This window comes from Oncorhynchus nerka, linkage group LG12, assembly GCF_034236695.1.
Source record: "Oncorhynchus nerka isolate Pitt River linkage group LG12, Oner_Uvic_2.0, whole genome shotgun sequence".
Classification (NCBI taxonomy): domain Eukaryota; kingdom Metazoa; phylum Chordata; class Actinopteri; order Salmoniformes; family Salmonidae; genus Oncorhynchus; species Oncorhynchus nerka.
In genome coordinates, this window is record NC_088407.1 from 58,637,430 (window position 1) to 58,925,787 (window position 288,358).

At 42.1% G+C, this 288,358-nt stretch overlaps 10 protein-coding genes across 14 annotated transcripts; 2 read left to right on the forward strand and 8 right to left on the reverse strand.

Moving 5' to 3' along the window:
- Positions 1 to 272: 272 nt before the first annotated feature.
- On the forward strand, positions 273 to 7,270 carry LOC115138456 (zinc finger and BTB domain-containing protein 18.2-like). The gene is given in 4 exon segments (XM_029675315.2): positions 273 to 442; positions 1,210 to 1,377; positions 1,799 to 3,094; positions 3,097 to 7,270. Coding segments are annotated over 3 exon segments (1,647 nt in total). The 5' UTR covers positions 273 to 442; positions 1,210 to 1,316; the 3' UTR covers positions 3,387 to 7,270.
- A 7,559-nt stretch (positions 7,271 to 14,829) lies between these two features.
- LOC115138457 (apoptosis regulatory protein Siva-like) lies at positions 14,830 to 27,058 on the reverse strand. Its single transcript, XM_029675318.2, has 4 exons — positions 26,863 to 27,058; positions 19,123 to 19,305; positions 15,944 to 16,097; positions 14,830 to 15,062 (listed from the first exon to the last, which is right to left on the reverse strand). The coding sequence occupies exons 1-4, from the start codon at positions 27,011 to 27,013 to the stop codon at positions 15,014 to 15,016; spliced, it is 537 nt and encodes a 178-aa protein (XP_029531178.2). The 5' UTR covers positions 27,014 to 27,058; the 3' UTR covers positions 14,830 to 15,013.
- A 7,344-nt stretch (positions 27,059 to 34,402) lies between these two features.
- Positions 34,403 to 42,677, reverse strand: LOC115138458 (adenylosuccinate synthetase isozyme 1 C-like). Its single transcript, XM_029675319.2, has 13 exons — positions 42,398 to 42,677; positions 40,704 to 40,806; positions 40,541 to 40,603; positions 40,395 to 40,445; positions 40,184 to 40,250; positions 39,665 to 39,772; positions 39,430 to 39,511; positions 39,216 to 39,342; positions 38,938 to 39,092; positions 37,391 to 37,515; positions 37,134 to 37,231; positions 36,825 to 36,974; positions 34,403 to 36,417 (listed from the first exon to the last, which is right to left on the reverse strand). The coding sequence occupies exons 1-13, from the start codon at positions 42,593 to 42,595 to the stop codon at positions 36,365 to 36,367; spliced, it is 1,380 nt and encodes a 459-aa protein (XP_029531179.1). The 5' UTR covers positions 42,596 to 42,677; the 3' UTR covers positions 34,403 to 36,364.
- Positions 42,678 to 42,793: 116 nt separating this feature from the next.
- LOC115138459 (inverted formin-2-like) lies at positions 42,794 to 64,518 on the reverse strand. Of its 3 annotated transcripts, XM_029675321.2 has the most exons (23): positions 64,307 to 64,518; positions 59,022 to 59,433; positions 57,522 to 57,637; positions 56,879 to 57,038; positions 52,655 to 52,688; positions 52,257 to 52,398; positions 51,992 to 52,124; positions 51,325 to 51,825; positions 51,008 to 51,150; positions 50,825 to 50,886; positions 50,630 to 50,732; positions 50,406 to 50,491; positions 50,105 to 50,205; positions 49,758 to 49,828; positions 49,549 to 49,656; positions 49,326 to 49,396; positions 49,094 to 49,214; positions 48,774 to 48,938; positions 48,541 to 48,643; positions 47,019 to 47,171; positions 45,926 to 46,690; positions 45,589 to 45,642; positions 42,794 to 44,756 (listed from the first exon to the last, which is right to left on the reverse strand). In XM_029675321.2, the coding sequence occupies exons 2-22, from the start codon at positions 59,416 to 59,418 to the stop codon at positions 45,590 to 45,592; spliced, it is 3,588 nt and encodes a 1,195-aa protein (XP_029531181.1). In that variant the 5' UTR covers positions 59,419 to 59,433; positions 64,307 to 64,518; the 3' UTR covers positions 42,794 to 44,756; position 45,589. The 3 variants fall into 3 exon arrangements, with proteins under 3 accessions (XP_029531181.1, XP_029531182.1, XP_029531180.1); XM_029675322.2 differs by lacking the exon at positions 45,589 to 45,642; XM_029675320.2 differs by having other exon boundaries at positions 42,794 to 46,690.
- Positions 64,519 to 66,321: 1,803 nt separating this feature from the next.
- Positions 66,322 to 131,948, forward strand: LOC115138460 (dnaJ homolog subfamily C member 17-like). 2 transcript variants are annotated; one of them, XM_029675327.2, is made up of 12 exons: positions 66,322 to 66,537; positions 74,133 to 74,202; positions 75,754 to 75,812; positions 75,929 to 76,016; positions 76,112 to 76,188; positions 77,443 to 77,569; positions 80,382 to 80,431; positions 85,275 to 85,352; positions 87,523 to 87,603; positions 88,178 to 88,315; positions 131,675 to 131,707; positions 131,916 to 131,948. In XM_029675327.2, exons 1-11 carry the CDS (start codon positions 66,454 to 66,456, stop codon positions 131,699 to 131,701), a joined length of 879 nt encoding a protein of 292 aa, XP_029531187.2. In that variant the 5' UTR covers positions 66,322 to 66,453; the 3' UTR covers positions 131,702 to 131,707; positions 131,916 to 131,948. The 2 variants fall into 2 exon arrangements, with proteins under 2 accessions (XP_029531187.2, XP_029531185.2); XM_029675325.2 differs by lacking the exons at positions 131,675 to 131,707; positions 131,916 to 131,948 and adding an exon at positions 112,453 to 112,884.
- On the reverse strand, positions 92,497 to 97,610 carry LOC115138461 (cdc42 effector protein 2-like). The gene is made up of 2 exons (XM_029675328.2): positions 97,508 to 97,610; positions 92,497 to 95,441 (listed from the first exon to the last, which is right to left on the reverse strand). The coding sequence occupies exons 1-2, from the start codon at positions 97,538 to 97,540 to the stop codon at positions 94,776 to 94,778; spliced, it is 699 nt and encodes a 232-aa protein (XP_029531188.1). The 5' UTR covers positions 97,541 to 97,610; the 3' UTR covers positions 92,497 to 94,775.
- On the reverse strand, positions 115,209 to 119,836 carry LOC115138462 (GTP cyclohydrolase 1 feedback regulatory protein-like). Its single transcript, XM_029675329.2, has 3 exons — positions 119,690 to 119,836; positions 116,513 to 116,607; positions 115,209 to 116,075 (listed from the first exon to the last, which is right to left on the reverse strand). The coding sequence occupies exons 1-3, from the start codon at positions 119,723 to 119,725 to the stop codon at positions 115,937 to 115,939; spliced, it is 270 nt and encodes an 89-aa protein (XP_029531189.1). The 5' UTR covers positions 119,726 to 119,836; the 3' UTR covers positions 115,209 to 115,936.
- Positions 131,949 to 153,546: 21,598 nt separating the features above from the next.
- LOC115138464 (cytochrome P450 1B1-like) lies at positions 153,547 to 158,346 on the reverse strand. The gene has a single exon (XM_065025687.1). The coding sequence runs from the start codon at positions 157,691 to 157,693 to the stop codon at positions 156,119 to 156,121; it is 1,575 nt and encodes a 524-aa protein (XP_064881759.1). The 5' UTR covers positions 157,694 to 158,346; the 3' UTR covers positions 153,547 to 156,118.
- Positions 158,347 to 160,274: 1,928 nt separating this feature from the next.
- Positions 160,275 to 163,522, reverse strand: LOC115138463 (cytochrome P450 1B1-like). The gene has a single exon (XM_065025688.1). It carries the CDS (start codon positions 163,166 to 163,168, stop codon positions 161,588 to 161,590), a length of 1,581 nt encoding a protein of 526 aa, XP_064881760.1. The 5' UTR covers positions 163,169 to 163,522; the 3' UTR covers positions 160,275 to 161,587.
- A 39,433-nt stretch (positions 163,523 to 202,955) lies between these two features.
- Positions 202,956 to 214,633, reverse strand: LOC115138959 (adhesion G-protein coupled receptor G5-like). Of its 2 annotated transcripts, XM_029676140.2 has the most exons (17): positions 214,570 to 214,633; positions 213,720 to 213,817; positions 213,021 to 213,107; positions 212,360 to 212,440; positions 212,073 to 212,240; positions 209,940 to 210,014; positions 209,635 to 209,791; positions 208,136 to 208,292; positions 207,854 to 207,985; positions 207,595 to 207,705; positions 207,456 to 207,495; positions 207,226 to 207,326; positions 206,988 to 207,109; positions 206,583 to 206,848; positions 206,072 to 206,162; positions 205,681 to 205,964; positions 202,956 to 205,438 (listed from the first exon to the last, which is right to left on the reverse strand). In XM_029676140.2, the coding sequence occupies exons 1-17, from the start codon at positions 214,587 to 214,589 to the stop codon at positions 205,308 to 205,310; spliced, it is 2,121 nt and encodes a 706-aa protein (XP_029532000.1). In that variant the 5' UTR covers positions 214,590 to 214,633; the 3' UTR covers positions 202,956 to 205,307. The 2 variants fall into 2 exon arrangements, with proteins under 2 accessions (XP_029532000.1, XP_029532001.1); XM_029676141.2 differs by lacking the exon at positions 212,073 to 212,240.
- Between the last annotated feature and the right edge of the window lie 73,725 nt (positions 214,634 to 288,358).

Below are 288,358 nucleotides of genomic sequence, written 5' to 3' on the forward strand. Positions count from 1 at the left end.
TGTTCTGACTCCTTCTCAGATTCAAATATATAGAACCAGAGCATAACTGTCTCTTCCATATAGACCTACATTAAAGACAAGAAAGACATTTCTCAAAAACGTTGGCACATATTAAGCACATAAGTCTTGCAAAGCGTCAATCAATTCCCAGGTGGACATATTCCAGAAAAGGGAGATGGATTTAGGTCAAATTGTGTTATCAAGGAACATTGCTACTTGCTGCCTCTGTGCGAGTTCATGCAGTAGTACAGAACGTATTGTGGTCGGCGTTATCGCGAGACTGGTCCATTAACAACCTGCTTGACACACAGCACTGAGTGCAGCTTGCCTGCCTGGTTCGAACTGAGCTAAAGAAACGACAGGAGAAGCTGCGAACATCTGGCCGAACATCATGAAAGGACCTCGGAACATTTAGAAAAACACGGTGACTTGGCAAATATCTGTAAGTATTGCGTTTTGACAATGAAAATGTTGAAACCGAAAGTTATAATACACTGCGCTACCTCCGTGCAGCTCAGTTGGCTTGGTCAGCGACAGTTGCTGAGTTCCTTTGCTGTTAAAGGCTTCATGCCATGCATTACGACCATGTAGGCTTATCTTCCTGCGTTCTTGCCTGCTTGTAGTTTTCCTTACGTTAAAACAGGCCAAACTAGTGCGCGTAAAGCAAATGATTGTATGGTCGGGTTTATTATAGATGAGACCTAATTAAAAGTATGATATGGACATTGATGTTTGTGCTTTTCGTCTGGTCTATTGCTATTTTATTTACTTTAAATGTTGTTACACCAATATATAAAGGTTTTTTTTTGTATATAAAGTATGGTTGACCAGTGCGTAAATTGAACAACGGCTGTTATAAAGTTAACCACATTGACTGTTGTCAAGTATTTTTTTTGTTAATTGAATAATAGGCGAATTGTCGGAAAAAGTTTTATATTTTAGTGCTGGGACTGATGCAACCTCTGAAACAAGTTTCTCTTTTGTACGTAGCTCGATTCGGAGTAGGCTAACATATGGTAAGGGGGGCACAGCTGGAGGTAGCGTTTCCATTGCGGTGATGTCAGAGTAGCTGACTCCACAGCTTGCAGTGTATTTAGCGAACAGAGCACCAGTTTACTCACTCCCCCGAGCTTTTTTCTTAACCTTGCCCGATGGGCGAGTGCTGGTATTCACAAGCCTGAGTGTTTGTTCGTCTATTTTGCGTTCTAGGTCAATTGAACGGTTCCTCATGATTGTGCAGTGATTACGAACAGCCGAATAGACAGAGTTTAGGTCTGTTTGTGCGACTGTGCCCGGTCCGTCCTGTCCGCATTTTCATGGGAAGCGCAAAAACTAATGATCAACTAATCGGACTGCTGTTGGTCACTGGAGAGAAAGGTAGGAGACGTTTAGTGATTGGATAACACTGATAAACAGACACCGCAAGTTGTAATCAAGAAATCTGAATAATATACAAATGTTACATTGATTTAGTAGGCATATTGATGCGTAAAGAAGTCGATATGAAAAGGATATTTACCATATTGTAATGGCTAAATTAAGTCAGATTTTAACTTTTTTTTTTGTTGACAACTGTATGTGGAAGTCTTCCGTTTTGATTGCCAATGTTAGCTTTGCAGTGATTGACTACTTTCGTTTTCTGCTAGTTTTATTATTTTTCCTGTACATTTCCTCTGGGGTTGGGATACTTTTGTTTGTAGTTGTCTCAAACACCAGATGAGTTGTTAACTCTCTGTGGCACCCTCTAAATGGCTGCATTTCGTTTATTCAATATCCAGTTTTTCCTGTTTTTCATCAGGTTATGAAGGAAGAATGGAGTTCCCAGACCATAGCCGTCAGTTGCTGCAGTGCCTGAGTCAGCAGCGTCACCAAGGTTTCCTCTGTGACTGCACTGTTCTTGTTGGGGAGGCGCGATTCAAAGCACACAGAGCCGTGCTGGCCTCATGCAGCATGTACTTCCATCTCTTCTACAGGGACCAGCCAGACAAAAGGGACGTTGTGCATCTGAACAGTGACATTGTGACAGCCCCGGCTTTCAGTCTGCTCCTTGAATTTATGTATGAGGGGAAGCTGGAATTCAACACTCTGCCAGTGGAGGATGTACTGGCTGCGGCCAGTTACCTTCACATGTATGATATAGTGAAAGTGTGCAAAAGTAAGCTGAAAGATAAGGAACTATCCACCCTGGATGAGAAGGTTAGCGAGGGGATAACACTGGAGAACTCCTCAGACAGCGAGCTGCACAGCAAGCAGCCAGGGCCAGGCCGGCGAGAGACACAGACACAGCAGCAGCACCAGAGAGCCCCCCCGGGAGAGGAGTTTCACATGGACAACAGCAAAGTCAGGCTGGCTGTCACAGATTGTGATAGGTCTGCACAGAGCAGGCAGAAGGCAAATGGTCACCCTGGCAGGTCCCCGGACCTTGTAGGTGTCAATTATGTGTCAGCAGAGGCCGAGCCCTGCGTCCAAACAGCTGGAAAAACAAAAGCTGATGTCAGTAGTTCCACAATATTGTTGTCCCAGAGGTCCCGGGCTTCAGATGACATGGACTGCGCTCTGGATTTGTCTTTCAAGCCACTGTCTAGCAGAGATCCCTTACACCCCTCCTACGTCTCAGGACAGCTGGCCCTCGACAGCCAGCAGCAGGGCACTGAGCCACTTGTTAAAGACGAACACGACTTGCTGTCAGAGCAGGAGGACAGTGAGCCGATGAGCCCGGAGAGCCAGCGCTTTGGGAATAGCGCCAGGAGCTCAGTGGTGACAGGGTTCACTGCCCTCTTCCCAGGCAACAACGGCTCCACGGCGGCCCTGCTCTCCCAGGAGGAAGACCTGATGGAGGAGGGGGAGAGCTGTGGGGGAAGGGAGGGCACGAGAGGCAGAGAGGGCGAGGAGAGGAGGGGGAGGCTGCTGGGGGACAGTGAAGAGGAGGATGACCTGGCTTCCTCGGACATCTCCACTTCCAGTGGGATGCTCCTGCCCCCGGGGCAACAGGTGTGTGTGTGCCCACTCTGCAGCAAAGTGTTCCCCAGTTCCCATGTGCTCCAACTGCACCTCAGCTCGCACTTCCGCGAGAAGGACGGGGCACGCTCCAAGCTCTCCCTGACGGCTCTGTTCCCACCTGCTCACAGTGTGGCAAGACCTTCTCCTGCATGTACACCCTGAAGCGGCACGAGCGCACACACTCTGGCGAGAAGCCGTACACCTGTGGCCAGTGCGGCAAGAGCTTCCAGTACTCTCATAACTTGAGCCGGCATGCCGTGGTTCACACACGTGAGAAGCCTCATGCCTGCAAGTGGTGTGAGCGGCGCTTCACCCAATCTGGGGACTTGTACCGCCACATCCGGAAGTTCCACTGTGGCCTTGTCAAGACCCTCGCCATTGGATAAACCCCTCTCACCAGTGCCATGAAATAAGACAAACGTTTTATCACTCCCTGAGTACTACTGCGTATACTTTTCTAGTTATACATATTTACAAATGAATAATGACATAACCTTTTGGAATTCTACTCTGTGGCATTTCTTAAGTTAAATTGTAGCAACTTTAGAATGCACAAAACTGGATTTCACTGGAAAGATGTTGGGCTTTGTCATTGGACTATGATTTAGTTGCATAAAACTAACATGCTTTTCAACTCAAGCTGGATATACTGTATGTTAAAGGTGGACAAATCAGTTGCACTTGTCTATTTCTGTATTGGTACTGCAAAACTGCTGAGCTGGATGAAGAGTATTCTGCTAAAAGAAACATTTCTATGTACATACCTTATGTGCAAGGAAATTATAGCACGATATCCTGAATGGATGAACAACGTCTGAATAGTGCACATGGGGAAGGAGAAACAAAAACCGTCCAAGAGTAGCAGTATATTTTCTTTTTTAAATCCAACCTTATTTATTAGTCTACCTGCTTAACAGGAACAAATATCAAAAGGCACTGAAAAAAATATTTGAAGTTGGAATACTGGATTTTTTTTGGGGGGGATAGCTAGTATTTAAATTTTCTTTATGGTAGGAATGAAGCAGACCACATAAATAATGTTACCTAGAATAGAGGACTAAAAGAAAGATGAGTGGCAAGGGTTTTTAATATCATAGTAAAATGGAGCTTGTCCTGAAGGAATTAATTTTGCTGCACTGGCCTTTCAATGTTCATCACAGCTTGCTTAGAATCAGGCTGCTGAATGAACATTAGAAGTGAATTGTATTATCACCTTTACACTCTAGCATGATGCATACAGTTTCACTATGAAGTGAAAGAATGCCTGTATCACTGGTGCCTACTGAAATTCTTGACACTCCTGTTGTTCTCAGGCAAGCATGGGACCTCTTGCCATCAATACAACTAATCTGTTGGCCTTCAAAAACGTGGTTAGCACTTTTCGTTTACAGTGCATTAATACCAGGAAATAACTTGGTCACTCTGTGATAGTATGCCAGTTGACTAACCAGTGTACTTAGAAAAATGTAATAAATGTGCCATAAATCAAGCTTTTATTGATTAACAGTTGACTTCTATTTAGTATGTTCAATTTCTGGGTTAATTTTCTGTATTTCAGCACTGTAAAAGAAAGGGTAACCACGTGAATATTCTATTGCTGTCCATGTAATAATGCTGGAGACATGCCCCAATAGACAGGGCAGAGAGTGGGTGAGGTGGTAAATATATACTCTGTGTGCCTCCGTGCTTCTCTGAGGAGATGGTGTACTGTGGATATCTTGTCGCAACGCTGTTCGTTCATCAGAACTTCATCAGTTTATTTTGCCCCTTGCATTTACTCTTATACTGTCCTGTCTATTTTTCTGTTAATGTTGAAGTACTACTGATAATGTTTGAGTGAAACCTTTGGTGAAACTTAGCTTGACAGAGTCCTTGGACAGAATATGTACTTTATGAGCCTGTTATGTGTTGGAAGGATTTCATTATAGTTGGGTTCATTTTGATGATATACATATGGATTCCTACAAGGTGAGTAGCACTAAAAGTCCAAGAAATTTGTTTAATCTGTCCTGAGAAGACTTGATCAGAATTATTTATTAGTTTAACTTGGTTCATGGTTTACTTTAGGTGTGATCTGTTAAGATGAGCTAATTTCTCTAAGCTTGAAAGACTTTTGATGTCTTTCCTTGGTATTGGGGCTGTTTTTATTACTTTCTGCAAATCCTGTTACTGTAATGAATTGGTCTGTTAATGTATCTTACACAGAATTCTTTAAGTATTCAAGATTTGTCTCACCAACCGTAGCGAAGCACTTGTTTTGAGCATGCATATAGTTTCAACACTGATATTGTCTAGGCTGCTATTTCTTACTATTTGTATATTTAATGTAAATATATATTCTATTTATCAGTGTCGTTTCTCTTTATTACAAGAACACATGTAGAGTTGAGAAAGCAAGGTGTCTTACGAAGGCTTCAATCTCTTAGGGAAGAGTTCATGTCTTCCCTCCCCCCATTGATTTGGGCTTCCTTTTTCCTGTCTCACTCCAGTGAATTTGGTTTCCTTTTCATATTTAAGGTCTCATAGGCCATCTCTTCACTACATATCAGAAAAGGGAATAATATTGCTATGACTGCTGTTCCAGCAGAGGAAGCAGTTATTCACAAGCCGAAACACACTGATTATGATATAGAATATCTATAGAATTCCTACAATACGAGCATTGTTCTCCTGTCCCAGGTAGTTCTCAAGGGATAATTTTTCATCTCTGCTTTCGCTGTGGGGAAAAAGGCTGCATGAGTCTCTCTTTGCACTTTTCGTATTGAATGGAGCCATTGGAATGTGAGAAATGCATTTAGCAATGGGAGATCTGGGAGACAGTAAACAGGTGCATTGTCTGGAGGCATCAAAGAACAGCCCTCAATTCCCAGCATGCATTAGATAAGTGCTTAATTGTTCTTTTATGTGGAGAGGCTACCACAGCGACTCCATAGCATCTTTATCAAAACAATCTCTCTTTAATTGTTGGTGTTTCAAGAACCTGTTTGATTTGAGGTATTGCAACACTGATTAATCTGATTTTTATAATAGGAAAAGTAGGTAGGTAGTATTTATTAACATCCAGTTATACCTATTTCATCATCCACCCACTGGAATGAGTTTCCCAATATTTCGTGAAGCTGTGTGTTTTCAGAAATGTCATGTAGTGTTAACAATGAGTGGTATTTCAATCAAAACACAGGAATGTAGATTCATTCGTGTATTTTTTTCTCACTCTTTTGAAAGGATTTTTTTTAACGTGATGCCGTTGAAACAATGATTTATTGTTTTTCTCATGTACACATGCAGCTGTGCAGGGTTAGAAAACTATGTAAAATCATCTTGCTGGTTTCTCAGTCATTATTTATGTCTCCAGGATCATCACAGAATGTGCCTTGCAGACACAAGTGTTGCACCTGGAGTTGCCCTTTTTTGTACACTAAGTTTGCCACAGACTGCTGTGATGACCATACAAACTTCTGTTAATTATTATTTAAAAATAATTCATGGTATCAAAATGTGAACAAAGCCCATTGTTTCTTCCTCCTTTTAGAGATGAGTTTCAGAATTGGAGTTCACTACTGTTAAATTCATTGAAATCTTTGTAAATGGAATTCAATGTAATGTTACGCAAACTGAACGCAGTTATTTGTTTTGTTTGGCTCTAAGCCAAGTCCATGTTTAGGAATGAACCTAATTGTGTTCCATATGATGTCATGTTTAATGTGAAACACACTGAGATATAGATTTAATTTATGTTTGAAAACTCATGCCGGTGCTCCTGATCGTGGGGTTACGTTTTCCTAATTCATGCTATAGGATTTTACGGTCTAAAACTGAGTATTAGGTTACATTTAATACTGGAATTTTGTCTTTGGCAGGTTAAGACTGTGAAATTGTGTATATTCATGAGAAATATTTATTGAATTGTTTCTTGTGCAACATTTGACTGTCTCAATTTTGATTTGTAAAATGAACGATGCTACTAAATGTCAATGGAAATCTTTTTAATAGAATTTTTAGAAGTGCCATTAGAATGTAATATAATTTTTTAATAAGAAAGGTATATTTTATAGTAATCAATTGCTTCTGTGTTAGTGGTTTATAGATTAGGGGACAATCTTATGCAGAATTGACATTGTAGAACTCGAGGCAATTTATTTGTATGTTTTTGTGTTTTTGTTTGCGCTTTCCGAGTGTTTTTGTGTGTGCGTGCTGTGGAGATGTGACAATCTTGAGTTAGGTCTTTTATTAAAATTATGCATAGATTAAACAGAACCCTTTTCTGTGACTCTTGTGGATTTCTTTCTTGTGTTTCCTCAACATTGTCCATGTGCACAGCTCTGGACACTTCGATTTAGTTCTTCAATCCTGTGTTTTGTTCTTTACTGACAGTCAAACTAAACAGAGACAGGATTTTCCTCCATAAATCTGTGTAATTATTGTCATGGGAAATTGAAGTAGTAATACCTACTTGATTTTTCCAGTACCGACCTTTTAGATATTGTCAAGGAGAGTCTTCATTGTTGCCTGCTCACAAGCAACACCCGATCAGTGTGGGGGTAGTGAGAGGACTGTATACTGACAACACAATGTGATAATACTGTGGGTCTTAGCCTCTATCCCATTGAACCCATAAACTGCATCCAAGGACAGGATCTTTAGCGGTGGCATATCATTATTCCAGAGTTACTGACAATAGTCCGCAGAGAAAATACCTATGAATACTTTCAATTGTTATTAATCACCTTCCATTTCCTTTTAATGAAAGTAAACTTAAAATGCTGGATTAATTTACATACATGAGCAAACAAACAAAAAGATCCATGAGTAATTGGGGATCTCCATTCCAATTCACTGGTCATTTTCTTTGCAGAGGGGTCTTAATTATTCCCCCACTGCACATCTAAAGAAATCCAGCTGCTCTGCTATGCATTACCAATAGGGATGAATTGGGAGTTCCCACCATCCCCCCCACCCAGCACACCCATTCTGTGGTGCACTGACAAGGCAGCATCCACTCAGCCCCCATCCCACCCCCGAACTACTGCCCCAACCTTGGCCTCATCCCACCACTATTGTGTGCGTGGGTAGTAGCTCAGCTGCTCCCATTGTCTGCTCCAACTCCCAAGCACCTACTTTATGCACAGACAGACGACACTGCGGTGCTGGCCAGCCATCCACAGCACAAAGAAAATAAGGTCCTCCGAAGATCATTCATAAACACCCTTAACGGCCTCCTGTACAGTACCTCCCAGTAAATAAGGGCCCTCACACTGTAAACATTCAGTTCTCAGGGATTTCACATCACGATCTGGATGTCACTTCTGCACTAGGCCATCACGTACAGATTTCTATCTACATGAACTAAACCTGAGAATGGAAAGTATGGGCCATGTGATAAGGAATAACTGTGGATGTCAGGGCTGTGATGTGTACCCTTGAGTTAAATGATATAATAGTGAAAACTTTCCTGGTAAATTTAGATGGTTTTTGACCTCTACAATACTCTGTTTTTATTTATTCCCCAGTTTAGAGGCAGACTTGGGGGAAGTTGCGATGAAAGTTGTAAGTGTCCACCACCTCACAAGGCCAGCGGTGGGAGCCCTTGACCTCTGAACGGAATGCCAGGGACAGCTGGTGTGGCCCATGTTTATTTATTTATTTCTTAACAAAAGACAGGTGGTCAAACTTGAAAAGGGCACACACACACTCCCAGCAACAAACAGCTTGGTACAAACATCCAGTCTCGATTCTCTTATGAAGACACTCATCTGCGGCATAGAGATTCTTTTCACTCGCAGACAAATCACCATCACATTGCTCTCATGGAGAGACAGTAACAATGAAATCACAAACACATTGTGGAAAGGCTCTCTGTTTTAACATTGTGATAAAATGATTTTTTCCCCTCAGTTTATTTGTTCACATAATTGACTTGGTTACATTCAAGTTCCCCGACAATACATAAGTTACATTAAGAAGTTGAATATATGAAGGAGTGAATTAGTTAGACAGTTGTAAACATAAAACATATCACTGATTTTCAGTTCATGCTGGGGTTCCCTTGTTTGGAGTGACTCGTCCAGGGAGTGCCAAGACAGTGTGTCCTTGGTCCACTGCACAGCTGCCACTTACTCACACTCAATGACGCATATTTATAGCAGCAGTATCACTGGGCTCGGCGCTCGCACTCCGAGCACAGCTGGTCCCCAAAAGAATGGGTGAAAGACAAAGCCACACGCTTCCACTGCAGTTGATGTCCAAGTCTGTCCAGTCTTAGAAGGAAAACAGTGACCTGTTTCTTTAGAGTACCAGAGGTAGGGGTGTGATGAAAACCTGGTCATCTCTCTACACCCATCGCAAGACCCTGACAGCTGCAGGTTCTCATTTTAAGGAGTACATTAACACAATGTCATTACAGAGTACAGAGAGCAAAGGGAGAAGACCCCCAGCGCTGGCATCCACCTTTTAATTAACAGAATATTTCAAATAATTATTTTAGATGACATACAGACATGTACACTCTGCAATGTGTTTACTAGGATGGCTAGGATTTGACCCAAGTCTACTACTTTGAAAGGCTGTTTATGGCACACCAACTCCATCATCCCAGACACGCTAGACCTATTACAATTTGCATACCGCACCCAACAGATCCATAGACGACGCAATCTCAATTGCACTCCACACTGCCCTCACCTACGTAGATAGGAGGAATACTGTATGAGAATGTATTCAATGACTACAGCTCAGCGTTTAACACTATAGTCCCCTCCAAGCTTGTCACCAAGCTGGGGACCCTAGGACGAAATGCCTCCTTCTACAACTGGGTCCTGGACTTCCTGACAGGCTGACCACATGGGTGGTGAAGGTAAGCAACATCACCTCCGCCATGTTAACCCTCAACACGGGGGCTCCACAGGGGTGTGTGCTTAGTCCACTCCTGTACTCCCTGTTCACCCACGACTGCATGGCCACGCATGACTCCAACACCATCATCAAGTTTCCTGATGACATTACGTTGGTAGGCCTGATCACCAGTTATGATGAGACAGCCTAAAGGGAGGACCAGTGACCTGTCAGTGACCTGAAAGTGTGGTGCCAGGACACAGCCTAGTCTCATAGGCTGGATGTAATTTTGTAAACATAAATCCGAGATACTCAAATTAGTATGACACACTACATGACCAAAAGTATGTGGACACCTGCTTGTCGAACATCTCATTCCATTATTATGGGCATTAATATGGAGTTGGTCCCCCCTTTGCTGCTATAACAGCTTCCACTCTTCTGGGAAGGCTTTCCACTAGATGTTGGAACATTGCTGCGGGGACTTGCTTCCATTTAGCCACAACAGCATGCGTCGGGCACTGATGTTGGGTGATTAGGCCTGGCTTGCAGTCGGCGTTCCAATTCATTCCAGAGGTGTTCGATGGGTTTGAGGTCAGGGCTCTGTGCAGACCAGTCAAGTTCTTCCACACTGATCTCGACAAACCATTTCTGTATGGGCCTCGCTTTGTACACGGGGGCATTGTCATGCTGAAACTGGAAAGGGCCTTCCCAAAACTTTTGCCACAATGTTGGAAGCACAGAATCATCTAGAATGTCAATGTATGCTGTAGTGTTAAGACTTCCCTTCACTGGATCTATGGGGCCCAGCCTAAACCATGTAAAACAGCCCCAGACCATTACTTCCTGCTCCACCAAACTTTACAGTTGTCACTATGCAATGTGGCAGGTAGTGTTCTCCTGGCATCCGCCAAACCCAGATTTGTCCGTCGGACTGCCAGATGGTGAAGCGTGATTCATCACTCCAGAGAATGCGTTTCCACTGCTCCAGAGTCCAATGGCAGCGAGCTTTACTTCACTGCAGCCGACGCATAGGCAGCTTGGCCATGGAAACCCATTTCATGAAGCTTCCAATTAAGAGTTCTTGTGCTTACGTTGCTGCCGAGAGTCAGTTTGGAACTCGGTAGTGAATGTTGCAATCGAGGACAGATTATCTTTATGCACTTCAGCACTCAGTCCCGTTCTGTGAGCTTGTGTGGACTATCACGCGCTGAGCTGTTGTTGCTCCTAGACGTTTCCACTTCACAATAACAGCACTTATAGTTGACTGGGGCAGCTCTAGCAGGACAGAAATTTGACAAACTGACTTGTTAGAAAGTTGGCATCCCATGACAGTGCCACGTTGAAAGTCACTGAGCTCTTCAGTAAGGCCATTCTACTGACAATGTTTGTCTATGGTGATTGCATGGCTGTGTGCTCAATTTTATACACCTGTTAGGTGTGGCTGACATTGCCGAATCCACTAATTTGAAGAGGTGTACCACATACTTTTGGGTATAGTGTATGTAATGTTTGGTGTGTTTAAATAAGACAGATGATTACTTAAGGCAACAATTAAAGTGGGGTGGTTGGTCTGGGTGGATAGGCAGGCATTTAACATGAATGTCTAGGAACCCGAGGGTTGCAAGTTCAAATCTCAGACAAGTTTAGCTAATTAGCAACTTTTCAAGTACTTACTACTTTCTAGCTACTTTGAAACTACTTAGCATGTTAGCTAACCCTTCCCCTAAGCGTAACCCTTTTAGCTAACTCTTCCTCTAACCTTAACCCTTGAACCTAACTACAAAACATAACCCTAACCCCTAGCCTAGCTAACATTATCCACCTAGCTAGAATTCTTAAAATACAATATGTTACGAATTTGCAAAGCTTATGGTATGTTTTGCAAATTGTAACGTACAAATTGTCATTTGTAACATATCATTCAAAATGGGCGATGGACATCCACAAATTAATACATACCAAACAAAATGTAACATACAGTATCATACTAAATTGAGTGTCTCAGATTTACGTATAGAATAATACAAAATGCTCTGAGACCAGGCTGCAGGACAACCTCTTCCTCGAAGTCAGTAAGACCAAGGAGCTGATCGTGGATTACAGGAAATGGAAGGTGCGATAGGATGAAAAGATTTGTCATAAGCCCTCAAATACTCAAAATGTTCTACAGCTACACCATTGAGAGCATCTTGACTGGCTGCATCACTGCTTGGTACAGCAACTGCACCACCCTCGATCTCATAGCGCTACAGAGGGGGGGTGGACAGCCCAGTACATGACTGGGGCTGAGTTCCCTGCTATCCAGGACCTTTATATCAGGCGGTGTGAAAGGAAGGCCTGGAAAATTGTTAGACTTCAGCCACCCAAGCCATAGACTGTTCTCTCTGCTTCCAAATGGCAAGTGGTACCTGAGCTAGTCTGACACCATAAGGCTCCTGAACAGCTTCTATCCCCAAGCCTTTAGATTTCGAATGAGCTAATAAAAAGGTTACTCGGACGACCTGCATCAGCCTTCGTTTTTTGCACCGACTCTACTATGCACACTCACTATATGCATGCACTTCCAGTGGCGGTCAGTGCCGTTTATGATAGGATTTTTTTTTTTCATGAGCATGGTCTTATTTCTATTAGCTAGCATCCCTAACATAGCACCTCTCTGTTTGAGCAGGGTGTTCCAATAGGCTAAACTAGCTAGCCTAATTTGCTAGCTAAGTAACGTTGTGTAACTGAAAGTTACTTCGTTAATTTTGGATCAAATTAATTTGTTAAAAACGGTTTAACTCCTCTCTTTCTCTTTGAGTCAACTACTCACCACATTTTATGAACTGCAGTACTAGGTAGCTGTAGCTTATGCTTTAAATACTAGATTAGTTCTCTGATCCTTTGATTGGTTGGACAACATGTCAGTTCATGCTGCAATAGCTCTGATAGGTTGGAGGACATCCTCCGGAGGTTGTCATAATTACTGTGTAAGTCTATTGAAGGGGGTGAGAACCATGAGCGTCCTAGATTTTGTATTGACGTCAGTGTACCCAGAGGAAGACAGAAGTGAACTGGTAGGTAGCCTAATGGTTAGAGTGTTGGGTCAGTAAATGATGAGTTTCCGGATCGAATCCCAGAGCTGACAAGGTAAAAAAATCTGTCATCCTGTGCAAGGCAGTCAACCCACTATTCCCCGGGCCCCGTGGATGTTGATTATTGCAGCCCTCTGCACCGCTCTGATTCAGAGGGGCTGGGTTAAATGCATTCAGTTGTACAACTGACTAGGTTTCCCTCTGGCACCCTAGAGTGCTGTTGAAGCTACTGTAGACCTTCGCAAAATAGTGTTTTAATCAATTATTTGGTGCCGTGATTATATTTAGTACAGTTTTATCTAAAAAGGTTAACTTTTTATATCTTTTACAAATTTTATTTTATGGAATTCACTGAGGATGGTCCTCCACTGAGAAGCATCCTGTGAACTCTACAGACACACCAAAACCCACATTCATACGGACTCTATACACACACACGCACACAAAATCAGGGCTCCCAAGTGGTGCAGTGGTCTAAGGCACTGCATCTCAGTGCTAGAGGTGTCACTACGGAGCCTGGTTTGATTCCAGGCTGTATCACAACCGGCCGTGATTGGGAGTCCCATAGGGCTGCGCACAATTGGCCAGCGTTGTTAGCGTTTGGCCAGGGTAAGCAGTCATTGTAAATAAGATTGTTCTAAACGGACTTGCCTAGTTAAATAAAAATAATCTACGCTGCTACTACTCTGTTTATATATCCTGATGCCTAGTAACCTGATACATATCTTATCCTACCACTCCAGTATCCCTGCACATTGTAAATGTGGTATTGTCACTGACCCTGGAACTGCTTACTTTTGTGTTCCTCTTATTTCTATTTATCATGTATTTTTGTTCTACTTGAATTCATTTTTTATTTTTTATTGCTACTGATAGTATGGGGAAAGCGTAAGCAAGGCATTTCACTGTACTTGTGCACATGACAAAAACTTGAAACTTGTTCTGTGGAGTGTACATGCCCTACAACCTCAGCAGCCTACTTCCAGTGATGTGTAGCTAGTTTAAGATTTAATTTCCAACAAATGTGCTTTGACTGATGGACGCCTGGCCACCCAGCAGCTGTCTGCCTGCTCACCCAACCAGAACTACTCTTGGACACAAACTGCAGAGATCCCCATAGACCAGAGCCACAACTGACCTGTGGAGCATTGGTGTGACTCATGTTCAAATGCCTGTTTCGAAAGGACTCCAGTATAATCTCATAACAAATACCTGTAGCTCATACATAGGGATATGAGTCATAGGCTAGGACCTAGTGTTCACCTATTCAGAAAAAAACAAGTCTCCAATGAGTCCCCTACTCCAGAAACACTTGAGGTAAACTTAAAAGGATTCGATGGGTAAAAACCCATTCGGAAGTAGCATCAGTGTCCTCTGATCGGCCAGATGGAATTTTCACCATATTGCTTACCTATCCAATCCATTCAAATGTACACGTTTCATTCCCGCAGACACTTGGCCCTCCGTGGATTGAGTTGGACACATGGTCTCTGGGTTGTTTCTGGACAGGGCCTGGGTGACATGACAATCCTGTTTGACTGGTAATCTGCACTTCCGGGTATGTCCACAACCGAGAACAATTATCCAGAGCATAATACATGACCCCGAAATCTATAAGTGATGAGCCAAGAAAAAGTGATGACTACAACAGCAGTGTATTTAGCCAAGTCACAGGAATCTTTAACCAGCTCATGTCTGAATCAAACCATGGTATATGCTGCCACCTGCTGCTGTGATAGATTACTACTACTTGGTAGAACAACCTTGTTTCAAACATTCAATTATGTAGCCTGCTACACTAACTTTGCACTACCTCCACTTCCATTATGGGCAGAATGAGTCATTCATGATTGAAATTAAACACATAAATATGAGCTGCACGTAAACTGTGCATGACAAGCAAAGTAGCAAACAAGGAAAGTAAAGCGTCAAAGTATTTATTCCACAAACATAGCAAAATACATATATACAAAAACAGTTGGATCATGGTTCAAATTTTAAAAAAATAAGCATAAACATGTATAACAATTTAGAGTTAAGAATATTTCATGTAAAATTAAAACATTCAAGCATAATGCTAAATTTTCTCCACGGCCAGTTGTTGATTACGATGAGCAGCCGTAGCACAGTACTTGCTCATACTGGCCACTGTAACTGAAGAAGAGGATACAGAGAAAACAATGAGTAACAAGCAAAGTAAAGTGGAATAAACTTTTTTTATTTTCTTTAAACAGGTGACATCTCAATGTACGTGCTCTGCACTGCTTGCTTAATCAAATATGTTGCATACTATTCTGCCGTACCAAGCAAAAAGGCAGTAGCTGCTCATTTGGCCGAAAATGAGTTATTTATTGTAGCAAAAATGCTTAGTCATGTGGACAAGTATCCTACCTCGTATTGTGTTTCGGATAAAATGGGGGGCATGTTAAAATTAAATGTATGAAGATACTGTGAAACCAAGGTAAATAAAAACCATTTTCTCAGTTCCATGCTATGAGCAGTTAGTGCATTTTGTTCGTGTTTGGGCAGTATTGTAGAGACTCTCAGACAGTTAGATGCCGGTTATATAAGTTGTCAGTGCACATTTACCCAGTTACACAGGGTTTAGCAAGGTCCAGTCTGCCAGTCAACCTGCGGTCTGCCAACCACAGGAATGCCTGAAATGTTTGTGCCAGGAGTCCTTGTGGTTGGTTGAGCCGCAGAGGGTTGGGCATGGCAGGTTCCGTTATATGACTATGCTGTCTATTGTATGTCCTGACAAATTGAGCTACCTGTTGATTTTATTACAGGTTTATTTGGCGTAGGCTACAGCCATACAGTATCCTGTGAGTGTTGAGAAAAAAATGTTTTATTTCAGTCGAGAACTCAATCTTCTATTCTGTACATGATTTAATGTAGGACTTTGAGGTCCTTACACTATGGTAGTGGAATAGCAGTAGATGCTCTGCTTGCTGATTTTACCCAACTCAGAAGAGATGTTCACTCTGACCAGAGTAAAATCGGATGAAAGGAGAAGGGCGAGGAGTGTCACTTACTCGATGACCGTGCAGACAGCGCAACAGGGGCTGGAGCAGTTGGAGCACTGCTGGATGCAGGAGGGGCAGGCTGGGCGGTCACACTGGGAGCACTGCCTCCTGGTCCTCTGGGCCTTCTGACATACACAACTGCCCTTTGAAACCAACACAGCACCTGAGACAACCACACAGTCGGATGTCAGAGACTTCCACGTTCCCAGTCGTCTTGAACGTGGCATAAAGCAAAGGTGTCAAACTCATTACACAGAAGACCAGGTGTCTGCTGGGTTCGTACTCCTCCCTTGTACTTGATCGATAAATTAAGGTCACCGATTAGTTAGAAACTCCCCTCACCTGGATGTTTAGCTCAATTGGACACAAATTGAAAATAAATAAATAACTAGCCAGTGGAGGCCACTGATTGGCTGAATACTCGGCGCACGAGGTGGTTGTGGGTTTGCAACAAAGCAGCATGAGAAATATGAAAAGTTATCTAACTACTGCTAGTTTCTTTGAGAAGATATATAAAATGAAATGTGCATTTGAACAGCATAAATACATCCATTTCACTTTTGCATGTCAAAAACCCAATGACCACTTCTGCACATGCTGCCACTGTTTTGAGCAGAGTACACTATGAAAACGAGCAGCCAGCTCACGTCACAAACACACCAGGGAGAAAGTAACAAGCCTGCCGATGCACCCGTGGCTCACAGCAGTCTAAGGCACGGCATCTCAGTGCTAAGGCACAATTGGCCTAGTGTCATCCGGGTTAGGGTTTGTGCGGGGTAGGCAGTCTTTGTAAATAAGAATTTGTTCTTAACGGGCTTGCCTAGTTAAAAAAATATTTTAAAAATTAAATACGTGAAAACATCTAACTGGGGATAGCTAGCTCATAATGTCACAAAGCATGATGCGCTGCTAGCCAGTTAGATTCTGAAATAACTTCATATTTCCGAGTTTGTAAATTAATATCTAAGACTTTAAATTGGCATGTGAGCTAACTAGCTAGCGGCTTATCAAAAAAATAGATAGCTGGTTAATTTGACCAAAAAAAAGTAAACCAAACTATCTCTCAAAATTACTGTAGCTGGCTAATTAAATTGATCATACTTTGTGATAGACCCGATTTTACGCTGCTTTAGTCCACACAACAGGTCACCTACAGTAGAACATGATGAAAAATATGGGGGTAACAAAATTAGCCATGATTGTTGTCCTACCAGACCCGAGATGGTTTGAGCTAGTGTATCCCTCTGTTCTTCGACTCTTGTTAGATGTAGTTGTCCGGTTTATCAGGTACCAGGCTACCATAACTGCTTTTTAAAATTTTAATTATTTTATTTTCTCTTTATTTAACTAGGCAAGTCAGTTAAGAACAAATTCTTATTTTCAATGACGGCCAAGGAACAGTGGGTTAACTGCCTGTTCAGGGGCAGAACGACAAATTTGTACCTTGTCAGCTCGGGGGTTTGAACTTGCAACCTTCCGGTTACTAGTCCAACCACTAGGCTACCCTGCCGCCCCAATTTATTTACAAGTTAATTAAAATTCCCTTTAGCTCCATCTGTAACTGATAGAGCAGATCTAGTCTAGTCTCATGTAAGTAAGCCATCTGGTGCAAGAGACATATTGGGAGGGAGAGCAGACCCAGAAGTTCTGACTGAACGAACGCACATTTGAGCACCCCAGGACAGTCCATTTACTTTGTGCTGTTCGAATTTACAGTTGAAGTCGGAAGTTTACATCCACTTAGGTTGGATTCATTAAACTCGTTTTTCAACCACTCCACAAATGTCTTGTTAACAAACCATCTACTTTATGCATGACAAGTAATTTTTCACAGAGATCATTTCACTTATAATACACTACCACAATTCCAGTGGGTCAGAAGTTTCCATACACTAAGTTGACTGTGCCTTTAAATGACTTAGTAAAATTCCAGAAAATTTCATGGCTTTAGAAGCTTCTGATAAATGTCAATTAGCCTGAGTCAATTGGAGGTGTACCTGTGGATGTATTTCAAGGCCTACCTTCAAACTAGTACGCAAGTATAAACACCATGGGACCACGCAGCCGTCATAACGCTCAGGAAGGAGACGCATTCTGTCTCCTAGAGATGAACGTACTTTGGTGCGAGAAGTGCAAATCAATCCCAGAACAACAGCAAAGGACCTTGTGAAGATGCTGGAGGAAAAGGGTACAAACCTATCTATATCCAGAGTAAACCGAGTCCTATATCGACATAACCTGAAAGGCCGCTCAGCAAGGAAGAAGCCACTACTCCAAAACCGCCATAAAAAGCCAGACTACGGTTTGCAACCGCACATGACAAAGATCATACTTTTTGGAGAACTGTCCTCTGGTCTGATGAAACAAAAATAGAACTGTTTGGCCATAATGACTATCGTTATGTTTGGAGGAGAAAGGGGAGGCTTGCAAGGCTTCCCAACTGAAGCATGGAGGTAGCAGCATCATGTTGTGGGGGTGCTTTGCTGCAGGAGGGACTGGTGCACTTCACAAAATAGATGGCATCATGAAGGAGGAAAATTATGTGGATATATTGAAGCAACATCTCAAGACATCAGTCAGGAAGTTAAAGCTGGGTTGCAAATGGGTCTTCCAAATGGACAATGACCCCAAGCACACTTCCAAAGTTGCGGCAAAATGGCTTAAGGACAACAAAGTCAAGGTATTGGAGTGGCCATCAAAGCCCTGACCTCAACCCCATAGAAAATTTCTTGGCAGAACTAAAAAAGTGTGTGCAAGCAAGGAGGCCTACAAACCTGACTCAGTTACACCAGCACTGTCAGGAGGAACGGGACAAAATTCCCCCAGCTTATTGTGTGAAGCTTGTGGAAGGCTACCCCAAACTTTTGACCCAAGTTAAACAATTTAAAGGCAATGCTACCAAATACTAATTGAGTGTATGTAAACTTCTAACCCACTGGGAATGTGATGAAAGAAATGCTGAAATAATTCTCTACTATTATTCTGTCATTTCACATTCTTAAAATAAAGTGGTGATCCTAAAACTGACCTAAAACAGGGAATTTAATCATGACACCCCTGTACTAAAAAGAGTAATCATTTTCTGAATTGAAGACGGAACAGTGATTTAAATTCTGACTGGAATAGTTTCCCTTCAGCCCATTCTCAGATGTGGGTGAAGGTTGCAATTCACCTGAGAAGATTATTACCTTGGACACGTGTAAGTCTGCCATCCTGTCCAATCAGTGTCTGTCCCCTCAGTAGTGTCCGGCTCACGTCAGGTGTCACACCTGGCCCCGAAGACTGTATCGTTGAGCACTTCTCCGTATCTATATTCCAGATTTTCCCCATGACAGCTTTAGTACCATTGAAGAGCAGGGTCTTTGTCTTTTCTGGAAGAGAGAAGCAGAGATAAGCAAACAGATTACCGTCTTCAAAAGGCATCCACATGTTTCCCAGCTGAAACAGTTTGTGCATATATTCTGATGTTTTGGACTTCGGCAAGGGGTTTTTCAGGTGGTCGGGTACATGTTTTAATCTAGGCAAGCCCAAATCGGTAGCCGAAGTCTACGCACCCTTGTCGGCCATTGGTCAACAGTAGGGATTCTTCAATAAACTGCCTGTTGTCATTCAACGAGGGACAACTCGTCCTCATGCACAATTTTTCCCACTTACTGCACCAAACATCCTCGTCAGATGAAAGATTGCATGACTAAGATCTTGTCTGCAAAAACATCAAAATTGACAAATTTATCTTAGATTAATTCTGACTATTTTGAGGAAGTGTATACTGGCTATGGCATTTCAAAATGGATAAACAGAACTATTGCCACTTTCTCATTTTTCAAGTGAAGGTCTTCAGGGATATGCGAGCACACTCGTTCGGGTCACCTAGCACTGCACCAGCAAAACTGAAGCATGCTGACATCTTAATATGCCCAGAAGCAGTCTTCTGACTAGGTGACAATTAAACACCATAATTAGGAGTGTTCGGTTATGCGACAAACAATGGACGCTTTGAGAGAACTCTACAAAAAAAAACAGCAGTAGACAAAATCCATTCTCACTAAGTGTCAACAGGGTTGTCAAAATACCCATGTCTACAAATTTACACAATATGAGTCCAAATGGAAACCAAGTGCCGTACTAAGAACTTTCAATTTTGGGACAGCCCTTTTTGTGAAACCTGCGAAATCAGTGTGTTCATATATGCTCTTCGCGGAAAGTATTCCGCAACCTACCAGAATAAGATCGATTTAACATTGTATTGCTAAGAAGTACTGGAAAGTCCTGAGGGTGTTTCACGGTCATCGGATGTCCGTTGACTGAAATATAAGGTAAAACATTTTTCGGCTCAGTCATTGCATTTTTTCTATCAGAGACACGAAAAAAAAAAACAGGTTACAAAGTAGTTTCATAGCTACATTTTGATGTATGGGTTGTCAGGGATTGGTCCAAATTCACTTTCCGCAAAACCCCATTTCCATGAATGAGTGCTAGTTTTCTAGCTGTGTGGGCAACTGTGGAAATAGGGAGCGCTGCCAGAGGCTAACTGTGTGATTGATGGTTTTATTCTTTCAAGTGAAAAGTAACAGAATTCAGTGGCTACAGTTCTACAAACGATAAAAGCATAGATAAATACCAGTGAACTGAAAATGTGTCCCATCTGGCTAACAGGCAGCTCACCCGCTCCTGAGACTAGGCTAATTATTTCCTGGGAAAAGTGCAGTTCATCCTCCCATCACAGGTAGAGGTCGACCGATTAATCGGAATGGCCGATTAATTGGGGCCGATTTGAAGTTCTCATAACAATCGGAAATCTGTATTTTTGGACACCGGTCAGAATTTTTTTTTTTTACACCTTTATTTTGACGAGGCAAGTCAGTTAACTTCGATATGACAACAGCCAGTGAAAGTACAGGGCGCCAAATTCAAAACAGAAATCTCATAAAAATCCTCAAACATACATGTATTTTATACCGTTTTAAAGGTAATCTTGTTTTTAATCCCACCACAGTGTCCAATTTCTATTATGCTTTACAGCGAAAGCACCACAAATTGATTATGTTAGGTCACCACCAAGCCACAGAATAAACACAGCCATTTTCCCAGCCAAAGATAGGAGTCACAAAAAGCACAAAGAGAAAATGAATCACTAACCTTTGATGATCTTCATCAGATGACACTCATAGGACTTCATGTGTTACGTTTGATAAAGTTCACATTTATATTTAAAAAAATCTGAGTTTACATTGGCGCGTTACGTTAAGTAGTTCTAAAACATGCTGTGATATTGCAGAACCACATCAATTTATAGAAATACTCATAATAAACATTGATTAAGATAAGACTATTATACATGGAACTTTAGATAAACTTATCCTTAATGAAACCGCTGTGTCAGATTTTTTTTTTACTTTATGGAGAAAGCAAACCATGCAATAATCTGAGTACAGCCTTTAGACAACAAAGCAGCCAAAAAGATACCCGCCATATTGGGTAGTCAACTTTACTCAGAAATAGCATTTTAAATACTCACTTACCTTTGATGATCTTCCCCAGAATGCACTCCTAGGAATCCCAGTTCCACCATAAATGTTTTGATTTGTTCGATAATGTCCATCAGTTATGTCCAAATATCTTCTTTTGTTAGGGCGTTTGGTAAACAAATACAAAAGCGCGTTCAGGTCGCGCCGAATGAAAAGTTCAAAAAGTTCCATTACAGCCCGTAGAAACATGCCAACCTAAGTATGGAATCAATCTTTAGGATGTTAACATAAAACTTCATTAATGTTCCAACCGGACAATTCCTTTGTCTGCACAAATGTAGTGGAACGTAACTACCTTTCACGTGAGCGCTCCAGACCGAGGCTGTGGCACTGCCAGACCACTCACTCAAAGAGCCCTTATTAGCCCCTCCTTTAGAATAGAATCCTCAAAACAGGTTCCAAATACTGTTGACATCTAGTGGAAGCCTTGGGAAGTGAAACATAATGGTTATCACCCTGTATCTTCAATAGGGGCGGAGTTGAAAAACTACAAATCCTCAGATTTCCCACTTCCTGGTTGGATTTTTCTCAGGTTTTCGCCTGCCATATGAGTTCTGTTATACTCAGACATCATTCAAACAGTTTTAGAAACTTCCGAGTGTTTTCTATCCAAATCTAATAATAATATGCATATTTTAGCTTCTGGGCCTGAGTAGCAGGCAGTTCACTCTGGGCACCTTATTCATCCAAGCTACTCAATACTGCCCCCTGGCCATAAGAAGTTAGCTGCCTTGTTCAGGGGCAGAATGACAGATTTTTACCTTGTCAGCTCGGGGATTCAATCTTGCAACCTTACAGTTAACTAGTCCAACGCTCTAACCACCTGCCTCTCAATGCACTCCACGAGGAGCATTCCTGTTATGCAAATGCAGTAAGAAGCCACGGTAAGTTGCTAGCTAGCATTAAACTTATCTTATAAAAAACAATCATAATCACTAGTTATAACTACACATGGTTGAAGATATTACTAGTTTATCTAGCGTGTCCTGCATTGCATATAATCGATGAGGTGCGCATTCGCGAAATAGAACTGTCGTTGCTCCAACGTGTACCTAACCATAAACATCAATGTCTTTCTTAAAATCAATACACAAGTATATATTTTTTAAACCTGTATGTTTAGTTAATATTGCCTGCTAACATGTATTTCTTTTAACTAGGGAAATTGTGTCACTTTTCTTGCACCAGAGTCAGGGTATATGCAGCAGTTTGGGCCGCCTGGCTCTTTGCAATCTGTGTGAAGACCATTTCTTTCTAACAAAGACAGCCAACTTCGACAAACAGGGGATGATTTAACAAAAGCGCATTTGCGGAAAAAAAGCACAATCATTGCACGACTGTACCTAACCATAAACATCAATGCCTTTCCTAAAATCAATACACAGAGAGAAGCGAGGCCGACAAACCTGACTCAGTTACACCAGCTCTGTCCGGAGGAATTGGACAAAATTCACCCAACTTATTGTGGGAAGCTTGTGGAAGGCTACCCAAAACATGTCACCCAAAGTTAAACAATGCTACCAAATACTAATTGAGTGCATGTAAACTTCCGACCTCAACTGTATGCTATGATGCTGGTAAAGTTTCCTCGCGCACCTACGGTGCTGGTCATAAAAAGCTAGCTAGCCCATGGATGCAAATAAATGTTCTTCCCCAAAAACATAGCAAAACAATCTGTTTCAGTAGCTATATAGTTAGCTAGCTAACTATATAGTTATGTGTCATCATCTAAAAAATATACAAAATTACAAGACAGTTCTTATTTGATTAAATGGTGGTCAGACCCATCTGTGAAGCTGGCCACAATAAGGATTAGCCACAATAGTGGACTGTGGGGTTAGTTTTCAAAATAAAAGTATGTCATCGACAGTAATGCAAATTATTACAAATAGTAGAATCATGCCATATTTGAATAGATCATCCTAAACGAGGATATATATGTAAATAAATAAATAAAAAAACAAATGTCAATTTGACAAAAATCTGTTGAAATCACACTGGATGTATTATACTTTAGAATTGCATTGGGGGCATACTTAAAAAAAAAAAAATGTACCTTTATTTTACTAGGCAAGTCAGTTAAGAACAAATTCTTATTTTCAATGACGGCCTAGGAACAGTGGGTTAACTGCCTGTTCAAGGGCAGAACGACAGATTTTGTACCTTGTCAGCTCGGGGATTTGAACTTGCAACCTTCCGGTTACTAGTCCAATGCTCTAACCACTAGGCTACCCTGCCGCCCCCTTATTTCACTGTACAGCCTTAACTATGGATTATGGATCAATGACATGGGATATCAGTCTACTCAGTTACACCCAGAAAACATAAGCGTTGTAGCTCTTATTGAGAGACTCTGAAACAACTGAATTGAGCCACATTTGTCATCAACCTGTGTGTATTAAACACTAATCCTGAGGAAAAGGTGATTTCACAGTCACGCAACAAGAGCTACAACGCAAATATTTGTGTAAACTCTTCAGTGGGGTTCTGTGGGTGTCACAGAGTAGATTGATACCCCATTTCATTGCTTCACATTCCAACCTTGTTTAATATTATATAGTCTAAATATGGCATTATTCCACCAATTGTAAACTTCTGCAACACTTTCAAAATAACTTTAATTTTGAAGGCAAACCGCAAATTCCACAATTGTGCCTAATCCTTATTGTGGCTAGCTTCACAACACATAACCCGGTCGAGCCTCACTAGCCAGATGAAGCTAGCTGGCTGCTTATAACGTTAGCTTTTGGCAACAGGTTTAAGTAGCTGGCTAGCTATTTATTTTCATGAACTGATGTTCAATTTTAATAGGCGAACAACAATACTTACTCACAATGATTCCAGCTGCTACCCGATGTTTATTATCCATGCAGTTACTTCACCCCCACCTACATATACAAGTTACCTCAACTAACCTGTACCCCCACACACTGACTTGGTACCGGTGCCCCCTGTATATAGCCTCGTTATCCTTTTTGTGCTACTTTTTATTGTTACTTTTATTTTACTTGAAGATTCTTAACTCTTCTTGAACTGCATTGTTGGGTTAAGGGCTTGTAAGTAAGCATTTCACAGTGAAGTCTACACTTGTAGTATTTGACCATGTCACAAATAGAATTTGATTTGAAATCATTGCTAAAAATAATGAAAATAACTACTGGTCATTGTTTTCAGGCTGGTTGTATTGGTGCTAGCTAGCTACCAAGCTAAAGCTAGCTAGCCCAGAAGTTGCAGTCAAACAAATAAATTGTTAATTACCAGCGCAGTATTGCAAAAACATAATGTGGCCAGTGTTCGCAAACTTTTTTGAACAGCTTCGACAGTGATACTGACGCGCTTGGCTTGCACGTGCAAATTCAAAACACACAACATTCTATAATAGAACCGTGTTATTTGATGTGTCAAATAGTGTTAATTGACGTATATCTTTTTTGACAAAGACCCAAACGGCGTTCCATAGTATGTTGTGAAGCTAATAGCAGTGACGCTATTACCGTGTAATTCCGGTAGGGCAACATCTGAAAAATAGCGCACTTAGTACTGTGTACTGGTTCTTGACCAGTCGTGAAAGCCAACATCACCCACGACAGATAACGGTTGATTGTCAACGGCAATGAAATCCATTACCTCGATTCACACAGCAGACATTGTGGGCTAGGGTAGGAATGCTGCATTGCACGTGTAGTAGCACAACATTCTACGCATTGTCATTAAATCGCGTACCTATGTTACATAGGTATGCACGTCAGCTTTGACATTGGTTTTGCACATCGGCATTAAACTAGACGTCGGGCCGATACCGATGTTGGCATTTTTAGCTAATATCGGCCGATTTCCATAAGTTCACCGATATATTGTGCATCCCTAAAAATAACATTACAACCTAACCCAACTCGGGCGTAGACCTACCTTAGAAGTAAGCCATGTTAGACTTATTTGGCACTCTAGTCCTAATCAGTTGGGCTATTGAATACAACATAATTGGTAAATAGGAGCCCATCTTTTTGTGCATGCGTGGCACCTTACTGCTCAGTGTAGACTCCCAGTTCTGCATAAAACATCAATATATATTAACAATATGACAACTGAATGAGTACATTTTTTTTAGTTCTTAAGACTGGTAATATGCTAATATCTCATTTGCATACAGTAGTATAAATGTTGTTTTCTAATTGTCATAAATTGTTACAAACTCAGTTTAGCATATAGCATGAAGATCTGATCATTTACCACCCTACTATAAATTGGTCTTAAATGACTAATGATGTATCCCGTACTGCCTGATTTGCATATTAATTTAATAAATTGTACTTTCATTTGAATCTGTGTTCTACATCAGCCCTGAAAATGTCATAATATGACCACCCTATCTTTTAAGATATTGGACAAAACATGTTGAATCCTGACAGGTGATTACATTGACCTGTCCGTGACCCTTTGGACCTCCTCCGATCACTTAAAAATAAGAAATGTTGATTCCCAACGACCTAACATAGTAACTAGCCAGAAAGCATAGCTAGGCTAAATCAAACATCCCTAGTAGCAAGCTAGCATCATACACACAAAAGCTTATTTCCCTAAAGATGTGTACAAACATATTTACATCCATGTTAGTTAGCATTTTATCATTTGTCAAGATAATCCATCCACCTGACAGGTGTGGCATATCAAAAAGCTGATTAAACAGCGTAATCATTACACAGGTGCACCTTGTGCTGGGGACAATAAAAGGCCACTAAAAATGTGCAGTTGTGTCACACATCACAATACCACAGATGTATGCTCTCTCAATGTGATACAATTGGCATCCTGACTGCAGGGATGTCCAACAGAGCTGTTGCCAGAGAATTGAATGTTCAGTTCTCTACCATACGCCCCTCCAACACCGTTTTAGAGAATTTGGCAGCATGTACAATCGGCCTTACAACCACTGACTGATTGGTTGGTTGGGCCTGGCCTCCAAGTGTGTGGGCCTATGCCCTCTCAGGACCACCCAAGGCTGCGCCCCTACCCAGTTATGTGAAATCCATAGATTCCTTATATGAACTGTAACTCAGAAGAAAAAAATAGTGTTAGTGTTATTATTAGTAATTGTTGCGTTTATAGTTTAACTGTACAGTATATATTTCTGTAACGTTTGTGGCTAACGTTACCTGGAAATAGTCAAAGGCTAAAACAAGCTACATGTAATGCCTGTCGTGAGTGGATATAGCCACCTAGCTAAATTATCAAGTAATAAATGGACATTAACATTTGGTGTAGGTAGGTAGCTGTTGTAAACTACCTAGCCAATGTTAGCTAGCTAGTTTTTACCGCTAGCTAAACAACAGCACATGGAGTAGGGCCAGCTAATGTTAGTTAGCTAACAGCCAGCCAGTTATTTCAGACAGCAAACCTTACCGTAGATTTCTTGTCTGTACTTGTCCCCATATACGCCGTGATTATTAAACTCCTGTTGTCCAATGTGAATTTTATACTGCGATGAGAAAGATTCAGCGAAAGGATAAGATCTTTTAGACATTTTTTTGGCGAAGAACGTGCATCCAAACATAAAATGCTTGCGGAGCAAAGACGGGGAAATACTCACTTGCCTGCGAACTAACCAATCCGACCATTGATCTCTTATCACGTGACTGTTTGATTTTGATTACTCATACCACGTGTTTTTATTATTTTATTTAACCTTTATTTTATTTAACGAGGCAAGTCATGTGCCAGTGTTTGAATATTTATGTTGCAGCACGATTATTGTAGATAGTCAGATTCATATAAAAGTCTGTTTAAAACGTTTACATGCTTTGCAAGAAGAACGTTTTCTCTTATAGTCCTGTTCACATGGACACATCTGAAATCAGGCTACTGATGGGTCTTTTGATAAATGCAGAAAATCGCAAAATAAACGTTCTGCCGCAGTGGCCATGTTATTTTTGCGAAAATGTATGTAAAAACTATTTCTAAGATGCATACTGTAATGAAACAGCAGGGAGCAGGTCTCGAACCCTCGACCTTCTAGTCCGAGGTCCGGCGCGCTAGTTTGCAACTCTACGTCTTACAGGAACGCGCTCGCCGGCCAAGAACACGCACTGTCGTGGATGCAAGGTCCGACCAGTTCTGACACCAGTGTAATGAAACAACAGGGAACAGGTCTTGAACCCTCGACCTTCGAGCCCGAGGTCCGGCGCGCTATCGACTGTGCCGCAAGGCATGCTCGTGCGGCAAAGTTTATTTCCGTGCTTATAAACCCAGGGTCGTTACAATTACTTTCCGTTTTTCACGAACTCACTCCACTGATAATAAGAGGGAGGCTCGCTCGGCTAGCACACCCGCAGATCAAATACTGTGGTTGCGGTTCTCGGATGGTTGGTGGTCTGGCGGTTGGGACCGTTGGGCCGGTGGACGAGAGGTCGCTGGTTCAGGTCCCCGAATCGACTGGGTGCGGGATCTGTCGATGTCTGGGATATTTGGGTAGGGCGCTTGAGCATGATTGTTTCTGTGGGTCATTCTGGATGGGAGTGTCTGCTAGATGAACATAATGTAAATGTAGAGCGGCTTCACAGGTAGATTGTATGTTTAAAATTAAAATATATTATAATAATACACTGCTGGAACACCGATTTTTTTAAACCTTTATTTAACTAGGCAAGTCAGTTAAGACCAAATTCTTATTTTCATTTTCTACATATATTTGTAGCTATATAATATCCAACATATAATTCATCAATGCACTACATTTGTATTGAAAACCGGGGTATGTAGCTATCATAGAAGTTTTATTTTAAAGGTTCCAGTGAGGAAGTGTCACGACTTCCACCGAAGGTGACTCCTCTCCCTGTTCGGGCGGCGCTCGGCTGGCGTCGTCGCCGGCCTACTAGCTGCCACCGATCCCTTTTCTTTTTCGTTTGGTTTTGTCTGTTTTGTGTTCACCTGTGTCTAGTTTAAATTAATCAGTGGGGTATTTAATCTCGCCCTACCCGCTAGATTTTGTGCGGGATTGTTTGTGTTAATGTTGTTGGCTTGCGGTATGTTACTGTTAAGCAGGTTTATTTTCACGGGACTGTTTTTCCCGCACGTTAGTTTAGTAGAGGAGGGTGTTCTTCCGTTTTTTACTAGACTGCGTTCCTTTTTTCTTGTGGCTGCTTTTGTGGTCCTTGTACTTGTTGTGTTGGTGGACCAGTAATAAAACGCCCTTCTTTGAATTCTTGCTCTCCTGCGCCTGACTTCAAACCCACCTCTCCTAGGGAGATTCTGACAGGTAGCTTCTCATCGACTTATGCTTTGTCAGGTGTTGTTTATGAAATTGTCGTAAAAACAAATCATATCCCATATTAGCCTACAATACAATTACTTGCATTTTTTACATTTGTTTTAATTTCAACTTTATTTAACCAGGTAGGCCAGTTGAGAACAAGTTCTCATTTACAACTGCGACCTGGACAAGAGCAAAGCAATGCGACACAAACAACACAGAGTTACACATGGGATAAACAAATGTACAGTCAATAACACAATAGAAAAGTATATATACAGTGTGTGCAAATGTAGTAAGATTAGGGAGGTAAGGCAATGAATAGGCCATAGTGGCGAAATAATTTCAATTTAGCAATTAAACACTGGCGTGATAGATGTGCAGGAGATGAATGTGCAAGTAGAGATACTGGGGTGCAAAGGAGCAAGAAATAACAGTATCGGGATGAGGAAGTTGGGTGGGCTATTTACAGATGGGCTATGTACAGGTGCAATGATCAGTAAGCTGCTCTGACAGCTGATGCTTAAAGTTAGTGAGGGAGATATGAGTCTCCAGCCTCAGTGATTTTTGCAAGTAGTTCCAGTCTTTGGCAGCTGAGAACTGGAAGGAAAGGCAGCCAAAGGAGGAGTTGGCATTGGGGGTGACTAGTGAAATATACCCGCTGGGGCGCTTATTACAGGTGGGTCCAGACAACAGGCCCTCCAATTTGACACACTGATCTCTATCTGAGAAGTAGTTGGTGAACCAGGCGAGGCAGTCATTTGAGAAACCAAGGCTGATGAGACTGCCGATAAGAATACGGTGATTGACAGAGTCGAAAGCCTTGGCCAGGTCGATGAATACGGCTGCACAGCATTGTCTTTTATCGATGGCGGTTATGATATCGTTTAGGACCTTGAGCGTGGCTGAGGTGCACCCATGACCAGCTCGGAAACCAGATTGCATAGCGAATGTACTGTGAGATTCTAAAGATTTATCGGTGGTGACAGTGTTTCCTAGCCTCAGTGGAGTGGGCAGTTGGGAGGAGGTGCTCTTATTCTCCATGGACTTTACAGTGTCCCAGACCTTTTTGAAGTTTGTGCTATAGGATGCAAATTTCTGTTTGAAAAAGCTAGCCTTTGCTTTCCTAACTGCCTGTATATATTGGTTCCTAACTTCCCTGAAAAGTTGTGAAAAGTTGCATATTGTGGGGCTTTACGATGCTAATGCATTACGCCAATGGATATTTGTTTGCTGGTCAAGGGCAGCCAGGTCTGGAGTGTACCAAGGGCTATATCTGTTGTTAGTTCAACATTTTTTTAATGGGGCATGCTTATTTTAGATGGTGAGGAAAGCACTTTTAAAGAATAACCAGGCATCCTCTACTGACGAAAAGAGGTCAATATCCTTCCAGGATACCCGGGCCAGGTTGATTAGAAAGGCCTGCTTGCTGAAGTGTTTTAGGAAGCATTTGACAGTGATGGGGGTGGTCGTTTGACCGCGGACCCATTACGGACGCAGGCAATGAGGCAGTGATTGCTGAGATCCTGGTTGAAGACAGCAGAGGTGTACTTAGAGGGCAGGTTGGTCAGGATGATATCCTTGAGGGTGCTCGTGTTTACGGATTTAGGGTTGTACCTGGTAGGTTCCATGATAATTTGTGTGAGATTGAGGGCATCTAGCTTTGATTGTAGGACAGCCAGGGTGTTAAGCATATCCCAGTTTAGGTCACCTAACAGTTCAAACTCTGAAGATAAATGGGGGGCGATTAATTCACACATGGTGTCCAGGGCACCGCTGGGGGCTGAGGGGGGTCTATAACAAGCGGCAACAGTGTGAGACTTATTTCTGGAAAGGTGGATTTTTAAAAGTAGAAGTTCCAACCGTTTGGGCACAGACCTGGATAGCATGACAGAACTTTGTAGGCTATCGCTGCAGTAGATTGCAACTCCACCCCCTTTGGCAGTTCTATCTTGGCGGAAAATGTTGTAGTTGGGGATGAAAATGTCAGAATTTTTGGTGGTCTATTTATGCCAGGATACAAACACGGCTAGGACATCAGGGTTGGCGGTGTGTGCTAAAGCAGTGAACAAAACAAACTTAGGGAGGAGGCTTCTGATGTTAACATGCATGAAACCAAGGCTTTTACGGTTACAGAAGTCAACAAATGATAGCGCCTTTGGAATAGGAGTGGAACTGGGGGCTACAGGGCCTGGGTTAACCTCTACATCACCAGAGGAACAGAGGAGAAGTAGGATAAGGGTATGGCTAAAGGATATAAGAACTGGTTGTCTAGTTAAAAGATGCCCCAGAGGTTTTGGATCATTTCAACCAATAGTTTTGAAAGTACTGCTCACAAGCCAAAGTGAATCCCTGGAAATTGTGCACAATGGTGTACTAATGCCATGTTCATAACCAAGAGACGTGGGAATTTACCACCATAGAGTTAGAGGACTGTAGTTGGATAAAACCCGTTTTGGTATGGATGTTGCCATTAAGGGTTTCACCATTTTAAAGAAGTCAACTGGGTGGGACATCCTATTGTTGAAAGAAGGATCAAATCATTCAATCCGGGTTATCAAGAAGGGTTCAGCCAATGAATTATACTCATGAGCAAACATTCCATAACTGTAGGTGGCAGTAAATCACCATGCTTGGCTTCACACCTCTTCAAACAACAGTTTTTCAGTTTGTTTACAAACTCATAGAAGTAGTAAAATAAGAAAATGGACTACCTCAAAATGTACATGGTTTCAGTACGCTCACAGACACAATAATAGGACATATATCAAGGATCTGGATCCCGCCCTGTGCAATTGGGTCCTGGACTTCCTGACGGGCCGCCCCCAGGTGGTAAAGGTAGAAAACAACACCTCCACTTCCCTGATCCTCAAAACTGGGGCCCCACAAGGGTGCGTGTTCAACCCCACCTGTACTCCCTGTTCACTCATGATTGTGTGGCCATGCACGCCTCAAACTCAATCATCAAGTTTGCAGACGACACAACAGTAGTAGGCTTGATTACCAACAACAACTAGACAGCCTGCAGGGAGGAGGTGAGGCCACTGGGAGTGTAGTGTCAGGAAAGTGTGGTGTCCTCTCACTCAACGTCAACAAAACAAAAGAGATGATTGTGGATGATTGTGAAATTTGGCTTGCCACCTAAAACCCTCACAAACTTTTACAGATGCACACTTGAGAGCATCCTGTCAGGCTGCATCACCGCCTGGGACAGAAACTGCACTGCCCACAACCGCATGGCTCTCCAGAGGGTGGTGTGGTCTGCACAACGCATCACCGAGGGCAAACTACCTGCCCTCCAGGACACCTACAGCACCCGATGTCACAGGAAGGCCAAAAATATCATCAAGGACAACAAACACCCGAGCCACTGCCTGTTCACCCCGCCATCATCCAGAAGGCGAGGACAGTACAGGTGCATCAAAGCTGGGACCTAGAGACAGAAAAACAGCTTCTATCTCAAGGCCATCAGACGGTTGAATAGTCATCACTAGCACAGAGAGGCTACTGCCTACATACACACACTTGAAATCATTGGCCACTAGTCACCTTAATAATGTCACTTTAATAATGTTTACATATCTTGCATTACTCATCTCATATGTATATGCTGTATTCTATACTATCTACTGCATCTTAGTCTATGACGCTTTGACATTGCTCGTCCATATATTTATATATTCTTAATTCCATTCCTTTACTTAGATTTGTGTGTATTGGGTATTTGTTGTGAAATTGTTAGATATTACTTGTTAGACATTGCTGTACTGTCAGAATGGGTTTTATCCATCTATTACTGTATTACTGCATTGTTAGAGCTAAAAACAGGCATTTTGCTGCACCTGCGATAACATCTGCAAATACACTATATATAAAAAAGTATGTGGACACTCCTTCAAATTAGTGGATTTGGCTATGTCAGACACACCCATTGCTGACAGGTGCATAAATTGAGCACACAGCCGTGTAATCTCCATAGACAAATATTGGCAGTAGAATGGCCTTACTGAAGAGCTCAGTGACTTTCAATGTGGAACCATCATTTGATGCCACCTTTCCAACAAGTCAGTTCGTCCAATTTCTGCCCTGCTAGAGCTTCCCTGGTCAACTTTAAGTGCTGTCATTGTGAAGTGGAAACATCTAGGAGCAACAACGGCTCAGCCGCGAAGTGGTAGGCCGCATAAACTCTCAGAATGGGACTGAGTGCAGAAACACAGTGCATAAAAATCATCTGTCCTCGGTTGCAACACTCCCTACCGAGTTCCAAACTGCCTCTGGAAGCAACTTCGTCGGGAGCTCCATGCACGAGAAGCCGGACACAAGCCTAAGGTCACCATGCGCAATGGCAAGCGTCGGCTGGACTTGTGTAAAGCTTGCCGCCATTGGACTCTGGAGCAGTGGAAACGCTTCTCTGGAGTGATGAATCATGCTTCACCATCTTGCAGAATCTGGGTTTGACGGATGCCAGGAGAACGCTATTTGCCTGAATGCAAAGTGCCAACTGTAAAGTTTGGTGGATGATAAATAATGGTCTGAGGCTGTATTTCATGGTTCGGTCTAGGCCCCTTAGTTCCAGTGAAGGGAAAACGTAATGCTACAGCATACAATGACATGCTAGATGATTCTGTGCTTCCAACTTTGTGGCAACAGTTTTGGGAAGGCCCTTTCCTGTTTCAGCATGATAATGCTCAGTGCACAAAGCAAGGTCCATACAGAAATGGTTTGTCGATATTGTTGTGGAAGAATTTGACTGGTCTGCACAGAGCCCTGACCTCAACCCCGTCGAACACCTTTGGGATTAATTGTAACTCCAACTGCGAGCTAGGCCTAATCGCCCAACATCAGTGCCGACCTCACTAATACTTTTGAGGCTGAATAGAAGCAAATCCCTGCAGCAATGTTCCAAAATCTGGTGGAAAGCCTTCCCCAAATTAAAGCCCATGATTTTGGAATGAGATGTTCGAAGAGCAGGTGTCCACATATCTTTGGTCATGTAGTGTATGTGTACCCAACCAATAAAATTTGATTTGATTTAGTCTTTAATCTACTGTATAGCGGTAAATTCCCACTTGGTTAAGAACACAGCATATGTCGTCCATTTCTCATGATATGTTGCATCCTTTTTTGTGTGCAATTCTTAAGATCATACAAATTTGTCAGTGCTTAAGATCCCGGACTGCATCTTTAACAAGGATTCCAATTTTTTTATCGCACTCTTTCACTCCTGAACTTGTTTATTATGCAAACAGACAACTTGGTGATACAAAATATATGGTGTCTGCGGGTGTAATAAATGTGTAAGGGAGTGAACTTTATTTTTAATAAGGGTTACATGGAAATAAATCAAACCGCTCTGAAATGACAATCGATGGCCCTCCCTTAACTCTACCTGAACACTTGAAAAAAAGTGACCCTCCCCTAAACCCCTAATAATAATTCAAACATAAAGTGGATGGCTGAAAACTTGTCTATCATTTACCCTCACGCTTGGACAGACCAGCACCTTAGATATCCATGAATAGAAAATGTTCTTCCTCCTGTAAGTCTTACATGGCAACACAGGAAATTTGATAGCGTACAGGGCTGCGGGCCAGAAGGTTGTGGGTTCGCAGACCACCGTTTAGACAAGAGAAGGGGTGGAAAGATCCCCTTCATAGTGAACACATTGCATGAATCTGTCATCTTACTTGCAAGTCAGAGAATAAAAATGGCCTTTTATAAAAAATGTCATGCAATTTTACATCATTTTACACATTAGCAGAATATTTTTTTAATACACACAAATTACCAAAATTACAGGCTAAGAATGGACAGAGAGCTAAGCCTATGTGATCATTTTATAATGTTTACAACGAAACTGTCCCTGTTTGCAAATAATAAAATCTGAGACATCAAGTTGCAGCCTGGTCTTGTAGACTAAACATAACATAGTAAACGTAAACCCGAGACACACAAATTAGTATGATATTTTATGTTCGGTATGGTTACAAAAAACAGATGGTTAGTTACGGCAAAAATGAAATTAGGGTGGTTGGGTAGGCTTATAACCCGCACGTCTAGCAAACCAAAGGTTGTGAGTTTGAATCTCAACACGGACAATTTTACCTAATTAGCAACTTTGTAACTACTCAGCATGTTAACCAACCTGTCCCTTGACCCTTTAGCTAACCTTTCCCCTAACCCTAACCATTTGACCTAACTCCTAAAGTTAACCCAGACCGTAAGCCTAACCGCAAGCCTAGCAAATTAATACATACCATACGAAACGTAACATATCATACGAAATGGAGTGTCTCAGATTTACGTACAGAATAATACGAAATGCTCCGAGACCAGGTCGGCAGCAATCAGAGCATTGTACTGTAAGCCTACAGACACAGAAACATGTCATATTTACTGCTGTCTACTCTTCCCTAAAAACTGTCTGGGATTAAATATCTTCTATTGTACAGAAAGTGAATAGCTTAATTGACAGTGACAGATTTACATTTCTTCCCAAGCAAAGTCATTTTTTTGTCTCCTTGACTATAGAAGGTTGCAGCTCAGGGTCTGAAAGTCAAATAAACTAAACAACTACCAATGATATCCCCATATATAGTAGTAGCAAGCTATCAAAGTTGACCTCCGGTCCTCCTCCTCATCTTCAAGCTCTCCTTCTCAAGCTGAACAGAACATAGGTTATAGGCTAGTCTGCACGCAAGATAGTGCATTGTTTGGACTAGGCCTAATATAAAAAAATATATATATTATGTTTGCAAGAGACCTTTGACTCTCCTTTTAAACTGCCACCATAGTCCTACACTGAACAGCCATTGGTTAGGCAGCACACAAAGACGTTTTTGATCAGCAAGAGCAGAGCAGGCCGGGGCTCAGGGTGGAGGCCGGGGCTCACATTACAGTGTGTAATGCAGCCTAGTTTCATTTACACCATCCCAGCAGCTTTCTTAAAAATATAACTTTGCTCTGTGCTTCTCCGAGCATGGAATTCATAGCCTATAGCCAATAAGCTATGGATCTTTTGATTGAGACCACACTAAATAGCCTATAGAAGCACTTGATATTGCGCCCAAAGCGGAGAATCAGGGTTGAGGGGCGGCATCGGGCACACATCGATATATATAGCCTAACAAGCAACTCATTCTAAAACACTTGAGAAATATAGACATTTCATCAATTACAAATTACATGACCCTCCCCTGGACTAGATTTTAAAAAAAATACAAAGCCCTCCCCTTGACTGAAATTGAAAAAGCATTACCCTCCCCCATTTTCTCCAGGTACACATTATGTAGATTTTGATCCATCCCTAAAGAAGACCAAAAACATAAGGCAGTTAACATTACTCAGGAGGAAAAGTTATTGGGTGTGTTTTTTTCTTTCAGGGTTGTTGTGTGGCACAAGGTAAGATTTATACATGGCTCAGTCATACTGCAGGACTTTCTGGCAGACATCATGACAAGGCAATTTACTGATGCAACACAGATAGATGTAAAGTTACCAACGTTTCCACTCAACATTGTTTCAAGGCTACACGTATCTGTTGGCAACAGGTTCTACAGAATATTAGATAGTTTGAGGGTTGTAAACATATGTCACATCAAGCCACATCTTGTCCATCCATGTGCATCCATCTTGGGGAGAGAAAAGGAAAAGTCTCTAGAACATCTGGATCATGCACTCTCTGGACTTGCCGACGCCGACCCACTTAACTGTAGAGAGAAATTACAAAGGACATGTCAAAAAACACTCACAAATCCCAAAAACCTTTACACTAGACTAGTATCATTCTTTCAGAATTGGGTACATGTTATAATATAGCCAATACTGCCCCCCACTGGCACATTGAAGCCATGTCCCTGTACCAAGGCTCTTCAGGTTCCCATTCAGTGGTCAGTATGCTGGACTGTGGTATGGTTGTAGCTGGTAAAACTGGGTCACCTTCAGTAGGCATTCCACTGAAGAAAATATTTTGAAATGTGGTGAAATGGAGGAGATACTACTATGGCCTATATGCCTATTTGTTCAATAAGAAGGCTTATTTTTGTTTTCAGTTTGTGCCCTACTGAAGACTAGCCTGCTGTCAGCAGGAACTCCCTGTATCCTGCATGTAACTTACTGGGTACTCCAATGTGGTTCTCCACAAAGCGGATGTAGTTCTGAGCCTTCTGGGGGAGATCATTCCACTTCCTGGCTGCAGACGTATCACTCTTCCAGCCTGGGAAGGTCTCATACTCTACCTCCACTTTGTGCAACAGCTCCATGTTAGCTATGTGAATGAATGTAGACGATAATTAATAATCCGAAGAGAAATCAAATGTTTGTCGAGATAATACTTAATGAATGTCTCTTTTACAGTGTTGGCCTAGTCTGGTACAAGTAGGCCTACTTCTTAATCAATCACTACAGTTGAATGTAGAGAGCATACCTGGGAAATGGGGAATTCTTTTGCCATTGATTTTGTAGGCCACTCCTACTTTGATCTCATCCAGCACATCAAGGATGTCAAGTTTTGTCAAAGCAATGCTGTTAGGAAACAATGTTATTTGTTTAACACATTTGAGAAAAGAGAGGAAAACTACTACATGAATTACATTCAGACTAGCATTCACAGGCAGCGACAGTACATTGAACCAGTCAGATAAAGACTTCATAGGGGGTGATATTTTAGTCCTATCCACTCACGCAGTGAAGCCATTGATCATGTGGGCGTATCTCAGGATGACCAGGTCCAGCCAGCCACAGCGACGTTTCCTGCCCGTTGTCACGCCCACCTCATGACCTCTCGTCTGCAGCAGCTCACCTGTTGCCTGCACAAAACAGACTCAGTTATCTAGAATCAAATCAAACTGTATTTGTCACATGTGCCTAATATAATAAGTGTAGAGCGTACCGTGAAATGCTTACTTACAAGCCCTTAAGCAACAGTGCAGTTCCAAGAAGAGTTAAGAAAATATTGACCAAATAACCAAATAAATAAATAATGAGGCCATATACAGGGGGTACCGGTACCGAGTCAGTGTGCGGGGGTACAGGTTAGTTGAGGTAATTTGTACATGTAGGTAGGGGTGAAGTGTAAATAGTCTGGTGGCCATTTGATTAATTGTTCATTAGTCTTATGGCTTGGGGGTAGAAGCTGTTAAGGAGCCTTTTGGTCATAGACTTAGCGCTCCGGTACCGCTTGCCGTGTGGTAGCAGAGAAAACAGTCTATGACTTGGGTGACTGGAGTCTCTGACAATTATATGGGCTTTCCTCTGACACTACCTAACATATAGGTCATGGATGGCAGGAAGCTTGGCCCCAGTTATGTACTGGGTTGTACGCACTACCCTCTGTAGCGTCTTGCGGTCAGATGCCAAGCAATTGCCATACCATGCGGTGATGCAATCGGTCAGGACACTCTCGATGGTGCAGCTGAAGAACCTTTTGAGGATCTGAGAACCCATGACAAATCTTTTCAGTCTCCCGAGGGGGAAAAGGTTTTGTCATGCCCTCTTCACGACTGTCTTGGTGTGTTTGGACCATGATAATTCGTTGGTGATGTGGACACTAAGGAACTTGAAACTCTCGACCCGCTCCACTGTGTCGAGGTCACTTGGTTAATCAATCGTCATTTTTGGGTACTAATCCTAATGGTTTTATTAATAAAATGTTATAAAATGCTTAATAAACCAATAGATTTACAGTTGGAGTGAGGGATCAAGCTGAAACATGTTGAACAGCAGTTCCATGGGCAGTTCTTATGTTAGGTAACATAACCCCAGACCAGACCAGACAGTAAATCTATCTTGAACCCTGACTCTGGCCTAAATTTAGGTCTTGAACATGTGATCAGCATTAGAGCTAAATAGTGTTTTAACAGACCTCTCACACAATCTGAGAGCTGGCCACAGAGGCAGCGCATTTTGAGACCAGGCTTGTGAGGGTCATGTGACCTTAAACACTAGGCTTACTATACATATCCAACTCTACTTGTACCTCAAAAGAAAACAACATGTCTAAAGAAACTGCAAGAGAGTGACTTAGTCGGTAAATATCAAACTGCAAAATGCAGTATAACCTCTGCTAAGAGGCCTTCACCTTTATGGCATAGGTGATAGTGGACACTCTCACTCAAGGTCACTGGTTCAAGTCTTGCTCTGGCTGTTCCCCTTTAATCGTTACTCTCAGTAAGGAGATGCTACTGTAAGGCAAGAGTCAGAAATGTCCAGGTAGATGAAAGAGATCTTACATTGAGCTGTTCTGTGGGGAAGGCACCAATTCCTACCCTGGTGGTGTAGGCCTTTGATACACCATACACTTCACCAATATTCAGGGGAGGGATGCCAAGACCAGTGCATGCCCCACCAACAGTGCAGTTTGATGAGGTCACAAAAGGATATGTGCCTAAAGGGAAGAGAGAAAGTGGGACTTAAACTTACATAGAGATGAGTTGTCCATTTAACCATCAAACTTCCCTGTCCATCTCATCATTGGCACGATCCTCAATGGGACTATGACATTTCTTACCAAAGTCAATGTCGAGGAGGGCAGCATTGGCCCCTTCCACCAGAATTTTCTTTGGGGGTCCATGAAGAGCCTCATACATGTAGTAGACTCCATCCCGCACCATCGGCCGCAACCTCTCTCCATACTCCTGCACAATACAAGACAAACAACAGTCTCATAGATCTAATATATCTGTAGCCCATGACTATTCATTCAGAGGGGATTTACCACATACCTTCAGTTTTTTCAGCTGAGTATCAGTATCAACTGTCAGGGATGAGTACATGGACTGGTACTGTGCGACAAGGTTCTTGAATCTGAAAGAAATCCCCAAATCATCTCAATGTCTATTACTGCTCACTTCAGTGGGTCAATTTAGTTCAAGAGAGACACAATGTTGGACTCTCAAAATGTTTGTTGTATGTGAGGTTTAGATGTTTATATTGTGTCCTGTCTGTCAGTAAGCATACTTGGTAGAGAACTCTTTAAAGTCTCCCAGAAGGTCACAGACACGCAGTCCAATGCGAGATGCTTTGCTGGTATAGGTGGGTCCAATGCCTTTCTTGGTCGTTCCAATACTGTCATGAGGAAAAACACCTGTTTTAGCTGAGGGGATTACAAAATAGAATCTGCAATTTTTCATCAGCTGTGGAAGGGATTATAATAATAATTTGGTGGGTGCTTATTTGTCCTATTTCACACATGTACAAGTGTGTATTAATATGCACGAGTGAATTGGAAATGTGTTTTTGCATATCCCATCTCCCCCTGAAAGTGGGGTCAAGGCCAGAGTCAGCCATTATCAATGCTCAAGGGCACATCGACAGATTGTTAACCTTGACGGCTTGAGATTCAACTAGCGACCTTTCGGTTACTGGCCCAACACTCTAACCGCTAGATTACCTTCCACTTGACTGAAGTCCCTATTGACAGTGACCCATTGTATTCCCGTCCCCTATGTAAGCAACCATTGCCTTCCCTACCCTTACATCTTTCCCTCTGTCGCTTGTCGCTGGGTCTCCTGAATTCCATCCACAACCTGGTGGAAATCAAACACTGTCGAAAAATCAAAGCAAAAATAAATGTCATCCTTTCTCTAAGCACAATACAAAGATATACATTATGCAGATAAACACACACTACTAAAATAGCACATATAATCTTTGCTTCATTTGTGAAACCAGAAAAATACAAACATACCGAGGTGAGCTCTGTCAGAGACAATTAGTCTCTTCTCCCAACCTTTGAGACCTGGTCAGAGAAAGGAGAATAAAAAATGACTGTAATGGTTTCCTCGAACTTGTCAATTACAGTATTGACTGTTTTTCTAAAAATACTTGATTTACCTTTCTTCTCATTCTTCTCCGCCTCCTCAAACAAGCCTGGTAGGTGTATGACTACGCCATTACCTACAATGGACCATATGCTGGATAAATGAGCACATATAGACAGTTTCCCATTGGGGTCACCATTCCCATTGGAAATGGTAATAAAGATAGAAACACTCACCAATGACACATATGCTTTTGGGGTTGATAATGCCACTGGGGAGAAGGTGGAAGTCATACTCTGTGCCTTCTACTACCACTGTGTGGCCTGCATTGTTACCACCCTGGAAGATCAAAACAAGATTGTGTTTGGCAATCCAGGAACTTTCAACAAAGTCTAGTGGCATGATATCACAAAAGGACAGTTATTGAGTTGATTAATGGCTGTTACTTGTAATGGGATAGCAAAATTTGGACATAAAACAGCCAGGACATCCACTGGCCATACATGCAGAGCAAATTCATCATCCTATCTGAATCAGTGGATAATAGAGTCTAAGCCCCCTCCCCTGTCACCAAGCTACCCCCCTACCAACTATTTTAACATACTTGGCTGCCAGACCCTCCACTCCTTGCCCCCTGGCTAAGACCTGGCCTTCTCACATGTCAAGTCACCCTGGGAATGTGACCCTTCACCAGCAGTGGGTGGGGCTGGCTGAAGGAGTACACAGAGTGCTCAGTGATGTGACTTGCTGTCAATGGAGAGTACAACACAACTGTGTAATGGCCTTTACACTGCAAGTGTCCCAAAATCTTACTTCTGAACAAGTTTAGTTTTTCCTTGCTGGCCAATGAGAAATGTTGTCTATGAGTCTCTCTCTCTCTCTCTCTCTCTCTCTCTCTCACACACTGGCTCCTCAAGGTTTCTTCTTAGGTTCCTGCCTTTCTATGGAGTTTTTCCTAGCCACTCTGCTTCTACATCTGCATTGCATACTCTTTGGGGTTTTAGGCTGGCTATATGTATAAGCACTTTGTGACTGCTGAGGTAAAAACTGCTTTATAAAATACATTTGATTGATTATTGACATAATTTTCATTCAGGTTAGTCTCATAGGAGAAAAGGTGCTATCTAGAACCAAAAAGGGTTCTTCGGCTGTCCCAATATAGGAGAACCCTTTGAAGAACCAATTTTGGTTCCAGGTAGAACCCTTTCCACAGAAGGTTCTACATGGAACCCAAAATAGTTCTACCTGAAACCAAAAAGGGTTCTACCTGGAACCAAAAAAGGGTTATTCTATGGGGACAGCTGCAGAACCCTTTTGTAACCCTTTTTACTAAGAGTGTAGGGTGACCTAGTTATAACACCCTCTTTATGTTAATACACCTTTGTAATAATATGAGTATTGATCCAATTGTGATCTTATGCTACCTTTCCCTGTCATTACTGTGTGATTTTAGACTTTAATTTGAAAGAAATAGTTATAGTTTTTCCATATTGTTTGTACTTTGGTCTATTTGAGCAGTTTACTATAGGTCAGATATCACCCTGTTTTCTAAATACATGTTTGAATTATTCAAAATGACATTTAAACTAATATCCTGTATTGATAAAATAAAAAACAAGATGTATCCTAAATTCCATTATAGCCTACTGAGGACATCACATGAAACATTTACGTGCCAAAAAACGTTCTGAAACATCACTCCACTGAACAAAATAATAACAACAGTAAACTATTTCAAGGTTTTTCCAATGCCTGCCACACACCTGTCATACGGTTGTAAAGTACACTCACAGTCACCGATTCAGGTATGTTGAGACATTACTTTTCTAAAGACACGTCATGGATTTCACACAATCAAAATGCGTTCTAAGTTGTCAGTTCAAGCATGTCAAGGTTACATTAATATCGCATTATATGCACACGATATTACCTGACATCTGCAAACAAGGTCAGACTGAGTCGCCAGTAAATCGACGACTTTTCCTTTGCCTTCATCTCCCCATTGCGCACCGAGCACCACAGTCACTTTGTTCCCTGTGTCATTCCGTGGCCGCTTCAGCCCTTGGGTAGGATTGGAGGGGGGATTTGTAGAACTCTTGTGGTCTTTTGCTGACCAGCTCAACGACATGATGTTGGTTAGGCTGTCTGTCTGAAACAGACTAGAATGTTTCTAACAGTAGCATTGCCATATCAGTGTCTCCATGATGTCAGAGCAGGACGCACGAACGCAGTAGGCAGATCTCGAACCGCGCCTGGCAGCACTGTCGCCCAAGTCCACGTTTCCATAAATACTTGTTTGATATCAATAAAGACAAAGGCAATCTCATAATGTGAATTCATCTTTTATTATACTCCAGAATCAATATTCGATCCTAATTCTGTTAGTCTATTTGCTAACATGGCACCGTCTAAGCTATCACATTTCTAGAGATAGTAAACTTCCAGGGCTTAATTAACTTACTAAAAATGGCACCATACATTTTTAATTGATGCCTTAAGTGTTCATATATTATACTGTCTGTGTGTTTGTCCTACTGAAGAACCCTGTCAGTCCTGAACGAATTGCCCCTCAGGGTTTAATACACGTGTATTGTATTGTAAATGATAATTGTAGAAATAAGTTAGTTATTGATAACAGCAGGAAGAAAGCTGATATTTTTTTTCCTATATGCCAAGTGTGGAATCAAAACGTTTAAAAAATGTTCACGACATTCACAAAAGACTGGAATACTATTTTCAGCACAACTGTTCCAACCAACACACTATCAAAGTTTATTGTGAAATAGACACGAATTTGGTTCCAACTGTGCTGGAGGTTATTTATAGCTTTGGAAATGTAGCCTGTGTTTTTATATTCCAACAAATACAAAACAATAACAAACTACATACACTTTTTATGCTTCAATATAGAACACATAAAGTGACAGAATGTTGACCCAGCCTGGTCTCATAGACTAGACGTACATGTAAATCCAGGACAGTCAAATTAGTATGATATGTTAGGTATGGTTACATAAGACAGACGGCTACTTTGGTCAAAAACAGGGTGGCATAACGCAAACGTCTAGAAACCCAAGAGGTTTTGAGTTCTAATCCCATCACGGACAACTTTAGCATTTTAGCAACTTTTCAACATTTTTTAGCTACTTTACATGTTAGCTAGCCCTCCCCCTAATCATTTTAGCTAACCCTTACCATATCCCTTTAACCTAACTCCTAAACCTCAACTTTACCTTAACACCTAGCCTAGCTAATGTAAGCCAGCTAGCTAACGTTAGCCACCTAGACAGAATTTGTAACATATCATACCTTTCGCAGATTCGCAACATATTGTACATTTTGTAAATTTGTAACATATAATACAAATTGTAATTTGTAAAATATCATACAAAATGGGTAATGGACATCCACAAATTAATACATACCATACGAAACATACAATAATAAATGGTGCCTCGGATTTACGTACAGAAAAATACGAAATGCTCTGAGACCAGGTTGCAGCGACAGAGTAAATTTGCTGGGATTGAGGCTGTGCAGAGACTAAAAACAGTAGCCTTGTGGAACACAACAGCCTCTTGGTAGAATACAAATCAACCTGGCCAGGGAACCATAGCACTTTTTCCTGTTTATTTCACAAATGTTTCAAGAACTCAAAATTATCAAAGGAAGGAAGACCATGCTAATATCTTCTTGGATGAATCAATTTAGTTCAATATAATGTTATCCAGGGGTAGGAAATCCTGGTCCTGGTGTGCCACAAATCTAACCGACCTGGAAGACCAGGTGTGATAAATTGGGAGCAATCACTAAATTGATCAATTAGCTCAGTTGGTCAGGGCTGTGTTCAGTACATAAAAACGTAACAGAACATTAAATTGAATGGAAACGATGCTGTACTGAACAACCAGTTGACAAACGGGGAGGAGTTGGGTTATGGGTTCAAACGCACAGCGTCCCTTTAAATACATCACTTGTTGCGTCAAGCCACACCCCAGCACACTCACCGAACGGAGCAAACGTATCTCAAAGTCTGTTCAAGAAAGTACAAGAACATTTTGGGAAAACGTGTAGTTCAATACAAACCGTTCACAATGTAGCAAACGTTTGAGCGAACTGAACGCACCCCTGTTATGGTGCCTAGTTGGAACAAAATCCTGCAGTACCTGCGGCACTCCAGGAACAGGGTTGCCTACCCCTGATGTAGTCCATTACAATGTGCAGAAACCATGTATGGAAAAATCAACAACATTTTCTTTTCCCTCTTGACTTCCTTTTCCGGGAATTGCCTAGGGAGATTAAATAGTAAAATTAATAGATTGAACAAATCAAATGACATACCAATTACTTAAAATAGTATGCAGATAATATCAAACAAAGTGGGATACCAAAGACTGCATTTGGTGGATCTTGGCATTGAAGAGAATGGACAGTTTTATAATGTTTCTGATGAATACAATTATTTTGGAAATTAAATTCAGTGCTGTTGGTTCCATCAATTTCAAGATCATTAAAGCTTTCAGCAAAGTCAAACTTACAAAGGACAGTTTACAGGAAGCACAAAAAAAGGCATTGCATTAGTAGTTTAACTCGGTTGTTGTGAGGGTGGACAGTTTAGTAACATAGGGGTATGGAGGCACAGAAAACATGACAGCAAAACTCCACAAAAAAAAAAAATTGTGCTGAGGAAGGTCTTCCCGGTGAGGCCGTCACAAGTTGAAAAGCTCAGTATGACAGTGAAGTTAACTTGGATATGATAATGATTTTTCAATTGTGGCACTTAAGAGGTGTCAGTTTGAGGCTAAGTACTGTATGTCTTTATAAGATAAAACTATGATTCAGGCTGATAAAGAGTGCATAAAGTAGTGGCCAAGAGAGGTCTCACACAAAGTGGTTCATCTTGAGTCATGATGACAGGCTTACAATTTGATTAGCAGGGATTTGATAGATTTTTACTGAATAAGAGAGTGTTAAAAGCAGGACAAGACACAAATCAGGTCAAACCAGACCCTGTTTAGGCCAACACACGTCTGTTAATTAAAACCATGGCTTGGTGCTGATGGGTTGATTAAAATGTTCCTGCTTGCACCAGTTAGTTTTCAAACCAGTTGTTTGACCTACCTCACTGCAACACACACCCCTTTTTACATTTAGGGTGTCCATTTCCAGTGTTACCTGGTGTTTTAGAGAGTCAAAGAAAAAAGACAACACCAAAAACAAACTACTTGATGATCATGACAGGACTCAAGGTGTTGTAAATGGGAGGCTTTTAAGATCGGTTTTCCAAAAATTGTACATTCATGCTAAAATGTTAAAGTTCACAGCTAAAACAACAGTACAAAATGAACATGTCATGTAAAATGCAATAAAACCATATACCAAAAAAACTGGATTCTCAGACACTTCAGGAGACCACAGTTCCAAACATGATCTTTATTAGAATGAATGAATACATTACCTTCATTACTCTTCTTTTTGTTTCTTCTAAAGAGCTTCTGCTGTTTTTTATCCTCTGGTTTTAGGGTTTCAGATGCAGAGGCAGGCAGAGCTTTGGACACTGATGAGAGCAGATCTTCAGAGTCCACTCCATCGGGCACATCGTACGCCGGTCCACTTTCTGCAGCACTGACCATAGGTACGTTGCCATTGGTGTTTGTGTTGCCATTGGTGTCTGTGCTGCCATTGGTGTCCGGGTGTCCATTAGTTATACCCTCATCCTGTGCCACCATCTTCACCATCATGTCATCCCCAGCCTCATCTTGTCCTAATGTCTTTACCATCATAATGCTGCTCTTACCTCCAACTTCATCTTGGCCAATGGTTTTTCCTATCAGGTTGCTTTCACCATTACTCTCTATCATCATGTCCATATCAGTGACAGGAAGTGTGCGGGCTCCATTAAGGTGACTCTCTCCATTGCTCTGTGGACATTCAGGCATCAAGTCCTCTGTTACCATCAGGTTGATTTCAGGCAGGTCTGCATCTGTGAAGGTAGAGATGCTTGGAGTGTTATTTAGGACACCCATTCCCGGAATCTCCTGTGTTGGTGAATTGGTTGTGGGAAGGCTGGAAAAAGCTGTTTTTTCTTGGGGTTTGCTGGGGCATTCGTTCATTCCTTCTCTTGGGGCCCTCTCCTCTGCCTGGGGTTGAGTTTGACTGGGAGTGCTAGAGGCTTCTGAGACAGAGGCTTTGGCTTCTTCTATTACATGCTTGACACTTGATCCTGCAGTGGAGAAGGCGGTTCTGTTAATGCATGAAGACAGGTAGGAAGAGCACGTCTACTGTACCAGGCATTCCAAACATGTCATCATTCTTAAAAGCAGGCAATGTTTGAATCTAGCAAGTGGTGTTTCTTAAGAAAAGACACAAAGAAGCATGACCAAGCACACATTCTTGATGAAATTAAGCAAGTGTAATTGGTAGTTGTAGTGGCTGCACAAAATCACAAACGGAAGCACAAAGATGGAGCGGCAAAGCCTGTTTATGGTTCAGTGCAGGAGAGTAGGAGTGGAGTTGGAGACGGGACGGGGTCAGAGGCATCTTGTCCTTACCAGGCTGGCCCATTTTCCTATTCATTTCACTAGAGGGGGGGCTTTCCATTTCGCACCTGGGCCGCATCTTCCTGAGATGGAAGCCTTTCCGGATGTCAGCAAGAAGGTGGTCGATAATACAGCCATCGTCCTGTGGTGAGGGTCCTTTACGGACTGGTGTTAGAGGATAGAGAAAGAGTCATATCAAGATACCACATGGCTCGTTATGCTATATCATCTTAGTGTGAATACAAAACATAGTTGGACTCAAATGACAGAGGAGATACAGTGCCTTGCAAAAGTATTCACCCCCTTGGCGTTTTTCCTATTTTTTTGCATTACACCCTGTAATTTAAATATATTTTTATTTGGATTTCATTGAATGGACATACACGAAATAGTCCAAATTGGTGAAGTGAAATTTAAAACATTTCTGAAAAAAACTGAAAAGTGGTAGGTGCATATGTATTCAGCCCCTTTGCTATGAAGCCCCTAAATAATATCTGGTGCAACCAATTACCTTCAGAAGTCACATAATTAGTTAAATAAAGTCCACCTGTGTGCAATCTAAGTGTCACATGATCTGTCACATGATCTCAGAATATACACACCTGTTCTGAAAGGCCCCAAAGTCTGCAACACCACTAAGCAAGGGGCACCACCAAGAAAGTGGCACTAAGAAGAACAAGGAGCTCTCCAAACAGGTCAAGGACAAAGTTGTGGAGAACAGATCACGGTTGGGTTATAAAAAAATATCAAAAACTTTGAACATCCTACGGAGCACCATTAAATACATGATAAAAAAATGTAAAGAATATGGCACCACAACAAACCTGCCAAGAGAGGGCCGCCCACCAAAACTCACAGACCAGGCAAGGAGGACATTAATCAGAGAGGCAACAAAGAGACCAAAGATAACCCTGAATGAGGTGCAAAGCTCCACAGCAGAGATTGGAGTATCTGTCCATAGGACCATTTTAAGCCGTACACTCCACAGAGCTGGGTTTTATGGAAGAGTGTCCAGAAAAAAAGCCATTGCTTAAAGAAAAAAATAAGCGAACACATTTGGTGTTCGCCAAAAGGCATGTGGGAGACTCCCCAAACATATGAAAGAAGGTACTCTGGTCAGATGAGACTGAAATTGAACTTTTTGGCCATCAAGGAAAACGCTATGTCTGGTGCAAACCCAACACCACTCATGACCCCGTGAACACCAGCATAATGCTGGTGACAGCATCATTTAAATATATTGGAATGGCCTAGTCAAAGCCCAGACCTCAATCCAATTAGGAATCTGTGGTATGACTTAAAGATTGCTGTACACCAGCGGAACCCATCCAACGTGAAGGAGCTGGAGCAGTTTTCTGTTTCACAAAAAAAAAAAACATCTTCAAAGTGGTAGGCATGTTGTGTAAATCAAATGATACAACCCCAACCAAATTTTAAATTTCTATTTTAATTCCAGGTTGTAAGGCAACAAAATAGGAAAAATGCCAAGGGGGGTGAACACTTTCGCAAGCCACTGCATATCAGAAGAACTCACTTATTTTTCCGTTCTCCCCCTTCTGTCTTTTGGATTCCTCCTCCTCAAGCTGCTTCTTCCTTTTCTCCACCTTCACAGCCTGCTCTTTTCTGGTTTTGTTTTCCTGTGGGTATAAATAGAAAATTGAGAAAGCGATTACGCCAAACCACTCCTTAGAAAATGTTTATCTTCAGTTTTCTAGTGATGGAAATCAGTATTCATTATTTGCAGTCATCTAAACTTGCTCCTCTGACTTTTAAGGCTTTGATGAAAAGTCCCCTAAAGGTCTTGATGGTGCCAAAAAGCTCCTCCAGGGAAAGATTGTTGACATCCTCACACAGGTAGAGGGCCAGGTCACCCTTCTTCCTCACAATCTCCAAAAAACTGTCCTCCAAATCTCGGCAGGCCTCCAGGTTTTTCTTGGGGAGGGAAACAAACAGTTGAACCATTGCCTTATTAAATAACACATTTGTATAGTTGATTGATCTCCTCCAAAGAGTTTTAAAACAACCACAAACTTGTCAATATTGTGATACATTGAACCACAATAGAATCTAATTCACTGGTTTCATACCTCAAACACCTCTGTGAACTGCTGCTTTACATCGTCCACAGAGATAGAGACTTTCTTTGATGCTTCTTTCAGTCGATTGAGTAAGGCACTGGCCTCTGCCTGAATGGAGTCCAGGTTGATTCTGAAGGATAAAAATAAATATACAAATGTTTTGGTATGTAATTGTATCATTTATGTATCAATTTCAGGGCTTATAATACATGTCTTTTTTTAAATAAAAAGGGTGTTATACCCAGCTGCTTTTTCACAAATCTCAATGTCGTCAGGGAGGTACAACAGCTCTGGGTGGTTCAGCTCTACTTCCTGTAAACAGAATGGTCAGTCATGACTTTATTTATGATTTCCAACTTTGATTTGATTGTCCATGTGAAGTCTGTTTGGTTTCTGTGAGGAGCACTGACCACACAGTTGTTTTTCTTCTCAGAAAAGCACATCCTCATTTAGATTAGTGTTACCTCCAGAATGTGATGGAGCAGGGTAATGCGGCTCTTGTTGGCCTTAGTCTCAGTTAGCATCAGCAGGGAGCTGATCTTAAAGCCCTCAGCGTTTCCTGTGTGACATCCCTGTGAACAAACAGAATCAGGAGTTAGAGCTCTTCGGACTGCATAAGTGCTGCATGTTTTTGGGTGAGTAGAATGTCATCCTTTGGAGAGTCCTTACTTACGTAGTTGAGGAAGTTTCCCACATCAAGGATGAGCCTGCAGAAACTGGGCATGAGAGTGCTCACTCTGAGACCTGGGGGGGACATTTTTTTAATGTTGAAATGTTCGACGCAAAATGTTTGTCAAAACAATGATGCAATGGACCTGCATCTCCAACTGGAATAGAAACAACATTTCCAGCACAAGCAACAATTTGGTCTACATAAAACTGCATAGTTAGTCTCGCTCTGTTGATATTTTCACAATGAGCCTTACAGTGTCCTCTGATAGTTTTCACAAATATTTAATTGACGAATAAGGCAGTCAATGTAACATGAGTGTTTATACATGGAAGTTGGTGTTGTCTTACAATGGCATGCTGATTCAACCACCTCTGCTTTGGGCTTGAGCATGTCCAGTACTGAGGCCGTCTCCTCACACAGCAACATGCAGTCTATCCTCAGCTGGTAACTGTGGGGGGACACGAGAGAAAGAGAGGGAGAGGGGATACGAAGTAGGGATGGTACAGGGAGGGGAGAGAGATGCCATAGGGAATTAAGCAAGACAATTCAAGGAAGTGCCAAACGAAAACATACACCAGAATCATCTCCACATAAAGTATCCTGTGAGGTGCCAGAAATATTGAAAGCGAGGAGAGGAATAGCAGTTACCATGGTACAGCCAGGATAGAGATGTAGAATCGGTCAACATTGGCCAACTTGTCTTTTTCACCCTGGAAGAATTTCAGGTTTTCTATCTAGATGGAGAAAGAAAAGAGAGTACTTCAGCTCAGTCATTACCCTCATATTGTTCAATGCTTAACTTATACAAAAAAATAAAACATTACCCTGTTTTATATATGAAGATAAATTAAGAAAGTACTCCTTATACCAACCTCATGTTTCTCAGGTAAGAGTTTAACAAGTTGCCTCAACACCTCCACATCAAACTTAGTCCGATCCCCATTCTGAATCAAGGACACAAACTCATCATGTGAGCTAGATAGAGGAGCATGGAGAAAAAACATCAGCTCAATGGTTGTAAAAACAACATTGAAATCGATACCAACTTAAATGATCAATTACATTACCATTTGAATTGCTTGAGAAATATGTTCAAGTTCAAGTTCTTCTTTACGCCAATAAAGGAGATCTGTAGAGAGAAGAGGGGAACAAATATGTTGTTAGGGAGGTTGTTGTTTTAGGATTCATAATGAGCCATGTTTTTGGTGTGCTCCAGATATGAGAGCTCTAGTGAGTGTTGACCAGTGCACCTCTTTGGGCTCCTTCTTGACAGGAGCAGCTGCCCCCTTGTCTTTGTGTTCGGTCACCGGGAGACAGAACAGCTGCTCAATTCTGGAGTAGTTGGGCTCCCGAGGAGCGTCTTTCTGAGCAGAGGTCCACATGGAATGACCATCTGTGTGTTTGTGAAAGGAGGGAGAGAATAACCACAACACATCTGGAATGATCTAATACAAGTATTCTCTATGCTGTGCTATCAGACAATCTTTCCCCCTCTGAAATAGAGAAGACTGCCTCTGTAAACAAAGGGGAGGTTAATTAAAGAGAGATACCAAGGTTATTCACTCACCAGTGACAGCTCCGAGCTTCTGCCAGTTGAGCTTCTTCATCCTCAGGGTGGGGCAGCGGCCTGCCTTGGAGGAGGCAGAACAGGCACACCCCAGGGATTGGCTTCTTTGGGCCACCCCCATCTCACCCATTCCAGGAGGAGGTGGTGGTGGTGGTGGTGGTGGAGGCATGCCTGACATAGCGAGCAAGGGTGGGGGTGGGCACCCTGGGGGCACCCCCATCCCTGGTAAAGGCGGAGGTGGTGGGGGTACTCCACCTCCTGTGTGTGGTAGTGTCGGAGCGGGGGGTGGAGGAAGGGAAGGGTGTGAGGGTGGTGGAACAGAAGACACTTGGGAGGTTGTGGGGCATTTGGTCAGTCTTTCTTGGTCATTGTCCACCTTATCAGTCTGAACAGCCTTATCAATCTTCTTGGGTGGCAGACCATCCACAGCATGGACACCAGCAGTCTTGCGCTTGGAGAACACCAGGCGTTGCATAATAGTCTCACAGGAGTCCATTGGAGCTGGAGCACAGAATCATACACAAACACTGAAATCTACAGAATTTTGCCTACATGTAACCCCCCCAAAATATTCTATGCACTTTTGCTCTTCGTCTACATTCACCCAGACTCCAGTCCTTTGCCCAAAACTCTCTTAGGAGACAAATAATTTCCTCAGAGGACTCACAGTCTTGATCCAGCAGTATGGCCCTGTTTGTGAGGGCCTCCAGGGTCTGCCAGATGTCAGCCCTGTCGGGCCCCAGCAGCAGCAGGGCCTGTAGGATGGACAGCAGCTGGAGGGATGACGGAGACCTGCTCACCTGGAGGGGGACCAACACACAACCAAACCTTATTAAAGTGCATTTGTAATTCAATTGTTTACTAGACTTGCCTTGATGTTAAGAGAAGGTGGCCTGCAGTGTTATGGCCGTGCAGCTGACGGCTGTGCTCACTTTGTTGAAGAGGGTGGTGAACACCTCCTGGTGACTGCTCATGTCGATGCCTCCATAGACCCTCAACAGCTCCTCCTCATCCTCAACCATAGCCTCTTCAAACGCTTCACACTGAATGATCAAGTCTTCATCCTCCTCATCTCTGGAGGTCACACACACACACCAAGTAATTTATTCAAAAGGGCCTAATGAGCAAGTAGGCTACGTTTACATGTGTACTTCCCACTTGCACATCAAATCAACAAGTAAATTAACTAATTTTCAAATAAATACAAGTTTTGTTGAACATTTCACTCATGTTACGTGCTCATGTGCTTGACCAATGCATGGGCATTTAATTTATCTGCACACAACAAAAAAGTCACAATGAAATTGAGGAAGTCAGTCAAGGCACTCACCTCAATTTGGGCAGTATATCAAGTAACTGTAATCCTGGAAAAAAGAAACAGTGCACTTAATAAGGCAGTGATAAAAACAACGATCCACTTTCAAATTGATCAGTTTCGTACTTTGTACTATTAAAAAGTTGGAACACCACGGAATGTAAACATGAATTTGTGTGATGGGAATCAGCGTGTGATTTTGATCACAGGTGAGCGATTTAGGATATAATTAATCAATCCGCAGTGGAGCGAGGATGTGGAACGACTTCTAACAAATTACACATTTTCCGTGAATGCCAAATTCACAAAAGGATGTGAATGGCAACTTGACAGACTTCAGACGAGCTTCTGTTGTTGGCTTCTGATTGCAGCTAATTTGCCATCATAAAAAGGTAGGCCTACATCGAAGCCAGTTCCTGGACAATACTGTAACCTGTCAAGAACCATAATATTGTACATACAATGTTGATAGGACTACTATGCCCATATTTCTTCAACAAATTCAGCACACATCTCTATAGACCTAATCTTGATTTCCCAGATAAAACACAGATTTTCCCAAAACAAAAAATGATTCCGGTACCACCATCTATGTCAAATACAAATGAATAGGCCTACTTTCAAACCTAAATATTTGAGGTTTGCCCAATATTCAAGTGTTTAGGAACGAGATAGCCCAGTGAGCACCATTTCGACACCGAAGTCTGTGCAGTTGAAAAGATCTTGAAATTTGGTCTGTCCATCCTGGCCAGACAGATGTCGTCCGTCCTGGCCAGACAGATGTCGTTCTTTGGTCTGTGGATGTTAAAAATCAGGGCCAGGGCGGGGACGGACATAGACGTCAATAACTTATTCAGATTTGGTCCGGTTTGGACCGGAATTGATTTCAACCTCCATAGATGCAAGGCCCGAACCGACCTCGATTTGGCTCGAACATAGACGTCTATGATTCACAAGTACAGTACAGTACAGTAAAGTAGAGTATTTATTCAGTACAGTAGAATACAGTAATGTACAGTAGAGTATGGTCCAGTACAATACAGTAGAGTACAGAATACTAGAGCACATTAGAGTAAAGTACAGCATTCTGGGTTCTACTGTACTGAACTCTAATGTACTGCAATATGCTCTACTATACTGAACTAAACTCTGCTGTGCTCTACTGTATTGTGCTGCACTGTACTGTGCTGTCTCAACCTGTAAGACATAGAGGTTTGGTCCAGACTGACCAAACGTGGTCTTCTTCGGGGCGGGGTTCATTAGAATAATATCCAGCATGATTTGAAAGTGTTCCTTTTCACATTTACATATTGGGCCATTAGCAGACACTCTTATCCAGAGCAACTTACAGTCAGTGCATTAAACTAAGGTAAATAAACAACCCCTATTCACAGTCATAGCAAGAAAAACGTGTCTGTAACCGTTATTGAGAATATTATTGTAGTTGAAGTGTTCTGTTGTTGTTGTTTTTTAAATTGTGTCTGAAATCTCTGAACATGATCACTGCCAGTTCTAAAGCTTTTGAATCAGCTAAAATAGAAAAAGCTAACGTGATAGATGGGAGGAAAAATAAACATTCCATTCTGCACTCTTTGGTTTGCTCCAGTTTCCTATTTTAATTGTAGTTCAAAATGTTGAATGTGATAGAATGCTTTCTTCATTGACATGTAGATACACAGTACCAGTCAAAAGTTTGGACACACCCACTCATTCAAGGTTAAATGTATATATTTTTTACATTGTAGAATAATAGTGAAGACATCAAAACTATGAAATAACACATATGGAATCATGTAGTAACCAAAAACGTGTTAAACAGATCAAAATATTTTATATTTGAGGTTCTTTAAAGTAGCCACCCTTTGCCTTGATGACAGCTTTGCACACTCTTGGTATTCTCTCAACCAGATTCACCTGGAATTCTTTTCCAACAGTTTTGAAGAAGTTCCCACATATGCTGAGCACTTGTTGGCTGCTTTTCCTTCACGCTGTGGTCCAACTTATCCCAAACCATCTCAATTGGATTGAGGTCGGGTGATTGTGGAGGCCAAGTCATATGATGCAGCACTCCATCACTCTCCTTCTTGGTCAAATAGCCCATACACAGCCTGTGTTGGGTCATTGTCCTGTTGATAAACAAATTATAGTCCCACTAAGCGCAAACCAGATCGGATGGCGTATCGCTGCAGAATGCTGTGGTAGACATGCTTGTTAAGTGTGCCTTGAATTCTAAATCAATCACTGACAGGGTCACCAGCAAAGCACCCCCACACCATCACACCTCCTCCTCCATGCTTCACCGTGGGAACCATACATGCGGAGATCATACTTTTTCCTACTCTGCGTCTCAGAAAGACATGGCGCTTCAAACCAAAAATCTAAAATTTGGACTCATCAGACCAAAGGACAGATTTCCAGCTGTCTAATGTCCACTGCTCGTGTCTCTTGGCCCAACCAAGTCTCTTCTTCTTATCGGTGTTCTTTACTAGTAGTTTCTTTGCAGAAATTTGACCACAAAGGCCTGATTCACGCAGTATCCTCTAAACAGTTGATGTTAAGATGTGTCTGTTACTTGAACTCCTTGAAGCATTTATTTAGGCTGCATTTTCTGAGGCTGGTAACTCTAATGAACTTATCCTCTGCAGCAGAGGTAACTCTGGGTCTTACTTTCCTTAGGCGGTCCTCATGAGAGCCAGTTTCATCATAGAACTTGATGGTTTTTGCGAATGCACTTGAATACACTTTCAAAGTTTTTGACATTTTCAGGCTTGACTGACCTTCATGTCCTCTTAAGGATCGGACCCTTTTTTTCAATTTTCGCCGAAAATGACATACCCAAATCTAACTGCCTGTAGCTCAGTACCTGAATCAAGGATATGCATATTCTTGATACCATTTGAAAGGAAAAACTTTGAAGTTTGTGGAAATGGGAAATGAATGTAGGAGAATTTAAGACATTAGATCTGGTAAAATATTATACAAAGACAAAAAATGTGTTATTTTAAAAGCAAGAGAAAGGCCATAATGTACTATTACAGGTTAGGCACAATTTCGATTTTGTCCACTTGATGGCAGCAGTGTATGTGCAAAGTTTTAGACTGATTCAATGAACCATTGCATTTCTGTTCAAAATGTTGTATCAAGACTGCCCAAATGTGCCTAATTGGTTTATTAATACATTTTCAAGTTCATAACTGTGCACTCTCCTCAAACAATAGCATGACATTATTTCACCTTAATAGCTACTGTAAATTGGACAGTGCTGTTAGATTAACAAGAATTTAAGCTTTCTGCCCATATCAGATGTGTCAATGTTCTGGGAAATGTTCTTGTTACTTACAACCTCATGCTAATCACATTAGCCTACATTTGCTCAACCGTCCTGAGGGGGGGACACCGATCCCGTAGAGGTTAAAGTAATGATGGACTGTTGTTTCTCTTTGCTTATTTGAACTGTTCTTGCCATAATATGGTCTTTCACTACCTCATGAAGCTGGTTGAGAGAATGCCAAAAGTGTGCAAAGCTGTTATCAAGGCAAAGGGTAGCTACTTTGAATAATCTCAAATATAATATAAACAATATTTGTTTAACACTTTTATGGTTACTACATGATTCCATATGTGTTATTTCATAGTTTTGATGTCTTCACTATTATTTCTACATTGTAGAAAATAATAAAAATAAAGAAAAACCCTTGAATGAGAAGGTGTGTCCAAACTTTTGACTGGTACTGTATGTGAATTTATGTACGGTTGAAATTTGGCCATAGAAACAATGACCGGAAAAATAAGTATTCTCAATGTCCGTAAAATAAGTATTTTTAACATATGTTAATGACGTCTTTTCAAAGTCTGTAAAATATGTATTCTCAATGTCCGTAAAATAAGTATTTTTAACATATGTTAATGACGTCTTTTCAAAGTCTGTAAAATATGTATTTTCAATGTCCGGAAAATACATATTTTCAACTTTCAATCAGAACCGTAAATTAACCTAATTTTCACTGTCATTTCTGCCGACGCTCACTCGGAGGGGACAGATTGCAAGCAGGCATATAGCTAAAATGACACAGTGACATACATTAGTAATGGAAGTGTTGCCAAATGGCCTATTTTCATTCCCATTTGTCTGGTGTTTCTCAATAGGGAAACTACCTTTTTGTTATTAACAATGTGCCACTGTGTGACCTTGCAGATGAACTGAGTGGCTGAGTAGTGAAGATACACAATGCGCTGTACCAATAAACTCCTTGCGCATCTTATCTCTCTGTTGCAGGTCATCTGTCCCAAAGATGATGGCGTTGATGACACTGAGGAGGGTGACCATGTAGGGCACGTTGTCTGTGGCCTGCAGCTCGTTCATGATCACACTGAAGCGATACTGCTGGGTCTTCACACCCTGGGAGCCAAAGTAACACATGAGTCATTCTGTATGTCATTCACTCCTGCTGTGTGAGGCAGCTTCTATCCCCATAATGCTCTAATATTGATCAGTGAGTAACATTTATCAAAGTATTGACAACTACGGACATTGCTAGAAAACCCAAAGCGGTCACTTCAGCATTTCAACACATGTACACTCGAGGGCATTACTAGGTGCATATGGTTGTTTCAGTAATGTCTGGGTTGATTAAAAATGACTTTAATTTGCCTATTTAATGAGATTCCTTTGAGCTGAAATAGCATGTTACAAAAAACCCGTAATCTGATTTCAGTACATTTTCATCAAAAGCACACAGATTGTTATTTATAATTTTCCTCTAGCATTGTTAATTTTCTCTCATGATCCTTCCTAAATCAGAACTTGGCCACTTATTCTGTAGGTGCATGGTATATAGCCTCTGTCAATCAGTGACAGCTTGTCTGGCTGTATGACACTTGCCTTGTAGTGGTCCAAGGCATCCATGGCCAGACGGTACCCATCAGAGGAGAACATGCTCAGGGCAGAAAGCAGCTCAAACACCTGCTTCTTCACCATGGTGTTGGGCGTGTCCAAGGCTGTGATAAGACAAAGTCACAGACATCAGCCAGTGTACACATGGTCATTGTCCTCATATTCCCTCCTACCTTTCTCCTTCTCCCTTGTCTGGTGTCCTCTAGGATGTTATGGCTCATCTTAAGACAATGTAAAGTGAACTTACCTTTACAAAAAAGTGTTTTGTTTGTGATAAGTTTGTCAGTGTGTGGGAAGATGTTGCAATGCACTGTAACCTCCACACAGTGTCCCCCTCCATACACTGTGTCTGAAACAATGGCCTATATCTGACCTGAATTCTGTTGCCATGGTACTTCTTTGAAATTCCTAAATCTACTTAGGTATTTTGTGGGGTTGATTTTATATTGGATTACAATTATGTACAACTGAATACTAATTATTAAGTATTATTCTCACACACACACACACACACACACACACACACACACACACACACACACACACACACACACACACACACACACACACACACACACCATTTTATTAGGTACACCACCTGTTCACGAAAATGTTTCGCTCCAGACAGTGAGTCACGTGGCCGTGGCTTGCTATATAAAGCAGGCAGACAGGCATTGCAACATTTAGTTACAGATTGAACGTTAGAATTGGCAAAACGAGTGACCTAAGCAACCTTGAGCATGGTATGATTGCCAATGCCAGGCTCCCCATTTCCAGTATCTTAGAAATGGCCAGATCCTGGGCTTTTCATGCACGACAGTGTCTAGGGTTTACAGAGAATGGTGTGACCACCAAAAAACATCCAGTCAGCATCAGTCCTGTAGGCAAAAACAACTCGTTGATGATAGATCGAAGGAGAATGGCAAGAATCGTGCAAGCTAACAGGTGGGCCACAAACAGGCAAATAACGACGCAGTACAACAGTGGTGTGCAGAACGGTCTCGGAAAACACTATTCTTTTGTCCTTGTTATAGATGGGCTATTACAGCAGATGACCACACCAGGTTCCACTCCTATTAGCTAAAAACAAGAAGAAGCGGCTCTTGTGGGCTCGCGATCCCAAACACTGGACAACTGAGGAGTGGAAAAGCATTGCTTGGTCCGACGAATCCCTGTTCCTGTTGTGTCATGCTGATGGCAGAGTTAGGATTTGGCGTAAGCAGCATGAGCCCATGGCCCAATCCTGCCTGGTGGCGGTGGTGTAATGGTGTGGGGAATTTTTTCCTTGCACATGTTAGGTCCCTTGATACCAATTAAGCAACGTTTCCATGCCTCAAAGTACCTAATAAACTGGCCACTGAGTGTCTATATATACTGTGTATATATATATAAAAGGCTAATTCGTGGAACCTCTCGTGGAAGGTGTGTGTGTGTGATGCCATAGCTTTAAAACACTGTATATCTCCTCAGTCCTAGGTGCTGTCGAACCTTGGGAGAGTTTGCGGATGTAGCCCTCATTCTCCACGATAAAGTTGATCCCAGACGAGGAGTTCATGACGGCCCGGACACAGCTGACACAGGTGAGCTGCAGGAGGGCATCTGCGATGCGGGAGCAGCCCCTCCCAGACAGACTGTCCAGGGCCTCCAGCAGCAGGTCCAGCCCACTCAGCTCCAGGAACTGGACCATCCAGGACTCCTCGCTGCCCTCCAGACGACGCTTCAGCCCAGAGTAGTTGACCACACTGGGCACCTGGAGCATGAGGATGCACAGCTCTGGGTCTGCACTCTCCAGGTTGGCCTCCAGCTGGGTGTCTGAGTCCTGGGAGGAGCCCAGATGGCCCCTCACTGTCGCCCACTTCCTCTTCCCATCCGACTTCACTGACATGGCGATGGAAAGGGTCTGTGGAGGGAAGTTAAGGTAGTTTAATTAATGAATTGACATGGTGATGGGCAGAGGGTTTGTGGAGGGAAGGGAACGAGGTTCAATTCAGTGTCATGGTGAGACTTTTGGTTTGCTGGACTGCAGTTTTGTTTGATAGAGTCTAATGTAAACATACATCTGTTTTCTATAAAGTGCTGAAAGTGGTGGAGAGTTCATTATATTTTGATGGTCAAAATGTTATTGGGATGTTTTTTTTTGCAAACAAACCATATACTATTTGACCTGCAGATGGGCCTTTGCATAAATATATCCTGGCTAAAGGATTCATGCCTTTATCTCAACATAGCACATTCATAGGAAATGACAGCTCTGCACATTGTGGGACAAGTGAAAGATATGTCAGCAGTCCTGTCATTACTAGTCCTGCCAAACATTCAAACATAATCCTGTAGTAAAAGGGAAGGGACTCGCTGTCAGCTAATCAACAGCAAACACAAAGACAGGCACATGACGCTCAGTGTATCTTTATGGGAGATATATTATATTCTGTGTATATACTTTATTTTCAATTACATCTAACTGTGAACAAGATTTTGAGTAGAGTTGCAAAGGGAGGGTATATTACTGGAGACTTGAGAAGTTTTACCAGTAAACCACCAGCATTTTTGGTATCTTTTTGGTATCTTTGTATGTAATCTATCACAATATATCTGGCGGCCCTATTGGGATTATTACAGGTGTCTGTAATTATCTCTGGCCCTTTGTTGGGACTCATCATGTGTAAAATATATGAAATTAAAATAAAAAATGGAATGACAAAGCTGTAAATCATGATCCCAAATATAAACCCTCACCTTAGTGAATACCATTGGTGTTTAATATGAAGGTTTCAGAATTTTACTATGTCAATATGTATTTGTTGTAAATGTTCCGGCATCAAACTGGTGGGAGCTGAGAAAAAAAGTAAATAGTTGGAAGAGTTTCAGAGTTCATTGAAAATGATACCATTGTTGATTAGAAGCTTTGATCATTAATTCGGCTATTTTCTCTTGAACCATATGGTCTATCTACTCGAAACTCGTGGACAATATGGACACAGATATAAAAAATGAATACCATATTAAATGGGTTTCAAGTATAAATGACCAAAGTTACGATAGATTTAGCTTTAGCAAATTACCAGTAGCTTTGCAAACCTAGTTTTGAGTAATATGCTGCAAAACAAAAGTATCATTGTGAAGCGAAAAATATCACCCAGGATATCCCTTAGCTCATCTGGTCTTTTAGCAAAACTGGCTGAATTGGCGCAAATGCACACATTGATCACACAAGTGACCTTTTCTGGCATAACCTTAGCTCAGAATATGGCTCTTTGTATCAACCTGTCCCACCCTCACCTACGCACAACATCCCCTGCAAGCTCCCACACTCACTCAGAAATAACAGGGTAGGGAATGAGCCTAAATCTATAAATAATTCATCTATAATCTCAGACATCTGATCTAATGAATAACTGTAGAGGTATAATTCTCCTCCCAAAATGAGTTACTTATTTCAATAACATTAGTTATTTCACACTTGGCAAGACTAACCTATACAGATGGCATTGGAAAGGCAAATACATATAAACAGCAAAACTGCAGCTATGGAGTACTATGGATGGTTCTAAGCCCCCGTCTCCCTCTCTCTATATCTACACAACACATGGCTTAGCTCAGGAATCCGGGCTATTTCAGTGATGTTTCTGTGTGGTGTTTTATGTAAAAGTCTCTCATGAAACTCACTGAGCAGAATGTCAAGTGAGTCAAAACTGGGTACTGATGACAAGACTCCACCACAGTGGGAATTTACATGGAACTAAAGTCAACTCTAAAATGTAACAAACTGTAAACTCCTACAACTTTCCATTCAGTTCTCAAGTTCCCGATAATTCAACAGGCCGAAAAATGAGCTGCTCTGTTCCAGACACATTTGGCAAATAATTTGTCGGCTTCAACTTTGGCGGGGCTGATTCTCTCTGACTTGGACTGCCAGTGCGACAGTGTTACCGAGCAAGCCAGGAAGACAATTTCCTTTGACAATAGGCTTTCTCATCCCCCATAAAAGAGCTCTGTTCAATAGCTACAGAATGAGAGGAATATCTCCTGCTTCACTGGTTGCTTTCTGACGACTAATGGGTTTTATACTCAACAAGCATCTGAACACATTCTAACAAGGATTTACAATCTATTCATCTGCACAGAGTGATGTACTGTAGGGTCACTGGGGAATAGAACATTTTAGTCCAGGTGAATTCCACCACATTAGTCATGGACACAGTCATGGACACAGGGGAAGTACATTTGAAATGCAATGACATTAACATTAGGTAGCAGGACAGTCAGCAGGACTTTCCAACATGGGTCAGGCGCTTTTCAGTAGGAACTAACAAGGGAACGACTTTCCTGAGACAGGAAACACAAGACAAACATGATGCCACAACAATGTTCATTTTTAAAATGTAATTTCTCACACAATTCTGACCTGACCTCAGTTATAAAGAGAGAGAGAGCATCTGTTAATAAACAAACTGCTGGTTCTCAATGCAGGACCAACCGTGGATCATCTGAATAAAAATGATGACAATTACATTCTTTATTAGCTTGTTGCTTCTGCACATTTTTCTACTTTAACCAATATTAACATGAGCTCAGTGACAGCTCCCACATACCACAACTCACATTGGCTTACTTACTGCATGTCAGGAATACACTCCTCCTGTACTCAAGGGAAGCTGCCTACATTCAAACAAACCAACCCACCAAACCCACTGTTCTACTGTAAAAATAGAGTGCTATTATATAAGAAAGATGATCCGCATTTATTTCCTTGTAAGAACTCAGCCAACATATACAGTGTAGATATGTCTGCATTTGCCATGGAAAGAGTCTCACAATCTATTAGTTTATTCGTACCACCTTGAGAGCAGGGGGATTTTGTGTAAGCCAAACAGAAGAGAGTAAATAAACAGTAACATGTACCGGGGCTGGGATAAGAATTGAACCAGATGAAACCCAGTGTTTATGGAATCTATCTTATTTGTTGTCCTTTAACTGGAATGCCAGACTTGAGAGAGAGAGACCCATGATGCCTCAGAACTGTCTCTGAACAAACATTGTTGCCTGCAGTTTAGCTGACTGTGGTGTTTTTATAATGCAGAATTAAGCCATAAGAAAAGCTTATTTAAAAACAGAGCTCCCTGGAACTCTTGTAAAAAATCTTGAATTGTCATTGATAACATCTCACTTTCATTTCTAAACATTAAATTCAGCATAATTGTATCTGTAACATATTTGCCCAAAACAAGCCAATGTGTTGGCCATGTCCCTCTCTTCACATCTGGTATTCATTTTCTAGAACTAGTAGCCTGTGGTTGAATTTAAATCCTGTTGATGTTATTGACTGACAATGTTTTAAGACCTATAAGTTCAGACCTGTGAGTTCACCAGAGCAGATGTCTGACAGAACTATTAGGAATAATTTCTCATGGTCTTGATTCTGGTTTTTATAATCTCAGATATTTGGCCATGGACTTTCAGACATTATGACCATGTTGTTATGGCAATGCATTTTGAGGGCTGCAGTATAGCCCAGTGAATACTGTTGCACTCCACAGCTATGAGGGTATGCTGTGAGTCACAAAGCCCTGAGTGGGTTGCTTTTTCTTAGTGGCAATTATACAGAGTGATATTTCAGAGCCCTCTCATCCTGGTTCTAATGATGACTTTGAGCGTGACTTGCCTTGAACAATAAATCCATATAGGTACCATGCGATGCTCCTGCACTCCTGCTTGCATGAACGGGCCCACAGAGACTGATGTAAAGTATGAAGAAAGTATGTAAATGTCTGCACTCACTACTAATTTACTAAAATGTTTAAAAATATGTATATAATAAGCAGAGCCTAATGTAAACGGGGCTGAGGTCTCCAACAGAATTTGGGCAGTGTATCCCAACCTTGTTACTGTTAAACAGTTCAATGCAACATACATTTTTTAACTTTATTTAACTAGGTAAGTCAGTTAAGAAGAAATTTTTATTTTCAATGACAGCCTAGGAACAGTGGGTTAACTGCCTGTTCAGGGGCAGAACGACAGATTTGAACCTTGTCAGCTCAGGGATTTGAACTTGCAACCTTCTGGGTACTGGTCCAACGCTCTAACCACTAGGCTACCCTGCCGCCCCAAAATGATGTTATTAGCTGGATGTGAATATGTAACAAATGTATTACATTTGTAATAACTTTCATTTATATTCTATTGGACCACATCTGTCTGTGTTTCTGTTAACAGGGACCAGCTGACTCCACTGATGTAACCTGTCCTGCATCACACACAAGCAGTCCTCCATTCTATGAGAAATATTAAGAGAATGTTTGACCATTTCCAAAAAGATGAATATGCATTATGTCAGGATATTCACTCCTGTTGTAACAATATGTTATGATAAATAGGAGATAATGGGGGATGTGATGCCAATAAGGATGAACTGCCATCTGTTGGATAAATGTTCAATAGGCCTTACAGGTAGATAATGTTTTGTCAGTAGCCTTAGATTATTCTTTGGAACAGATGTGAAAATATGTTTCTGGTTGAAAATCATGTGAAGTAGCCTGCTCTAGTCCGGAGGATTCCAATGTTTTAGGACCGTCTTTATTTTGCGCTCCTGTCCGCGGTTTATAATGGCGAATTCCGATAACTCGTTTAGATTGCCTAATGGAATGATTGCCTTCAGAACACTCATTTCCCTTTTAAGACATCTAAACAGGTCGTTGTCTGAAGTTCTCATAAATAGCCTACCGATGCGCTAAAATACATTTCAATTTAAACCGTTTCCAGTTGCGCTGCTTTACCTGAGATTATGCCAGAAATAACCACTTGAAGAATCGCGTCCTCCGATTGTGGCCAGATAACGAACGTCCCTTTCCAGCCTCCACGCGCCTTTTTCTTTCGTACTTTACCAGGATACCGCTCTGCAATGTATGTAGTGGGAAATGGATGGGGATGGTTAGGAAGATTTCAGTTTGGACCTGGATCTCCTTGCAGTTTACACATGAGTGTGACGATGTTGCAGGCACAGCTGGATGGCCCCTCCCACGCCCTGAACTCAGCTGGCCCAGCTGGACAGCATGCTTTATTGTGGCATGGGGTTGAGATAGGTAGAAGACAAATGTCTCAACAGGTTGCAATAAAGTAGCCAATATATCATATTCTATTTTGTAGCCTACTATATTCTGTTGTATTCTATTTCATAGGAATCTTGTCGTTCAAAAGTCTCCATGGGAAAAGGTGATACCAGGCAGGCCTACAGTTTCTTATTGGAATGTCACTTAGCTATGCTTACAAAAACGTTATCTGCCTCAGGATTACAGTCTCTTAGCCTGATTACCCTGCCCACGTGCTAAACCCAAGCGGCCAGGCCTAACTTAGTTTGAAGATTAATGATAATAATTATCTTAAACCAAGGGCCAAACCAGGCTTAATAAGTCTATCCATCATTGCTCCAAAACACAAGGATAACTAGTTCATACACAAACCCTAACATAGAAAATAAAACCTAGAACCCCACAAAGAAATAATAACCTAGACTAAAACCCCTAGTCACACCCTGACCTACTCTACCATAGAAAATATAGGCTTTCTATGGTCAGGACGTGACAGTATCATGTCTTCCATGTATGCTGTTACTGTTTTGAGTGTTAATTCATTCATAACTAATACATCTATTCATTGGTTTGAGTAAATGCATTTCTCGTTTATAGAGTAACTCTTTGATTGACTACTTCATCATTTAGAACTGGTAAATGATCAATCGTAGAGTTAATTACACACACATGTGTATGCTTTGCGGACTGGGACCAGAAATCGGCTTTGGCATTTCTAACCCATTTCTTTCCTTGAGGCCCCCATTATTAGCCAGATAATGATCAGAAAAAAATAAAACACATGCAAATAAATGTAGACAGTACAAATAAGCCAAAAACGGACCAGTCCATCTTGCATTTGATCGAAATGTTAGATGGCCAGTCTGCCCCTGTCTTTGTGTGGGTGTGTGATTGTTGTTCTCTTCTCAGAAAGCTCTAAATCATTCTAGGAACTGAACAGACTGGCATTGTTTACAGGGCTGGACTAACTCATTTGGGGCCCCAGGGCACCTAACCTCCAGGGGTCCTACCAGCCTCTCAGGGAATGCTGCAATAACGGGCTTTCCATGAAACTGGCTGCATTACCTTCCTCTGTAAGCCACAAGCCCACATCCAGACATCCAGAAGTGAAACCAGAGTGTATTATGCCATAATAACCCATATGAAATGTTCATGAATGTACCCTCTCTTACCTTTGTTTCAAACATTTGTTATTTTAATTTGTTTAAATGATGTCCTAATATTACTGTTATATCAAGCGTAGCTGTAGACGATCACACATCTGCACGGTTTCACATTTTACATCACTCTCGTTTAATGACATGTACGCTCATTCTCACAACCCATTCATCCATAAAGCAGCACACTGTCATAAACCATAACAACATACAGTACGACTTACAGCACGTTCCATACATAACAATGACCATTTTATAATGGCCAGTCTGGTACAGTTTGCATAGGTAAATAAATATTACACTTTGACACCAAAAAGTTAATATTTGTTAATTATTTACAACATTTTCATATCACAATGATATCCCAAATGGATCACTTTAAAGTCAGCAAAAAGTATTTGAATATGCCACACTTGACCAAATAGATCAACATGCTTGCATATCATTGTAATTCAATACGTATAATTTTAAATCCACAATATCGTGCAAGTTCGATAATAAATTACGTGTAGTGCACTTAAACTACACCTCCCATAATGATATGTTTTCAGGAAGTGAATGAGTCCGAATTGGAAGTTCGAAACGTTCAACCCATACGTGCTACAACAACAAACATATTTAGGACGTTAATTTAACGTTTGTTTTGGTAGCTATTATATTGTACGAAAGAAAGATAACATGACAGGAAAGACAGCGAAAGACCTTTTACAGATGGACCTATATGGTCTACTGGGTATTAAAGACACAGCGACAGCGAAAGAGGTGAGTGATGGCTAGTTAGCAATAAGGAGCTAGCTTGCTAATTAGCTACTTTAGATAACTAACGTTAACTAGCTAGCTTACAAACTTTGACGCCTTGTGTAACTTAGCAGTAGGTTAGTTAGCTAGTTGCTTTGAAGTTGGTACATAATAACATAGCTAAAGACCTCCTATCTCTGCTCTTCCAAAAGGTGCTAGCACAGACGGAAGTGGGTTGTTATACTTAAGCCAGCTAGCTCTGATCCAGTCACCCGACGACAACGAGTTGCCTCTGTTGTGTTAGTAGAGGGGCGAGCACTTAGCCCTGGACCAGAGCTACTAGCTAGGTTGGTTATGAACAAAGCAAGCTAACGTTAGTTACCTAATATTTTTTTTAGGTCAGAATTTGTACATCATGGATAATGTCATTAGCAATATTTTTTACCAAGCCTGTAGGTCTTGTGTGTTCTAAGTAAAAGTATCTTCAAATTGCCACTAAGTGGCGGCATTGTACTGTTCAAAATTCAATGTGTCTCGTGGTCCTATGACAGTTTTTATTAAGATAATACAGAGCCAGCCATTTCTGTAGATGTGGGTTGTATCTGAAGGAAGCATGCAGATGAAGTGCAACACCTCCTGGAACAGATGTCTTCTGAAATTATAAATCAGACTCATAAGCCAATGCATCATGTTGCCAAAATTAGACTGTGGCTTCCTTGTCTAGTACTATAAGAAGGTCCTGTTTGATTCTCCCAAGGGATACCAACAAGTACCGGCTGAGCCAGCATTTGGATAAGTTCAAGAAACAAATTCTCTAACTCAATATCTCTTATTGTTTGCCAGTCAGAAAGTGTACTGCAGTCTGCATGTTAAACAAGTATCATGTTTGATTGCTTGCTCAAACAAAAGGCTGCTCCACCTAATTGAAACATAGTCTGAATGACATTATGTGCAGACATGGGTATTTGGTTTGCTCTGGTAAGATTCCCCTTCCCTTGTCCTATTTTCCCTGCCCATGCTCCATGGGTGACAGGCCTGCTACATGTGTGTCCCCAAATCCAGTCATTTTCACGACCACCTCCGTGCTAAATTTTCAGCTCCTAAAATCTGCAGGCCAGAAGGAAATTAACATTGCTGCCAAATTGTGGGAAGAATTCAATTTCTTAATTGGATTTCAAAGTCTCATCCACCCCAGAGGAGCATTTTAGGGAAGTTAGTGGTTGTGGCTTGGCCAGAAAGAGTCCCTGAAATGGGGAGCTGAGTTTTGTGAGGTTTGCTGATGGTCAGGAAAGATAGTGAGCAGTAGTGCATACACCAGTGTGTGTGTGTGGGGACTGGTATAATTTGTGAAACCAGGTGGTGCAATCTACAATGTCAGATGTCACCGTTGTTTTCTCCCACTGTTACACCAGGAGGACTGCTGTTTTATCATTGAGAGAGGAAATACTCTTTCAAGATCATGTTAATGTGGACTTAGCAACAGCTTGTAAACCATTCCCTGATCAATCTCGGCTTCCTGTTACTCCTCCTGGTTTGAATTACCTCTGTCGTTATCTCTGGTTTTGAAATTCCTCTCATTTTGGATTCCAGATATTTTAGTTAGGGAGCTGGTGGCTTGGATCCTGTGGTTCATGCACATCACTGAGTGAATCATTATCTGGAGTTATTTTTGCCACGTTCTCCTGTAGCTGACAGTTAAACAGACCAGTTATCACTTTTCAGTTATCACTTTTCAGAGACACAGATTGTGTCTCCATATATCTGAGTTATGTGCAGACATTATTCACCAGCAGATGTCTTTATGGACTTTATCATGACAGCGCAGCATTTACACGTGGAGCTCCTTCATCTCCTTCTCATTGCTCTTAGTTTCTGGCTCCCTGACTGTAGTAATGTTAGGCCTCAGTGCCTAAAACAGCTCATGGTACTGTAGCTTAGCTAGCTGTGGGACTGAATAGAGTGACCCCCTGCCAGGCTGGCTGCGTTTCACTGTGCATCCTACCGTTGCACTCTGCTGCCTGCCTGCATCCATTCAGAAGACACTTTCCTCGGGTAGGTGAGTAACTCAGCTGGCCCTTGGCAGGCCCCAATCATGATAATTGTATCACTGTCCCAAACAAATGTTCCTGTCAGGCGAGTTATGCTCAGCTCAGGGTGCATTTTGGAAGCTGAACCGCAATTACATCTTAGTAGACACACACACACACACGTTCTGCTTTATACCCCCGACCTCTGTACATATTTTATAATTTCCTTTTCTTTCTCCCCCTGCACCACTCCCTTCTTCTTTCACTCCCTCTCTCATTTTCTCTCTCTCTTTCTTCCTTGCATGTGTTTTCTCCAGCGGATAATTTTCTAATAATGCCAGATCAGTGTAATTTAGGAGGACGGCCCAGTTACAGAGCAGGTAGTTAATCAGCCACCCATGTGGGTCCTGTTGGGGTCCTGCTGTGGCTGTGTTGGGGCCAGTTGTCAGCTGTAATAGGTACTACAGACGGGTAATGAGTACAAGATGTGGGCATGCAGTAAAGACTGTGGCAGGCAGCGGGTGGCAGAGAGAGCCTGATTTCACCAGGCACCAACCATTAGGCTACTGTTTGCCTGCTGGTATTGTAAGTAAGTAGCCCACTGCTAAGGAGGGAGGGATGGGCTTGATTATCAAATCAAATTCAATTTTATGTCACATGCCCGAATACGACAGGTGTAGATGTTACTGTGAAGTGCTTGCTTACGAGCCCTTCCTAACGATGCAGAGTCGAAAAATAGTCACACAAAAATGGCGTTATATACAGGGAATACCAGTACCAGATCAATGTACAGAGGTACGAGGTATTTGAGGTAGATATGTGCATGAAGGCAGGGTAAAGTAACTAGGCAGCAGTATATGAGTTTAAAAGTGTGTGTGTGCGTGCGTATGCAGTGTTTGTGAATGTGTGTGGGTTCTGTGTGAGAGTGTCAGTGTAGTGAGTGTTTATATAGTCATGTATAGTCTTGTGAGTGTGCATGAAGTCAGTGCAAGATAGGGTCAGTGCACATAGTCCGGGTAACCATTTAATTAAACAAATTTCCACGTAAAATTACCCATGAGCACCAACATGAAGTTCATAGGAGCCTGTTAAATTGGGTGTCAAATGAAAGATAAGAGAACCATTATCCATCCTAAAAATAAGGAATAGACAAAGGATTTGATTTCTGGTCAAACAGATGGAAAAGGGGTCTTAGATAAAATACTTTTTCTGCTAATTATTTTCTAACGGGTGGCATCCATAAGTCTAAATATTGCTGTTACATTGCACAACCTTCAATGTTATGTCATAATTACGTAAAATTCTGGCAAATTAGTTCGCAACGAGCCAGGTGGCCCAAACTGTTGCATATGCCCTGACCCTGCGTGCAATGAACGCAAGAGAAGTGACACAATTTCACCTGGTTAATATTGCCTGCTAACCTGGATTTCTTTTAGCTAAATATGCAGGTTTAAAAATATCTACTTCTGTGTATTGATTTTAAGAAAGGCATTGATGTTTATGGTTAGGTACACATTGGAGCAATGACAGTCCTTTTTCGCGAATGCGCACCGCATCGATTATATGCAACGCAGGACACGCTAGATAAACTAGTAATATCATCAACCATGTGTAGTTAACTTGTGATTATGATTGATTTGATTGTTTTTTCTAAGAAGTTTAATGCTAGCTAGCAACTTACCTTGGCTTATTGCATTTGCGTAACAGACAGGCTCCTCGTGGAGTGCAATGTAATCAGGTGGTTAGAGCATTGGACTAGTTAACTCTGTATTTTTGGACACTGATTTTTTAAAATATATTTTTAATGTATTTAAAAAAAAAAATTTTTACACCTTTATTTAATCTTTATTTAACTAGGCAAGTCAGTTAAGAACACATTCTTATTTTCAATGACGGCCTAGGAATGGTGGGTTAACTGTCTTGTTCAGGGGCAGAACCACAGATTTTTACCTTCTCAGCTCGGGGATTCAATGAATGTAATCAGGTGGTTAGAGCATTGGACTAGTTAACTGTAAGGTTGCAAGTTTAGTTTAGATGTTACAATGATTTTCTACACTATACTTGAAATTAGGAGAACTATTAACATTTTAGTGCATCTTTAACTTCTTGTTTTTGATTGGGGGCAGAGTTCATTAAAATAATAGCAAAAAACGGAGGGAGATTTTACTGAAATTCTGTTATCAAAATTTGCATCTGTGCAGTTCTTCCACTAAATGTGTTTTTGTAAAATGAAATCAATGTTTTTTGTTTGGCCTACATTTTAAGTGAAAAATCCGTCACGGTGCAATTACCCTTAACAATTTAGCAGTCTTATGGCTATTTAGCAGTCATGGCTTGGGGGTAGAAGCCGTCTCTGAGCTGGATGGTAGCAGTGAACGGTCTATGGCTTAGGTGGTTGGAGTCTTTGGCAATTTTCTCAGGCCTTGCTCTGATACCATCTTATATAGAGGTCCTGGATGGCAGGGAGCTTGGCCCCAGTGATGTACTGGGCTGTCCTCACCGTGCCCTGTTAGTCTTATGGTTAATTGCTCCTTTAAGAAGTCTCATTCTCATAATTTATTTAAGATATCCAGCACTGGAAAAACAGTAATGAGTAGTAGACCTGTAGTTGCCACTGTTATTGATTCTCCTCACTCAAGAGGACCTGTCCCGACCTGAGATTTCTACTTCCCATTATCACTGAATTAGCTCACTCTAAAGTTGCCACATTGGCATGTACAGATGACACTGGGTCTACCTCAATTGGGGCTTGCGTGTTACATCAGTGATGGGACCAATGATGTATTTAACTAAATTCAGGGCTACGGGAGCAGTATTCACTTGCCAGCAGTAGATGAGGGAGATGGGGCAGAGTGGGGGGGACCTGGCACTGGACTGGCTTGTCTTATGGAGCCCCAGTGCCGAGCACAGCACTATGAAACCCACAGTCAGTAATCCCCAAGGGGGTGTCCTTCTGCTGTTGGAGTGCTTGCACGCATTTACCAAATAGGCTGTTATTAACACAGAGGGGATCTCTCCCCCACCCCATCCTCCAGCCCCTGAGCCCAGTTCTTCTCAAGGCGATGAGAATAAGGGCCTCTGTGGAGCTTGTTAAAGGGAGGTGAGGTAACCACTCTGAGGGATTTGATTTACTGATGGTGTTACAATTACTAGCGTGGATGTTTTTCAGCACAGCGTGCTTGATGACAGGTTGCTCTTGTTCAAGAGCTCGGTAGGTGTCCGGGCAGCTGGAGAAACCTACTTTGACCTTACAAAATGACAGAGACATGTAAACTTATCAGATTGGTCTGATGATGGCCAAAGCCACTATGTGAGTTGAGGTCACGACCTGACCTCTCATTCGGCTGATGTGTTTCTCTTGGGCAGTGGCAGTGCTGCGTAACTCAGGAGCTTCTCATGACATGAGAGGGGTCGCTGGTCAAGAAGTGGTCCACCTGATCGGGGGGGTTATGAGAAGAGACTGAGTAGGATTAGGTGGTCCAGGAGAGGTGAGACAAGAAATGCAGCAGAGCAGAAAGTGACTGGATAGTAGAGAGGAGAGGTGGTAGGAGGCTGAGGGGGAAGCGTTGCTGCTTGAAATAGTTCTACTGACCTGAATGTTACTCTATGTAGGAAGCTCTCTGAGTGAAGGGCTGTAATAATGTGTAGCCTCACAGAGCGATCCCACCCTGTCTATCCCTCTCTGTACAGCACACCAGGTCCAGACCAGACTACTTTAGACCAGGATAGGCTCATCCCCAGATAGTTAAAATGTCTTCTCTGACTGCTGATGCATTACCACATCCTCTTCAGTTCACTAACAGCCAGTCAGCCAGTCGGTCTGCGCTGTCTGTTTTGGCACATTCCTCAGATCCAATAGTGCAAAAAAAAAATGCAAACGTTGCCCGGAGTTGATGGTGTCCAATGCAAAACAGAGCAGAAAGGGGCCCTTGATCTATCCAGTTGTAATGGACCGGTTCTGATTGATTGGCAGCACGGAAGAGATGAGGTTGTGATGAAAGGGGGGCTGGGAATTGCCAGGGACCTCACAATACGACCTTATGATTTATTTTTTATTTAACTAGGCAAGTCGGCTATGAACAAATTCTTATTTACAATGATGGCCTAGGAACAGTGGGTTAACTGCCTTGTTCAGGGGCAGAATGACAGATTTCTACCTTGTCAGCTCGGGGATTCGATTTGGCCCAATGCTCTAACCACTAGGCTACCTGCCGCCTGATACTTAGCTGCTGATACAATATATATTGAGATTCTCATGATTTATTGCGATTCGATACTGCAATTATATTGCGATTTGATGTTCCAAACATATTGCTCACCATATGTCTGCAGAGAGACGAGAGAGCATGAGAAAATTAGTTTTGATCAGTCAAGGAAATAAGTGCTGAAAACATGTTGGCTCATGTGAAGAAGATGTAGAACAAGCTATAAGATGAAAAATACCAGAGTTTTGGCACAGATACTGCTGACTAGCACTAACTAATGCTACCTAGCAACAAAAAAAAATATTTGCAGTCAAAGTATCAATATAATTTGCGATATGTAACTATTGATTTTTCCCGCATGACTAGAAAGGGGGAGGTGAGAGCATGCAGAATGCTGGCAGGGCTGATTAGGACGTGAGGTCTTCATTGGGCTTGGAGGAGCGGTTTGAAAAGCTGCTTTCTCTCTCAATGGGTCCTGCTTCCTCTCTGGAGGAGTAGACATCGCCTAATGAAAAACACGTTGTCATTAACTCGCCCAGAAGGACCCAAGAAATGCGATTAACATTCCAGAGAACAACTCAGTATAAAAAAAAGAAACGGACTAAAACCTGATTTTTAAGATTACAATGCTCCAAAGTATTTTCCCCCCTAAGTTTGTCACTCATATTTTAAAATGTTTTGGCTTGAGACACAAGATATTAATGGCTGCCATCCCAATTTAGTGACTGACAATGGTACACTGTGTTTGTGTTATTGTAATTTTTTCCTCTGCTGTCAATCCATATTTATCTTTCTTGAAAAAGTTTTGTCAGCATTAAGGTGACAGCAGTCAAGATGTGGCCCCAGTGAAACAGAGCCTAAACTCCCTATCAACTACTAAACCCATTTCCACCCCCTGTACCGTCATATCAAACTTCTACTCATATTTTCGTTATGTTTCCAGGAGACCATCATTTTTTATACACATTTCACTTTTCGGGCCAGTGATGGCATGAAAAACAATAATCGTGTTGGAAATATATTTCAGAGATTCTAGATTGGCAAGATGCATACAGCGGTTTGGAATATTCCGGAAAAACAACCCTGAAGGCATTCTTTCGAAACAACAACATAGTACAGTCTCTACCACAAAGTCCAACCAAGGTGCACAAAATGAAGAACTAACTGCATGCATCTCCAAAAATATGAATCCACTCTGGGGGCAGTTAATAACAACAACACAACACAGTGATGGAGGATCTGGCCCTTCTAGGTTATTGGTTTCAATAGACAACTGAACATAGTGAACTGGGACATAATGTGAATAACAATGTGCTGACCTAAGTCCATGCATACTAAAAGAGTAAACACTCTGACTCTGATTTCATTCTCCCCTTTTTTTCTGTAGATCAAGAAAGCCTACCGACAGAAGGCCTTGACATGCCATCCAGACAAGAACCCAGACAACCCAAAAGCAGGTGAATGAAAATGACATGGCACGATGTCCATTTCTCCTCACCTCGTATACCTGAACTCCATCGACACTAGCTACGTCCATCATTGTGACTTGACACACGCTGAGAGAATATAATGTGTGTGTGTTTGGTGTCTTGTATGACTGGGAGGTTAACATGGGTATTCATGTGCAGTGTGGCCCTGTCAACAGGCAACAAGCTTGCATCTCCTCTCCTAACCCACAACATTACATGCTGACATCTCCACGAAACCCTCTAGAGTCTGACCTTGCTGCCAGATGGACCTCCATGGCTAACCAGAGCAAAGGCTTCCCACAAGCCCTCCAGCCATGCGGGCTGGTCCCAGCCAGACAGCATGACTAGCATTTCTCCGGTCAGCTCCTTTGGCACTATGCAGCTTGTCGTCAACAACCAGTTTCGGAAGTTTCAGTATAATTCTGCGTCGGGAAAAAAAATCACTGTGGCAAAGGTCCGTCGTAAGGCATGTTTAAAAGTGAGGTTTGTGCGGTTGCTGGATTCCTCTTACTATCCCTGATTAAGTCAAAAATGGGAAACAAGGGGGTAATGGGGGGCTGAGTGTTTTATTCCAATGAAATTTGCCAGAAATGAAAAGGAGAGGTTGAAGAATGTTCTCTTTCACATCACATGCACTGATTTACCCACTCACACGAGAGGGAAAGAGCCTTGAGACTGTAGCCCCAAGGGATGGGGGGGTCAAGTTCCACCCCCCCATAGTGCTGTAATAGTCTGAGCTGCTCCGGCCAATGTGGCACTCCAGCAGGCTTTCATTCAGCCAGCTCTGCTCCATGTGCGTAGGTAACTTGACCCGTCCACTTCCACCACAGTCTCTAGCCTTCTGTTTGTGTGCTGCTTTTCTCACAGGGAGTAACAGTAGAGGTCCGTTAGATAGAAGAAAAAAACTCCCATAAGTGAGTGATTTAAGCGTGCAGTAGTGGGGCTGTTATGAGCTGGGGGTTTGCGGTGCTGGGGGGTGGATAGAGGCGAGCGCCAGGGATTGGTGTGGTACTTGTGATTGCCCCTGTGGCCCCGTAGGGCTCGCAAATGGATATGGATTGAGAGGTCTGGGTGGATTTATGTGGGAGAAGTGCGAGTGGATCATTGGGAACCAGGTTTCGTGAGACTCCAGGCACATTTTAACGCAGGAAATGTCTCCATTTATGTCAGCCCCGGGTCCTGCGTTGGCAAGGAGACATCACAGAGCACACGCCTGCTCGTTTTTTGAACCTTGCCTCATTTCGGTCCTCTCCTCCACACGCAACGCACAGCCCCCCTGGTCTCTCTCTCTCTCTCCTGCTCCTCTCTCACCTCCCCTCGCGTGTTAGCAGCTCACTAAGGTATCATTACCATGCGTTGTTAACCTTTGTCCCATTTGGTTGCTGTTTTTTAAAGCTAACATTCTACACATGCACTATGGTCCCCTTAACCACATCTTAAGTCCCCACTGAGCAGGACTATGAAAGAGTGTATGTTTCGATGTACTGTACAGTATTTATTATCTCTAGAACATGAGTGTCCTTGGTGTTTCCTCCCCAGCTGATCTCTTCCACCAGCTGTCCCAGGCCCTAGAGGTGCTGACTGATGCTGCTGCCAGGGTAAGACTCTCTGTCTGTCTGATACTCATCCATCATCCATACCCCCTCCAGGCCCTTTTTCTCTCTTCTCTCCAACTGTTCATCACATCAGACTGTCCTCCTCTCTTCTGTGTCAGGCTGCTTACGATAAGATCTGCGCTGCCAAGAAACATGCGGAGGAGAGGAATAACAAGCTAGATGCTAAGAGGAGGAAGATCAAGCTAGGTGAGCCCTCAAACCTGTGCCATCTCAACAAGCACTTCTCTCAGTTTCACAAAACTGGCTATTTAGGATGATGTGTGTGTGTGTGATTTTCACAGACTTGGAGGCCAGAGAACGCCAGGCTGAGGCCCATAGTGCAGAACAGTTCCAAAACACCAGAACTCTAGAGGAGGAGGTAAGAGATATACAACTCCACAGCATCCTAGTTTCCTACTCTGACCGTAGAACAGATCATACAGGCACGTTTCACTTGAATGCCAATCCCTCATCTACACACAGTCAGGTGGCTAAAACAATCGGCATCCTGGAGGGTGGATGAATCAGAATATACAACACATGCTCAGCTCACCTGCTCAACCTCCTGAATGCTGCATCGCACACAGTCAGCCCCAGAGTACAGCTGTTCCAATCACTGGCTTAGTGAAGGTAACACACACAGCCATCTCTCTATTCTCGGCCCCCACACCCTCTCAAACAGTTGAGCCTACCACTGTTATTATAACGCACACTTTCACGTGTTTCCCTTGATTGAACTTGAAATTCAAGACGTGGGCAAACAACAAAGCTGCAGCCATATCTCACGAAACCTGTTTACTATTATTTATTATAATTTTTTCCCCTCTCCCCAATTTCGATCTTGTCTCACCGCTGCAACTCGGCCTCGGGAGGCGAAGGTCGAGTCACGCGTCCTCTGAAACATGACCCGCCAAACCGAGCTTCTTAACACCCCCTTGCTTAACCCGGAAGCCAGCTATACCAATATGTTGGAGGGAAACATTGTTCACCTGATGACCGAGGTCAGCCTGCAGGGTCCCGGCCCGCCACAAGGAGTCGCTAGAGCGCGATGAGCCAAGTAAAGCCCCACCGGCCAAACCCTCCTCTAGCCCGGACGATGCTGGGCCAATTGTGCGCTGCCCTATGGGACACCCAATCACGGCCGGTTGTGATACCGCCCGGGATCGAACCCGGGTCTGTAGTGACGCCTCTAGCACTGCTATGCAAGGCCTTAGACCGCTGCACCACTCAGGAGGCCATAGAAGCGTTTTCATTCCTTGCCATATCATTATTATTTCCATTAGGCAACATTGCATGACTTGATACACTTTGCTCATAAAGTCAATGGTAAATAAAAGGTTTGGGATGCTTTTCATGTGAGTCATGATGACTTTCACTCAGCCTGTTAAATGCATGTAGTTATGGGCTGTGTGTTGTGACTAACTGACTGGGAGTGATCACCAGTAGGTGGTAGTATTCTATTGAGCTGGTGGTACTGCACCGTAGCTGGTCTTTCTAAAAAAAAAAATGTAAAAAATAATAACTTATCCTAGTTTATCACTGGTAATCTTAAGACGTTTTGTGAATATCGGCCCAGGAACCATCCTTGGGAGAATGATGTTCCTTGTTAACCCTGGGGTTATTGTTCTGTCAGATTGCCCGTCTGAGGGAGGAGGGCTCCAGGCAGCTGCAGGAGGAACAGAGGCTGATCAAGGAACAGATCCAGAGGGAGAGAGAGACACAGCTCCACCACACAGGCACATCAGACTACACATCTACAGGTACTGCACTCACAGACCGATTATTACACTAAGTTAAACAGCTTGGAAAATTCCTGAAAAGGATGTCATGGCTTTAGAAGCTTCTTGACATAATTTAGAAGCTAATTGACATAATTTGAGTCAAATGGAGGTGTACCTGTGGATGTATTTCAAGGCCTACCTTCAAACTCAGTGCCTCTTTGCTTGACATCAAGTCAAAAGAAATCAGCCAAGACCTCAGATTTTTTTTTTTAGACCTCCACAACTCTGGTTCATCCTTGGGAGCAATTTCCAAAAGCCTGAAGGTACCATGTTCATCTGTACAAACAATAGTACGCAAGTATAAACACCATGGGACCACGCAGCCGCCATACCGCTCAGGAAGGAGACACGTTCTGTCTCCTAGAGATGAACGTACTTTGGTGCGAGAAGTGCAAATCAATCCCAGAACAACAGCAGAGGACCTTGTGAAGATGCTGGAGGAAGCCGGTACAAAAGTATCTATATCCACAGTAAAACAAGTCCTATATCGACATAACCTGAAAGGCTGCTCAGCAAGGAAGAAGCCACTGCTCCAAAACCACCATAAAAAAGCCAGACTACGGTTTGAGACTGCACATGGGGACAAAGATGGCAACATCTCAAGACATCAGTCAGGAAGTTAAAGCTTGGTCGCAAATGGGTCTTCCAAATGGATAATGACCCCAAGCATACTTCCAAAGTTATGGCAAAATCGCTTAAGGACAACAAAGTCAAGGTATTGGAGTGGCCATCACAAAGCCCTGACCTCAATCCTATAGACAATTTGTGGGCAGAACTGAAAAAGTGTTTGAGCAAGGAGGCCTACAAACCTGACTCAGTTACACCAGCTCTGTCAGGAGGAATGGGCCAAAATTCACCCAACTTATTGTGGGAAGCTTGTGGAGGGCTACCCAAAACGTTTGACCCAAGTTAAACAATTTAAAGGCAATGCTACCAAATACTAATTGACTGCATGTAAACTTCTGACCCACTGGGAATGTGATGAAAGAAATAAAACCTGAAATAAATCTTGCTACTATTATTCTGACATTTCACATTCTTAAAATAAAGTGGTGATCCTAACTGATTGAAGACAGGGAAGTTTTACTAGGATTAAATGTCAGGAATTGTGAAACTGAGTTTAAATGTATTTGCTAAGGTGTATGTAAACTTCCAACTTCAACTATATATATATATATATCTCACAAGTTGGATTATCTTGATGGGCACTTCTTACATACCATATGGTCTAGCTGTTCCCACAACAGCTCAATAGGGTTGAGATCTGGTGTCTGTGCTGGCCACTCCATTATAGACAGAATACCAACTGACGGCTTCTTCCCTAAATAGTTCTTGCATAGTTTGGAGCTGTGCTTTGGGTCATTGTCCTCTTGTATGAGGAAATTGGCTCCAATTAAGCGCCGTCCACATGGTATGGCGTTGCAAAATGGAGTGACAGCGTTCCTTCTTCAAGGTCCCTTTTACCCTGTACAAATCTCCCACTTTTACCACCAAAGCACCCCCAGACCATCACATTGCCTCCACCATGCTTGACAGATGATGTCAAGCACCCCTCGAGCATATTTTTAGTTTTTTCTGCGTCTCACGAATGTTCTTCCTTGTGATCCAAACACCTCAAACTTAGATTTGTCTGTCCATAACACACACACACATATATATATATATAAAAACACACACACAATTATATGCTGAGGTGGGGGGTCACGGTCCACCACCCTGTTACAAGCTTGTGCCAAGCTACAAGCATGGTCCACCCCCCTGCAAGCACTTGTGTGTTTTCAGGTTAATCAACAGTCTCCTGCCGGGCAGCAGGCCACATAACAGTCTGAGCTGCTCAGGCCAATGTGGTACTCCAGTGCCCATATAGAACTTTATTCTTGAAATGTTGGTGATGTAACAATACGAGCGCGCCTCTGACAGTTCATTCTACCTTCTCTAATTCTATGCTTTTGTTTGCCTCTGGTGCTGTCTGTCAGACCCACTGCCAATCCTGTCTACTGAACCAGGCCAGTCAACAGGGCAGTGAGCAGCCAGTCGGACATATATTATACAGTACACACCCCGCCTGGACAGAACAACAATGGTTTGTCTTTGACTTAGAATTTGTTACAGTATGTTGCTTAGGAACACAAAACTGTTTGGAATATTAGTATGAAAGACCTATTTTTGTCCTTTGGCAAAGAAATGACCTAACTACATAATACAGACCTAACAGAAACATATACAGCTTCATCATCTGGTCGACTAGTATTCTAACTCTTATTATCATATTTGCATTTGGGGGGAAAATATGCTGGTTCTGGGCTGTAGCCATGATAAACCGTTGTCTAAATGTCTAATAAAGGGATGTGATGGAAGTCAAGGTTGTGGGAGATGAGGTCTTGGCCTGGCCCCCCTTTGCGGCTATTCACTAAGTCATGCAGGGTCAGCACGTCTTCACCGAGACCCTCTCTGCTCGCATGCTATTGGGCCTCTGCGGTGAGGCCTTCCTGGAACAATGCCCTGTTATGGCTCCAGAGGCGCCCAGCGGGTCAGCCGGCTTGGGACCAGTACAGTACGGTGGGGGGGGGTGAACAACCAAAGGCTGATCATGTATGACCTGCGGTGATGCGAGGCAAGCGGTCCTGTCCGTCTCCCAACGAAGGGGCAACAATTTCTTGACTACTGTGACGGAGCCCTCCCCGACCAACCGCACTTCTCATTTGTCTTTTTGACATTTTTTTTGTCTGCCTGAATAAATAATAGTTTCTTTGTCTTTCTCTGTCTCTCCCTTTCCCTCGCTCTCTTGCAGACTCAGCTGTTGGAAGGCATTCCAAGAGCAACGTGACCCCCAAATTAAAAGTAAGTTATAATATTGCTTTTAGTCGGGATTGGAAGAGGGGTCAGTGTTTTTAGGGTTGAGATTCTTGGAGAAGGAACATGGGAAGAGAGGGAGAAGAGTCTCCGTACTGGTGTCCTCCTGAGGAATCTTTGACGGGAGTTAAACCATGGCCAGAACCTCCAAAGTATTTCATTAGTAAGGGGTTTATGATGGAAACCAAGACATTTGGGATATAGTAGAGAGCACATACACTCCCCAAGTGCGTATGTGCCCTGTTCCTGTCTGTTCCTCTCCTCCAGTGTACTGTAGTCCATCGTCAGGAGAGCTGTAACTACGTAAATAGAGGGTTATTATATTTCCTTTGGAAACCACTCAATCCACATCTATTAAAGGACACGGGGGATGTTAGCTAATGTCTTTATATATTTCATCTTGTTAAAATGTCTGATACCCATCAAGAGCGGTGTATCCCCTAAAGAATCCGCTTGTGTTAGGAAAACAAACATCAGGGTTGAGGGCTGAGTCTTGCTACGGTATTAAACATATCATATTCACGTACTGTACATGTGAATATTGTTCCATACATTGCTCTAAGGGGCAGTTGTATCTGATAGTTGGGCACACGCAAGAAGTCAGTCAGATTTTGCAGTATTGATAGATGTAAATGAATGACATCTGTATCATTTTTATATTACAACGTTCAAGCCGTATTGTTCCTGGCCCAATACCATTGTTCTTTCCTTCAGTATTCTAATACAACAGGCTCAATTTTGGGTATCTTATCAGTCTTTTCATCTTTCAATCTGACAGAAATTGAATAATTTTGTTGATGTTATTTTGGTGTAGAATATATTCCAAAACTACTGGGGGACATTGACCCTTACATTTCTAATACTCCTCATTGATTTCAACAGTGCTATTTGGAAGTTCATCATAAACCATTGTTGTCCTCCCCACTGTGGCAGATTCTTTGACAAGACTGTTATTTTTCGTGTGAGGGTATTTGTTTTTGTTCTAAAATATTTAGGTATTTGCGGCTTCCAAGCGTGCATATCAAATGTACCAGAGCAGTTGGGAACTGCCAGGGAACTCCAATCTCTTTAGAGTTGTTTAGACTACCAGGAGCATATACAGCAGCAATGTGCTGGAGCAGTCTGAAATTTGGGTATCATCCAAGATCGGCTCTGCCTTGTTAGAAGATTAATGGGATACAAGGTTATCGTTGGGTAGGGGAGAACTGCCTTGAAAGGAGAAAGCACATTTTCAAAATAATTGTTCGAAAAAGAATGGTGTGTAGAATGGTGAATTCCCAGAAAGGCTCCCTCTGACAGTGAACAGAGTGTTGGTCTGGACCTAGTCTGGCCGCTTGCCTTTGATAATTCTGCTCCAGATAGTTAGCGAGATAAAGTCTTGACCCTGCAGGGTTATGAATGGAATTAGCCTGTTACATAACATCTTACTCAAGAACTAAGCACTGGGAAGAAGAAGCATTTGCAACTGAAATTATGTACAGTTCAGATAATTTACTGTACGTAAACCTGAGTCAACTTTTAGCTGTCAGCCAACATGTCAGCCAACAGACACATGCATTGATCTGATTTTCTGTAATATACCATTGCACTGCTTAAAAGCCAGATCAATGCCAGTGGGCTGGACAGACCATAATATTGTGACCATAACCATGAACACCAAGGTTCCAAAGAAACCCCCTAGGATTGTGGTCAAAATACATTTTAAAACATTTAATCATGAGCTATTTCTAAATGATTTGGCTGCTGTACCCTGGGAGCTGATTTATCTAGAGGATGATTTAAATCACGCTACAGGAATGTTTTATTGATTTGCTCACTGAGGTAATGGACCATCATGCCCCTATAAGAAAGAGTACAGTTGGTGCTTGTCCATCTCCATGGATTGATGAACTGGTGAGGCTTTTTCTCAAAGAAATATGGCAAAGTCTTAGCAGCCAAGTCAAAATTAGAAATTGATGAACAGAATTATAGAACATTACGTAATTATGCAGTTAAATTGAATCAAAAGAGAGAAAAAAGTTATTTTACAACAATGCGTTTATTGATTGTAAAAATGATTCTAAAAAGGTATGGAACACAGTTAAGGGCTTACTTGGTACATCTATCTCATCATGCCCATCTAGTGTGGAGGTTGACGGGAGAATAATAACAAAATCAGTTGATATTGCCAATGATTTTGCAGATTTTATTTTACAAAGAATAATTAAATTACTGAGCAACAATGTAAACATACATTCTTCCAAACAAGCTATTGTCCAATGGATTGATGATCATATTATGAGCAACAAGATCTGCTCTTTTAGTCTACAAACAGTGTCAGTGGAGGAGGTGTTAAACCTATTGAAGTCATTACCTGATGGTAAGTCATTACCTGACAGGTTATGGTCTTATGGACAATTTTTTTGCTTCGCTGTGCTGCTCCCCTGTTTGCAGTTCCACTGAGATACATTGGTCATTGGAAAAGGGGATGTTTGCAAATGTATGGAAGCATGCCAAACAGTGTCCTATTCCGAAAGACAGCAAAGAACCCATTACTCCTGCCAATAGTCGACCAATTATTATACCCCCTACACTCAGTAAGATATTGGAGGATATTGTGAGTAGACAAATGTGGGAGTACATGGAAAAGAATGATCTGATTACAGCCAATCAGGATGCTTATCGCAAAAACCATTCCACTACCACTGCATTGGTTGACATGACTGACCAGTGGCTCAATGCTATGGATAATGGCAAGTTTGTGGGTGTACTATTTTTTGATTTTAGTGCATCATTTGATTTAGTGGATCATGAAATAAGTTTGACAAAATTAACGCATTATGGTTTTAAGGAGGTAGCATTGAATTGGGTACAGTCATATCTAACTGACAGGAAACAGTCCACCTATATCAATGGTTCATTTTCTTCCCCTCGTGTTAAACTGTGGAATACCGCAGGGCAGCTGCCTTGGGCCACTTCTTTATTTAATATATACCAACGATCTTCCCTATGCCTTAGCTGAAACTCAAGCTACTATATTTGCAGATGATACTACAATTTATGCAGCAAGACAATCGGTTCAACAGGTACAGCATGCTTTACAAGGAGATTTGGAGAATATCAGGGAGTGGGATTGCCAAAACAAACTTGTTTTAAACACCAAGAAAACAAAAGTTTTGTTGGTCTGTTCAACTAGGAAAAGGCCAAAACAGCATGGGATACAATTAAGTATGGAGGAGTAATCAAATCAAATCAAATGTATTTATATAGCCCTTCTTACATCAACTGATATCTCAAAGTGCTGTACAGAAACCCAGCCTAAAACCCCAAACAGCAAGCAATGCAGGTGTAGAAGCACGGTGGCTAGGAAAAACTCCCTAGAAAGGCCAAAACCTAGGAAGAAACCTAGAGAGGAACCAAGCATTCATTGAGAGTCAGGTGAACTACTGTTCTGTGGTCTTGTGAAATGCATCAAGTGAAGTTAGGAGGCTGCAGAATGCACAGAACAAAGCAGCAAGGATTGTTTTAAGGTGGAGATATGGTTCTTCTGTTGCAGTCATGCGCAGTGTTCTTGGTTGGTCATCAATCGACAAGATAATTGAAAAAAACATGCTTATTTTATTTCATAATATACATAATTTAAAACGGTAAAGTTCTATTCACAGCGGTATTCAGTTGGTAAGAGACAGATATTCCGTAAATACTAGGAATAGATTGTCCACCATCTATGCGTTATCCAGACAGAAAAGAGAAATAGGCAAAAGATTCGATTTAGAGGAATAAAGAAATTAAATAAATTAACTGAGCAAACTAGAAACCTTTCAATATATAAATGTAAACATTTATTTTAAAATGATTTAAATATACTACATAGAAATGTTGTGGGGCTATAGTAGATGAAGAATCAATATTTTTTTTAGATTGGGAGTATTTATTGAGTCATTATGTTACTATATTATGTATGTTTGTAATAGTGTGTTATATGTGCAAATGTGTTTGCATTATAAATTGTATTTTAATGTTTAAAGACTCTTGGAAGATTAGTCCAAATGGGGACTAAAAGAGATCCAAATAAAATCAAACATTATAGAGATCATGGCTTTCATTACATTGTATTTGCTAATAATGTCCAGAGCTAACAAGGGGTTCTCAGAATAAATCTCACATATTTCTGAGTGAATGAGTGACCCTCACGTTAGATACATGCCACACATATATACTTCTCTGGATCCATCTGTTTTGCATTAGGTGCTCATTAAAAGGCCTGGTGATGTGTGTTGCGTTGTGGCTAGCAGCAGGTGAGTCAATGTGCTGTCTCCGGTCCAGGGCCCAGTCAGCCCTGTGTTAATTTCAGCCCTCTCGAATGCACGTAAAGCTGAATGGAAATTGACTGCAGGTCTCCCAGGTGGTGGTGGGTATGCTCCAAGACCTGAACAATATCCCCCTGGAGCACCACTCTGCTCCTTGGCCTGGTGCAAAGGCTATTTCCTGCTTAAATCTACGCATGTCATTAGAACGTGACAGTGCCAGTGTGTTCTTGCCACACTCTTCTCTCAGCTAGGCTGGAACTCCATTATCCCATTACTCCAATATCCGCTGGTTAGACAGTTTTTGATAGTGAAGAAATTAAACTTCAGTGCTGATGTGTTCACATGGGTTCAACAAGTTTTATGACATTCATGAATTCTAACCGGTGATCAATAACCCAAGACTGGCAGGGTTGAAACACTTTTAGTTCAGGCCCTATGTTCCTCCAGGACCCAAGAGGATTAAGTAAGTTACTTCTATAACCAAAGATGGGTTATTTTTCTCTCTGTTTTTCTCTCCTAACTCTTTTTATTTTTCTCTTCAGTTAAAGTGGAAGTGTAGTAAAGAGGATGACACCAACGGGGGCTACTCTCAAGACTTCATTTTTAGCCTTCTATCAAAGGTGGGTGCCCTGAACGTGAATCACCAGATACCACCGCATGGCTGAGATTCCAAAGGCCACCGGCTTTAAGTTGGCACACAGTTATTACGAAGAGCAACAGTTTCTCACACCTGCATCGTTTGGAAGGAGCTATGACTCATACCGTATGTCTCATGTCAGATGTTCCTATTTGAATGTGTAATGTAGCAGAAGAGACACTGGTTATATAATCATACTTGTAGAATATTTATCTGAAGGCTTGTCCCCTGCTGTATCACAGACCTGTATCTCACCCCAACTCTCCTGTAATGAGACCTGCCTGGTGCTCAGCTCACGTTTGAGCTCTGCATGACATCAGTGTTATAGATGGTTTATTTTCCACTTTATACAAGCCCCATTTAAGTTTAGTAGCAGTGAAAGTGCTGGGGGCAATGCAGTGCCCTCTTAAAGTGGTGCACGCCATTGTTAGTGCCCCTGTTACCGGGCAGGTTTAGCAGTGCCAGGGGAGTCGCTAGGAAATGTGCTTTTCTCATGCAACCGTGTACCACCTCGAACTGCACCCAGCTAAGGAGCATTTTGGTGGGGCTTAGGTTGGGCAGGAATGAGGATAGGGAAAGTGTCACTGACGTCAAAAGATCGAAAAAAGGTTGAACTTTCAATTTCTCCTCCGCACGCAATCAGTCAGGCGTGGGAGGCTGGGTCAAAGGATTGTGGGAAAACAAATGATGCTTTTTTCTTAAATAAAGGGAGTGAAATTTAAAAAACAACTTGATGCTATTTGAAATGGCGAGCTGCTCTTATGAGTGGCAGGTAATGCTTGAGTAGGAGTAGCCGCCCATGTGTGGGAATGGGGTCTGTGTGTGTGTTTTGGACTCACACAACCGTACGTCTGCTCTGGAGGGAAACACATTTCGAGTTATGAAATAGGGGTCTACAGAGACTGTTTGTCACTTGGCATGCTGTGGAGTGTCCTCAGTGTCCATTAGCATTCCAGGCCTGTCCTTTTCCCAGAGATTCCTGGGAATGGGATTCTTAGAGGCTTCCTTGCTGGGACTCTGCTCTTTAGGAGTGGGCTTAGTGAGAGAAGCCCTGTATTTCAGGTGACATACTGTATCAGCCATCGGGCCTTCTCTCTGCTGCATGCCTTTACCCAGAGGAGCCCAGCCTCCATCAGCCAAGAGCCTCTCTGTAATTATCAGTGCAGCTGAGAAGGATCAGCTTTTACTGCAGTCAGAGACCCAGTCCAAGTCCTGTCTCCACTCTCCAGCTCCTCGGTGTGTGTGTGTGTGTGTGTCAGTGGTTGACCCAGGCTGGACTCCTCCTACCCTGTACTCTCCTGTCTCTGACTTGTTCTGGCAGGCAGCTGGACAAAGGCCACAGCTAATTTCAGCTCATACCAGAACATGATGTTTTATTGAGTTCTCTCACCACATATAGAGCAGGCTAACTGAAGAAGTAAAAGTAGCAGTTGATGATGAAGTGTCCCAGTTGATTGTATTCAAAATGTTATTGAGGTGAATGTTTTTCTGTAAATGAATAATAAAACCAATACATTAGGGTAGGGTTCATGTAATTTTAGAGCCACATTCCAGGGTAATGTGATGTTTTTCATTCTCTTGAACAAAATGTGTCCCATCCACTCTCTCTCAAGGGCCAAATCACAGTATGTCCCCCCTTTGTTTTCCCACTGCTGCTTCTTGCTGTTTTATCTATGCAGAGTCAGTCACTTTACCCCTACCTACATGTACAAATTACCTCTACTAACCTGTACCCCCGCACATTGACCCGGTACCGTTACCCCCCTGTATATAGCCTCATTGTTGTTATTTTATTGTTACTTTAGTTTATTTAGTAAATATTTTCTTATCTCTATTTTCTTAACTGCACTTGGTTAAGGGCTTGTCAGTAAGCATTTCACGGTAAGGTCTACCTACACCTGTTGTATTCAGCGCATGTGACAAATAACTTTTGATTTGATAGTTAATTTGTAACTTAAACTCAGCAATTAAAAAATCTCATATTGCCATTGGAGGTGGCGTTCTGATACGATAGAATTTAAGGTTTTACAGTCCCGTCCAGTCATCTATTGTTTTTATTGCTGATTTTTTAAAATGTTATTATTCAAATTTTATGTGATCCACTTTCAGAAAACATTGTGTACCAACTCTCTCTCTCTGTTTCTCTGTTTCAGTATGGCGACGTTTTAAATGTTCTCATATCAAGTAAGAAGCGAGGAAGTGCTGTGGTAGAATTTGAAACCGTCAAAGCAGCTGTAAGTATTTGGTTCAGAAATGATACACACATTTAATTTCATCTTATATTGAAAAGTCACCGAAATCAATCAATACCCACCAGCTTATTTTTTTACTATTTGGTTTGCACTGAGCACTATGAGTCTCACCAACTTCCCAGCCCAAGGCCCCACATGATTACATTTTGAAGAGTCTTTTTGTGAGTTGCCGGAACAGAGGAGTGTTCTGATGGGAACCAGGAGAACAGGACGGCTGAGCCGCCTCATTGTTCAGACCGTCTGAGTCCTCTGCCCCTTTCTTGTCGCGTGCTGTTTTGTTGTGGGCTCTGGTGTGCCGTGTGGTTCCCCTCAACAGAACATATCTGCTGTCCCCGGGGGAGCCAGACTTGGGGCCTGTGGTCTCCGTCTCTCTGTCTGGAGATCTCAGGGTCCCTGCGCTGGTTGGGGTATCCAAAGTTCACATGTGTGTTTCAAATACAAACCCCCACACAAACTTGATGGAACTGAAAGGAGTAGAGAGGTTGATGCTCCATAAGTGGTGCTGGGGCAGGTCATGTCACACTGGGTCTAACGTTACTCCGTTGTTGCTCTCCAGGAACTGGCATATAAGAACGAGAGTGGCCTTACAGCAAACCCACTGAAGATCTCGTGGCTTGAGGGACGACCTGAAGTCATCACCCCAGTGGTGTCGCAGGTTCAGCAAACAACTGGACAGTACTTCCCACCTATACAGGTATGTAACCAGGGGCAACCTTCACCACGAGCAGGGCAACCTCTCTCCAATGTGCTTAGTCCTAATTCTCCTTCTCTCACATCAACGATAATGTGAGTCGTATGTTACCAAAAACCCCACATTTTCCATACATTTCCTTTAAGCTGTGCTGTATTTGTGTTTGGGTCTGCATGGTTTGGGACCAGTAGACTATACCTCCCCAGAGCTGCTGATAAACTGTGTTTCACCTCTCAACCCACCACAGCTCAGCGACTCAGGCCCCTCGTCAGGGTTAGCACGGCGCTCAGGGTTCACAGCCTGACCCGCGCACTTGGATTTGTCAGAGTAGTATGTTATTATGGTAACCGGTTTCGCCTTACGCATATCCGACGCAGATAGCTTCATCTCTCGCAGAGCTTTTCAGGGCAGAGAAGGAAAACATGATTATGGTAGTGTAATTTCCCCATTAGCCCTCAGTGAGAACGCTCCTCACTAAAGAGGCCAACATGACATAATGGGATCCAGTGAATATTAGTAATGTTGTCCCATCTGGCCCTGGTCACTGGAGACTGGGGAGAACCATGGAGGTCCTGAGGAGTCTGTCTGGGTTCCAGAACACTACATCTCTCGCTCTTCCTCTGCCTCCTCTCTTTATTTCTCATCCTCTCTTTCTGTCTCCCTTTTTCTCCCCTCTCTTCCTATCAATCCCCCCTCACTTGCCCTCTTCTTTTCCCTCTTTCTCCCTTCCTTGTTCCCTCTCCTTCACGGTGATAGTTGCGATCACAGAGGAGCAGCTGTGCTGATACCTGCTTTTTAACCTTAGCAGTCCAGCCCCAGCAGAGCAGGGAGCCCAGGGACGATCACGCATGATTTCACACTCTGCTCCACTCCGTTTAATAAGAGAATGTGCTTACACTGGTTTGGGACCTGCTGCTACACTGGTGTGGGACCTGCTGCTGCACCTGGGCCCCCCAAGTCCCCAGAGGCCCCTGGGGCCCCTAGTATCACACACTGGACCGTAGCAAAGTTTTACAGACAGTGCCTGAAGTGATGAGCCCTGTTGTACTGCTGTGCTGAGTGATTCTCTAAGCCTGTGAAGGATACAGGCTCTCTGTAAGACATGGGTGTGTTGGGTCAGGCGTTTCACCAGGAGGGGACACCATGCAGAGACAATACTGTATACTGGTGGTTCATTCAGTATATTGTTCTTAACATAAATGATCAAGCACGGTAAGGAACAGAGGCCCTGTCCCTGCCAGGCCATGGTGCAGAGATTGCTCCCCATGCTCCTGACTAGTTCAATTCCCTTGTATTGGGATAGGATTTAGTTTCACCTGCTGGGTGTGCTATGTTTTGTATCACTGCCCTGTGCCATAATTACATTTTATTTATTTATTTAACCTGTTATTTAACTAGGCAAGTCTGTTAAGAACAAATTCTTATTTACAATGACGGCCTACTTGTAAAGCCCCCCCGGCCAAACCCTACCCTGGCACGGATGATGCTGGGCCGATCACTTCCGGTTGTGATACAGCCCGGGATCAAACCCGGGAAGCGTAGTGACGCCTCTAGCACTTAGACCGCTGCGCCACTCAGGATAATACATTCTCATAGTGAGAGGTTATGAAATGAGTAGGTTTATGAAATATATGTACAGTAAATCATTCTGTGTTATAGTGCTGTTTTTTTAAACTGTCAGATGTCTTCTCTCGGTCTCTGACGTTTTGAGTTTTACTGAATGGCAGTGTGATGTACACAGCTACGTGGATTACGTAGATCCAAACAAAGAATGAACTATACTGTAGCTACATGGATGTAATGGCAGGGACAACTGTGGGATGTGTGTTAATGGTGGTTTACATGACAATGGAAAGTACACAGAGTTAAATGATGGTAAATTAAGTGTTGGAGCTGTCCTCCAGAACTCCTCACATCTGCTGTCAGACTACAGGGATTCACACAGTGTCAATATGATTCATAGTTCAGCCCTTACCTCCAAGAATCTCTGGAGTTTGCTGTCCACATTCAACCATCTGTATCCTATTCCCTATCAGAAGGACTTGTAGCATCGTCATGTGTTTTTGAAGTCATTGTGTCCCCAATTTAGAACAATTGTTTAGTATTGTATTTTTAGTGTTTATTCTGATAACGCATCAATTTTCGAGGAATCTTCGACTTGGAGCCTGTCACGACATGAACCAGATTTAGCGTGTCATCTTTTCTGGGATGGTTTTTCCATCATATCAGAATGGCTAGCTTCCTTCTGCTGAATAAAGTGCAGGCTCACCTAAAATAGCCCTGCATCTGTCTGGGCCCTGGTATGCTGAGTGTAGTCTTGCTGCATCTGTCTGGGCCCTGGTATGCTGAGTGTAGTCTTGCTGCATCTGTCTGGGCCCTGGTATGCTGAGTGTAGTCTTGCTGCATCTGTCTGGGCCCTGGTATGCTGAGTGTAGTCTTGCTGCATCTGTCTGGGCCCTGGTATGCTGAGTGTAGTCTTGCTGCATCTGTCTGGGCCCTGGTATGCTGAGTGTAGTCTTGCTGTAGTGCTGGGCTCTTTCCGGACGGAGATAACAACTTCTAGTGTTCTGACTTCCTGGAAGAGGCCGTTTAGAGATCAAAAGGACTAGTGAAACAGATTGGTTAATTTACATCTGTTGCCAGCTGTTATCAGCATGAATTCATTTAACTGAGCTTTAGCTTGGACAGGGAGTAGAGAAGGAGGTGGCGAGAGAACTATCAATGAGATCTGGGAGCACTGTAAACCCCTGCCTGCATTGTTCTTCATGGGACAGTTACAAAGAGCAAAGAGGCATGTTTCTACGTTGCTGACTCAGTGCTTTTCCTCTGGACTAAAGTTGCACATTACGTACTGTAGCACATTGCATTTGAACATGATTAAATCGCTTGCTTGTTTTAATCACTGGATGTTGAACTTTTGAGATCTTTGGTATTGTGCTGCCTTGGACCTAATTGATCTTTTAAATGGGGGAGAAATGTGTGACTCGGTAGCTCTGTTGTGTGTCCTGACACTATGCAGTTTCAGAAACGGTCCTCCACGCTGCGTACCCCAGTGAAGCATGTTGCATATTTTCAGTAGCATTAGGTTGCACTGCCAGATGCAATTTCAACAGGAGTAGGAATGTATCAGTTGGCAAAAACAATATTTCCCCCTCAAAAAAATGTGCAGCATAAAAATAAATAAAATCCACCGTCTTTTGGAAGATGGCAGGCTTTCGTTGTATTCTGTATGATGGCAGGTTTGGAATTTGGGGGGAAAAGTGGTTCCAGATGAGATGGGGTACATCAGTTTAAACTGTTTGGTCAGTGATGCACAGCGCCAACGTAATGTGTCTTCCAATTACAGACTCTTCTCACATCAGCCGTGTGAGTTTGGGCGTTTTGTTGAGAATACCTTTGTGACTCCTCGTGTGGAGAAACCCATTGCAGACGATGGGGTTGTCGTACGGTCTTTAGACTGTCTGTGTGGGAGTTCTGTTTGTGTCTGATTACTATGGTATGATGGAGGAGGAAGAAGACAGTAGGCCCACTGTCCCAGAGGCGTGTTATGCCATGGCGGAGAGTCTGGGTAAGCGGCCATGTAGATCTGGGCACCAGGTTTTCTCATTCTTCTCCTGAGCAAATGATATCAAAGTCCTTAACCTAGAAAGCCAAGATGTGACATTTAGCCTAATAAGGCCTAGGTAAACAGTCACAGTTAAAGCAATCATTTCATAATGAATGTTTTCTGTTGATGCAGGATAAGCAGAATAAAGGTTGACTTCGTCAAGCCACACCTTAGGCTATTCAGTAACCTCTCTGTGATGTAGGTGTGATCCGCGCTGTTCATCATAGCAATTCAGTGCTTCCCTCAAGTTCCAGTTTTATATAATAGCTGTAACTTTCAAAGTAAACCCGTCTGAATGAATGGATGGTTCAGTTGGCTTGGAATGTCTGTCTAATTTGTGTTTGACATGAACTAGCTACCTCTAGTTGTCTCGTGTAATGTAAGGTGTAATTCCTCTTCAAACAGTAAGTGTAAAGTGTGACAGACAAGGCTTCAATATGGCCTCTATGGCAGCTCATCACTGTTAGAAAACTAAACATCTCTGTCAGTCCATCAGTGTCTAAACAGTATTATACAAGCCATCTAAAATGTTAATGCGAGCAATTCCAAACCACTGGTCTTCCACACAGTTAAAAAAAAAGTTACAGTACACACTGGTCTACCAGTCTTACCCAATGTGTTATTATTCTCATAAAACATACAGTACACTGAAAGCCATAACAATTGGTTTTCCTGAAAGATGCATGGAACGGATATAAAGTACAGATGTACCCACAAAAATCAGTGGATTGTTAACGTGCAAACACTGTTTAACTGCCTGCCAGCAGCAGGACACTCATGGCTAGTGAAGTTCTCTGTAGTTCCTCAGGGACCCCTGGAATGTGACTGCTTTTGGCTTTGCCCCACTGCTTTCCTTTCCTGACAACCCCCTGCTGTGGTGCTGGATGTGGCTCTCTCCCAGCTCCCCTGGCAGGTGGGTGAGTGGGCCCAGGACTGGGGGTGGTGAGGGGTGCGTCAAGCCCTGTTGGTTCAGCAGGTATAGTTTAAACTCTCATCAGGAGCCTTGCTGGTAATGGATGGCTCTGGTCCCCAGCCTCCTTGGGTCCTAGCAGCACATGTGGAAGTATCACATTACCCCTCGCCACTTTCCCCTCTCGTGCCACTCATCAGAGCGAGGGACTCCGATTTACAGCTAAGAAAACAGTGCTGGGGTTTTGGGGGTCCGGACCTGCGGCCTGGCTGAGGTTGCAGCCCGCCAACCGCCGGCTTTATTAGAAGCAGAGCTAAGTGTTTGTTTTCACTGTGTTGTTGGGAAAGAGAGACGGGGGTACCTTCGTGCACCTTCGAGTGGGGCCTCTAAGATGCGTGCGGAGGAGAGATTGCCCTCCCCACACACCATAATGGTAAGGATGCCAATACGTCACAGCTTCAGGACCTTGAAAACTAAGCCTTCATTCTTATTTATTTCTTTAACATTACACTCTAAAGTCTAACATTGGTCTCATCAAGAGATCTGTAGAAAGGAACTGGGTTTTAAACTGAGAAAGGACAAAAAGCAGCCATCTGAAGATGCCTACTTTACTTTTTTTAACAGATTAAAGGTCCAATGCAGCTGTTTTTATCTCAATATCAAATAATGTCTTGGTAACAATTAAGTACCTTACTGTTATTTGTTTTAAATTAAAATGGTCAAAAAGAAAGAAAAATAGCTTCTTAGCAAAGAGCAATTTCTCAAGGAAGAATTTTGCTTGGACTGTCTGGGAGTGGTCTGAGTGGGAAGGGGAAAACTAGCTGTTATTGACAGAAAGGTTTGGAACTCTTTCTTATTGGTCTATTAACTAATTTACCACTTGGTGATGTCCCCAGGCAGGCCCAAACTCCATCCAACCAAAACAGGCTGAAATTTCAGGCACTATTTTTAAACGGCTCTTACACCAAAAGAGAATTTCACAGGTATTATTCCAACCTCATAGTGTGAAAATATATATATAACACAAGGAAATTTGGTTTTTGAATGCACTGGGCCTTTAAGATAAATTAGGTGCTAAATTATTAACTAGACTATGTAACATTTTATTTACCGCTGCAACAGGTAATGCTAGAAGAACATGAACTTTGCCCCATAGACTGAATTCCAACGTTAACCCTTAAACATCAATAGACAATAGACACTCATTCTGATTCTATTACTGTATCATAGAAACAACAGATACAGTCAAGAAATGTTCAAATTAGCGTACAACTCCATCATGAGAAGCGTTCTGTCATAATAATCTACTATAGATAGCAAACATTTTTCTAAGTAAAATGAGAGAAGGAGTAAGTTAAAGTGGAAGTCCATGTGCACTCTTATTCTTGTCGATGACCTCGTATGAAATGGAAGAGATCCCTTTGTAGGTTATATCTCCATGGTGTTTCAAATGCTCTGACACTGGAGTGTGTTTACATGCACTAATAATTCAATATGAAACTAATTGGCAGTAGGCAGATTAAGCAGTTTACATGACTATCTTAATCGGTGTAAGGTCATAATTGAAGTAAACTGAAAGCATTCATATTAGAAATAGTTTTCACGTGTAAACTCAGAATCTAATATGCTTCACAAATATAACATGGTCGCTGTGGTAGAACGTTTGTTTTGATTGGTGATTTTCTGCGTTTATTAAAGGCCCATCAAATAGCCTGATTTCAGATGGGTCTATGTCAACAGGATTATTAGGGAAATTGTTCTTCTTGCAAAGCATGTAAATGTTTATTTGAACTACTATATTAATCTGACTATTCACAATAATCATATTATTGTGTGCATGTAACCGTACTCTATTTTATGTCAGCCGTTCATCGTCTTATGGCAGCTGAGTGTTCTAATGCCAGTTACAATGATGACGTTAGTAAGGTCTCTGTCTGGCTGTTCCTCTAATAGTGGAGCCTGTCCATGACCTGCAGCACATCGTCCAGGATGGAGGGGCCCAGGTCCAGGCTGAAGGAGAAGCTATTGTCCACCTCATCCAGCTGCTGCGTGTCCTCAGAGCAGGTCTGAGTGGAGTCTCCATCCCGGCCAGAACTCAGGCTGCCACGGGCAGGACTGGGGCTGCTGACCATGACCCTGTGGCTGGGGCTAACCCTGCCATCCATCTCCCCATTCCCCTCACCCTCCTCGCTGTCCAGCAGGGGCAAGGAGCTGCACTTCTTCCTCCTCTCTGAGGCACTGTGGCTCATGTGGGCCCTGGTCCACTCGGGGCTCTCCGTGGCCTCGTCCAGGTTAAGGCGTAAGGGTTTGGGTGGAGGGTAGCAGGCCAGCAAGAGGTTCTGCTCACTCTGAGAGCTTTGCAGCACCAGGCTGTTGCCCCCTTTCAGAAAGGACAGGTCCCCGAAGCTGTCGCTATGGTCGTTGTTCCCGATGTGGGAAACATGGCGGAAGTCGGCCAATGGGAGGCTGATCATGTTGACAGAGAGCACCTCCCTGCGCTTCTGTGTCCTTCTGGACCAGCGGGCCGAGGCTGGCTTACGGTACAGAGACGTCGTCAGTGGCATCTTACCAGGTCCTGTTGAGATGTCCTTTGGTTCACTTCTGAGACGAAGCTTAAAGGCAGTTTACAATAAAAAAGAAAAATATAGAAGAAATATTAAAATCGTTTCACTTCGAGGTTAGGTTCATGTCAGATCATGTGGTTTCCCATCAACAACACATCATACATCTCTGATATGATTATCCAGGCTTACTTTCATCACGCTGCAGCCTACTGGATGGGCATTATTTGTTTCCCTCTGCTTTCCAACACCAGATGTAAACCTTGGATTATGTCAAGTTTAATGTGACAAGGCAGCAGCTCTGCTTGGTTTTATGTTAATATGATTCGGCATCATTTGTCTCCTGGGAGAGGGTCCAATACATACTTAGAAGGGTTTTGATTTCAAATGTTTACTTTTCAAATCCAGTTTATTCCCATAAATGCAGGTCTGGTCTGCTGAATGCACCAAAGGAATGGCTAAGCCTGATTCTGACTTCCAGCAACCATGCTCCAAATATGCACATTCTAAGCAGACACAGCATCCTCTATATCTATATAAGCCATGTCACCATACCCTCTGGCTCCCTTTCCTGTCATTTTGTCAGGCAACTCCAGGCTTTGCTTTCACTTCTTAAACAGTAGTTATTTTATGAATGAGGTGTAATTTGTTACGTGTTGAGAGACAAAGCTCAGAGACACAGTATGTGTATTCGTCTTTATTTATTTCTCCTCACCTTTTAGATCTGTTGATCTGGTTTACTGGTCACAGACAGTCAGCCTTTCCTGTTATGCTGGATCCAGATAAGATCAAATTCTACAACTCTTGATTAGAGAGATGTGTGGCAATACCTGCCATTGTTATGACTGTGATTTATGTAGAATTGAACTGGAATATGCCTTTCATCTGCTATAAATGGTGTCAAACTGTCTTGTTTTCTTCTCAGACAGCGCACTTTGTACAATGGTAATTTTAGAAGTTCATCTGTACATTATCAATCTGTAAACAATGGGCCTTGAACAGCTACCACCATTTTAAAAAGCAAAGGCATACAATATATTACGTAAAACAACTGTACAAACTGAGAACGTGTGGCTCTGAAAAGATAGTATAAATCCATTATAGTTTGTATAAGAGCTAGGCCGAAAGCGCAAAATAAAATGCACCTTATTCTAATCTAGTTGAGTATGGTTCCAGTAATTTAGTGTTTTGTGAGTTGTAATCATTTTATTGAGTAACACAGAATGCAGTTCATCTCTGGCAGGTCAAATGGACGATCTCAGTGGTCTCTGTGATTTTACAGGCTCCTAACAGCTTTGCCCATATTAGATTTGCGTTCGTGACTTGAAACACTCACTTTGTAAATTTGTAAGGCACTACGGCAAACGGGTTTTGTTGGCCCGTAAAGGTTTTATCGGTACTTTAGTAGCAGCGGGAGATGGGGAGAGTGTGGACACACCAGCATTCCTTTCCAAACATGTCAGTTGGACGAAGGAGGAGTGTTAGAATTGCAGCGGTGAGGATCACATTAAGGAAACACTTCTCTACCAAGTCCAAATGAAATAAGCCTAGTAAAAACCGCTTTGCCAAGACAATTTACAGTTACTAAATAATCTTCCTCCTCCAAACCTCATCTAGCTGAGCACCTTTTTGAGGGAGATGCCTAAAATATATTATCAAGAGCAGGTGTTGTTTATGATTTAAGAGTTGGCATATGTGTGTTTTATAACCAATATTTTGAGTAAGTTGATGGATACGGTTTGTAATAACAGAATGTAGTGTGATATCTGTTAGTTCTTTTCTGTACTGCTGTGTACACAGGGTGTCTGTATCCCACACCCACGTGTCTGTCTCTATCAGGAAGCCAGGCTGGGGCTGGTACCTGGAGACAGGCACTGTTTCTCCCGACATGATTGGGCTTGTTCAACTGCAGCGGGAGAAGCACAGTGAACATCCCTGAGAGAGAACTGGACTACTTCACCCCCCCAAGTTCTCTAAATCCCAGATTTAACAGCCCAAACACTCAGTTTCAAGTGTTAATGTAATGTGCACAAGTACAGTGAAATGCCTTTCTTGCAAGCTCCAAACCCAACAATGCAGTAATATCAAATGTAGCACTAAAAATAACGGTCTCTTACCCGAGTCTTAGAATCCTTCTCAGTACCTATCATGTCCTGTAGACCTTGCCAATTTGATCCCGTGCTTCCCTCTATCTTCTCAAAGTTCAGTTCAATAGTACAAGTATATTCCTTCTAGGACCCAGCAGGTGTGTTGTTTGAGAAAGTCTCCTCTGACGAAGTAACCCAGGTGAGGTCAGTGTAAAGAGACGACCAGGTGGAGTTTTGTTTCCTTCTTTGTTTCCTCCACCTCTCCCTACCTAACGGCAGAGAGTGTGTTTACCCTCGGATGATGTCACTCTCCCTGTCGTGGGAGTCTGAATTATGGGCGTGAATCCTGCTTGCTGCACCCACTACCTGAGTGAAAGGACAGAGCAGGAGCTGTTGTAGTCCCCACTGATTTACTGCTTGACACACGGAACAAGATAAAGCTGAGCTGGTGAAAGAGCACAGCATATTCCTCACACACACAACACACAAACAGGGCCACAGTGACTTGTCTGTGTGCTAGTCATCTTAATTTCATTGTCTCTACTCTGCTGATTTCCTGTGCTTTGTTAACGTGTGTAAAGCGCTGGGCCAACGCAGGCCGTTCTGGCAGAGTAGAGGCCAATAGACTGTGGTATCGGATAAAGCCACTGACTCACACACAGACATGTATGTACAGGCAGGCTAAGTTGCACAAGATAACCTGTTCCAATTCTCACGCCTTCAGCGTTAGGGCTGTGACAGTCATGGAATTTAGGATGACGCTTATTGGCCTACTGTAGTAACCATTAGGCTTATCGATAATCAGTGTTTGTATATGCTGTGTGATGATGCCCACAGACCTACTTTTCCCTTGAGAGCTAAAGCCTTAGCAGTGGCCACCCCACTCTGCTCAACGCCTAGCGTACACATCTCCTAACATTATCTGGTCTCCGCAGCAGAGTCACGGTCCGCTCTGCACACCAGCATCCTCTGAAACATTTTGGTGTCTCCTAGAAATGGCTTTGACCTGGAGAGAACGTTAGTGGTCGTCTGTCTGGCTCCAGACAACATAGCACTCTGCTCCGGGGTCTCTGAACTGAAACATCTATGGGATTGGCTGGATTCATTCTCTAGGATTACTGATCAGATCCTTTCAAATGGCTCCAAAAACCAAAGGCCAGCCGCCATTCATTCCTCATTCACTCCCCAACACCAGAACAGGCCTTTCTGCTTTTAACAGATGCAATTACAAATGTAATAATTGCCTTGTCATAACATGTATCCAAGACTGGAACTGAGCTTTTGAACAACTCCAATTCGATAATTCCACTTCATAGCCTCCACCTCGACCCACATGACTACACAGCAAGGAAAAGCTTTCGAGAGCTGGTGTCAGTCAGACTATCCACCTCACCTCATCCACACTATTTTGTTTTGTTGGGAAGAAATCTGTTCATGCTAGCAGACAGTCAGGGGAGGGGATAGCGTGTGTTATTTGTGGTGATGTGGTCACACAGGGCCTATTTGACCAGGGGTTCGAGGTGGCTTACTCCCATGTTTGTGTTTGTACAGTATGTTGTCCAGAATCTGAGGTGATTACGTTGGCGCTGGACCCTGACCGTAGGGGCAGAGTAGGTGTCTGATTGCCTTCCTCTCTCCTCCTCCCTCTCCCGTCTCAGGGCAGTGCTGGTACTGTGGTCTGTCTGGGTCGACTACGTTCTCCTTCAATCCTAGGATGCTGCTTGTTTTTTGTTGCATGAAAAAGTGCTTCCAGATACTGATTTCTTTGACTGGCTAGAAACCCAAATGGAGGTTTTTGTAGAATATTCATTTGGCGTTTTGTTGTGTGTTCTTGTCTTGTGGACAACAGAGTAGTTTTTCGCTGTTGTAAGCTATTTCCACTCACATGGAAGGAAACACAAAGGTTCGGTCGTGACCCTAATAGTGTATGATGATCTGTACAGGACTGAAACATTGGATGCAAACCAGTGTCCATCAACAAGTGAAATCCGTCATTCGATGGTGAGAGAGCCGTGTCGTCACTGTCTCTCTACAATGATGAGTCAGTCAGACAGACAGTGATGAGCCTTGTCTGAATCACCTGTCTGAATCGTTAATACCTCTGTCTCTGGAGACGTTTCATTGCGTGACATAACAAAGTGCTCTTGTTGTCTTGATGTTCTAGTGTGGCCTTCTACGCCCTTCCCCTCCCCCCCAAACCTTTTGCCTGGGGGATCTTAACAGATAAGAGAGGTAACTGGTGTCAGGCCCTCTGATGAAACACACCATTTGTTTCATTTCAAGTCCTTATATATTGTTTTGATTGGAAGGAACACACAGACTTCTTCCCCACTGTGTGATTTGTAGAAGTAATGTTTAATTGCTGTGTTTGTAGACTAGCAGACCAGAGGTGTGTGTATTTGTGTGTGGTGTTCTCGCTGGACGTGGGAGGTCAGGGAAGTCTGAGAATGTTTACTTCCTTGTGTCTCCTGGCACTGAATTATTTGTAATTATTAAATTAAGGGTTTGATAATTTGGTTTCTTTGAACGTTTGGGCTCTGAAATAAACAGTGTGTGGAGGGCTGCATTCCAGTTGCTGTTTGTGCAGCACATTAGGCAGATAAAGAACTGTTACACATGTTTGAAGCAGCAGTACAGACTTCTCCTCAGGCCCTACACCAGACACACACACAAAACACCAGCTTGTTCAGACGCATGCACGCACAGTAGAAATTAGCACATTGTTTCATTTGTGTATTTGAACTTTAACCTTTGGTTCACTTTCTTTTTTGGGAATATTGAGGATTTAAACTACATTATTGCTGGTTCTGTGGCCCCAGTATTTTAATAGAAAATCTGTTGCAATCAGAGGGCTTTTCCCAGAAGGCTCTGATGTGAAATACATAATTCTGGTATTACAAAGATGTATTGTTGAATATTATTATATAGTTGAACAGCCGTCTTCCCCATCTATCTATTATATGAACACCCAACTCATCCATCATACAGAGAAATGCCAGAACACAGGGAGTTCACGTCTCAACTTCCATTTCTCTTTCATTTTGTTTATTTCCTTTAAGGGTTTCCAAAGGCACTCTCTCGATCCAGCAGGCTCAAATCCAGCCTTTTACAGCCCCTCCCCTCGCCCCCTGAACCCAGTGCTAACTGGCTTTTCCTTTACACGAATCTAACTCCCTGACCAGAGCTTTCAACTAGACACCAAGACCTCTACATGTAGCCTACAAACACCTGCACACAGCTTACTCAGTCAGTTGTCACCTGCTGCTCCTGTAAGTTTTAGTTGCTATTTTTACATTCATCGTCAATCATGTTTGTGATTGTGTGGTTTGGCCCTGTCAAAACTGTAAAACCTCATTCAGAGAAGTCAATTTTTTTCTGCTCGCTACATTCCAGACGTTATTACACTGAACAAAATATATTAACGCAACATGTTAAGTGTTGGTTCCATGTTTCATAAGCTGAAATAAAAGATCCCAAAAATGTTACATCTGCACAAAAAGCTTATTTCTCTCAATTTTTGTGCACAAATTTGTTTGCATCCCTGATAGTGAGCATTTCTCCTTTGCCAAGATAATCCATTCACTTGACAGGTGTGGCATATCAAGAAGCTGATTAAACGGCATGATCATTACACAGCTGCACCTTGTGCTTGGGACAATAAAAGGCCACTCTAAAATGTGTAGTTTTGTCACACAACACGATGCCACAGATGTCTCAAATTGAGGGAGCTTGCAATTGCCATGCTGACTGCAGGAATGTCCACCACAACTGGGGCGGCAGGGTAGCCTAGTGGTTAGAGTGTTGGACTAGTAACCGGAAGGTTGCAAGTTCAAATCCCCGAGCTGACAAGGTACAAATCTGTCGTTCTGCCCCTGAACAGGCAGTTAACCCACTGTTCCTAGGCCGTCATTGAAAATAAGAATTTGTTCTTAATTAACTGACTTGCCTAGTTAAATAAAGATTTTTTTTTTAACTGAATTTTATGTTAATTTCTCTACCATATGCCGCCTCCAATGTCATTTTAGAGAATTTGGCAGCACGTCAAACCGGCTTCACAACCATAGACCACGTGTGAACACATCCAGCTTCTTCACCTGCGGGATCGTGTGAGACCAGCCACCTGGACAGCTGATGACACAGGAGTATTTCTGTCTGTAATAAAGCCCTTTTGTGGGGGAAAAGCTCCTTCTGATTTTCTTGGCTTGGCTCCCCAGTCGGTGGGCCTATGCACTACCAGGCCCACCCATGGCTGCGCCCCTGCCCAGTCATGTGAAATCTAAAGATTATGGCCTAATGAATTTATTTCAGTTGACTTTTTTCCTTTATATGAACTCTAACTCAGTTAAATTGTTGAAATAGTTGCGTTTTTATTTTTGTTCAGTATAGAAATATTAGGACAAGCCGTGTGTGTACACACAGTAATACATCCTCAAGTCTTCTTGGGTATGACGCTTAAAGCTTGGCACACCTGTATTTTGGGAGTTTCTCCCATTCTTCTCTGCAGATCCTCTCAAGCCCTGTCACGTTGGATGGGGAGTGTCGCTGCACAGCTATTTTCAGGTCTCTGGCTCTAGATGTCCACACAAGGGCGTTGTCTTGGCTGTGTGCGTGCTTAGGGTCGTTGTCCTGTTGGAAGGTGAACCGCCACCTGGGTCTGAGGTCCTGAGTGCTGCAGGTTTTCATCAAGGATCTCTTTTGTACTTTGCTCCGTTCATCTTTCCCTCGATCCTGACTAGTCTCCCATTCACTGCCGCTGAAAAACATCCCCACAGCATGATGCTGCCACCACCATGCTTCACTGTAGGGATGGTGCCAGGTTTCTTCCAGATATGACGCTTGGCATTAAAGCTAAAGAGACCAGATAATCTTGTTTCTCATGGTCTGAGAGTCCTTTAGATACCTTTTGGCAAACTCCAAGCGGGCTGTCATGTGCTTCTTATGGAGGAGTGGTTTCTGTCTGGCCACTCTACAATAAAAGGCCTGATTGCTGCAGAGATGGTTGTCCTTCTGGAAGGTTCTCCCATCTCCACTGAGGAACTCTGGAGCTCTGTCAGAGTGACCATCGGGTTATTGGTCACTTCTCTTACCAAGGCCCTTTTCCCTCGATTGCTCAGTTTAGCCGGGCGGCCAGCTCTAGGAAGAGTTCCAAGCTTCTTCCATTAAAGAATAATGGAGGCCACTGTGTTCTTGGGGACCTAAAATGATGCAGACATTTTTTTTGGTCAAGTTCCCCAGTTCTGTACCTTGACACAATCCTGTCTCGACGCTCTACGGACAGTTACTTGGACCTCACATCTTGATTTTTGCTCTTACATGCACTGTCAACTGTGGGATGTTATATAGACAGGTGTGTGCCTTTCCAAATCCTGTCCAATCAATTGAATTTACCACAGGTGGACTCCAATGAAGTTGTAGAAACATCTCAAGGATGATCAATGGAAACAGGATGCATCTGAGCTCAATTTCAAGTCTCATAGCAAAGGGTCTGAATACTTATGTAAATAAGGTCGTTTTGTTTTTAAATGTGCAAAAATGTCTAAACTTTGCCATTATGGGGTATTGTGTTTAGATTGATGACATTTTAGAATAAGGCTGTAACGTGAGAAGTCAAGGGGTCTGTATATTTTATGAATGCTTTGTGTGTGTGTCTATATCCCTATTTAGTGTGCAAAGCTGTCATCAAGGCAAAGGGTGGCTATTTGAAGAATCTCATATAAAATATATTTTGTTTAACACTTTTTTTGGTTACTACATGATTCCATATGTGTTATTTCATAGTTTTGATGTCTTCACTATTATGCTACAATGTAGAAAATAGTAAAAATAATAAACCCTTGAATGAGTGGGTGTCCAAACTGTTGACTGGTACTGTATATTGACAGTAGATGGATAGAATATGTAGTTCATCTCAAGAATATGTAGGATACAATAGTATAGGTACACTTTTTGTGACTAGAATACAGCATATATATATGAAGTGGGTAAAAAAAGTATGTAAACCTTATTAAAGTGACCAGTGTTCCATGTCTATGTACATAGTCAGCAGCCTCTAAGGTGCAGGGTTGAGTAATCCGGTGGTAGCCAGCTAGCGGCAGTGACTAAAGTTCAGGGCAGGGTACTGGGCGGAGGCTGGCTTGTGGTGACTATTTAACAGTCCGATCGCCGAGATAGAAGCTGTGGCTCGGTCCCAGCTTTGATGCACCTGTTCTGATCTCGCCTGGGTTTGGCGGATGCCAGGAGAACGCTACCTGCCCGAATGCATAGTGTCAATTGTAAGGTTTGGTGGAGTAGGAATAATAGTCTGGTGCTGTTTTTCATTGTTCGAGCTAGGCCACATAGTTCCAGTGAAGGGAAATATTAACGCTACAGCATACAATGTCATTCTAGAATATTCTGTGCTTCCAACTTTGTGGCAACAGTTTGGGGAAGGCCCTTTCCTGTTTAAGCATGACAATGCCCCCATGCACAAAGCAAGGTCCATACAGAAATGGCTTGTCGAGATCGGTGTGGAAGAACTTCACTGGCCTGCACAGAGCCCTGACCTCAACCCCATCGAACACCTTTGGGATGAGTTGGATTGCTGACTGCGAGTCAGGTCTATTCGCCCAACATCAGTGCCCGACCTCACTAATGCTTTTGTGACAGCAATGTTCCAGCATCTTGTGGAAAGCCTTCCCAAAAGAGTGGTGGCTGTTATAGCAGCAAATGGAGGGGACCAACTCCATCTCCATATTATTGATGATGATTTTGGAATGAGATGTTTGACGAGCAGGTGTCCACATACTTCTGGTCATGTAGTGTAGGTATTTCTCTTGATCAAATGGGATGGGGCAGTGTGCAGTGCGATGGTGATTGTCATCCATGGATCTATTGGGGCCGTATGCAAATTGCAGTGAGTCTAGGGTATTGGGTAAGGTGGAGGTGATACGATCCTTAGCTAGCCTCTCAAAGCACTTCATGATGACATATTTGAGTGCTACGGGACGATAGTCATTTAGTTCAGTTACCGTCGCTTTCTTGTGTGCAGGAACGATGGTGGACATCTTGAAGCAAGTGGGGACAGCAAACTGGGATTGGGAGAGATTGAATGTCTGTTAACACTCCAGCCAGCTGGTCTGCGCATGCTCTGAAGACATGGCTAGGGATGCCGTCTGGGCTGGCAGCCTTGTGAGGTTTAACACGCTTAAATGTCTTACTCATGTCGGCCACGGAGAACGAGAGCTCACAGTCCTCGGAAGCGACTATTTCTAGAGGCAACCCGGAACATATCCCAGTCTGTTTTGATCATGCAATCTTGAAGCATTGATTCCGATTGGTCAGACCAGCGTTGAACAGTCCTTATCACGGGTATTTCCTGTTTGAGTTTCAGCCTATAGGAAGGGAGGAGCAGAATGGAGGCGTGATCTGATTTGTCGAAGGGAGGGCGGGTGAAGCCCTTGTAGCCAGCCCGGAAGGGAGAGTAGCAATGGTCGAGAATTTTTTATGTGTGAGTAGCATGTGTTGGTAAAACTTCAATAGCGTTTTCCTCAGATTTGCTTTGTTAAAGTCCCCAGCTACAATAAATATTGTCTCAGGATATGTGGTTTCCAATTTTCCATAGATTAGGGCCTAATGAAATGTATTGCATTTCAGATTTTTATATGAACTGTAACTCAGTAAAATCTTTGTAAATGTTACATGTTGTGTTTAATATTTTGCTTCAGCGTACATACATACAGTATGTTTTTATTTCTATAGCTTAGCTTTTCTTTAGAGGGAAACGTGCCTTTCCCCAAACTCTGAATGGCATTAAGAAACTAGGTGTTCAATTCTGATTGTGGCCTTAACTGAGTAACACAGGAAGTAGCGCTTACTGCAGTATTATGATCTAATATTTGCTCCTTCATTACAAAGTCTGTCTATAAACCTGGATTCCTTTTGTGTTATGTCTGTTCTCAAAAAATAATGATGATGATGATTGATCTTCTCCCATTTATAAAGTGTGAATTTACTCTTATGAGGAATCACAGTTTGACTGTGGCATATGCGATCCTCCTGCCCAGTGTGTGTTTGTTTGACTATGCGGGAGCGCCTGGGCACACTCTCGCACATATCACACACACCCCTAATGATCTCTACATAAGTATTTGGCTCTCATAAATCACCGGGTCCATAGCCCACTGACACACATGCATACACTCACGCACACACACGCACTGCAGAGAAATGGCCCCTTGATTAGTTTCACCAGACTGCAGTGCAAGTAGAACATTTTATCTTGAACCACAGCATGGCCAGAAAGAGACCAACTTGGCAGATATTCAACAAATCTTAACCCCTTGTGTTCATTTAATGACATTTTTTGAAATACCATATGTACTGTACAGTTTTTATATTTAAGGATGAAATCCACATCTAGACCTAGCAGTAATTTACCTGTACAACCACTATGGTGTGGTAGTTCTGTGGTAGAAGTACCGTAGTCTATAGGAGGAGCTGTCTGTTTGACCTATTTGTCTCAGACACCTTGGAGCGGGATGTGTGTCATTGTTTACAGTGGATCTTGGAGAGCAGGAAATCAAAGCAAACTGAAGCGATGTTGATCAGAATGTTCTGAAAGGAGGTGATGGCTTCAAGTCTTTTCAGTCTTGTCCAAATCATTCAAAGACTTCTATGTTTATCAACGCTGTACACGAACACACATCTCTCCTCGTGATCTCTCTCTTTAGGCTAATGAGGGCTGATGGCTTCCAGTCTGTTTCTGGACTGCCAGTTAAGGAGGCAGACAAGCTCTGTCTCATGTCCATGACGCAGTGCTGTCAAAATTCAATTTCCCTATGTTTTATATCATATCGTACAACAGCTGATGAAACTAACACTGTAAAAGTGTGATTCATTTTTTTCAAATAATAATTGTATCAGTTAGTTGCTAATTTTGAAAATACAATCTACAAATGACCTTCTAATCAGAAGGTTTGCATACCTGGGAGTTTCAGCTTTCCATGGGGGACATCCAATATGTGGTAAATTGGTGAATAGACCAATAACAATGAGTTCCAAACCTCTGCCAGTGACAGTGGGGCTGTACTTGTGAACATAATCAAACATTTAAAGTCAAATGGGTTCTCCCGCACAAAATGCATATCATCCAATGAAAAGCGTTGATTTACTTGCATGTGACTGAACGCTAAATTGTAGCTGTTCCCATCAGATAACATGGTACAAGTTAGCCCTATGCTAACTTCAACAGGTTATATCCTGGCACAAGTGCATCAACCAATTCAAAGAGTTGGATGTGTTCCAACACTTTTTCATGATGTCCAACAGCATGTTCTGATCATCAAAGCAACTATCATCAAAGTATATTTGATTGACTGGTCAAATTGCTCTCTGTTTAAAGTGCCTAGTCCACGTAATTGCCACAGATGTTCGTTTTTAGTTTTTTTCCCCACCTTTTGATATTCACACAAACGCACTGCTATTTCCTAATAATCATAATGCACAGGCTATAATACATGGACGTGTACACCTAAATGTAGGGCTACAACGATTTATAGGCTATGCATTATTATAATCATCCACTTTGTCGCACATGTTTTTAATTGAGCGTCAAGGAGCGGCAGTGAAGGTTTGTTCCTCAACAAAAAAGCCACGAGGGGTTAAAGTGCACTATCAATTGTGAGTTAACCGCTTTAGCATTGGTGCCACCAAGAAGCGATGATGACAATGATCACCTATATGACTGCTATTTGACAAATCCATGAGGCTCTTTAATCTTAGGGAAGTTCAGAATTCAAGCAGATTTTCGCAGCTTTTTGTTAAAAATCGAGCAACATTTCAGCGCCCTGCTATTCATGCCAGGAATATAGTACATGCATATGATTCGTGTGTGTGGATAGAAAACACTCAGACGTTTCCAAAACTGTTTAAATCACGCCTGTGGCATTTACAGAACGTGCGTTTCATCGAATAGTGCATGAAAATCTGTTCACTGAAAATGGAAAAATATATTATTCCGCGACTACAGGCAACTGTTCAAAGCGAACAGAATTACATAGAGCCGAGTTTTCATTGGCTACAGCTTCCCCAGGTTGTCTAGAGTCACGTCATTTGTTGCGCAATTGATTCTTGGTCTAACCGAAACAAGGGAACTCCTTTCCTACTGTCCCCGCCCAGATTTTGGTTCGACCTTTTCAAGACAGCATTTTCTCCACAGACAAGCTAATCATTTCACATCGCCTCCTGAGGAATTTTATCGCTTATTAACGTGTACTAATACCTAAAGTTGCATTACAAAAGTATTTTGAAGTGTTTTGTGAAAGTTTATCGTCGACTTTTTGAATTTTAAAAAATTACGTTACGTTATGAAATGCTAATTTTTTTTCTTTACTCGCGACGGAGTCGTAGCTCGATATCTAGGCTATATATGGACCGATTTAATCGAAAAAAGACCCTAAATGATGTTTATGGGACATCTAGGAGTGCCAAGAAAGAAGCTCGTCAAAGTTAATGAATGTTTTATATTTTATTTCAGCGTTTTCGTTTGCGACGGCTAACGCAAAATCTGTAGTTTTAGACGTTTACATTTACAACATTTAAGTCATTTAGCAGACGCTCTTATCCAGAGCGACTTACAAATTGGTGCGTTCACCTTAAGACATCCAGTGGAACAGCCACTTTACAATAGTGCATCTAAATCTTTTAAGGGGGGGGTGAGAAGGATTACTTTATCCTATCCTAGGTATTCCTGAAAGAGGTGGGGTTTCAGGTGTCTCCGGAAGGTGGTGATTGACTCCGCTGTCCTGGCGTCGTGAGGGAGTTTGTTCCACCATTGGGGGGCCAGAGCAGCGAACAGTTTTGACTGGGCTGCGCGGGAACTGTACTTCCTCAGTGGTAGGGAGGCGAGCAGGCCAGAGGTGGATGAACGCAGTGCCCTTGTTTGGGTGTAGGGCCTGATCAGAGCCTGGAGGTACTGAGGTGCCGTTCCCCTCACAGCTCCGTAGGCAAGCACCATGGTCTTGTAGCGGATGCGAGCTTCAACTGGAAGCCAGTGGAGAGAGCGGAGGAGCGGGGTGACGTGAGAGAACTTGGGAAGGTTGAACACCAGACGGGCTGCGGCGTTCTGGATGAGTTGTAGGGTTTTTTAGGTGACGGTGCAGTATTTTGAGGGTGCATGGTATCAGATAATAGCTTCTCATGCTTTCCCCGAAAAGCATTTTACAAATCTGACTTGGTCGATAGATTCACAACGAGTGTAGCTTTAATTCAGTATATTGTATGTCAATTTTAATGAAAGTTTGAGGTTTATCAACCTCTATGGTGGCGCTCTTGAGCATTTCTGCTGATTGTGGTCCCCACTTCGGTACCACGTCCTCAACAAGTTAAAAAATATATATATTTATATATATATTTTATGTATATATATATATTTTATGTATGATAAACTTGCATGTTGTAAGGACCTCATATTTTTCAATAAAAGCACATGGATGTGTGTGAAACTCATAAACAAAAACATGGGATTTTGTCATATATGAGAAAATGTTGTCTAACGTAGTAAGTAGCCTAGTCAAGGATGATTCGGCGCAATATTGGCACACACCATTTTATTACAGATCAATGGAACAACTAAACCTTGAATTTGTAGGTTCAAAATATCCCTCTCGTGCAAGCATATAATCAGTACCACCTGATGAGGTTAGCATAATGTGTGCCATGTTATCTGATGGGGCCAGCTATAATTTAGCATTGTCACATGCAAGTAAATTTGACACTTTTCATTGGCTGATATGCATTTAGCTCCAGCTCTAGTAGTTTTACCCACCCCACTCAGACTACTCCCAAGACAGTCCTAGGAAAGTTCTTGCTTGAGAATTGTTTGCTAAAAAGCCATTTTTCCCCATTTTAATGGAAATCTATTACAATAAGGTATTTAATTGATACCTAGAAATGATTTGGTATAGAAAAGGCTGCATTGGGCCTTTAATGACATCATCAGGCCATCACAGCCCGAGAGGCACACATCTGTCATGACCTGGAGAGAGAGAGATTTAGGAGGGGGAGAAAATTAGTCTCTTTCTCTTGATAACCCTAATTTCTACCCTGCAGTAGGTTGAAGGAATGAATACCCTTAGACGATACTGCTATGTTTTCAGATCAGTCCTTCTGTGATCATCTGCCAGATCAGATACATTACATTTACATTTAAGTCATTTAGCAGACGCTCTTATCCAGAGCGACTTACCACTTTTTGTTCTCCTTTCTCATCAACAAAAGTGTGTAATATGTGTAACTCAAGATGCGAACACACACACACACGGAGAGACCGGTGGGTCTAATGTAGAGCCGATCTCTTGATCCCATCTGTCTGTGTGGGGAACACACTGCCTGGCCACCTGCAACATGGCCTGCCTCTTCCAGGGGAGCACCCTAACTCACAGCTCTGCCTGGTGTATGGTGATGTCACGGCTGGCCTGGGGTCAGGTTGTTGGGTGCTGTTGGGAGGCCTGGCCCGTGAGTGATATCAGTGCTGTAAGTCCGGCCTAAGCAAGCGAGCGAGGACCGGGGCAGTGTGTGTGTTTGTCATCCTGTCTCTGTGCTGGCCCTGTCTTCTTCTCCTGGCTTTGTTGTGGGTCCTATTGTTTGTGTTCTGCGGTTTCCCTAGACTCCCTCCGGCCCACACACACACACACAGACTTGTACATACAAACACATCTCCCCAAGTGTTTGGTTAGTGTGATGCACAGGCTAAACATGTACGTTTAGTGCCCAAGTCCCCAAGAAAGGAAACAGCTCTCAGCCAGAGAAGTGCACCACACCACTCATAGACACCTGTTTGTGTTCTGAGCCCAACTCTACATGGGAAGTGAACCACTAGATTCTCTATTGACCATACATGGGAAATCAATGGAGACCACTCTGTCATATAGGCTGTTTTTTTTATGAGCATTTCAGAGAGTGGCCAGTAGAGGTCAGTGTGGAGTAGAGGTGGAAAAGGGGGACTGCATTTCCTCCGGCCCACAGTTACACCATTTGTTTTGTTTAATTGAAGATGCAACACTTAATTGAGCTTGCGTGGTATTTCATAGTTACATGTTAGTCAAGGACTTGAGCTCACATTACTGGAATGATAATCACAGCCCTCTATCCAACAGCAGGGCGAGGGAGCCTGCATCCGCACACCATCCCTCCTTCTCTCCTATCTTCTTTCCTCTCTCTCGCACACATGGGTGGATGCTGGAGTCCCAGTGATCTCTTCCAGATGGTTTACCTCGCCGAGCCACTCTCTGAACCTCCCTCATTCTCTTCTTCTCATTTCACTTTGTCTCTCTCCCCCTTTCTTTCTCTTCTGTCTCCCACTTTCTCTTCTGTCTCACTCTCTCACACATCCACACACACTCCCTCTCTTCTCTCCCCTCGCGGTCTTAAGGAGATACTTCCTTGGCACAGCAGACTTCCTCGATCTAATCCTATAAAACAAAAGGTTTATTCTGTGGACACTGAGCCTCCTTCCCCGTCCATGTCAGGATTACGGGCAGTGTGTGTGACTGACTGTGTATACATGCATAAGAATGTGTCTTTGCATGCTTTTGTGTTTTTAAAGTGTATCGGCACCTAGTGCTGACTGTGCAGCCTAAGCTTATCTCTGTGTGTGTGTGTGTGTGTGTGTGTGTCAAATCCAAAAATCAAATCAAATGGTATTTGTCACATGCGCCGAATACAACAGGTGTAGACTTGACCATGAAATGCTTACTTTCAAGCCCATTCCCAAAAATGCTGAGTTAAAAATGGACAAAATTAACAACAAAAAAGTAAATAGTAGCACAATAAAACAATGAGACTGTATACAAGGAATACCAGTACCGTGTGTGTGTGTGTGACCGTAGAGGGCTGGAGTACAGGCTGAGCTGAGGCTAGCCTGCGTCTGTTCCAGCCCGGCTGATTAGCCATTAGCCGGTGGCTGGCTCACTCTGGCCTCTCTAATTTCCCTCAGTAAGGGAATCCCTGTACAGCTCTCCCACCCCAGCCCTTCAAAGCAATCACACAAGGACGACCACGCAGGCAGGCAGCATCCCAGCTTACTGACCTCGGGCAGGGAATTATTTTGTCATAGTTCCTCTAATGCATGCTAACCCGCTGTCATCCTATTTGTAACTGAGACTCGGATGTAAACTGAGTGTACAAAAGATTAGGAACACCTGCTCTTTCCATGACATTGACTGACCAGGTGTAAACTATGATCCCTTATTAATGTCACTTGTTCAATCCACTTCAATCAGTGTAGATGAAGGGGAGGGGACAGGTTTAATAAGGATTTTTAAGCCTTGAGATTATTGAGACATGGATTGTGTATCTGTGCGCTGTTCACAAGGCGTATGGGCAAGAGAAAATATTGAAGTGCCTTTTGAAAGGGGTATGGTAGTAGGTGCCAGGCGCACCAGTTTGTGTCAAGAACTGAAACCCTGCTGGGTTTTTCACGCTCAACAGTTTCCCATCAAGAATGGTCCACCACCCAAAGGACATCCAGCCAACTTGACACAAATGTAGCAGGCATTGGAGTCCACATGGGCCACCATCCCTGTTGAACACTTTCGACACCTTGTAGAGTCCATGCCCCGACAAATTGAGGCTGTTCTGAGGGCAAAAGGGGACATTAATATTAGGAAGGCGTTCTTAATGTTTTGCACTCTGTGTGCATCTGAAGCGGTTCTCTCCTCTCTCTGGTCAGACAGATACACAGACAGCAGCAGTGACAGACAGTGTTATCATTTGTTCCACCTATGTAACATTGTATTTTTGCATTTGCACTCTTTACCCGTGTTATCCCATTATTAATGCAACGGCTTAGCAGATGGTTTGTTCTTCCTTTTGAATGTTTTACACTGGTAACTGAAGTAAAGCCTTTTTAAAAGACCATGGTAAGGATCACTGGTTGTTATATCTTTGTACCTGTCCTTCATCTACCTGCCTGTGTCTGTGTCTGTCTTCCCCTGCAGGGCGCCCTGAGCAGCGAGCGGGACTACGAGAGTGTGGTGCTGATGAAGATGAGACAGGCAGCAGAGAGACAGAGACTTATAGAGGAGATGCAGAGAGAGGACGAGGAGAATGCTGCTTAGTACCAGGCCCAGGCCGGGATTCAATCCAAGTTGTGTTGTCTATAAGCGCACAGTGCTTGACATTTTAAAGGTCATTTCCATTTGAGCCGACATCTGCGACCTCCGCGAACGTCTGGGAAATTGCCTTTTAAGACACGTTGTCGGTAGTGCAGGGCACAGCGCTTTAACAAGCCGTTCTATGAATCCTGGCCCCAGTCCAGCTCTGCCCAGCCACAACCCAACTCTACTACACACCCGATGCTTTAGTTTCATAAAGCACATCTCGTAGTTTCATTATGAATTATCTGTTGAATAAACATCTCCTTTACAGAATGTGTGTTTTCTTGTTTGTCATTCACTGAATTACTACCGGTACGGCTCCGTTGGTAGAGCATGGTGCTTGCACTGCCAGGGTTGGGGGGGTTCGATTAAAAGCATCTGCTAAATGACATAGTTTATATGTTTCCAGCTACTACTGTAATGTAATCTCAACCAATGTACTTTTTCATCCAAACCTCTTCTAAGACAAACAGGGGAACAAGATTTATACTGTTTTCGTAACGTATTTCAAAAGAACCCAAAGAGTTGGGCCATCCAACACAACTACACCAGATCTAAATGCTGCAACCATGTGATTTGCGTCTCACCCTCGCTCTAACTGTGAAACGTTCTTTCATTACCATATCTTTGCAGCCAAGAGACTGAGTCGTTTCCCTTGAATGCAATGTTTGGTGTGTGTGTGTGAGAGAAACTAGTCGAGTCTTCCAACAGTCCAAACCACGACCATGTGATCAGAAGATGGGAAAGTCATGGCTATTCCATGTTTAATCGGCAATTAGCCTGGAGTGGTAGTACGGTAGGCAGGTTTTAAGGGAATGCTTGTGGGCTCACGTGATAAAGGGAATATAGTATGGAGGCCCTTATGGCAGCTCTGGTTATGATGATTGTTCCTGGGATTTTCTATATCTAAGGCTTTGCATCAATTTACAGAGGCAGTACTGTACAGTGCTGTACAACTTTAAGGCTGTAAACTACTGTTGTATTTAGTATTTAAAAAATGCTTACTCTTAAGTTTGATTCACCCTTGTCTCCTTTGTCACATGTTTAGAGGTTGTGTTATAGTAAATACATAAGTTCCCTCGAAAGTACCTGAACACTGAAGAGGTCATTGGATGACTGGTTGGCCCACCGAAGGCAGTGAAACCAACTTCAGTCCCTAAAATCAATAATATGTCATTTCTGTACATCAATGGCATTCATGAACCATATGCTCAAACAGTGTCATGACCATTGCACTAAGTTGCTCTCTTCCGGTTTGTTGCGGTTCCAATTTCAGTTGAGTTTCCCAATAGAGGCTACTAAAGGAGTTGCTCATGGAGGAAGAGGTCTCCTGATTTGACAGGCTACTGCTGGGAGCTCTGGTCAGGACCTGTCACACTGAGCCAGACTGGTCACTCTGATAGGGAAACAGGCTTTTGTAACAGTCTCCTCTCTCCGTGGAACATCCCAAATACAAAATATATATATATATATTTTTTGTCCTTCGGGGAACTATGGCGTAATGGTGTCTCAATTTGTGGGGTTGTGGCGTTTCCTCCTGTCATCGTGTTATTTAGGAGCCAGGCGGTCCATCCCAGTGATCTATCTTCCCGGCACTCCCGGCCTGCCGCAACTCTTACACAACAACCAGCTGTGGTGTGGCACGGTGTGGTGTGAGCCATCTGGTCCCTACGCTGCTCTTTTCCCCCTCCTCTCCTACTGCAATATACGCTCATCAGATGGTTCTGTTTATGCATTTGACGGTCTGCCTTTCATATCCCGCCTTTTCATATCCCGGAGAGAAAAAAAAGCCCAAACATTCATTGTCCAAATTACAGCAGAGGAAATACAATTACAATTCCCCTTCCAGAAACACATCCTGACCGTGCCCTGTGCCAGCAGACTGTGCTGCATGCAAATTAAACGGGAAGACACAGCGTCCCAACAAAGTCCATCCAATCAACAGGAGAAGCCCCCTGGTGGCATCTTCACAGCATTCTCTCCTCCTCTTCCTAGGATTTTCTGTCCGTGTGGAAACTGGCAGCTCCTCGGACACCAGCGGAACCTGGAACTGTCACAGTTACACCTGCATGGAGAATTTAGGGACCCTTTTGATAGCTAAATGGTGGCCAAGTCACGGCAGAGGGGGCAGGCCTGGTGAAGGTTCAGTGATCTGGGGTTAGCCTCAGACACGCGCTGGCAGCCCAGGAGCTGCAAATGAGCCTCTAATGAAACCACCCAGCAGCAAAAGGGCTGCCTCACGCGGTCTCTCTCCGCCGGGCCTCGGACAGGCCTCCTGCAGCACTCGTCACACTCACAGGACACAACCTGACTCTGACCTCGCCCTGTGTACTGAGCTGTGACCGGCCCACTTTGAGTCTCAGAAACCACCTAAACGCTGCAGAGACACCATATTTCTCCTCGGCCTGAGGCGAGAAGGCACTGTTCTTACTCTCTTTCCTAAGAAAACAGTATCTGATTTATCCAACAAATGTAATGCTAACCATATTCTACTGGCAGATGGGGAGATCAGACTTCCAACCTGTCCTTTTACTATACTCTACCTCCTTGAGAGTTGAGACGTGCCTTGGAACAAATCGGATACAAATGACATCAAATAATAGTCACCTTTTATTATAATTGCCTCACGTGCTTCTCATTAATTTATATCACCAATTACAAGAAAACTACATCAATAGCTCTAATGTAATGGAATAGATTGTTGTGCCATGATGGAGTCAGGATAAAGGAATGTTTGTCGACTGGTAAAATTGAAAGGTAAATATTTGTTTGGCCTAAAGACAAAGTAAAATAAACTTTGAAACTGATTAATCTCACAGTTGACATTCAGGTTCAGTTACAGATAGTTGAAATGACATGAACTATACACTCTACTCAGGTAAAATCAATCTTGGTCATTTGAGCTGTAATTCTTTCTGGAATGTACATTGTCATCTATTTCCCTGAAGTCTGTTTACCAATTGGTATGATAGATTATGAACAAGCCACTACTCGCATATCTATTTGGTAGCTGCTCCAAAACATTGGAGTGCGTCTGAACAGAAGTACAAATGTTTGGCAAGTAGCGTCATTATACAAATTCACTCATTTAAGGTCCTTTATGTCAAATTCTGTACTTTGCTCCCCTTGCTCAAAAATGACTAGAAGGTAGAGAGAACCATTACATCACTGAGAGAACAGTAGCAGGATGAATGTATAGAATTCTCTGCCTTGATTTGTAATGTTAAATGTATAGTATAAGTTTTCTCTGTGGCCCCTCATTGGACGGAGGACACTAGAATCACAACCTCGTCGCCCAGGAGGACACACTCACACTGACCCCCGGTCAGGTTATGTAGTCTGTCTCCTTGTACATGCACCACACCAGCGTCTGTCCCACGCCAGTCATGGTCACCACACGGAAGCCAATCTTCTCCAGCTTGTCCAACACCAACCGCGGAGAGTCGTCCACGTGGTACTCCGAGCTGCAAGAGGCACAAAGCGTTGTTTTTTCACGACCTGTAAAACCCATTGTAAACTCTGTCGTCTGGAGTGCTAACACATGCAGGAGGACTCAATGAGCCAGGATTTTGCTTTTATGATTAGTCCCTCAACATCTTTTGGTTAATTTCACAAAAGCCACCCGTGGCAGATCTGCAATGACAACACTTCCCTGTTCTGCGTTCCATCATCTCTGCTGGTCTGTTCCCAAACTAAAGAACAGCAGTCTCCTTTCTGCTCTGGTACAACTTATCTTTCACTGCTACACCATTGTTCCATGGCTCTGTGACTATGAAAGTAAGAACCATTTCCTGACACAGTAAGGATGGATTTCGCAACACCTGCAATAACATCTGCTAAATAAGTGTATGTGACCAATAAGATTTGATTTGATGTCACTTGTGACACACTGAACACTCACAAATTGTTCCCCAGCATGGTGGTTTTCCTGGCTCCCAGGTAGTTCATTATGGCTGGGTCAGAGTATTCATCTCCTACCATGGTTGGCCCAGTCTCCTGAAAAACAACACCTACAGTTGAAGTTGGAAGTTTACATACACTTAGGTTGGAGTCATTAAAACTCATTTTTCAACTATTCCACATTTCTTGTTAACAAACTATCGTTTTGGCAAGTCGGTTAGGACATCTACTTTGTGCATGACAAGTAATTTTTCCAACAATTGTTTACAGAATTGTTTTCACTTATAATTCATTGTATCACAATTCCAATGGGTCTGTTTTTGTATTTTTTGTATTGTAGACCTACAAATGCCTGGTTCATCCTTGGGAGCAATTTGCAAACGCCTGACGGTACCACGTTCATCTGTACAAACCATAGTACGCAAGTATATACACATGGGACCATGCATCCGTCATACCGCTCAGGAAGGAGACGCGTTCTGGCTCCTAGAGATGAACGTACTTTGGTGTGAAAAGTGCAAATCAATCCCAGAACAACAGCAAAGGACCTTGTGACGATGTTGGAGTATCTATATCCACAGTAAAACGAGTCCTATATCGACATAACCTGAAAGGCCGCTCAGCAAGGAAGAAACCACTGCTCCAAAACAGCCATAAAAAAGCCAGACTACAATTTGCAACTGCACATGGGGACAGCATCATGTTGTCGGGGTGCTTTACTTTGCTGCAGGAAGGACTGGTGCACTTCACGAAATAAATAGAATCATGAGGCAGGAAAATTATGTGGATATATTGAAGCAACATCTCAACACATCATTCAGGAAGTTAAAGCTTGGTCGCAACTGGGTCTTCCAAATGGACAATGACCCCAAGCATACTTCCAAAGTTGTGGCAAAATGGCTTAAGGACAACAAAGTCAAGGTATTGGAGTGGCCATCACAAAGCCCTGATCTCAATCCTATAGAAAATTGTGGGCAGAACTGAAAAAGTGTGTTTGAGCAAGGAGGCCTACAAACCTGACTCTATTACACCAGCTCTGTCAGGAGGAATGGGCCACTCACCCAACTTATTGTGGGAAGCTTGTGGAAGGTTACCTGAAACGTTTGACCCAAGTTAAACAATATAAAAGCAGTGCTACCAAATACTAATTGAGTGTATGTAAACTTCTGACCGACTGAGAATGTGATGAAAGAAATAAAAGCTGAAATCATTGTCTTTACTATTATTCTGACATTTCACATTCTTAAAATAAAGTGGTGATCCTAACTGACCTAAAACAGGGAATTCTTATTTTGATTAAATGTCAGGAATTGTGAAAAACGGAGTTTGTAATGTATTTGGCTACGGTGTATGTAAACTTCTGACTTCAACTGTACATTATTGCCACTGTCTCTTTTTTTTACAGCATTCAGTGTGGCAGACATACTAAAGAGAGATGTCCTTGTTGGCCTGAGGATTCATTTGTACCCCAGCTCACCTGCATCAGCCTCGATACATTTTCATGCAATTTCGTTCATTAATTAGATATTTATGACCATGGCCGTAACTACATATGAGGACACCGAGGTTCGGACCTGGGTCATTTTTTTAAACCTCGTCCCCCAAAAAAGAATATAAATATATTTTGTACACAATAAAGAAAATCAATTACGGGTCAACATTTTAAATATTGCTCCCAAGCTCAGAACGCTTATATTCTTGATCTGACTGATCTGAATTGTGCCAGCCTCTTCGAACGACTAGAATCATTAACAGTGGGTAGCTCGTTATGTTCGCCTGCGTCCTCCGGACTCGCGGTACAGGCCGAGGGCCGGAGACATGAAACGAACTACCCCAAATCGGAGGCGGATCAAGTAGACAAATAGAGACGCTTACTGGCAGTGTTTGCGAGGTGTATGCTAAATGGAATACAGTGTGCTATTATATTCTAACAATGATGTGGCGTTCAGTGCTGAGGCAGGCTGCAATGCATTCAGGTGAAAGGCATAGGAGACAGAGAGGTTAGTATGTGGCTCCCAAATTTTGTGTCAGTGCCCCATGTGGGGTCCCCTGAGAACATCTGTGCTAATCTTATGAAAGAGAACTTTAATAAAAGATGTTTTGACATCTCCAATGCCTATCTTCCCGATAGGCCAACAGTAACATGCAATCAAAAAGCAAGAACTAGACTTTTCTATACCACACACTCACAAAATGAACACAATTAATTGGTTAGAGAGGTCTGAAATATCACTTTCATTTGTATCCCCCTGTAGTTTTAGAATGTGCAAAGTGTGCTGACATATAGTGCCTCCCACAATGCAGGTGATGGCTGCAAGGTGCAGTTGGTGAGAAGCAGTCCCGGGTAGCTCAGTTGGTAGAGCATGGCGCTTGCAACGCCAGGGTTGTGCTCACCAACATGTATGTTACGGCTATAGAGGTCTGGCTCCCAAGGGCGACAAGTATGAAAATGCATGCACTCACTACTGTGTCACTCTGGATAAGAGCATCTGATAAATGATGTCAAATAAAGAAAGTGCAGCGACTTCATCAAAAACTACATGACCTTTGATCACATGATTTTTATCACGTGTTCATGCAGTCGATGACCATCAGTCACAATTCGGACAATTTTGAAAACCTGCAATACACTTTGAAAGGCGTGACTAAATAATATGAGTGATCCACTCGAACGCGCCCACAGACGGGGCATTTTCATGCCATTGTCTCGTCCAAAAGTTGCGTTCTGTTGACGTCTTTCTTATAATAAACTTGTGCAGAGTAATTACATTTCAATACATTTTTGAATATTGTTGAATTCAGTTTTAATGTCTGGATTCTGTGATTGAGATTATGTCCGCATCGCGGATTGCATGGCAGGCCATCCACAATCTCAAAATCAATTGACCCAATATGCACACAAATTGTCCAAAATATTTGACTGAACAGCGAACGTGTGTTTTTAATTTGGGCACAACATTGTCCTGTAGTTAGACTTATTTGTTTTGCTTCCACGTTTGCAAATGTTACAATGTTGCATAACAGAACATAGGTTGCAATGTACTAAGCGAAAAATGTCAAATCGGCTACATTGTTGCAGAGCCATTGCCTGCCTTTACAACATATTTTGAGTCTAATATCGCGTGCGTCAACTACAAGCATGCATACTGTATGACATGACGAGAAGAGGAATACTAACCAGACGGATCTGAGTACTAACGAGTACATAGGGCATCGTGGATCTCAACCGTTTAACGGGTAGTCCCCCGGGAAAGGATGATTTTTAGACCGTTACTTCAGAGACACGACAGTCCCCTTTCCAAGTTGCGCTCGTACTGACAGCGAATGCGGAAACACCCATCGCAATGGACAAATCACAACTCTCACTCTCAACAGCTGTCAACAAAGCTGGTGTATGCACAGTGTGCTCGCGTGTCCAATATAAGAGCAAAATAAAGTGTAAAAGCTATTACATTTGACACGCAATGAAACCTATTTACATGACAAACTGGACTTAATGTGAACATGGTATACATTAAAATAACATCTGATCATATTTAACGATTTTTGTTAGACCTATTAAATCAGCGGAAATCATAAATGTAGCACGAATATTTGTTTACAGATATAGGGTTGTTTACATTTCATGGAGATGTTATCTGGGAAGTGAACTCTGGTCATGTTGCAATCAGAGTAGCAAGGCTCCCGGTCTGACTCTGAACATAATGCCATGTTCATGTTTTTTTCATGTTTTTCATGTTCAGTGGTTTATTTGAATTATGTGGCTTTGAAACGGTGCATCATTACCCACTGTTGCTTCAGCCAAGACATGCATGTGTAGCAATCGTAGTGGTTTCGTATGTGAAGAGCTTCTTTAGGCAACAAATACATTGGCTCTCATACCTAAAATATAAACCCTGTCTGTCAAAGTTCTAAGAGGTTGACCGAGTTCTTCTGTTTTTGTGACGTGTCTCCTGTTTTTTTAAATTGTGAAATATAAACTTTCGACTTTAGCCTACTCCAATTATATATTTAGCTCCTTTCAATATCCTCACTGTAATGATGAATGGTGACAGTATTTACAGGTCCTAAATATTAGGCTATTATATTGTTTTTTTAGTTTAGTTACAAAATACATTTTGATCCAATATACATCAAGGTGCTGCTACTACACAGTCCTCATCAACGTGTTAGTACCCAGCCTGCACTGTGATTTTGTCTGCGTGCAGTACTCAACCATATTTTTACTGTCTAGAACTCTAATTTCCTGTTCTGAGATGTATTCATTTCTCTTTTAAGAGCAGCAAAAACTAATTTGGATTAGTCTTCTAAGGCTGTGGGGGAAATGAAAGACAACCTAATAGTCAAAGAACAATGGATGGGGACATTGATAAAATCAGCAATATGGATGTATTGTCCTTTTGATGACAAGAGGACTTGACAATCAGTTTGGCTTTGCATGTCATGCTCAGCAGGGCTGGTAATTTATAGTGTGATCACAGCTTGGTATTGCTCTGATGGGAAGAGATGAATGGCAGTGAACCAGGCTTAAATGTGATTTTGCCTTTTATTGTTATTGTGAAAAACACGTTATTAAAAAGACGTAACATGTTGATTTGCGATTTTATACATTTCCCGGAACTCAATTTGAACAGCACGTGTCACGTATGATATATCACTGACAAATTAGAACCATGCTGTCTCAAATGTAGTTGATGTCTTTATCAAAGAGTGTTTTCTACACTGCATTACACAGTGCATACTAACCCTAACCCAGGCTGATGAATACAGGCTATGCATTCCCATTCACACAGGTGGGAGGTTTGTTGAGAAGATTGCCACCTGCTGGCTTTGTAGACCAATGCCATCAATAGGCTTATTATAGTATTAGTAGTAGTGTTAAAAGGGAAAGGTGGTTTCCCAGAATGTCTTTTTTGTCTTTTTATTGCCCCCTGAAGAGCAGAGGAGACTTGATTCACGAAGGAAAACAGGAAACCAGTGGGGATGTCGCTGCTGTAGTCCAAAAACAAATGAACGACTCCTCCTGCCAAAAAAACTCTCTTAGAATGTGTTCCTGGGGCCCTCTGAACATCCTGTGGTTCTCTGAGGGACTTCCTGATCTAGCTCTTCTGTTGTGCGTTGTTAGAGCCCAGGGTCACCTTTACTGTGACCTGGAGGGACAGCAGGGCTCATCCTAAGAACAACCTACCCAGCCGTAGGGAGCAGTCTACTTCTTTGACAAGGATCTCTTCTTCACCTTCTCACCACGGAGAAGCAGTGATGAGGGGAGAGATATGAATTACTGCCTGAGGAGTATTTCCCCACAGACGGCAGTAAGAAGAGAATACTGTCACATGATGAGGAAATGTGAGGCTCCCCTTGGCCCCAAAACAGCAGTAGCTCAGTCCATCTTTACGAATACCACAAACTCACACACACATTCTCACTCTCACACACTCAATCATGTTTCTTTGCTGAATGCAGAGGAAGCCCATATTTCACAACTTTTTGGCTTGCTACGTCCTGCCACCTACAATGCCAATGTCTAGATGTTTGCTTCCTCTATGGTTGCAAAAGACACATTTATGTTTCCTGCCACAAAACAAAATCTAAAATACACGTGCTTGTCCTTTGCAGAAGTATGATTTGTGCACAAGGCATTGCACTGATAATCGTTCGATAGTTGGTCGTTTCTGGTGTGCGGTTGTTACTTGTTTTTGATAATGGCATTGTATTTATCATGACATTGTTATTGATATGTAAATCGATTGCAATACATGAGTATTAGAATGCTTTGCCTTGAACCATATGACGTCTCCAAATGAAAAGTCACAAAGGTTGGATATAGGAAGCACTTTCTATATAGTTTTTTTAATAACCTACCCTTATAATGGACCAAACCCAAATGAATGATTCTACATCTGCATAGGCTGGGTTTCTATATAACACTTTGTGACATCTGCTCATGTCAAAATGGCTTTTTAAATATATTTGATTTGATTTGTTGCTTCTTTCAGTAGCTTTCACTGTTCATTGTTCACAAGTCAATGAGACATGGAGGAGTAGTCCTCTTTTGGATGAGTTGAACAATTCTCTTTAATTGATTGGCTTCACCCTGACATCTCACATGATGTACCTTTGGACAGAGGGAGAACACTTCATATGATACTTATGAGGCCCCAGCTTCCCATGGAGCAATGCAGGAAGCCAATGGCTGAGGGATTTATTTGCTGTGAGGATCAGTGGGTGGGGACCAGAGACGAAGCTACCATACTAGACCTAGATGCTAAAGTGATCTGTTTAAATCATGGCCATTTTTTTGTGGGCTGGGATGAATTATACGAGACAGCTAAGGACATGAAAGATGTACACTAAGTGCTCACTGAAAGAGAAATCAAATAGTCAGCAATAAGCATCCAGCTGCAAGATAAGAGATTCAATTATGAGACAACATAAGCAGGCAAACCTCCACTTGTACAGCGAAAGATCATGGTGTAGACAAAGCTACAGTCTCTCCTTAAACCCCACATGACATTAGCGTCAGCTCGATTCAGTGTTTGTCATAATTCATATCTAAAAGCACGTTTATTGTAGCTGGAATAGAAATGAACATGGGAAAATCTCTTTATTGAGACATGCGTCTGCTTGCTTCGCAAAGCCTCCGCGAGTGAGTGTCCAACAGCTTTAAATCGAACCAGACTGAAGTGGAGATATAAGAAAGAGAAAGGTGTGGTGAACTTTATACTTTACAGTGACATTGTTGCATTGGGTCTTTAATAAAAGCAGACCAATAACCAATGCGTGTGTGTGGTTCTCCTAAGGCCTGCGCCACAATCCCTGTGCAGCCCGGTGTTTCCTCCTACCTGACATGTGGAGCGGCTCTGAGAGGAGATTTATCCTTGACCTAATTTCTGCTCAGTAACTTTCCTAATTATGCTCAACAGCTTACATAATGTAGCCCTCTGCCATAAATATTACCCAGCAGTCTAGTAACACTCTTGGGGACTCCTGTCTCCTACAGACCACTGTGCTCTCTCTCCTGTGGCTGTTCAATGTATCATACCTGGTTTTTGGGTACTATCCATAGACTGTGATTTGTTTTGCACTGGACGACAAAAGAATGTCATTTTTTTTACAAGATCTATCCTCCTCCATTGCTATACTGTTATGGTATTGGGAATAATGGCTGGCATATAGCTTTTTGGAGAACGGGCAATTTATAGTATCATTCTCCTCCTTCAGTATCTGTTCCCTCAATATTCTGGGCCTGTGTCTGACCTCGGGTCTGGTCTGCATTCAGCAGGATTAATTATCAACAGTTTGCTGGCCTGAGGTGGTTCTGGATGCTTCTGAGAGCACAGAACACTCTTCTGATCCTCTGTGTTATTTCAACACAACAGTCTGCTGGCCTGAGGTGGTTCTGGATACTTCTGAGAGCACAGAACACTCTTCTGATCCTCTGTGTTATTTCAACACAACAGTCTGCTGGCCTGAGGTGGTTCTGGATGCTTCTGAGAGCACAGAACACTCTTCTGATCCTCTGTGTTATTTCAACACAACAGTCTGCTGGCCTGAGGTGGTTCTGGATGCTTCTGAGAGCACAGAACACTCTTCTGATCCTCTGTGTTATTTCAACACAACAGTCTGCTGGCCTGAGGTGGTTCTGGATACTTCTGAGAGCACAGAACACTCTTCTGATCCTCTGTGTTATTTCAACACAACAGTCTGCTGGCCTGAGGTGGTTCTGGATGCTTCTGAGAGCACAGAACACTCTTCTGATCCTCTGTGTTATTTCAACACAACAGTCTGCTGGCCTGAGGTGGTTCTGGATGCTTCTGAGAGCACAGAACACTCTTCTGATCCTCTGTGTTATTTCAACACAACAGTCCTGGCAGCCACTTGCTAGTAATTCATTTAACATTTAACAATTCATTCATTGTTTCGCTGAAGGCAATCATAAAACAGAAAGAATATATTTTTAAAAAATACATATTTTGACATGATAGTTTGAAAAAGGGGGAAATTAAACAAAAATGAGTTCAAGTAATTATGTACAAGTAAACATTTCCTTTTGCTTTAATGCCTTAAAAATGCAGGAAAAGTCCAGTTAAAGGCTTTATTGGGAGCAGTTGGTTTCATTGAAGGCTAGGAAGTGGACTATACAGCATGTCCTCCACATCTGTCAATTCTTGATTGTGAGTGGGTTTTAGTATAGGGCAATTCCATGATCAAGGAATTACGTTGAGACTCTTAAAATGTATACCAAACAAAAAACATTAATTTCAAATTACTACTTTTAACAATTTCCCCTGAACATTTTACAAAAACACATTTACAGGAAGAACTATGCAGATACAAAGTTTGGTAACAGAATTTAACTGAGGGAGATTTTACCAGGAGATTTTTCCAGGAATTTTTCAAATGTATTATGTAAATTGTTCAAAGTACTCATTATGCATAGAGTTGTATAGTTTGTTAAACTTTGAAATCAATGTTTTTGTTTGGCATACCTTTAAAAATGAAAAGTCTCGGTGTAATTCCCTCACTGTGGAATTGCCCTATGATACATTTAACAAGCCGATTAGACTATATTGTCTCTTCAACACCTCAGCATGCCCAAAACTAGATAAAAAACAAGTGCCACAAGTGGTTGAAGCCTTTATTCCAAGTTATCTAACCACCACAGGATATTGGCATTAGACTTCAGTTTGTTGAAGAGGAAAAAGAGCATCTCAGAGGAAGCCTTTGATTCAAGGAAATACCAGGGAGCACATGACCGTTTGACAAGTGTGTGTTGATAGTGGGAAACATCCAGGTCTCTCAGCCCCTTTGTGAAGTTTTGACCCCATAGCGATCTAGTTTAGCTTCTCCTCCATCAAGGAGCAGATGAGACCGAGGGACAGAGGATGAAGCAGGACAACCTGGACCCATGCGTAATGCCATGAGTGCTGATTCCCATAAAGCGCTGGCGTTGACATCATGCTTTTTATTATGGTGCAGCATGTGGTTGTTGTTTATTAACCAGCCTGCAGAGTTAATCTGTTCCGTGGATCGTCTCTGGATAGAACATGGACGCTCTTAAAAAACAGCAACAACAATCTGCAGAAAAACCCAAAGGGACAGATTGATTTTGTTAAACGTATAACAACAAGACGGCAAATTAGTTGTCCAGACACCTGGCCTTCCACATCACAGGAAGCAGGGAGAGGTCCCCTGGTTTACAGTGAAAATATGTCTGGCTGGCCACCATGTTCCACACTTAAGGTTATGTGAGGTGTTTTTGCATGACGCCATTTTGGACAACAGCTGGAGCAGCTTCGCTCCAAACAGAGCGTGAGAAGAGGAACAGTAGTTTGAACAGAGGACAGAATAAAGAGGGGATACAGGCACATTGAGATGAAAACGCATTCTATCTTTGTGGGAAACCTCTTCAGGTCTGGTCTGGTGACGTCACCTGACCAAATATTGTCATACTCCAGATACTAATGTCTGTGATAAAGTCTTGCTTCCCCTTGTGAAAGCCATGTAAGTGTTTGTGATTTATTAAGACTGATAAACCAATAACTGATTTGCCAGCTACAGAGGCTGACATAAAATGGTTCTTCTCAACATAGCCTGCCTTTATTTTCCTTTAATAAATCATTGTGTTCTGGAGCCCATTATAACAAATGGCCTCTGGTTCATCTCCACTTAACAAGACACCACTCAGTCTAAGAGTGACCAAGTGGAAAAACAGTGGTGGATGATGAACCCAGATAGCTGTGGCCCTGCACTGTGTGACATATCAGACCACAGAGAGAGAAGACCTGTTTATACCTGGTTACCTGGTTCTAACACGCATCCTTTGTCCTGTTCCTGTCCACTTTCTGATTGTGCCCACATTTTTACTGACAATGAAAAGATGCATTGTGATCTGATTGTTATCCGATCTTCCTGACCACCTCTGGAGGTAGTCAGACACACATACTGTCTGGGATGACTTACAAGTGTAGACAGATCTTGGCAGTGAAACCATTTAAATCCTCATTATCCCACCCGTTGACAAATGTCACCATTCACTTATGCCATCAATATGTGTCTTAAAATAAATAAGTAAATATTATTTGGAAAAATAGCAGTGAAATAATTTCCTTAAAGGGAGGGACATGAAAATCTGGTCACAATGCGGACACAGTGGGTGGATAAGAGACACGTTTTAATACCATGTGTAGACACATTGCTGAAAATGTGGGCACAATCAGAATGTGGACAAGATCAGGACAAAGGACCCATGTTAGCACCGGGTGTAAACAGGGCTAGAGAGAGAGAGGCTCACAACAGCATACTGTATTATGAGGTGAAAAAAGGCTTGAAGGGTTGCAGCCTTACTGTAGCTTCAGCTCTCGATTTAGAGGCGTAGAGGATAAAATGAGTAAATTATGTGACAATGATGTCATTGGACTACTGGCTTTGATGAAGTCCATATGTCTGGGGGGTTCAAATGGAACAAGTTCTCTCTGGTACCTTTCAAATGAGGAACCATACGTTGTACCCCCCCCCCCCCTAGAAAGAAAACCCAGAGAACGTGACCACAGCACCGCTGGAGAGAACTGACCATTACCAAGACCTCTCACCTCTCAGCATTTATACATGTCTTTATGAGATTAGGATAGAATGTGCAGGAGGTACTGTAATAGTTATAACTCCTGAATGGGATTTATTGTAGAGTTTCAGAGACATGAGATGTTTAGATTGAACAGCTACGGTGTGTAGAATAGAGGTTCCATTCTGCATTGCACTACATGTATACAGTATAGGCTGGGATTACTGACAATCTGTCAACAATTCTGTTTCATTACGTTTTTGTGGTAGGTAGATATGATTTATTGTTGCAATTGTATCGTTGCAAAAAGACTTCTGCGAACTCACCATTAACACATTGGAATACTTGGAAAGTACGTAATTCATGAGTTAGTACTGTAACTCATTTCACTTCCAGGAAAATGTGTATTTTCTATGTGGTTTCACAACATGATTCATGCTGTTGAGGTAAGAGTCACATTCTTCACTGTGTTGGGAGGGCTGCACTGTCCCAACTGGTCCAAGACCAATACCTCACTGACACTTATCTAGTTCATAATTTGCTCCCATTTTACAAGCTCTGAGGTGCAAGGTCGTGGAAAACACACATACGCACACACACACGTATTGTAATAAGTGTGCAGAGGGACTGGGGAGGTTGAGTAACGAGGGCCACAATACGTAGGCTCCATTTATTTTCTCGACCTTCCCTCCTCTTTTCTCCATCTCTCACTCATGGGAGAGGTACCACATGCATAAAACTCCCCTTGTTACGTCAGACAGCAATGCATTCCATTCCATCTTGTCCTTGCTCCATTTAAAGTATTCACACCCCCCCACAACCTTTATAACAGGAACCAAAGGGTGATAAAATAACTCTGCCATGCCTCCACCAAGCATAGAGCCAGAGATGATTTTTCTGCCCATGTGGTCTAGTCTATCTGCTATCCTGACCAGCAACAACAGTGGGCGCACGTTTTAAGACTTTAGGACCTGAAGTTCTGTTGTTCTGGTGAAGTAAGACTCCTGTCCCTGTAGCATGCAGAGTATTTCTGTGGCTTTCCAGGAAAGAGGAGTGTGTGCCTGAGTTTGGAGACTGCTGTTATGTAGTTGACTCAGCACCATAGCGGGCCCCCGCTCCTCTTCTCCATTCCTTCTTTCCTCATCCCTCGCTTCCTCCATCCACTCATCACAGAACACATGCACCAGCCTGGGGTGAGCGGCTGCTTCTGATTCTGGGTAATGGCCATCCAAACTGGGCCACAGCCTAATGAATCACTTCCTCCAACATACTGTGAGAAAATCACTTTCAGAGTTTTGGGGTAGGGGACTGATTCAGTGTGGATCGTTTTCTCTTCTTCTCCTCTCCTCTCCTCTCCTCTCCTCTCCTCTCCTCTCCTCTCCTCTCCTCTCCTCTCCTCTCCTCTCCTCTCCTTCTGTGGGAATGAGCCAATCAGCCAATCATGTGGTGAATTGCAGTACAGAGCCAGCAAAGCAGAGAAGGTTGTACAATGTATTTTCTTGTGCTGTGTTGTTTCTTTGATGCCGCAAACTTGTTAAATACGACACTCAAGAACCAAATGAGCATGTGAGTGTGGAAATCAGATGTGAATTAAAATGCTTACGCTTGTCCTCTTTAATGGTGTGCCCCCCCCCCTTCTACACCCCTGGGGGCTACAGAGGATCACGCGGCCCAGGTCACCCTCCTTACCCCCTACAAACACACATTAGCCCCCCACCCCCCACACACACACACACACATACGGTGGCAGCCTGCTCTCTGTCACGTACCATCTCCCCCTGGGTTCCTGGACCTCCCTGCTTCTCAAGCTGTGTGACTTGGCAGCTCTCTCTCCACAGCACAGTAAACAGCACCCGGGAGGTCACCGTGTGTGTGTGTGTGTGTGCGCGTGTGCCTGTGCGTGTGTGTGTGTGTGAGAGAGAGAGAGAGAGAGAGAGAGAGAGATATGGTGGGGTTACACGCTACAGCACAGCTCCATGACACAGGTATACTGTATATTACTGTGTAACTAGACTCAAACTCCCCAAACTGGGGGAATATTCCTGAACACTGATTCCCTCCTCAGATTCTCATTGATGCTGTAATGGTCCCTGTTCCCCTGCTGTTCATGTTAACTCCCCTCCACAGCTATGTATGGCTTCCCCACACACAGTCCCTTATAGGGGCCTTGTCCTCTGCCCCTCTGGGCTGTGTGGCTTGGCAGCCTGCCCTGATCTGTCCAGACTCATGTCCCAGTCGTCACGGTACAGTTTTAGGACTATTCTCATGCATGTAGTATGTTGATGCCTTGGAACCCCTCATCTACAATCCCCAGCCCACTCTTCTAACTCAGTGTCATTGTGGTCCATGGCAGGCAGCTGGGCCCAAGGATGAGGCAATAGTGAAACTGAATCCCACAACAAGAGCTTTGCTTAACCCTGATGTCCTGTTGCTTTCCACAGCCTGGACCTGGACCCCACTGCTCCAATCGGAGAGTCAGTGTCATGGTCCACCAGGAAAATTGCCCTGTAATGGGCCTGCAGTTATCGCTCTTCTCCCAACATGAAAACGGAAAAAAAACAACCAGATAACTTAACCCTCTCAAGTCACAAACACAGATTCATGTATCTGTTTCAGTAGAAAAAATACAATATTTTCCTCTACATTTGTTTGACTCTATCAAAATAATAGTGTTTTTGACTAAAAGCTTGAAAGCAAGTATAGGGTTCTATTCAAAGCTTTTTGGATTTAAATCCAAACACAAGAGCAGACCAACGCAATCTCTCCTGGAATTTGCCGTGCAATTGTTGGCTTAACTGCCAGCTACTCAAGAGCACTGCACAATTCTTCAGCTTTTTGAGCATTCCTACATTACCAATATGAAGATCTGCCAACGTTCTGTGTGCTTTAAGTTTCTTTTATTTCCCCCCTGCATGTGAGTTTTCTTCCAATGCACTATGCCACAATAACTTGCCTAGGCAATTAGTGGTTTTGGCAGTGAACCTTCCTTGTATTCAGTCTGGCCACCTCCAATAATACATGTCCTCAGCACACATGGATTCCCATCAATAACAGGGCCATTTCCTCAATCTGTGTGTACCAGTTGCCATGGGGGCTGGCACAGCTGACAGATAGCTTTCCTTACTCCAACTTTGTTATAAACGAGGGTCTGCATGTTGCCCAATCCCAGGCCTGCCTAGTAGCTAGGGCGTATCATTTCTGGATGCAGACACAGCTGAGTATTGTGCTGACTCTCTCTCTCTTTCTCTCTCTCTCTCTCTCTCTCTCTCTCTCTCTCTCTCTCGTTCTCTCTGACATGTTGAACCCAGCTCATTCTCTGGCCAACACACATGCAGTTATCCTAAATCTCTGTGTTTTTCTTTGATTGACTGTCCTCTTGCCCATATTCCACTACTTTTCACTCTAAGATCTCTCTTTATCCGGGAATCAGTCCTCGTGAAGAGCGTTTCTCATGTCATTCAGTTGGAAACGTCTCCAGAACTAACGGAGAGGAGGCCATCAGTCTAGATAATGAGATGACTGAGCACCTTCCACTTTGAAGGAGCCTTTGTTGCAAGAATATTTGGATTGGTCACTGTTATGGATTATATAACTGTCTCCCGTGTTCCCTAAACTGAGCCCTAAACTGCCATCTACTCATGTCTCTTTTCCTCTTTGTCTCCTCCTCTTCTCTCTCTTGTAGGGGCCCAAAACTGTATTTAGGTTGTTCCACCAATTCGGTGGCTTTTGAGAAGTGTAACTTGGGTCCAAAAAACATTTGATTTCACCTAATAAAAAAAAATGTGTCATTAAGAGCATAGTTTCAGCTTCATAAAAAACGTCTCAAGAGGTTAAATAAAAAACAAACACTATAGTTCCTATTAAGTTACAAATAAAGTAACAGGGTTGACGGTAACAGGGTTGATGATTTCATCATAAATGAAACAAATCCCCTTGTGAGGAGTCTGTCTATCTTTGGGTAATAGGTTTGAGATGCTATGCTCGACCCGTTCAGTTTTCCACCAAGAAACACCAAAAAAAGGCCAAAAAGAGTAGAACCAGCTCACCTGCTTTCACACTATGATTTGACTATAAGACGTTAAATGTTTCTCTTGAAAAAAAATATTTAAGAAGGAATAGTTTCACCATATAGAAAAGAGTTTAGTTCACGTAACAGGGTTGACCTTAAAATGAAGGAAAGATGTAAATCAATGAATCACTAATCACATTAAATAAATAATAATCTTCAGAAATGACTTTGTCAAAGCAACAAAATAACTAGGGGTTGAGTGGGTTCAAATCTTCCTCGAGGTCAGAGGGTGCAGGGAGGGACATGTCAAAATGTAAAAATGCTGAAAAAAATCGGATATTTTTAATTCGTCACTTCATTTAATATAACAAGCTTTTAAAATTCAATATTGGCGCACAATTATACTTCAAATATCAAAGGCAAAAGGCACTATTTTGGTGGAACCTGTCGTTTATAACCATATCTCTCCTCTTCTTCCCTTGTTCCAACCTCTCTTTCTCTTGTTTCTCGCTATTTCTCTCTCCCTCGATCTCCCTCTCTATCTCTCTCTCCCTCGATCTCCCTCTCTATCTCTCTCCTCTCTCTGTGGCCAGGGACAGCAGCTGGCTGCACTTTGTTAAGCGACGGTGAGTGTGGACGGGTGACATCACTGGGGGGAGATATCTTTGAACAAGATCTACAGGCAAAACATTACGGGCTTAATGCCCTCATTACCATGGACATGGGATCATGATGCTATCAGGGTCACTCAGAGGCCTTTTGGCTCTTTTATCTACCTCTTATTTTCCATTATCCTCAGTTATTATCTAATCCCCCTAACTATGTTCCCTGCAGCCCATACCTTGGAGTTCTACCGCAACTCTGGACATGGAGCAACAATCAGAAGGTGTTGGGTGACTTTTTCTATGTGTGTGTGTGTGTGAGTGTGTATGTGTGTGCGTGTGTGCGTGTGCGTGTGCGTGTGTGTGAGTGTGTGTGTGTGTGCGTGTGTGCGTGCGTGTGTGCGTGCGTGTGTGCGTGTGTGTGTGTGTGTGCGTGTGTGTGTGCGTGTGTGTGTGTGTGTGTGTGTGCGTGTGTGTGTGTGTGTGTGTGTGTGTGTGTGTGTGCGTGTGTGTGTGTGTGCGTGTGTGTGTGTGTGCGTGTGTGTGTGTGTGTGTGTGCGTGTGTGTGTGTGTTGGCAAACTGAAGTCCGTGTACGCTTCGTTATTGTGTGTGAATAGGTTGGTGCACGGCTCCAATGCAACTTTTACTCTCTAAATGAGTCTAATCTCTATTAACTTTGACTCAGAGCCATTAGGATGTTTTCCATTGGCATGTTTTCCCCTCATTTTGTTTACATTTAGAAACTTCACTTCTAATTGACAAAGATTGGGATAGGAATGCTCCCCTCATGTACTCCCTGTTCACCCACGACTGCATGGCCACACACGACTCCACCAAGTTTGCTGACCACACGACGGTGATAGGCCTGATCACCAGCAATGATGAGACAGCCTACAGGGAGAAAGACAGCGATCTGGCAGTGTGGTGCAGGGACAACAACCTCTCCCTCAATGACAGTAAGACCAAGGAGCTGATCGTGTACTACAGGAAAGGGGGAGGGGGGCACGCCTCCATCCACATCGACAGGGCTGAAGTGGAGCGGGTTGAGAGCTGTCTAAATCACTAAGGACTTCAAATGGTCCACTCACATGCGCACAGTCGCAAAGAAGGCGCTACAGCGCCTCTCCCCCCTCAGGAAGTTGAAAATGTTTGGCATAGGCCATCAAATTCTCAAAAAGTTCTACAGCTGCACCATTGAGAGCATCTTGACTGGCTACATCATCGTTAAAGACTCCAGCCACCCAAGCCATAGACTGTTCTCTCTGCTCCCGCACGGCAAGTGGTACTGGTGCATCAAGTCTGACACCAACAGGCTCTTGAACAGCTTCTGTCCCCAAGACTGCTAAATAGCTAACAGAATGGCTACACGGACTATCTGAGTTGACTTGAATTTACTTTTTTATTTTTGCACATATCACACAATACCCCATAATGAGAAATTGAAAACATGTTTTTAGACATTTTGGCACGTTTATTGAAAATGAAATATAAAATGTCTCATTTAGATACAGTAAGTATTCACACCCCTAAGCCAATACATTGTAGAAGCACCTTTGGCAGCGATTACAGCTTTAAGTCGTCTTGGGTTCTCCCATCTCAGCCAAGGAACTCTGTTCTTGTCAAAGTGGTCATTGGGTTCTTGGTCACCTCCCTGACCAAGGTCCTTCTTGCCTGATTGGTCAGTTTGGTTGGAGGGCCAGCTCTAGGCAGAGTCTGGGTAGCTCAATATTTGTTTTATTTCCCAATGATGGAGACCACTGTGTGCTCTTGGAAACTTTCAACACTCTAGAAATGGTTTTATATCCTTTCCTAGATATAAGCCTCATCACAGTTCTATCTTGGAGATCTACGGACAGTTACTTGGACTTCATGGTTTAGTTTCTGCTCTGAAATACAATACCAACCTTATATAGACAGGTGTGTTTCTTTCTAGAGTATGGCCTATTGTGTGTAGATGGGTGAGAGAAAAAAAATCAATTTTGAATTCAGGCTCTAAAACAAAATATGGATTAAGTCAAGGAGTATGAATACTTACGAATGCACTGTATCATCCAATGTTACATTACATACTTAAACACACCCCTAGAGGGTTGCAGGAAGAAGGTGTGATGTCAACTTAAGGCCATGCCAAACCGAACAAGTGCTGTGGGATATGAGTTATTGGGCTCCATCCATGTTTGGGAATGCTGCTCTTCTGTGTCGGAGAGCGTCGGGATGCGGAGCGGAGAGCCGGGAGTGTTTTCTCAGCTGTTTCAGTCAGGAGGGGGACTCAGCTAGAGCTCTCTGCCCTCTGAGATCTGCACATTCTTCTTTAATGGGTCAGGTTTTGCATGAACGCCACCAAGCCTATCTAAACTGACAGTGCTGCTGGCATGCACTTACACCCATCCTTGAACATCCACACACGCACTAGCTTAAATGCAAGTGAATCCTCTAAACCAGATCGATCCTTATTTGCAGTGACCTGCAGAAATCAGGCACATAGAGACAGTGAAGTGGTGAAGCATGGTTTTGAGAGACTCGGAGGTGAACTGTCTGTATACAACCAAACGTCATGTCCAGAAGCTGTAAACTGCTCGAAGGTGGGGCCTTATCCAAGGATACAACTTAAATTGCCAGATTTGTAAGTGGATTTTGCCCATTTTAATTGGAAAGTTACTCAGTCGATATAAAAGCCTATAAATTTTACAGCCTTTAAAAAGCCAAACCAGTTATGACAGAGCAGGATTAGTGGTAGAGCTCATGGTTAGAGTATTGGTAGCCTGGTTGAGAACCAGGCCTCTCTAATCGTAAAGGAGGCGTGATAACAACGTGATTTGGAGGTATGGCTACATGAGACTAGAGTTTTGGTAATGCTGATAAACTGGTCTGGTAGCAGGATGCCAGATACCAAACAGTGGCAGTCATCCCTCTGAAACCACCATACTTTATTATGAAAGCATGCCACACGTGTGTGTTGGTCTGTGTGTTTCAAGTTTTTATTGTCACGTGCACAAGTACAGTGAAATGTGTGTGTGTTATGATGGTAGATTTCAAGAGCTCTCGAACTGGTCCTCACTATTTTCAAACCTGTGGCCGAGCAAGGATACTCCAGAGCCCATGTAATTTCCAATTTCCCAATTTCCAACAAATGAACAATAACTGCAACAAGTGTGTACATAGTAACCTATCTCGGTGTGTACACATTTCCTCTAAAACTGGCAGCCCACTATCCACATACATTTTATTGAGTAAAGTAAATCTCTGCCTGAGAGAAAAAAAAGGACAAAACTGTGTAGCTGTTGGCAGCAGCCCCTGGCAGTTCTCAGACCACTGTGATTCAGGCTGGCTTCAGTAGTGGAGGAGAGAGCAAGAGGGAGGGGGGCTGGCTGGGTTTATTTATACTGGCCTAGAGGAGAAGCGTTACCTTGGAGGTGGTGGGCTGTGGAGGCCTATACATCTTACCTCCTGGCAGCCAATTTGGCAGGGGGTGGTGTGGGATGGGGGTGGGTATGACGAGGGAAGAGGGGCCTACTCTGCTGGGGAGTCAGCCAAAGTGCAGGCCTCCCTTAATGGGTTCTCCACTGCTATGTGATCCCAGCTCGGAGAATTGGAGCAGACACCCTGACTCCTGTCTTCCTTGCTCTCTCTCTGTAGCAATGGGCTGGACTGTGTGAGAGAGGGGGTGGGAGTCATCCTTGGCTTCTGATGCCTCTGACATGAGGAAAGGTGATGGTGACTAAACCACAGCCACTTGTGGTTCTACAGTGTGATTGGAGTTGCACACTTAGTGTAACATGCTCACAGTATATGGAGGGAGGAAGTGATTCTTGATAACTGGAGCAGCATCTTCTCAGTGAGAAAACCAGCCTGTGAGTCACTTTAGGCTGGATACGCACCTGTTCCAGAAACATCCTGATACAGGACTTAGTCAGAGGAAAGTACTGTGGTCTTTGTGCCGTTGTGCTTTTGTGGGTTAGAGAAAGAACAACGGCACAGAACCACACTGTTCATGCTCTTTCTGGAAGCGGAAACATGGTCAAATAGTTTTATCATAAATTCCCCTTAAATATGTTAAATATGGTTTCCACTCTTTACGATTTGCATGGGGTTTCGTGGGGGAACTGGGTGTCATTTGTTTACACTAGTAATTGTATTTGAAGGTTGTGATGCAGCACCATATGAAAGGGGCCAAGGTCAGTCAGGTTTAGACAGAGGTAGTAGACTGAACTGCAGAGATGTTGTTAACCTGTTTTCTTCCTGTCTGTCCTGAGTGATTACGTAATATACTAAAAGTGCTGAAGATGATCAATGTTCTTTCCATTAGATTTTCATGTCGTGATTTGAAATGCTGCTGCTCTTCAGCCAACAAAATGTTGATTTGATTTTGCGACACACACACACACACACACACACACACACACACACACACACACACACACACACACACACACACACACACACACACACACACACACACACACACACACACACACACACTATAGCAGGGAGAGCTGCGTGATCAGTTGCATGCACCTGGCTGTGTCACATGCACTCTTCCTGAGGTCTGGCATGGGTATAACTGTCTTATGTAATGCTATGAGATCCCTCAGGTACAGACAATGCTATAATAGCTGTTTGTTGTCATCAGATGCATTGCATAGCTTTGCAGAATTGTTTTTGCATTGAGTGTGCTTAAAATAACAAGGCTCACATGAGGGCCCTACCAAAATATCCTGACATTTCCCCATCTGCAAACCTGAGTGCATGGCTTTATGTGAGTCTACCGTCCACAATATGTTATACAATAGATTCAATTATTCCCTGTGAAAAAGGCATTTTGTCAATGTATCACAAGTTACTGAGTCAGATCACCGTTCACTTCCCACTCATTCTCTGTATAACACGGTTACATCTACAGTACTGTCAGCGAGAGGAACTTCAGTCCAAGTCCCCTAATGTTAACAATCTGAGTAAATGGTGTCTCCGGAACCCTGTTTTGTTAGCCGGGGCCATTCCCGTAAGCACCCTTCATCCCCGCGCTGTTATTCTTTACAATCTGCACCTCCGCAATGGCTCAGCCTACCTTCCAGAGCCCCCTCTTTGTCCCCAGGCGGCCCCTGGATTCCCTCAGACCCTTTATTACAGCAGCGCCACACGAGGTCTGTCAGACATAGGTTTACTTTATTTACTGCACACTACACAGTACTACACTATACTATACCACACTATACTATACCATACTATACTATACTACACTACACTACACCATACCACACTGTACTACACCACACAGTACTATACCACACTATACCACACTATACTACACAACACAACACTGCATTGCACTACACTACACCACACTACATTGCACTATACTACACTATACTATATTACACTACACTATACAATATTACACTACACTACACTATACCAAACCCTGCTACACTATACTACACCACACCACACTATACTACACTATACTGCACAACACTGCACTATGCTGTACTACACCATACTATGCGGAACTACACTATGTTGCACTATACTACACTACACTACACCATACTATACTGTACTATATGACACTATCTATATTACACTACACTAAACTGCACTATACTACGTTATACTACACTATACTGACTCACACTACACTGTTGCACTACATTACACTATACTACACTATACAATACTACACTACATTATACAGCGCTATACTACATTACACTATACTGCAATATACTACACTGTACCACACAATACCATACTAAACTATACTACTCTACACTGTACTACCCTATACTACACTGTACTAAACTACACCACACTATACTACACTACACTATGTTACACTACACTATACTACCTACATTCCACTACAGTGTACCACACTATGCCATACCACACTATACTTCACTACATTATACTACACTATGCTACACTATACTAAACTACGCTGTACTATACTACACTACACTGCACTACACTATGCTGCACTATACTACACTGTACTACACAATACTACACTATTCTACACTAACTAGCCTGCTGATGTAGCTCAGCCTCATTGAGAGACACTATACTAGTACAATCATACAGGCAAGCAAACTACACACTCATAATTATACAGACTGACAGCTTGCGTCATTGCGTGTTGGTATTGACCCCACCTGTTCCGTGTCACCTGGTTGTCAGGCTAAGCGGGGGGCCCTGCTGGCACACAATGTGCTGTCATGAAGCTAATGAGTGTTGAATTAAATATGGGACACACTGTGTCCCTGAATGGGGACCTAGCTGCCTGAAAAGGAGCTCATCACCAGGTACTGTACGCTGCACTGATTCCCGCTGACGTGTCATAAATATTTATCTGCTGCCGCCTGCCCACTCAAATTAACAGTGTTGACTTGCTGAAATGTTTATCTGTAGCCAATGTTCACCAGGGAGTTTGTGTTTGCAAAACAAACCTAAGTCTGAACCTTAAAGAAGAAATGAGGTTTACAGCAGGGGTTCTTCTGTGAAACACACTGCTTGACGATGTGCACAACAACACAGGGAGGGAGTCACTATGGACCAAGTCATTGTCTGTAAAAAACAATTACATATACAACACAATGTATATCACTCACTTAACACACTTAAATGTGCAGAACCCCAAAGAGACTGCCATAGAGAGTATTTTAGTGTTCAGGGATTGTTTCAGAGACCAAGACTGTTTAAATTGGGAGTCGGTCCTTGACAGGAAAAATCAGTCCCCCCTCCAAATTGAAAATATAAAAAACAACTGAAAATGAATCCCTTCGACCACAAATAGCTTATTGCTAAATTATTTAAGTCTGGCTATGAACGTTACCAAGAATATAAATGGCTTGAAGTTGGATGGAGGGTGGGATGAGTGAGGAGAGGATGGGGAGTGTATGGTGCAGTGCAGGGGAGAGACGCAACCTTTGGCCTCTTGTCAGAATCAGCCACTTGTGACAGGTCATTGTTACTGAAACGATGTCCTGCTATCCTGAGCAGAGGACTGACCACACACACAAGTACAGAAAGTCTATGGATGAATGTCTGGAAGGCAAACATGCATTCTATTCTATGTTTATGGTTATTCACCGAAACAACATTTCTGTGATTGTCCTTTACTACTATTTACTGTGTTTTACTGTGTAGAAAAACATCAAACCCCCTCATTCCCACTTTCAGAAGACTGTGGTCATCAGCAGTCTTTCTGATGAATCTCTTAATCCTAAAACCCTGATCAGTTTCACCTGTCCTCGTTATTGTCTCCACCCCCTCCAGGTGTCGCTTGTTTTCCCCGGTGTATTTATCCCTGTGTTTCCTGTCTCTCTGTGCCAGTTTGGCTTGTATGTTGGTCAAGTCAACCAGTGTGGTTTTCCCATACGCCTTTTGCGCTTCTCTTTTTGATAGTTCTCCGGGTTTTGACCCCTGACTGACTCTGGACTACTTTCCCACCTGCCTGCTCATCCTGCCAGCCGGGACCTTGATCCTGCCTGCTCATCCTGCCTGCTCATCCTGCCAGCCCGGACCTTGATTCTGCCTGCTCATCCTGCCTGCTCATCCTGCCTGCCCGGACCTTGATCCTGCCTGCTCATCCTGCCTGCCCGGACCTTGATCCTGCCTGCTCATCCTGCCTGCTCATCCTGCCAGCCCGGACCTTGATTCTGCCTGCTCATCCTGCCTGCTCATCCTGCCTGCCCGGACCTTGATCCTGCCTGCTCATCCTGCCTGCCCGGACCTTGATCCTGCCTGCTCATCCTGCCTGCTCATCCTGCCTGCTCATCCTGCCTGCCCGGACCTTGATCCTGCCTGCTCATCCTGCCTGCTCATCCTGCCAGCCCGGATCTTGATTCTGCCTGCTCATCCTGCCTGCTCATCCTGCCTGCCTGGACCTTGATCCTGCCTGCTCATCCTGCCTGCCCGGACCTTGATCCTGCCTGCTCATCCTGCCTGCTCATCCTGCCAGCCCGGACCTTGATTCTGCCTGCTCATCCTGCCTGCTCATCCTGCCTGCCCGGACCTTGATCCTGCCTGCTCATCCTGCCTGCCCGGACCTTGATCCTGCCTGCTCATCCTGCCTGCTCATCCTGCCTGCTCATCCTGCCTGCCCGGACCTTGATCCTGCCTGCTCATCCTGCCTGCTCATCCTGCCAGCCCGGACCTTGATTCTGCCTGCTCATCCTGCCTGCTCATCCTGCCTGCCCGGACCTTGATCCTGCCTGCTCATCCTGCCTGCCCGGACCTTGATCCTGCCTGCTCATCCTGCCAGCCTGTACCTTGATTCTGCCTGCTCATCCTGCCTGCTCATCCTGCCAGCCCGGACCTTGATTCTACCTGCTCATCTTGCCTGCTCATCCTGCCTGCCCGGACCTTGATCCTGCCTGCTCATCCTGCCTGCCCGGACCTTGATCCTGCCTGCTCATCCTGCCTGCTCATCCTGCCTGCCCGGATCTTGATCCTGCCTGCTCATCCTGCCTGCTCATCCTGCCAGCCCGGACCTTGATTCTGCCTGCTCATCCTGCCTGCCCGGACCTTGATCCTGCCTGCTCATCCTGCCTGCCCGGACCTTGATTCTGCCTGCCCTTCAGTACCTTTTGCAGTCTGAACTGGTTTTGACCCTTTTGCCTGTCCATGACCATTCTATTGTCTTCCCCTGTTGGATTAATACATATTGTAAGACTCCAACCATCTGCCTCCTGGGTCTGCATATGGGTCTCGCCTTGTGTCATGATAGTGTCAGTCAATCTGCAGATCTGTGGACCAGTGCTTTTCAGCCTGGTATATTAAGACCCGCTCAGTTGGGGAAACTAATGGTAAGATGTTCCCTTTAATTCCAGGAGCCTCCTTCATCTACCTGTGTTTATATTGTTATGATTTTTCCATGCAATCCAAAGGAGTTATACCCAGGCTTCTCATAGACGCAGAGGCTTTACATTACCATAGTAACAGACAACTTTGCTCAGTGGTCCCTAATGCTATGATTAGCTGCCATGCATGTATCCATGCTAAACAGAGTGTGGCTCTTGCCAAGATCGAATGGCTGGGCAAGGTGGACCACTGCATGTGCTATCTCCTTTTCTGTTTTTCTCCCTACCCATAGCACCAGCGGTTTGGCTCGAAGTTTAGTGAGGGTTCAATGTTATGGAGTAGGCTGAGGATAGTTATTTTCAATCTACACATAATGGGTACAGCAGGAGTCAGCAACAAGCTGTCTGTGGGCCAAAACCACCCCGCAAGTGATTCACCCCCCCCCCCCCCCCCCCCCCCCCTCATGTTTTAGTTTAAAAAAAGTTGTGGTCAATTTGCAGTCTACAAATAATAATAATTTTCCGCCCCCCCCCGACAAAGATCTAGTTGCCTACCCCTGGTGTACAGTATGTTACATTTGACATCATATTATTCCCATGCAGCTGTGCTGAAGATGAATATCTTCATGTGTTATTATTGAGGATTGCTGTTATACACTGAAGATGTGACTGTCACTGCGTCGGCTTTGACAAGACACTATCAGCTATGGACGGATTGAGCTATAGCTACTAAAATGTAAGCAATAGGCTTCCATTAGGCTGTAATCCCTTTTGTTGTGTTTTTGCCGTAAAATACATTTTTTCTGCCAATTAAATGTGAAGATCTATGCAGTTGATACTGGAGAAGCCATTGTTTTCCCCTCTATCTTACCCATACGCTGGATTGCGCAATCTCTTCCGCTTCCAACCTTCTCTTGGTATTTAAAACAAATACACAGCAAGAATACAATTTACTTTCCCCATTTCAAAATGTATGGTTATGTCTTCAGAAAGTAATTCATACCCCTTGACTTATTCCACATTTTTTGACGTGTTACATCCTGAATTCAAAAGTGATAAAATATATTTTTTCTCTCACCCATCTACACACAATACCACAATGACAAAGTGAAAACATGTTTTCGGAAATGTTAGAAAATGTATCAAATTAAATACAGAAATATCTCATTTACATAAGTATTCAGACCCCTGAGTCAATACATGTTAGAATCATATTTGACAGTGATTACAGCATGAGGCTTTCTGGGTAAGTTTCTAAGTGCTTTCCATACCTGGATTGTGCATCATTTGCCCATTTATTCTTTTCATAATTCTTCAAGCTCTGTCAGAGCGTCCGGCGACACTACCCAGTCCAGAGCGTCCGGCAACACTACCCAGTCCAGAGCGTCCGGCGACACTACCCAGTCCAGAGCGTCCGGCGACACTACCCAGTCCAGAGCGTCCGGCGACACTACCCAGTCCAGAGCGTCCGGCGACACTACCCAGTCCAGAGCGTCCGGCGACACTACCCAGTCCAGAGCGTCCGGCGACACTACCCAGTCCAGAGCGTCCGGCGACAGTTCACAGTTCACGGGCCACAGTCCGGGGTCTTCAGCGACGGTCCCTAGTCCAGGGTCGCCAGCAACGGCCCCCAGTCCAGAACCTCCGGCGATGATCCACGCAGCGAGGGTCCCCAGTCCAGAGCCTCTGCCGATGATCCACGGGTCAGTGCTACAAGGGTGGAGGGCTCAGTGTAAAGAAGGGGGGCGGCATCCAGAACCAGAGCCGCCACCGAAGTTAGATGCCCACCCAGACCCTCCCATATAGGGTTAGGTTTGCGGCCGGGAGTCCGCACCTTTGGGGGGGGGGACTGTCACACCCTGACCTTTTATCTTTGTTTTCTTTATTATTTTGGTTAGGTCAGGGTGTGACGAGGGTCATTTGTTTAGTTTTGTATTGTCTAGGTTTCTTTTGTAAGTCTAGGTGTTCATATGTCTATGGTTGCCTAGATTGGTTCTCAATCAGAGGCAGCTGTTTATCATTGTCTCTGATTGGGGACCATATTTAGGTAGCCATATTCCTTGGGTAGTTTGTGGGTTCTTATTCTATGTTTAGTTGTCTGTCTGCACTAGCCATATTAGCTTCACGGTTCGTTTTGTATAGTTTGGTCAGTGTTCTTTCTTTATTAAATAAGTATGTACTCTTCCCACTCTGCACCTTGGTCTCCTCCGTATGACGACCGTGACACAATCATTGCTAGACAACCATTTTCAGGTCTTGCCATAGATTTTCAAGCAGATTTAAGTCAAAACTGTAACTCGGCCACTCAGAAACATTCACTGTCTTATTGGTAAGCAACTCTAGTGTAGATTTGGCCTTGTGTTTACGTCATTGCCTGGCTGAAAAGTGAATTAATCTCCCAGTGTCTGGTGGAAAGTAGACTGATACAGGTTTTCCTCTAGGATTCTGCCTGTGCTTAACTAAATCATTTTATTTTTATCATGTAAAATTCCCCAATCCTCAACGATTACAAGCATACCCATAACATGATGCAGCCACCACTATGCTTGAAAATATGGAGAGTGGTACTCAGTAAACTCTTTGTATTCAGGCCAAAAAGTGAATTGTTTTGCCACATTTTTTTTGCAGTATTACTTTAGTGTCTTGTTGCAAACAGGATGCATGTTTTGGTGTATTTTTATTTTGTACAGTCTTCTTCCTTTTCACACTGTCAATTAGGTTAGTATTGTGGAGTAACTGCAATGTTGTTGATCCATCCTCAGTTTTCTATCACAGCCATTGAACTGTTTTAACTATTTTAAAGTCACCATTGGCCTCATGGGTTGAGGTTTCCTTCCTCTCTGGCAACTGAGTTAGGAGGGACGCCTGTATCTGTAGTGACTGGGTTTATTGATGCACCATCCAAATTGTAATTGATAACTTCACCATGCTCAAAGGGATATTCAATGTTAAAATGTTTACACGTCTACCAATAGGTGCCCTTCTTTGTGAGGCATTGGAAAACCTCCCTGCTCATTGTGGTTGAATCTGTGTTTGAAACTCATTGCTTGACTGAGGAACCATACAATTATTTGTGGAGTACATAGATGTGGTAGTCATTCAAAAATCATGTTAAACACTATTATTGCACACAGTTTGAGTCCATGCAATTTATAATGTGACTTGTTAAGCACATTTTTACTCCTGAACTTATTTAGGCTTGTCATAACAAAAGGGGTTGAACACTTATTGATTCAAGACACTTCAGTTAATTTGTAAACATTAAGAAAAACCTATTTCCACTTTCACATTATGGGGTATTGTGTGTAAGCCAGTGACAGCAAATCTCAATCCATTTTAAATTCAGGCTGTAACATAACAAAACGTGGAAAAGGTCAAGGGGTATGAACACTTTCTGAAAGGATGGCCAATTCCTCCACTCACGATGCACTCTTTAAATAGCCTTCCTGCTCATCCTGCCTGCCCCTCGAATTGAGGGGTTATGAGAGGGGTATGCCATAGGACTGACTGCCTTTTATGAAAGAAAATGTCAAAAAGCACAGGCCTACCCATTGTTAGCTTAAGATTCGGAAGACAATTAAACAGATCCGATAATATAAAGTGATCTATAACAACGCTTTGGTCCGCGATGCTTTATGCTAAAAACAGCAAAATAACCTTGAAATTCATGACTCTGATGCATGTGCTGATATCATTGTTTAGTTTCTTTGACATTCGGAGGCTGAGCAGCCACCTCCTATAGCCGAGGAGACAAAACATTTACTTTGTTTGGGAAGTAATCTAATTCTGTCACTACAAATTAATAAAGCTATTCACTTTCTGTACAATACAAGATGTTTAAACCCAGACAGCTTTTAGGGAAACCCTTGTGACCTTCTCTCATTGGGTTAAGATGCCGGGTGGAGATTATAACAGAACATGGCCAAGATGTTCAAACGTTCATAGATGACCAGCAGGGTCAAATAATAATAATGGTGGTTGTAGCAGGTGCAACTGGTCAGCACCTCAGGAGTAAATGTCAGTTGGCTTTTCATAGCTGATCATGCAGAGTTAGAGACAGCAGGTCCGGGACAAGGAGGCACGTCCAGTGGTAAGGTAGGCCTAACTTTTTAAAGTTCCATGCTCAGATTCCTAATGACGTCTCAGATTGAATTATTTGCTAACAGGGACAGTTTCACTGCAACCAAGACACACTAATTTGACATTGGAGATATATGATAAGATTAACACTCGGAAAAGATTAACAATCGGAAAAGATTAACAATCGGAAAGTATTCACACCCCTTGACTTTTTCTACATTTTGTTATGTTATAGCTTTATTCGAAAATGGATTAAATTAAAAAAATACTCATCAATCTACACACAATACCCCATGATGACAAAGTGAAAACAGGTTTTTAGAAATGTTAGCAAATGTATACAAAAAAGAAAACTGAAATAAATACCTTATTTACAACCAAGCCATGAAGTTGAACTCGGAGACAAGATTGTGTCGAGGCACAGATTTGGGGAAGGGTACCAAAACTTTTCTGCAGCATTGAAGGTCCCCAAGAACACAGTGGCCCCATCATTCTTAAATGGAAGGAGTTTGGAACCATCAAGACTCTTCCTAGAACCGTCCGCCGGCCAAACCTGAGCAATCAGGGGAGAAGGGTCTTGGTCAGGGAGGTGCACAAGAACCCAATGGATACTCTGACAGAGCTCCAGAGTGTGTCTGTGATAGAGGAACATTCCAGAAGGACAACCATCTCTGCAGCACTCCACCAATTAGGACTTTATAGTAGAGTGGCCAGACAGAAGCCACTACTCAGTAAAAGGCACATGACATCCTGCTTGGAGTTTGCCAAAAGTCACCTAAAGGACTCTCAGACCATGAGAAACAAGGTTATCTGGTCTGATGAAACCCAGATTGAACACTTTGGCCTGAATGCCAAGCATCATGTCTGGAGAAAACCTGGCACCGCTCATCACCTGGCCAATACCATGTTTTTCACTATCAGTGACTGGGAGACTAGTCAGGGTCGAGGGAAAGATGAACGGAGCAATGTACATAGAGATCCTTGATGAAAACCTGCTCCAGAGCGCTTAGGACCTCAGACTGGGGCGAAGGTTCAGCTTCCAAGAGGACAACAACCCTAAGCACACAGTCAAGACACTGCTTGAGTGGCTTCGGGACAAGTTTATGAATGTCCTTGAGTGGCTCAGCCAGAGCCCGGACTTGAACCCGATCAAACATCTCTGGAGAGACCTGAAAACAGCTATGCAGCGATGTTCCAAATCCAAACTGACAGAGCTTGAGAGGATCTGCAGAGAAGAATGGGAGAAACTCCCCAAATACAGGTGTGCCAAGCTTGTAGCGTCATATCCAAGAAGACTCGTATACACGGACACACACATGTGAATAGTGCCAGACATGCACTCAAACATATACAGTTGGCCTTGCTGTTATGAATTTAGTTGTCATTGATGTCCTTTGTTTTTTGCATAGTTGTTTTTTGTTTTCCTTTGTCTTTTTCTTTTTTCTCTTTAGTTAATTTTCTTGGTTGTTGGTGCATTGGGGGTGTGGGGGGTGGTTCTTAGGGGTGGGGAATAGAATTATTATTATAATAGATTTTTTTCTTGGGGGGGGCTGTGGGCAGGGTCTCGGATGGTTGAAGGACAGCTCTTGGGGTACCTTCGGGGGGATCTTGTGTCGCTCTGTGTGTCGCTCTGAATGGGAGTCTGTTGGATGACTGGTGTGGTGTAGTTGTTGGATGACTGGTGTGGTGTAGTTGTTGGATGACTGGTGTGGTGTAGTTGTTGGATGACTGGTGTGGTGTAGTTGTTGGATGACTGGTGTGGTGTAGTTGTTGGATGACTGGTGTGGTGTAGTTGTTGAATGGGAGTCTGTTGGATGACTGGTGTGGTGTAGTTGTTGGATGACTGGTGTGGTGTAGTTGTTGGATGACTGGTGTGGTGTAGTTGTTGGATGACTGGTGTGGTGTAGTTGTTGGATGACTGGTGTGGTGTAGTTGTTGGATGACTGGTGTGGTGTAGTTGTTGGATGACTGGTGTGGTGTAGTTGTTGGATGACTGGTGTGGTGTAGTTGTTGGATGACTGGTGTGGTGTAGTTGTTGGATGACTGGTGTGGTGTAGTTGTTGGATGACTGGTGTGGTGTAGTTGTTGGATGACTGGTGTGGTGTAGTTGTTGGATGACTGGTGTGGTGTAGTTGTTGGATGACTGGCGTGGTGTAGTTGTTGGATGACTGGTGTGGTGTAGTTGTTGGATGACTGGCGTGGTGTAGTTGTTGGATGACTGGTGTGGTGTAGTTGTTGGATGACTGGCGTGGTGTAGTTGTTGGATGACTGGTGTGGTGTAGTTGTTGGATGACTGGTGTGGTGTAGTTGTTGGATGACTGGTGTGGTGTAGTTGTTGGATGACTGGTGTGGTGTAGTTGTTGGATGACTGGTGTGGTGTAGTTGTTGGATGACTGGTGTGGTGTAGTTGTTGAATGGGAGTCTGTTGGATGACTGGTGTGGTGTAGTTGTTGGATGACTGGTGTGGTGTAGTTGTTGGATGACTGGTGTGGTGTAGTTGTTGAATGGGAGTCTGTTGGATGACTGGTGTGGTGTAGTTGTTGGATGACTGGCGTGGTGTAGTTGTTGGATGACTGGCGTGGTGTAGTTGTTGGATGACTGGCGTGGTGTAGTTGTTGGATGACTGGCGTGGTGTAGTTGTTGGATGACTGGCGTGGTGTAGTTGTTGGATGACTGGCGTGGTGTAGTTGTTAGATGACTGGCGTGGTGTAGTTGTTGGATGACTGGCGTGGTGTAGTTGTTGGATGACTGGCGTGGTGTAGTTGTTGGATGACTGGCGTGGTGTAGTTGTTGGATGACTGGTGTGGTGTAGTTGTTGGATGACTGGCGTGGTGTAGTTGTTGGATGACTGGCGTGGTGTAGTTGTTGGATGACTGGTGTGGTGTAGTTGTTGAGCGGCTTCACTGCAAGTATATTGTACAGTTGAAGTCGGAAGTTTTTATACACTTAGGTTGGAGTCTTAAAACTAGCTTTTCAACCACTCCACACATTTTTTGCTAACAAACTATAGTTTACAGACAATTGTTTACATACAGATTATTTCACTTATTTCACTCATGTCTGGCACTATCACAATTCCAGTGGGTCAGAAGTGTGCCTTTAAACAGCTTGTAAAATTCCAGACAATTATGTCATGGCTTTAGAAGCTTCTGATAGGCTAATTGACATAATTTGAGTCAATTGGAAGTGTACCTGTGGATGTATTACAAGGCCTACCTTCTAACTCAGTGCCTCTTTACTTAACATCATGGGATAATCAAAATAAATCAGCCAAGACCTCATAAAAAAATTGTAGACCTCCGCAAGTCTGGTTCATCCTTGGGAGCAATTTCCAAACACCTGAAGGTACCACGTTCATCTGTACTAACAATAATACGCAAGTCTAGCTTGATGAGGGAAGAAAACGATTGAATCAATTTTAGAATAAGGCTGTAACCTAACAAAATTTGGAAAAAGTCAAGGGGTCTGAATACTTTCCGAAGGCACTGTATGTTGAGAATACAGTATATAAATGCACAATGTGAAAAACAGTATACAAGAAACTAGAAGTGTCCAGTATTTGATGTCTCTATATATTGTAAATGGGACAGCAGCGTTGGCTGTGTGTGTGTGAATGTGTGTGTACAGTGTGTGTATTTGTTTATGAGTATGGGCGCATGTGTGTGTGTGTGTGAGTGTGTGTGTGTGTGTTTTGTGTGAGTAAATATGCGTGCAAAAAAGTCTCAAGGAATAGGACAGAGTACAGGGCAGGTAAAATGCTAGTGATGGCTGTTCAACAGTCTGATGGCCTAGCGATAGAAGGTGTTTCCAAACATGTACCGCCTGCCAGACGGTAGCTGAGTGTACAGTCCATGGTCCGGGTGACTGAGGTCCTTGATCTTCTTCCTTCGACATGGAGTGCTGTAAATGTCCTGGAGAGCAGGCAAGGTGCCCCCTATGATGCGTTGGGCTGACTGGCAGTGCAGTTGCTGTACCAGGCAGTGATGCAGCCCGACAGAATGCTCTCAATGGTGCATTGGTTCATGAGGGTCTTATGGACCATGCCGAAGTTCTTCAAGAAGAAGGCACTCTTGAAGGCACTCTTGTGCCTTCTTCACCCCGGTGTCGATGTGATGGAACTATTTCAGGTCTTCAGTGATGTGCATGCTGAGGAACTTAAAGCTTTTGACCCTTCCTACTGTGGCCCCGTTGATGTGGGTGGGGGCGTTCTCTCCTCTAGACCCCGATCAGCTCCTTGGTTTTGTTGATGTTGAGGGAGAGGTTATTGTCCTGGCACCACACCACCAGTGCTCTAACCACCTCCCTGTAGACTGTCTTGTTGTTGTCGGCAGGGTAGGTTACTTTCTTAATGTAATCCATTACAGTTACTATTACCTGTCCAAAATTGTAATCAGCAACGTAACTTTTGAATTACCCAAACTCAGAAATGTCATCTGATTAAATTCAGTAACTTTTAGATTACTTTCCTCTAAAGAAGCATTAGAAGACACAAATGTATATTACTTATTGAACCACATCTGTTGCAGGATAAATCAGTTAAAGTATACATAGCCGGTCATACTATATGGATGTTCAATTGTACTTTATGGGTTGGTTATGTAGGCTTCTTCTAACTCACACGTGTTCTACTACATATAATAATACAATTCAATTATATCTTTACATATCTTTAAATGTTTACATATTTTTGCTTTACTCATCTCATATGTGTATATACTGTATTCTATTCTACTGTATTTTAGTCTATGCCACTCCGACATTGCTACATCCACATTTGGACTTGTAAATTATATATACAGTTGAACTAAGCTCATGAGACATTTATAAGTTATATTCTTCAAGAATCAATGGTTATATATACAGTGGGGAGAACAAGTATTTGATACACTGACGATTTTGCAAGTTTTCCTACTTACAAAGCATGTAGAGGTCTGTACACTTCAACTGTGAGAGACGGAATCTAAAACAAAAATCCTGAAAATCACATTGTATGATTTTTAAGTAATTAATTAGCATTTTATTGCATGACATAAGTATTTGATCACCTTCCAACCAGTAAGAATTCCGGCTCTATATGCAAATTGTAGGGGGTCTAGGGTGTCGGGTAAGGTGATATGGTCCTTGACTAGACTCTCAAAGCAATTCATGATGACAGTAGTAAGTGCTACAGAGCGCTTGTCATTTAGTTCAGTTACCTTCGCTTGCTTGGGTACAGGAACAACGGTGGACATCTTGAAGCATGTGGGGACAACAGACTGGGAGAGATTGAATGTCCGAAAACATTCCAGCCAGCTGGTCTGCTCGTGCTCTGAGGACATGGCTAGGGATGCCGGTCCGGGCAAAGCCTTGCAAAAGTTAACACGCTTGAAAGTCTTACGTCGGCTACAGAGGTTGAGAGCCCACAATCATCCTGAGCAGCAGGGGCCCGCAGCTGCTGGTCAAAACATTTGTTTAGCTTGTTTACTGACCAAGGTCAGGTCACACGTCACTATGGACTTAATATGAGACGGTTTCCAGGACCACTAAGTTAACTTACACTGATTGGTGGGATTTACTTCAAGCAATAATTAGTTTTTATTATATTCTGTCCATAGCAAGGCATTAAAAGTATCATTGTAATGTCAAGTAGAAAACTATTGTAAGTCCTGCCACATGTTTATGGCTATGATATCATTCCAATGGGGGTTTCAAAAGAGGGGAAACATATTTTTGGGTTAACCAGTGGAACCAATGGAATATCACAGACCAACTCTGGAATACATTAGATTGAATTTGAATGCAAAGAAGGACTCTTTCCACTTTCGAGTGAAAACAATTAAGTTCTTTGTGTGCTGTGAAGTGTTCTGATGACAGACTGACATTCTTTAATACATGGAGGATCTGTTAAAGGAAGGATCATGCTTATTAAACTGACAGGCAGAAGCTGATGATTTCTGCTTTGGGTCCGAAAGCGACAGCCAGATAATCTTGGGGAAAAACAGTCCCTGTTTATTTGAATTTGAACCAATAGTTCCAGCGATATTCTAAGAGCATTGAACACTCTTGTGGAAACTGACAGTGTATGTTTTGTATTTTAAATCTCATAACTACATTTGTTACAGTCATATGACTTTTTCAAATGTCACCTTTCATTACATTTTTCTGACATTTCCTTCCATTCTAATGTTTGTCAAAGTGAAACTTTGGTAGTTTTTGATATTCAGGAGTGCCTCCATTGAAAAGACTGAATGAAAACTTCCCAGACTCAATGTTCCACTGTATTTTTAGGGATGGCACTGGACAGTAGAACATATTCTTAATGCATTACATCTTTCTGCTCAATCTCTCTGACGGCTTCTGTGTACAGTCATCTCACTATGGTTACTACTTCATCTACTAAACAGTCTTTTTAACATGCCTGTCAGGACTCTGGCAGAGGGAGAGAGATTATTTACAGCACAGAGCAGTAGCTGGTAGCAGGGGGAGGGAAGGCCGGTGTGGGAGGTCATTCTGTGGATGTGTGTTTGTGCAAAATACAAAGAACTCGAGCTGAAAAAAGGTTGCTCATACAAGTTTTGTTTTCCTGTCAGAAATCAAATTCAGCAGTCCTGGGGCCTTGGGCTAGGGGGAGGAGCGAGTGAATGGGGTGAAAGAGACTCTTTCAATGGGAGATTTCTGGGGTGAGTCTGGGGAGCGTGGGAGGGGGGGCAGGCAGTTGAAGGATCAGGCGACTAGCTTTGCTGAACTGGAGGCACATACTGCGGCTACTCTCTGTCTCCTCGCATGCGGCCCCCACCCACACCCCATCCCCTCCAAGCTCCCAATGTTGTCAGAGCAGAGAGAGACTAAAGCGGTACAGAACGTCTCCAGCCTGCTCTGAATTAACACATTTCAAAACAAGCCTCCCTCAGAGTTCACCCACAGTGCTCATTCCTGCAGGCTCCAGACCGAAGCCCAGCACAGCAGAGCTCAGCTCAGCGTGTGGAGGCTACATGCACCACTGGCTGTGGGGATGGGGATACTGGGAGAGGGGGAGCAGTGGAGAGGCGCAACTCTCTATAAAAACATGTATGTGAAATGTAGATGTACAGTATATATCAGTATTTTGTAGACGGATGTGAGAAATAGGGGGGTTGCCTGATATGAAAATAGGGTCGTTGGAGAATTTTTCTATTTATTATAAATCGTCTTTGTATCTCAAAACCACTGTAATGTGGTTAACTTTAAAAATCTAAATGAAAATGGTTCAAATCTAAAACATATAATTCAACCAGAGAACGCCCTTGGATCATGGGAAAAGCACTTGAATCATTCCCACGGTAAATGACTAGGCCTGCTACACTATGAATCCACACACTATAGCAGAGACTTTGACGCAATTGATATGGTGAAAACAATGTGTGGGGAGGCATTGTGGGGATGCAGTGTTATCTGACTTTTGTTAGATAACACTGTTAAACAAAGAATATTTGCTCTGACTGAAGGACTCAAAAACTCCCCAGTTTATGCTCTCCAAATGGACATTAGCTGTGAGGGCCAGGATGCCAATGCATTCATTGACTTTTGTTCGCTATACATGTCGGGGAATGCTATTCACGAGGACTTATTGTTCTGAAACAGCACAGGGGATGTTCAGTGCGCTGTGTGGCTATATTGACGAAAAACCGATTCCATATTGGATCGAATGGTGGACCTTTGCACAGATGGGGCTCCATCTATGGTGGGACGGTGGGCAGACCTCTGCAATCTATACTGAACAAAAACGTAAACTCAACATTTGAGAGAAATAAGCTTTTTGTGCGTATGGAACATTACTTTACATGTTGCGTTTATGTTTTTGTTCAGTATAGTTATGAGTGTGTCTCCCTCTGCCATATGAATGCATTATATTTGTGTGTATTTAGATTTGTGTGTATTAGGTATTTGTTGTGAAATTGTTAGATATTACTTGCTAGATGTTGCTGCATTGTGAAGACAATCAGAAATAATGTTAGAATGTTTTTCAAATGACTGCCTTAGCAGTTCGTTGGGGTCACAATTTTCACATGGCTGGGGTCGCAAGATTATTCAGATATCAAAATGGGTTCGTGGGCCAAAAAAGTACGAAGAAGAAATAGAAGACGTCCAAGGGTTGTCTAATTCTCATACATAGTCTAAGACTTTTCTGTGAACCTGAGATAGTATCTGTCTCTTATATAAGAGCAAATGTACTGCTTTCCTATCCTGGTATTCAAGTTCAATATTATAACCCTTTTTGGTTCAAGGTAGAACCCTTTTGGTTCCAGGTAGAACCCTTTTGGGGTCCATGTTAGAACCCTTTTTGGTTCCAGGTACAACCCTTTTGGTTCCAGTTAGAACCCTTTTGGGGTCCATGTTAGAACCCTTTTTGGTTCCAGTTAGAACCCTTTTGGTTCCAGTTAGAACCCTTTTGGGGTCCATGTTAGAACCCTTTTTGGTTCCAGGTACAACCCTTTTGGTTCCAGTTAGAACCCTTTTGGGGTCCATGTTAGAACCCTTTTTGGTTCCAGGTAGAACCCTTTATGGTTCCAGGTAGAACCCTTTTGGCGTCCATGTTAGAACCCTTTTTGGTTCCAGGTACAACCCTTCTTGGTTCCAGGTAGAACCCTTTTTGGTTCCAGATAAACTCTTTCTACCTGGAACCCAAAAGGGTTGTACCTGGAACCAAAAATGGGTATCCTATGGGGACAGCCGATGAACCCTTTTGGAAGCCTTTATTCTAAGAGTGCAGACTGCCTTGGGTGAAATATTGATGAGTGGGGCCTGTGGCTGGGGCTGTGACTGCATGTGCCCTATCCAAACCCAGGGTGTTGGGGGTCTGGAGGAAGAGCATGTGTGCTGCCTACACCCCAGCCCCACATCAATCTTTCATGGCAACACACAGACGCGACATCATGATCTATTATCAACTCTTTGACCTCCCTGTATTGTCTTGTTCCTGGCACTTGTGTTCTCCTCAGACTGACGTAAGCCACAGACACGGCTGAGAAGGCGTATAGGATTTATTGCATGGAGCTCAGGCACTATAGATCGCATACAGTACATGTATAAGTCATCATAATACAATGGAATTATGTAAGTGTACTGAAATTTCAGAACATTTATAATTGTTATTACAGTAGGTACTTATGCAGACAAAACACCATGAAAACATATCAGAATGGGTCAGAGGAGGTATAATTCTTAAAATATATCTACAGGGGCAACATGATACCTGCCTAACACATGATTTGTCCACATCACTGCAACAACAAAGCACTTACAGTAAAATGATTCATTCCACCAGTTTATATTAGCAAATTTAGGGTGGCAAAACTAAATACCCTTGTATGTATAACAATAGATACTTAAAATTTGGCCACATAGTCTGCATGCAATATATATATATATATGTATTTTATTCTTAGTCTGCATGCAATATATATATGTTTTATTCTTACGTAACACTTATGTAGAAATATGCACACACATATCTAGGTTATGTTCTTATTCATTTATCTAATATATTGAATTCTACTGTGGCATAATACTTTGATGGAGTTTACACCCAACTTCTATAAACACTTAGGAGGGATATATGTAACATGAATTGCTACATTATATATTTATAAATCTGGAGGGATGAGGTCTCTTTTCAAATGTAAGAAATGTGCTACAGTTGAACTCTGAAGTTTACAAACACTTAGGTTGGAGTCATTAAAACTTGTTTTTCAACCACTCCACAAATTTCTTATTTACAAACTATAGTTTTGGCAAGTCGGTTAAGACATCTACTTTGTGCATGACACCAGTAATTTTTCCAACAATTGTTTGCAGACAGATTATTTCACTTATAATTCACTGTATCACAATTCCAGTGGGTCAGAAGTTTACATACACTAAGTTGACTGTGCCTTTAAACAGCTTGGAAAATTCCAGAAAATTATGTCATGGCTTTAGAAGCTTCTGATAGGCTAATTGACATCATTTAAGTCAATTGGAGGTGTACCCGTGGATGTATGTGAAGGCCTACCTTTAAATTCAGTGCCTCTTTGCTTGACATCATGGGAAAATCAAAAGAAATCAGCCAAGACCTCAGAAAAAGAATTGTAGACCTACACAAATCTGGTTCATCCTTGGGAGCAATTTCCAAATGCCTGAAGGTACCACGTTCATCTGTACAAACAATAGTATGCAAGTATAAACAGCATGGGACCACGCAGCCGTCATACTGCGTGGGACCACGCAGCCGTCATACCGCTCAGGAAGGAGCATATCAATACCAGAACAACAGCAAAGGACCGTGTGAAGATGCCGGAGGAAACAGGTACCAAAGTCTCTGTATCCACAGTAAAACAAGTCCTATATCGGCATAACCTGAAAGGCCGCTCAGCAAGGAAGAAGCCACTGCTCCATAAAAGATCATACTTTTTGTACAAGTGTCCTTTGGTCTGACGAAATAAAAATAGAAGTGCTTGGCCATAATGACCATCGTTATGTTTGGAGGAAAAAGGGGGAGGCTGGCAAGTCAAAGAACACCATCCCAACCGTGAAGCACGGGGGTGGCAGCATAATGCTGTTGGGTTGCTTTGCTGCAGGAGGGACTGGTGCACTTCACAAAATAGATGGCATCATACAAAATAGATGGCATCATGAGGAGGGAAAATTATGTGGATATATTGAAGCAACATCTCAAGACATCAGTCAGGAAGTTAAAGCTTGGTCGCAAATGGGTCTGCCAAATGGACAATGACCCTGAGCATACTTCCAAAGTTGTGGCAAAATGGCTTAAGGACAACAAAGTCAAGGTATTGGAGTGGTCACAAAGCCCGGACCTGAATCCTACAGAAAATGTGTGGGCAGAACTGAAACGTGTGTGCGAGCAAGGAGGCCTACAAACCTGACTCAGTTACACCAGCTCTGTCAGGAGCAATGGGACAAAATTCATCCGACTTATTGTGGGAAGCTTGTGGAAGGCTACCCACAATGTTTGACCCAAGTTAAACAATTTAAAGGAAATGTCCCAAATACTAATTGAGTGCATGTAAACTTCTGACCCACTGGGAACTTGTTCTCAACAAGCCTACCTGGTTAAATAAAGGTGAAATAAAAAAATATATAAAAAAATGTGATGAAAGAAATTAAAGCTGAAATAATTTATTCTCTCTACTATTAATCTGACATTTCACATTCTTAAAATAAAGTGGTGATCCTAACTGGCCTAAGACAAGGTATTTTTATTATGATTAAATGTCAGGAATTGTGAAAAACTGAGTTTAAATGTACTTGGCTAAGGTGTATGTAAACTTCCGACTTCAACTGTATAGCCAGTGCAATAAAATGATACAATTAACAAACACGATTCAGTTATCTGTCACAAAAAGTGATTTATACAATCAACAATCAGTTTAGCTAATGATAATAATAGTAAAGTATCGACATAAGTATCAATATAAGTCTTATGGTTGGTACCTACCAAGCAAAACTATTCACTGTTGTGTACATACCTTTTATAGTGCATTGGATTACTGCAGTCCATTAGTGGGTGCTCTGTTTGAAAGCACAAATCACAAGATTTTATGCCACATTAAGTAATTCTCCTCTGAGCTTGGCAGAGATCTTGTAGTTTAGGGGCTTCAGTGTTAACCCATAGGAGCAGTCTAAGGAGAGGTCCTGACTTGGGTTATTCTCAAAGCTGCATTGGTGAATCAAAATAGCAGAAAATAAAAAAACCTCCACTTTGGCGATCTGGTCACCGATACATCGCCTCTTCCCTGCTGAGAATATCAACACACTGTTGGTCAGGTCCTTGTCAAGGGCACCATTTTCATCGAGGAACCGTAAGGGGTCAAAAAGATGTGGGTCCTTCCACTTTAAAGGGTTGTGGTTGACAGACCACTGGTTGATGAAGACCACTGTGTCTTTGGGGATGTGGAAGCCTTCGATGGTGACATCTGAGGTGGTGGAGTGTGGGATGGTGAGGGGTACAAAGCTGGTATAGCGCATGGTCTCATAGATAACAGCATCTAGGTAAGCCAGGCTGGCTTTGTCCTCAATACAGGGCAGCCTGTCACGGCCTACCACTTTGTCAATCTGCTCCTGCAGTCTGGTTTGGATGTTGGGGTATTTTGCCAATAAAAGGAGCATCCAATGAAGGCAAGTTGACACAGTATCCAGTCCTGCACCAATCAGATCGGACACAGTTCCTTCTGTGTGGGCCTCCGTCAACCCGGTATCATGGCCTGCCTTGTCAATTACCTGAATAATGGCATCACTCATGTCCCGGGTCACTTCAGGGTCAAACGTCTCCCTGTGCTCCACCACCTTGTCTCTCACAAAGGTGAAAAACTCTTTATTGAGGTCTTTGAAGCTCTGGTAGACACTGCGGACAGGATTTGGGAAATATTGAAGCCAGGGCATGACATCGACCAAGCTGCCAGCCCCCACCGTCTCTCCAAACCTGTCCACACTGCCCAGAAGGGTTCTAAACTCCATGTCATCATGGCCATAACGCTTTCCAAAGCACAGTGCACAGATTACATTTGCAGCAGCTACTGTCAGTTCGTGAGCAGGGTTGAAAAACTGTCCATCAGCACTGAGTTTGAGGAAAGCTTCAATGAGCTCAGTAGCCTCTGCAACAACGTGCTGTTCAAATGCTTTTTTGGTCTGGCTGTTGGCAGAGTAGAAAGCTCTAATGGTGGACTGAGCGATCTTCCGGTGGGTCCTCCACTGTTTGCTGTAGTTAGAGAATGTCATGCTGTTACCACCAGACACTGACTGAAAAGACACAAAGTTGGGTCTGCCTGCAAACTCTGTGCTGTGTTGCACCAAGGCTTCTTGTATTGCTGTGTCTCCATTGAGCACCACTATGTTGTTGCAGCCCAGTCGTATCTGATACACGTTGCCGTACTTCTTTGCCAGCTTGGAGAAGGTGATATGAGGCATCTGCCCCAGCTGCATGGCATTGCCGACCACCGGCCAGGCAAAGGGTCCTGGCAGCCTTCTCTTGAGTCTGAGATTCCTGACCCATAGACAGGCTTCTAGACAGAAGAGGAAAACAAAGGAGGCGACCAGAGCTGGCTGGACCTGTCCACTCCATTCTCTGATGATGCTGCTGCCCTTCACCCCAAACTCTGTGTCCAGCAGTACCATGGTGCTGAGATGTTCTAATTCTGGTGCTCAATCCTTCAAATTCTGAGAGGGATCCCACTTTTATTTTGTTGAATGCTATTCCTGGTAACCGGATTTTTAAAATAGGTCCTCCTCTCCACCTAAATTCCAAATAAACAAAATAATAATGCTGTCTGTTTTTAAGTATGGTCAGTCCTGCATGATCATCCCAAAAACGTAGAAAATGAATTGAGACAACGAGAAGGTTTTCAGCACCTCTTACACTACGGTGTCTGTCTCCTCCTACTCCGTGCTGGCTTGTGAACAGGCTTGATCAGGTTGAGTGGTTAGTAGTAGTGCAGTCGCTGTCCGTCTTCAGATGACCACATTAGAGGAATGCAGATTTCAGTCTTGACACTCTCCCTTATATCTCCTCTGTGGGAGGGTTCAGGGACTTAAAACTCCTATTCGGGTTTTTTTTTTGCGCCGAAGTGCTCGTTCCTGCGGAGTCTTTCTTTTCCCTAACACTCAATGCCACGGTGAGACAAAAAGGAAAGCAGCAACCAGTCAGGCCCGCCTGAACCTAGGACTAAAACAGAAGGAGTTTAGATTTAGCGGGCCAGAGGCTCTAAAAGACTGGGCTGCACTACCTTTAAACACAATACAGGTACCCCAGGGGAGAATTTTAGAACATGGTGTAGTAGTTAGGGTTCAAACTTTCAGTCACACAGACCACCATAGCTAAACTCACCATAGCTAAACTCACCATAGCTAAACTCACCATAGTTAAACTCACCATAGCTAAACTCACCATAGCTAAACTTACCATAGCTAAACTCACCATAGCTAAACTCACCACAGTTAAACTTACCATAGCTAAACTCACCATAGCTAAACTCACCATAGTTAAACTCACCATAGTTAAACTTACCATAGCTAAACTCACCATAGCTAAACTCACCATAGTTAAACTTACCATAGCTAAACTCACCATAGCTAAACTCACCATAGTTAAACTTACCATAGCTAAACTCACCATAGTTAAACTTACCATAGCTAAACTCACCATAGCTAAACTCACCATAGTTAAACTTACCATAGCTAAACTCACCATAGTTAAACTTACCATAGCTAAACTCACCATAGCTAAACTCACCATAGTTAAACTTACCATAGCTAAACTCACCATAGTTAAACTTACCATAGCTAAACTCACCATAGTTAAACTTACCATAGCCAAACTCACCATAGCTAAACTCACCATAGCTAAACTCACCATAGTTAAACTTACCATAGCTAAACTTACCATAGCTAAACTCACCATAGCTAAACTCACCATAGCTAAACTCACCATAGCTAAACTCACCATAGTTAAAATCAGGGGACACTGATTGGTCTGGTTATATTCTGAAAATTGCTTGATTGCCTCTCTATAGGAACGATTCCAGACTGAAATATAGTGTATGTAAAGCAAACGTCTCAGTGAAGTACCCAGGCTAAGGCAGGACTACTTGTAACTTTGGAAGGAGCTTTCTTATGTCTGTTGAAAACTAATGTATGCGTTTTTTTATGACATTATAAAAAAAATTGTATCTGTTATTTTCAGCCTAACTCTAAACACTACTAGGAATAGAATCCAAGATATGACCATGAAAGCTCTGGGTTTTGGATCTTGTCACAGAATAGATACACATTGTACAATACACTTTTATATGTTCTATAAAAGTATATACAGTATTTACCAGAGCTTTTTTTTCCTTTAGCATAATGGTCCTTTTATACATAGTAAATGAGATAATGTAGGTCTATATCAAAATAGTATAAAAGTGAGTTCAAAACAGGGACCTCTGGCAATAACGCTAGTCATAAGGCTTTTCAGAGGAACAAATCAAAGTTGTCCTATTTGGGTTTTAAAGCTATTCAGCAGGAATTGAACTACTATGGAATTCTGTACTCTAATGGACCAGTGATAGTAATGCTGCAAGGAGCGATTCTTCACTTGTGTCATGTATTGTTGCTGAACCAGATCACAATTCAAATACATTTGGTAATAATAAATAAATAAATAGTTAGGTGGGTGCTTATATTTGTCCGACTTCTCACATGCACAAGTTTGTATTCCACGCATGTGTGAATTGTACATGTCTTTTTATGCATATCCCAACTCGCCGTTATCAATGGCGACCCTGGAGCAATTAGGGTTAAGTGCCTTGCTCAAGGGCGGAGAGACAGATTTTTCACAGCGCTCTAAACGCTAGGCTACCTGACACCTGATGTGTTTCTGACAGTTTGGATGAGAGAACATGCAAGACTGATGGAGATGAGCTATAAAACATAATGAGCGTTAACAGTGGTAAAGACTCGTTTGCAGTTTTATTATACGTTATCACATGTTTATTGCATTTTAAAATGTACCTTAGAGTGTGTATTTCCATAATAATCTTTATTTTGGAATATGTTATGCACCAGCTCATATTCATTGCACTGTACGTGGAGTGTGTCACTACAAAAAACAACACATTGCAATGGACAGGAGATTGCACTCCTTCCAATGATGAGATGCTTAATGGGTTAATCAATGACAAACAAGAGAGAAGCAGAATCCGTCACTATCAACCCCCGATTGTTTAAAACGTTGCTTTATTCATTCCAGATATCTGATTTTTCAAGCATATCATTTGTTTATTTAAAAAAAAATTCAACACAGTATTTTCTATGATGAATCCTTTCCTGGACATTCAACGCATGCTGTAGTTGAGTTTCTTGGTTTGAGAGAGGCAGAGATTCTGAACACTATTTCATAAATTCCTGAATACGTGCTCTTTGACAAAGGTGAAATGACATCCATATAGATTTCAGACCCTTGAGGTGTAAACAGACATGCATTTGTTTAAATACATAAAGACTTGAAAATTCCATTGATTTGTGTAGTAGTATTGTATTTAGTGACAGTTAGTTTGGATATGAAGGGATGGGTTGTGTAGCTGGAGTGCCTGTTCAGTGGATTTCTAAGGAGATCAATGCAGTCAGTGTCTGGAGTTGGTCATCTCCCATGTATTCATCAGCATTATCAATCCCACAATTCCAAAGCCACCTCTCCATTGAAACACCTCCTAACTTGGTTGGGGACACTGAGCTTGAAGTTACACAGAGGCGCCAATGCTGTTATCTCTGAATTGTCTTCACACTGTAGGCTATAGCATCTAGATAACTTGATTTCCCTTTAGCAGTTTGTCAGCATTTGTTATCTTCCGACAGCATTTCAATGTGCTCATATTCATGGTGTACAGTAGATACTGGATTGGATTATAATACAAATCATTTTCATACCTGAAATATATCTATACAAATATTTTGTGACTGCTTTATGTGAAAAGGTTAACTACATTGATACATCACCATCTTGATGCGAGGAATTCCGAAAAGTCCTCAACACGAAACAAATTGTGGTTCCTTGGGTGTGACGACAACATTCACAAACACTCACAAGCATATTACACTGTGATATAACCTTCCATTGACTTTTGAGTGATATTCTAGTTTCATGCACATATTTCCATACGTTAACATGCTGAATACTGTTTATGAAGTAAGCTCAACACTCAAAATGTATATAAAACAAAAGTATACTTCCTTACAGAATATGATCAGGTACATAGTTTGAGAGCCTGTTCAACTTCATTGACCCCACGACCTGAACCCTGGCCCCCAACAAAGGAGATTCATCTCTACCTAGCAAACTTTCCATTACTGTAATCATACTTTCAATTCTGTATCGACAACATTGCAAACATATTCAATTGTGTTCAGATATTAATTAAATATTAAATATGAAATATTACACTCTTCAACAACAGCATTCAGTGCCGGTTTGCTTATACTCACTGTAAAATGTAATTGATTGGCAATGTTGCCCACAATAATGGGATGAGATTTTTATGCAGGGGACACCAGACCGAGCAGCTTCCCCCTGAGCTTGGTTGTGATGGTGTAGTGGAGAGGCTTCAGTGTGAGCCCATAGGAACAGTCAAGGGTCAGGGCCTCTGATGGGTTGCTCTCAAAGGTACACTGGTGAAGCAAGACGGCTGTAAATAAAAATGTTTCCACCTTGGCAATCTGGTCGCCAATACATCGTCTCTTACCAGTGGAGAAGATCATGACGCTGTTGGTCAGGTCCTTGTCAAGAGCACCATTTTCATCGAGGAACCGTAAGGGGTCGAAGAGATGTGGGTCCTTCCACTTTAAAGGGTTGTGGTTGACAGACCACTGGTTGATGAAGACCACTGTGTCTTTGGGGATGTGGAAGCCTTCGATGGTGACATCTGAGGTGGTGGAGTGTGGGATGGTGAGGGGTACAAAGCTGGTATAGCGCATGGTCTCATAGATAACAGCATCTAGGTAAGCCAGGCTGGCTTTGTCCTCAATACAGGGCAGCCTGTCACGGCCTACCACTTTGTCAATCTGCTCCTGCAGCCTGGTTTGGATGTTGGGGTATTTAATCAAAAGCAGGAGAATCCATTGGAAAATGGTTGACATTGTTTCTTGGCCGGCTCCAATGAGGTCTGTGACTGTTCCTTCAACAAAGTCTTTGGCCAGTCCACTGTCATTTCTGTGCTCAATCGCGTTAATGATGGCATCACTCATGTCACGCGTCACGTCAGGCATGAAGGTTTCTCTGTGCTGCATCACTTTATCTTTCACAAAGGCAAAAAACTCCTCGTTTATATGTTTGAAATTCTGGTAGATGCTGCGGACAGGATTTGGGAAATTCTGAAGCCAGGGCATGACATCCACCAAGCTGCCAGCCCCCACCGTCTCTCCAAACCTGTCCATTCTGCCCAGAAGGGTTCTAAACTCAATGTCATCATGGCCATAACGTTTTCCAAAGCACAGTGCACAGATTACATTTGCAGCAGCTACTGTAAATTCATGAGAGGGATTAAAATATCGTCCATCTGCACTCATTCTCAGAAATACCTGCACAAGATCCATACATTCTCCCAAAACGTGGTGCTCAAATGCTTTCTTGGTCTGGCTGTTGGCAGAGGAGAACGCTCTAATGGTAGATTGTGCAATTTTCCTGTGCATTTTCCACTGTTTGCTGTAGTTAGTGAAAGTCAAGCTCCTGCCTCCTGAAATCATCTGAAAAGACACAAAGTTGGGTCTGCCTGCAAACTCTGTGCTGTGTTGAACCAAGGCTTCTCGTATTGCTGTGTCTCCATTGAGCACCACTATGTTGTTGCAGCCCAGTCGTATCTGATACACGTTGCCGTACTTCTTTGCCAGCTTCGAGAAGGTGATATGAGGCATCTGCCCCAGCTGCATGGCATTGCCCACCACCGGCCAGGCAAAGGGTCCTGGCAGCCTTCTCTTGAGTCTGAGATTCCTGACCCACAGACAGGCTTCTAGACAGAAGAGGAAAACAAAGGAGGCGACCAGAGCTGGCTGGACCTGTCCACTCCATTCTCTGATGATGCTGCTGCCCTTCACCCCAAACTCTGTGTCCAGCAGTGCCATGGCTATGGATGATCAGAACACCTATTCCTGGAGACAGATATTGTGAATGAAAAAAAAAAGCTACAAAAAAGTTGAGTTTTCTTGACAACTTTAGTCCAGCACTCACTTTTTTGTTAAAGAAACGTATAATAATTAAATTAAATAATGTTCAAAAGTGATTTTGTGATGTACAATGAAATTAGTTAATCAATTAAACAAGTTCCATTAGCTTAGAGTCCCAAGTATCCTTCTGAGACCATGGGGACAGTCTCAGTACTCCTTGGGAAAATATCTCAGATGAAGCTTGGTGAGTTAAGGTGAAGTTTTTTTCCTCTTGTCACTCTTTTCAGCAAGATTTAAGACTTTAGTGACTAGTTTTGCTTCAGCAAGGTGTCTTATATATTTGCAGTCGGTGGGTAGGGCTGAGCATTATTTTCATACTCCTCCCATTGTGGTAGCCCTATATATATTATCATTCTGATGTTGGACCTCGACGCGCGCTACGCACTGGAAACAAAAGCGCGCAGAGACCTCTCGCTGCAGAGGTGAACTCCAGCAAATACGTTTAGGAGGAAAGTAACAATTATTTTACTAACTCGAATAGTAACAGTGGTATCCCATGTTAAATGGTTATACTTTCTTACGTTGGTTGTTATAATTTGAAGATTCAAGAAAATCTTATAGCAAGCATATGGTTTGTTTCTCTTTTATTTTTTTTTACCTTCTAATTGCGTAAAATGTAAGAACTGTTTACAATAACTTTTAATTTTACGTGTATTAATAAGTCATGGAATATCCTATTTAGTTGCAATAGTCGATAAGGTATGGGTTGCTTTTGTGCGCGTCTGCATGGAAATTCTATACTTTGCATAAATAGCCTAATGTAAACTCTGTTTAGTGTCTCAATAAAATAACAAAGTGAATGTAATCATGATGCCATGTATCCTAATAAATGTGTGTTTAAAAATGATGGGTTTACAGTGAGTTTTGCAACTTTTCAGGTACTGTGCAAAGCCAGTACCTGCATTAGTCTTCCATTAGTTTTGTGCGCACGCTACATATTGACTGTTGTAATACCATTGTGATAGTATTATTCTTAATTTATCATTTTAAACATAATGTAATTACATGCAATCCGTTCAAGGTAGTCAACAGCACATATATAATTGACTAAATCACTCAACTATGTCGGGCTTCTAATCGAATCCCCATGTGGTACTCTGAAGTTCAGCAAAAGTTGTGCAGGAGCCGAGTCTGACTGCTTTCCATAATATTGAGCAAAAGATGAAACAAATAATATTTGTAATAATAATATTGTTAGATCTTTGTCACTGTATGAATATCACTGTAATTTGAAAATGACTCACTATGAATGACTGTACATGGATACAACTCAAATAATTATCTGTGTGGATTGAAATATAGTTTATAGACTATTTATAGAAGGTTTATTTTTCCAATATGAAGAACTACCATTCTACCACTCGTGTAAAGGCCTCAAGATTGACATGTTTGTTTAAATCCAATGTTGCATTTTGCAATGCAGGTATAGACAGACTTGCCTTTCATAAATATGCTTATACAACACACTTACATTATCTTAGCATAGAAAAATCCATGAAAGATTCTTATTCACATCTTCAGCAGGTCTCATACTACAGCATATCTTCAAGCATTTGCAGTACAAAGCATAAAAGTGCCAGTAGGTTTGCACACGAGAGCCATGTTTCAATTGTGTGCTATCCAATGGCAGCTTACTTTTATTGCCATACACCTCAGGTGCCTTTTGACATGGTTTTCTTTCCCCAAAACAAGACTGTTGAGCTCAAAAGAGTTAGGAGGAAACTTTTCAGGAGATCAGAAGGCTATAATGATGTTCTGGCCCCTCAAAAGGTGCAGGAGGAATGATGACACTCTCAAGATGTAGGTTTTGGTACCTGAGATGTATCATGCTTTCATGCCTGGGAGCACACACACATCATGGTCACCCGGAGTCCTGTCCTTGGCATTCATTACAAAGTGCAGTTTATTCCTTATGGAAATCACTGGTCCATTGATTCTATTAACCTTTCAGCTCAAAGACTAATTTTAGTTCCTGAGGCTAAACTTTTTTCGACTCAGTGCCAAAGAATACATTTGCGTTTCTAGTTTCCCCACCAACTGCGAAGTTTATTTTTGCAGGGAGGTAATGACGCTAATTGAAGGCACTAAAACATTTCAGAAGTGAGGCCGTAAGTTAGAGGGACAGAGACTTCAGTAATGCTCCAGCACAGTCACTCATTAATGGTGCATGAGGAAATGGGAAAGGGGGGAGTGGGAATTCTCACTATGGGTGTTGAAGAAAGAGTGTTAAAGTGATACACTTTTTCTATGTTTTGGTCTAGCTTATTTAAAACCTATATCATTGCATACCATATTTTCACAGCTAAGGTTATAAAATGTGTATTTAAGGGATCAATCTGATCTGACTAAGCCTTTCTTAAGTTGATTAAAGTATGATTTCAGCTGAGATTTTATTAAACATGAGACTTGCAAAGAGAAGGTGGTAGCAAGTCTAGCAGGCCCTGTGGTCCCTGTAGAGTCCACATTATATTTATGTATTTATTTTATTTATCATTTATTTAACTAGGCAAGTCAGTTAAGAACAAATTCTCATTTATATTGACGGCCTATCCCGGCCAAACCCTGACGACGCTGGGCAAATTGTGCGCCGCCCTATTGGACAGCCTGGATTCAAACCAGGGACTGTGGTGACGCCTCTTGCACTGAGATGCAGTGCCTTAGACAGCTGCGCCACTCGGGAGCCCGTCACATACTGAGGGATAATTAGCAATGCTGAGGTACAGTAATGTTGAAGATGGGAAGAAAGGATGGGAAAAGGTCTACAGGAATATTTTAAACTCTGTAATGGTGAGAAAAAAAACATCATGTTTATTTTTGTAGTTTCTTGTTCCTCTGAGACTTGAAATGGAATTCAGGTAAAATCACACAATGTGGAGCATAGCTTAAATGTCAAATAGTACATTAAACATGCTTTGTATGTTTTACTACTAGGTTTAATTGGTTGTTTCTTCTAATTGGTTAAGTGAAATACATCTAGGAAGTATACCCACAGCTCTTAGAGCAAATGTGAAATGGTATCTCTATTCCACAGTTTGGCCACAATTAAAGCCACAATCTTTAATTCTGCAGATTGTACCTTCAATGAGTCAAGTTTTGTCTGACCCTTTATACTTAAAAATGAAATTGGTATTTTCTGTTAAAAGAGTTACACAACTTCCTACTCTGTCTAAAAGCTGTTCACTTCCCTCTCCCTGTTTTGTCTGGAGAAATGTGGTGTTCCTAAAAACACAAAAACATCCAGCATGATTCCTAGGTTAACCAGAGACAGCAATGTCTCAGAACAGAAGAAGCTTCTTCACTGGGATGACTATTTCTCGTTGTCTCGTTCTCTTGCTATAGAGGAATCATTTTGTGTGTGCAACACTACACCCTAACTGACCCCCTCCTCCTCCTGCACTCCTCTTCACATATGGCCACACATCCCCATCAACTCTAATTAAAACCAGGTTTGCGGTGGGCGGGGGCTCGTGTGTGCTTTTTGCGTGTGGCTGTCGTGTTTGTCTGTGATTATCTCCTGTAACCTGGCTGTGAAAGGTTGGCCCTGACCCTGAGCTGACTCTGCTGGCGGGAGGGGGAGGGGCTTGGAAGGCTTCATGTTGCATGTAATGCGCTGGTGGCGGGCCCATGGAGAGAGGACCCATGGTGGACCAGGCTGCCCCAGCTCTGGAGCTAATCATTGTTTACTAGTCTCATTTCCACTTCTCAGTGAGCTACTGTCACGCACAGCATCGACAGGGAGGAAGGAAGGGGGAAGGAGGGGAAGGAGAGAAGAGGAAAGCCAAGGGTCCAACAGGCAGTTGGGGAGCCGGTGGGACTTGGGAAAGAGCAGAGGGGAATGCAGAAATTTCAGTGTAGATTAGGCTTTAGAAAGAAAAGGGGTATATATTGAAAATGAGACTGCTAAAAACAACCCAGACAAACCACTAAACAGACCAACCAAAACATCCCTGGGCCTTGGCCATCTCAGCCGGCCAAGGAGGTAACCACCGAACATTGCTAGTTTGAGAATCTGATGTTTGAGATTAGTGCATTTTTTCGGGGCCGACCATGCACGGTATGAGGACACACAGACACTGCTCAAACACTGTCTTGATTGCAGTATAAAAGGAGGACTTAAAGATAAATGAGGAAGGATTGGGCAACATTCACTTCAGTGGAATGATAACATGTTGACACGGTGGTTGGGGAAAAGCAGAGGTGTCACATAATGTGCACAAAGATAAACAACACTTGTTGTAAATCTTGAAGTGAATAAGTAACCTAGCTCTTGGCCTCTGCAATGACGCCCGTTTTCACACGAGAGCCCTGGCCTGATGGCCAATGTGGGCCCATAATCTGTTGAACCTTTTTCTAAGTATGAAAATGCTGATAAAGTAAAGTGTCATGGAATTACTGGAACCTTTTAACATGTTGAGGACGTTTTCCCTGCATTCAAGTCCACTGTATATATCCTCATAGCACGCATGACATAAAAGAGTGTTGCAATCTATTCATAATTCAAGACAACGTGTGACATAAAATAGTCATGATTAACACAGAGAATTATATACATAAAAATGTATGTGACCATGAATATGGTATAAGTACACCATGAAATCGCTTGTCATGAAGAATGTTCACCCTGTGCGCTGTGTTGCAACATCTCACCACCATGACCATAACAGCTAGGATGTGCTACAAAGATCCAGTCAGCTCCGCCACAGACAAGTCCCTCCTGATAGAGGTCCAGTCAGCGGCCCAACTGGAGAGGAGGCGTAAAAATGATTGACTCACTTCCATTTCTTGTTTGTGTACTCGCCAAAAAGCCCTGTGCCAAGCCTCCATGGCTTCACTCATTCTGAACTTCGTCTGACACCACACATTTCATGGGCTGAGTGACTAACATGATCCCCGCAACAAGCCAACTCAAATCAATCAATGAAACAGCAAAGGCTGGAGAAGAACAAATTCTGGGGCGGCAGGTAGCCTAGTGGTTAGAGCGATGGGCCAGTAACCGAAAGGTTGCTGGATTGAATTCCTGAGCTGACAAGGTAAAAATCTGTCTTTATGCCCCTGAACAAGGCAGTTAACCCACTGTTCCCCAGTAGGCCGTCATTGTAAATAAGAATTTGTTCTTAACTGGCTTGCCTAGTTAAGTAAAGGTTACATTTAAAAAATCATAGTGTTGAACATGATTTTTGAATGACTACCTCATTTCTGCACTGCCCCCCCCCCCCATCCCTCAGTTGAGCAGCAAATTTCAAACACAGATTCAACCACAAAGACCAGGGAGGTTTTCCAATGCCTCGCAAAGAAGGGCACCTATTGGTAGATTAAGTTAAAACAATTTTAAAGCAGAGATTGAATATCCCTTTGAGCATGGTGAAGTTCATAATTACACTTTGGATGGTGTATCAATACACCTAGTCACTACAAAGATACAGACGCTCTTCCTAACTCAATTGCCGGAGAGGAATGAAACCGTTTAGAGATTTCATCATGAGGCCAATTGTCACGTTCTGACCCTAGTTCTTGTGTTATTTGTTTTAGTTGGTCAGGACGTGAGTTAGGTGGGCATTCTATGTTTTGTGTTTCTAGGTTGGTTTTCTGTGTTCGGCCTAGTATGGTTCTCAATCAGAGGCAGGTGTCGTTAGTTGTTTCTGATTAAGAATCATACTTAGGTATCCTGGGTTTCACTGTTGTTTTGTGGGTGAGTGTTTCCGTGTCTGTTCGCCACACAGTACTGTTTCGGTTTTGTTCACGTTTATTGTTTTGTATTCATTGAGTGTTCAGTTTATGTTTTATTAAACGATATGGACACTTACCACACTGCGCATTGGTCCTCCGATCCTTCTCACTTCTCCTCCTCCTCAGAGGAGGAGGAGGAGGAAAACCCTTACACCAATGGTGACTTTAAAACAGTTACAGAGTTTAATGGCTGTGATAGGAGAAAACTGAGGATGGAACAACAACATTATAGTTACTCCACAATACTAACCTCATTGACAGAATTTAAAGAAGGAAGCCTGTACAAAATAACAATTGACACTGAAGTAATACTGCAAAAAATGTGGCAAAACAATTCAGTTTTTGTCCTGAATACAAAGTGTTATGTTTGGGGAAAATCCAATACAACAAATGACTGATTACCAGTCTCCATATTTACAAGCATAGTGGTGGCTGCATCATGTTATGTGTATGCTTGTAATTGTTAAGGACCGGGGAGTTTTTCAGGTAAAAAAATGTATGGAATGGAGCAAAGCACAGGCAAAATTCTAGAGGAATTGATTGATTGATGATTTCAGCTTTCAGCAGAATAATAACCTAAAATAAAATATCAAATCTACGCTGGAGTTGCTTACCAAGAAGACAGTGACTGTTCCAGAGTTTTGAGTTACAGTTTTGACTTCAATTTACTTAAAAATCTATGGCAAGATTTGAAAATGGTTGTTTAGTAATTATTATCAACCAATTTGAGAGATCTTGAAGAATATTTAAAAGAATAATGTGGAAATGTTCCACAATACAGGTGTGGAAAGGTCTTGGAGATCAATTTTGAATTCAGTCTGTATCACAACAAAATGTGGAATAAGTCAAGGGGTATGAACAGTTTCTGTATTGGGTCAGTAATATAACATGATATGTCAACTGAGGTGACCTGAGGTGTGGTGGGAACATACTGTTCTGCGGCATCTAATTTATGCTTTCTAAGGGGATATTAAAACAAGGAAGCTTTAAGTACTGGACTCTATCAGGATGTGTTCTTCTGGACCTCTTGTTCAAAGATAGCCATTGATAAACATCATATTTAAAACGTATTTGAAGAACAGTTTTTTTCATGATACACATAGGTCTTTGAAATTCAGAATAAAAAGAGACTGTTCACAAGCTAACTGCTTGTCTTGGTTTGGAATGGACAAAAAAGTGGGTAAATATAGGCTCCATTTATGAAACTGCATCATGTAGGATGATTTACTTGAACCTAAACACAAGGAGGTTGTTATTTTTTATGTTTCATGAACCTCAATTATGCAAAGGACTAAAAAGTGTATTTATCATCATCAGAGTAGGCAAGCATATTGTTGTTTTTCTCTTGGAACTCTTGTTATGTCTAGGTCCTGATTAGCATTCCCCTCCTGTGCGTGTGGTTACTGCAAGGGCCAAATTATCTGTAGTTACTTTGCCCACCGAATTACAGCAGATCCCATTTTAGTGTGCTCTGTATGCCTACTTGCTTCTCTCAGCCTCTGTAAGCATAACCTTTTGAACAAGAGACAAGTCTAAATAAACTCAGCAAAAAAAGAAACGTCCCTTTTTTTGTCTTTCAAAGATAATTCGTAAAAATCCAAATAACTTCACAGATCTTCATTGTAATCGGTTCATACATGTTTCCCATCCTTGTTCAATGAACCATAAACAATTAATGAACATGCACCTGTGGAACGGTCATTAAGACACTAACAGCGTACAGACGGTAGGCAATTAAGGTCACAGTTATGATCATTTAGGGCACTAAAGAGGCCTTTCTACTGACTCTGAAAAACACCAAAAGAAAGATGCCCAGGGTCCCTGCTCATCTGCTTAAACGTGCCTTAGGCATGCTGCAAGGAGACATGAGGACTGCAGATGTGGGCAGGGCAATAAATTGCAATGTCTGTACTGTGAGACGCCTAAGACAGCGCTACAGGGAGACAGTAAGGACAGCTGATCGTCCTCACAGTGGCAGAACACGTGTAACAACACCTGCACAGGATCGGTACATCCAAACATCACACCTGAAGGACAGGTACAGGATGGCAACAACCACTGCCCGAGTTACACCAGGAACACACAATCCCTCCATCAGTGCTCAGACTGTCCGCAATAGGCTGGGAGAGGCTGGGCTGAGGGCTTGTAGGCCTGTTGTAAGGCAGGCCCACACCAGACATCACCGGCAACAACGTCACCTATGGGCACAAACCCACCGTCGCTGGACCAGACAGGACTAGCAAAAAGTGCAAAAAGTGCTCTTTTGTTTCACCAGAGGTGATGGCCGGATTCGTATTTATCATTGAAGGAATGATCATTACACCGAGGCCTGTACTCAGGAGCAGGATCGATTTTGAGGTGGAGAGTCCGTTATGGTCTGGGGCGATGTGTCACAGATTCATCGGACTGAGCTTGTTTTCATTGCAGGCAATCTCATCCGCTGTGTGTTGCAGGGAAGACATCCTCCTCCCTCATGTGGTACCCATCGTGCAGGCTCATCCTGACATGACCCTCCAACATGACAATGCCACCTGCCATATTGCTTGTTCTATGCGTGATTTCCTACAAGACAGGAATGTCAGTGTTCTGCCATGGCCAGCGAAGAGCCCAGATCTCAATCCTATTGAACATGTCTGGGACCTGTTGGATTGGAGGGTGAGGGTTAGGGCTCTTGTGCAAAGCTGTCATCAAGGCAAAGGGTGGCTACTTTGAAGATTCTAAAATTTGAAATATATTTTGATTTGTTTAACACTTTTTTTTCCATATGTGTTGTTTCATAGTTTTGATGTTTTCACTATTATTTTACAATGTAGAAAAGAGTAAAAAACAAAGAAAAACCCTTTTGCATTTAAAAAAAATCTAAACAGGTGGGGTTCAAAACAGATGGGTCTCCACCTGCCCTGAATGACCGGTTGCCACTGGTTATCATTCAAAGCTTACATACAACTTTAAATGGAAAATGTTTTGCATGTAAGCATGTCCTCATAGGTCTGTGTGACATATGCTCACTTCAGCCATGTATTATGTACAGTTATTTGTTAATTTTCTCATTGAGTTTTTGAGTGCTAGCGAACAGAGCAGGATGAGCTTGCATGCCATGCCTGCCTATACAGTGTGCGGAGCTTGGTCACCAAGGCCCAACCTCCAAAGGGAGCAGGGGGTGGATATTCGCTATGAGATAAAAATTAGACGGAGAAGGGAAAAAGTACAAGTAGAAATGGCTTCCAGATGACCCCGATTTCATTTTAGTTAGGTCATCTGTGACTGGCTAACAGACCGGTATTAGGGCACAGTTTAATTATGCATTACTCACCGTGAGTGCCTCACCGTGGTACGCATTCCTCACCATGGGTGCCTCACCGTTGTACGCATTACTCACTGTGAGTGCCTCACCGTGGTACGCATTCCTCACCGTGGGTGCCTCACCGTGGTACGCATTACTCACCGTGAGTGCCTCACCGTGGTACGCATTCCTCACCATGGGTGCCTCACCGTTGTACGCATTACTCACTGTGAGTGCCTCACCGTGGTACGCATTCCTCACCGTGGGTGCCTATCATGCGTTAGGATGACTCTAGTGATGCTCCAGATAACGAATGCTCATTATCAGTTTTTTTGTTGTTGAATTTCCCCGACTGTGCAACTCACTAGTCATGTCCCGTTTTTCAGGGACTTGAATGAGACAATGTGTGGAGTTTATACAGACACTTTATCTGTGACAAAATTTGCATTTCATAATTTAGTTATTCAAATTGCTTCCTGTACCTTAGTGACTAGTCATTCTCTTCTCAGGAACAGGAGCCTGAAGCAATAGAACATAGTCTAACCTTCTTCCCAAATTACTTCCTAAATAATCAGAGTTTATAGCTTACTGGGCCACTCTCATCAATTATTTGGCACAAGCAGCCAACAATTTATGTTATGTTAATTTAAAAAAAAAAATCTCATTCAGCATCACCACAGTTTATACTTGTCCAAATTGGTCTAATTAGAACATTTGACTAAAACATAGAGATCTAATGTGGCTTTGCAGCACATTGTCTATTGTGTAATTAAGGGTTCATTTGGGTGAATTAAGAGGAAATTAGCTGGAGCCAAGGCACAGATGTTGTTTTTACAAAGTCTGGGGTGAGCCACAACTCTCCATCATCCTGTATTATTATGTCTATCTTGACATTCAGGGAGTCTTCAGCATTCTAGAAACTGTATCACTCTATAGTTAGCTTTGTCCATTTTACCCGGAGCTTTATGGAAAAGTTGGTGTTTTGTTATGTTTGTTTTCTGCTTTCAGGGCCATACACATTTGTACAGGGCCAAATATTCAGTAAAGGACAACATTATTTTTGACCATGAGATGACAAGATACTGCATCAACTGGACACAGGCTACAGTATAAGGTGGGTGTGCCACTGTTTATTCCATTGACCATTTACCAATACCTTTCTTAACAAGACATGACTGAACAGATTGTGTACAACCTCCCCTCCAAAAAAACCTTGTGAAATTAGGTTACCCTTTGATTTTAAAAACCCATCTCCTGTCTCCTGGTGGCCAAAATCAGATCGTATGCACAGCATCTGTGCTATTCTCTGTAGTAGGACATGAAGCAGGTCACGTCTTTTTTCTCTAGTTCTCTTCTCTTTTTTTGAGGGAAAATGCACAAATATATGAGCTGTTTTGTCTCTGCTCCAGTCCCCCTTTCTGTGGCAGGCTGTGCCAGGCAGGACTCCCTGCAGGTGGTCTCCGACACAGACAAACTGAACATTATGTGTAGTGTGGATGCTGCCAGCGGGTCACTCTTCTCGTTGTGTAATTGGGTGGATAATGTTCCGAGATTCCCTCTCTTTTGCACCTCCATATATTCCAACGGTCGGGTCACCCCCCTTTGGTGCTCCGATTCATAAGATGAGCCGGTCCCCCTCACTAGAGCAACCAGGGCAGCGTTCATTCACAACGTTATGGGCCCTGAGCCCTGGCTTAGTCTCAGGCTCCCTGGTCGCCCTGTTGTTGCTTACACTGGGACAAATTTTTATTTTGTATTATTAATTAAGTTCATTATTTTGTATTATTATTTAAGTTCATTATTTTGTATTATTATTACGTTCATCAACGTTATAGCCTGAACTGTAGAATCAATACTGTCCAAAAGAAAGAAACACATGCTTTGGCAGACACAAAGAGTGAAATAAACATTTTCTTCATAAATCACAAAATTACATACATATTTCTGTGTACCGGCCAAGAACCTGGAAAGCTGGTAAAGTCATTGGGAACATACAGTTCTGTGTGAGTAGGAGAATGGAAGTCTGGGTGGCCCTACGATAGGCCTGGGTAAGTTTTCTGCAACATACCACTGTTGAACACCGCAGCCATGTGCATGTGGGGCTGTAAATTTGGAGAAGTAATTACTGTATAACAGAAAGACTGAATCTTTACTGAGAGCACTGAATTGTTTCTAGACTGGAGAACTGGAATTCGCTTTAGACCCTGTACAGTCATGCCTATCAGGCCTTACCACAATGTATGTGTGGTGTATGTGTGGTGTATGTGTGGTGTATGTGTGGTGTATGTGTGGTGTGTGTGTGGTGTATGTGTGGTGTATGTGTGGTGTGCTGTGTGGTGTATGTGTGGTGTATGTGTGGTGTATGTGTGGTGTATGTGTGGTGTAGGTGTGGTGTGTGTGTGGTGTATGTGTGGTGTATGTGTGGTGTAGGTGTGGTGTGTGTGTGGTGTATGTGTGGTGTATGTGTGGTGTATGTGTGGTGTGGTGTATGTGTGGTGTATGTGTGGTGTATGTGTGGTGTAGGTGTGGTGTGTGTGTGGTGTATGTGTGGTGTAGGTGTGGTGTGTGTGTGGTGTATGTGTGGTGTAGGTGTGGTGTGTGTGTGGTCTATGTGTGGTCTATGTGTGGTGTGCTGTGTGGTGTATGTGTGGTGTATGTGTGGTGTATGTGTGGTGTGCTGTGCTGTGTAGAGCTGTCTTATTAAACGGCACAACTTAAAAGGTCCAAAGCAACAACTTAAATGATCCAAAGCAATTTGTCCATCCTATGGTTTGTGTTTTGTAAAGCAGTCTATGCAGTAAAGCGGTGCAGAGGAGCGACCTAACAGTGAGGTTCTGACAGACTAATGTGTGTTCAATGTGTTTACATGGACTTGTTTTGTGAATGACACTCCCGAGAGGCACAGGTTTTGAGTGATGTCATAAAACTTCAGAGCAGCAGGGGACCTCCCGCTCAGGTCTCTGTCCAATTATTTATTTTCTTATGTGTTATGAGTCCAGACATGGAAATATAGGAGGATCATTTATATTGGAGAGTGTCAAATCCTTGAAGACATACAACTGTCCTGAATTTCTGGAATTCTATGAATTGCGGTTGATTTGATGAACTTGTTGAGTCATAGATTCTAGTGGATGATATATTCTCTGCACACTATGGGGGAGATTTTATAAGGAAAGCAGAAAGTGTAGATAGTAGGTTCTGGTGTGGTTTTAACAGTCATGAATTGACTAATGACAATTTACATAAATTGAGCCTGACAGTGTCTACACCTCCCTTGGTCTGTTGTAAGGAGTGCATCCATAGCAAATTCTTGATCGTCTGGCTCTCAATCTAGTTTCGACACACTTTTGTAAAAGTTGCCCAACTCAAGTCTGACACCAACAGGTGTCAGACAAGCAATACGACTGATAAATAGCTGATAAATATCTACACTGACTGAGTTTCCCTTGTATCGTTATTGGCCTTTTATTTCAGTATTTTGCACTGTCTCTATGCACACTCACACGCCCTACACACTCACACACACTGTCACTCCAACGCACACACACTGTCACTCCAACACACACACACACACACTGTCACTCCAACACACACACACACACTGTCACTCCAACACACACACACACTGTCACTCCAACACACGCACAAACACTCACTCCATCACTTGCTCACTCACACATAATATGCACATACATTCATACTGACTCTACACACCCGCACACCCACTCACATACAAGCTTCTGCTACTCTGTTTATCTTATATCCTGTTTCCTAGGTCCCTTTACCCCATGTACATATCTACCTCCATCACTCCCATATCCCTGCACATGTAAGTATGGTATTGGAACTGACTTTAAAAAAGATTCCCTGTATATAGTGTGCTTACTTACTTACTTTATTGTGTATTACATATTTCTTATTCTTATTTCTTGTGTGTTTTTTTTTCTTTCTAGTAATACATTGTTAGTGATTAATGCATTGTTGGGTTTTGAGTTTGCAAGAAAGGCATTTCACTGTAATTGTGCATGTGACATTCAAACTTGAAACAGCTCGGTCCTCATCCATGCAGTGTTTTCTTCCTGTCTGTACATAACGTCCCCAGGATACTGGAGGAGACCACAGCTGGATGAGGAATCTTACAGATCGTTTAAAACGTCTTTCTTCATTATGTTCTAATCAGCATCCTCCCAACAACCCTTTCTTTAACGACCAGCATCTGTGGGCGATGTCTCTGTTTCCTGCCTTGCCTAAGTATCTCCCAGTATCCCAGCATTGTCCCCATCATTAGCTAGTCTCTCCCTTTATGTCTCTGTCTTTAAGGTTCTAACACTCGTTAACTATTGATTTAACATGAGGTAGCTGTCTTAATTACGTACCCTGTGTTGTTTATGGCTATTGGACACAAGTAGTCCTCCTCCTTCTGTCAAGAAGGGAAATGGCAATAGCAAGCTGTTGAGAGTATTAACGTCTGTCCTACAGTAAAAAACAATGTACATGGATTAGAGTGTTCAAAGAACTGACGTGAAAAAGCACAATGATCCATGAGGCCCATTTTCTTCCCAAGTTCCTCCTCAAAAGCTTACATTGTCAAATTAGCCCTTAGTGAGGAATGACCGTGACCCCTCATCGTTCCAAGGGTCAGTGCTGGGCCGTGGATGTGCCAGAGACAGGCTCTGTTGACGGGATGATTGTGGGAAGATGTTCAGAGTTGACCTCGCTATGTTCTGTTTTGTTGTGTTTTCTAGGTAACACTTTTATTTGATGACTGGGAATGTCAAACATGTTGCTCTTGACCTACAGACAACATCCAGCTCCCAGATCAGCTCTGTTTGAAGATGGAGGATTTGGCTGTGTTCGAGTAAACGACTTTCATAGGCCTACATCTCTCTCTATCTCCCATACATCCTTCTCTTTCCCTCTCACTCTCACTCTCTTCCCTTTTCCTCTCACTCTCTCTCGACTCGCTCTCTTTTCTCTCTCCCCCCTCTTTCTCTCTCTTTCTCTCTCTCTGCCACACCGTGATGAACTGAGCAGTGCAGTGACAATGTGGATTACCACTTGATTAAGGGAGATATTTTTATGTTGAAGCTCCAAATCAAATCAAAGTTTATTGGTCGCACACATAGTTAAATAGATGTTATGTCGAGTGCAGTGAAATACCTTGAGTTGCCAGCTCCTCGACAATGAAGAGAAATCAAATTTCACATGTCTGTGGTACATCCCAACTCTAAATAGATCATCAAAATGGCTGATGTCCCAAAACTCGAAGCACATTTTCATTCGAATGAGTACAACGAACACATTTGTTCACTGCACCAAATCACTTTTTCAATTTGGATGTATATTCAAGCTAAGTACAATATCTGCTTTTCAAAATGCAATCTTCACTTTACTTCTGATTAGATTTAGTCATTTGTTAACAATACAATGAACTAACACTTAATCAAACTGCTTAAAAAAGATGACTACTGAACAAACATGAGGTAGTTGGCATATATAGTTTCTATATTATCATTTGTCATTTTTATGTTGGAAGATAAAGCCAAATCTTATATGGATATGGCTGTAAATACTAAATCATCATTCTCCATCAGCCAGTGTGCTTCAATAGGACAAAGTGTAAATCAAATCAAATCAAAATGTTATTTGTCACATGCAGATGTTAATGCGAGTGTAGCGAAAGACACTCTACGTGCTGCCATTTGGAATTATAGTGTAGTGTACAATGCATTGCTGAAATATTTGGGTTGTATATAACAATATTCCACTCATTACCTGAATGTATCTGAATTTCATTGATACACTGTAAGCTGATGAATTTCCAGCAGAGAGACAGGTGATACTGTATCAGTTGACAAGTCACGTAGAATAGGTGATGTTGTACAATGTTGCATGGGGCAGAAATGGCATAAGACACCATGCTATCTTTGTACACTAGCCAACTGCTTTACATTACCCCATTTCAGATTTTTCTTTTTGAAATATATTGCTTTGGTACTATTTTGTGTGGTGAATTTTCAAAACTCTTAGTACAAAACTCTAAACTGGTAACACTTGTAACGCAGACAGTCTTACATTCAAAACCTTTAATTGTGTATTAATTCTGTTTGTAGACATCTTTCACCACACAATCACTGATCCAAAATATACGTTTACTGTGAAATATGAGTATGTTGTTTAATCACCCATACACAACATAATGATATCTTCTCAATTTAGCTGTTTTAACAACCAGCTAATACCCCCCCTCTCCCCCAAAAATGCAAGTTACATGTTTCAAAATTGTCATTTGAAGTGCTGAAAGTAATATGCTATGTAAATTACAGTACATTACACTTTTTTCACATAAGGCTACACACTTGCACTACCCATTAAAAATTGACTGAACATAAAATGTCCATCATTTCTATCCCATAGTCAAAGTCAAGGTGTGTTCATTGAAGACGTCTTTCACAATCATTGATGCAAAATATAAATGTACTGTTCAGATATAATAATGCAAAAATATGTTTTATTGTCACATACACTGGGTAGATGCAGTGAAATGTTTTGTCTTACAGGCTTTTACAGGGTGTCAGTAATTACACTATAGTACTGTATTGTGCATATGTCCTGCATGTAGCGGTCCGGTGTGGCTCAGTTAGTAAGAGCATAGCACTAGCAACACCAAAGTCGTGGGTTTGTTTCCCACCGGGGTCACATATGAAATGTCTCTTTGGATGAAAGTGCATGCTACATAAATGGTATGTACAGTGCATTTGGAAAGAATTCAGATCTCTTGACTTTTTCCACATTTTGTTAAGTTAGATATTAAATTGTTGCTTTTTCCTCATCAATCTACACACAATACCCCAGAATGACCAAGCAAAAACAAATGTATAATAAAAAATAAAAAATATCACATTTACATAAGTATTCAAACCCTTTACTCAGTACTTTGTAGAAGTACTACATTGGCAGCAATTAGACTCAGGTCTTCTTGGGTATGAAGCTACAAGCTTGGCACGCCTGTATTTGGGGAGTTTCTCCCATTCTTCTCTGCAGATCCTCTAAAGCTCTGTCAGGCTGGATGGGGAGCGTCACTGCACAGCTATTTTCAGGTCTCTCCAGAGATGTTTGATCAGGTTCAAGTCCGGGCTCTGGCTGGGCCACTCAAGGACATTCAGAGACTTGTGCTGACGCCATTCCTGCTTTGTCATAGCTGTGTGCTTAGGGTTGTTGTCCTGTTGGAAGGTGAACCTTCGCCCCAGTCTGAGGTGCTCTGGGGCAGGTTTTCATCAAGGATCTCTCTGTACATTGCTCCGTTTATCTTTCCCTCGATCCTGACTAGTCTCCCAATTCCTGCCGCTGAAAAACATCCCCACAGCATGATGCTGCAACCACCATGCTTTTCTGTGGGGATGGTGCCAGGTTTTGGCAAACTCCAAGCAGGCTGTCATGTGCCTTTTACTGAGGATTGGCTTCCATCTGGCCACTCTATCTTAAAGGTCTGATTGGTGGAGTGCTGCAGAGATGGTTGTCTTTCTGGAAGGTTCTCCCATCTCCACAGAGGAACTCTGGAGCTCTGTTAGAGTGAACATTGGGTAATTGGTCACCTCACTTGACCAGGGACATTGCTGGGTTTGGCCAGGCGTCCAGCTCTAGGAAGACTTTTGGTGATTCCAAACTTCTTCCATTGAAGAATGATGGAGGCCACTGAGTTCTTGGGAACCTTCAATGCTGCAGAAATGCTTTGGTAACCTTCCCCAGATCTGTTCCTCGACACAATTCTGTCTCGGGGGTACTATAGACAATTCCTTTGACCTCATGGCTTGGTTTTTGCTCTGACAGGCACTGTCAATTGTGGGACCTTATATAGACAGGTACGTGCCCTTCCAAATCATGTCCAATCAATTGAATTTACCACAAGTGGACTCCAATCAAGTTGAAGAAACATCTCAAGAATGATCAATGGAAACAGGATGCACCTGAGCTTAATTTCGAATCCCATAGCAAAGGGTCTGAATACTTCTGTAAATAAGGTATTTTATTTTATTTTATAAATTAGCAACCATTTAAAAAAAATGTTTTCACTTTGTCTTTATGGAGCATTGTGTGTAGATTGATGTGTCAGCATGTGAGACTAAATCTTCTTTGTCAGTGTTACGTCCGTCGTTAGTGGTAGAATGACCGGACCAAGGTTATTTCAGCATGTGAGACTAAATCTTCTTTGTCAGTGTTACGTCCGTCGTTAGTGGTAGAATGACCGGACCAAGGTGCAGCGTGGTAGGCGTACATTTTCTTCATTAAATGTTACACCAAAAAAAAGCTTCAGAGTGCAACACATGCAACAAACAAAGACAAGATCCCACAACCCAAATGTGGGAAAAAGGGCTGCCTAAGTATGATCCCCAATCAGAGACAACGATAGACAGCTGCCTCTGATTGGGAACCACACTCGGCCAAAAACAAAGAAACAGAAAACATAGAATGCCCACCCAAATCCCCCCCCCACCAAAGGTGCGGACTTCGGCCGCAAAACCTGACTCTATAGGGGAGGGTCCAGGTGGACCCTATCCTCGGTGGCGGCTCCGGTTCGGGACGTAGCCCCCGCTCCGCACGCTGATCTGTGGATCATCGCCGGGGGCTCTGGACTGGGAACCCCCGCTGGAGGCTCTGGACTGCAGAACCCGCTGTAGGCTCTGGACTGCAGACCGACGCTGGAGACAACGGACTGGGGGCCGTCGCTGGAGGCTCCGGACTGGGGACCGTCGATGGATGCTCCGGACTGGAGGCCGTCGTTGGAGGCTCCGGACTGGGGACCGTCGCTGGAGGTTCCTTTCCCTGTATCATCACTGCAGGCTTCGTGCCATGGATCATCACTGCAGGCTCCGGGCCATGGATCATCACTGGACGTTTCGGGCCATGGATCATCACTGGAGGCTTTGTGCCATGGATCATCATTAGAGGCTTCGGGCTATGGATCATCACTGGAGGCTTCGTGCCATGGATCATCACTGGAGGCTTCATACATGGAGCCGGAACAGGTCTCACGGACTGAGGAAACGTACTAGAAGCCTGGTGCGTGGAGCTGCCACAGGGCTTATCAGGCTTGGGAGACACACTGGAGGCCTGGTACGTGGAGCAGGCACCGGATACACTGGGCCATGGAGGCGCACTGGAGGTCTCGAGCATAGAGCTGGCGCAACCCGTCTTGGCTGGATGCTTAGTTTTGCCCGGCAAATGCGGGGTGCTGGCACAGGACGCACTGGGCTGTGAAGTCGCACCGGAGACACAGTGCGCAGAGCCGCCGCAGGATATCCTGGGCCGAAGAGACGCACCGGAGACCAGGAGCAATGAGCCGGCACAATCCGTCCTGGTTGAATGCCCACTCTAGCACGGCAAATGCGAGGAGCTGGCACAGAGCGTACCGGGCTGTGATTGCGCACTGGAGACACATAACATAAGATGGTGCCTGACCAGTCACACTCTCCCCACGGTAAGCACGGGAAGTTGGCTCAGGTCTAAAACCTGACTCCGCCAATCTCCCCGTGTTTTTGGAGCTGCCCCTCGCTGCTTCCACCTGTTCCCATGGGAGGCGATCCCTTCCGGCCAGGATCTCCTCCCACGTCCAGGATCCTTTGCTGTCCAGGATGTCCTCCCATGTCCTCCTGGCCAAGCTGCCTGGTCCGTTTTTTGGTGGGATATTCTGTTACGTCCGTTGTTAGTGGTAGAATGACCGGACCAAGGTGCAGCGTGGTAGGTGTACATTTTCTTTATTAAATGTTCCACCAAAAAAACAATAAACAACACAACGAACGTAAAGCTTCAGAGTGCAACACATGCAACAAACAAAGATCCCACAACCTAAATGTGGGAAAAAGGGCTTCCTAAGTATGATTCCCAATCATACTTAGATAGACATCTGCCTCTGATTGGGAACCACACTCGGCCAAAAACAAACAAGCAGAAAACATAGAATGCCCACCCAAATCACACCCTGACCTAACCAAATAGAGAAATAAAAATGCTCTCTAAGGTCAGGGCGTGACAGTCAGGTACAGGTGGCACTAAAGCAAACAGCAAATTATAATTAACTTGTAAATAAATGATCATAGCAGTTATGGGAACCTGGGACCTGATAAACAGGACAACTGCTGTACATCCAACAAGGGTCAATGGACCGAGGGATACTGGTAGGACAAAAAATCACGGTTAATTTTGTTTCACCCGTGTTGTTCGATTCTACTGTATTGGGTTCTACTGTAGTTGATAGGGTGACATTTTGTGTGGATGAATACATCATAGACAAAGCATTATTGAGAAATAGTTTGATCAATTTTGGAGTCAGGTTTGCCAGTTACAGTTGAAGTCGGAAGTATGCATACACCTTAGACATTCCTGCCAGTTAGGATCACCACCTTATTTTAAGAATGTGAAATGTCTGATTAATTGTAGAGAGAATGATTTATTTCAGCTTGTATTTCTTTCATCACATTCCCAGTGGATCAGAAGTTTACATACACTCAATTAGTATTTGGTAGCATTGCCTTTTAATTGCTAACTTGGGTCAAACGTTTTGGGTAGCCTTCCACAAGCTTCCCAATGACAGAGCTGGTGTAACAGAATCAGGTTTGTAGGCCTCCTTGCTCGCACACGCTTTTTCAGTTCTGCCCACAAATGTTTTATAGGATTGAGGTCAGGGCTTTGTGGTGGCCACTCCATTACCTTGACTTTGTTGTCCTTAAGCCATTTTGACACAACTTTGGAAGTATGCTTAGGGTCATTGTTCATTTGGAAGACCCATTTGCGACCAAGCTTTAACCTCCTGACGTCTTGAGATGTTGCTTCAATATATCCACACAATGTTCCTACCTCATGATGCCATCTATTTTGTGAAGTGCACCAGTCCCTCCTGCAGCAAAGCACCCCCACAACATGATGCTGCCACCCCCGTGCTTCACGGTTGGGATGTTGTTCTTCAGCTTGCAAGCCTCCCCTTTTTTCCTTCAAAAATAACGATGGTCATTATGGCCAAACACATCTATTTTTGTTTCATCAGACCAGAGGATATTTCTCCAAAAACGATCTTTATCCCAATGTACAGTTGCAAACCGTAGTCAGGCTTTTTTATGGCGGTTTTGGAGCAGTGGCTTCTTCCTTGCTGAGCGGCCTTTCAGGTTATGTTTGCTGTTGTTGTTGGATTGATTGCACCAAAGTATGTTCATCTCTAGGAGACGGAACGCGTCTCCTTCCTGAGCGGTATGATGGCTGCGTGGTCCCATAGTGTTTATACTTGCGTACTATTGTACAGATGAACGTGGTACCTTCAGGTGTTTGGAAATTGCTCCCAATGATGAACCAGACTTGTGGAGGTGTACAATGTTTTCTGAGGTCTTGGCTGATTTCTTTTGATTTCCCCATGATTTCAAGAAAAGAGCACTGAGTTTGAAGGTAGGCCTTGAAATACATACACAGGAACACCTCCAATTGACTCAAATTATGTCAATTATGTCAATCAGAAGCTTCTAAAGCCATCATTTTCTGGAATTTTCCAAGCTGTTTAAAGGCACAGTCAACTTAGTGTATGTACATTTCAGACCCACTGGAATTGTGATACAGTGATGGGGTATTGTGTGTAGATGGGTGAGACTTTTTATTTTTTTAATCAATTTTGAAATCAGGTTGTAACACAACAAAATGTAGAATAAGTCAAGGGGCATGAACACTTTCTGAAGGCACTGTAATTCATTGAAATAATTGTACCAACCTCAGGGGATCAGCGTTTTGAGCCCTGTGTATAGATGTGGAGTGCTCTTCTCTATGTGCACACTGCCATTAATTAGAACTATTATCTCCATGGATATACAGAAAGCATTAGAAATCTCACTGGGTGAAAGTGAAGGTAAATACACTGACAAAAATATAAACGCAATATGCAACAATTTCAAAGACTTAGTCACTTGCAGTTCATATAAAGAAATCAGTCAATTTAAATAAATATAGAAATTAGGTCCTAATCTATGGATTTCATTTGACTGGGAATACAGATATACATCTGTTGGTCACAGATACCTTAAAAAAATGGTAGTGGTGTGGACCAGAAAACCAGTACGTATCTGGTGTGATCACCATTCATCTCCTTCGCATAGAGTTGATCAGGCTGTTGATTGTGGCCTGTGGAATGTTGTCCCACTCCTCTTAAATGGCTGTGCAAAGTTGCTGGATATTGGCGGGAACTCGAACACGCTGTCGTACATGTCAATCCAGAGCATCCAAAACATGCCCATTGGGTGACATGTCTGCTGAGTATGCAGGCCATGGAAGAACTGCAATTGTGTTTGTGGTACCATAAGCACGCCGCCACCATGGGGCAATATGTTCACAATGTTGACATCAGTAAACCGCTCGCCCACACAATGCCAGACACGTGGCCTGCAGTTGTGACATGCTTCCAAGCTCTCTAAAATGATGTTGGAGGCTACTTATGGTAGAGAAATGAACATTCAATTCTCTGGCAACAGCTCTGGTGGACATTCCTGCAGTCAGCATGTCAATTGCATGCTCCCTCAAAACTTGAGATGTCTGTGGCGTTGTGTTGTGTAACAAAACTGCACATTTTAGAGTGTAATGATATGCCACATCTATCAGGTGGATAGATGATCTTGTCAAATGAGAAATAATCATTAACAGGGATGTAAACAAAATATGCGCACAAAATCTGAGAGAAATAATATTTTTGTGGGATCTTTTATTTCAGCTCATAAAACATGGGACCAACACTTTAAATGTTGCGTTTATCCTTTTTTGTGTAAAAAGAGCTGGGCCAGGTCAGTGATGGGACAGGGCCCTGCGGGTCATAAGCCCCAGGCTCCCTATGGAGGCAGAACCAGACAGGAAGCTAGCCTTTAAACGGACCCCTCCCTCCTCCACCGAAGGTGATACATTTATCAATCCCTGGGCTCCCAGAGAAAAGGGGGTTGCCTCACCAACCAATAGTTTCAGAGGAGTCCCACACACACAATGTATTCCATATGGTCATGTGGAGGCGGAGAGGCACCCTACACTGCACATTTGGCTCAGACCACCTATACTACATCCTCTATGTTGAGCTCTGCTCTGACTGCCTCACTGGGGATTGGCTGCCGCTGAGTTATTTTTCATGTAGGATTTGGTTCCTCTCTTTGAGGCACGCTCAGCTCTCTCATGTGCTTTCAGCTTTGTTGTCCAAAACAAATGGGACGTCAATTTATGTAACAGAGAAATTGCATATTTCAATTGCCACCTTTTTGCCTCTTAATGGGATATTTCACAGATATTACACATGACCTTAGTTTATGATACACAGACAGTAGTCCATTGACCCAGAACCAGCCACCAAAGATTCTTGACTCTTCATGTCCATAGACTACTTTAAAGCATCAGGCAGGACATATTTGTTGGTTATTTTCCCTCTAATGTAAAATAAACTAAAACATTTGTTTGGAAGCATCTGGAGATAAAGGACTCGTTTTTCAAGGACTAGTTTGCAGCATTCTAACCATTTGAATGCATAGAGGACATGTTTTTCTCGGTCAGATACTGGACAATAGCCCTGGTCCGCTGCGGTCTGCTGAGGTCTGCTGAGGCCTAGCCATGCAGAAATCCTGCCTGGCATGACAATGAGGTCACAGGACCAGTTGGGTGAGATCTCCTAACCCTTGAAACAGATATATTCTCCGTTTTAGTCTTTGAAGCTTATGAACGAGCGAGGTACGCCGATCACTCGTCCCTCCCTTCCTTCCTCTCCTCCCTCCCTCCGTCATCCCTAAATTGGGTTGATGGGGTGGCTGTTGCATGATAAGACACACGTCTGGGCCCCTGCGTGAGAAGGCTGGCGGGCTCTGGCTGGGCTTGTTTTCTTTGCGTGACCATGTCCCTCCCTCTGTCACTCCCAGCAAGCCCACTCTGACCCCTTTCACAGCCTCGTTAGCTGGCGCGCTGCTGGTTTATTTGTTTTGGCCAGCCGCCCGTGTGAAAGACACATTCTGACCAGGCTTAGGGAGGGGTCAGGGGGTAGGGGGGTAGTAATGAGGGGGGTCAGGGCTGAGGTGGCGTTCATGTTTACTCAGAGAGGGGGGGACAGTGGGATGGGAGGGAGGGACGAGCGGTTTGTACTCCTGCCCGCCCGGGCTCCATGCTGTATATGAGCAGCATGTGCGTGTTAGTGTGTGACTGTGTGTGCTCCTGCATGTGTGTGACCTCCCTGCCCGGTCAAAGGGAAATGTGCCTCAGTGTAGCTGCTTTTGAGGAACGACATGCACATGCAGGTCATCCAGAGTTTAGAGATCCAGCCCAAATCCACGGAAAGCTCCTGGGGGAAACGGAATACACTATGTGGATTGTGGCAATCTTTGGACATTTCACTGATTCCCACTGACCAGATACGCCAATTGCTCACGCTAGCATCTACATTATGGCCCTATACAGACTCACTACTGGCAGATTTCACCAACTGTATTGTGGGTGGGAATATCAATCAAGATATGTGCATTGGAACTAGACTCACATGAAGCTACAACAGAAATGCATGACAAGAGAGGGTGATTATGTCATCCACAAAGTAGTCCCATGGTAATTCTCATGTACGGTATGGTAAGACACTGGGCTATGCCTCAGGTGAGTTGATGGGTCACTTGAGGCGTACATCACACAAACCCACAGAGAAATCAGCTTGTCTCAGCTGTCATACAGGAACGTGTTAAACAACATATCTGTTATATCACATGACCGTGCTTTCACCTGACAAAGTACAGAGACCACAGTAAGACTGACATGACAGCACGTACGTATAAGGTGTGTTTCTGAGCAGTCCAAGTCAAACTTCTGAGCAAGATGTTGAGGTCCCTGGAAGTCAAAATGGCACGGTGCTGCCATCAAGTACGTGACTTAGGCAACCTTTGGGAATGTTAAACAAAGAATGAACTGAGGTTGAAGCAGGGGGAGCAGCAAATAAGTACATGTGGTCCTACTTCTCTGAATTTCTCAGTCTGGCAGGGTTTAGTGGACTATCATCAGATCAGTACATCAGAATGAGATTGGACCCATGCTAAAAACACAGCACGGTGGAGCTGTGTGTATAGTGTTTATATGGAGCTGTGTGTATCGTGTTTATATGGAGCTGTGTGTATCGTGTTTATATGGAGCTGTGGCAATGCACACTAATTCCACCTGGGCTAGGTTACAACACACACACACACACACACACACACACACACACACACACACACACACACACACACACACACACACACACACACACACACACACACACACACACACACACACACACACACACACACACACACACAGGAAAGCGCAGGTGACGTCAGGTCCAGTAATCCTCTAAGTCAGAGAGGAGACATGGCAGACAGCAGCAATATGATGAATGTAATAAATCAGACAGAAGTGGCGGCACCAGAATAACACAGGCTGACATAGTCACCAGTATGTTCCAGATTAACCTCTGCCACCACCTCACTCAGAGGCTCTGCAGGGATGGAAGTAGTTGGGGCCTGCTGGCTCTGGACCCTGGAAGTTCAGCTCTCACTCTGGGTGTAAACACACTCTCACTGCCTGGCCTGGCTGCCACACTGAACACCATAGCACTCTCTCAATGCACGGTGGGCCCTGGATGAGCCAGTCTGGCTAGATGTGTTTGCATTGAGTTGTGAAATTCACACCGGCAGAGCTCCTGTTTTACCACATCTATTATCACAACCGTTAATGGAAACGTTTAAAGAGCCACGTTGAGAAGATTTATTAGCTCCAAATTAACACTCACCAACGACAAATGGCGTGGTTTCAAAGAGTTAGAGCCCATATTTTTGTGATGATACCCTGAGGACTTGTTCAGCCACATCCGTATTTTCCGAATCTGAGACTTCTTTAAATGGCAAACGGAGAGACATTAAAAAAATACCATTGAAAAAAAGCTTCCTCTCATTCCTGGAAACAAACATTTCTGGTGGTCCCTGAAATTAAATTGCAACTAACTCAAACGCAAACACACAGATGCAAACAAGATCTGATTAGGATTGGCATGAGAATGGATACTCCCCCCCCCTGGAGACGTAGCATGCTTGTTTATGCAGAAGAAGATTCTCACACTTCGATGTGTAAGAATATACCTCTAAAAAGGGAACAAGGCCTCTCCACAATGAGGAAAAAGAAACATCCACAGGGAATGAATGCTACACTTGAGCAACAGTTTGGCTAAACTGAAAACAGATCCCTCTGGGCCGAGAGTGCATGCAGACAATCACACACAGACACCTAGTACTTACACACACTAGATATGTTGTTTTGCAGTAATGCCAGTGGAAATACACACAAAGTAAATGCTTTCCATACTGTGGAATACTGTGAAAGTTTTCTACCTGTAAAGAAAACCCTACAGCTTAACCATGGCGTGAATCACCCCTTCTAATATACTTTACTTCACTGTGGTAAAGCCTCACCACTTGTGTGAAGCAAAATACCACAACTTAACCACGTGTGAATATTAAAGGGAAATGACGACCAAGTCAATCACACAACACAAGGCAATGGTTTGAGGAAATCCAGACCTCCTTAGCTTTTTTACCAGAGCCCCTTAACCGGAGCTCCTTAACCAAGTGTGAGACCAGAGTGATAAGACCTACTCAAATCCAACTGAAATGAGTTAGTTGAGAGAGATATGTTGTCAGGATGATATCATCAGCATTATCTAAGAGGATGAGACACCTGATTTATGTAACATGTAGTTATATACTGTAGACTACTCTACATCGTTTTCTGGACGTTTTTTTAAGCTGAAAAATGTATTATATAACTTTGATTTATTGGTTGGGATGTACACCGAGCACCTGCTCTTTCCATGACATAGACTGACCAGACTGACCAGGTGAAAGTTAGCATCCCTTATTGATGTCCTTGTTAAATACTCCTCAATTAGTGTAGATGAAGTTGAGTAGACAGGTTAAAGAATCATTTTTAAGCTTTGAGACAATTTTGACATGGATTGTGTATGTGTGCCATTCAAAGGGTGAAAGAGCAAGACAAAAGATAGAAGTGCCTTTGAACGGGGTATGGTAGTAGGTACCAAGCGCTTCGGTTTGTGTCAACAACTGCAATGCTGCTGGGTTTTTTAAGCTCAACAGTTTCCCATGTGTATAAAGAATGGTCCACCACACAAAGGACATCCAGCCAACTTGACATAACTGTGGGAAGCATTGGAGTGAACATGGACCGGCATCCATGTGAAACGCTTTCGACACCTTGTAGAGTCCATGCCCCGAAGAATTGAGGCTGTTCTGAGGGCAACAAGAAAATATATTTTAGGAAGGTATTCTTAATGTTTTGTCCACTCAGTGTATACAGTGCCTTCGGAAAGTATTCAGACCCATTGACTTATTCCACATTTTGTTAGGTTAAAGCCTTATTCTAAAAGAGTTTATGTAGTTTTATTTCCTCATCAATCTACACACAATACCCCATAATGACAAAGCAAAAACAATATTTTTGTATTTTTTGCTTATTTATAAAAAATTAAAAACAGAAATATCAAATTTACATAAGTATTCAAACCCTTTACTCAGTACTTTGTTGAAGCATCTTCGGCAGCAATTACAGCCTCGATTCTTCTTGGGTATGATGCTACAAGCTTGGTACACCCGTATTTGGGGAGTTTCTCCCATTCTTCTCTGCAGATCCTCTCAAGTTCTGTCAGGCTGGATGAGGAGCTTTGCTGCACAGCTATTTTCAGGTCTCTCCAGAGATGTTCGATCGACATTCAGAGACATCCCAAAGCCACACCTGTGTTGTCTTGGCTGTGTGCTTAGGGTTGATGTCCTGTTGGAAGGTGAACCTTCGCCCCAGTCTGAGGTCCTGCGCTCTGGAGCAGGTATCCATCAAGCATCTCTGTACTTTGTTCCGTTCATTTTGGCCTCGATCCTGACTAGTCTCCCAGTACCTGCTGCTGAAAAACACCCCCACAGCATGTTGCTTCCAGCACCATGCTTCACTGTAGGGATGGTGCCAGGTTTCCTCCAGACGTGACGCTTGGCATTCAGGCCAAAGAGTTGAATCTTGGTTTCATCAAATCAGAGAATCTTGTTTCTCATGGTCTGAGAGGTGTCTTTAGGCAAACTCCAAGCAGGCTATCATGTGCCTTTTACTGAGGAGTGGCTTCCGTCTGGCCACTCTACAATAAAAGCCTGATTCGTGGACTACTGCAGAGATGGTTATCCCATCTCCACAGAGGAACTCTAGAGCTCTATCAGAGTGACCATTGGGTTCTTGGTCACCTCCCTGACCAAGGCCCTTATCACCGATTGCTCAGTTTGGATGGGCGGCCAGCTCTAGGAAGAGTCTCGGTGGTTCCAAACTTCTTCCATTTAAAAATGATGGAGGTCACTATGTTCAGACATGTTTTTGTACCCTTCCCCAGATCTATGCCTCGACACATTCCTGTCTTTGAGTTCTACAGACAATTCCTTCGACGTCATGGATTGGTTTTTGCTCTGACATTCACTGTCAACTGTGGAACCTTATATAGACAGGTGCGTGCCCTTCCAAATCATGTCCAATCAATTTAATTTACCACAGGTGGACTCCAATCAAGTTGTAGAAACATCTCAAGGATGATCAATGGAAACAGGATGCATCTGAACTCAATTTTGAGTCTCATTGCAAAGGGTCTGAATACTTCTGTAAATAAGGTATTTCAGTTTTTTTTGTTATGAAAAATCATTTTAAAATGATTAAAAATTAAATCTAAAAACCTGTTTTTGCTTAGTCATTATGAGGTATTGTGTGTAGATTTGTTGAGGATGTTTTTTTATTTAATACATTTTTGAACAAGGCTGTAACGTAACAAAATATGGAAAAAGCCATACTTTCCGAAGGTACTGATTTTTACTGTACCAACAAGGCACGTTTACAGCATGTGATTGTAACAGTGCTTTGATAAGAAATGAATACAGTACCAGCTCAACAGCGATTCAGGGTACACAGGGCTTAGTAGACTGTAAGGACAGATACCCATATGGTCTGTGGTCCTTTTGTCCTTTCAGTTCTAGCAGTACGTGTGAGAGTGTGAGTGATGGGGCGACAGTGCGGCGGGATTAGAGGGTAAGGGGTTAATGCTTAACCTAGGTCTCAGAAGGACATAGACACCCCCAGTATGTGACACGAAGAGGAACCATCCACCCCGCACCCCCACATGACGTGAGAAGGGGAGACAGGCTCCAGTGGGGAGGAGAAGCATGAAATCAGAGGTCAAGCTCTCCCAATCTAAATGCTTTTACAGGTTCAACCCCCTCCCATTCTTCCCCGTCCAGCCACTCTACGCTCCTCAGCCAGGCCCCCTACCAGGTCCATATATCCTAACCTGATGACAGTTACTGATGAACAGTAAAGGTGAGCAGTGAGACACACGCTGATGGAAGCCATACCTATGGGGATCTAGGCACGCATGGTAGTTTGTCTCGGCCAAGTATACCCTCTTGCCTCCATTCACCCCTAGCTTTCAGAACCACCATCCAGCAAAGCTTTTTTCCTCTGCTGTAGTCTGTAACCTGAAAGCACCTTTCAGATTAGTCTTATTTCCTGTAGGAAGAGGCCTCAATTTGTGCTCATTGCAACAGTAACTCTGCTTCTCTGACCCGCCGTAACCGCCCATCATAAATCCACACATTTAACGCAGGACCCTCTAATCTATCAGCTTGAATCCTGCGTCTGGGTCCTCGTGGTGACATGCAAGGAAGCGGGGCCCTCACAGTTGCCCAGGTGCTGAGACTTATGACCGGCGCTCCCCCACTCTGCAGTCACGCAAGCCTTGCCCCGTGCCTGGACCTCAGCCTGCTTTTACTGCAGCCAGCAGGGAAACCAGACACTACAAAGGTCCCGGGTCCACATACATTTCACGAGCAAAGTTACTGGGAAATAAATCATTTCAAGGACTTATGAGAAAAAAGCGGAGGAGGGAATGGAAGGGATGCTAGTGAAGTTGGGCGTGCTTCCTGGAACTGAGAAATGCCGTGCGTGAAAAAAAATCACCTTGACTCGTTTGGCTTGATCATATTTCTGTCAACGAGATAGAGTGAGATAATATCGTCTATGATAACAAGCATCCTTTGTAGCTTCAAGTAGAGATATGTAAATTACACGATAATTACACAATTAAGTATTCTGTGTAGATCAAAGTGTCCACCCTCTGAAAATAATAAATTAAGATACTGCTTAACTGCTCACCTAATTCTATTAGACTAATCACATTTCCCCTAGACGTACCAAGTGCCCAGGAAAAGGGGTACTAGATTTACAGGTCATTTGAGATAGACTATTTGGCTTTTACAAGGCAGGATTGGGCCCAGACTCTATAACATAAAATACCTGTGAAGCTGAGGCCTGTTTTCCCTCACCTGAAATATGTGCATCATAAAACTCAAAAATCATTCTCACACTTTAGCTGCTGTTGATAACTGCTCAAACAGAGGCCTGTGTGTTCAGACATGAATGCCATTATTAGCCTAAAATATGGCAAAACAATTTCATTTTCAGAGAGAGGAGTTGCCTTTGAGTCTTCATAAAATCAGGTAGTCTGCAAGAGGGAAGCTGTGTGATGTGAATGTGCATATCCAGAGGCCTTGATAAGCATAGGTCTAATCTTATCTCTGTTTGTGTGCACGTTTAGCTTATGTCCCATCTTCCATGTTAGTCAAGTGTTACCTTCAGTGACAGTCTGTATCCAAAATGTTGGTGTCGTTTGAAAAACATGCGCACATACAGTGTGTTCTCCTCCTCTGGGTGATGACTGTTTATACAGTATGTCATGTTGTAAGCTACACACTTGGTTTTGCTGTTTGAATTTGAAAAATGTTTTTCTAATTCACACTTTACAAATCACAATAAAGAGTACCATGATGACAGTCACTTCATATTTGTGCTGTTTAAGTTTGTCCTATTTAAAAAAAAATTAGACCCACAAGACATTTAGCTAATCTACATGGCTATGTACAACCTAATGTGTCGTGGCCTTTCAACAATTGAGGACTTTTGTAGACAATGATGACAGACCCCCAATATATTAACCTTGTCTACATAGCTCATGTACAAAGCAGTACTGAGTGACTGATTAAGAACATAAATATATTTTCTGCCACAAGTACAAATAACCAGACAAACATATATCTTTTTTTTCCAGGTAACGATCACAAGAGGAAGTATCACAAGAGGAAGTATCACAAGAGGAGGTATCACAATTAGAAAGTGTCACACAAGGAATTGTCACAAGAGGAAGTGTCGCAAGAGTAAGTATCGCCAAGAGGAAGTGTCACAAGAGGAAGGGTCGCCAAGAGGAAGAGTCGCAAGAGGAAGTGTCACAAGTGGAAGAGTCGCCAAGAGGAAGTGTCACAAGAGGAAGGGTCACCAAGAGGAAGTGTCACAAGAGGAAGGGTCACCAAGAGGAAGTGTCACAAGAGGAAGAGTCGCCAAGAGGAAGTGTCACAAGAGGAAGAGTCGCCAAGAGGAAGTGTCACAAGAGGAAGAGGCGCCAAGAGGAAGTGTCACAAGAGGAAGAGTCGCCAAGAGGAAGTGTCACAAGAGGAAGAGGCGCCAAGAGGAAGTGTCGCAGGAGGAAGTATCACAGGAGAAAGTGTCACAGGAGAAAGTGTCACAAGAGGAAGTTGTAGATGGCACTTGCTGGACACTAACGATCTTTAATTACATCCTAAACTGTATACTGTTAGTGTCCAGAGGCTCCTCAGCTGTCTCACTCTTCCGGCCACTGGAGCTGGGTTGGGATGTTGGGGGGGATTGATGGAGTGCCAGGGCAGAGGGTGAGGTTTGTGCGTTAGTGAGAGGGGCCGGGGACGTGATGAACAAGGCTGGGGAGATGATGAACCAAGGGGCGATGAACCATCTGTAGATGGGCCTTCGGGGCTCAGTTCTGTCTCTTGTTTGTCCACAATGCCATCCTACCTCTCCAACACCTACAAGCAGATGGTGAATACGTTAGAATACATTGCAAGCAATCTCTCCATGGGCTCCTTTGACTTAAAATGCTTACTCAAATAACTGATTTAATAAACATCTCAATCTAACTAGCACAAACGAACACACACACAGTGTCTGTTTTCATTATGATAACAACATAGGCACAGGCCATTTCCCACTCACAATTTCTCCCATCCAGAAACAAGCTGATTTCACATGTTCTAACTAGGTCTGCTGAACATAATATCACAAACATACACTGTACAAAAGGAATCAGCTGCACGACAAGGGTACATACTGAATCTGGCATATTGGTGTCTGCCTGAAGATGAAGCCAACCCAGTTAACAGACAATTAGCAGCAGCCACACACCTTGTCGTCTTCACCTTTTTCCGATTGCGAACATACTGGTCCCGAATTGTTCTAAAGTTTTCTTTGGTATCGGTGTTCAAATTTCATGACATCTCCCCCCAGCTGTTAGCTTTTGTGTTCTTGTCCGAATACATCTGCATCTCATATGGCGCGTCTCAATTTCCAGGTAGCAAAAAAACTGTGTTGAATGTTTGAGTGTATAAAAATGACATTGCAACACTGCTCCGTACTTTCCGTCTCCGCAGTGTGTGGATTTACAGTGCATTCAGAAAGTATTCAGACCCCTATATTTTTTCACATTTTGTGAGGTTACAACCTTGTTTTTTTCCCCTCATCAATCTACACACAATAACCCATAATAACAAAGCAAAAAATGATTGCAAATGTATAAAAAAACTGGAAATATAAAATGTTAATAAGTATTCAGACCCTTTACTCTGTACATTGTTGAAGCACCTTTGGCAGCGATTAGAGTCTTCTTGGGTATGATGCTACAAGCTTGGCACATGTGTATTTGGGGAGTTTCTCCCATTCTTCTCTGCAGATCACATTCTTCCACTGCAAATCTACCATTCCAGTGTTTTACTTGCTATATTGTCTTTACTTCGCCACCATGGCCTTTTCTTTTGCCTTTACCTCCCTTATCTCACCTAATTTGCTCACATCGTATATAGACTTGTTTCTACTGTATTATTGACTGTATGTTTTGTTTTACTCCATGTGTAACTCTGTGTTGTTGTATGTGTCGAACTGCTTTGCTTTATCTTGGCCAGGTCGCAATTGTAAATGAGAACTTGTTCTCAACTTGCCTACCTGGTTAAATAAAGGTGAAATTTAAAAATAAATTAAAATTAAAAAAGATCCTCTCAAGCTCTGTCAGGTTGGAAGGGGAGCGTTGCTGCACAGCTATTTTCAGGTCTCTCCAGAGATGTTAGATTGGGTTCAAGTCCAGGCTCTGGCTGGGCCACTCAAGGATATTCAGAGACTTGTCCCAAAGCCACTCCTGCATTGTTATGGCTGTGTGCTTAGGGTCAATATGAACTCCTGCAGAATTAAGCAGTTCTTGCAGTAAAATGACACCAAATGTGCATTTTGACTCGGGAACAGGAGTGGAGAAATATGATTTATTTATTTCAGAATCTTGAGAGAATGAAAGCTGCTGCATTTATTAACATCATAAAATCTGATAGTATTTCAACCACATAAAATATGCATCCAAGCCAAACTAAAATCTTGTTGGATCGTTTTCACAACTTTTAATTCCTTTAAAACCGGTCAAACTGATGTCATTTGGAAATTTTGCGCAAATTTTCTCCCCTGTCCCTAAATGTCTTTGCTGCATGAGAGAAGCAGAGATAAAGGGGAATACTTTACCATGTCAACTAGATTGAAGCATTCGTTCTAGAATTTATATTGAACAAAAATATTAACGCAAATGTAACATTTTCAAAGATTTCACTGAGTTTCAGTTCATATAAATGTATTAGTGCCCTAATCTGTAGATTTCACATGACTGGGAATACAGATATGCATCTGATGGATAAGAAAACGAGTCAGTATCTGGTGTGACCACCATTTGTCTCATGCACCGCAAAATATCTCCTTCGCATAGAGTTGATCAGGATGTTGGTTGTGGCCTGTGGAATGTTGTCTCCCACTCCTCTTCAATGGCTGTTCGAAGTTACTGGATATTTGCGCGAACTGGAACACGCTGTCGAACATTTAGATCCAGAGCATCCCAAAAGTGCTCAATGGGTGACATGTCTGGTGAGTAATGCAGGCCATGGAAGAACTGGGATATTTTTAGCATCCAGGAATTGTGTACAGATCCTTGTTATATGGGGTCGTGCATTATCATGTTGAAACATGAGGTGATGGCGGTGGATGAATGGCACGACAATGGGCCTCAGGATATCATCATGGTATCTCTGTGCATTCAGATTTCCATTGATAAAATGCAATTGTGTTCGTTGGTCATAGCTTATGCCTGCCCATACCGTTAGAGGTGGTTCATGGTAGAGAAATTAACATGACATTTTCAGGCAACAGCTCTGGTGGCCATTCCTGCAGTCAGCATGCCAATTGCACGCTCCCTCAAAACTTGAGAGATCTGTGGCATTGTGTTGGTTGACGAAACTGCACATTTTAGAGTGGCTTTTTATTGTCACCAGCACAAGATGCGCCTGTGTAATGATCATGCTGTTTAAAACCTCATAGTACGCCGCATCCCGCATGCGGGATCGTGACTACAGCCTCAAGCTCATTACCATAATGCAACGTTAGCGATTTCTAAAAATCACAAATGAAATGAAATAAATATGCCTGCTCTCAAGCTTATCCTTTTCTTAACAATCCTGTCATCTCAGATTTTCAAAATATGCTTTTGAACCAGAGAAAATCAATCATTTGTGTAAGAGTGTTGATAGCTAGCTTAGCATTTAGCATTAGCATTTAGCACGCAACATATTCACAAAAACCAGCAAAGGAATCAAATAAAATAATTTACCTTTGAAGAACTTCAGATGTTTCAATGAGGAGACTCTCAGTTACATAGCAGATGTCCAGTTTTTCCTGAAAAATTCTTTGTGTAGGACACATCGTTCCGTTTTGTTACTATGCATTTGGCTACCGAAACTAACCGAAAATTCAGTCACCTACACGTCAAACTTTTTTCCGAATTAACTCCATAATATCGACTGAAACATGGCAAACGTTGTTTGAATCAATCCTCAAGGTGTTTTGTCATATATCTCTTCATTGAAATGTCGTTCCTGGATGCATGCTTTGTCCTCAGAATCGCATGGAAAAATACCAGTAGCTGAGTTTTGCGCACCAATTTCGACGCAGGACACCGTGCGGACACTTGGCAATTGTAGTCTCTTATGGTCAATCTTCCAATGATATGCCTACAAATACGTCACAATGCTGCAGACACCTTGGGGAAACAATAGAAAGGGTCCGTTCATTCCTGTCGCATTCACAGCCATATAAGGAGATCATGGAAAACGTAGTTTCTGAAATCCTGTTCATTTCCTGGTTGCTGAAACATCTTGGTTTTGCCTGAAGGTTTTGTTCTAAGGCACTCACAGTGAAAATCTTTGCAGTTCTGGAAACGTCAGAGTGTTTTCTTTCCAAAGCTATCAATTCCATGCATAGTCGAGCATCTTTTCGTGACAAAATATTGCGCTTAAAACGGGCACGTCTTTTTATCCAAAAATGAAATACTACCCCTAGAGTCTTTAACAGGTGAACTTCTTGATATGCCACACCTGACAGGTGGATGGATTATCTTGGCAAAAGAGAAATGCTTACTAACATGAATGTAAACAAATTTGGTCACAGCATTTTAGAGAAATAAGCTATTTGTGCATATGGAAAATTTCTGAGATCTTTATTTCAGTTCATGAAACATGGGACCAACACTTTACATGTTGCGTTTACATGTCTACGCCTTGGGCCAGAAGTAATGATGGAATTAAAGCTGCAAGTATCTAAATATAGACAAGTTAACTAACAAATAGACTAGTTTACATACACTCAATTAGTATTTGGGAGCATTGCCTATAAATTGTTTAACTTGGGTCAAATGTTTTGGGTAGCCTTCCATTATCACGACACCGACCGAAGGTGGTTCCCCTTCCCGGGTTTCACTCGGCGGTCGTTGTCGCCGGCCTACTAGCTGCCACTGATTCTTTTCTCCCCCTCCTTACGTGTTTATTGATTACACCTGTTTTGAGTTTGTTGTAATTAGTTGGGCTTTATTAGTCAGTCTGCCCGTCTGTTTCTTTGTGCGGGATTGATTATTGTAACCCTGGTGTTTGATACAGACGAATGTGTTGGTTTATGTTCGTGTATAGTGCTGGACTGTTTTCGTTCCCCGTGTCTGAGGCATTTTGTTTTGAGCACCCAGTGTTTAGTGGGGTGGCCGTGGTTCACCGTGTGTGCATTAAAATAGCACTATATTGAACTCTCTGTTTTCCTGCGCCTGACTTCACACTCACGACACCCAGTACCTTACATCCATAAGCTTCCCACAATAAGTTGGGTGAATGTTGTCCCATTCCTCCTGACAGAGTTGGTGTAACAGAGTCAGGTTTGTAGGCCTCCTTGCTCGCACACACTTTTTCAGTTCTGCCCACACATTTTCTAAAGGATTGAGTTCAGGGCTTTGTGATGGCCACTCCAATACCTTGACTTTGTTGTCCTTAAGCCATTTTGCCACAACTTTGGAATTATGCTTGCAGTCATTGTCCATGTTGCTTCAAAATATCCACATAATGTTCCTGCCTCAGGATGCCATCTATTTTGTGAAGTGCACCAGTCCTTCCTGCAGCAAAGCACCCCCACAACATGATGCTGCCACCCCCGTGATTCACGGTTGGGATGGTGTTCTTCGGCTGCAAGCCTCCTCCTTTTCCCCCCAAACATAACGTTTGTCATTATGGCCAAACAGTTCTATTTTTGTTTCATCAGACCAGAGAACATTTATCCAAATAGTACGATCTTTGTCCCCATGTGCAGTTGCAAACCGTAGTCAAGCTTTTTTATGGCGGTTTTGGAGCAGTGGCTTCTTCCTTGCTGAGCAGCCATTCAGGTTATGATGATATAAGACTCATTTTATTGTGGATATAGACACTTTTGTAGCTGTTTCCTCCAGCATCTTCACAAGGTCCTTTGCTGTTGTTCTAGGATTGAGGAGCGTGGTACCTTCAGCCGTTTGGAAATTGCTCCCAAGGATAAACCAGACTTGTGTAGGTCTACAATTTTTTTTCTGAGGTCTTGGCTAATTTCTTTTGATTTTCCCATGATGTCAAGCAAAGAGGCACTGAGTTTGAAGGTAGACCATGAAATACATCCACAGGTACACCTCCAATTGACTCAAACAATGTCAATTAGCCTATCAGAAGCTTCTAAAGCCATGCCATAATTTTCCTGAATTTTCCAAGCTGTTTAAAGGCATAGTCAATTTAGTGTAATAATCTGGCTGTAAACAATTGTTGGAAAAATGACTTGTGTCATGCACAAAGTAGATGTCCTAACCGACTTGCCAAAACTACAGTTTGTTAACAAGAAATTGTGGACGAGTTTTAATGACTCCAACCTAAGTATAGGTTAACCCACTGTTCCTAGGCCGTCATTGAAAATAAGAATTTGTTCTTAACTGACTTGCCTAGTAAAATAAAGGTAAAATAAAAAATTAAATATGTAAACTTCCAACTTCAACTGTATATCCAAATTAGGAGATAAAAAAAAAAAAATCTGCACCACGTCATTTTTTCCGACATCTCTGACTGTGCAGTGCATTTTCTATATTTGTGAGTTAGTGTTGGGTGCGGGACTCAGATTTGAACTTTATCACATATAGTCAGGCAGTTGCGGATGGGTTATTAGCAATTGTTGAGGTATCCACAAATAGACTCATATCCACAAATCGCTGTGTGTGAATCCTAAATCACCCCCTTCACCCCCCATTTGCTCGTTCATGTGCGCTTCCGCCATTTGTGCAAGTTTCCCAAAGCTGAGGGAATGAAAATGATCGAGGCTGTAGTGGCTTTTTAGACCTTCATATAGCAACTTCGACTGAGCCAGCAAGGCAGCATGCTTCAGAGTGCTATCCCGCAATATGCAATATGTTTGGAGTTTGCACAATTCCATAAAAAAAAGTGAGAGGCGTGCCTAGGGCTTGTACGTAAGCTTTTCATGGTAAGCTTGTATTCGGCGCATGTGACAAATAAAATCATGTGCATTTGTTAATGTCTGATTTCGAAACTTGACACGTAACAGATAAAAGGATAGGGGAATTTGTTCATTTGAAGTTCATGCTTGTTTTAATATTTAAAAGTGGAACATGAATTGCATCATTCAAGTCAGGAGTGTGTCCTGAAGTTGATGGGTTTATTGATCCCATCGCCACTCTTTCGTTTCGTCAACAACACGTGACAACAAAGGGCCCTCAGAGCGAGTTGTTAGGGGCGAGGGGGTGGTTTGGGATTCACTGTCTATCTCCTTGCTCCCTCGCTCCTTGTGTGTCTCTGTTTACACTTACTTATAAGATCTGATCCCAATCAGATAACAATGCATCTTTTAATTATCTATACATGCCTAAAAATGTCAGCACTATCAGAATGTGGACAAGATCAGGACAAAGGACTCATGTTAGAACCAGGTATAAACGGGACTTCTGTCTGTCTCCCTCTGTCTCCCTCTCGGTCTGTCTCCTTCTCTGCCTGACTCCCTCTCTGCCTGACTCCCTCTCTGTCTGACTCCCTCTCTGTCTGACTCCCTCTCGGTCTATTTCTCTGTCTGTCTGTTTCTCTTTCGCTAATATCAGTAAAGAGATGGGAAGGAAAGGCCTCTCTCTTAATTAGCTGTCTTAGAGTTCTGGAGATGGATGCCAGTGCTGAAATGCACATTGGGCCTTATCCAAACCTGTACATTTGGGCTTCCAAGACTTAATAGATTGAGAGCAATTAAAAGTGTTTCCTCAATTTTCCTCCGCTAAAGGAAACACATGTATGAATTTTATAATTAAGTGGAATTTTGGCTAAAATGCACATTCTTCGTTGCTTCTTCATGTTTTTTTTAAACATTCAGTCAGCCATGTAAGTAATGGAGATTGTGTCCCAAAGTTTTAACATGATTAATTTATCGTTTCTGCACTTCACAAGCCATATGTTCAGGCACCAGAATGTCTTTTTGATTGTTCTGAAATATAGCTTTCAGCAGAGATTTACACACAATAGGAAAAAATGGAAATCAGACATTATTGGTCCAAGTCAATACACTTGAGAGTTAATTATTACTTGCCCATTTTTAAGACAGACATTCCGATGAACAGAGATAGAGAGAAAATAAATACAAATAAATCATTATGTTGAGTTTTTTTTCTGAGTTCCTCGACATTGTGGTGGAAAATTTGATTTTGTATTTGAAGCCACCATGACTAATGTGCAGCACAATGAAGGGAGCTGCTTCAGAGCGCAGCAGGATGCCTCTCCACAGAGTACTATATGTTGCAAGGCCAGAGAGGCAGACAAATGCAGGGACCAGCTCACCTCATAGTCAGGCTATGCTGTAGCTGTATATAAGAGGCCTTTCTGAGCAATACCCTAATCAAATGTTTATGGCAGTAATTACCCTATAGTTTTTGGCTGGCACACCAACTCATTTGGAAGATGAATCAGTTATAGATTAATAAACAAGGTTGCCTCTCTGGATGTCGTTCTACAAAGCCGAGCTTGTTCTCTTCCACTCAAGAGTTCTGCGTTAGTTAAGTGGGACTATGAACCGCTTCCACTGAGACTTAAAAATCATCACTACGAGTGGACTTGCAGAACAGGAATATCCACAGACTGCTCACTCCCAACAACTTCCTGAGCTGATTCAGTGCATGCCAGTGATGCCACATCAAATGTCAGTTTGATTCACAAAAACAGTTTCACATCTGTACGATAGAACACATTCTTTGTCCAGACCCACACATTCCAGCAACAATGCAATGCAAATGTCAGTTTAGCAGAACCTGGCCACACACAGAACACTGTGCCAACTAATTGTATCAGTGGGCAGACGCCGTTGAAACAATCCTGTATGGTTTCAGCATTGACAAGCCACCCCTTATGAGGCCGGATCTTGCGGTTTCAAGGTTAGGAAAATGTAACAGATGCTTTCAAGGTTGGGGGAGGCAAATACTGTATATCCCAGGCCAAAACTCTTCTGAAAGTAAGAAACATTGGAAAAGAGAAGCTGGATTGCAATAGAGTAGTCGACCTATACACTACGGCAATTCTTCCTTTTTGCTTTGTACCACTGAACCAAGTTTGTCTGTCTATACTTAACATAATATCAAAGTTACTGCACACTCTGATCTTACAGGAATGCAGACAAACTGAGGAGAAATTTGACTTGCCTTCAGGCTGCTAATCACTATAGGTAACCATGAGATAATTCCTGGTTAGACTGCTAAGACCCCCACTCAGTGGATACTGCTCTCTCTAGGCACTGGGTAATTTTCTCCAGGCACGCAAAAGCGATAGCGCAGCCCCCAGAAGTACATTATCCCCGCAGTTACTGAAAGGCCTTTTCCTCCTCTGTGAAACTGCATGTTCCTCCTTTTGGTGTGTGGTGACCACTTGTCAACCACATCACTTATAGAAGGGTCATTTTCTTCTTGATGTCCTTACTGTTGTTTATTAAAAAAGTGATTGAACCATGCCTTGGTTTTGAATGTCTCTCCTTTAGCGTAGTCAGAGTGAATCACTGCCTTTCCTCAATGTTTTACACAGTCAGAGAGGACACACACACACATTCACCACTGCTGTTATTATTTATTATTACTATTTATTTAGGCTGCTATACTGTTTTATACTACTTGTATAAAACAGTCTAGATCGATACAGAGAGAGTGCGAGAGAGAGACAGAGAGAGACGTAACTGATGAGCTCTCACATTATATTAAGATATAAAGTTGGACAAGACTGACCCCTTGTGTCAAACTGATTTACTATACAGTATTAAGATTTCATTACCTTGAAGGGACATTTAAAAAAACGTCAACTTCATATTCATCATCTCCAGCACCACCCCAACATCAACATACTGTATGTGAAAATGGCGCAATTCTATGTGTTGTAGTAAATAAGATAGAAGAAGATACGTGTTTTTAATGACATCATCGGTGTGCATCATGTAATTTTAAGCAATTATGAGTAGGCATTGTCTACTAATTGTCTACTAATTGGTTGATGATGTTTATCGGAAACACTTATCCTTTTAGTAGAAAACATAGAAATGTGCTATTTTCACATATGTTGATGTTGGGGTGGTGCTGGAGAGGATACATTTAAAGTTGAAAAATGTATTTCATTTACCTTTAATCTAAATTATTTTGTTAACCTTCTATACTGTAGCAACAACATTAATATTGATATAATTTTAAATATGTATATACACTACCGGTCAAAAGTTTTAGAACACCTACTCATTCAAGGGTTTTTCTTAGTTATGACTATTTTCTACATTGTAGAATAATAGCGAAAACATCAAAACTATGAAATAACACATATGGAATCATGTAGTAACCAAAAAAGTGTTAAACAAATCAAAATATATTTTATATTTGCGATCCTTCAAAGTAGCCACCCTTTGCTTTGATGAGAGCTTTGCACACTCTTGGCATTCTCTCAACCAGCTTCATGAGGTAGTCACCTGGAATGCATTTCAATTAACAGTTGTGCCTTCTTAAAAGTTAATTTGTGGAATTTCTTTCCTTTTTAATGCGTTTGAGCCAATCAGTTGTGTTGTGACAAGGTAGGATTGGTATACATAAGATAGCCCTATTTGGTAAAATACCAAGTCCATATTATGGCAAGAACAGCTCAAATAAGCAAAGAGAAATTACTTTAAGACATGAAGATCAGTCAATATGTAAATTTCAAGAACTGAACGTTTCTTCAAGTGCAGTCTCAAAAACCATCAAGCACTACGATGAAACTGGCTCTCATGAGGAACGTAACAGGAACGGAAGACCCAGAGTTACCTCTGCTGCAGAGGATAAGTTCATTAGAGTTACCAGCCTCAGAAATTGCAGCCCAAATAAATGCTTCACAGAGTTCAAGTAACAGACACATCTCAACATCAACTGTTCAGAGGAGACAGTGTGAATCACGCCTTTATGGTCGAATTGCTGCATAGAAACCACTACTAAAGGACACCAATAAGAAAAAGAGACTTGCTCCGGTCAAGAAATTGACATTAGACAGCTGGAAATATTTAATTTGGTTTGGAGTCCACATTTGAGATTTTTGGTTCCAACCGTCGTATCTTTATGAAACGCGATGTGGGTGAACGGATGATCTCCGCATGTGTATTTCCCACGTAAAGCATGGAGGAGGAGGTATTATGGTGTGGGGGTTCTTTGCTGGTGACACTGTCTGTGATTTATTTAGAATTCAAGGCACACTTAACCAACATGGCTACCACAGCATTCTGCAGCGATAGGCCTTCCCATCTGGTTTGCGCTTAGTGCGACTATCATTTGTTTTTCAACAGGACAATGACCCAACACACCTCCAGGCTGTACAATGGTTATTTTACCAAGAAGGAGAGTGATGGAGTGCTGCATCATATGACCTGGCCTCCACAATTCCCCGACCTCAACCAAATTGAGATGGTTTGGGATGAGCCGGACCGCATAGTGACTGAAAAGCAGCCAACAAGTGCTCAGCATATGTGGGAACTCCTTCAAGGCTATTGGAAAAGCATTCCAGGTGAATCTGGCTGTGAGAATGTCAAGAGTGTGCAAAGCTGTCCTCAAGACAAAGAGTGGCTGCTTTGAAGAATCTCAAATATAAAATATATTTTATTTGTTTAACACTTTTTTGGTTACTACATGATTCCATATGTGTTATTTCATAGTTTTGATGTCTTCACTATTATTCTACAATGTAGAAAATAGTACAAGTAAAGAAAAACCCTTGATTGAGTGGGCGTTCTAAAACTTTTGACTATATAAATACATATATTACAGACATTTAACAAAGATAAGCATACTTTTCTATTTATTAAATAGAGTATTAAACATCTTCAAAACATTTTGTGCTTAGTGTATTGCAATTATAAACCTAGTGTAGTAAGATACACCATCGGCCCCAATCTTAGCTACTTCTTGTGAACGGGAGAGTCGTCATAGATGTTTGAAAAAGTAGAGGTGCTCTGGTTGGTGAATACAGAGTTCCTGTCATCACCAACAATCTTGTTGGTGTTGTAGTAGTAGAGGAACAGGAAGAAGCCTAGAGGAAGATGGAAGCTCAGTCACTATCAGTCCTGGAATAGACATACACTATGCGACATAAACTATGATACACATCTATGGTCAGGAGTTCCCCATGGCCTCATGACCTCACCAGGAAAATCTCTAGATCTGGAAGTTTAACCTGGTCAAGTCACATGGTTAGGCAAAAGGTCCTGGCCCCATGATAATGCACATGGACAACCACACACAAAACAGCAGTCATTTTTGAGTGATGCCTACCCTGGAAGGAGTTGAGGATGCTGAAGATGTAGTAAGATGGGATAACCATGGGTCCGTAGCTGAAGAAGGCAAAGCCCCAGGTGAGGCCCAGCAGGAATAGGAGCCCCAGGATGGTCAGGGTGTTCTTGGACGCTGGGTCGTTCTGGCACTTGCCTACATTGGTCTTCCTCAGGATCAAGATCTGTCTCACGACAATGATGAAGTTGGTCAAAGTCCAGACAAACACCAGGGCGTAATAGCCGATGTTGACTCCATAATGGATGTAGATGTCAGTGATCCAGCACCTGTACAAGGGAAATGTATTTAACTAGTCAAGTCAGGTAAATGGTTTGTGATTGTCATCTCATTAGGGCAAAGAACAGACAATTCCAAAAGTCACATTTCCACTTACATTTTCACTGATTTCCCATCATCTGTTTGTATGGACATTAATGTATATTTTTGCAGTCCCAGAAGGACGATGACCACTAGAGCTGGAAGGACTGGAGAAAATGAGAAACATTCACACTAGGTTGATGCCAGATGCCTGTTGCAACTGGTATGATTTTGTGCAATCAGAGGAGATAATACTGTAGGCAAATTTGATTTGAATTTGAATAGTTTCTCACAGTAGGAAAATAACCCTGCAGCAACAGGAAATGTGAAATATGTGGATTATAATAAATGGACAAGTACTGTAGGGGTTGATACATTTTTCGTTGTGGAAAATCAAGTCTGTCATTTTTAAGTGGAAATTACACATTTTAAAAGCCTTTTTAAACCTTGAATACACTGCAAGTTTGCATTTCCTGCTTTGCAGGACAGTTCTCTGTGACAACAGTGATTCAATTAAGATTGTTGTGTCAATCAGTAATGTACATTGAGCAGCATTCTAATACACCCTAATATGACTCTGTTCTCACCCCATCCCACAACGTAAACTTTCAGCATATAATGTTTGATGTTCGCGGTGCGTTTCTTTAGCTGCAGGAACAAGTGGACCGCCTCAATGAGGAACCAGGTGAAGGTGGACAACATGGAGTAGTGCATGACTGCTGCTATGATGACACATGCAACATAGCTCCCCATGGCTGCAATGGTCTCGTTGGTCAGAAAGGTCAGGTTCAGGAAAAACATAGCCAAGAAGAGGTGGACAAGGATCTTGGTTGCTTGGCTAGATTTGGTTTTGCTGTGAAACCAGAAGTGAAAAAAAGTTTGTTGTTTCAACGTCAATATTCTCAGTTAACTCGTCATGGCCAGCCTGCTATAGAGCTCTACTGGTCATCATACTCACACTGTACGGTGTTGTGTTGAATAATGAAAAATACCTTATCACAAACTGCATGAAGAGAGCCGTTCCCAAGAAGAACATAGACAGTCCACAGCCGATGTAGCTAATGTAGGTTAGAGATGCCACATCTGAGGCACTGATGTTCTTTGGTGGAGGTGACTGTGTATGATCACAAAAATGAAGAGCAAGTGAGCAAGTGGATAAGCTTATGGATGTGATTAAAAGTGACACAGAAACATAACTTCAAACAGGAGATGATGGAGAGGATGTCTCACCATTAGTATAGCAAAAAATGATAAATGAGTGCATTGGCACGTTATGCTGTTGTTGCTCTCCAAGGTTTGACAACCATCTGTGGTCCAATTGGGTAGTTTTCCTAAAAGAGAAAAAAATCCCACAATCCTCTCTGTTGGAAGTTGTTGAATATTTGGCTTTTAAATGATTCAAGTTCTATAAATTAAAAGAACCAAAGGGTTTGAAAATGTACAGAAAGAAAGAGAAGTACCTTTGCCATTCCACGAATTACAAAAGACATTGAATCCCACCTGTGTAAAACATATAATTTATGCATCTCCATAATTATTTCATGCATAGCCTTACTAATCAAAATATGTTCCTGTAACATGATACAATTTCTCTCTTACCTTATCAACATTTCTGTACTCAATATCAATGGTGTCTGTGAGATTAGCTATGTGGGCTCCAATTTCTATTCCAACTACCTCACCGTTTAGAACGATGCTCTTCTTTTCATCCTAGAAAGAGCGAGGAGATGACATGTTGGAAGGATAAAGTGTAACGTAACCTGTCACTAATCATGTTACCTCGTATGCTTAACAATACAGTATATCAAAATACTGCTTTTAAAAAGTAACTTTTAGTCAAAGTCATTTGTAGGTTTACCTGGGACATGCTGGGAAAGACAAGAACCCCGACAAAAGTTCCACTCTTATTGAGTGCCATGTCATAGGCTTCTTTGGACACACGCACAGATCGATTGAAATATTTCTTCAGAGCATACTTGCTTTCAACAATCTACAAAGGAAAATAATAATAATTTCAATCTTCATCAATATGTGTACAGTTCTCTGTATTTAGTTTAAGAATAAAACCGTTACTTTCATAATAAGTTAACAGACTATTAATAATCATTGTTCTACCTAGTGATCAAGTTACTGTACTTACACTCATATCTTTGTCAGGGGAAAAACCAAAGTTGATATCCTTGGGGTCGTCTTTATGAAGTTTACTAAGGAGTCCTTTAACCTTGCCCATTGAAATGGCTGCAGTGCTGGCGTTTCCCATCAGCTCAGTCAACGAGGAGAGATTTTTCATAGCCTCACTGTCATAGTGAGAGAACGTGGGAAATATAGATGAGAGTTTGCCATGCTCTAGACTTAGCTGTGATGAACATAAAACCCTAAACATAAAATCCCCTAAAACAAACATGATTATTATCACCACCATTACACCAGCTCCACTAGAAGATGTTTGTTGCCACATAAACTATTCGTGTTACTGTATTAATACCCTACATGACCAAATGTATGCGGACACCTGCTCGTCGAACATCTCATTCCAAAATCATGGGCATTAATATGGAGTTGATCCCCCTTTGCTGCTATAACAGCATCCATTCATCTGGGAGAGCTTCCCAATAGTTGTTGGAACATTGCTGCGTGGACTTGCTTCCATTCCGTCACAAAAGCATTAGTGAGGTCGGACACTGATGTTGGGCAATTATGCCTGGCTCGCAGTTGGCGTTCCAATTCATCCCAAAGGTGTTTGATGGTGTTGAGATCACGGCTCTGTGCAGGCCCGTCAAGTTTTTTGGTGTGGACCTTGCCTTGTGAACGGGGGCATTGTCATGTTGAAACAGGAAAGGGCCTTCCCCAAACTGTTGCCACAAAGTTGGAAGCACAGAATCGTCTAGAATGTCATTGTGTTGTGGCGTTAAGATTTCCCTTCACTGGAACTAAGGGGCCTAGACCGAACCATGAAATACAGCCCCAGACCATTATTCCTCCTCCACCGAAGTTTACTGTTCTCCTGGCATCAAACCCAGATTCGTCCGTCAGACTGCCAGATGGTGACGAGTGATTCATCTCTCCAGAAAACGTGTTTCCACTGCTCCCGAGTCCATTGGCGGCAACTTTTACACCACTCCAGCCAAGGCTTGGCATTGAGCATGGTGATCTTAGGCTTGTGTGCGGCTGCTCAGCCATGGAATCCCATTTCATGAAATTTCCGGAGAACAGTTCTTGTGCTTCCACAGGCAGTTTGGAACTCAGTAGTAAGAGTCGCAACTGAGGACAGACGATTGTTGTGCGCTACGCTCTTCAGCACTCGGCAGTCCAGTTCTGTGAGCTTGTGTGGCATACCACTTTTTGGCTTCACAATAACAGCACTTATAGGCAGCTCTAGAAGGGCATTAATTTGACAAACTGACTTTTTGGAAAGCTGGTATCCTATGACAGTGCCACGTTGAAAGTAACTGAGCTCTTCAGTAAGGCCATTCTACTGCCATTGTTTGTCTATGAAGATTGCATGGTTGTGTGCTTGATTTTATACACTTTATACACAAGTGTGGCTGAAATAGCCGAAACCACTAATTTGAAAGGTTGTCCCCATACTTTTGAATATATTTTGTATACTGTATGTTCTTCTTAAATCTAAAAACTTACGATGCCAAATCAGCACTTATGACCCCATTTGAGCCTTCCATTGGGCCGCTGGGTAAACTTATGTTCATGTCCGGCTTCTTAACAGGGTTGTTACATGTTAGACAACTATTTGGTCCCTCTGCAGTGATCTCAAGAATGAATTTATCTTTGGTGTTATCTGCAAATCAATCAAAACAAAAACAATGCATTTTGTTCAGACCACATTTAAATGTCTAGTATGAACTTCTTCATTAGAACCCCAGTACAGTAAAGAATGATTCATTTTAACATTATGACAGTATATAAATGTTTGGCATGTACTGTACTTCTGCAAGCAGCTGCATCATAGGTTGACATCTTTCCACAAATGGTTTCTGGCTTCACCGGAGTAATCAGATAACCTTTCAGATAATTATAAAAGCACATGGTTAAATCATACTGAAATCAAAATAGTAACTCTTACAAATAAAACTATGCAGTTAGATCTCTCCTGGTGTTTATGATATCAAATCAAATCAAATTTTATTTGTCACATGCGCCGAATACAACAGGTGTCGACCTTACAGTGAAATGCTTACTTACGAGCCCTTAACCACAAATAAGTGTTAAGTAAAAAAAATAGATAAGGAATTAAAAATAAAATAAAAGTAACAAATAGTTAGAGCATGTCACGCCTTGGTCTTAGTATTTTGTGTTTTCTTTAGTTATTTGGTCAGGCCAGGGTGTGACATGGGTTTATTGTGTTGTTGTATTGGGGTTTTAGTAGGCATTGGGATTGTGGCTGAGTAGGGGTGTCTAGCATAGGCTATGGCTGCCTGAGGCGGTTCTCAATCAGAGTCAGGTGATTCTCGTTGTCTCTGATTGGGAACCATATTTAGGTAGCCTGGGTTTCACTGTGTGTTTTGTGGGTGATTGTTCCTGTCTCAGTGTGTTTGTATTTCACCAGATAGGCTGTATAGGTTTTCACGTTCCGTTTCTTGTTTTTGTATTGTTTGTGTTTTTTCTATATTAAAGATGTATCGAACTAACCACGCTGCATTTTGGTCTCTCCTTCGACGGAAGAAAGCCGTTACAGAGCAGCAGTAAAATAACAATAGCGAGGCTATATACAGGGGGTACCGGTATAGAGTCAATGTGCAGGGGCACTGGTTAGTCGAGGTAATTGAGGTTGATTAGCTGTTCAGGAGTCTTGTGGCTTGGGGGTAGAAGCTGGGGGTTGAAGCTGGACCTGTTGGGGCGGTATGCAAATTGGAGTGGGTCTAGGGTTTCTGGGATAATGGTGTTGATGTGAGCCATGACCAGCCTTTCAAAGCACTTTGTTGCTTCAGATATGAGTACTATGGGTCGGTAGTCAGGTTGCCTTAGTGTTCTTGGGCACAGGGACTATGGTGGTCTGCTTGAAACATGTTGGTATTACAGACTCGTGAGGGACAGGTTGAAAATGTCAGTGAAGACACTTGCAAGTTGGTTAGCACAGGCTTGGAGTACACGTCCTGGTAATCCGTCTGGCCCTGCGGCCTTGTGAATGTTGACCTGTTTCAAGGTCTTACTCGACGGAGAGAGTGATCATACAGTCGTCCGAAACAGCTGATGCTCTCATGTATGTTTCAGTGTTACTTGCCTCGAAGCCAGCATAGAGGTTATTTAGCTCATCTGGTAGGCTTGTGTCACTGGGCAGCTCGCGGCTGTGCTTCCCTTTGTAGTCTGTAATAGTTTGCAAGCCCTGCAACATATTCTGACGAGCATCCAAGCCAGTGTAGTATGATATGTATGATATGATATGGGCTCCTAAGAATGGCAGTACATGCATGCGTCTGAAAATGTACTAGCATAATTATTTTACATCCGTTTATACAGGCAAAATTTACAGTTGGGTGTAGCCTAGTGGTTAGAGTGTTGGACTAGTGAACAAAAGGTTGCAAGATCAAAATCCATGAGCTGACAAGGTAAAAGTAAAAATCTGTCATTCTGCCCCTGAACAAGGCAGTTAACCCACTGTTCCTAGGCTGTCATTGTAAATGAGAATTTGTTCTTCACTGACTTGCCTAGTTAAATAAAATAAAAAAAACATTCAGATGAATAGACCCTGGAACACACAATAAATACTGTCATTTTTTGCCTAATTGCTAATGTTATGGATTCCGTGTAAGTGTTTGTAGATGTATTATTTTGATGGGAATTAAATGGAAATGTACCAACCGTTGAAAGGTCAGGACTAATAGTTTAACAGTAGTTGTCGGCTGCCTAGAGGATTGCAATACAGAACTTGTATGTTTGATCTAGCATATACCAGCAGAGGGCACCATATAACAGTTATTGAATGCAAAACATGAAACTGCCTTCCAAAAGTAAAGTATGCTGTAGCCTACACCTCAACGGCTGCACTAGCTTGGCTATGTTATCCAAACATGTCTGATAAAAGTATATGTTATGACGAAAAACTATTATGTCTACTTTACCTGTAGTATTTTGATAGAACTGTGATGGAATACATGTCATGTTCTTTCTCAGTGGAAACCACAAGTGGAACTTTTGAGTGTTGACAGCATCTTCACTCAGAGTTATGAAGTATGAATTGCTATCTTTCCTCACTTCAAATGTACAGTTGGATTCTGGATGACATTTTTCTAAAGATACATACAGCATTACAACAAAGTATTCATAAAATGAATTTGCATGTTTTGAATAACCATAACTGGACTCTGTAATATAGATCTACATAAGGTTTTACATAAAGTGAGGCTACCTGATGTTGTTGTGTTCTCTCCAGTAGATATGATGCAGAGCCTCTGGATTTCCTGCTGTGAGGTACAATTCCCTATCCAATCTGGAAACAAGGCAATGTACACTGAGTATACAAACATTAAGGACACCTGCTCTTTCCATGACGTAGACTGACCAGGTGAAAGCTATGACCCCTTATTGATGTCACTAGTTACATTTTTAAGCCTTGAGACAATTGAGACATGATTGTGTATGTGTGCCATTCAGAGGATGAATGGGCAAAAGAAAATATTTAAGTGCCTTTGAATGGGTTATGGTAGTAGGTGGCAGGCGCACCGGTTTGTATCAAGAACTGTAACACTGCTGGGTTTTTCATGCTCAATAGTGTGTATTAAGAAAGGCCCACCCCCGCAAAGGACATCCAGTCAACTTGACACAACTGTGGGAAGCATTAGAGTCAATATGGGCCAGCATCCCTGTGGAATGCTTTCGACACCTTGTAGAGTTCATGCTCAAACAAACGGAGGCTGTTCTGAGGGCAAAAGGGGGTGCAACTCAACATTACGAAGGTGTTCCTAATGTTTGGTATACTCAGTGTATATCCTATGCTGTGGCACAGACATGAGCTTATATGTTTTACAATGTTTCACCTCTCCGTTAACTAGTTAGTTATCATACTGTACCTGAAAAGTTATTCTGAGATGGACAATCATTCCCATTCCTAATGACTCCTGAATATGTGTCATCGTTCACTATCAGTACTTTACAACCTAAAAATACAATGCCGGTTAATGCATACATTTAAGGACAAGATCTATTGAAATTTGTTGTACAAAATATATATATACACTTACTGTTCAAAAGTTTTACAACACCTACTCATCAAAGGGTTTTTCTTTATTTGACTATTTTCTACATTGTAGAATAATAGTGAAGACATCAAAACTATAAAGTTGGTTGAGAGAATGCCAAGAGTGTGCAAAGCTGTCATCAAGGCAAAAGGTGGGTATTTGAAGAATCTCAAGTCTCTGATTTTTTCTGATTTTTTAACAATTGTTGGTTACTACGTGATTCCATATGTGTTATTTAATAGTGTTGATGGCTTCACTATTATTCTACAATGTAGAAAATAGTCCACATAAAGAAGAACCCTTGAATGAGAATGGTGTTCTAAAACTTTTGACCCGTAACATGTACATATGAATCCCTTTTTTAAATGCACCAGCAATACATTAGAGTTAAGCGCCTTTAAATGAAATGTTCCCTTTTTAAGAAAAATATATAATTTGCAATGCATTTCTGGCTGACAAGCATGAAAAATATAGCATCCAATCAAATGATTTGAGTGTTTTTTCTACATTACAAGGGGAAACGTAACTTACGACGTTCACTTGAATTATTTTGGCAGCCAATGCCACAGAGCAGAATGGCTGTGGTCAAACAAAATCTCCAAAGTTTCCCTTCCATTGATAGCCTTAATCTGTCAAGCCAAGAAAACATGTATCATTACAGGCTCATTACAACAGTCTAATATACATCTGGATAGCCTCATTCCAAAACGCCGTATTTTAATTTTCAGAAATTTTGGTAAATGATCTTTTATTGATTGAAGAAATCTAATCGTGGCATGGGGTTGTTCAATGACAGACATATTTTTGGTTAAAATATATCACTTGATGGTTTAATTTTAGAGACAAATAATCGTGTTTTTTTTGCTAAATGCTAATTATCCACTTAACTCTCTGAGAAATACACAGTATTGCTAGGTTTTACGCAGTAAAATATAACAAATAACTACATTTTACTATAACTGCATTTAAAGAAATGTACAAATGATACATTGGTGACATCAATATTGAAAAAAAGGCAGTAATATTGGACATTTGAGTCATTTAGCAGATGCTTTTCTTAACCATAGCGACTTACTGTAAGTGCAATAATTAACTCAATATTAGGAAGGCATTCTTAATGTTTTGTAGAGTTTTGCAAAATTAACATATTTTCATACACATCTAAGATCGATGAATAAAAAATCTGAGAACAGTAATATTTTACACACATGAAGGTACCCATAAGCCAACATTTCTGGATATAGTGGATATAGCGTTTTGCAATAAACTCTTCAACTATCAAGATCTCATCTTTTATATTGTTTTCTAGAAGAAAAAGTATAATTGTCATTATCAGCAAAATGGTGAAACAGAAATTATAAGACCAATGAAGGATTCTTACCCGTCTGATGAGAGAGTCATGGCTGAATGTTTTGTTAGCACTCTTAACTCCTGTTACAGTTAACTATGAGCACTAGGCGATATACTGTTGACATTACGTCTCTGTAGATTTACCTTGCAAATGAGACACATTCATGTCCTCTGAGAATCCATTGTGTTCCTGTGACACGTGCAGTGAGCACTTACACAGACCGTACATCAATTCAAAATGTTGTTTGACAGGCCTACTCAATGGTGCAAAGTACTTTAAAGTACTACTTAAGTCGCTTTTGGTGGTATCTTTACTTTACAATGTATATTTTGGACAACTTTTACTTTTACTTCACCACATTCATAAAAAATAAAAATAAAATATGCATTACATTTTGAATGTGTTGCAAGTGCGTTACTGTGTTTGGACCCCAGGAAGAGTAGATGCTGCCTTCACAGCAGCTAATGGGGATCCCTAATAAATTCAAATATAAATGGTTAGCAGGACAGGACATTGGTGGAAAAAGTATCCAATTGTAATACTGTAGTAAAAGTAAAGATACAGTACCTTAATAGAAAAGGACTCAAGTAAAAGTGAGTCACCCAGTAAAATAGTACTTGAGCAAAAGTCTAGAAGTATTTGGTTTTAAATATACTTAAAATTATTTGAAATGTTTTATACTTTTAGACTTTTAAATTACATTTACTTTTGATACTTAAGTATCTTTAAAACCAAATACTTTTAGACTTTTACTCAAGTACTATTTTACTGGGTGACTCACTTTTACTTGAGTCCTTTACTTTTAGTCAAGTATGACAGTTGGGTACCTTTTCACCACTGGGCCTCCTGTACCTTATGGCTCACAGGCATAACTTTAAACACTATAATAAAATATAGTCTTATCAAACTAAATCATTTCAGTTTTCATTAATTGAACACAAAAATTAATGGTATGCAATTGTTTCTAAATGAAATAAGGTTATTTATATTTTACAAACATACTAACATCACATCCATTAATAATTCAAATTATCTCAAAACCCAGAACCAAATGCATTGTGCACTGGTCAGTTTCAGTTTCTGTCAACAGTCTGTCAGGACAGACTATAGAGCAATGACTAATGTGCTTTTTACACTTGTTTCTCTGTAATCCAATCCAATGGATCTAGACACATTTTTCATCCTTTCCAATATTCACAATAGCAGGATTTTGTTTGGTTGTTTGGAAATGTTGTTTTGTTTCAGTACATAGAAAGCCTTTGGTCGATGGAAGAGATAGACTTGGGCATCCAGCAAGTTGGTATAAAAGCTTGACAGAACTCTATGTGATACAGAAATGCAAATAGTTTTGCCGAGGCACAGTAGATGCTGGTATAGACTTTCACAGATGCAAATAGACCATGCAAATGATCCCCGTATTGGAGACACAAATGTCAGATTTGAGCCAGTTTGCTACAACAGCAAAATAATCCTGAGGCAACAGGAAATGTAAATTGATATGTGGATTATAATGAATTAACATTTTTGCAGTGGTGGAAAAAGTACCCAACTCTCCTACTTGAGTAAAAGTAAAGATACCTTAATAAAAATTACTCAAGTAAAAGTGTCACCCAGTAAAATACTACTTGAGTAAAAGTCTAAACGTATTTGGTTTTAAATATACTTAAGTATCAAAAGTACATGTAATTGCTAAAATATACTTAAGTACACGTATAAATCATTTTAAATTCCTTATATTAAGCAAAGCAGACGGACACATTTTCTTATTTACAGATAGCCAGGGGTTCAATCCAACACTCAGACATCCTTTACAAACAAAGCTTATATTTAGTGAGTCCGCCAGATCAGAGGCAGTAGGGATGATCAGGGATGTTCTCTTGATAAGTATGTGAATTAGACCATTTTCCTGTCCTGCTTAGCATTCAAAATGTAACGAGTTTTGCTAGCACAGACTGGAATATGTTCCGGGATTCTTCCTATGGCGTTGAGGAGTACACCACATCTGTCACTGGCTTCATCATTAAGTGCATCGATGACGTCGTCCCCACAGTGACCGTACGTACATACCCAGAAGCCATGGATTACAGGCAACATCCGTACTGATCTAAAGGGTGGAGCTTCCGCTTTGAAGGAGTGGGACTCTAACCCGGAAGATTATAAGAAATCCCGCTATGCCCTCCAACGAACCATCAAACAGGCAAAGCGTCAATACAGGACTAAGATTGAATTGTACTACACCGGCTCTGACACTCATCTGATGTGGCAGGGCCTGAGAAATATTACATAAAAATATTACTTTTTTATTTAACCTTTATTTAACCAGGAAAAGCCCATTGAGACCCAGAGTCTCTTTTTCAAGGGAGACCTGGCCAAGAAGGCAGGAAGAGGGAAGCAACAGTCAGTACATTACATAATTAAAACATACAACAATACCATACAACACAACGTAATCCAGGCTAAAAAAAAGCATTTACACTCCTCCGTAAGAGTCTCCCATCAATATTTTAAATTCATTCATTGGCACTAACATATCTAGATGAAGCATGGATTGTAGACTATTCCATGCCTCTGGTGCACAACAAGAGAAGGCAGTTTTGCCTAATACTGTGAATGTAGCAACCACCTAGCAGACCGGGTATGGTAACTGCTGGTGGTGAAGGAGACCAGACTACAGAGGTAAAGAGGGAGTTTACCCAAAAGGGCTTTGTAGATGAACACATACAAATGTATCTTTCTGCGCATATAAAGTGAGGTCCAACCTATCATTTAGTACAAGGTGACTTGGCATTAGTAATAAAGCGCATGATTAACAGAGTCCAGTCTCTGTAATATGGAGGTTGCATGCATATACAACAAGTAACCATAATCAATTACAGAGAGAAAAGTGGCCTGAACAAGCTTATTTCTAGCCATAAGGGGGAGGCAAGCATTATTACGAAAATAAAAACCCAATTTCAATTTAAGGTTTGTCACAAGATTATCCACATGAACTTTAAAAGACAACTTGTCTTCCAACCAAATACCTAGGTATTTGTAGGATGACACTTTTTCAATGGATAAGCCACCAGATGTGACAATGCTAACCTTCTCTGGCAGAGTTCCAGCTCCGGTAAAGGTCATGAATTTAGTTTTTTGTAAGTTCAAGACCATTTTGAGACCATAAAGTGAGTGACATAAAGTGCAGTGACTGAAAAGCAGTCTTGAGCTGTTCAACAGCCTGAACCAGAGAAGGAGCACGTTAATGTATGGCTGTATCATCTGCGTATAGATGTAAATTTGCTGTTTGCATCCCATTTCTCAAATCAAATCAACAACCCAGGAGCTAAATTGGAACCCTGGGGCACACCTCTATTAATCTCAAGAAAGCTATACTTGTGATTGTAATTATATACACATTGTGTTATGTCAGAAAGATAGCTGTGAGCTGTGAGCTGCCCAGTGACACGAGCCTACCAGACGAGCTAAATGACTTCTATGTTCGCTTCGACTCCACACTGCCCTTTCCCACCTGGACAAAAGGAACACCTTTGTGAGAATGCTACACCGTAGTGCCCTCAAAGCTCATCACTAAGCTAAGGACCCTGGGACTAAACACCTCCCTCTGCAACTGGATCCTGGACTTCCTGACAGCCCGCCTCCAGGTGGCAAGGGTAGGTAAAAGCACATTTGGCATGCTGATCCTCAACACGGGGTCCCCTCAGGGGTGCGTGCTTAGTCCCCTCCTGTACTCCCTGTTCACTCATGACTGCATGGGGAAGGCACGACTCCAACACCATCATCAAGTTTGTCGATGACACAACAATGGTAGGCCTGATCACCGACAACGATGAGACAGCCTATAGGGAAGAGCTCAGAGACCTGGCTGTGCGGTGCCAGGACAACAGCCTCTCCCTAAACATGATCAAGACAGAGGAGATGATTGTGGACCACAGGAAAAGGATGACCGAACACGCCCCCCATTCTCATCGACGGTGCTGTAGTGAAGCAGGTTGAGAGTTTCAAGTTCCTTGGTGTCCACATCACCACAAACTATCATGGTCCAAGCACACTAAGAAAGCCTATTCCCCTTCAGGAGACTGAAAAGATTTGGTAATGGTCTTCAGATCCTCAAAAAGTTATACAGCTGCACCATCGAGAGCATCCTGACTGGTTGCATCACTGCCTGGTATGGCAACAGCTCAGCCTCTGACGGCAAGGCACTACAGAGGGTAGTGCATACGGCCCAGTACATCACTGGGGCCAAGCTTCCTGCCATTCAGGACCTCTTTACCAGGCGGTGTCAGATGAAGGCCCTAAACATTGTCAAAGACTCCAGCCACCCTAGCCATAGACTGTTCTCTCTGCTACCGCATGGCAAGCAGGACCGGAGTGCCAAGTCTAGGTCCAAAAAGCTTCTTAACAGCTTCTACCCCCAAGCCATAAGACTCCTGAACAGCTAATCAAAGGGATACCCAGACCCCTCTTTTACACTGCTGCTCTCTGTTTATTATCTATGCATAATCACTTGAACTCTACCTACATGTACATATTTCTTCAATTACCTTGACTAACCGGTGCTCCCGCACATTGACTCTGTACCGGTACCCCCTGTATATAGCCTCGCTATTGTTATTTTACTGCGGCTGTTTAGTTGCTGTTTAGTTATGTGTTACTTTTATTTTCTATTTTTTACTTATCTATTTTTTACTTAACACTTATTTTTCTTAAAACTGCATTGTTGGTTAAGGGCTTGTAAGTAAGCATTTCACTGTTATATTCGGCGCATGTGACAAATACAATTTGATTTGATTTAATTTGAGTACTTTTGGGTGTCAGGGAAAATGTATGGAGTAAAAAGTACATCATTTTCTTTAGGAATGTAGTGAAGTAAAAGTAAAAGTTGTCAAAAATATATATAGTAAAGTAAAGTAGAGATACCACAAAAAACGACTAAAGTCGTAACGTATTTTTACTTAAGTACTTTACACCACTGCATTTTTGTAGGGCTGGATAACTTTTTCGTAAGTGAAAAAAGTGGAAATTACAAACATTCAGAAGCCTTGTTAAATACACTAACATTTTATATGTTTGACATTTCCATTAAAGTTATTGTGCAGCAGAATGATCAAATGAAGATCCTACATCTGTAGCAAAATGTCTAGACCACAGATGATCAAGCTTAACAGACTGTGAAATGTCATTAAAGCACTGAAAATAACTGTTGTTGAGGGGATGTATTTGCTGCTTATAATAATTTTGCAAACAATTGTCCTCACCACATATTCAGTTTGGACAGCAAGTCTCAAAAGTTTTAGATTACTATAAAACCAGATATAAGGCTAAATTTTTCCTGGTGTGTGTGTGTACATGTGTGTGTCAGAGAGGTTAATCTCCCGGTTGTGGAGATATGGGGTGTGATCCTCTGCAGCTGGGGGCTCTTCGGAGGGCCAGCATCTCAGGTTTCAGCCAGGCGTGTGTGTGCTGCTGCCTAGCTGTCCATGGCTACAACGACTCCCTTGTGTCCCTAAATCAAACTCTAAATTACCTCAGCTAGACTCGGGCCTGAAGAGTATGCATTTATGTGTGTAAATGTCTTTAGGCTATGTGTAGAGTGCATGAATAGAGCTTATAAGCATCAACATGTGCTTTTTGTTTGTGTGGCATTGAGCAAATGAAATAACATTTAATTGGTCACGTACACATACGCATTCGGGAAGTATTCAGACCCCTTGACTTTTTCCACATTTTGTTATGTTACAGCATTACTCTAAAATGGATTAAATCGTTCATTCCCTCATAAATATACACACAATACCCCATAATGACAAAGCATAAACATGTTTTTAGATAAAATAAAATAAATATCACAGTTACATAACTATTCAGACACTTTACTCAGTACTTCGTTAAAGCACATTTGCCAGCGATTACAGCATCGAGTCTTATTAGGTGTGGTGATACAACCTTGGCACACCTGTATTTGGAGAGTTTCTCCCATTCCTCTCTGCAGATCCTCTCAAGATCTGTCAGGTTGGATGGGGAGCGTCGCTGCAGAGCTATTTTCAGGTCACTCCAGAGATGTTCGATCGGATTCAAGTCCGGTTTCTGGCTGGGCCACTCAAGGATATTCAGAGACTTGTCTCGAAGTCTCTCCTGCGTTGTTTTGGCTGTGTGCTTAGTGTCGTTGTCCTATTGAAGTCTAAGTTTTCATCAAGGATTTCTCTGTACTTTGCTCCGTTCATATTTCCCTCGATCCTGACTAGTCTCCCAGTCCTTGCCACTGAAAAACATTCCCACAGCATGATGCTGCCACCACCATGCTTCACCGTAGGGATTGTGCCAGGTTTCCTCCAGACGGGATGCTTGGCATTCATGCCAAAGAGATCAATCTTGTTTTCATCAGACCAAAGAATCTTGTTTCTGATGGTCTGAGTCCTTTAGGTGCCTTTTAGTAAACTCCAAGCCAACTGTTATGTGCCTTTTACTGAGTAGTGGCTTCTGTCTGGCCACTCTGCTATAAAGGTGATAGAGAAATTCTAAATTACTCTATGCTTTAATTGCCAAAACCAATTTCACACTCGTTTCTATTCATTAATGAGGTGTAAGTTCATTAATTATGCATGAAGTAGATCGAGACCAGTCTTAAAAGCCAGGTAAAGAGCGTTTAATTCCAGAGAGTACTGAATGCTTACACACATTTCCACAGGTTATAAACTGAAAATGACGTCAGCGTTTTCCAAACTTTCCGTTTCACAAACAGAGGGCCCCTCTAACTTTCAAGCCTCCGCGTTATCAGCACGAAGTCAAGGCCAGTCAGCATAAATCAACATTCCCGACCATTTGGAGATGGCCCGTTCCCACCACCTGGAGATTTGTACAACTGAATGAACTAAGGAACAGACCTATTATTGTTACTAACTCCTGACTACATTATATACAATTGGGAAAGGGAGCAAGAGGGATAACTCACATGTACCGTACATTATAGCATTTGGACTAGTCAGTTTCTGATTGGAATGTATACATAATTAGTCATTTCAACCATATTTTCCTCTATCAATCCTCCCTTTGATCAAATATTATACATTCAAATCTACAAAATAAAAATATTATTATAAATGTTTACCTGACTTTTCACCCATCATTAATCAAATCTAACCTTAACTCCAACTGTTTTTAAACCTACATCAGAATCATAACTCCTCTTTCAGGATTTTTTTTTCTTTTTACAATCTTTATTAAAAAACAGTTTAATCATTGAAACAAATTACAATCTAATTCCCCTTCATCCCAACACTATTCTCATCAAACATAAATTCCCCACAAATGACAGATCCGGATTCATCCACTTCCTCTGTAGACATGCCTTCAGTCCTCCATGGGTCAGAACCTGGAATCGGCCCATAACGCACCATCTGTAGTGTCATTGATCTTTCCAGAGTCCTGGAAACAAGGCCTCGCACACAGGGAATTAGACAACAGCCGCATAAAATTAAAACAGTCATACAGGTAGATACAGCCCAAAACACCGTGATTACAACACTTTTCCATTTTCCAAATGTACTATCAAACCAATTAGTCAGGGAAGGATCCACCCCAGAGTTTTCTGCCAACTCGTGAGCCAGGGTGGTCAAACCAGCTAAGGCTTTGGTCACAGATCCGTCCGGAGCTGTGCTATTCGGGATGAAAGTACAACACATGTTCCCGAAGATCACACATACTCCTCCCTTTTCAGCCAATAACATATCCAATGCAATTCTATTCTGCCAAGCCATCAGGCTGGTTGCTTCAGTCTGTTCTGCCAACCCTTTAATCGCATCTCTGGAATAATTGATAAAGCGCTGTTGATTATAATAAATATAATTAATCCAGTCTACATTCTTATTGAGAGTAGACCACCAAAAATACTTGACTCTAATCCTGCTAGTATCTGATTTCTTGCCTTGAACTCATCCGGCACCCCTCGTGGAACCCCAATGTTATCAATATATACTCTGTCGTCAAAAGACCCAGATGGAGCATCTCTTCTCTCTCGTTTGGCTAACTTCATGTCTTGGTGTTGTATGAGTGTAAAAGGCATTCCTAAATGTACTAAAGCACATAGTCCAGTCCAATCAGTCGGTAATACCGGCCACAAACTCATTCCCCCGCACAACCACCAGATGTCAGCCCTGGCCACCTTCAACATTTTGAAATCTCCAGAGTTCAACCAGCCTGTCAAATCAGACATGGTCTCGTCAGTGGTAATATTCTCTGTCTTATGCAGGTACCAACTTCCCCCACGTATTTCCCGTGTGTACTGTATCTGGCCAAACAGTAATATTCTCCTCTCATCACGGTAAAGGGAGGAAGTCTTGATTTAATTGGAACCTGGGGATATAAATAGTGTAAATCAATACAACTATCATTATTTGGCATTCCTGCTTTCATGAACAGCTTTACCATACATGCCATTCCCTTAGGGGAATTAATTCCGTTCAGTGGGAAAGGGATAGTTGTTAACTGTGGTTTAGCGTTCGCACAGGCATAGCATTCTTCTTTGGCCACTGATCTGGCCGTATATTGAATCCATTCCAACCATAAGTTGGACTCCCCAAACCCAGTCTCCACTTCTATAACTTCTTTGAGGTCTTTGGTCTGAACTATTCGTACCTTTATACAATACTTCCTCTGTTCAGGAACACAGTCCAAAACGCCAACCCTTACTATACTCCACCTGGTCCCAAATTGAGTGTATGGGTTTACGTAGCCATCCCTTTCAGTGTGAGCTATGACCTGTCCACGATCAATATGGTGATTTACACAAATACTTCCCATAGAGTCCCATGGTTCTAGACTGCCAAGGGGTGAATGACCCCAATTGATCTACACAAAATTCTACTGAGAGATCCTTGCCCAATTCCACCCTCACTTCCTTACTATTTTGTTTCAGTGACCTTCTGAGAATCTTAGGTAACATCCCATTTCCCTCATCTAGCACATGAGTCAAATTATCCTCTTTGGCACTTTCCGGGGGATCATGGTGAATCAGGAATATGGCCCCCACAATAAAACAGCTCAGGACGGTCAGTGCGCACGTGAAGCCCCACCCTCTCCCCGAGAACATATCAACAGCCAGAGGCCAAGCCATCACTTCACTTCTATGAACGCTCACAGCTGGGGAAAGGTCAGGTATAGGGAATCTTCAGAAGGAGTTTGACCCCCGTTCCATATGGGTCACGGTTCCTCTCCTACTCCTGTGATCGTCCGACAGTGCTAGTGTGACTTACCCCCCTACAATGTGTGATATGTACCCAGGTAGCTCTTTCGGCTAATCTCACAGCGAAGGCAGTCACCAGTAGTACTTGGAATGGTCCCTCCCACCGAGGCTGCTTCCAGTTTTTTTTCTTTAGTGATTGGATCCAGATCCAGTCTCCTGGTTGAATCTCGTGTGCCACCTCCCTCTGTAGTTCTCCTGCTGGGCATAAAACTTTTGAACATACAGGTTTGGTTAATAAAACAGTTTCTTATTCGTCAAACCAATTAACATTTTTTAAAAAAAATTTTATTAGTTAATTATCCCGTAGGTCACATCCTATTCTAGAACACTATTTACCCATCCCCCTTTTGTTACCTGGCTCTGCCCAGGTAACAACCTTGCCTTATTCTTATACAATGACTTAGATAAGATTTAGTGAATTATCCTTATGTCTGAAATTCCATTTAGGAGTGTCCCTTTCATTTTCCACATGTCCAATTCTCACTTTTGTCTCCACTCAGTAACTTATCTACCCACTATGTTATCTTTGCTCGTCCTGGCACCCCTTCTAAAGCTTCTCTGTTCTCCAACCTTCAAGGTCTCTGCAGTGCGGGGGAGGGCTCCTCTGTATGTTTCTCATGTTTTCCAAATTTGAACTACATGTCCCTTACTATTTGGCTCCATCCAAACCCATGGACCCTCTTTTAGAAGAAAAAAAACATATCTATGAGCGGCTTTTCTCCAAATTCCTTAATCAATCTATCTTAATCCTAACAATAATCCTAACTCCTCATAGATGTCCTATATTCCTGTTAAATATAATACTATTTAAAAACTTATAATCTAATAAATGCTAACCATATTAAAAATCCTTCCTACACTAACAAGCCCTCTCCTTGGGGACCCTCAGTATTCTATCTGACAATAACATGGATTTAATGTGTTGCAAAGTGTGGAATAAAACGTTGGTCCTGTAAAACAGAGTAAAGCAGAACAAAGCATTCTTATAACCCATCTGGTCCTCTCAGCTATTCTTATCCAGCACCAGGTGGGCACCATGCCACCCTTCACGACAGGGAGAACAAACATACATGGGTCATCCTCAGTCAGTCTTATCCTCCCCTCAAAGCATGCTTCACCTCAGCCTCTCCAACTGGAGCATCAAGCAAAGGCATCATGCCTGAAGCCTTCACCACATCTGTAACAGACTTCTTAAAACACGGGATGATGCAAGCAGCACATCACATCAATAACAAATAATACAAGAATTAGGGTCAGAAATCCAGTAACCACCATACCAGTATACTTACCAAACCAGTCTCCCAACCAGGTGGACCGTCAGACTCCTCTACCCCCGCCATGGTCCTCATCTCAGCAGATAGTGCATCGAGCCCATTTAAGATATACGTACAACATTGTTCACCGAACATCTTGCAGACTCCCCCCTGACTAGCAAGAAGCATATTCTAAGCAAGTCTATTCTGTATAAGACAGCCACAAATTGTCCCTACCATCAAAACCAGTCTCCGTGTCTAATTGATCAATAGCTGAATAGTCTAACATTAATTACCTGAATGGGATTTTTAGCACAGTGGTGGCAGGTTCGGTCCAGGGGTGATAGAGGAGTGTGTCTGGCCCCCTGGCTCGTCTGAGACCTGTGTTTTTGGCAGTACCTTAATAGAAAACACACCCACCGTGTCTGTCCCGGTCCTTTGTAGTCCGGGGGTGTAAGTGCCTGCATCAGAGAGCTTAATAGTTTTGATGGTTAGTAGGATTTCATCACCTTTACAAAGTTCAACAGTACTCCCAGGTTTCCCCCATCTCATGGAAAACCTATCCACCTTTGTGGGATTCCCTATGCCATAAGGATATCCTCTTCTCCAGTCCCAGAACTGTCCCAAGTTGGTTATCATATAATCCCCATACGGACACCCTCCCCCATTACACAGGTAATGTCCCCCGTCTTTTGACACTCCTGTACACGGGTGTTAAAATCAAACAAAAATACCTCAATTCCTTCCCTGCCCTGTTGGCTCAAAATATGTTATCTTCCCCTATTTATTCTCAATGATGAATATGACTTTCTCTCTGTTACAATACCAATTCCCTAATAGCCCATCCAAAAAAAAAACTTCACAGCTAATGTTATAAGACAGAATCCTGAACCACTTTCTCATTTGCGGTTCAAACAGTAATTCTAAACCCTCAACCAAAACTGCTTCATTTCTAATGAATTTACCTTAAAACTAGTTACTCAATATGACTCCATTCATTATACAAATGACTCTCCCCTGAAGCTGATCAGACCCCAGAAGCCAGTCATGATAAGGTCAAAAGGCCATACCATATTAGACATAAATATCCCTTTATCCTTACAATAGAAATAGTCACCTGTATGATTCAAACCCATAAAAAAACATCTCATAAGGTTCCATATGTGAGCGTGCCTCTTTAAAATCTCCTTGCACTAAAACAAATCGTTCTAACAGTTGTTTTATATATATATAATTTGCAGACCTTTTTCAATTTGGTCGTTTAAAGCTGCACTCTCCCTCAAAATTATAATCCCAGGAGGCCTCTAAAAGTGAGCCACCACATCCCTAACTATCATTCACTAATGCTACCTCGAATCAGAAACTCAATAAGTGAACTATACCTAAAACCTAATGATAATTCCCCTTTGACTCAAATCAATAATCGTAAATTTTAAACATCGTCTACGGATATGTTTACTTAAATGACCATGCTACCTTTAGATACAATTAACCCGATAACATTATTATCCAATGCATTACTTTTTCTCTCTGCCGCAAATGTCGTACATTTCGCAGTGTAAGGAATCCGTCATTTAATCCCCGATATTTAACCTCTTCAGTCGACCCTCTACTTTTTTGAACATTTTGTTAAAAATCGCGCAACATTTCAGCGCCCTGCTACTCATGCCAGGAATATAGTACGTTCATATGGTTAGAATGTGTGGATAGGAAACCCTCAGACGTTTTTAAAACTGGTTAAATCACGACTGTGGCTATTACATAACGTGCGTTACATCGGAAAGCGCAGGAAAACCTGATCACAGAAAATGGAAATAAATATCCTTGCGCCACTTCCAGCAATTGTTAACAGTGAGCCGAATTAGATAAGACCGAGCATTCAACTCCCACAGCATCCCCATGTTGTCTAGAGTCTTGTGAATTGAATCATCTTTGATTCTTGGTTGAACCGAAAGAGGGGCACGACTTACCTCCGGTCTCCGCCCAGATCATTCCGGAAGAGCTCTCTCCTGAAATTTTTTCCAAGACGACAGCTAATGATATTTACATCGCCTATGGATGATTTTTATCGCTTATTAACGTTTACTAATACCTAAAGTAGCATTACAAACGTATTTCGAAGTGTTTTGTGAAAGTTTATCGTCTACTTTTTGAATTTTAAAAATGACGTTACGTTGTGAAATCGCTGTTTTTTTCGTTTATCACACAGTCTACATATAACGATATCTTGGCTTTATATGGCCCGATTTAATCGAAATAAAGACCCAATAGTGTTTATGGGACATCTAGGAGTGCCAACAAAGAAGATGGTGAAAGGTAATGACTGTTTTCTATTTTATTGTGCGGTTTGTGTAACGCCGAAATGCTAATTATTTTGTTTACGTCCCCTGCTGTGCTTTTCTGTTGTAGTGTATTGGTGCATGCTATCAGATAATAGCTTCTCATGCTGTCGCCGAAAAGCATTTTAAAAATCGGACTTGTTGCCTGGATTCACAACGAGTGTAGCTTTAATTTGATACCCTGCATGTGTATTTTAATGAACTTTTGAGTTTTAACTAATACTATTAGCATTTAGCGTAGCGCATTTGCATTTCCAGAGCTCTAGTTGGGACGCAAGCGTCCCAGGTAGAGGTAAGAGGTTAAGATAAGACTTTTCATTTGTTCCCCGCAACGAGAACGGAAATCAGATCATTTTTAGAATACGTTACTTTTTGTTCAAATTCACTGGTGTTACCTTAACCAAAAATCAATAATCAGAAAAACAATCACAACTTCTTACGATTCAACTATTCTTACCTAATTTATAGTCCAAAGCGTTGCACTATATAGCCCCATTGAGTGTCTAGCAATTCCGTTGCTGGCCATAGCCACAAATCTGCCTGCCTTTGTAAAATATATATTCCCTATTCAGATTGAGTTCCCCCCATTTAACTTTAGGTAACTCTCTCTCTTCTATGATACATCTATTTAATTACGACTCCTATCGCAATACATTATTCCACCAGATCATTTTGGGCGAAATAGCGTTTTACATCGAAATTGTTTCGTTGTTATTTTTAATGACTTCTTTTATCAATTCTATCTGGAACACATAATATTAGTTCAGTTATATCTTTTGCAAACACTGGCGACCGTATTTTCAGGCAAAACATGCAAGTAGGTCGATTACGATCTAAAATCAATTTTAGTTAAACGGGAACCGACTGCTGCGCTCACCACTCCCCTACCAGTACAATGGAATTGACTGAGACTCTCCGCAAATATACCCATTTTCACAGTTATCTGTATTTGTTACTCCGACATCTAGACAACAGAAAATAGCCCAAATTTAAACGCCCATATCTCTTTTATTGGAATCCTCATCTACTAAAGTCTGACATTAAGTCTCACCCGTATACAATACATTACTGTTCTTTTAGGACTTTTACTAAGATTGTCGCTCCAAATCAGCCTACTTGTAGAGTTGACCGAAGACAAATAGACCGAGTCTCAAGAGTCTCCGTCCACTCGTCGTTCAATCTGATATTAGTTTTCACCCGTATATAGCGATCACTACAGTAATATACAGTAATCCCTATTCCTATAGGACTTTGAACTAAAATATCGCCCCAAATATAGCTTAATCTGTAGAGTTGATTGAAAATGACCAACGGAAAAGCAACTCAGTTGTTCCCCATAATCTACAAGATCTATATATCTATGGGGTCACTTGTTCCGTCTTTCCGCTGGATACATTGTTCAATCTGACATTTAACTCACCCACACGATCACTTTTCACTATCAAGAACACTGACTACTAAAAACCGGGAAAGACCCCCCCATACATACATCGCTCATCTCCCGTCAGTTCTGGGGCTTCTTTCGAGGCATTTCTCCCCATTCTTAATCCTTACCGTTACTAGTAGCTATGGTCTTTAAACACTTATCTATGCCCTTCTATATAATTTTAAATTCTATGTGCGTGCAGTTCTATAAATTTGTAATTTACCGTTACTTAGTTACTTCTAGTTACTATTCTTTGTGACTACGTGTGTGTCCCTTTAAAAATAATCAGTATGTATTTTCCATCCTGTGAACCGCGTCCATAGAAGACTTTTGATCGGACATCATTTCCCCCATAGGATATTCCTTCTGGGACAACGTTAAATGTCTCAATTCTCACTTCTCTAGACTAAGTTGACCTCTCCTGTGAACCACGTCTATAGAAGACTTTTGATCGGACATTCAAATTTCACCCGTAGGATATTCCTTTTGGGACTTTCAACGTAAAATGTCTCAAATCTCACTACTATAGACTAATCACGTATCATTTGATATTAATTTCTTTCAGCATTGTACAGGTTCATTTATTCTGTTCGCCTAGAATTACCCTGCCTTCTCACCAAGCCTAATTTATCCTCACCTGTTTTAACATATCTATCTGCTACTTTCCACAGTCAGTTTCCCATATACAGATAGACTATTAGGTAAAAACTTTATTTAGGTATGTTTATTGAAGTATTGGCCATCCTATTTGTACGGAACAAGCGTCCTAATTCTCCAATGCGTACTATATCACTCCTTAATAATCCTTGGCTTGCAAAACCAGGCCGTATTAAGCTCTAGTTTATTTGTTGGTAGCGCACTTACCTCAGGTCAATTTCGGACCTGCTTCCATTTTATCGATATCCTGGTTAATACCCCCGGTAGAAACCCATTTTATTTGTTCGGAATATTCAAGCACCTATTATTGATCAAATTCAACTCCTTCATAACATTTTAATCAATAAATATCCTAAATAATCCCTCCCAAATTCGAGAATAAAGGCTACTTTACCTGCTGCCGACTGGGATAAGCATTGTTCGTTTGAATCTAGTCACCCTCTCTGGTCTCTGTGATAATATGCAGGCCTGTTTCAATTTTTACCTCAATTCAGAGGTCAGGTCTTTAGTAAAACGAGTCAAAACTCGTCCGTGCACGATTTTCCAGCGTACTACCTACAGGCACAGAGAGGGATATTTTAGATCCGTCTCGAAGGACCAAATTGATAGAGAAATTCTAAATTACTCTATGCTTTAATTGCCAAAACCAATTTCACACTCGTTTCTATTCATTAATGAGGTGTAAGTTCATTAATTATGCATGAAGTAGATCGAGACCAGTCTTAAAAGCCAGGTAAAGAGCGTTTAATTCCAGAGAGTACTGAATGCTTACACACATTTCTACAGGTTATAAACTGAAAATGACGTCAGCGTTTTCCAAACTTTCCGTTTCACAAACAGAGGGCCCCTCTAACTTTCAAGCCTCCGCGTTATCAGCACGAAGTCAAGGCCAGTCAGCATAAATCAACATTCCCGACCATTTGGAGATGGCCCGTTCCCACCACCTGGAGATTTGTACAACTGAATGAACTAAGGAACAGACCTATTATTGTTACTAACTCCTGACTACATTATATACAATTGGGAAAGGGAGCAAGAGGGATAACTCACATGTACCGTACATTATAGCATTTGGACTAGTCAGTTTCTGATTGGAATGTATACATAATTAGTCATTTCAACCATATTTTCCTCTATCAAAAGGCCTGATTTGTGGAGTGCTGTAGAAATGTTTGTCGTGGAATGTCCTCCCATATTCACAGACAAACTCTGGAGCTCTGTCAGAGTAACCATTGAGTTCTTGGTCACCTCCCTGACCAAGGCCCTTCTCCCCTGATTGCTCAGCTTGGCCGGGTGGCCAGCTCTAGGAAGAGTCTTGGTGGTTTCAAAATTCTTCCATTGAAGAATGATGGAGGCCACTGTATTCTTGTGGACCTTCAATGCTGCATAAATGTATTGGTACCTTTCCCCAGATCTGTGCCTCGACACAATCCTGTCTTTGAGTTCTACAGACAATTCCTTCGACGTCATGGATTGGTTTTTGCTCTGACATTTACTGTCAACTGTTGGACCTCATATAGACTGGTGTGTGCATTTCCAAATCATGTCCAATCAATTGAATTTACCACAGGTGGACTCCAATCAAGTTGTAGAAACATCTCAAGGATGATCAATGGAAACAGGATGCACCTGAGCTCAACTTCGAGTCTCTTAGCAAAGGGTCTGAATACTATAAATAAGGTTTTTCAATGTAATTTTTTTAATTTGCAAAAATTTCTAAAAACCCGTTTTCGCTTTGCCATTATGGGCTATTGTGTATAGATTGATGAGAAGAAAAAATTATTTAATCCATTTTAGAATAAGAGTGTAACGTAACAAAATGTGGAAAAAGTTAACGCGTCTGAATACTTTTCCCAAAATGCACTGTATTTTGCAGACGTTATCACGGGTGCAGAGAAATGCCTGTGTTCCTAGCAGTGGCGTCTCGTCATTCAGGGCAGGTGTTTTGAGCCTCACATAATTTTTTTGAGGGGGGAGGCCTTGCCTGTTTTGCATGTTATTTTGGCATTAATATGTGTCACATATCAGTTTGCAAACAATGTAAAAAAATATATATATCATTGAGCTAACAAAACAGAATTGTTTTCTTGAGTAATGAAGCTCCAAAATGCAGGTGTTTCAGCCTAGCTCAGTGTTATGATTAGCTCAGTGTTATGTCACTCATGGCGACACTTCGTCACCGCCAAGTCTAAGGGTAGAGCTCGAAAATTCAAGCCCTTTGGGTGTTGCCATAGAGTTACATTAGAAGTGCCCATCCAAAAAGGCTTAAACCTGATAGTACGCCCCATCCCGCATACGGTATCGTTACTACATCGTTACTCAAGCTCATTAGCATAACGCAACGTTAGCGATTTTTAAAAATCGCAAATGAAACGAAATAAATATGCCTGTTCTCAAGCTTATCCTTTTCTTAACAATCCTGTCGTCTCAGATTTTCAAAATATGCTTTAGAACCAGAGAAAATCACTAATTTGTGTAAGAGTGGTGATAGCTAGCTTAGCGTTAGCATTAGCATTTAGCACGCAACATATTCACAAAAACCAGCCAAGGAATCAAATAAAATAATTTACCTTTGAAGAACTTCAGATGTTTCAATGAGGAGACTCTCAGTTACATAGCAGATGTCCAGTTTTTCCTGAAAGATTCTTGTGTAGGACACATCGTTCCCTTTTGTTACTATGCATATGGCTACCGAAACTAACCGAAAATTCAGTCACCTACATGTCAAACTTTTTTCCGAATTAACTCCATAATATTGACTGAAACATGGAAAACGTTGTTTGAATCAATCCTGAAGGTGGTTTGTCATATTTCTCTCCATTGAAAGCACCGTCCTTGTATCTTGCCTCGTTCTGAGAAGTGAATGGAAAAATACTAGGACCTGACTTTTGCGCACCAATTGCCACGCAGACACCAAGAGGGACACCTGGCAATTGTAGTCTCTTATGGTCAATCTTCCAATGATATGCCTACAAATACGTCACAATGCTGCAGAGACCTTGGGGAAACAAGAGAAAGAGTCCGTTCATTCCTGTCGCATTCACAGCCATATAAGGCGATCATGGAAAACGTAGCCTCAGAAATCCTGTGCATTTCCTGGTCGGTCATACATCTTGGTTTTGCCCGAAACATTTGTTCTAAGGGACTCACAGTGAAAATCTTTGCATTTCTGGAAATGTAAGACTGTCTTCATTCCAAAGCTATCAATTCCAAGCATATTCGAGCATCTTTTCGTGACAAAATATTGCGCTTAAAACGGGCACGTCTTTTTATCCAAAAATGAAATACTGCCCCTAGAGTACTAAGAGGTTAAGGTCATTAGCCACAGATAAAATTACTTCAAATCATGGTATATCTACAGTAGCTTTGATTGGACTGATCATATCAACATCACACTTTCAAAATCTTAGCTAGCAGTCTTCATCATGAATCAAGTCAACAATCTACTGGCAAATCCTTTTTAATCCTTGTCATATGAAGAGAAATAATGAAGAGAAATTAAAGCTAAAACGTATCGGTGCTTATTGGCCATTGGATATAAACATTACACAACAAGTTGGAAATTGCAAATTCAACAATGAGTGGTTTGTAAGGAATCAGTGGCTAACTGCAAACATTGCAAAGCAATCATTCGCCTTCTATTTAGTGGAGTGACTGTGTGGTCCCAAGTCTAAGATTAAGGATCTCTTTTCCTAGTTAAAAATTATAAACATTCAACATTGGCCATGCTGTCAATGAAGCATGATTTGTGCAGCGCTCAAAACAACTGTTAACTCGGAACTACAAAATCGGACTTCAAGATTCAAGACTTCTGGGAACTCGGGACAAACGAGCTACGACTGGGAAAATACGTTTTGAACTTTCATCCAACTCAGAATTGTAAATCGGGAGATTGGGCCTCTTTCTAGAGCTACGACCTGAAGATCACTGACATCATCATGATTCAACCTTTTTTGAGTTCACAGTCATCTTGAAAGCACCCTAAATCCAGAGAATGCCCGACTATCATGACAAAATTTGCCCACGAAGAACCGCCACGCAACCTTCATGGACAAGTGAGCAAAGCACAATAAGGTGAGTCCAAAAATGTCTTGTATGCTGCTGCATAAATTATGTAAATGATGTAATATGCCAGGGATATATGTATACTGTAGCTAAGAAAGTAATACTAAGTGTATGTTGTGTAGTAGCCCATTTGCTTCACCTTAATAATTTGGTCTATTTTCACCTCTTTCATCTCTCTTGACTTGATGGTGCACATGTAGCCTATAACCTGTTTTTGAGAAATGTAATCATCAAATATTGTAAGAGCTTTCATAGTTTGCTTATATGCCCCCTTTATGTATCCTATGGTTCTGACTTGGTGTACCGGGACAACACCAACTCCCATGTCCTGAATTTTGCCTCTTATCCGCTTGTAATCCCCTTATGCCATAGTTTGTACATCTCAATTGTCAGCAGAAACCGCATTTGTTTAAGCAAGTCAGTCATATCAGCTATGTTTTTTAAACGCCGGTAAATGAGGCTGACTGAACTGTTTCGCTGCCAGACAAGGCTCCGCTGATAGCCAGATGTAGCAGTGGTAAGGTGTTGGGACTGCTGTTGAGACTGGTGTTGGGGTAGCTTTATGTGGGCACTAACATTTTGTGGGTACCGTTTGTCACCGTTATAGTGTAAATAATGTATTGTTAAGTGTTTTTTGTGTAATGTCTTTGCTGTCATGCATCCCACTTTTTTTTGCCCCACCAATATTAACATGCTAAAATTGCTACCAGTTCCTAGCATCAACAGTACAGTAATATATAACAATACAAATAATAATCCAAAAAGTAAAAACAAAGGAATAAAGAAATATATAAATATTAAAATAAGCAATGTCCGGAATATAAATATATAAAAAAGAAAGGTCCTCTCACTGTCAACTGCATTTATTTTCAGCAAACTTAACATGTGTAAATATTTGTATGAAAATAACAAGATTCAACAACTGAGACATAAACTGAACAAGTTCTACAGACATGAGACTAATAGAAATGGAATAATGTGTCCCTGAACAAAGGGGTTGTCAAAATCAAAAGTAACAGTCAGTCAGTCAGTTGCATTAAGTACTGCAGTGCATCTCCTCCTCATGGACTGCACCACCCCACTCTTCCACCAAGGCACTTGCAAGTTCCGGGACATTTCTGGAGGGAATGGCCCTAGCTCTCACCCTCCGATCCAACAGGTCCAAGACATGCTTAATGCGATTTAGATCCGGGCTCTTCGCTGGCCATGGCCAAACACTGACATTCCTGTCTTGTAGGATATCATGCATATAATGAGCAGTATGGCTGGTGGCATTGTCATGCTGGAGGGTCATGTCAGGATGAGCCTGCAGGAAGGGTACCACATGAGGGAGGAGGATGTCTTCCCTGTAATGCACAGCGCTGAGATTGACTGCAATGACAACAAGCTCAGTCCGATGATGCTGTGACACACCGCCACAGACCATGTCGGACCCTCCACCTCCAGAGTACAGTCCTCTGTGTAATGATCATTCCTTCGATGATAAACGCACATCCGACCATCACGCCTGGTGAGACAAAACCACGATTTGTCAGTGAAGAGCACCTTTTGCCAGTCCTAGTGACGGTAGGTTTGTGCCCATAGGCGTCATTGTTGACGGTGATGTCTGGTGAGGACCTGCCTTACAGCAGGCCTACAAGCCCTCAGTCCAGCCTCTCTCAGCCTATTGCGGACAGTCTGAGCACTGATAGAGGGATTGTGTGTTCCTGGTGTACCTCGGGTAGTTGTTGTTGCCATCCTGTACCTGTCCCACAGGTGTGGTGTTAGGATGTACCGATCCTGTGCAGGTGTTGTTACACGTGGTCTGCCACTGCGAGGATGATCAGCTGTCTGTCCTGTCTCTCTGTAGCTCTGTCTTAGGTGTCTCACAGTACGGCCATTGCAATTTATTGCCCTACCCACATCTGCAGTCCTCATGCCTCCTTGCAGAATGCCTAAGGCACATTTACGCAGATGAGCAGGGACCCTGGGCATTTTTCTTTTGATGTTTTTCAGAGTCAGTAGAAAGGCCTCTTTAGAGTACTAAGTTTTCATAATGTGACCTTAAATGCCTACCGTCTGTAAGCTGTTAGTGTCTTAACAACCGTTCCACAGGTGCATGTTCATCAATTGTTTATGGTTCATTGAACAAGCATGGGAAAGAGTATTTAAACCCTTTACAATGAATATCTGTGAAGTTATTTGCATTTTTACGAATTATCTTTGAAAGACTGGGTCCTGAAACAGGGACGTTCCTTTTTTTGCTGAGTTTATATGTATATAATGGTGTGTATAGATGGGATGGACAGCATATGAATAGAAAAGGTGTGTACAGCTGATAAGGGAATTTATATGTTTAAAGTAATGATAAGAGAATCTGAATGACATTAAGAGTAATGACTAAAGTATTTCACCCTAATAGTTACAGAAGCTTAGACAATGTGTTTAGATATAATACTATAATATTGTGAGACAGTGGGAACATTGTGTTTGTGTGTGATAAAGAGCAACTGACAACAGACATGTTTTGGTACTGTGAGACCAAGGACAGGTGTCACGCCCTGACCATAGTGAGCCTTTTATTCTCTCTTTTGGTTAGGTCGGGGTGTGACTAGGGTGGGTGATCTAGTGTGTTGATTTCTATGTTGGCCTGGTATGGTTCCCAATCAGAGGCAGCTGTTTATCGTTGTCTCTGATTGGGGATCATATTTAGACAGCCATTTCACCACTGTGTTTTGTGGGATCTTGGGATATCCTGGACTTGGGAGGCATCACTGACAGTCTGAAAGCGGACCGGAAACCAGACGAACCGGCTGAGGCGTGAGAGCCTGACGAGCTGGCCGAGGCGTAGGAGCCTGACAAACCAGCTGATGAGTGAGAGTCCGACGAACCAGCTGAAGCTTGAGTGCCCGACGAGCCACCTGAAGCGTGAGAGCCTGAAGAGCCGGTACTGATACCCGGACCTGACATCCCTTCCAACACCAAAAAAACAAAAAAAACACTCCCCGATGCTTCCCTTAGGTGAGGCATTATTCTCTAACGAATGTGCTGGGTGTCGGGAAGCAAGTTCAGGGGGTGAATAATTTAATAAATAAACTAAACATAATACAAATCAAGAACAACACACAGACATGAAACTGAAACAAACAATAACGCCTAGGGAAGGAACCAAATGGAGTGATATAGGGAAGGTCAATCAGGGAGGTGATGGAGTCCAGGTGAGTCTGATGACGCGCTGGTGCGCATAACGATGGTGACAGGTGTGCTCCATAATGAGCAGCTTGGTGATCTAGAGTGCTGGAGAGAGAGTATATGTGACAACATTCATGGAGATTTAGAGAGTGTAGTGAATATAGGCCTAGTGTATAACACTGCCCCCCAGTGCCGATGAAACATTATCATTTCGCTGCTCAATCCTTATCTGTGGTTCATGTACCAGTGCTCAATTTTGCATAAACACATAACTGTGTTTTACTGTGGTATTTTGTTCCAAAATGTGTTGTTATTATCAGGTCACATGATCTGGAACAACTCCTGGCCCTACCAATAAGTGATGGACCCACCATAGAGAACTGTGGTCTGTAGCATGGAGGTTTTATTGCAAATAATTTGCGACAGCAAACCCAGACAGAGGAGAACATACAGTGCAATATAATTTACCATAAACCGACAAATGCATCAGGCCAAGGTCCCAGGGGGTAGAGGAAAGGAGATTCACGGTGGTTGTTAACATGTTTCTAATGTGGTTAGAGAGAGCCTGCTAGGGGGCCATGGTGATTAGTGCCCAGGCAGAAACACTAAACACATTAAAGAGCTGCTTATGGGATGAATATGGATGGACCTGAATGGAGGGACTTATTGATTGAGTTGTTATTGACAGTTAGCAACACGCTCCAAGTTAGTTCAACAGATCGATCCACGTGGTCACCCGTCGGGTGATGTCATTGGCTTCTTCATTAATGGACGCCGTGTCCATTAGTTCCTTGTTACCGCTGAATAACATGTTGCAAAGTCAAAGGTCAAACACACCCTCCATTAAACTGTCATAAGTCCAATTAGTCATTTAAATGTAGTGAGATTCTAAAATTATTATCAGATTAGTGCTAATTGCATCGTAGATACCATACCCACCAAGACCCATTGTAACTGATTGACGTTTCAGATAGAGATGTCAAGTCTGCCAAAATTGACCAACATGGGCAGCAAGTAGCCTAGCAGTTAAGAGTGTTTGTCCAATAACCAACACTGCTGGTTCGAATCCCCTAGTTGAAAAATCTGTTGACTTGCCCGAATTGCTAGTGTAGGTCACTCTGGATAAAAGTGTCTGCTAAAATGTACATCAATACCATACATAGTAATCGACAATATAATAAGTCATAAATGATTAAATCATAGCTGTTTGAAGACAGAAGGCATTGCAGGAAAATTATAGGTATTATTATTTGTTGTTTTCAGAGACAGTCAGTGTGCTCTGCTTCCAGCCTTCTGTGTGGTTAGCTGCACGATGCAGCAGGAGAGGGCTCAGTGCTGTATGCCATATGAATATTTGATGGCCCATAATGAAGCCTTTGTCCGCATGCTGTGGCACTCAGTGTCCCAGCCTGGAGCAACTCGGGCTCCCGAGTGGGGCAGCTGTGTAAGGCACTGCATCTCAGATCTAGAGGCGTCACTACAGACCCTGGTTTGATTCCAGGCTGTATCACAACCGGCCATGATTGGGAGTCCCATAGGGCAGCACACATTTGGCCCAGTGTCGTCCAGGTTAGGCTTTGACCGGGGTAGGCTGTCATTGTAAATACGAATTTGTTATTAACTGACTTGCCTAGTTAAATAAAAGGTTAAATAAAAACTAAAAACAAGGATGGCTGAGCCGTGAGACTGGGATCCATTTCGGTGCTCCCATGGTGAAATCTGGCCATAATTTTGGCCGTGCTAACAAAAACAACAGCTGCTGTCATTTCATCGTGTCTTTTGGGGCTCGCCACAAGATTACCAGGCAACTGGTGGGCGTCCCTGGGTTCCATCGGAGAACTGCGTGTACCAGGAACTAACATACTCCTACCACACCCCCACAAATCCCCCTATCCATGTTACAATGCCCTGTCCATGAACCCTGTGGAGGATGGAGGAACTTCACTGTAGGGAGCGATCTGGCAGAGCAGGAGAGACAAGAGATCAACAGCTATCTGTGCAGGGGGATGCTCTGAGGGCAGACCCTGGTCATGTGTCATTGGCATATTGCACACGTATACTGCATGTTTGTATGTTTAACATAACTACATACTGTATTTCACTGTTGATAAACATAATCTAATCTAATTCTGTTGAGGAGAGAGAGATCTTGACTAAACACAGATATTACTATTTTCTTACTCCACCATTCCAATTAGGAAAGTGACAGTGAGCCAGACCAGCATTTTTCAGCAGGGATGACATCATCACTTGTAGTACACAGCACTGAATCTATGCATCTCCAATACATTTCCCCATCAGTGTTGCTTGGTGTAAACATAGTGATACTATGCATGTGACTTGTCTGAGGGACTTGAGAGCCATTTCCATGACTGAGGGAATGGTGTGAGGGAGAGGAGGAGCAGTTTGGCAGTGTGCAGGAATGTTGGACATCAGAGGGTGCGACCTGGAGGCAGAGCGTGCATTGCTGACCCCTCTGTCCCCCCATGCCTCTGGCTGAATCTGTGGGTCAGAAATAGCCGTGCGATGTGAGGAGCAGCTGGGTGTGAGTGTGTCTGATACTGTACCGGTTCTAACATGCCTCACCAGGTCCAGAGTACCCCAGAAGAAGACAGGTGCCTTAAAAACACACACTGGAGCAGGCATACATACCACAAACACACTCTCTCTTTTTCACTCTCTCTCTCACTCTTTCTCTCTCTCTCTGACACACACGCACACTCACACGGACACACACATACAGTACATACACACACACACACACACACTATCTCTCAAACACACACATGCTCACGTTTATGCACACAAACAAGGTCTGTCAAACCATATTGGTTTTTCAGGAAGGAATGTCAATGCTATCATTTGCGTAAATAGATATCCCATAATACAAATGTGAAGTGAAATTGCTTAAGGTGTTATTTGATTCAAACAGCAGCAATGTTGACTCTGTTTGAATAATCTTTTTACTGTTTTACCAATGTAAAGCGGATTATTCACCTATTATGAAGGAACGTAATTTACGTGATAGAGCGAGACCCTGGGCGGGTAATGATTTCTCCCCTGCCTGGCTCTTGTTTTACCTTGGTGTGTCTCACCAGTACCCTAGTGTGTGTGTGTGTGTGTGTGTCTCAGTAATGATTGATGTGGCTGTGTGGTGAGCTCACTGATTGCTTTACTACCCACTGTAAAACCTGATCGGAGTCTCAGTGAAATATTCTGCATGGCAGATATAAATCATGATGTTGTAAACTGGAGCCCCCTCTCTTGTTACGTCCCTCCACAGAGCCAAACCCCATTCCCAGTATTATCGCTTCATGTCTGGGAGGGGTCAAAAAATAAAAGAGAGGAGAGAAAAAAACAGAGTAAACATAATTTATGACCCCTGGAGCATTTAAATGGCAAACAAAACAGGCGGTCGTATTTCTTGCATTCATTTTTCATGAGTTCTCTTTTACAAGGTCACTGGATTGCACCCTAGACTGGTCAGTGCTGCCTCTCCTAGACCTCCACCAAATAAACAAACAAACAAACACACAACTAGAGAAAAAACAGTCCTGTGGAAAGTTTTATACAGATATATGACAGTGTGAATAGCCTCCAGCATAAGGTTACAGTACACAAGGCACTAACATACTTCTTGCCTGTGCATGAGATGAGATCACTCAAGACGTTGTTTAGACTGCATGGAGATGCAGCGCCAGTTACAGTAAATAAAATATAAAGTAAGTGTATGGTAGATTTGCTCTATTAATATTCATACTGCCGAGATATTTTACATACATGGACTACAAACGGGTCATTTTGAAGAAACTATTGGAAAAAGCAGCAATTATTGCAAAATATCAACTTAATTCTTCTCAAAAAATCATTAGACATGTTAATAATTATATCGATTAGCATATTCTGTCAAATAAAAAATATTACGTTTTCCCTTAAATAATGTGCAGCTTTTTTCCCAAAGTATAATCCACATCACTAAAAAGCTGATTTTCCATCATTTGATTGTAGTATCATCTCGTTGCCAGTATTTTTTCAAAATATTAATTTGGCTATATTTGTGGTAAACATTATTTCCATCTTTTTTTGGTAAATATATATATATATCCATATCCATATCCATATACATACACGTACATACCCATACATATACATGCTTAAACAGTCATACATATACACATATATACATATACATACACATATAGATATACATACTTTTTTCTTTGAATATACCTTTATTTTCCCCTGCAAACAGTACCACCCTTCCCCTAATTGGAGTAAACTAATAAATAATGATACTTAGGCTTCTATCTTCAGTTTATACATCTTATACATATTTTACAGACACAATATATTTTACAATAGTTATATTTGTTTTGTTTTTAGTCCTTCCTCTATTTCTGATGTCCATCCAGTTTGATTTCTATTTGTAACTGTGCTATTTCACAAAATTTTTGAATCTATATACATTTTACAGACCCTGTATGTTTTACATTGGTTCTCTTATTATTTGTCCCACCCTTCAGCTCCATTCAACCCTCCCAACCCCTATTTGCCATATATTTTTCAACTGTGCTTTGATGCTTCACAACAAGTACTGAACCTTTCTATTCTCATAGCTTCTACAGATTTTAAATTAAAGATGAACATTTTGCTAAAATAATTATTATGTTATTGATTGATTGACTATGGCCTTTCAAATCACCCAGTATTGCTATTTGCAGTGTTAGTTCTAGGCAAATGTTGCAATTCTTCAGCCATTCCTGGACCTGTGACCAAAAAAACAAGCTGCATATGGACAATACCAAAATAAATTATCTAATGACTCTGCCTCCTTACAGCAAAATCTGCAGAGCTGGGAAGATTGTATCCCCGACATATATAACATTCTATTGGTTGCAAGAATTTTGAAAAGTAATTTAAATTGAAAAATGTGAAGTTTTGAATCCGGTGTCGTTTTGCGGTTTATGAATTGATACATATGCCATGGAATGGGTACATCGAAAATCTCTTCCCAACTATTTATATGGCACAGCTGTCAGTTTTTTGGTCCTTAACTTCTTGCGTCGAGCCATCCCGGATCCGGGATCGTGACTACAGCCTCAAGCCCATTACCATAACGCAACGTTAACTATTCATGAAAATCGCAAATGAAATGAAATCAATATGCTAGCTCTCAAGCTTAGCCTTTTGTTAACAACACTGTCATCTCAGATGTTCAAAAATATGCTTCTCTACCATAGCAAACTAGCATTTAGCATTTAGCGTTAGCATTTAGCATTAGCATTTAGCGTTAGCATTAGCAGGCCACATTTTCACAAAAACCAGCAAAAACATTCAGTAAATCATTTACCTTTGAAGAACTTCGGATGTTTTCAATGAGGACTCAGTTAGATAGCAAATGTTCAGTTTTGTGTGAAAGATTTTTTTGTGCAGGAGAAATCGGTCCGTTTGGTGCATCACGTTTGGCTACCAAACAAAACAGAAAATTCAGTTATCCAAATGCCAAACTTTTTTCCAAATTAACTCCATAATATCGACTGAAACATGGCAAACGTTGTTTAGAACCAATCCTCAAGGTGTTTTTCACATATCTCTTCAATGATGTATCGTTCCTGGAAGTATGAGTCTCCTTCTGTAACGCAAGGTACAATGGTTGCCACTGGGAATTACGCACCGATTTAGACAAAGGACACCGGACGGCCCTCTGGCAAATGTAGTCTCTTATGGCCAATCTTCCAATGATATGCCTACAAATACGCCACAATTCTGCAGACATCTTGGATGAACGGCAGAGCGCATAAGCTCGTTCACAGCATATTCACAGCCATATAAGGAGACGTCAGTAAAACACAGCGTCAAAAATCCTGTTCATTTCCTGTTTGAAGTTTTCATCTTGGTTTCGCCTGTAAGATCAGTTCTGGGGTACTCACAGATAATATCTTTGCAGTTTTGAAAACGTCAGTGTTTTCTTTCCAACGCTGGCAATTATATGCATAGTCGAGCATCTTTTCGTGACAAAATATTGCGCTTAAAATGGGCACGTTTTTTTTTATCCAATAATGACATAGCGCCCCCATAGGTTGAACAGGTTAAATTAAATTGGTACATGTTTTTAGTTATTACACTTTTCTTTAACCTTTTATGTTCATTAATACAGGGCCGACATGGTTGTAATTTTTGGTAGACCAGACATTTCCATATGTCTGTGTTAGCTGCTTGTGTGACATAACTCTAACAGTCCTATTTAAGATATCATTCACTAAAATTATACCTTTAAACATTTATTTTTGAAAAATATATATATTTTTTTTAATCAATTAGTATATTTGAATTTAACCACAATATTTGTTGTATTATTTGTTCTGTCTTTTCAGGTGGATTAAACTGAAATTGCAACCAACTTTCTATGGCTTGTTTATAAAATGATGATATTTTGGCCTTTTCAAACAACCGTAAGTGAGCAGTTGTAATCTGAAAAAAGGGAAAAAGGCCATTCTTGAACATGGGGTGAGACATTCCTACCAATTTATTAGAGAACCAGTTTGGATTTAAGTATAACTTTTGTATAACTGATGCCTTGTTTGAGAGGTCTAATTTAATCATTTCTGCCCTCCAATGTCATATTCGTTATATAAATAAGCCCTTTTAGTTGTGTCTGGCTTGCCATTCCTTAATAAAATTTAATATTTTTTGTTCATATACTTTAAAAAGAAGGTGTAGGCAAAACCATAAGTAAATAGGTCAACTGTGATATGACTAAAGAGTTAATCAAGGGGATTTTAACACAAATAGACTGGTATTTTCTTTTCCATGTTAGCAAGATCTTATCTATTTTTGCTAACGTTCTATAAAAATGTATTGGAGTGAGATAATTTCTTTATTTTGGGATTTGTATACAGAGTATGTCCACATCTCCGTCTGACCATATAATTGGTTAACTACATGATAATGTAAAATGTGCATTTTCTTTAGTGATCCAATAAGTAATATAGTACACTTATCATAATTTGGTTTTAATCCAGAGAGGTTAGCAAAAGTATCTAAATCCTCTATAAGGCAGTGGAGGGACTCTAATTGTGGTTTTAAAAGAAAACACGAATCATCAGCGTACAATGACACCTTCGTTTTAAGGCATGGATTTCTAATCCCGTAACCTCTCTAGGGTAGGAGGCAGCATTCGGAATTTTGGATGCCCAAATTAAACGGCCTGCTACTCGGGCCCAGAAGATATAATATGCATATAACTGGTAGATTTGGATAGAAAACACTCTAAAGTTGATTTAGCAGGCGAAAACCTGAGAAAAATCCATTCAGGAAGTAGTTTTTTTTGGTTTTGTAGTTTTCTATTCAATGCCATTACAGTATCCATTGACTTAGGACTCCATTTGCAGTTCCTATGCCTTCCACTAGATGTCAACAGTCTTTAGAAATCGTTTCAGGCTTGTATTCTTATAAATGAGGGAGCAAGACCAGTCTGAACGAGTGGACCCTAACGTGACGCAGAGTTTTTTCAGGCGCATGTGCATTTCTTGTTTACCTTTTATATTGACGACGTTATTATCCAGTTGAAATATTATAGATAATTTAGGCTAAAAAACAACCTGAGGATTGAATATAAACATTGTTTGACATGTTTCTATGAACTTTACGGATACAATTTTTGATTTTTTTGTCTGATTGTTTTGACTGAGTTTGAGCCTGTGGATTACTGAAGAAAACGCGCTAACAAAATGGAGGTTTTTGAATATAAAGAGACTTCATCGAACAAAAGGAACATTTATTGAGTAAATGAATGTCTTCTGATTGCCACCATATGAAGATCATCAAAGGTAAGGGATTAATTGTATCTCTATTTCTGAGTTTTGTAACGCTTCTGCTTGGCTGGTTTGTAATAATTTGTCAACTGGGCTATGTTCTGGGCTAGGAAATATGACACTGTGGTTGGTTTAACAAGAAGTTCATCTTTAAACCTATGTAAAATATGTTTTGTTTTCTGAATTTTTATAATGAGCATTTCTGTAATGGAATTTGTCGCTCTGCAACCTCACTGGATATTGGCCAGATGGGACGCTAGCATCCCACATACCCTGGAGAGGTTAATATTATTGTTGGATCTAATTTTAACAGCTAACATTTCGATGGTAATAATAAATAGATATGCCGATAGTGGGCAACCTTGTTTTACTCCTCTAGATAGTTTAAAACTTTTGAGATGTAGCCATTATTTACTATTTTACAGCTAGGGTTACTATACATAACTTTAACCCATTCTATAAGAGATTCCTCCAAATTGAAATATTCTAGGCATTTATATATAAACTCCAATCATACTCCATCAAAAGCCTTTTTAAAATCTGGTGTCCCCAATATTTCATAGTATTCTACTGTTTCAAGTACTTGTCTGATACAGTATTACAGTGGGGAGAAGAAGTATTTGATACACTGCCGATTTTGCAGGTTTTCCTACTTACAAAGCATGTAGAGGTCTGTAATTTTTATCATAGGTACACTTCAACTGTGAGAGACGGAATCTAAAACAAAAATCCAGAAAATCACGTTGTATGACTTTTAATAAATTAATTAGCATTTTATTGCATGACATAAGTATTTGATCACCTACTAACCAGTAAGAATTCTGGCTCTCACAGACCTGTTAGTTTTTCTTTAAGAAGTCCTCCTGTTCTCCACTCATTACCTGCACCTGTTTGAACTTATTACCTGTATAAAAGACACCTGTCCACACACTTAATCAAACAGACTCCAACCTCTCCACAATGGCCAAGACCAGAGAGCTGTGTAAGGACATCAGGGCTAAATTGCAGACCTGCACAAGGCTGGGATGGGCTACAGGACAATAGGCAAGCAGCTTGGTGAGAAGGCAACAACTGTTGGCGCAATTATTAGAAAATGGAAGAAGTTCAAGATGATGGTCAATCACCCTCGGTCTGGGGCTCCATGCAAGATCTCACCTCGTGGGGCATCAATGATCATGAGGAAGGTAAGGGATCAGCCCAGAACTACACGGCAGGACCTGGTCAATGACCTGAAGAGAGCTGGGACCACAGTCTCAAAGAAAACCATTAGTAACACACTACGCCGTCATGGATTAAAATCCTGCAGCGCACGCAAGGTCCCCCTGTTCAAGCCAGCGCATGTCCAGGCCAGTCTGAAGTTTGCCAATGACCATCTGGATGATCCAGAGGAGGAATGGGAGAAGGTCATGTGGTCTGATGAGACAAAAATAGAGCTTTTTGGTCTAAACTCCACTCGCCGTGTTTGGAGGAAGAAGGAGGATGAGTACAACCCCAAGAACACCATCCCAACCGTGAAGCATGGAGGTGGAAACGTCATTCTTTGGGGATGCTTTTCTGCAAAGGGGGCAGGCCGACTGCACCGTTTTGAGGGGAGGATGGATGGGGCCATGTTTCGCGAGATCTTGGCCAACAACCTCCTTCCCTCAGTAAGAGCATTGAAGATGGGTCGTGGCTGGGTCTTCCAGCATGACAACGACCCAAAACACACAGCCAGGGCAACTAAGGAGTGGCTCCGTAAGAAGCATCTCAAGGTCCTGGAGTGGCCTAGCCAGTCTCCAGACCTGAACCCAATAGAAAATCTTTGGAGGGAGCTGAAAGTCCGTATTGCCCAGCGACAGCCCCGAAACGTGAAGGATCTGGAGAAGGTCTGTTTGGAGGAGTGGGCCAAAATCCCTGCTGCAGTGTGTGCAAACCTGGTCAAGAACTACAGGAAACGTATGATCTCTGTAATTGCAAACAAAGGTTTCTGTACCAAATATTAAGTTCTGTTCTTTTGATGTGTCAATTACTTATGTCATGCAATAAAATGCTAATTAATTACTTAAAAATCATACAATGTGATTTTCTGGATTTTTGTTTTAGATTCCGTCTCTCACAGTTGAAGTTTACCTATGATAAAAATTACAGACCTCTACATGTTTTGTAAGTAGGAAAACCTGCAAAATCAGCAGTGTATCAAATACTTGTTCTCCCCACTGTATCTCCAATGTACTGTATCATCCATATAAAAAATCTGTCTGATTAAGATGAATAACAGACGACAACACTTTTTAAACTCTAGGCACCAAGCATTTTGCTAGGATTTTTGCATCACAACACTGAAGTGTAACAGGCCTCCAATTTTTTAAATGGACTGGATCTTTATATATATACCACTTGGGTCCTGTTTCAGTAATAATGATATCAGACCTTCTTGTTGTGAGTCCAATAATCTAGCATTTATATAGGAGTGGTTAAAACATGCTAATAATGGTCCTCTGAGTATATAAAAAATGGTGTACTTCTACTGGTATGCCATTCAGCCCTGGAGTTTTCCCAGCCTTAAAGGCTTTAATTGTATTATGAAGTTCCTCCTCTGTAATTTGGCCTTCACATGAGGCTTTCTGTACAGATCTTAATTTGTCATTATTATTATTAGGGAAAAAATCCTTACAATTAGCTTCGGTTAGTGGAGATGGAGGAGACTGAAACGAAAACATTCTTAAAGTACTTTACTTCCCCTTTCAAAATATAATTCGGTGAATAATGTGTGACTCCATCATTTGTAACAAGTTTCAATAAAAATAATTAGTAGCATTTTTATAAGTTATTCCATTGGATCTTTCTTGAATAAGTTCCTCAATTTCTTTTTGTTTTTCCTCTGTGCCTCTATGGTACCGTTTTTATTGCTATCTAACTGTACTGTTAGTCCTTCAACTTCCTTTGTTAATATGGACTCTTTTGATCTAAATTGCTTTTGTTTTATAGATGAATTGCATGGCCTCTAAAGGCACATTTAAAAGTGTTCCATACAATAAGGGGATCTGCTCTGTTATTTCTGAAAAAGTCAGTTGTAAATTATTCTGTCATCTAGTAGGCTTTGATTACATTTCCAATATCCTCGCCCACGTGGAAATTCTGTAATAGTAATATATATGCCAATTATGTGATGATCCGACCGCATTCTGTCCCCGATCAACACTTTTTAAAACTTTTGGTACCAGAGAGAATGGCTTAAGAAAGTAGTCAAGACGACTAGCTTGATTAAGCCTCCGCCATGTATATCTCACTAGGTCAGGGTATTTAAACCTCCATATATCCACTTATTCCAATATATCCATGACATTCATGATTTCCTTAAAAGCCTGAGGGTGATAGTTTATAGTGCAATATCCTTTCCGTTCCATAGAGGTATTTAAGACCGTATTAAAATCTCTCACCGTAACAATAGAGTCTAATGTTGTCACGACTTCTGGCGAAGTCGGCTCCTCTCCTTGTTCGGGCGGCGTTCGGCGATCGACATTTACATTTAAGTCATTTAGCAGACGCTCTTATCCAGAGCGACTTACAAATTGGTGCTTTCACCTTATGACATCCAGTGGAACAGCCACTTTACAATAGTGCATCTAGGTCTTTTAAGGGAGGGGGTGAGAAGGATTACTTTATCCTATCCTAGGTATTCCTTAAAGAGGTGGGGTTTCAGGTGTCTCCGGAAGGTGGTCACCGGCTTTCTAGCCACCGCCACTCCATTTGTTATATTCCATTTGTTTTGTCTTGTTCCATACACACCTGGTTTCCTAATCACACTGAATGTATTTAGTACTCTGTTCCCCTCCATGTCTTTGTGTGAAATTATTTTGATGTCATGTGGGTATTGTTACGCGCCAGACTTTTGTTTATGTTCCGTGTTTTGGGCACGTTTTATGTACTTATGTGCTTTCGTTTGGACCGGAATAAAAAGTGTGCCTGATAACTACACTCTGCTCTCCTGCACCTGACTTCACCTCCAGTACACATCCCTAATAAATGTTGCTTGTAGAGTTGATCAATTCTTAGATATATTTTCAAAGAAACTTGGATCATCATTATTTGGACACATAGGTTAGTAAGCCATATCTGTTTATTGTTCAATAACATATTTAAAATAATCCATCTACCTTGACGATCTGTTTGGACAATTTGCACATTTGGATCAAAATTACTGTTAATTAATACCATCACCACTTTTGAATTTCTTTGCCCACGGGAGAAATATATTTCACCCACAATCTAAAATTGTTGAATGAGTTTCCTGTAAACAATATACACCCAATTCCTTCTCTTTTAGCCAGGTAAATACTCATCTTTTCTTATTATCTTCTAAGCCATTACAATTGTAACTGGCTATACTTATTTCACCACTTACCATAATGAGACACAACTTTCAATTCTATTTATCAAAATATATGTTTGTAAACGTACCATCAAAAAGTAACATGATGATTGAGTGCCTATATAGCTGTACCATTATATTTGCATTGCTACTAAGTAAACCTCCAATTGGCCCCCACTATTTCACCCGCTAAAAGCCCTCCTCATCCCGAGTTGGGTTGGCATCCCAATGCACGGCAGACCACCCCCGACCCCCCGTATCCCATAGCCCTGATGAGACTGGGCTCCCTTCTTGGAAAAGAGCACACAGTGCCATTGACAGAACATAAGTAGATCAACCTCCAAATGCATTTCCATCGCCCTCACCTCGATTTGTATTATATATAGCCATATATATATTTTTTTAAATCCTGTTTTGTATTTTCCATAATTAGCTTTTATTATCTATAATATTGTAGGCAATTTATGCAAAGGATTTACCTCTCACCAGTCTTGCCAATACCAAATTTACATTATTGCAAGCAATTATTATATATTATTATATTAGTGAATCATCCTATATTGTCCCTGTCAAGGCCGTTGCTGGAAGAAGACCAAGGTGCAACGTGGTGAGGGTACATTTTCCTACTTACTTGAATGTCGCCAGCAAAAACAATAAACAATACAAAACCGACCATGAAGCTTACAGGGCTAAGTGCCACAAACAAAGTTAACTACCCACAAAGACAGGTGGGAAAAAGGGCTGCCTAAGTATGGTTCCCAATCAGAGACAACGATAGACAGCTGTCCCTGATTGAGAACCATACCCGGCCAAAACAAAGAAATACAAAACATGGAAAGTAGAACATAGAATGCCCACCCCACAACACACCCTGACCTAACCAAATAGAGAAATAAAACAGCTCTCTAAGGTCAGGGCATGACACCCTAACATATTTTACTCCATCGCAACAGTTGTGGGATACACACATACACCCACACACTCATACACACTCAACCCCTTTCTCCCACACAACCATAGGCTCACATTCTCAACAGTTGCACCATCCCAGAGCCCAACTCAAGAAAGGTCTTGATTTACGAATGCATATACAGTTGCAGCTGTATGAGAAGGCCTGCAAAAATTGGGAGATTTTATTAACCATTGTCACGTCCTAGATGATGGAGGTCAAATGTACCCCTTTCCCCTGAAACACAATCCCCCGTATTGACCATATTCCTAAGCATCTCTATGCAGTCAGACTTTTGATTTTATGCCACCAGGGCCACAATAATATACCCCCTCTCTGAATGTCCAAGTGTGACCCCCTACCCATGGGTTACTGCAGCTAGTGTTGCCAGCACTGCCACTGCCTGTGTGGGGGCACCCCACCGGAATCCCCACCGGCTAGATTCTCATTAGCAGCTTTCAGAATTTCTTTGTATATTATGCTCTCCCTTTAGGGGGCTTTGGCCTTGCAGGACCAACCCTGCCAAGAAGGATCGGAATCTTAAGGGGGCAGTGCTGCTCTAGGTCTCTGCTTAGTTTTATTACCAAAAAGTGATTAATCCATTAAACCATGCGAGACAATTACCAAAAATATGGCTTAGTCTTTTTTGCTTACTTACCCCTCAGACAGACAGCATTAGCTGCTAGTCAAACAATGGGAGTAGAACAATGGGAGTGGTAGGGCCTATGGCAGGATGTTTCAAAAAGCATACCCAAATCCTCAAAGTCACTTCCAATCAAATGTTATAGCAACCCAAATACCATAACAAGTTGCATATAGAATATTGGAGGATATTATAGGAATTCTGGGTAAATTGTCAGTAGAATAAATATTTTACAGAGAATACACACCAATATTTTAATTGTACCTTTATTTTACTAGGCAAGTCAGTTAAGAACAAATTCTTATTTTCAATGACAGCCTAGGAACAGTGGGTTACCTACCTGTTCAGGGGCAGAACGACAGATTTGTACCTTGTCAGCTTGGGGATTCGAACTTGCAACCTTTCGGTAACTAGTCCAACGCTCTAACCACTAGGCTACCCTGCCGCCCCTATGTGTACATTCAGAGGATAGATGGTTTCTGTATGAAGTATTCATCCTACTGACAGACTTTTATGAGCTTTTCTGAAAACAACTAAGCACATAAGTAAGGTAGTTTAGATTGTGTACACGGTCATACCTAGTTGTAACCAGATGTAATCATAGGTGCTCCATCTCTGCAGGTGATCTGTCTATTTGGTCATAATCACTGATACAGGTCCTCCTCCACCTTCTGATGATATTTATTACTTAATATTAAGTCTCTAGAGATACCTGGATTCAAGTTAAGATCATATCTAGCAATTTACTATAGGCGGAGCCCCAAAAGCCCATATTGATACAGAAACACCAAACAATGATTTAGATTTATTAAGAACAAATTGATTGAGAAATTCATGACATTTTAGAACATGGAATAAATTACCTTTGGACTATGATTAAAAAAAATATGCCTCTGAGGTCAAAATGATCCCAGTCGGTAGAAGGAGGTTTAAAATATTCCGGTTTGTTGATAACCTATAACTGAAATAACTGCCTCCTGAATCAGGACATGTGCCTTGTTGATCTATGTGAATGTATGACATCGTCTTCATCCCGAACATTTCAGGATCCTCCAGATCCATGATTACATATTTTCTCTCACCTCACCAGACACTGTTTCACCACGCTATGACATCTCCAAACTTCAGCCATCCCTGAGGTGGTGTCTCGCCATGACATCACCCATCTTTAAGCACACAGGGGGGTGTTTCACAACCCTCCTCTCCATCGCCTCTGGTAAACCAACCCGGGGATCCGTGGCTGGTGGACAAAGACACGGACTGGGCTAAGTGGGTCAAGGGGAAAGGGGAGTAGAGCATTGGGGGCGAGTGGTGACACTGGAGCATGGTGAGGGAAGAGAAGAGGGCAGTGGGGGGCCATTGGTCAGTTAATCCCCTCTCAGGTGCAGGCCACTGGGGCCACACAGAGGTGTGAAGAGCCTGGGATAGGGCCAGGATTAGAGTTCTGACCAGCTTTACTATAGAGGTGTGAAGTATAGGAGAAGAGTCACAGATAAGTGAGAGAAACAGTGGAACAAAGCAGAGGAATGTGGAAGTGAAGGTGAGGACAGGTCACTACTGGGAGACCTGCTGAGAGAGGCATGCTGCGAGGGTGTTATAGGAAAAAATAAAATTAAAGAGTTTAAAGAGAATGTACTGATAGGTATTTAAGATAAGGTGCCTCTTCTTCCCATAATCTTTCATCATTATGCTAAATATCTTGGATGCAGACAAGTATTTTGGTGTCATGACAGATTTGAAAAACAAAATGACCTCAGCCATGCACGGCTTTCTTGGGGTGATGTATTCACCCTCAAATTGACATACTCTCATATCCTCAAAAGAAATGACTAATTTCTCCATATTCAGCACCCCTTTCTTGTCTGTTGTGTAGCCCCTGGGTGAGTCAGTGGTTTAAATGAGGAGAGGCGCTGCATAATGACCTCACTGCGGGTGACACCCACAGATCCGATTACATTATGAACTGAGGATTTCATCATGCATCTGTCTCACAGGTGTTACGCCAAAAGTGTTATTCAAGTAAATATTTGTGGGCTATTCAATTTCAACAACTCCATAGATATGCTACTACTTGTAGCTTACTTTGTGGTTCATTGTTGAATTACGTAAACGGCTCATATGGATAATTCCTTCTAAACATTCATCTGTTGATGATGATCACTGTCAGTGGTGAATGTCACCAGTTTGTGGCAGGGGACAATGTAACATCATCCGACAGGGTGAGGTATTGGGTTAGGGCACTGTCTGTCTGCTCTGTCTGAATGGCTGCCGATGGGTTGATTTATTTTCTGTCTGACTGGTGCTTGCCTGGAATGTAGCTGGTGTGATGTACAAATCCTCCCAAAATTGAATTGTGGGGATTTTTACACGGTGAGGATTTTGATATCACATCTGGCACAGTCTCAAGGGACAAGTGATGCTAGGAGTCCTACGGCATGTAGTGTGCAGCACAGATCCTCTCAAGGGTTTGGACAGGGTCAGGCGTGATCCTCAAAACTCATAATGTAGATTAAACTTGAAATAAAACACATAGATGGTTAATGGGTCAGTTCTTAAGGGTTTTAATTGGGGTTCATGATTAAATCTGGTTTTATGGCATTCCTTCCTACCGTTGGATTCAGTTTTTAATAGTCACATGTACTGGGTTGCAGGTGTGATTGCAGGATACTGTGAAAATCTTTGGCCTTGAGCTCCAATATGCAGGACTAAGTTAAATAAAATAATGAAAATGGTAATAAAAAACAACAATAGAAATTTAAATAGCACTATATACATAATAACAACTGCGGCAGTAATGAAGAAATACATGTCCAGGTAATTTAAGTCATCCCCCTCTTCAAAGGGGGTGACACTCTAGACCCAAACTGATACAGACCTATATCCATCCTGCCCTGCCTTTCTAAAGTCTTCGAAAGCCAAGTCAATAAAACAGATCACTGATCATTTCAAATCCCACCGTACCTTCTCCGCTGTGCAATCCGGTTTCCGCGCTCAAGGTACTAAACGATATCATAACCATCTTTGATAAAAGACAGTACTGTGCAGCTGTCTTCATCAACCTGGCCAAGGCTTTCGACTCTGTCAATCACCGTATTCTTATCGGCAGACTCATCAGCCTTGGTTTCTCAAATGATTGCCTCGCCTGGTTCACCAGCTACTTTTCAGACAGAGTTCAGTGTGTCAAATCGGATGGCCTGTTGTCCGGACCTCTGGCAGTCTCTATGGGGGTGCCATAGGGTTCAATTGTCGGGCCGACTCTTTTCTCTGTATATATCAACGATGTCGTTCTTGCTGAGGGTGATTCCCTGATCCACCTCTACGCAGACGATACCATTATGTATACATCTGGCCCCTCTTTGGACACTGTGTTAACAAACCTCCAAATGAGCTTCAATGCCATACAACACTCCTTCCGTGGCCTCCAACTGCTCTTAAACGCTAGTAAAACAAAATGCAGGCTTTTCAACCGTTCGCTGCCCGCACCTGCCCGCCCGACTAGCATCACTACTCTGGACGGTTCCGACTTAGAATATGTGGACAACTACAAATACCTAGGTGTATGGCTAGATTGTAAACTCTCCTTCCAGACTCATATTAAACATCTCCAATCCATAATTACATCTAGAATTAGCCTCCTTCACTCACGCCGCCAAACATACCCTAGTAAAACTGACTATCCTACTAATCCTCGACTTCGGCAATGTCATCTACAAAATAGCCTCCAACACTCTACTCTGCAAACTGAATGCAGTCTATCACAGTGCCACCCGTTTTGTCACCAAAGCCCCATACACCACCCACCACTGCAACCTGTATGCTCTTGTCGGCTGGTCCTCGCTACATATTCGTTACCAGGCCCACTGGCTCCAGGTCATCTATAAGTCTTTGCTAGGTAAAGCTCTGCCTTATCTCAGCTCACTGGTCACGATAACAACACTCACCCGTAGTATGCGTAGTATGCGCTCCAGCAGGTATACCTCACTGGTCATCCCCAAAGCCAACACCTCCTTACAGTTCTCTGCTGCCAATGACTGGAACGAATTGCAAAAATCGCTGACGCTGGAGACTTATATTTCCCTCACTAACTTTAAACATCAGCTAACTGAGCAGCTAACCGATCACTGCAGCTGTACACAGCCCACCTGTAATTAGCCCACCCAATCTACCTACCTCATCCCCATATTGTTTTTATTTACTTTTCTGCTCTTTTGCACACCAGTATACTTTTACATCATCATCTGCACATCTATCACTCCGGTGTTAATTTGCTAAATTGTAATTACTTCGCTACTATGGCCTATTTATTGCCTTACCTCCTCACGCCATTTGCACACACTGTATATAGACTTCCTTTTTTTCTATTTTGCTATTACCAGCCTACCTGGTAAATAAAGGTGAAATATATATATTTTTAAAGTGAGATAAGTGAGAGTTGAGGGTGTGGGGATGTTCATGGAGGGGGTAGTGGGGGGAGCAGGTAACTAACTAATGGTGGCTATTTAGCAGCCTGATGGTCTGAGGGTAGAAACTATTGGCCAGTCCTTTTTGTCATGATGGTCCTTTACTGCCCGCGTCTTAGTAATTGAAGCAGGGAGAACACCTGGTGTTGTAGGTGTGGTGTAGGAACATTGTGCACCCAATGGGGATTTCAGCTGCACGTATCACCCTGTGAAGAGCCTTGCGGTCCGTGGTGGTGGAGTTGCCGTACTTGGCTGTGATGGAGCCCGACATAGGTCACTGTATACAGTGCTCAGCCAACCTTGGTGGTGAATTACCATAACCAAATCTTCACAGCTTGAGTTCAGAGGGGTTCTTTTGTCCAAGGTGATGTCATCATCCCTGCCCCTGCCTCAGCTGCAGGTGGCCTGGGGCTCCCATTGAATCCCACTGTCTGCACATTAGCCGTTGAAAGGACCCATTGACTTATTAGCCTGAAGCAGGGAGATCCCCTACAGAGCCCCAGGCTTTTACATCCTGCTTTACATACCACTCAGTTAGAGCTATTAGAGGGTCCCTTTTGTTATATAAACTCCGATTAGCATACCCTGGTAGGTTCACCACGCTTTGATTAGTGAAGTAATACTAGAGCGCTATGGGACTCAATTAACATATTTGACAGTGATTTCTGAATACAATTGAGTGAGAATTATATAGGTTACTGGGTTCTACAACACTGGTTTTTGTCTTTATATATGGGGACAGAGTCTTTAAATGCTATAGGCTACATGAATATGGTTAAGCTCCTTGGAAGGATGGGGATTAATTTTCTAATGGAAAGGTCACAGCGATAATGTTAGGATCCTCACAGAACGCAAGAAAACAAACAATGGTTTTTGATTGTAATTTATCTGACCAGTTGGATGAAAACAAAGAAACGTGACTTTCTGCTGAGCCTGTCCACAAAGAGCTCAGGTCAAGCTGAGATGGTGGTGGTGGTGGTGGTGGGAGTAGAGACAGAGGAGCCCTTCAGAACATATTCGCCTGGTTTGAGAAATCAATGAAGCTGCTTTCATGTGAACTTCTCAGCGAAGAGTGACCCAGAAACGGTGCCTGGCTCATTAGAAGCAGATCTGCTATGCCTGTGTTCCTGTGTTCCCTGTTACAGTTACAGTGGAGAGCTATTGCCTATGGGCAAAGTGAAACAGCAAAGTGAGAGTATAGGAGTGATGTTATTATTGTGAAGGAAATTGGCATGGTAAAGATAAGTTAGGCTGCCACATGGCCTCCCATCATCAATTATTTATGTTAATCCATATGTTGGAGAGGTTTTACACATTAATATTTAACATTCCAGCAGCAGAGATGCATATGATGTGGACTACATACCTTCTCTGACTGACACCCATGCTCTTGAGAGGCAAGTGCACTCCCAGCCACTCTTTTCTGCTTGATTATCACATACATTGATGTCAATAAATGACATTTTCTGAGAAGATAAATTCAAAACACATACATTTCAAAACTGAGCAGCACGACAGGAATCAAAACAAAACAGAGCAGAACTTAGTTGGCTACCCGACACAATGCAATCCAAACATCAAAGGAAAAACAGGTTATTTATGGGGAAACTATTGATCCAGTGGTGCAGAGAGATAATTCAGGTACACAGTTGGGGATCCATACATCCACAATTGTATGTGACAGATGTGGGGAGCATCCAGGGGTGAGGTTCACAGGATCAACCGAAAAGGCTGCCATGAATGTATGCTGTATGAAGGTTGTATGAAGGTTATGCATATGGCCTTTCCACAGAATTGGCCTAACATCATTCAAGGGTAACATATCCTGTAGTGCTTACTACAGCTGCTGCACAGAGCTTTCACTGGATCATTAGTTATGGCTGTAAATTAATATACAGTATACTACCATTTATGTGTCCAAAAGCTAAAATCAGCAACTGTGTCTACAGGAGATGAATAGTGTTGGTTCAATGTTCTCAACTAAATGTTGTCCTACTTTCTCTGAGAGGAGTGCCCCTTCCCCTCTATCAATAATATACATGTACTACTGATCCAACTCATCAGGCAGCAGTATCATGCTTTGATGTCTTAAAAAAAATGTTTACAACCTAGCGGTACTATTGATCGTAGAGCAGATAGAACTGTCATCAAAGGGATTCCTCTTGGGGCAGTCGACACCCGATCACCTTATACACCAGGAATGTGGTGAAGCACTGGTCAAATATTCTCTTTCTATCATATTTATCCATCTATCTCTTCTCTATTTCGTCCCTCCTGTTTTCCAATGATGCTGTTATGGGTAAAAAGTCCACAAGGATAAACAAAGAACCCACAGGCATGGAAATGACATCGTCTTACCTCCAGCCCAGCTAACCCATAACGTCCTGAGAACCATATATTTAATTGGAGCGTGGTTGTCCTATGGCTATTTTGCATACAACCTTCCCACAACTTTCTGGGAATGGTGCAGGATAGTTGCTTTGCTTTGGAACATTCTCAGCACATTTAATTTTGGTAATGTTCTAGGAACGTTCTCCACTGGTGTGACATTGGGAATATTCTCAAATAAGAAACAATGTTATTTTGTGGAAATTTCAGTATTTCAGCATACCCTTTCCGACAGGTTTCCTCATGGTTCTACTTAAGGTCACATTCTCTCATTGTTCCGAGAACGTTAAGAAACAACGTTCTTCCGTGGGAATTTCAGTTCTTCAACATAAAGTTTCCTGCAGTTTTCCTCATGGTTTTATTTCTCCTCTCTGGGACGCTACCGTCCCACCTCGACAACAGCCAGTGAAATTGCAGGGAGCCAAATAAAAAAAAACAGAAATCAAATAGGCTTTACGGTGAAAGCATACCAAACTATTACGTTAGGTCAGCACCAAGTCACAGAAAACCATACAGTCATTTTCCAGCCAAGGAGAGGGCTCACAAAGTCAGAAATAGCGATTAAATGAATCACTAACCTTTGATGATCTTCATCTGGTGGCACTCCCAGGTCTCCATGTTAGATAACAAATGTTCGTTTTGTTCAATAAAGTTCATCTTTAGGTCCAAATACCTCCGTTTTGTTGGTGCGTTTAGTTCAGAAATCCAAAGGCACAATGAGCACTCTCAAAACCAAAACGAAAAGTCAAAAAAGTACAATACAAGATAGTAGAAACATGTCTAACGATTTTAAAATCAATCCTCAGGTTGTTTTTGTCATAAATAATCAATAATATTTCAACCGGACAAAAGCTTCGTCAATGGAAAAGGTAAACAAGAAATGCGCGCTCCCGATCACGTGCTTGGTTCATGGATGGAAATTTCCACTGTCCTCTCATTTAAAGCGGTGTATCTCCCTAATTTTTCAGAGTAAAAGCCTGAAACAATGCCTAAAGACTGGTCACATGTTGAGGAAGCCATAGAGATCGTGAACCGGGTCCTATGGCTTTGTATGGTGGATAGGCTTTCAATGGAAAAACAGCCTTTCAAAATAATAGTACTTCCTGGTTGGATTTTCGTCGGGTTTTCGCCTGCCATATCAGTTCTGTTATACTCACAGACATTATTTCAACAGTTTTGGAAACTAGAGTGTTTTCTATCCAAATCTACTAATTATATGCGTATCCTAGCTTATGGACCTGAGTAGCAAGCAGTTAACTTTGGGCACGCTTTTCATTCAAAATTCCAAATGCTACAGTAGTGAAGTTAAAGTCATGCTCTCAAATTGAGAACTTTAAGAGAACGTTCCATAAAAACCATAAGAAACTTTAGGTAACGTTCAGAGAACACACGCTATCGTCTATCTTATTAAGTGTGTTCAGGTGTGTTGCAGCGCCCACTAATCTTAACGAGTCCTTGTTTCCTTAAAATGGGGTCTGTTTGAATAGACTAAATTAACAGCTTTGTATGTGTTGAAAAAAGATGGCATGCTAGCTTCATCCTGTTGGCGTAGTGGACTATTTCCATGGAAAGTACAGAAGATCATAGGTTTGAATCTCACTGATGCCGTGCCACAATAAAAAAAATCCATGTGTTAGCATGATTAATTTGTCCTATCTTTGCTTGGGAGTTCAAAACAGTTAACCTAAGCCAGCAGTGTTATCTGCTCTAAAATATACTTGCTTGTTTTGTCACATAAACTCAAATTAGGCGGAGCAATTTCTGCATGAACCTTTAAGGTGATTCAACCAAAATAAGTCATTACTGGTGGAGTGTTTCCTAAAGTAAACATGGCATTTTCCCCTTTATCTGTCACATGATGACATTTCCTAACTGCACATGGCACTGGAGGATAACCTCATTCAAATGCTCATTATGGTACACTGATAGGAGCAGCAGGTAGCCTAGTGATTAGAGCGTTGGGCCGGTAAATGAAAGGTTGCTGGGTCAAATACCTGAGCCGACAAGGCAAAAATCTGTAATTCTGAGCAAGGCAGTAAACCCACTGTTCCCTGTGTGCTGTCAATTAAGGCAGCCCCTGGTACCTCTCTGATTCGGTGGGGTTGGGTTAAATGCAGAAGACACATTTCAGGTGAAGGCATTCCCTTTCCTCTGAGCAATTCATGTTGTTTTTTTCAGTAAAAAAACAAAAACAAAATATAAACATTAGGGAGGAGGAGGCAGGAAAAATATATGTTTTTCTCATCTGGTAGACTCAGCGGTATGACCTAGATGCCAAAAAGATACTAAAAAGTAATCAACAACTATGAGTGTTGATACACAAGCTTCTCCGCTGTTTTGGTCTTGTGGCTCCCACGCTGTATGAGCGTGAAGTGAACCTGTGCACATATGCAGATACTGTGAATGACTGTGTGAGAGCAAAGTCTTGTATCTTGTTCATTTCAATATCTCCGGTGCTGCTCGTGGCTGAGTCTACCTTTAAGTATGGCCTCGAGCCATGTGCCAAATAATTATGGACATTCATACAGTATACAGTATTAGTGTAGTAATGTACTTAGAACAGTAATTCATTTATTATCTTGGGATTAGGCACTGTACATACAATGGGGCAGCAGGGTAGCCTAGTGGTTAAAGTGTTAGAGTAGTAACAAAAGGTTGCAAGATCAAATCCCTGAGCTGACAAGGTAAAAAATATTCAATGATTCCCCCATGTTAATGTATAGCCTACAGTTGAATTCAGAAGTTTACGTACACTTTAGCCAAATACATTTAAACTCAGTTTTTTCCTGACATTTAATCATAGTAAAAATTCTCTGTCTTAGGTCATTTAGGATCACCACTTTATTTTAAGAATGTGAAATGTCAGAATAATAGTAGAGAGAATGATTTAGTTCAGCTTTTATTTCTTTCATCACATTCCCAGTGGGTCAGAAGTTTACATACACTCAATTAGTATTCGGTAGCATTGCCATTAGATTGTTTAACTTAGGTCATACATTTTGGGTAACCTTCCACAAGCTTCCCACAATAACTTGGGTGAATTTTGTTCCATTCCTCCTGACAGAGCTAGTGTAACTGAGTCAGGTTTGTAGGCCTCCTTGCTCGCACACGCTTTTTAGTTCTGCCAACAAATTTTCTATAGGATTGAGGTCAGAGCTTTGTGATGGCCACTTCAATACCTTGACTTTGTTGTCTTTAAGACATTTTTACACAACTTTGGAAGTTTGCTTGGGGTCATTGTCCATTTGGAAGATCCATATGCGACCAAGCTTTAACTTCCTGACTGATGTCTTGAGGTGTTGCTTCAATATATCCACATAATTTTCCTACCTCATGATGCCATCTATTTTGTGAAGTGCACTAGTCCCTCCTGCAGCAAAGCACCCCCACAACATGATGCTGCCACCCCCATGCTTCACGGCTGGGATGGTGTTCTTCGGCTTGCAAGCATCCCCCTTTTTCCTCCTAACATAAGGATGGTCATTATGGCCAAACAGTTCTATTTCTGTTTCTTCAGACCAGAGGACATTTCTTCAAAAAGTACGATCTTTGTCCCCATGTGCAGTTGCAAACTGTAGTATGGCTTTCTTTTTGGCGGTTTTGGAGCAGTGGCTTCTTCCTTGCTGAGCGGCCTTTCAAGTTTTGTCGATTTAGGACTCGTTTTACTGTGGATATAGATACTTTTGTAACTGTTTCCTCCAGCATCTTCACAAGGTCCGTTGCTGTAGTTCTGGGATTGATTTGCACTTTTCACACCAATTACATTCATCGGTGGCAGGGTAGCCTAGTGGTTAGAGCGTTGGACTAGTAACCGAAAGGTTGCAAGTTCAAACCCCCCAGCTGACAAGGTACAAATCTGTCGTTTTGCCCCTGAACAGGCAGTTAACCCACTGTTCCTAGGCCATCATTGAAAATAAGAATTTGTTTGTAACTGACTTGCCTAGTTAAATAAAGGTAAAAATAAAATCTCTAGGAGACAGAATGCTTCTCCTTCCTGAGTGGTATGACGTCTGTGTGGTCCCATGGTGTTTTTGCTTGCGTACTATTGTTTGTACAGATGAACGTGGTACCCTCAGGCATTTGGAAATTGTTCCCAAGGATGAACCAGACTTGCGGAGGTCTACAATTTTTTTCTGAGGTCTTGGCTGATTTCTTTAGATTTTCCCATGATGTCATGCAACGAGGCACTGAGTTTGAAGGTAGGCCTTGAAATACATCCACAGGTACACCTCCATTTGATTAAAAATACGTAAATTAGCCTATCAGAAGCTTCTAAAGCCATGACATAATTTTCCTGAATTTTCCAAGCTGTTTAAAGGCACTGTCAACTTAGTGTATGTGAACTTCTGACCCACTGGAATTGTGAACTAATCTGTCTGTAAACAATTGTTTGAAAAATGACATGTGTTATGCACAAAGTAATGTCCTAACTGACTATCCAAAACTATAGTTTGTTAACAAGAAATTTGTGGAGTGGTTGAAAAATGAGTTTTAAGAAAAATGAGTTATAATGACTCCAACCTAAGTGTACTTTCTTTAATCCATATTGGGGTGGCGGGTAGCCTAGTGTTTAAAGCTTTGGACTAATAACCAAAAAGGTTGCAAAATCGAATCCCTGAGCTGACAAGCTAAAAATCTGTCATTCTGCCCCTGAACAAGATAGTGTTCCTAGGCCCTCATTGAAAACAAGAATTTGTTCTTAACTGATTTGCCTAGTTAAATAAAGGTATAAAATACATGCCATATGCTGTCTCGTACTGCATATATTAGGACATTCATGCCATGAATATTCTGTAAGTAGTTGTCAATTTGATGACAGAATTGTCATTTCAATTAATCTAAGTAGCTTTGTGAAAATAAACAGTCCATTTTCCTGGGACAACACTTAAAGCAATTAACATTACTGTAAGAGCCATGCATTTTTACATTTTCAATATCACATAAGTGCAGACTTGGGGCCATGTGCTGAGAGCCTCGCTGGCCGAGTGGATTTCTCATGTGTTTCTGTTGTTGATGTCCAGTCCAGACTGACTGACTGTTTTCCGTCTATTAGTGAATCTGACTTCATCTCTGCCCACGAGGGGTTCACGTAACCTAGGCTGGAGGTCATTACAACCATGTGACCCCTCCCTCCTGTCTATTGCGCTAACAGTCTGCCGGGCGAGCTTCTAGACCCAGTCCAGACAGCGGAAGGAGTGACCCCAACCCCGTAACCACACACACACACACACACACACACACACACACACACACACACACACACACACGGCAGACCCAGTGTATGAGGTCAATGCACCCAGAGAACTGTACTGTATATCTTTTGGCAGTCCTGGGACCTGGGGGTGGTGGGGAGCTCTTCTTAGCATGGGTGTACATTTCTTATGGAATATACCTTAAGAAGCATTCATAGACTGATATATGATGTTGTCCAGCAGTTAGTATTTCAGTTGGCTGTGTATCAGATCAGGATAGATTTTCTATCACTGGTCCGTCTCTTGAATTAATAATTTATCGGTTTACCTTGTGACACCTCAAGCATATTCCATTACAGTATCTCACCATGTTTTCCTCACCAGTTCCATTTGATTTTGGCCATGATAATATGACCATTATTTGAAACGGATAGATATGAATAATGAAGAGGCTAAGATCACATTGTAAGGTATTTATATAATTATGTGTATGTGCTTGTGTGTGTGTGTGTGAATGTGTGTCTTGGTGGACTTTCTCTCTTGGTGTGGCTGTTGTCTGTTTGTGGCAATGAGGAGAAATGGGAGCTGGCTGTGTCTGAGGTCACTCTCTGATTGCCTGTCCCTACTCAGGATCAAATGACTCTTAACTGTGTTGTTTACACTCATGCTGCTATGTTTGGGCTGAGACCAATTACAGGTGTAGGATCTTAATTTGACCAGTTTCTCACAGCAGGAAAATAATCCTGCAGCAACAGGAAATGTGAATTATTGTGTGGATTATAAGGGGTTCCTTATTATAAGGGGTTATAAGGGATTCCTCTCGGGGGAATCGAAAGGCCCTAATCAATGGATTTTGCATAACTGGGAATAAAGACATGCATCTGTTGGTCACAGATATCTTAAAAACAAGTAGGGCGTTGATCAGAAAACCAGCACGACACATCTCCTTCGCATAGAGTTGATCAGGCTGTTGATTGTGGTCTGTGGAATGTACTCCCCATAAACACATTTACCATCTCCTGGCTTCCACACATAGCCTACAAGCCACCGATGCAGACCTTTGGAACATCTACATTTTGAGAAGTCTAATAAATCCATGTTATATAGCCTACACCTTCACCTTACATTTTTTATTTTAGACAGGTCTTAAGAAACATTATATGAAGAAAATGTAGTCTATTTCAGAAGAACAGAATAGCATACTCTGAGTTGTCCTTTTATTAGGTCCTGATCTGGCTATGACAAATGACTGTGGGCTACACTAGTTCATTTAGCAGACAGGATTTGCTTAGAATTCCATGGCGTTGTTTTATATTATTTTATAGTATGAAGAATACAATTGAACAAAGCTGAATAAAATAGAAAGGCAATTTTCTCCAAACAATTTGAGGGAGTGCGGTTAACAAAGAAATAGGTACTCTTATATGCTTAATTTAAAATTATTAATGTAGCTTTAGTTGTTCTACAAAAGTTGGGCTATATGTTTACATTTGTAATACATTGTAATGCATGCGACTCTAATGACGACTTTTAAAAAGTCACTTCAAAGGCATGAACTCTGCTTAGCTTTTTGCACAGGCTGTACACACTTTGCCAGTCTCTCATTCACAATTTGAGAAGTACTTGAAAATGCCTCAATTTTCCCCCTTTCCCCCTTTGTGTGGCCATAATGTGCCCCCAAAAATCTATAGCTTTTACAGCACTTCTCCCTGAGTGCTGCCTGCTCTGGCTCTCCATCATGTGATCTGGTCTTTCTCACAGGCTATAAGTGAAGACAGACACATCGGGGATGCAACTGCACACGTCCTTATCCAATTCCGAGGTGCATTTTGAAGATATTGGAAGAACTGTCCACATTTACTTTTCGTCAACCAACAAGATGAGTAGTAGGCCTAACGAACAGCAAAAGTACTATCCTATGTCAATCCACTATCTCCCATAGTACAAAGGTGTTAGAGGAAATTATAGTTTAGATGATTAATTATGTATACATTATTGATTAGAACCATTTATTCTAATACTATTATGTTATGGTATGAAAAGTAAAAGTTATTGGTTAAGCTGTTACTGAAAATGTAAGCAGAATGAATTAATTGTCTGGGCCTCTTGGGAAGTTAACGGGGGAGCAGGCTATAGCTTGTCCGACAGATAAGAAATGTCTGGGAGACGTTCCAGGCCTGATGAACAATGGGCTCTTGTGAGAATCGGAGAGAGGGGGGATAAACTGATGATGTCATGTTCAGTTTATAACCTGTGGAAAAATGTGTATGCTTCAGTACTCTCTGGAATTAAACGCTCTTTACCTGGCTTTTAAGACTGGTCTCGATCTACTTCATGCATAATTAATGAACTTACAATTCATTAACCTCTTGCTTCTACTCGGGACGCTTGCGTCCCAACTAGAGCTCTGGAAATGCAAATGCGCTACGCTAAATGCTAATAGTATTAGTTAAAACTCAAACGTTCATTAAAATACACATGCGGGGTATCGAATTAAAGCTACACTCATTGTGAATCCAGGCAACAAGTCAGATTTTTAAAATGCTTTTCGGCGAAAGCATGAGAAGCTATTATCTGATAGCATGAAACAATACACTACAACACAAAAGATCCGCAGGGGACGTAAACAAAATAATTAGCATTTCGGCGTTACACAAACCGCACAATAAAATAGAAAACATTCATTACCTTTCACCATCTTCTTTGTTGGCACTCCTAGATGTCCCATAAACACTATTGGGTCTTTATTTCGATTAAATCGGTCCATATAAAGCCTAGATATCGTTATATGTAGACTGTGTGATAAACGGAAAAAACATCGTTTCAAAACGTAACGTCATTTTTTTAAATTAAAAAAGTCGACGATAAACTTTCACAAAACACTTCGAAATACTTTTGTAATGCAACTTTAGGTATTAGTAAACGTTAATAAGCGATAAAATTCATCAGGAGGCGATGTAAAGATCATTAGCTGTCCGTCTGGAAAAATGTCCGGCTAGAAACTCAACGAAAATATCCGGTCCTAGACCTGAAGAAATACGGTGCCTTGCATGTGTTTGACCAAGAAAAAACTCGAAGGCAAATGACAAGACTCTAGACACCGTGTGGAAGCTGTAGGTACTGCAACCTCAGTCAATTAATTGTGGTTCACCTTTATCAATGGGTTCAAGTAGCGCATGGATATATTTTTCCATTTTCAGTGATCAGTTTTTCCTGTGCTTTTCGATGTAAATGCCGTGTTTTCTATCCACACAGACTAAGCAAATGCATATACTATATTCCTGGCATGAGTAGCAGGGCGCTGAAATGTTGCACGATTTTTAACAGAATGTTCAAAAAAGTAGAGGGTAGAGGGAAGAGGTTAATGAATTAGAAATGAGTGCTAATTGATTTTGGCAATTAAAGCATAAAAGAATTTAGAATTCCTCTATCAAAAGGTTGTGGAGGTATATTATATTCTATGCGAGAAATAAATATTCCAAACATTGTCTAGGACAGTTGTGGGATGTGATAAATCCCAAATTAATACAACCACTAGCATCAAAAACACTTTTTTACACAATATTTATAAACTAATACGCTATTTCTTCACATTATAAGCGCACATTATAAGCACAGCAATGCGCATAAGCACGAATGTTCCATTATCAAAAGTGACCGCAAAGCAATTATGCATGTAATGCTTTTATTATCAAGGTGCATTTTTTTATGGTGAAAATGATCTTCCCCAACTTGAAACTCACACGCTGCTTATGTAGTATGTCAGTTAGGCTCTACACCCCTTGTAAAGCGGATTCATGTGTTTAATTTTAAGAAGTTATTTGGTCACTTTAGTTGTGATACTAACCTTATAAAATTTATAGGCTATGGTCTAGGCTACATGAGGTGTGCGACTATGATTAGAAAAAGTCACACAAAAAAGGCATTGTTTCTTGCCTTAAGCTGGGCATCATACACAAATGATAATATATAATTCACAAGTGATAGGCTAATATTGTCACCCATCAAACTATTTTTGATTTAATCTTGTCTTTACTTATACTAAATAATATATGCGTGAAAGTTGTTTTGATTTCTCAAAACAGGGGCAGGGGAAAAAATACATCTCTGCACTTAAATAGTGAATGGAGGACGCTTTTCATGTGGTTCATTTTAATGCCAGCCAGGTAGGCTATACTCCTGTTTTAAAGATAAGCAATGTGCTTAGTATTTCCTTAATATTAGGAAAGTTGATATATAAATATAATAAGCCTAGAAAGCTGATGGGATCCTCATTCTTTTAATAGAGGCCATCACTCTGTTTTCTCACGCAATTGCATAGCCTATAGAAATGTTGCACAACCTGAGCTCATGGGCTCTCATGAAGTGTTTGATTCGATTTTCGATTACATTTGCATTGATGTCAGAGTGATTAGAGGGACAACAGAGTGCTGAGTACCAGGCAGTTAGCAAGTTTGGTAGGCAACTAGTCAAGTGAAATTTGACTGCTTTTATGACTCGTGGCGGTAATACGGTTATCGCAACAGCCCTAGTCCTGGGCTGACATGGTTATATGTGGCCTGCAGTTGTGAGGCTGGATGGACGTACTGCCAAAAAAATAAAAAATAAAATAGGTTGGAGGTGGCTTATGGTAGAGAAATTAACATTTAATTCTCTAGCAACAGCTGTTGTAGACATTCCTGCAGTCAGCATGCCAATTGCACACTCCCTCAAAACTTGAGACATCAGCGGTATTGTTTTGTGTGACAAAAGTGCACATTTTAGAGTGTCCTTTTATTGTCCCCAGCACAAGCTGCACCTGTGTAATAATAATGCTGTTTATTCAGCATCCTGTTTAATCAGCCACACCTGTCAAGTGGATGGATTATCTTGACAACAGAGAAATGCTCACTAACAGGGATATAAAAACATTTGTGCACAGAATTTGAGAGAAATAAGCTTTTTGTGCATTTGGAAAACTTCTGCGAACTCTTACTTCAGCTCATGGGACCAAAATTTTACAAATTTACATGTTGCGTTTATATTTTTCTTAAGTATACAAACTTTAGAGCCTTATTAAACCTTGAATACAATAATGCATTTCATGCTATGCAGAACATTTCCTGCAACAACAGCGTGATCTAATTAAGATCCTACACCTGTATACTGAGCCTAAATATGACATAAAGCAGTAGACAATGACTATGCAATGACTATTGCATCAATTTGACCGGGACAACACTCCTTTACTGGAAAAACTGGTCTATATGCCCTAAGTACAATTCTATATTGTACTTAGGGCATTACCTCAAACAATACGTAGTGCATTGTACATCGTCTATCGTCTATGTGTTTTTCTATTAAACTATTTCCATTATCACACAGGAAATACTTAAATGAGCTTCACATCCATGACATCATTGTGGTGCATTACAGTGGCTGAGCATGCATACCATTTGGATGACTAAAAATATAGGACATTAGCTCAGAAAGCATGTTTAGATAATCCACTCTTATTCAATACATTATTTTCTCCTGAGGGAAACTCATAAACAGAGAATCAGCCTATTGAGATCAGGCCTACTCGTTGAGTCACAGTTTGATGAAAGGAGATATTAGAGTTTCTTTTGTTTAGTAGCTCCTACATCTATCAGGAGTGGCTAAAGTTACTGCTGGCTGGAATCCTAGAGCTGGAATGACAAGCGGAGGATAATTATCCAGGCCGGTGTAAGTACAAATTGCTGGGACCGGGGCTTGAAAGGGCCTGCTGATGCATGTCACTGAGGTTCTGGCAGAGTACTGGAGCTCTCCAGCTGGTCCTCAGCTAACTCTCACTGATCCCCCCTGTATGTGTGCACACACACTCACACACAAACACACAAGAGTGCAGACGTGCACACACACATTCTCTTATACACACCAACAGTACTTGTCCAATCATCCTATTGTTTTGTGGTGGTTAAAGAAGTCACTGCTGATGCGGAAGATGACATGAGATTGAAATCCTTTGCATTGACGAATTTTTGCCAAACACTGTACTTATAAAATGGCCCATCAAATTCAAGGTGGTCTGACCAAAATCACAACTGATGTCCAATATTAGACTACTTACTCTGAGAGTGAATGACATTATGCTGACTCCAAGCTGATAACACACCAGCAACAAAACCTACCTCTCTCTGTTGTGTGGATAAAGGATTAACCTCCCATTGCTTATGTTCTCCAGCTCTTTGAACCAGAAACTCTGAGGCCAGGGGATAAAAGTCACAACTTGCTGAGAATTTTTTTTTAAACTGTGAGGGCTCCTACACATCAAAGGCTTGAGTAACTTTTGGCTGCACTTTTTAGACTTCTGTCTGGTGGAGTAGAAGGGTGATTGTGTGTGTGTGTTTCACTTGTGCACGTGTTATTGTCACGTGCACAAGTACAGTGATATGCCTTTCTTGCTTACTCTTTCCCAACAATGCAGTAATAAACATCAGTAGTACTATAATAAAAATAAAAAAATGTAAAGTAGAACAAAAAGACACGAGAAATAGAAAAAAGAAGAACACAAAAAAGTAAGCAAGCTATATTCAGGGTCAGTTCCAGGGTCAGTTCCATGGTCAGTGACAATACCACATTTACAATGTGCAGGGTTACTGGAGTCGTAGGATAAGATATGCATAGGGGTAAATGAAGTGTGTTTGTTTGTTTTGGAGTGTCAGTGTGAGTGTGTGTGAGTGTGTGTGAGTGTGTGTGAGTGTGTGTGAGTGTGTGTGAGTGAGTGTGTAGAGCAGTGGTTGACAATCGGTCGATCACCAAATATTTCTGTGGAAACGCCAACGAACGGTAAAGGCTTGCGCTCCTTTTTAAAATTGTGTTGAGCTGTTGCGAGTAGGGGCACATTAATTCAAAGGTCCTACAGACCGGGTTCCCATGGGACAAACTCCGCCTGGCAAATCTGTGACTAAATCGAGTGCACCAATCAGATTGGCACTCAAATCACTGTGGATACAGAGCTTCCATGACCCTGGCCACAGCCAAGTTTAATAGGCTACTAGCCTACATAAGATTTAATAACGTTTAAAACCATGACCACAGAGAGACTGTCAATGATTACACAGCAAAGAGCTGCTGTTTTTATGAGTGAGTTCATGCTTAAGTTTATATTCAGCACTGTCACTGTTTTTATTCAACACTATTACAAAATGCGCTTCTCCGTACTTCCGCTTGGGCTGCAGCTGCAATGAATGAGTAGTATTGATAGCCCTGCATTTTTATTATTATTAGCAGCTCGTCGTGTCGATTTTAATATTAAGGAATATTTAACTTTCTCTGGTTATAGGAACAACATAAATTTGTGCATGAGGCAGATGAGGTGCGACACGAGTTTCACCATAAGGTGGAAGACGGTGTCCCTCTCTCTGGTCAGACACAGATCCTTTCCACATCACCTGGTAGGAGTGGCCTTGGATGAAATCCAACAGTGTGCAGAGTCTTACATTACATTACATTTAAGTCATTTAGCAGACGCTCTTATCCAGAGCGACTTACAAATTGGTGCTTTCACCTTATGACATCCAGTGGAACAGCCACTTTACAATAGTGCATCTAGGTCTTTTAAGGGGGGAGGGGGAGAAGGATTACTTTATCCTATCCTAGGTATTCCTTAAAGAGGTGGGGTTTCAGGTGTCTCCGGAAGGTGGTGATTGACTCCGCTGTCCTGGCGTCGTGAGGGAGTTTGTTCCACCATTGGGGGGCCAGAGCAGCGAACAGTTTTGACTGGGCTGAGCGGGAACTGTACTTCCTCAGTGGTAGGGAGGCGAGCAGGCCAGAGGTGGATGAACGCAGTGCCCTTGTTTGTCTGAGTCTGAGATGCCTAGCCCTGAGAGACTGGAGAGGAGGTTCACTGCGTTGAAGGCAGCTGAGAGATCTAGGAGGATGAGAACAGAGTAGAGAGAGAGTCAGCTTTGGCAGTGTGGAGAGCCTCCGTTACACAGAAAAGAACAGTCTCGGTTGAGTGAATTGTCTTAAAGCCTCTTTTACCCCCTTTTTCTCCCCAATTTCAATCTTGTCTCAACGCTGCAACTTCCCAACGGGCTTTGGAGGCAAAGGGCGAGTCATGCGTCCTCCGAAACATGACCCGCCAAACCAGGAGACAGGAGGGAGAAGGATTTAGCAGAATGGACAGATGATAGGATAGAAGAGGAGAAGGTAGTGGGAGAGAGAGAGTGAAGTTTGCAATGGCACATGACCATCTGTTTAGGGGCTGAGTGGCTAGGGTTGGAAGAAAGGGAAACAGAAAAGGAAACAAAATAGTTTTCAGAAACCTGGAGGGGGTTTGCAGTGAGATTAGTAGGCGAACAGCCTCTAGTAAAGATGAGGTCAAGGGTATAGCCTGCCTTGTGAGTTGAAGTGGATTGGGAAAGTTTGAGGTCAAAAGAGGCAAGGAGTGGAAAGAGAGTTGGAAAGAAGTTAATCGAAGACAGACTTTGGGAGGTTGAAGTCACCAAGTACGAAGAGCAGTGAGCCATTGTCAGAAAGAGCAGGTGTTCCTAATGTTTTGTACACTCAGTGTATACTGTGTACAAAATAGTCACAATAACAGCTGAAAACTCTCTCGGGGGGTGAAGGGGTCAGCATTTGACCATCAGGTATTCCAAGACGAGTGAACAATGGGTTGAGACTTCCACTGCACTAGAGTCAACACACCATATGTTGTTGATGAAGAGCAATACCCCTCCCCCTCTCGATTTCCCTGAATCCAACGTCCTGTCTGCCCTGTAGAAGGAGAATCCATCGAGTTGGATAGCCATGGGGGGTATCTTGTCTGAAAGCCATGTTTCAGAATAGCAGAGAATATTACAGTTATGAATGTCCCGTTGATAGCAAATATTATCAACAGAATGGAGGGAAGAGGTGGCCGATTTTCCCTTCGCCTTTATCTCGCCAGGCTCCCCCTTTCCTGGCTCTTTTTCACCAGCATTTCCTCTTGGATCGTAATTACACAAATATCCCAGGGCAGATGAGTCAAAGTTGAAGGCAGAATTGCCGATCTGATGTTTAAAAGTTATTCTCGGTCATAAGAAATTATAGCGGATACATTTAGTGCAAAAAAGTAAAGCTAAACGCCAAAAGAGTTACAAATTAGCAAAGGTGGTTCGGCGCTCACATGAGCTTGGGCACGTGTGTGTGTCCGCGTGTTGGTGCTATTTCTGTTGGCAGGTGATGGTGTGTGATAAAAAAATGTGTGTTTGCGTGTGTGTGTGTTGATCATGTCTGGTGTCAGGTAAGGGTCTGTCTGCTTACTACATTGTGTGAGATAATGAAGTGTGATTAAATATGAATGCTAAGCATTTATTAGCAGAAACTGGATCTGCACGGCCCAGGCGGTTTAATTAGAAGCTGATGAGAGATGCCATCAACGGTTATTTTCCACACATATAGATTGGGTTCTTTACTTTACCTGGACCTCCACATGGGCCCACTTTCAGACAGACACAGGTAATTAACCTCCTATAAACAAACACTGATCTACTTACAGGACCATGGCACTGATCTGTCTCTACTGTAAATTCAAATGTACATATTTTGTATATAGTCTATTCTGCCCATTGCCTGTCAAATCATATTTGAGATATTTTGTTAGATCGTTAATAGATTTTTTTAATGCCCTGGCACCTGATGTTATGAGTGAGAAAAAAACTACAGAATGATACACTATATATACAAATGTATGTGGACACCTCTTCAAATTAGTGGATTTGGCTTTTTCAGCCACACCCGTTGCTGACAGGTGTATAGAATCAAGCACACAGCCATGCAATCTCCAGACAAACATTGGCTGTAGAATGGCCTTACTGAAGTGCTCAGTGACTTTCAGCTTGGCACCATAAGATGCAAATTTCTGCCCTGCTAGATCTGCCCCGGTCAACTGTAAGTGCTGTTGTTGTGAAGTGGAAACATCTAGGAGCCACAATGGCTCAACCGAGAAGTGGTAGGCCACACTAGCTCACAGAATGGGACTGCTGAGTGCTGAAGCTCATAGTGTGTGCCGGTCTCATGATAATTGACCGTTAATTAAACACATTTAGCATATCCTGGCTTTCAAGCCATTTTAAGAAGTCTAATAAATCCATGTATTATAGCCTACACCTTCACAAGAAATAAAAAATTTATACTCCAGACAGGTCTAAAGAAGCATTGATATGAAGAAAATGTAATCTACTTCAGAAGAAAATAATTGTAAACTCTGAGTTGTCCTTATGTTAGGTCCTGATGTGGCTATGCCAAATGGCTGTGCGTTACACTAGTTCATTTAGCAGACAATATTTGCTTATAATTCCGTGGCATTATTTTATATTATTTTATAGTATGAAGAATACAATTGAACAAAGCTGATTAAAATATAAATATTTACCCCAAATGATTTGAGGGAGTGCGCACATGCATGCGGCTATTCTGTGTTAACAAACAAATTTGTACTCCTATATGCTTAATTTAGAGTTATTAATGTAACTTTCGTTGCTCTACAAACGTCAAACTATATGTTTTGATTTTTAATACATTGTAAGGCTGCATGATGAGACTACGCTCCAATAGGCTGTACACACTCCAATAGTCTCTCGTTCACAATTTAACAAGCACTTGATAATGCCTCGCATTGGCCATAATGCACCCCTAAAAAAGTGCTGCCTTGTGCCCTTCTCCCTGAGTGTGCTGCGCAATCCGAAGCGCCTCTCACTCATGTGGCTCTAAGTCATGTGAACAGGTCTTTCTCACAGGCTACAAGTGAAGAAAGACACATCGGGGACGCAATTGCGTGCATCCTTGTCCAATTCCAAGGTGCATATTGAAGATATTGGAAGAACTGTCCACAATTACTTTTCATCAGCCAACAAGATTAATAGGCCTAATGAACACCAAAAGCACTAGCCTATGTCAATCTACTATCCCCCATATTACAAAAGTGTACCTATTATATTCTGTGCGAGAAATAAATATTCCAAACATAGTCTGGGACAGTTGTGGGATGCAATAGATCCAAAATTAATACAAGCACTAGCATCAAAAAAAACTTTAGCTTAAAATGTTGATAATGCAATGCACATATGCAATGCACACACAGCAATGCACACATCATAGTAGGTATAAGTAGTATAACCGCAAATGTTCAGTTCGCAGTCAAAAGTGACCACAAATGTTTTATTTATTTATTTTATTTTATTTTACCTTTATTTAACCAGGTAGGCAAGTTGAGAACAAGTTCTCATTTACAATTGCGACCTGGCCAAGATAAAGCAAAGCAGTTCGACAGATACAACGACACAGAGTTACACATGGAGTAAAACAAACATACAGTCAATAATACAGTTTAAACAAGTCTATATACAATGTGAGCAAATGAGGTGAGAAGGGAGGTAAAGGCAAAAAAGGCCATGGTGGCAAAGTAAATACAATATAGCAAGTAAAACACTGGAATGGTAGTTTTGCAATGGAAGAATGTGCAAAGTAGAAATAAAAATAATGGGGTGCAAAGGAGCAAAATAAATAAATAAATTAATTAAATACAGTTGGGAAAGAGGTAGTTGTTTGGGCTAAATTATAGGTGGGCTATGTACAGGTGCAGTAATCTGTGAGCTGCTCTGACAGTTGGTGCTTAAAGCTAGTGAGGGAGATAAGTGTTTCCAGTTTCAGAGATTTTTGTAGTTCGTTCCAGTCATTGGCTGCAGAGAACTGGAAGGAGAGGCGGCCAAAGAAAGAATTGGTTTTGGGGGTGACTAGAGAGATATACCTGCTGGAGCGTGTGCTACAGGTGGGAGATGCTATGGTGACCAGCGAGCTGAGATAAGGGGGGATTTTACCTAGCAGGGTCTTGTAGATGACATGGAGCCAGTGGGTTTGGCGACGAGTATGAAGCGAGGGCCAGCCAACGAGAGCGTACAGGACGCAATGGTGGGTAGTATATGGGGCTTTGGTGACAAAACGGATTGCACTGTGATAGACTGCATCCAATTTGTTGAGTGGGGTATTGGAGGCTATTTTGTAAATGACATCGCCAAAGTCGAAGATTAGTAGGATGGTCAGTTTTACAAGGGTATGTTTGGCAGCATGAGTGAAGGATGCTTTGTTGCGAAATAGGAAGCCAATTCTAGATTTAACTTTGGATCGGAGATGTTTGATATGGGTCTGGGAGGAGAGTTTACAGTCTAACCAGACACCTAAGTATTTGTAGTTGTCCACGTATTCTAAGTCAGAGCCGTCCAGAGTAGTGATGTTGGACAGGCGGGTAGGTGCAGGTAGCGATCGGTTGAAGAGCATGCATTTAGTTTTACTTGTATTTAAGAGCAATTGGAGGCCACGGAAGGAGAGTTGTATGGCATTGAAGCTTGCCTGGAGGGTTGTTAACACAGTGTCCAAAGAAGGGCCAGAAGTATACAGAATGGTGTCGTCTGTGTAGAGGTGGATCAGAGACTCACCAGCAGCAAGAGCGACCTCATTGATGTATACAGAGAAGAGAGTCAGACCAAGAATTGAACCCTGTGGCAAACCCATAGAGACTGCCAGAGGTCCGGACAGCAGACCCTCCGATTTGACACACTGAACTCTATCAGAGAAGTAGTTGGTGAACCAGGCGAGGCAATCATTTGAGAAACCAAGGCTGTCGAGTCTGCCGATGAGGATGTGGTGATTGACAGAGTCGAAAGCCTTGGCCAGATCAATGAATACGGCTGCACAGTAATGTTTCTTATCAATGGCGGTTAAGATATCGTTTAGGACCTTGAGCGTGGCTGAGGTGCACCCATGACCAGCTCTGAAACCAGATTGCATAGCAGAGAAGGTATGGTGAGATTCGAAATGGTCGGTAATCTGTTTGTTGACTTGGCTTTCGAAGACCTTAGAAAGGCATGGTAGGATAGATATAGGTCTGTAGCAGTTTGGGTCAAGAGTGTCCCCCCCTTTGAAGAGGGGGATGACCGCAGCTGCTTTCCAATCTTTGGGAATCTCAGACGACACGAAAGAGAGGTTGAACAGGCTAGTAATAGGGGTGGCAACAATTTCGGCAGATCATTTTAGAAAGAAAGGGTCCAGATTGTCTAGCCCGGCTGATTTGTAGGGGTCCAGATTTTGCAGCTCTTTCAGAACATCAGCTGAACGGATTTGGGAGAAGGAGAAATGGGGAAGGCTTGGGCGAGTTGCTGTTTGTGGTGCAGTGCTGTTGACCGGGGTAGGAGTAGCCAGGTGGAAAGCATGGCCAGCCGTAGAAAAATGCTTATTGAAATTCTCAATTATGGTGGATTTATCAGTGGTGACAGTGTTTCCTATCTTCAGTGCAGTGGGCAGCTGGGAGGAGGTGTTCTTATTCTCCATGGACTTTACAGTGTCCCAGAACTTTTTTGAGTTAGTGTTGCAGGAAGCAAATTTCTGCTTGAAAAAGCTAGCCTTGGCTTTTCTAACTGCCTGTGTATAATGGTTTCTAGCTTCCCTGAACAGCTGCATATCACGGGGGCTGTTCGATGCTAATGCAGAACGCCATAGGATGTTTTTGTGTTGGTTAAGGGCAGTCAGGTCTGGGGAGAACCAAGGGCTATATCTGTTCCTGGTTCTAAATGTCTTGAATGGGGCATGTTTATTTAAGATGGTTAGGAAGGCATTTAAAAAAATATCCAGGCATCCTCTACTGACGGGATGAGATCAATATCCTTCCAGGATACCCCGGCCAGGTCGATTAGAAAGGCCTGCTCGCTGAAGTGTTTCAGGGAGTGTTTTACAGTGATGAGTGGAGGTCGTTTGACCGCTGACCCATTACGGATGCAGGCAATGAGGCAGTGATCGCTGAGATCTTGGTTGAAGACAGCAGAGGTGTATTTAGAGGGGAAGTTGGTTAGGATGATATCTATGAGGGTGCCCGTGTTTAAGGCTTTGGGGAGGTACCTGGTAGGTTCATTGATAATTTGTGTGACATTGAGGGCATCAAGTTTAGATTGTAGGATGGCTGGGGTGTTAAGCATGTTCCAGTTTAGGTCGCCTAGCAGCACGAGCTCTGAAGATAGGATGGGGGCAATCAGTTCACATATGGTGTCCAGAGCACAGCTGGGGGCAGAGGGTGGTCTATAGCAGGCGGCAACGGTGAGAGACTTGTTTTTAGAGAGGTGGATTTTTAAAAGTAGAAGTTCAAATTGTTTGGGTACAGACCTGGATAGTAGGACAGAACTCTGCAGGCTATCTTTGCAGTAGATTGCAACACCGCCCCCTTTGGCAGTTCTATCTTGTCTGAAAATGTTGTAGTTTGGAATTAAAATTTCAGAATTTTTGGTGGTCTTCCTAAGCCAGGATTCAGACACAGCTAGAACATCCGGGTTGGCAGAGTGTGCTAAAGCAGTGAATAGAACAAACTTAGGGAGGAGGCTTCTAATGTTAACATGCATGAAACCAAGGCTATTACGGTTACAGAAGTCGTCAAAAGAGAGTGCCTGGGGAATAGGAGTGGAGCTAGGCACTGCAGGGCCTGGATTCACCTCTACATCGCCAGAGCAGCATAGGAGGAGTAGAATAAGGGTGCGGATAAAAGCAATAAGAATTGGTCGTCTAGAACGTCTGGAACAGAGAGTAAAAGGAGGTTTCTGGGGGCGATAAAATAGCATCAAGGTATAATGTACAGACAAAGGTATGGTAGGATGTGAATACAGTGGAGGTAAACCTAGGTATTGAGTGATGAAGAGAGAGATATTGTCTCTAGAAACATCATTGAAACCAGGAGATGTCATTGCATGTGTGGGTGGTGGAACTAATAGGTTGGATAAGGTATAGTGAGCAGGACTAGAGGCTCTACAGTGAAATAAGCCAATAAACACTAACCAGAACAGCAATGGACAAGACATATTGACATTAAGGAGAGGCATGCTTAGTCGAGTGATCAAAAGGGTCCAGTGAGTGGAGAGGTTGGTTGGGGGTCACGGCGATTTAGACAGCTAGCCAGGCCATCGGTAGCAAGCTAGCATAGGATGGAGGTCTGTTATTAGCCACCTCTTGCGTTCCGTCAGTAGATTAGTGGGGTTCCGTGTGGTAGAGGGGATTAATCCAAATCACACAACAACAACAAAAATAAAAACAATAGATATTGTTATAGAGGCCCAAGAAGAAAACATAATAATAATAAAAATAAACAAATTGTCCGATTGTCTATTCAGATAGCAGCCGGTAAGACAGCTAACGGTTAGCAGGCCGCAGATGGGGGTTCAGGTAAGCCAGCCGGATAACTCCTTCGGGTAGATAACGTCGGCAGTCCAGTTGTGAAGGTCCGGTGGGGCTCCGCGTAGGCAGTAAAACGGGTCCGGATAGGTGACTGCAGCCCAGGAGTGATTGATGGCACTCAGGAGTGATTGACGGAGCTGGCTAGCTCCGGAATAATTGATGTTTGCTCGGGAATCGACGAAAGCCGATAGTCACACGGATAGCAGCTAGCTAGCTGTGAGATCCAGGTAAGAATGTCCAGAGAGCAGTTGAAATCCAGGGACATGGAGAGAAAAATTGGTCCGGTATGTTCCGTTTCGAGCCGCGCTGCGCTGCGCCGTACAAAACTGGCGATAGATTTTCGAGCTAAAGGATAGCTGATGACCACAAACCGTGGTTAGCTGAATACTAACGATTTGCCAGTAAAGAAGCTAACTAGCTTCTGAGCTAGCTTCTGATTAGCTTCTGGATTAGCTTCTGGGCTAGCTTCTGGCTAGCTACTGGCTAGCTTCTGGCTAGTTTCTGGTTAGCTTCTTGGAGTTTCTGGCTAGCTTCTTGGAGGATTACAGATTTGAGGTAAATAATACTTTTTTATAAATATAAATTGATGAGGCGGGTTGCAGGAGAGTGTTTTGAAGATGAGTTGATGTAAAATAAAAATAAAATGTATGTGAAAAAAGTTGTAAATATATATATATACGGGACATGACAAGATGAGGACAAAAGACGTCTGAACTGCTATGCATTCTTGGAATCAAGATGCAATTATGCATGTAATGCTTTTATTATGAAGGTGCATTTTTATGGTGAAAATTATCTTTCCCGAACTTGAAACTCACGCACTGCTTATACTGTATATGCCAGCTATATATGCGGATTAATGTGCTTAATTTTAAGAAGTTATTTGGCCACTTTAGTGATACAAACATTATTTAAACATATAGGCCTATGGGCTAGGCTACTTGAGGTGTGAGACTATGTGTCACGTTCTGACCTTCCTTTGTGATGTCTTTGTTTAAGTATGGTCAGGGCGTGACGTGGGTGGGCAGTCTATGTTCTTTTTTCTATGATTTGGTATTTCTGTGTTTGGCCTGGTATGGTTCTAAATCAGAGGCAGCTGTCAATCGTTGTCCCTGATTGAGAACCATACTTAGACAGCCTGTTTTCACCCTTGAGTTGTGGGTGATTATTTTACTGTTTAGTGAGTTTTGCACCTGATGGAGCTGTTTCGGTTGTGCTTTTTTTGTTTCTTTGTTTGATAGTGTTCAGTTTTAATAAATAACATGAACAAGTACCATGCTGCGCTTTGGTCCTCACCTTCTTCCACCGACGACCGTTACACTATAATTTGAAAAAGTCACAAAAAGTGATAATATATCATTCACAAGTGATAGGCTAATATTGTCACCCATCAGACTATTATTGATTTAATCTGGTCTTTACATACACTAAATAACACGTGTGACATTTGTTTTGATTTCGAATCGACCATTATCATTCACCTGTATCGAAACAAATACATAGCTAATGGAGGACGCTTTTCCTTGTTGTTTATTTTCATGCCAGCTAGGTAGGCTATACTGCTCTTGTAAATATAAGCAATGTGCATAATATTAGGAAAGTTGAGAAAATAAATATAGTAGGCCTAGCCTATAGAACGCTGATGGGATCCTCCTCTTTTTAATAGAGGCCATCACTCTGTTTTCTCCTGCAATTGCATAGCCTACAGAAAAGTTTTGCAACATGAGCTCATGGGCTCACATTAAGTGTCTGATTAGATTTTCAAATACATTTGCATTGATGTCAGTGTGATTAGAGGGACAATAGAGTGCTGAGTACAAGGCAGTATGCAAGTTTGGTAGGCTACTGATGACCAACAGCAGCAGCAGAGCTTGGAGATGCCTAATTACAGTGACTAAAAGGTCATATGGAATTTGACTGAATTCATGACTCGTGACTGCTACTGTAATACGGTCACAGCCCTAGTTGCAAACTCACTACCGAGTTCCAAACGGCCTCTGGAAGCAACGTCAGCACAATAACTGTTTGTCGGCCGCATAATGAAATGGGTTTCCATGGCCGAGCAGCCGCACACAAGCCTAAGATCACAATGCACAATGCCAAGAGTTGGCTGGAGTGGTGTAAAGGTCATCGCCATTGGACTCTGGAGCAGTGGAAACGTGTTCTCTGGAGTAATGAATAACATTTAACCACCTGGCAGTCCGACAGACGAATCTGTGTTTGGCGGATGTCAGGAGAGAGCTACCTACCCAAATGCATAGTGCCAACTGTAATGTTTGGTGGAGGAGGAATAATGGTCTGGGGCTGTTTTCATGGTTCGGGCCAGGCCCCTTAGTTCCAGTGAAGGGATATCAACGCTTCAGAGTACAATGACATTATAGATAATTCTGTGCTTCCTACTTTGTGGCAACAGTTTGGGGAAGGCGTTTTCCTGTTTCAGCATTACAATGCACCAGTGCACAAAGCGAGGTCCATACAGAAATGGTTTGTCAAGATCAGTGTGGAAGAACTTGACTGGTCTACACAGAGCCCTGACCTAACACCTTTGGGATGAATTGGAACACCGACTGCGGGCTAGGCCTAATTGCCCAACATCCGTGCCTGACCTCACTACTGCTCTTGTGGCTGAATGGAAGCAAGTCCCTGCAGCAATGTTCCAACATCTAGTGGAAACCCTTCCCAGACCAGTGGAGGATGTTATAGCGGCAAAGGGGGGAGCAACTCCATGTTAATGCCTATGATTTTGGAATGAGATGTTGAAGTGGATGTCCACATACTCTTGGTCAACTAATATATCATCATATCAAAAGGTTCCTAAGAGCAGTATGACACCTTTTTCTTTATTGGTGGAGATTTGTGGTTTGTGTAAAAATAAGTGCTTTGTTGGTTTGAGGGCTCTTTGTATTGTCATAAGCCTGGTGTGAGATTGACTCAGTCACAGGGAGTGGTCTCGGTGCTTTTCATCCTCTCCTCCACCACAGCCACAACAGCGTTGTCTTCCCTTTACTCCCTCATTTCAGGGAGACAGACATGTCCACAGCTGTTTGGACATGCCTTCTTTGTGGTGGCATTACTTTAATGTGTGCCTCACATCAGACAGGGTGTCTTTGTTACAGCAGGTTGACAGGTCAACTCTCCCACAGTCATCCTCTATCAATGTGTGCATGCAGACACCAGACCTTCACGGGACGGAGCCGATCACAAAAGCTCTACACACCACTCAGGGTCTCATTAAACCATGTCGTGATACTTCAATCTCTCTCCTCCCTCTGGGTAACCAGTGGCCCCATGATCTGAGAACACTCTATGAACTGTTTGGGGGATAGAGAAAGCATTCCTATTGATTCACCTGACATAGGAATATCTGAATGGGTCCTAACTATGAAGGTTCCACGACTCTGATGAAGGTGATCCCGACTAAACGTAAGCCTTTTGTTTCTATGTCTCGACAATATATATTTCAGATCTATGCAGAAAGAGTACTCACTTTCTTTGTTTCCTGGATAGTCACCAGTTAAGGTTTCTTGTGGTAAGGAAAGATGTTGGGGTCTTAGCTATGACGTACAGAGCTGAGATGAAGGAGGGTATCTGAGGGTAGCATGTGCCTGCAGTCACAGGGCGTTCTGATGGTGTTCAGGGAATAGTCAATTGAAGAACCGTAGTCGAAGATGCCACTTCATTTAAGAATCAATTTCCTCTCTTTGCCCTCTAAGGAATGCACATAGCACATAGCAACAGGCCTTTGACTCTGTTTTCCAGTAATATACAGTGCATTTGAAAAGTATTCAGATCCCTTGAGTTTTTCCACATTTTGTTACGTTACAGCCTTATTCTAACATGGATTAAATTGTTTTCCCCCTCATCAATCTGCACACAATACCCCATAATAATAAAGCAAAACCAAGTTTTTAGACATTTTTGCAAATGTAATAAAAATGTAAAACTGAAATGTAATATTTACATAAGTATTCAGACCCTTTACTCATTATTTTGTTGAAGCAACCTTGGCAGAAATTATAGAATCAAGTCTTCTTGAGTATGATTTGACCAGGTGGCGAATCGCATCTCTGCATGTCTGGCAGACATATCAGTGTGGATGACGGATCACCACCTCAAGCTGAACATCGGCAAGACGGAGCTGCTCTTCCTCCCGGGGAAGGACTGCCCATTCCATGATCTCGCCATCACAGTTGACAACTCCATTGTGTCCTCCTCCCAGAGCGCTAAGAACCTTGGCGTGATCCTGGACAACACCCTGTCGTTCTCAACTAACATCAAGGCGGTGGCCCGTTCTTGTAGGTTCATGCTCTACAACATCCGCAGAGTACGACCCTGCCTCACACAGGAAGCAGCGCAGGTCCTAATCCAGGCACTTGTCATCTCCTGTCTGGATTACTGCAACTCGCTGTTGGCTGGGCTCCCTGCCTGTGCCATTAAACCCCTACAACTCATCCAGAACGCTGCTGCCCGTCTGGTGTTCAACCTTCCCAAGTTCTCTCACGTCACCCCGCTCCTCCGCTCTCTCCACTGGCTTCCAGTTGAAGCTCGCATCCGCTACAAGACCATGGTGCTTGCCTACGGAGCTGTGAGGGGAACGGCACCTCAGTACCTCCAGGCTCTGATCAGGCCCTACACCCAAACAAGGGCACTGCGTTCATCCACCTCTGGCCTGCTCGCCTCCCTACCACTGAGGAAGTACAGTTCCCACGCAGCCCAGTCAAAACTGTTCGCTGCTCTGGCCCCCCAATGGTGGAACAAACTCCCTCACGACGCCAGGACAGCGGAGTCAATCACCACCTTCCGGAGACACCTGAAACCCCACCTCTTTCAGGAATACCTAGGATAGGATAAAGTAATCCTTCTCACCCCCCCTTAAAAGATTTAGATGCACTATTGTAAAGTGGCTGTTCCACTGGATGTCTTAAGGTGAACGCACCAATTTGTAAGTCGCTCTGGATAAGAGCGTCTGCTAAATGACTTAAATGTAAATGTAAATGTAATGATGCTACAAGCTTGGCACGTTTTTATTTGGGGAGTTTCTCCCATTCTTCTCTGTAGATCCTCTCAAGCTCTGTAAATCTATTTTCAGATCTCTCCAGAGATGTTTGATCGGGATGAAGTCCGGGCTCTGGCTGGGCCACTCAAGGACATTCAGAGACTTGTCCTGAAGCCACTCCTGCATTGTCTTGGCTGTGTGCTTAGGGTTGTTGTCCTTTTGGAAGGTGAACCTTCTCTTTCATCTTTCCCTCGATTCTGACCAGTCTCCCAGTCCCTTCACTGAAAAACATCCCCACAGCATGATGCTGCCACCACCATGCTTCACCGTAGGCATGGTGCCAGGTTTTCTCCAGACGTAACGCTTGGTATTCAGGTCAAAGAACTCAATCTTGGTTTCATCAGACAAGAGAATCATATTTCTCATTGTCTGAGAGTCCTTTAGGTGCTTTTTGGCAAACTCCAAGTGGGCTGTCATGTGTCTTTTACCGAGGAGTGACTTCCGTCTGTCCACTGCACTATAAAGGCCTGATTGGTGGAGTGCTGCAGAGATGGTTGTCCTTCTGGAAGGTTCTCCCATCTCCACAGAGGAACTCTAGAGCTCTGTCAGAGTGACCATCGGTTTCTTGGCCACCTCCCTGACCAATGCCCTTCTACCCCGATTGCTCAGTTTAGCCGGGCGGCCAACTCTAGGAAGAGTCTTGGTGGTTCCAAACTTCTTCCATTTAAGAATGATGTAGCCCACTCTGTTCTTGGGGACCTTCAATGCTGCAGAAATGTTTGGTAACCTTCCCCAGATCTGTGCCTCGACATAATCCTGCCTCGGTGCTCTGCAGACAATTCTTTTGACATCATGGCTTGGATTTTACTCAGACATGCACTGTCAACTGTGGGACGTTATATAGACAGGTGTGTGCCTTTCCAAATCTCAAGGATGATCAATGGAAACAGGATGCACCTGAGCTCAATTTCGAGTCTCGTAGCAAAGGGTCTGAATACTTATGTAAATAAGGTATTTCTGTATTTTATTTATAATACATTTGCAGAAATGGTGAAAAACCTGTTTTGATTTGTCATTATGGGGTATTGTGTATAGATTGATAAGACATTTTTTGTTAAATCCATTTCAGATTTACGCTGTAACGTAACAAAATGTGGAGAAAGTCAAGGGGTCTGAAAACTTTCCGAAGACACTAGATAGATCATGTCTGGCCAGAACTGTGTTGTTGTTTTTGTCCTGTCTCGTTTAAATTACGCTGTTTCATGTATCATGGATCCTCTCCTGAGATTGACCTGGCCTGATTGAAGAGGTCAATAAGCAAGGTATAACAGGTTAGATGTCAACAGGAAGAAAAAAACGTCAAATAATTCTCAGAAACAAAATATAAATCCGTCTTTAGGTATTCTGTTGGAAGGCATTCATAATCATGATTACAGAGTCAGCCTTCCGAGACAAAGGGAAGAAGCAGGATATCAACAGATGGACACTGACAGATTCTTAGATCAAAAATGATTTCCAAGCCGATTGACTCCAAAAAAAAATGTTTTAGAGCTCATAGATTCTTGAAAGACAATCTGACAATCTTATCAATCTCAACTTTTTCCTAATATGAACACAATTTGAAATATGTATTTTGATAGACCAAAGTATCAGCTATCACACCATGTAAAGGATCAACTTCAATTTTTTTTTTTTTACAATTAACTGGATTTATGTCAACTCCGTCAGACATATAAAAGGCATTTTATTTGTACAATTATTGTCCAACAAGTGTTTAAAGGCCTTGATTGTTGAATTCTAACATTATACTATTCAAATATGTAATACAAATCTCTAAACTTCTTCTTTTGTTTCATAGCACCATGAAATGCTCCAGGGCAAAACATTTGTTTTGTTGTTGTTGCATTTTGGTGTTTCTAGATTTACAACATTTAGAAATAAAACATTATCCCTTAGCTATAGCACAGCAAATACTTTAATTGTTGAAGTGTTTGTTGCAGAAGAGTTATTACAGAAAAAATTCTCAATATTGACAAAAAAATTTACCTTAAGGGGGTTAGCCATCAGTGACGGAGTTGACAAGCCAAAACAGATACTCAAAAGAGACATATTTTTGCCTCTAAAAATAAAAGTTCAATACAAACATTGTATGTATTGTATGTATACAAACAATATGTATTTATTCATTTGAAAATCCACAATAAAGACATAACAATTCTATCAGATCTTTCAGCACTGAAGGAGTTGAGGTTAGACTAAATCTGACAGAGTTGACCAAAATAAAGCGTTCTTCTTTATTCAATTTGTATACACAGTAGCAATATACTGTAGTTTTTCCTCAGTTGCTTGATGACTCTAAAACCTAAATAAATTTAACATATTTGATGTTTATGATGGTTATGACCATGGTAATTCTAATATTGTTTGTTTAAATCTATCAACAGTAGAAAACTTTAAGGACCATGAGTGGTCTTGTTGCACTACATGCAATGAGGACATGATTAAGGGGTCCTTATGGTATAGCTGAACCTGCTCATTCCTGACTAATTCAATTTTGTTGAGAAATATAATTTAATATGCAATTGTTTTAAGCTGTTCATACCATGGATCATTTTGCTAGTTCTAAAAAAATATATACAGTACCAGTCAAAGGTTTGGACACACCTACTCATTCAAGGGATTTTCTTTATTTGTACCATTTTCTACTTTGTGGAAACTATGAAATAACACATACAGAAATATCCAGTAACCAAAAAAGTGTTAAACAAATTAAAATATATTTAATATTATAGATTCTTCAAAGTAGCCCCCGTTTCCATCACTCCATCACTCTCCTTCTTGGTCAAATAGCCCTTAGACAGCTTGGAGGTGTGTTCGGTCATTGTCCTGTTGAAAAACAAATGATAGACCCACTAAGCGCAAACCAGATGGGATGGGGAATCGCTGCAGAATGCTGTGGTAGACATGCTGGTTAAGTGTGCCTTGAATTCTAAATACATCACTGACAGTGTCACCAGCAAAGAACCCCCACATGATCACACCTCCTCCTCCATGCTTCACGGTGGGAACCACACATGCAGAGATAATCCGTTCACCTACTCCGCATCACACAAAGACACTGCAATTGGAACCAAAAATCTCAAATTTGGACTCATCAGACCAAAGGACAGATTTCAACCAGACTAATGTCCATTGCTCGTGTTTGTTGGCCCAAGCAAGTCTCTGTTATTATTGGTGTCCTTTAGTAGTGTTTCTTTGCAGAAATTTGACCATCAAGGCCTGAGTCATGCAGTCTCCTCTGAACAGTTGCTGTTGAGATGTGTCTGTTACTTGAACAATGTGAAGAATCTGGGCTGCAATCTGAGATGCAGTTAACTCAAATGAACTTATCCTCTGCAGCAGAGGTAACTCTGGGTTTCCTGTGGCGGTCCTCATGAGAGCCAGTTTCATCATAGCACATGATGGTTTTTGCAATTGCTCTTGAAGAAACTTTCAAAGTACTTGAAATTGGTCTTTTACCAACCCTACCTTGTCCCAACACAAATGATTGGCTCAAATGCATTAAGGAGGAAATAAATTCCACAAATGTACTTTTAACAAGTCACACCTGTTAATTGAAATGCATTCCAGGTGACTACCTCATGAAGCTGGTTGAGAGAATGCCAAGAGTGTGCAAAGCTTTCATCAAGGTAAAGGGTGGATACTTTGAAGAATCTCAAATATAAATTATATCTTGATTTGTTTCACACTTTTTTGGTTACTACATGATTCCATATATGTTATGTCTTAGTTTTGATGTCTTCACTATTATTCTACAATGTAGAAAATAGTAAAAACTAAAGAAAACCTTTGAATGAGTAGGTGTGTCCAAACCTGTCTGCTACTGTGTATCAGAGATATGAAATCAAATCAAATCAAAGTTTATTTGTCATGTGTGATGAATACAACAGGTGTACTTACACCTTACAGTGAAATGCTTTACTTACAGGCTCTAACCAACAGCGCAAAAAAGGAATCAAAGTTTATTTGTCATGTGTGATGAATACAACAGGTGTACTTACACCTTACAGTGAAATGCTTTACTTACAGGCTCTAACCAACAGCGCAAAAAAGGTATTAGGTGAACAATAGGTAAGTAAGAAATAAAAACAACAGTAAAAAGAAAGTGAAAAATAACAGTAGCGAGGCTATATACAGTAGTGAGGCTATAACAGTAGCGGGATACATACAGGCACCGGTTACTCAAGCTGATTGAGGTAGTATGTACATACTGTATGGATATGGTTAAAGTGACCATGCATATATGATGAACAGAGAATAGCAGTAGCGCAAAAGAGGGGTTGGCAGGTGATGGGTGGCAGGACACAATGCAGATAGCCTGGTTAGCCAATGTGTGGGGGCAAGGTTGGTCGGGCTAATGGAGGTAGTATGTACATGAATGTATAGTTAAAGTGACGATGCATAGATGACAAACAGAGAGTAGAAGCAGCGTAAAAGAAGGGTTGGGGGGGTCACACAATACAAATAGTCCGGGTAGCAATTTTACTACCTGTTCAGGAGTCTTATAGCTTGGGGGTAAAAACTGTTGAGAAGCCTTTTTGACCTAGACTTGGCACTCCGGTACTGCTTGCGGTAGTAAAGAGATCAGTCTTTGACTGGGGTGGCTGGGCTCTTTGACAAATGTAAGGGCCTTCCTCTGACATCGCCTGGTGTAGAGGTCCTGGATGGCAGCTTAGCCCCAGTGATGTAGTGGGCCGTACGCACTACCCTCTGTAGTGCCTTGCGGCCGGAGGCTGAGCAATTGCCGTACCAGGCAGTGATGCAACCAGTCAGGATACTCTCGATGGTGCAGCTGTAGAACCTTATGAGGATCTGAGGACCCATGCCTAATCTTTTTAGTTTCCTGAGGGGGAATAGGCATTGTTGTGCCCTCTTCACAACTGTCTTGGTGTGTTAGGACCATTCTAGTTTGTTGGTGATGTTGACACCAAGGAACTTGAAGCTCTCACCCTGCTCCACTACAGCCCCGTCGATGATAATGGTTGCGTGCTCGGTCCTCCTTTTCCTGTAGTCCACAATCATCTCCTTAGTCTTGGTTACGCTGAGGGGTAAGTTGTTAATTTGGCACCTCGCGGCCAGGTCTCTGACCTCCCCATAGGCTGTCTCGTTGTTGTCGGTAATCAGGCCTATCACTGTCGTGTCGTCTGCAAACTTAATGATGGTGTTGAAGTCGTGCCTGGCCATGCAGTCGTGGGTCAACAGGGAATACAGGAGGGGTCTGAGCACACACCCCTGGGGGGCTCCAGTGTTGAGGATCAGCGTGGCAGATGTATTGCTACCTACCCTCACCACCTGGGTGCGGCCCATCAGGAAGTCCAGGATCCAGTTGCAGAGGGAGGTGTTTGGTCCCAGGATCCTAAGCTCAGTGATGAGCTTTGAGGGTACTATGGCGTTGAACGCTGAGCTGTAGTCAATGAATAGCATTCTCACATAGGTGTTCCTTTTGTCCAGGTGGGAAAGGGAAGTGTGGAGTGCAATAGAGATTGCATTATCTGTGGATCTGTTTGGGAGGTATGCAAATTGGAGTGGGTCTAGGGTTTCTGGGATATCAAATCAAATGTCAGCTGATACTGTATCTCAAAGTGCTGTACAGAAACCCAG

Excerpts from the sequence above, each read along its gene's own strand:
- LOC115138457 (XM_029675318.2), bottom strand. The coding sequence starts at position 27,013 with ATGTTTGGATGCACGTTCTTCGCCAAAAAAATGTCTAAAAGATCTTAT. Across the intron at positions 19,306-26,862 it reads GTACAGACAAGAAATCTACG|AAAAGACAAAGACCCTGCTC; the intron begins GTAAGGTTTGCT and ends TCTCTCTTCCAG. Across the intron at positions 16,098-19,122 it reads CAGACTTACACGTGTCCAAG|GTGCTGTGTTGGTTTCAAAG; the intron begins GTAATAATCTTC and ends TGGTTGTCTCAG.
- LOC115138458 (XM_029675319.2), bottom strand. The coding sequence starts at position 42,595 with ATGTCGTTGAGCTGGTCAGCAAAAGACCACAAGAGTTCTACAAATCCC. Across the intron at positions 39,773-40,183 it reads CAAGCGACAGAGGGAAAGAT|TATTGGAACGACCAAGAAAG; the intron begins GTAAGGGTAGGG and ends TCCTCATGACAG. Across the intron at positions 36,975-37,133 it reads AAGAATTCCCCATTTCCCAG|CTAACATGGAGCTGTTGCAC; the intron begins GTATGCTCTCTA and ends TCATTCACATAG.
- LOC115138459 (XM_029675320.2), bottom strand. The coding sequence starts at position 59,418 with ATGTCAGTGAAGTCGGATGGGAAGAGGAAGTGGGCGACAGTGAGGGGC. Across the intron at positions 50,206-50,405 it reads TCTATCCTGGCTGTACCATG|TTACCAGCTGAGGATAGACT; the intron begins GTAACTGCTATT and ends GTCCCCCCACAG. Across the intron at positions 49,215-49,325 it reads ATTTGTGAAAAAGCAGCTGG|AATCAACCTGGACTCCATTC; the intron begins GTATAACACCCT and ends TTTATCCTTCAG.
- LOC115138460 (XM_029675325.2), top strand. The coding sequence starts at position 66,454 with ATGACAGGAAAGACAGCGAAAGACCTTTTACAGATGGACCTATATGGT. Across the intron at positions 76,017-76,111 it reads GAGGAGGAAGATCAAGCTAG|ACTTGGAGGCCAGAGAACGC; the intron begins GTGAGCCCTCAA and ends TGATTTTCACAG. Across the intron at positions 85,353-87,522 it reads TTTTTAGCCTTCTATCAAAG|TATGGCGACGTTTTAAATGT; the intron begins GTGGGTGCCCTG and ends TCTCTGTTTCAG.
- LOC115138461 (XM_029675328.2), bottom strand. The coding sequence starts at position 97,540 with ATGATAGGTACTGAGAAGGATTCTAAGACTCGG. Across the intron at positions 95,442-97,507 it reads AGAAGGATTCTAAGACTCGG|CTTCGTCTCAGAAGTGAACC; the intron begins GTAAGAGACCGT and ends ACTGCCTTTAAG.
- LOC115138462 (XM_029675329.2), bottom strand. The coding sequence starts at position 119,725 with ATGCCCTATGTACTCGTTAGTACTCAGATCCGTCTG. Across the intron at positions 116,608-119,689 it reads TTAGTACTCAGATCCGTCTG|GAGACTGGGCCAACCATGGT; the intron begins GTTAGTATTCCT and ends GTTGTTTTTCAG. Across the intron at positions 116,076-116,512 it reads ACCATGCTGGGGAACAATTT|CTCGGAGTACCACGTGGACG; the intron begins GTGAGTGTTCAG and ends TGCCTCTTGCAG.
- LOC115138464 (XM_065025687.1), bottom strand. The coding sequence starts at position 157,693 with ATGGTACTGCTGGACACAGAGTTTGGGGTGAAGGGCAGCAGCATCATC.
- LOC115138463 (XM_065025688.1), bottom strand. The coding sequence starts at position 163,168 with ATGGCACTGCTGGACACAGAGTTTGGGGTGAAGGGCAGCAGCATCATC.
- LOC115138959 (XM_029676140.2), bottom strand. The coding sequence starts at position 214,589 with ATGACTCTCTCATCAGACGG. Across the intron at positions 207,327-207,455 it reads TAATTCGTGGAATGGCAAAG|GAAAACTACCCAATTGGACC; the intron begins GTACTTCTCTTT and ends TTTCTCTTTTAG. Across the intron at positions 205,965-206,071 it reads GATGGGAAATCAGTGAAAAT|GTGCTGGATCACTGACATCT; the intron begins GTAAGTGGAAAT and ends TCCCTTGTACAG.